Below are 217454 nucleotides of genomic sequence, written 5' to 3' on the forward strand. Positions count from 1 at the left end.
GCTACCGTTATATTTTAATTAATCCTATTTAATAAGTTACCTTAAAACTTTAAGTAGTAATAACTTTTAAGATGTTTACTTTAAGCGGAAAGACTATTAACCCTAGAGAGATAATAAAGTACCTTTATAATAAGATTATTAAGCTTAAAAAGCAGAATTAATAGCTTTTTAACTAATAAAATAATCTTTATAAAAAACTTAAGGTATAAGAAGAGAAACTTATAGTAGTTTAAAATCTTACACTTGTATTCTTTATTAATAATAATAATATATTAAAATTCCCTAAGCCTAAATTATACGATAATTATAAGGGTAATATAAGAAACTTTCTTATATAAGCCTAAGCTTATCTACGAGTTGACGAAAAAATCTATACGATACTTAAGTTATAGATTTTTTATATTAGTAACCTCTTAACTAGAAAAGCAATGGAATAGTAGGAGTTAACCCTTCGCGTATATCTTAAACATAGCGTTAAAGCTAAAGTGGAAGTTATTTATATCTTCTTTAATTATAAAACCTTTAAAAAACGACTTCTTATTATATTTAAAAACCTTAATAAGTATAAAGAAGCTATATAATAGCTTACTTAACTTAAGTAAACCGGATTTATAGCTTATTACGCTAGGGAGTTTAAACGTATTATAATAAAACTTAACTGGAATATTAAACCTAAAATAAAAGTCTTTTATTAAGAACTTAAAGAAGAAGTAAAGGATAATATTTATTAAGAAGATTATTCTAAGTTATTTAATAACTTTATTAAAATGGTTATTAAGGCAAATAACCGTTTATATAAGTAATATTACGAAAAAAGTTATAGGAAATTCAGATTATATACTAGGTTTAATAAACCTAATAATAATAAGCTACGCTAAACATTAATAGTATACGGGTACCACGCTAAACCTATAGAACTTAACGCTATAAATAAGGAAAGGGGGAAGACTTATTATAATTATAGTAAGACTAGACACTTTATAATTAAATATAAAGCTTTAAAGAAGCTATAAAAGCTAATTTCTAAAGGTAAGAAGCTTTATACCGTAAATTAAGAAGACTTACCCACGCGAAATCTTAGTATAATAAGTAATAAAGGAAACCTTACGTTAGTAAATAATATTAGTTTAAATAAAGATTAGAAATTCGGAACTTAACTAATACTTGATGACTTTTAGGAATACTAGACACTCTTACTAAAAAGTAAACCTTTACTAGAACGGATCTAAGAAGAAGAGAATTATTTAATTAAGAAAGATGAACTTAAAATCAAATATAAACTTCTTAATTAAACCTTTTATTATAATAATAATTACTATACGTATTTTAATAGTAAGTAAGGTAGCGGATAGTTTCTATGAGAATAAAAGAGAAGGAGAATAACTCTTATAATACAACTAAAATTATAATAAACTAATTTAAAGATATTAAACGGGAAGTTATACTATATTAAGGATAACGCATATACTACCTAAGCTATAACCTTATAATGTAAGGAGAAAGGGAATTATGTAACTATAAGTAACTCGCTTAGCTTAAGTTTAATTAATATAAATAGTAAATTAAGCGATTATTAAGGAAGCTTTAATAATACGTTAAAGAATAATCGCTGATAATAGCGCCTAGAATAACGCGCTAAAGAATGATATAAGGATAGGATTAATAAATTAGGAAACGATAGCTATTATTATAATTAAGACCGATTCCTTAATAAAGATCTAATAGGTCTTTATATACTATAAATATTAGCAGTATAATACACCTTATAATTAATATAACTATAATAGGACGAAAGATTTAGGTAATAATTAATAGCGGAGTATAAGGAAATTTTATCTCGTTAAATCTTATTAATAGATTATAATTACCTTAAACACCTAAAGATAAGCTCTACTAACTCATAACTATAAAAGGAACTGCGGTAAAGTATAGCTAAGAAGTAGTTAATATAAAAGTAGCGTAACTTCTTGTTAATATATAAGGCACGAAATACTAGGTTACATTAAATATTATAATGATTTTAAAACATAATATTATATTAGGGATACCCTAGTTATAAGCGAGTAATCCACGAGTTAATTAAAGAACCGGCTAACTTTAATAGGATTTACTAGGATATAATTATAAAGCTAAGAGCGGCCTATAAAGGGCACCTTATTTGGACTATAATAGGCCTCTAGAAATATATGTGATTATTAAAGAGCTAAAAGCTAAGATAACGGAGATTCTTAAGGAATACTTAAAGTATAGTAAGCTATTTAACGAAGAGCTAAAAATAAAACTACTAGAGTATTCACGCTAGGATCATGAGATTAAACTCTAGCTTAATATTAAACTAACGTTTAATAAAATTTATCCTTAAAACCCTAAGCAAGATAAAGCACTTAAGGAGTATCTAAAGGACATGCTATAAAAGGGATATATAAGACTATTAGAGTCCCTAATAGAATACCTAATCCTATAGGTATTAAAGAAGAACGGGAAACTATAATTATACATTAATTACTAACACTTAAATAAGATTATAATTAAGAATTAATACCCGTTACCGCTTATAACGGAAATTAGAGATAAAGTTAGAAAAGCTAAATAGTTTACCACACTTAACTTAAAAGGAGCCTATAACCTTATATAAATAAAAGAAGGCTACGAGTAAATAATAGTATTCTGAACTAGTAGAGGATACTACGAATATTTAGTAATGCCTTTTAGGCTTACTAACGCACTAGTAACCTTTTAAAGAATAATTGATATAATCTTACGGAAATAACTAAGAGTGTTTATGGTTATATACCTTAATAATATTCTTATTTACTTAAATACCCTTAAGGAATATAAACGACATGTATATAAGGTACTATAAACTCTATAGAATAATAAACTCTTAGTTAAAGCCTTAAAATACTAGTTCTACTAGAACACTATGCACTTTTTAGGGTATGTGCTTACACACAAAGAAATATAAATAAGCCTAAATAAGATTAAAACTATTAAGGAATAGCTTATACTAAGGAATTTAAAAGAAGTTAAAGAATTTATAATATTCGTAAACTTTTACCGTAAGTTCTTAAGCGAATATAAAGATATTTTATGACCTCTTATAAACCTAATAAAGAAAGAAGTTAGCTTTTAATAGAATAAACTAAAAGCTATGGTATTCTAGAAGATAAAAGATTTAATTACGTTAAAACCTATATTAAAAGCACTTAATTAAGATAAATCTTATAAGCTTAAAACGGACGCCTTAAACTTTACATTAGGCAGATAGCTTAAATAATAAGATAATTAAGGAAGATTATACCTAGTTACATTCTTCTTAAAGAAACTCCACGAACCTAAACTTAATTATAGGATCTATAATAAAGAACTTATAGCTATTATTAAGTGCTTTAAAGAATAAAGACACTATCTTATAGAAGTAAAGCATTAAATTAAGGTTTATACTAACTACAAGAATCTCATATTATTCTTAATTATAAAGGATTTAAATAAACGATAGATTAGATAATATAAAACCCTTATAAATTATAACTTTAAAATTATATACTATAAAGGATTTAAAAACGGAAGAGTAAACGCGCTTAGTTAAAGAGAGAACTTAAAATTAAATAAGCAAGTAAGTAATATACCCTTACTACGCGCTATTAAGAATAGGAACCTTATGCTAGGCACCTAAGAAATTAATATAACCTAGTAAGTTAAGCTAGATAAAATATAGATATAATGAATCGTATTATACATTAAGAATAATAGCTACTTAAATAATTAGAAAATGAAAACGCATTTATTTAAGGAAGGTAAGACCTTCTTATATAATAAACGGTAGTATATTTCTAGTACACTTTAAGAATAGCTTATTAAGGAAATACATGAGCACCTATTACACGAATATTAGGGTATAAGGAAAACGATTAGTAGGCTAAGAAGATCGTATAACTTCCTAGAAAGTAAAAAAATAGTATAAGAAGTTATTAAGAAATACGACACGTGTAATAAAGTAAAATTAACGCGACACGCATTATACAGAGAATTACAATTAATATCACCACTATAACGGTGGCTTAGGTTCTAAGGCACAGTAGGTTTATTTCTTAGAAAGTAAGTCAGGTTAAATGCTATAGAGTAGCTTTTAAGCAGTATTATAATAAGGCCATTAAGAGTATAACTCTTAATAGTAAGACTATTACTTAGATTAATTAATAGAGATCTAGACTATTTAACTATAGGAATACCTCCTCCTTAAGTACCCGTCTATTTCTCTATTATAGTCCTAGATTAATTAGCTTAACTATTAATCCTTTTAACTCCTTAGTCAACTAGCTTAACCTTTAATCCTGTTAAGTCTTATCCTAGATCGTTAACTTAACACTTTAAGTCTTCGATCGCCTTTTAGGTCACGTAGCTAGTCACGTGCCCCTACCTTCTTCTCGTGCTTACGGGTTATGCCTATCCTAGCCAGTGCGGTCCCGTCCCGTCTCTCGTATAGTATTATTCGTAATATTATACCCCTCCTCTATTAGTCTTATCCTTAAGGCTATTAAAACAGGCCGGCTGAGGGCTTAGGTAATTTTTCCCTCCTTTATTATCAGGTGCTATTATACCTGCTGATCGTGTCGTTAAGTAAAGGTTAAGGACGCGTTCTTAGAAGTCCAAGTAGTATAAGGCTTTATTATATTTAATTCTTTCTAACCCCAAGACTATAGAGAAGGCTCCTTGTTCCTACTATAAGGAAAAGGGTATTGCCTCTTATTAATTGTCTTCTTTTAATTTCTCCTATTACGCTTAGTGCGTAATGGATCACAAGTCCTATTACGACGTGTAAGGTATCTCGCTAGCCCAGCTTCGTTAAATAGCCGATTATTATATGCGTTTTAAAAGGGAGCTTAAGTCTGCTAAAGAAGAGCGTCGTTTAATAGACGTAAAGATAAAGCGTTTACGAAAATAAAAGAGATTATAGTTCAAGAAAATGATACGTGCGGTTACGCGTGGTATTAATAACGTTAAAGAGTTAAAGCGTGTAAAACGTAAAGAAGCGGAATAGCTTTAAAAGACTACGAGGGTCCTTCCTACTCCTTTCAAGGATCTAGATCTTGCTTTGGTTCGTTCCTTAAATACCAAGTTTAATATTAAGTCATTAGGCGGTGCTTAGGAGATTAATTGGGATACGTTTCTTAGAAATAAAACTATTTAAGTAACGTTAAGTAATTCGTGAGATTTTTGGCTGGTTCCTAGGTGTTTTTAGAGTTTAAATATCCCTTTTATTTAATGAGATAATAGCGATTCTTAATATTCCCTCATGCTTTAAGTATCCGTTTAACTTTATATTTGTTAGTGTCTTCCGTTATAATGTTCGTAGTAATTATAGATTCATCTAGTGCTTTCTCTAGTAGTAATATATGAAATATAGGATGGATTCTCATTCCATTTAGTAATGATAGTTTATAGTTAGTATTTGAGATTTTTCGTTTAATAAGAAATAGTTTAATCTTCTTTTAGTTAAGTTTATCGCTAAGTCACTTAGTTTTAATGTTTTTACGAATGAGGTATACTTTATATCCCTCCTCTAGGATTAACGCTAGTAATCTCTTTCTGTTCGCGTAGTGTTTTATTTAGTTCTATAAAAATATTTATTCCTATTACAAGTGTTTTTGTATTTCTATTATAATTGCTATATGCATTATAGCTGCTAGCGCGTTTACATTCTATGTCGTATATGTTTCAATAATAGGGTTAAATCCGTAATTTGCTCTAAATAGTGACATCTTTATATTATTAATCTTAGAGCTATTGTAAGCCTATTATGCTAGTAGTAGCCATTCTACCCAATTATTCTATTAGTAGTTAATATAGTTTCGCAGATATTATTCGAGTATTTAGTTTAAGATTTCTGTTTATCCATTTAATTATAGGTGGAATGCCGTTAATAAGCTTTATTTAATCTTTATAGTTTCTATGAGGTATTTCTAAAAGTTTAAGGTGAATAATTTATCGCGATCTAATATAAGCTTTATTAGTAATCCATATTATATAATAACTATTTTAAAGAATATATACGTTAAGTCCTTAGTGTTACTTAATTCCTTATATGAAATGTAGTAGGCGTATTTTGTGAGTTTATCCATAATAACTAGGATGCTATCGTAAGCTACTCCTATTATAGGTTCTTTTAACTTTGGTAGTTTAACGATAAAGTCTATTATAATAGTTTACTATGCTCTTTTAGGTGGTAATATTGGTTATAATTCTCCGTATAGTGCGTGTCGCGCTGATTTTGCTTTATTACACGTGTCGTATTTCTTAATAACTTCTTATACTATTTTTCTGCTTTCTAGGAAGTTATATAATCTTCTTAGCCTACTAATCGTTTTCCCTATACTCTAATATCCGTGTAATAGGTGCTCGTATATTTCCTTAATAAGCTGTTCTTAAAGTGTACTAGGAATATACTACTATTTATTATATAAGAAGGTCTTACCTTCCTTAAATAAATGCGTTTTCGTTTTTTAATTATTTAGGTAACTATTATTCTTAATGCATAATATGATCTATTATATTTATGTTTTATTTAGCTTAACTTACCAGGTTATATTAATTTCTTAGGTGCCTAGTATAAGGTTCTTATCCTTAATAGCGCGTAATAAGAGTGTATTACTCACTTACTTATTTGATTTTAAGTCCTTTCTTCGGCTAAGCGCGTTTGCTCTTCCGTTTTTAAATCCTTTATAGTATATAATTTTAAAGTTATAATCCGTAAGGGTTTTATACCATTTAATTTATCGTTTATTTAGATCCTTTATAGTTAAGAACGATGTGAGATTCTTATAGTTAATATAAACCTTAATTTAGTGCTTTACTCTTATAAGATAGTGTCTCTATTCTTTAAAGCACTTAATAATAGCTATAAGTTCTTTATTATAGATCCTATAATTGAGTTTAGGTTTATGGAGTTTCTTTAAGAAGAATATAACTAGGTGTAATCTTTCTTAATTATCTCGTTATTTAAGCTGTTCGCCTAGTGTAAAGTTTAAGGCGTTTATTTTAAGCTTATAAGGTTTATCCTAATTAAGTGCTTTTAATATAGGTTTTAACGTAATTAAATCTTTTATCTTTTCAAATGCTGTGGCTTCTAGTTCGTTCTATTAAAAGCTAACTTCTTTCTTTATTAGGTTTATAAGAGGTTATAAAATGTCTTTATATTCGCTTAAGAACTTATAGTAAAAGTTTATAAATACTATAAATCCTTTAACTTCTTTTAAATTTCTTAGTGTAAGCTATTCCTTAAATGTTTTAATCTTATTTAAGCTTATTCGTATTTCTTTATATATAAGCACGTACCCTAGAAAGTGTATAATATTCTAGTGGAACTAGTATTTTAAGGCTTTAACTAAGAGTTTATTATTCTATAGAGTTTATAGTACCTTATATACATGTTATTTATGTTCCTTAAGGGTATTTAAGTAAATGAGAATATTATTAAGGTATATAACTATAAATACTCCTAGTTGTTTTCGTAAGATTATATTAATTATTCTTTAAAAGGTTACTAGTGCGTTAATAAGCTTAAAAGGTATTACTAGATATTTATAGTGTTCTTTGCTGGTTTAAAATGCTATTATTTACTCGTAGCCTTCTTTTATTCGTATAAGGTTATAGGCTCCTTTTAAGTTAAGTGTAATAAACTATTTAGCTTTTTTAACTTTATCTTTAATTTCTATTATAAGTAATAATAGGTATTAATTCTTAATTATAATCTTATTTAAGTGTTAGTAATTAATATATAATTATAGTTTCCCGTTCTTTTTTAGTACTTATAGGATTAGGTATTCTACTAGGGACTTTAATAGTCTTATATATCCCTTTTATAACATGTCCTTTAAATACTCCTTAAGCGCCTTATCTTACTTAAAATTCTAAGAATAAATTTTATTAAACGTTAGTTTAATACTAGGCTAGAGTTTAATCTTATAGTCTTAGCGTAAATGCTTTAGTAGTTCTATTTTTAGCTCTCTATTAAATAGCTTACTATACTTTAAGTATTCCTTAAGAATCTCCGTTATCTTAGCTTTTAGCTCTTTGGTAATTACATATATTTCTAGAGGCCTATTATAGTCTAAATAAGGTGCCCTTTATAGGCTGCTCTTAGCTTTATAATTATATTCTAGTAAATCCCATTAAAGTTAGCTGGTTCTCTAATTAACTCGTGGATTACTCGCTTATAATTAAGGTATCCCTAATATAACATCGTGTTTTAAGATTACTATAATATTTAATATAACCTAGTGTTTCGTGCCTTATATATTAATAAGAAGTTACGCTACTTTCATGTTAATTACTTCTTAGCTATACTTTATTATAGTTCCTTCTATAATTGTAAGTTAGTATGGCTTATCTTTAGGTATTTAAGGTAATTATAATCTATTAACGAGATTTAGCGAGATAAAATTTTCTTATACTCCGCTATTAATTATTGCCTGGATCTTTTATCTTATTATAGTTATATTAATTATAAGGTATGCTATACTACTAATGTTTATAGTATATAAAGACCTGTTAGATCTTCGTTAAGGAATCGGTTTTAATTACAATAACGGCTATCGTTTTTTAATTTATTAATTCTATTCTTATATCGTTCTTTAGCGCGTTATTTTAGGCGCTATTATTAGTAATTATCCTTTAACGCATTATTAGAGCTTCCTTAGTAATTGCTTAATTTACTATTTGTGTTAATTAAACTTAGGCTAAGCGAGTTACTCATAGTTATATAATTCCCTTTCTCCTTATATTATAGGGTTATAGCTTAGGTAGTGTATACGTTATTCTTAGCATAATATAACTTCCCGTTTAATATCTTTAAATTGGTTTATTATAATTTCAGTTGTATTATAAGGGTTATTCTCCTTCCCTTTTATTCTCGTGGAAACTATCTACTATCTTACTTACTACTAAGGTGCGTGTAGTAATTATTATTATAATAGAAGGTCTAATTAAGGAGTTTATATTCGATTTTAGGTTTATTTTTCTTAGTTAAATAATTCTTTTCTTCTTAAATTCGTTCTAGTAAAGGTTCACTTTTTAGTGAGGGTGTTTAATGTTCCTAAAAGTTATTAAGTACTAGTTAGGTTTTAAATTCCTAATCTTTATTTAAACTAATATTATTTACTAACGTAGGGTTTTCTTTATTGCTTATTATACTAAGATTTCGCGTGGGTAAGTCTTCTTAATTTACGGTATAAAGCTTCTTGCCTTTAAAAATTAGCTTTTATAGCTTCTTTAAGGCTTTACATTTATTCGTAAAGTGTTTAGTCTTACTATAATTATAATAAGTCTTCCCCCTTTCCTTATTTATAGCGTTAAGTTTTATAGGTCTAGCGTAATACCCATATACTATTAATATTCAGCGTGGCTTACTATTATTAGGTTTATTAAACCTAGTATATAATCCGAATTTCCTATGACTTTTTTTATAATATTGCTCGTATAAACGGTTATTTGCCTTAATAACTATTTTAACGAAGTCGTTAAATAACTTAGGACGATCTTCTTAATAAATGTTATCCTTTACTTCTTCTTTAAGTCCTTAATAAAAGACTTCTATTTTAGGTTTAGTATTCTAGTTAAGTTTTATTACGATGCGTTTAAACTCCCTAGCGTAATAAGCTATAAATCTAGTCTACTTAAGTTAAGTAAGCTATTATATAGCTTCTTTATGCTTATTAGGGTTTTTAAATGTAATGAGAAGTTATTCTTTAAAGGTTTTATAATTAAAGAAGATATAAATAACTTTTACTCTAGCTTTAGCGCCGTGTTTAAGATATGTGTAAAGGGTTAGCTTCCACTATTCTATTGCTTTTTTAGTTAAGAGGTTACTAATATAAAGAATCTATAACTTAAGTGTTATATAGATTTTTTTATTAACTTATAGGTAAGTTTAAGCTTATATAAGAAAGTTCCTTATATTACCCTTATAATTATCGTATAATTTAGGCTTAAGGAATTTTAATATATTATTATTATTAATAGAGAATATAAGTATAAGATTTTAAACTACTATAAGTTCCTCTTCTCATACCTTAAGTTTTTTATAGAGATTATTTTATTAGTTAAGAAGCTATTAATTCTGCTTCTTAAGCTTAGTAATTTTATTATAAAGGTACTTTATTATCTCCTTAAGGTTAATGGTCTTTCCGCTTAAAGTAAATATCTTAAAAGTTATTACTACTTAAAGTTTTAAGGTAACTTATTAAATAAGATTAATTAAAACGTAATAGTAGCTTAGGTTTTAAGGTATAATAGGTTTATTTCTTAGAAAGTAAGTTAAGTTAAATGCTATAAAGTAGCTTTTAAGTAGTATTATAATAAGGCTATTAAGAGTATAACTCTTAATAGTAAGACTATTACTTAAATTAATTAATAGAGATTTAAACTATTTAACTATAAGAATACCTCCTCCTTAAGTACCCGTTTATTTCTCTATTATAGTCTTAGATTAATTAGCTTAACTATTAATCCTTTTAACTCCTTAATTAATTGGCTTAACCTTTAATTCTATTAAGTCTCGTTTTAGATCGCTAACTTAACACTTTAAGTCTTTGATCGCCTTTTGGGTCACGTGGCTGGTCACGTGCCCCTGCCTTCTTCTCGTGCCTACGGGTCGTGCCTGTCCTAGCCGGTGCGGTCCCGTCCCGTCTCTCGTGTAGTGTCGTTCGTAACAGGTTTCTTTTCTTTACTTAATACTTAATTATAAAGTTAAAAGGGGTTAAGTATAAATACTATTAGAATTATCTCTTATTTAATTACTTATTACTTATAAACGTTTATAGGTTATAGTAGTTTATTAAGACCTTAACTAGCTTTATCGTATTATTTATATAATATTATTAATATTTAAATACGTTTTTAATTACTAGTATCTTTTAATTAAGCGTACTATAATAGGTCTTTATATCTTATAATTTTCGCGATTAAAAGGTAATAGAGTATTATTTTCTATTATTCTTAAATTATAATAGAATTACTATAATTATAAAGATTAATATATTCGTTTTAATTTAAGTTTACTAATTAAAATTAAAATATTATAATAATAAAGCTTTTATAAAAGCGTTGTTTAAAGCGTAAAACGCCTTTATTTTCTCTTAATTAAGTTTTATACTTCTTAGTTTTCGCTTATTTTTACTTTCTTTTAATAAAGCTATTAATAGGGCTATTATATAAGAGTAAGCTTTAATAAAGCGTTAATAAAAGTTATAAAACCCTAAAAATACTTATATATTATAATAGCTTTTAGGTTTTAACTAAGATATAATAGTTTTAATTTAAGTAAAATCTATAAAGATCTCTTTTATTAATAAGATAAACCTTAGAAATTTCACTTAAGATTAAAAGAATTTATACTTAAATAATTTAACGTATAACCTTACATTTCTTATTCGTTTTAATACTTATATTAGGTGTTTCTTATTCTTCTTTTTTATCTTAAAGAATACTAAAATATTATTAAGATATATAATATAAATAATATTATTTAAGCCTTATAGCGCTTAATTTATATAACTTTAAAATATAATAAGTATATTAGTTAACTTAAAAGGTATTATTAAGTATTTAAAATACTTATATTATATTTAAAAAGCGGTTTTTTATTTATTCTCTTTCTTAATTTTAATTTAATAATAAGCTTTCTTAATATTTAATTTTAAGAATACCTTAGCTTCTTATATTTAATCTAATATTTTAGTAATTAAAAGAAGTAAATATTAGTTTTTAATATTAACTTTATTTAATTCTTAATAGTTTACGTAAAGATAAAGTATTCTATTCTTTTTTAATATAAATAAGATTAATACTCTTATTAGACTTTTAAAGTATTAAATTTAACTTACCTTTAGGTTTTTATTTAAATAATCTTATAATATTACTAGCTTCTTTAATAAGAGTAAGTATATAAGTTTATATAAAGGTAATTCTTCTTTTATTAGGTTAATTATATAATTAATTAAGCGGTATAATAGTAATTCTCTTACCTTCTTATCTTTAAAAACGTTAGTATATTCTTATAATATTAATAGTAAAGGTATTACTTTTAAAAAGGGTTTAGTTTTATTTTCCTTATAATAGTATTATCTCTTTTACTTTAAATATAATAAAGATATATACGTGATTTTACGCTTTTCTTTTAAACTTATATATTAAAATTACCTTATATTTACTCTTCTTTATATTATACTATTATTATTATAACCTTATATTTATAGTAATATTCTTATTCTTAAAAGCTAGTATTTTAAGTAAAAGAAGATTCTTACTTATATTTAATATTATATAATAGATTTAAGTAAACTCTCTTTATTTCTCTTATAAATTTATAAGAGCTAAGAGTATCTCTTATACTTTTAGCTTTTATAGGTAAATATTACTAGATACTTTAAAGCTTAATAGAATTTTATTTAAGCGATATAATTTTACACGTTATATTAAAGTAATATTAATTAAGTTTACTTTAGCCTTAGTATTTAAGGTTACTTTAATAAGTATTAATTTTTATTCTTAAATTATAGCTTATATTATAAGGCTAGCTTTTACTTAAATATAATCTTTATTAATTATAAATTGAATATTATTTATAATTAATTCTCTTTTTTTATAGTATTCTTTTTATTTTCCCTTTTCTTATCTTAAGTTTTCACGTTATTAATCTTTTCTCTTTTAAGGTATTTATTTTAAAGATATTTATTATTATTATACTTCTAGTAAGTAAAATTCTTTTTCTCTTTATTATTAGCCTTTTTATTATCTTTATTTTAAAATAAGTTTTAATATAAGAAACGCTTTTAATTAAGTTTTAAGAACTTTTTTTAGTTACTTTCTCTCTTAAAAGAAGAGTTTTTAGGGTTTCTTTAAGGTATTTTAAAAAGCCTTTTATTTAGGTTCTTATTTTAAAGCTACTTATTATTTTATTTACCTTTTATATTATTTTAAAAATAAGTAATAAGAGTTATAATTTTCTTTTAAGTTTTTAATATACTTAACGTATATATTTTAATATAATTTTAAAGGTAAAGGTAAAGTTTTATAAAGAAGTTAAGTACTTATTATACCTTTAAGATATAAGAGAAGTACTTTTTTAATAAATTTAAGTATACGTAAAAGTCTTAAGAAGATTAATTTTCCCTTTAACGTATACCTTTTAACTATTATATTATAATTATATTTTAATTAATAGAATCTTAAATAAGATTTAAGGTTTATACTTTAAATTTTTTTTAATTAATATTTACATTTAAATTACACGCTTTTACTTTCTTAATATATTAATTCTATTAAAAATAACATTTATTTTTTATTTATATAATTATATATAAGATTTAAAAGTAATTCTTCTTAAATTTTCTTAAAGTACTCTTAAAAGTATATTAAAGATTATTTAATTAATTATCTCTTTTTCTTTAATTTATATTAAGAGATAACTTAAAGAGGTTTTTAATTTAAATCTTTAAACCTTAATCTTCTTTTAAGAAAAAAAAGTCTTATTATTTTAAGAACCTTCTCTTATTATTTAAAGATAAGTTTTAAAGTAACTCTTACTCTTAAGCTTTAAGTTTTTAAATTCGCTTAAGTTTACGTAAGTACTTCTTTAATTATACCTCTTATATAATTATAATAAAGTACTTAATAAGAGTTAAAAGAGTAAATAATTTACGTGTAAAAGATATAATAAGTATCTCTTCTTTTAATATATTATTATATAACGTATAGCTTTATTCTTAAGTTCTTATTATCTTTTTAAAGGTAATTATATAAAGAAGTTTTAAGAATTATTAAGGTAAACCTAAAATATAAGATAATTAAGTAAGAAATTAAGAAAGAACTTTATTCTTAAATTTTTTAATAATATAAGATTAAAACTTATTTAAATTATTTAATATTTAAATTAATTCTTTTATACTTATTTATTAAGAGTTTTAGCTTTAATTTATACCTACTTCTTACGTAATAATACTTATAAAATTTAAACTAAAATTAATAGGAATTTATACCCTATTTTAGAATATAAGCGAACCTAATTTAGTCCCCCTTTACAGGTAACTCCCTATGCGTAGTACCCGATTCGGTCCCTCTTTACAGGTAACTCCGTGTGCGCGTTACACTAGGTGAGCTCACGCCTTAGTAAAATATAGTAAAATATAGTAAAATATAGTAAAATATAGTAAAATATAGTAAAATATAGTAAAATATAGTAAAATATAGTAAAATATAGTAAAATATAGTAAAATATAGTAAAATATAGTAAAATATAGTAAAATATAGTAAAATATAGTAAAATATAGTAAAATATAGTAAAATATAGTAAAATATAGTAAAATATAGTAAAATATAGTAAAATATAGTAAAATATAGTAAAATATAGTAAAATATAGTAAAATATAGTAAAATATAGGAAAATATAGGAAAATATAGTAAAATATATTTTTTGGCATTTACGATCAATAATTCATGGAGCAGAAGCTCCCATAGCGACATCTCCCCATCGACAAATTCCGGCATCATAGCAAGAATGCTGCGCGAGGGGGCCCTGGCGGCCATGTCTTGACCCGTACAAGCGGAACCCCATACGCCTTCCAAGTGCCGAAGACGAGCAAAACAGCCGCCCACCTGTCACCGGACACCATCAAGCAAGCTGACGGCTTGTGCAATATCGAGCTTTCCTCCTGGGACAGTGGCTGCACACGATTGGGACCAGAAATAACTCTGCCCAGCAACTTTATCCCAACATCGAGATTGCCTACAGCACCAGGCCGAACAATCCTTGCCCATGGCCCCAGATTTTGCCCGGATGGTCGCCTGTCTGCTTCCCAGACCAACGCGCCAAGGTCTTGGTCCCAAGCATCTTCGTCAAAGCCGAGTTCGGTCTTCAGAATTGCAACCACGGGGATCGCCGGGGAATCGTTCTGCAGGAGGTCCTATCGCGAGCCATCTTGTCGTGTTCAAATCATGGACGACACTGCTGCAGGGCTCTCCCACGCCGCGCTTCCGGACCTCTTCTTTTGCCAAGACGAAGCATCCCCGCTGGTGCCCAGATGGAGATATCTCAGAGGGCCATTGTGGGTGTGCAAATCCAAGTGCTTGTCTGCTTCTCCAATCCCGTCCTCACGTTTTCGAGAGAAACCCTCGGGTCCTTCCCCAGGCACGCCCACCGGCCACTCCTGTGAAATATGCCCTCCAACATGGGCTCCTGGCCAAGCTTCCAGGAAGGCCATGCCGCATCTTCTGTACTCCTTTCATTCCAAAAAGCCATCTATAAGACGGGGGTCGGAGCCCTACTTGGCCAAGGGGACGCAAAAACGTCCCATTTCGTCTTCCTCCTCCCCGTACAGTTACCGTCCGCCACGTTGAGCCCACCCAAGCCAGTTTGTGTTGCCTGCTGCTTGGAAAACGACTGGACTCACAGCACGCGCCATTATGCCCACTGGTGATAGTCTGGCCGAGCCAGTGGTGGGAGCCCAGCTTCGCGCCGAAGCCACGGATGAGAAGCGGGCGTCTCTCCAGGCCGTCCGGAAGCACGACGCTGCTGTCCAGAGTGGCCACGTCGCCCCGGGCGATACACGGCAAGTTGATGAGACGTCCGTCCTGCCGACGACCGAGGAACTGGCCCTTCTGCGCCGTGTACCCAATCATGTTCCACTGAAGCTCTTTACGATTGCCTTTATTGAGCTTTGTGAGCGCTTCTCGTACTATGGATCCACGGTCGTGTGTAAGTAGTCACATCACGGGGGGAAACCCGTTCTATGCCGCCATTTGATTTCCCAGAAACAAAATACTAAGAGATCGCCGTGACCAAAAGTCACCAACTTCATCCAGCAACCTCTTCCCCCCGGCTCGACGACGGGCGCCGACCCAACCCAACCCGGCGCCCTGGGGATGGGCCAGCGCGCCTCGACAGGCATCACCATCTTCAACCAGTTCTGGCAATACTTCATGCCTCTGTTCGGCGCGTGGGTGGCCGACGCCAAATGGGGGCGGTACAAGACCATCAGCGCGGCCCTGGGAGTCAACCTCTTCGGCCACGTCATCCTCATTCTGTCGGCGATCCCGCCCATCATCGTCCGCCGGGGCGCCTCGCTGGGCTGCCTGGTCGCGGCCATCATCATCAACGGCTTCGGCACGGGCGGCTTCAAGCCCAACATCAGCTGCCTGATCGTGGAGCAGCTGGGCGAGCAGCGCATGTTTGTGCGGACCCTCGAGAGCGGCGAGCGTGTCATTGTCGACCCGGCCGTCACCACGGAGCGCATCTACAACTGGTTCTACTTCTTCATCAACGTCGGCGCGCTGGTCGGGCAGCTGACCATGGTGTACGCCGAGACGCACGTGGGCTTCTACCTCTCATACACGCTGCCGACCATCATGCTCGGTTTCTGCCCGCTCGTCATGTGGTGGGGGCGCCGGCGCTATCTCCGTCGCGAGCCTGCCGGGTCGGTGCTCGTCCCGGCCCTGCGGACGTTCATGCTCGCCCAGCGCGGCCGCTGGTCCGCCAACCCGTTCCGGACGCATCGCAACCTCCACGACGGCACGTTCTGGGACTCCGTCAAGCCCTCGCGCTTCTCGCCCGGCACCCGCCCGGCCTGGATGACCTTTGACGACGCCTGGGTCGACGAGCTGCGACGCGGTTTCGCCGCCTGCGCCGTCTTCTGCTGGTATCCCATCTTCTGGCTGTGCTACAACCAAAGCAAGTCCCTCGTCATCCTCCCCTGGACCCCTCCCCCCTTCTTCTCCCCACTAACCACGCACAGTCAACAACAACCTCATCTCGCAGGCGGCCGTCCTCCAGCGCAACGGCATCCCCAATGACGTGCTCTCCAACCTCAACCCCTTTGCGCTCCTCATCTTCATCCCCCTCAACGATTTCCTCATCTACCCGGCCCTGCGCAAGGCCGGCATCCGTTTCACCCCCATCCGCAAAATCACCGCCGGCTTCTTCGTCGGCTGCGCAGCCATGGTTTGGGCCGCCGTCGTCCAGCACTACATCTACCAGGCGTCCGTGTGCGGCAGCTACGCGTCCGGCACCACCCTCAACGCCGCCGGCGAGACGGTCAAGTGCCCCGCCGTCGAGATCAGCGTCTGGGCCCAGGCGGGCTCCTACGTACTCATCGCCCTCGCCGAGGTCTTTGCCTCCATCACCTCCCTCGAGTACGCCTACTCCAAGGCCCCCAAGAACATGCGCTCCATGGTCCAGGCCGTAGCCCTGTTCATGACCTCGTTTGCCGCCGCCATCGGCCAGGCCTTTGTCGGCCTCGCATCTGATCCGCTGCTCGTCTGGAACTACGCTGTTGTGGCCATCCTGGCCTTTGTCGCCGGCACTTGTTTCTATATCCAGTTTCGCAACTTGGATATCCACGAGGACGAGCTGAATGAGTTACCCGAGGGGCAGGTGGGTAAGGTTGATGCCGAGGCTCCTTTTGCGTTTAAGGATGAGAAGAGTTAGTCTTTGTCTGAATGGAGAGGTGTCGTGTAGATAGTCTGCTGAGCTAGCATAAGTGTTGTCGTCGTCGGAAGTTTGACAAACGTATTTTGTTGGCTACAGACACGTTTGTGGGCAGACTCGACTACTATTGCGGATGCTACTCCGTACGGAGTACTCCGTGCTAAACTCGTTCTCGCGCCACCAATAAGCATCCGGCAAACCTGAATGATTCCAAGTATTGCAACATCGCAATGCGGCCAGTAGAAGCACTTGCAGGTCCAGTCACGTCAGTCATAAACTGCCTAGTACAATGTTTATTCCTCAGATATGCAACATGCGCCAAAGCTAGTATAGCACGACGCCCAACATACACCATGCTCGATACTCCAGTCCAATAAATCCCAGCAAATCCTCGGTACGTAGATCCCATGTCTGCGGTGACCAGTGCCTCATTTTTTTTCTTCTTCAATCCTGGATGAAGATGGCGCTCTTTTGTAATCGTCTGCCTCCCCATGGCTTCATTTCGAGGTATCCTGCACTTTTTTGTCCTACGCTGAGAAATGTCCATATCACCGTTTTGACCTTCAAAATCAATAACCCCCAACGCCCAGAAAGCCTCGTAGATTATGTGTCATGAAAAATAGGGGGGCGTGTCGTAACATGCGGAAACATGTGGCTGACTTCGAATCTGCACTCGATCCACTACATGTGTTGTTCTTTTGTGAAAACATAGCGGTTGACGCTATGCCAGCCATTGTTCTTCGTCTCGCTTCAAGCCCCGCATAACGAGTCCTTCGTCTTCGTCTGAATCGTCATCCTCATTCTCGTCGTGAAGCTTCAACTGTTCCACAGATGTTGTTGTGGCATTGAGTTTATCGTCGGCGGCAGATGTCTGTTCGACTTCGTCCTCGTCCAGCATCCATGTAAGTCCGTTGGCCTCCTCCTCAAGAGGAAACATTTCTCGGGCATATTCCTCCAGGCCCCGGGGACCTTCCCAGAGCTCAAGGGCTTCCGTAGGGCAGCTCACCTCGAGCTTCATGTCCCCAAAGTAAGGTGGCTGTCTTTTGGGGTCCGTCTCGCTAAGCTTGAAAAGCTTCGCAAGTGCCTCCAGTTGCTCTCGGTAGCCAGTGGGAATTTGAACCTTGACCTCAATGGGGCCACGGACGTAGTGTACGGGACGGCCAACACCTCTTGCAAACAGCCTGCAGGCTTCTTTGGGCGACAGATATTCGTAAGCGAGAGCAATCCGCTCACCCTTCCATTTCGAGACGCCGTCTTTGAATAACTGTACAATTGCGGGCCCAACGTCGTGTTCCGCGTCCAGCCAAGGAAGCTTGGCATCCTCGTTGAATGGTGCTTGCCATACGAAAGACCCATCTTCTTGTAGCTCCATGCAAAATAATGGGTATGGCAACGACGTGAAGTTGTTGTTATAGATGCCCGTGTAAACAAAGGTCGCAGGGAGGTCGAGCTTTCGAACATACTCTTCCACTTCGTGTTTCGCTGCCCAAAGTGGTAAAGAAGGCCAGTCCTTGTTGTAGGCCTTGTGATCAGGCATCGACGAATAGATGTAGTGTTGGACCCCCGCCTTCTTGGCGGCATCAGCTAGAGCCATGCCAATCTGAACTTCATCGCCGTAAAATGTAGTGTTTATGAAGGCCAGCTGTGCGCCACGGAACAGATTTGAGATCAGGTCATGGTTGACGCCGACACCGGCAATCGGACCATTTTGCGTAACGTCTTTGTTTTCCTTTGTAGGATTGTGCCTGGTATACAGCTCACCCACAAATACTGTTACGTTTGGGTTAGTCGAGACCTCGGTGGCAACAACACCTTCAAGATTTCTCAATTGTGCTCGAACGCGATATCCGACGGCTGTGGCGACACGAATCAGGGACGCAGCCTGGCGCCCGCTTGCGTTGGTAATAGCGATGGTCTTGTCCGGAGTTGACATGTGTCGCTTGGGTGGGCGGAAAGTCAGAGAGTTGTTTCTAGAGTTGGCCAGCGGGGACGACTCTGAGTAGGACGATCGCGAGTGCTTGTGTTGTTTGCGGTAGTTGTTACTCTGGTCGTTGCCAATATGAATCGGGATGCTGGCTGCCATAGGGCCGGTAATTTGGGCTGGCATGGTTCAATCCCTGTCGCTCTCGACGTGCTGACTAGGGTGGAAAAGCGCAACGGACGATGGTGACAAGGGGATACGCGCAAGGCAAAAGGCCTCCTTTCCGTGCAGCATACAACAGGCGAGGCCACCGTGGTTTCGCACACGACGGCCCGCCTGGGGGAGCAGATAGATGTCCTGGAGACTTGGGCGGGATTCGCAGGGACTTCAAAAGGCAGAAGGCCCCGGGCGAGGTTGGTGTTGTGGATGGTGAGGACTGAAAGTCTGTACGTAAAATACAAGTGCTCTGTGGGCCGACGATGGTGCGAGGACAGGAAATGCTGGCCAATGCAGGCGACTCACGACGGGCGCACAACAGGCTATGTCTGAGCGGGGTGGTCAATTATTGGTAACAAAATTTGGAACTGGAGAAAGATCGTGAGGTCAGCTGGATGGTGTGCGGTTCGCTGAGGGTTTGGCGGAGAAGTTCCTCGAGGCGGTTCTGGCGAGCAAAAGGCTAGAGTCGGAGTAGGCTGTTGGACGGTCTCTGAGACAGGCAAGGGGAAGGGTCTCGCAGTACCAGTATTGTGGTATGGTTGTATGGATGCGTCGCGCGCAACGCTTTTTGACGTGGTTTGGTTCGTGGTTGGGTTGATCGAGGTGGGCACTTTTGGCCGAGAGTGATGGGGAATGGAGGGGCACAGCACGCAGCCGCGCAGGACCGGAGTGTCGCCACTGCCTGTCAGCAGCCGTGGACGCGCTGTAAGAAGGCGGGCGAGGATGCGCTGAAGCACGAACGGATGCGGATGCGGCCTCGCAACTTGGGCAAAGAGGTGCCGACGGTCTGTTTGACGATGCTCGCACCGGAGGTTGACAATTCTGAGCCAGCCTCCCTCTTATCGACGCAAAAGATCAATAGGAGCTCAGACGACGAGATCGGATGGTGGGGTTCCGGGCAGGCGCAGGCGCGGCGGAAGTCGGCTAGCAGGAGCAACCCAATTGATAAGAGCTCAAGTGCTGCTTCCCAAACGACAACTGGAATGCCAAGGCCGTGTCTCAAATATCGATGCCGTTCGTAGCATACAGGACGGTACAAGAAGAAGGGAGGAAGCCGAGCAAGAGCAAGAGCACGAGACTTGACCAGAGGGCGCCTCGATGCAGGTGTGTTATGGTATATGTTCGATTGGCAACAATAATCCGGGGCCGAGGGCGGAGGGCGGAGGCCACGGGAGACGTGAAGGAACACACAATGGCAAGGAAGAACTGGGAAGACCTGGATGGATCTGCTCCTGCCTCCACAGGTTTGGGACAAGGACCTGCACCGACGTGGCACCTGCCCTGAGACGCAACAGTCGATCTCTCTGCCTGCGGATGGCTGCGCATGCGGTCTGGTGCGGTGCGCTTGATCCTCGATTCATCGATTCCCGATACTTGAGCAGGCCGAAATTCATCTCCTGGCTAGCGAGACCACCATCAACCAGACCGGAAAGGAACCACGCAGGTACTCTGACCGCTGTGGCCGCAAAGCGCAGTGGACCTCGTAGCGCCAGGGTACTCCATGTTTGCTTTATCAAACCTGCGTCGCAAAAACGGCACCAGTCATTCATCGGCACACGCCTGCCCACTAAGAGATAACAGTCCACAGGCTTATCAGTGACAGGTAAACGGGCGACGGGGGCATGGAGAAGTTACGGGATGGCTGAAAAGTCTGATGGTGGGTGGATGCGCCGGGTTTGATGGACGTCGGCTTCAATGTTCCATGGATGCCCGCCACAGACCTTCAACACATTGGCAGCAACGCGTCCCGACTTGCCCGCCCCTACATCCAGTAGGCAGACAGACACTGAGCACTAACTACCAATTCAGGAGAATACCAGCAGGTCATGCGCCCAGCTGCTTATCCTCTCATCTTATGCAGTCTAGATGTCCGGATTCTGCCGACACTAGCATTGCGTCGTCAAAAAATAAGCAGACCTCACATCATCAAAAACCCTGAAGAAGAATCGTGGCCCTTGGTCAAATGACCCTGGGGCCCGACTAACCTAAAGAACCTAGAATAATCAGTTATTATAGTGGGACACAAACATCAAACAGGCTTCCGGGCCTCGCCCGAGCGGGTAGTTCAGAATAAGATGAACAGGTCGCCGCAGCTTTCACAAAATTCGGCCTTGTTACGATTCGTTGGCCCTTCAGCCCTTGCTCCTCCTCTACAATATAGATTCTGGGGCTGGCCAATCGCACTACATGTGGTTCTAATGGTCAACGACCTTCGCCCGTCGCATGCCATGAAAAGTCATGACGATTATGCAATGGCTATGCTGGATTGCATGATGCCCATTTCCAGAGCAGTTCCGCTAGCAAACCCTTAAATCTGGAAAACGTTGGCATGAACCCAGACAATTGAAATGACCAGTTACTGTCGGAAATGAGTCACTGCTAGAGGGAACCCGACCTTTGGTTTTTGAAGCGTCACAACGTCCTGAAGACGCAGCACCCCGCGGCTAACCATGGTATCGTCATTGCGACGGGCAATTGCCATCGTCAGAGCCCGCATGCCGCCTTCTCCTCTTGTTGCGGACAGTCTTCATCCACTGGCTCCAGGCACTGCAAAGTGAGCTCATCAGACACTTATGCTTGTTTTAGTCTCAAGATGCGGGGAGTCTGGGAAAAGTCGGGCTTGCACACCAGGCAGATTGGATGGGAATTGTCATTGAACGAAAACCTCACTTCCAGCTCATGGACTTTGTAGTATGGCCATTTGCCAGGCTTCGCCCGCAATGCACTCTGGTCCAATCTTAGGCTTGGCAAACACATAACATGGTTGTCGGGGCCAATAGCTTCCAGGCCAATTACTTGTTTTGCTGGCATCATGTCACTGTCTCCCGCAACGTTAATAAGACAAGCTATGTGGGTGCTGCATTAGAATTAGGTAAAGTTTTCTGCCCTCTCTCCAGTTAAAATTTTTTGTGTTGAATCAGTTTCTCATACCGTTTACAAAAAGGCTGCCTCAGAACGGGGCAAGCGTGCCCGCTCCAACACCCCACGACAACCCGACTCGTGGGCATCACATGGTCACAAGACTGGCTGGGTGGCTCGATCAGTGTCCATTGTCCACGCTTCCTTCGTGGCTAGTCGAGGGCGGTGGACATGGTAGTGGCCCGCAGCTCTAGGTCAAGATGTCAAGGTGGGAAATTCACCACCACTGAGAACACCACGGGTTATATTTGCTGTATCCTTACGCGCTACGGACTAGACAAGCAACGGCTTCAGGAGTTGAGCAAAAAACAAGTGGGGTTCTGGTTTGTGTTTTCCTATTTCACCAGACTATTCCTCAGTCCCGCAATGCTAACTAGCATCTATGATTGCAAAGCAACGCTCCAGCCTGGACATGGATCTCCAATTCACCTCCACCAAGTACCTAGGCACAAATAACTAAATGACCCCGGCTTTATGCGCCCGATTTCGATTCCAGGCCATGCCCCATCAGACACACCGACATATCTCCTGAGGACGACGCCGCGTGGAAGAGGTCTACCCGCGGGCAGTTTAGTGATGTCAGAGATTGATTGAGCGGTCTGGGCGCAAAAGACTGTCTCTGGGCATGGATATCACAAACAAGCAGGAAAAGGGCTTTCTGAGCTGCATGAGTTTAACACATGGGAGGCTGGCCAGAAATAGTTACCCCAGGTTTCTGTATTTGGAGTTGAGTGAGACATGCCAGCAACCAACCTCGGCCCTGGTCAAGCACCTAAACACGGGACATAAAATTGCCTCTTGATTCACCGCCGCAAAAGCAATATTGTGCGACATGAGACGGTGCCAGAATTTTGGCGGGTATGCTGACGTTCTGGTGGGAGGAGATTTCCCGTGAAAACCACAACATGCAGCTCTTTGTCGCATGCAGGAGAATAGTACTACTACAAGGGGAGCTTGCATCGCCTGGTTACCACCAATTTTAGATATGCGGGGAATGCAGACAGCCAAGCAGACTGCCTAGCTGCCTTTGTGGTGTGCTACATATCTCAGCTTGTTACAGCACGGACGAAGACGTGTACTACGACACCGGCGAGGTCGACAGTCGTGTGCATAAGTATTCCGATCTTTGTCGCCGAGAAACAATGTGTTAGCCCTTGAGAATAAATCTAGTCCCAGCCTTCCGGGTTCTTTTCCCGGTCCAAGCCATGGCAAATTGTAGGATGCTGCTTATCTCTGGCCAGTCACAAATCACGCTTTTGAATCACGTTATTGACCAGTGGGTTTAAGCAGCACGGTCTAGCAAGTAGTGGACGTACCGGTCCGAGGCAGCTCGAGCATCGGCAATTAGAAAAGCATCTTTTTTTTTTCTTCCTTTTCTCTGCGGCCGCCGGGCGCTTTTGCTCCCCCCAACAAGCTTTGTCTGTTGGCCAATAATTGTGTTTGCGGGCCGATCTCGGGGTGTGTTGGTTAGATTTAAGGCGAACGCAGCCACATGAGCTAGGCAAGCTCATACAGCAAATGACCAAATATTTGCGATACATAACATCGCAGATCAGAATTTCGAGCACATGTCATATCACAATTGAAGAGTGGTATATACGGAGCATGGACGGGCCAAGTATTACGCCAAGGTGGCCGCTGATGCTATCGCGTTCGCAACCCAGCACTGTTATCTAGATGGGAAGTCTCCGTGTGCTTCCCCAGATGGCAAGCCCCATACCCCAGGATCTAGCATGTCCAGTCCATCCAGGGGCAGTTTCTCGACCCATGACGCTCCAGACCCGGAATTAGTGCCGGCGGTATGGCTGTGTGCCAGGGAGACGTCAAGAAAACGCTGGTAGCCAATGTTAGCCCGCTGTTCTGGCCTGGTATTATCTCTTTCTTTGTGGCACAGCGGACAGCTTTTTCTAAAAGATGCGGATTCGGGGACAGCTTACCCAGTCCATATTGTCCGCTGGCTCCATCCACGACGGATCAAAGCCTAGGTTACTCCCAAGAATGGTCTCCGACGTGCTGGGCAGGGGAAAGTCCATTGCTGGAGTAACATTGGTCGTTGGCTGAGCCATAGAGAATGGCGTTAGCCCCGAAGATGAGTTCGCTCCTGTTATCAAAAAAAGTGTCAGCACGCCGTCCGTTATTTCTTCTCCGGGCCGTGGCAAATGCATAGAAAGGCGCCTTCAATCCAGATACTTGAGAGTAAATCCGACTCACCAATACAAGTACTCTTCTCCGCTAAAGATGACCACCCAACCGACCCCGAGGACGGGTATTCCGAGCCTCGTGTTGGTATCGTCACTTCCTTGTCCACCGCATCCCCCAGTTTACTCAACATGGCGGCCAGCGTGTCCGACGTCTTCCTCAACTCAGCCACGTTATCGGATACCTCTGTCCAAATCATAAAGGACCGCTTCAACATGCCTTTGAGTTCCTCCTTGCCAGGCTTCTTGCCATCAAAGTCGAACCCTTCTCCATCGGGATAACTCTCATTCTTGATCAGCAGATACACAATCATGGCCGCGAGCAAGTAGTCGTGTACAGCCAGGGACGACAGGAACCACGACGTGGAGCTGAGCACGTTGCCCGGCTTCGAGTGCCTCCATATAAGATACTGATTTTCGAGCAGCGACAACGCCGCGTCGATGCCCTGCTGGCGAGAATAGTTGTGGTCTTTGTCAGGAACGGGTTCGGCGAGATACCGTCTGTGTAGGACGCAGCGGCACTTGTTGTAGAGCGCGGCCAGGCCAAAGCGCTGGATCAAAAGGACGGGTGCGTCGCCCACGCACTCGTCTAGGGGGCGGACGCGCATGAAGCCCGGCAGAGCGCCCCATGTGTCCTGCAGAGCGGCGTCGAGCCGCAGCACGTCGGTGTATTCGGGGGGTGAGAGCGAGTGCGCCTGGCGGGCGATTTGACCAAAGACTCTGAGGATTTTGGTCTTGTTGATGGGGTACGTCATGTGCGTGTGGTCGGTGGCCGGTCTCGCCGGGGGTAAGGATGTGGAATCTTGGTCAAAGTCTTCGTCTTGGAGGTTGGACGGGGTGCGCGTGTCTGCCTCGATGCCCTGCAGCATGCTCGGCAGGCCCATGTGGAAGGAGACGATGAGCTCGATCTGCACCGCCATGTTCCATATCCGCCGCCGCATCTCGCCTTCGTAGGGGGATATGTTTGCCAGCTTGGAAGGGTCGCGGTGGAGGCCCATCTTGAGCAGGAGCCGGATGCACACGCCCGAGAGGACGTAGCAGCTCATCTGGGCGGCGCGGCTGAACATGAAGTGGGATTCGACGTAGAGCAGGAACGCGGGCAGCGTCGTGGACGTGGGCTGCGTGTATTTGCCCCAGATGAGGGCCCAGCCGGCGCAGGAGCGGTAGTGCTTGATGCGGTCCAAGACGGGGACGGGCGAGTCGGCTGAGAGTTCGTGGGGGGCGGCGAAGTTGTCGAAGAAGATGCCCAGCGCGAGCATCATGAACAGCTGGGCGAGCCAGTGGAGGCTTACGTCGTTGGAGTCTTGCCAGAACCGGGCGTACTGGGGGGGGATGTTAGTGTGAGATGTCACGAGTTGAGATGAGACGTTGCCAGATGGCGGTTATGAGAAGGGAGGGTGTGTTAGTTTTACCATTCTTGTAAATGTAGGTCGGTGAATAATATCTGCTCCTGCGTGAGAACGTGTCCATGGGGTTTGGGGCACGGGTTGGCTCACGTTGAGAAGGACTCATGGATGAAAAGTATCTCTTAATCAACCGATCTGCAACATGCCTCTCTGGCAGCTGTGCAATGAGTTCGTCCCTGTTGCTCGGCGGAACTGTCGGGCACAACAGCATTTCAGGCGCATCAAGATCATCCGTCGACAGGACCCCTTCCTCGTGGGCCCTTGTATCATCAAAATACATTTTCAAGTCCTCAATCTACAGATCCCCCATTAGCATCTCGTTCATGTACCGCGGCACAAGCCCCGTGTATTTATAACTTACATCCTCGAGCATGGCCATGCAGTGCGTGGCCCCAACGTAGGTCGTCCCATGCTCCCCGTTGACAACGTGGCCCTCCAACGAGGGCACGGCACTCCCCTCGTTGCTTCTCCCCGGCGGCTTCGCATCTCCTTCGTTCCCCATCATCTCCCGCACCAGGCTCTCGAGGCGCTTGAGGCGCGATGCCATGTTCTTGGCCGGGGGCTTCTTCTTGACGGGCCTGGGGGCGTAGACGCACTGGTCCATGCGGCCCTTCTTCTCGCACTGCGAGCATGGCTGCTGGCGGTCACATTTGAGCTTGGAGTTGCGGCAGGGTGCGCAGGAGAAGAGGATCCGCGTGCGCTTCTGGGCTTGTCTGTCGCCGGGTGAGGGCTCGCTGGGGCTGGAGTCTTGGAACATGAGGCTGCTGTCTCATGCGCGGTGTGTAAAGGGGAAATACAGTCTATTGCAGGATCTATTTGCCCACCGAGAAGTATACTTTGATATACTAGTATAGAGCGCAACAGCCAGGTACCTGACTGGTCAAACGCTTTTTGCCTCCCGCTGTAGTATTCAGCCGAGAGTCGTGGGTGTCGAGATGTACGGCGAAGTGAGAATGAGGTGTGACGCAGCGTTGCTGCAAAGCCGTGGTGTCTGCTATGGTTGTTACCGTTTCGGCAATTCAGTCCACATGCATCGATCGGGTTTAACAGCTAAACTCCAGCCTAACGCTGTACCCTCCCAACTCGCCGTGGCGAAAAAAAAGAACGTGGCACGCAGAGCACCGCCAGAAACTCCAAAAGACGCCTGTGGTCATCGTGAAATTGTCATTATGCTACAGAAAAGAAACAAAAAATTACTCAGGCGCCCCCGGCAGCCTCTCAACCACATACTTGCCCCTCGCGACGCTCATCAACGGCACCCCGGGAATTCGACGGATGCGCCGTTTCAAAAGCTTATCGTTCGTGCCCACGATGTATATCCTATCCTTGGTCACCCTGTCCACAAGACAGTCGTCCGCGTACGTGCCCTTGTGGTCGCACTCCAGTCGCTGCCACCGCTCGTCCCTCGCAACCCGCAGCGCCAGCCGGTACTTTGGGCCCAGCTTCTCCAACTCCGCCATGACACACGACGTTATGATGGGGTTGCACTTGGCGTACAGGCAGTCCATCATGGACTCTAATAACGACAGCTTTCGCTGCACCGTGTGGCTGAGGAAGTTGGTGTCGACGAGGACGTTGTAGGGCGGCACGAGCGCCGTGTTGTGTTGGAAGAACATGTTGCTGGGCATCTGGGGTGCTTCTCGGATCAATTCGCCATTGATCGTCTTCTTCTCTTTGGCTTTGGCGTCTTCGTCTTTTTTCTGGTTCGTTTTGAGGCGCGCGTCGCGCAGGCCTATTACTCGCTTGACCTGGACATTTTGCCAAACGTTAGCAGACTCGGTTTTGTATTGGGGGTCTGGTTATCGATAAGGACCGACTTGGCCGAATTTTCTGGTTTTCTTCGCGACACCCATGGTGGCGGTTGGGAGATGCGCTCTTCTCGTCCTTCTGCGTATCCTCCTGTGTTTCTGGCGTGTTGGGTCCACAATGCAGGTCTTTGCGACGAGTTGCGCTGTCTGGTTCGCCTTTTTCTTTTCGTTGCTGTAGGGCAGAATATGATCTGCTGAGAAAAAGTTGGTTTGGCTGTTTACCGCCTCAGTCCAAAGGCGGTGGAGCAGGCAGAGCCACGCACGGACCACTTGCGCCTCATCAAGCCCCACGAGCCAGAAGCTCGATACACCACCAAAAACGCGTCTTCCAGGTCGCGTAAATTGATTCCATCGTTCACATCCACCATCGCCGTCACCATGCCCGCCGCCAAAACCGAGGAAAGGGGCGAATCTTCGACCGCTGCGTCAAAGGCAGCCTTGGCCTCATCTTCGAATGCGTCTCCAAATTACGAATTGCCATGGTACTCTTGTCCTCCCTCCCCCCTCGAAACTTGACGCCGCTAACATTGCTGTTCGAAGGGTGGAAAAGTACCGTCCCGTCTTCCTGGACGATGTGGTGGGCAACACGGAGACGATTGAGCGGCTGAAAATCATAGCTAGGGAGGGAAACATGCCCCATGTCATTATTTCAGGAATGCCGGGCATTGGAAAGACGACAAGCGTGCTGTGCCTGGCTAGACAGCTACTGGGAGAGTCATATAGAGAAGCTGTTCTGGAGCTGAATGCAAGTGACGAGAGAGGTATGTGGACAAATATCTGAGAGAAAGAGAGAGGGAGGGAGGGAGGGAGGGAGAGAGAGAGAAATTCTCAATGCTCACCACTGTGTCAAGGTATCGACGTCGTACGCAATCGAATCAAGGGCTTTGCTCAAAAGAAGGTCACATTACCCCCCGGCAGACATAAGCTCGTCATTCTCGATGAAGCAGACAGCATGACATCGGGCGCGCAGCAAGCTCTTCGCCGAACCATGGAGATCTACTCCAACACGACCCGATTCGCCTTTGCATGCAACCAGTCCAACAAGATTATTGAGCCGCTGCAGTCGCGATGCGCCATCCTCCGATACGCAAAGCTGTCCGACGCCCAGGTTGTCAAGAGATTACTGCAAATCATTGAAGCCGAAAAGGTCGAATACAGCGACGACGGCCTTGCTGCTCTCGTTTTCAGCGCAGAGGGGGATATGCGACAGGCCATCAACAATTTGCAATCAACCTTTGCTGGTTTCGGCTTCGTCTCTGGAGACAATGTGTTCAAGGTCGTCGACTCGCCTCATCCCATCAAAGTACAGGCTATGCTGAAGGCGTGCTACGAGGGTAACGTAGATTCTGCGCTGGATACTTTGAGGGAGCTGTGGGATCTGGGATACTCCAGTCACGACATCATCAGCACCATGTTCAAGGTGACCAAGACTATTCCAACGCTAAGCGAGCATTCAAAGCTGGAGTTTATCAAGGAGATTGGCTTCACCCACATGAAAATTCTGGAAGGCGTCCAAACGTTGCTGCAGCTAAGCGGCTGCGTTGCACGGCTGTCCAAGATTAATATGGATCCAAAGAAGTTTCAAGTGGCTGCAAAATAAACGAGTGAATTTTTGGAGGGTGCATGAGTAGGCGTTGGAGTTGGTTCGGTTTCTGTTCGTTGAGGTACATGACGGGTAGCCTCGAAAAATGTGTGTTCGATAGGGAATTTGGCCAAGATGCCTCTCTATGACATTTGCTATATGATGAAATAAAGTACAATGTAACATGCTGCGGCATCATGTTTACGTGGTGAATCCATATCCAAAATGCAGGTCATTTCTCGCCCTCACTCTTTCCAAATTCCTCCTCGTACCGCTCCCACTTGGCCTTTTCCCTCATCCATCTTCTTTGCATGCGCATCTGGTATTCGTACTGTCTTAGGCGCCAATCGGCTTCAATCATGCCCCCTAGTACCATGCCCGACATTTGGAGGTACCTGCAGGGCTAGTGTGAGTTCTGAACCAAAGGGTCACGATGGGTAGGTGTCTATGCGCTGCGCTCACACTTTGAACTGGACCGTTGTTCCGCGGTAAATAGGCGACCATACGTAGCCAATGGCCCCAAGAACAGCTGCTCCTGCTCCCCATTTCGCTGCGCCTATGAGAGCGCCTTTCCCCGCCTCCCATGCGGCGTCGTTGGCTTCTTCTGTTTTCAATGGATCGTGGGTTTTCATGGTTGTGGTTGAGAGTCAACCCACGTCAGCGGCTCGGGCTCGATTGCAGCTGGTGATTTGCTCCTCCAGACTAGGACGCAAAACACGCAACGAAATATTACAATCAAAGTATTTTACATTGGCCAACGAAGAAAAATCCTATGGTGTTTTTTCAATCAAAGAGCAATTGTGGGGTGAGTACGGATGGATGAGCTCATTCGGAAACGACGGCTGAGCTCTGTCGGCCAGCCTAGGGTAGGAGTTTTATCGATATGGAGTTGATGACTGCGGTGGTCAGTGATCGTGTGCTCAAGCTCAAACCTGGTGCCTTGCGGGCCGGGCTGAGGCCAAGGTCCCCACCACGCCCCGCTAGATGCACCAAAACACCGCCTACTGGCATAGTGGAGGCTGCCGGACTCCATCCGCCCGCCGAATATCTTTGCAAGCTGGCAACAAATCTCGTCTTCTGTGTCCCGTCTTTCTACCATCTTCTGGAAGATGAGACAAGATACCACGTAATGACCACGCTGGTGCTTGCTGCCTAGCCCCCTTTGCATGAATTGTTCATCTGCTCCAAAGCTTGTTTTGGTTTTGCTGCTGCGTTTCTTGCATCTGTGATTTTCTTGTCTTGCTACACCTTCTGCGACGGCAGCGCATACTGCTACCTGGCTTGCCATTGCTGATAACACACTCTGCCTACCATGGATATTGCGCTGGAGAATTACTGGCGGCTACCGCCAATGTCCAGGTAAGGACCAAAACTACCCGAACGCCAAAAAATGCCTTGATCTTGCTGACGTGGCCGCGCCGCAGAAATATTGCAACATGTGCATTCGTCATGTCTCTCGGCATCGTGCTGGGCATACTACCGTCCAAGTACTTCATTTACCATCCGTTCTTCATACTTAGATTCCCGCCCCAGATATGGCGTTTTGCGACGTCTTTTTTGATCACGGGCTCAGGCTTAGGCCTTCTCTTTGATACCTATTTCTTGTATTCGTACCTCAGCCAAATGGAGGTTGGCAATCCTCGGTTCCCACGAAAGGAAGACCTGATTTGGTACCTTGTATTCGTGTGTGGGACGATTTTGGTAAGCTCTCATGCCCAAGTTCTGCCACTTGATTTCCGCCCTTGGTGCACCTGTTTTGAAGCGTCGGGCTTGCAAAAGCAAAACACCTCATATATCTGCCCGGATAGTGTCATGCCTCTACTACTATCACGGTTCCTGGAAATGAGGAAGAGTACCCCTGCTCTTCGGTTCAGTCCATTATTCGCAATCCGGTCTGTTCTGCGGTGTAGGCATGGTGGGATGTCTTATGGATGGCTCGTGTGATTCCCCAATTCACTCGGGTGGTTTTTATTGGCTCCCTACATTTTACTACCTTGTCCCATAGTTTTTTTTTTCCACCTTGATCTGTTTTTGTTTTTCGTACCTGTCGTAGAAGAGAAAGAATTGAAGCTGACTCCCAGCTTCAGGTAGCAAATCACTTTGTCGGCTTCGGGTTCATGATGTTCCTGCCGGCTCTTATTCTAGCGCTGAGCTATACTGTGACGCAGGACCAGCGCGGAGCCAAGGTCAGCTACATGTTTGTTACCATGCCCGCCCAGATGATGCCGTATGCCATGCTTGCCATCAACCTCCTGTTTCCTGGCGGCGTTCAAAACATGATACTCCAATTTCATGGCCTGTTTGCTGGTCATTTCTTTGACTTTCTGTCGAGGACGTGGCCGCAATACGGCGGTGGGAGAAACCTCATTCCCACACCTGCCATCCTGTCCAGGATTGTCCAGGCGACCGAGTCGTTATTTCAAAGGGGCGTTGGGGGTCCTGCCCGACCTGCTGGCAGGACTCTTGGCGGAGGCACTGGCGCCAATACTTCAAGTGGACCGTTGCCGGACGCTTGGCGAACACGAGGTCCGGGGCAGCGACTGGGGTAGACGGTGGTAGTAGTGTAATAGGTTTAAGTAATGTACGAAGAGAATCAAATTGATTCATGATATGAAATAATTGCTATATTGTCCCGGGGTTATATCACCACAACTCCAAGTCCCTACCCAAGACGAATTAAATGATTGTGAGGAAGCATGTCCCAAAAAAAAACCTTGAACACCAGGATAAACGGAATAATCTTTCAGAAAACCACCAAGTATGCATCTCTACGCAAAAAGCGGCGCAATGTCTCCCGCTGCGCTGAGAATATAATAGCACGCCATTGCTACGACTACTGACGCTGTTCAGTAGCCGTACAGGGTGCTTTTCCCGCTTCTCAAAGGAACTTCAATGTAGCCATCCTTCCTGGCAATATTGACCAACGGTGGCGGCACTCGATCTCTCGCCATGCCCATCGGTCCAGCCATGGGTATATCGTGAAACCTGGGGTCGTGCGTCATTAACGGCGGCGAGATATGCATCTCCCGCGCATCCCTGGACCCCCTTCCGCCGATAAATATCTTGGGTATTCGAAGCTTGGGCATGTACGGCAGATAAGGGGTAGAAACGGCTGAAGTTCTCCTGTTTTGCGGCTCTGGGGCGTAGCTGGTGGGGTGGAGGGATTTTCGAGCGGCCAGCCTGGCGGAATCTTCGGCGGCGTTTAGATAGGCCTGGACGGCAAACGAGTCTGGTGTGTTTGAGCGGCGGTGGGTGTGGGTTTCCGGCGGCGGCGAGGGTGTTCGCGCGGGAGTGACATGGCCGAAGGAGCGGGGCCGGCACACACTGCCCGCGGCCGGAGTGTCGTCCTGGTTGTGGATGGTAGGGCTGGACGAGACGTGGCTTTGCGGTGCCGGGTTGACTTGCTTGTTTTGCCTTGCGGCGGCGGCGGCTAGCTCTGCCTCGACACGGTCGTAGTATTCGCCGCAGGAGTTGGGCTGTACCGGGTGCGCCTTTTCGCTGAAGGCGTTGCCGGTGTAGTAGCGGCGGTAGGCCTGCGACATGGGCTGTTCTGGGTATGCGGCTGGCGGCTGGAAGTTGGAGTAGTAGCAGGACTGTTCCCATTCGTTCCAGGAGCGTTCGCGGCGGAAGTGGACTACGAGGAGGGCGGTGGCCAAGAGGAATATGAGGAACACGCCTATGGCGATGCCGGCGATGGCGCTGGGCGAGAGGCTGCCGCTGGACTGGTTCCCTTGGTCGTTGGGAGAGGGGTCCGTCGTGTTGATGGGGGAGGTGGTGAAGACGCTTCCGCTGAGAGAGAGGAGCGCGCCGTCTTCTGGAGCTTGTCTGCAACCGGCCTCAAGCGCAGCCAGGACTGTATGGGGGGGTTAGTTCTTAATATTGATGAGGGGAAATGGGCTTGATGGAAAGTTTTCTCGTCTTACAGTTGGAGAAATAGGCTTCCCCCTCGGTTGCTTGGAGACAACTTATACATGGCGAGAGGTTCGGCCCTATGAATGCGCCGTTGTTGGCCGTGCAGTAATCCCAGGTGGTGTTTGGGTTTGCGTTGAAACCTGGCTCTATCAACGGCTCCTTCATGGCCTGGCAGGCCTTGTCTATATTGCATTGAGCTGCCACGGTACCGTTATTCACGGCCTTGGGCGCGGCGTACATGCATGTGGTGAGGGTATATCGTAGATTATCTGCCACTTGTCTGTCAGTCTTTGACGATATAATCCCGGTGCAGGGGGTCCCAGGGTCTTGAGCCGTACATATGTACCATTTCAGGTCTGACTCGGTCTTGTCAACCTTCTTGCTGTGTTGTAAGCAGTCCAAGCACTTCCTGAACTTGATGCCGGTATCGGTGGTCGAGTAGTCCAGGTCTTTGCAGCTGATGTCGTCCACCGTCGTTGTCGAGTCCGAGGCACTGAACTCATTTCCACCAGGCGAGTCGAGGCATTCTACTGCGCATCGTGACCCCGGGGTGACTTCCAGGGCGGTGGTGAGGCGGGCTATGGCTAGGAGGGAAAAGGTGACGGCTGGAAGCTGCATGGTGTTGCGGCGTACAGGCCCCGGGAAGGGCGAGACGGGAGGAGTGCTTGATGGATGACTGGGTAAACTGATGCTCGTTACATGGCCTGAGGGTTGTCGGTTGCACACAAGAGGGGCAGGAAAGCCCTCAGACGGTATATAAGTTTGCGAGAAGCAAGATGCGGCGCCCGGGAAGGACTCGGGAGGATCGAAATCTCGAGCCAAGATGCAAGCTAGCTAGCCGAACAGGCCCAAGCGCAGAATATTATATGAAAAGCACCTTCGGCCCTGTGTAACTGTGACTCAGTCTTTGGGGGCGGTGGGGAGCAGAGACGGGCGAAAAGCATTCAATTGCGCATGGTTGATGGTGCATTGGGGGTGGTGGCTTGCTGCTTCTGCCGGGGGCAAGAGAGCAGCTCGTATGTCAAGAAAGTCTGCACATCTTCTGTTGGACGTTCCAGACGTGCCTTGCCATGTCCGAGCCGTGCGCGGGTGCTGTACTACCACGTTTGGGCCGTTTGGGCCAGTCGAGGCAGGCGGAAGAATGTCGTTGAGAACCAACAGCATTTTGACTGTTGGTGACATGGCAGTATGGTTGCATGAGTTGCATTTGCGGTGGTTGAAATGTCAAGTACCCAAGAGGTGCGGGAGGACGAGCAGCCAGTAAGATTGCGCTAAACGGGCCGCTAGACGCCTCCGCAACCCAAACCCCTGCGGGCCGATCCAATCATGGCGCTGATAAGTGATTGACCAGCCGTCTTCCCGACTTGCTTGCTCGTCTGCGAGGTGGTGGTGGGGGAGGCGGGAGCATTTGTTTGAGACGGCGTGCGCGGTGAGAGGGTGGGTTTAGTCTTGGTGGACTGCATGTGTGAGTGACCGTTGACCCTTTGCTCCTTGTCCGTGACAAGCGAGCCGTGTGGTTTTGCTTCAAGCATTGATATGATACTCGGTACGAAAACTTCTACGGCGTCTACTGTCACCATCTTGCGGCCCCGCTGTGCGATTACTCCGTAGTTCGCAAACAGATGCGAGCTCCCATGTTCTACGGAGGACGAGCCGGGTGGACATGCACACACAATAACCTGCTCTATCCCTCTCTTGACCCCTGGCATAACAGCACAAGCCAAAACGCTCACCCTGCTTCTCTATGGGGTCTGGTTGATACATTTCTCACTCCAGGAGCGGAACCCGATCTTTCGAAAAGTCAAGATGCGGGGATGTAGCAATCTCGGGATGGCGCCGAGGGGCTTGCCAATCGTCACGTCCGATCCCATCCCCGGCGGCGCTACCGATGTGGCATCGACGATAACCGCCAACGCGGTTATTCAAATAGTTACTATGGATCCATTTCTAGTTCTTCTTTGTTGCATACCTTGAGTCATGTCCGGGGTGCTTGGCCCACCACGCCGCGTATGACCCCGGGGGGTGACCGGGTAGGAACACGGAAGATGCTCTCACAGAGGGCTTTGTCCATTTCAATCTCGGCGTGAGACGGCTAGGCGGGGGATTTTGGTAATTCGTACGGAATACTCCGTAAGCTAGGATGATGGACTGCAGTTGTCACTACCAGATCCTTGCTGGCTGAGACATGGGTTTCGAGCAGGAGAGACATGTGCAGTCACTTGACCGAGTTTACGGAGAACAAGCCCTTGTACTTCTACTTTATAGACCGTGGTCTGTGGACGAACAACAAACGAACCAGAACGGTGGCACTCGGGAGCAGAAATTCTGTGGCTGGGTTCCTGCTCTAATCATGCAGAAAGCCTTTTCTTGTGATTGACAAACACTGCACGGCTTGTACGGGTGCTTCCAGGGAGACTGTACCTCGCATCGGTTAGGGAATGAGTTGAGACTAACTGCGATGCCATTGTGCCATGATTGAGTTTGCTCGTGTGACTGGAAGCAGTTTCAAGTTTGCACGTTGAAAGAGTCTAGATATTTGGACTGCCTCAAAGCTGAGATTATAAGAAGTTACCAGACGAATATCTTTCTACGTAAAACTGAGTTCGTCCGTCCTCAAAACTCTCTGACGATGACGACGCTCAGTATCAAGTACACTTCGCTGTTGTGTATCTGGGCTGCCGCGCAAAGTATTTACGCTGCATCCGGCGAAACACACGACAGGTGTGGCAATGACAAGGCTCTCTACGAAGCTCCAAGCTGGGCATTGACAAATGTCACCAGACGCAAGTTCAGCAGACAATATTTTTTTTTCCACCTCCTCCTCCGTAGCCTCCTGTCGGTTCATCTCTAACTGTCCGGCCACCATTAGGTATCCCGAACGAGAGGGAAATCTGGATGAGATTCGACATCAGCAGCCCCAACCTCGACCCTATGTACTGCTACATGCTGGTTCACGTCAACGAGAAGGCGAGACATGCTTCCTTCTCCGACCAGAGGTGTGTTGGCAGCAACTTCACCGTGTCCTGGGGTTACACGAAGGATGACGACGCAGGCATCATGACCATCGTGAAGTAAGCCACCACAGATCACCCACAGGGACGCAGAAGCACATGGATCACATACTGACCCGTTGGCAACAAATCACCTAGCCCCGGAAGGACCCGTCGGTGCTGGTTCGGATGGCGAGGAGTCAATGCAAAGGAGCACCTCGAAGACGTGGGCCCAAACAACACCGCGGAGATGCCGCCGATGTGAAATTCTGCACCGGGATGGATATGCCGTTGGTTGTCTGGAGCGTCTCGGTCGAGTCTCTGCATTTTTCTTGCCTGGCCTGCCGCGGGCCGGAGTATTCTCGACGCAATCCCGAGATTTCTGGGGTTGGACGAGGCGCAATATTTTGCGATTGGTTTTATTGTATTTCGGTTATACGGCATGAGGGGAAAAATATTGGACTATGCCGTGTGCGACATCATGGTCATGATGGGCTTGAAGTTGTCGCGACGTCTCACAGCTCCCCGAGTAAAATAGCCGCGAGATAGACTAGGAATGGCCATGCCAATGATGCACGGCAGCTAGAGGTAAGAGGCGGTTCCCTTTCTATGATTCTAGTTGGCGTGTATCCGGAAGACTCTAGGCTCATGGCCTGCCAATGAACATGATTGTGCGTGACATGAGGGTTTCTTGTAGAACAGGAGGAAAACAAGTCTACTGGTCGGAGTATTGTGTGTCGACGCAGTCACGGCATATTGGACAAGTTGGACAGCAATTTACCGCCAGTCCGTGTGTGAACACAACAGCCTGAGTAACTCATTTCTTGGAGGACAATAAAAACCAAGGCATTGTGTATTACCAGAGTTGGCGGGAAATCACATCCCAGGCAATTTTGGGCATCAAAGCGCTTGTTGCGAATGCGCACAATCAAGGGGTCTTTGGTGTAGATATCAGCCCATGTTGGCCGCACGGCAGACATTGAACGCTTTCCCGCGCAGAATCCGTAGCACGGAGCACGACATTCAGATATTCCATGGCCAGACAGGCAAAAAGCCAAGCCACCATGGCCCGAGGCACCCTGCTTGAACTTTGAGACTTTGGCGCTTAATCCAGAATCATCATTGGCTGGCGTCGCGGCGAAGGACGCCTGGTGGCGAATCATGGCACAGTTCACAATCTGGGGTCGCACGCCGCGAGGGGCAAGCCCAGCCATTCGTCCTACGAGGCTACGACCAACTCCATCACGCGTGACGGCATCGTGCCACCTACGTTTTGGTCCAGCAAGTCTGTTTAGCAGCAAGCTCGGGCTGCCCAATCAATCGAGCAACCCCATGACCTGCCTGCCCTGCTCCCTGGAGCTATGGTGCCCCAGTCACTTGGGCAGTTTCGGGGGGCCGACTGGAATGATGAAATTTGGGTAGGAACCGACCGGTTGTGTTACCACACCTCGACGCACAAACCACCATTATATCCTCCCGTTGGTCCAGCATTCCGCTTTTGGTGATTGTTTTTTTTTCGGTGTTGGTTGCGCTTGAATTTTCTTTTTCGGGCGTCCTATTTGGTCGCTGAGCTCCGTTCAGGTCCGCCGATACGGCTGGCGATCGAGGCCGAGGTGGGAGTAGCAGATGCGCAGTGCGAAAGCCACATTGGCCTGCGCTGTCGACGGGCCAAGATGAGGATCGCATGTCTTCAGTTTGCGCCGCAGGTTGGAGATGTGGACAATAATCTCAACCGGGCGGATGCGATTTTGAGTCGCGTAGATCCCGAGGCTCTTGACCTGCTGGTTTTGCCGGAGCTGGCTTTTTCTGGTACGTCGTGCGCGGGGACTCCATGATGCACGGGCTTGGGCTCTGCATCTGGTTGGATCCAGCTTGGCCGCTGATTGAGAGACAAGAGGACCAAAGGGGCAAAACATTGTCAAGTTTTCTAACTCCAGTGTAGGATACAACTTCAAGTCTTTGGGCGACATATCGCAGTTCCTCGAACCATCAGTTGCTGGTATCAGCTCCTTGTGGACCCGAACTACCGCCTTGAAATACGACTGTACCGTCATAACTGGCTATCCCGAAAAGGTCGACCCGACTTTCAAGTGGCCGACAAACCCGGAATATTACAATGCAGCCATTATCGTCAACGGCGAGGGAGAGACGGTAGCCAACTACCGAAAGACTCACCTGTACTACACGGACGAAACATGGGCCCTGGAAGGGCCTGCCGGATTCTTTGGCGAGAGACTGGATGGCCTGGGACGCACTGCTATCGGAATTTGCATGGACCTCAAGTACGTCAGTTCGCGGCAAGGTTGAGATTGTTGCCAAACTTCAGACTCGCATGTTCTAATTTGTATCGCAGCCCGTACAAATTCGAGGCACCGTGGGATAAGTTCGAGTTTGCCCAGCATGTTTTAGATTGCGGAGCTCGTCTGGTTGTGATATCCATGGCTTGGATCACCAATGATGATCCCCGTCAGTTTAGTCGTATGCCTCAGGAACCAGACATGAACACTCTGCTCTATTGGGTTTCCCGCCTTGAACCAATAATAAGAGCAGAGTCCACCGAGGAAGTCATAGTAGTGTTTGCAAATCGTACTGGAATGGAGGGGGAAGTCACGTATGCTGGCACCAGTGCTGTCATCGGCATTAAATCCGGCGAAGTTCGAGTATACGGAATACTCGGCCGCGGGGACAAAGAGCTGCTCGTTGTCGATACTGATGCAGCTCCATATGCCAAACTAGTATATCGGCCTGGGGAGGACAACCCTGAAGGCGACGCTGGGGAGCCAGAGGAAAACGATCACCGAAAGGATTACGAGAACCATCGTTCCCAGCATCCCCAAGGCGGAAGAGAGTCTGAAGATCCGTCCTCGAGCGGCCATCAGGGGTCCCAGGGCGAATCCGACGCCGCCCAAGGGAAGAACCCGTCTGCCAAGTACAGCAGAAACACTTTGTTCAATCAACCTCGCTCAGATCCGTCCATGAGACATGGCCTAGAGAGTTCGGATACGCATACACTAACAGCTCCGAGTCCAACCCCTCATTCGGTCCGGCCTAGGCTCGCGGTTTCAACAAATCACCCCAACAGCCAGAAATACCTGAATGGACCTTCCCCTGCATCATATTCGGCAAAAGTCAGCTGTGGGCCTTTCCAAATTCTGGGGGGAGAGGTCAGTTTCCATGGGTCAAACATCAATGCCGAACTATCTCCTTGGGCGGCGTCTGAGTCTCGATTCTCCGAGTCGCCTTTCGATTCGTCCCGACTTTGCTGGGCATCTACACCATTTTCCCCAGCTGAAGTGCCTGACTCAAGATGGACATCTCCAGATGAGGCGGATGATCTTATCTTCCCGGAAAGTTCGTTACTCGCGAACCAGGAAAATCGCTATAGTATCAGGTCTGATGTTTCTGTGTGGAATAACCAGCCTGGGCGTCCACCGAGCATCGCTAACCACATGATCAACCGGTCCACACCACCTCACGAGACATCGCTTGGCCGAATTCGTTACGATGCCCCTGAACGAACATCGCCCATGAATGACCTCACTGATGCCTCGAGACAAGAGTCTCGTCCAATTCACCCTTACTCCGTAGGGTCTCGCCACAGAAATCGATCTCGTGGTCACGAGAGATCAAGGTCAGACGTCGCAGGCGAGAACGAACTTGGAGTTGTCTGCCAAAGACTGGAAGACATGGCCACGTTCGCCGACGTATCTCAGCAACAACACTTCTCCTTCAACGGCAATCGAGACCGTTCAAACTCTACCTCTGGACATCAAGTCTCGAGAAGTCGGAGCAAGGGCCGGAGTAGGAGACCGATGCCAATGCTACAAGACCATGGCTATGACAGCAGCCAAATGACTGCTTCGATACCGATAGCTCTTAGCCCGCATCCCGCCAATTCTGCGGATTCGAGAGACTCGAGTAACACGAGCAGACAGCGGCGGCCCAATCCCGTGCTTCAAGATCCGCCAATTCTTCGCCCCGTTTCAAGCGGTCGTATCAGACAAAGGAGTAGCTCCAAAGGGAGAATCGGTGACCGGCCTCCGTCTAAAAGCGCCTTCATGCAGCGCGAAATAAGGTCAAACACGCCCGCCAAACTTGTCGACAGAGGAACAAGCCGTGGTCGTCGGCGCGAGGATAGACCCGCCACGGATCAGAAAGCCGCTACGCCTGGAAGCCGCGAACGGCGGAACGGCGCAAATAACAGCCGAGGCCGCCACCCCGAGCCCGTAGACCTATCTCAGTTCACACTTATCGAAGAGTACACCGCGCCCAATTGTCCCGTTCACGGCTCCCGATCCCGCTCTAGAACCGGGCAACAGAAGCACCAACCTGGGAACAATAGGCCAGCAACTACCACTCCAGCGCGCCCTCCTGCCCAGCCAGAGAGAGTAGGAAGGCGATCGACGCAAAATACACCACGACCGGCGAGCGGGAAAGACGCACCGGAGGTTGCCACGCGGCCGCCCAAGCCTCAGGTGTCGCCGAAGCTGGACGCGAAGAGTCCCAAAACGTCAAAGACGTCGACTCCTGCAGCTACCAGGTCAAAGCTTCGCAATACTGGCCACAAGTCATCTGATATAGTCAAGACGGTGGTTCCCGAACCACTTAACCTTAAAGCGCCACAGGGCCCAAAGACACCCAAGGCCATGGTTCTTGTCAGTGACGGCAAGATAGACCCACTAGAGCTCATGGCATCGTTGAGATGTGTGGAACGGTCGCTTGCAAAGTCCATAAATCGGCCGCGCAGCGCAATATGGTAGTGAGTACAAGGACATTTGTACTATGGATGAGATATAAGGGAGTGTTGGGGTTTGCATTGTCGTCTTTGTTGGTTGGGTGGCTTGCGTGTTTATATTTTGTGGAAATCTGGCAGCATTTACATGTTATGCGTTTCGGGGCGTGAAGAAACGGCCGTGATGAGTTTGCAGAATCTGAGATTTGAAGGCTGTTTTGGGGACAGTGAGCGATGCGCGACTTGTGGTGTTGACTGGTGATGCTACGGCAGAAGCGGTTCTTGGTACCGTAATTTTACTACAATTTTGACTATTTTTTACTCTGTAATAGAAGAATTGCCATGCGGTTTTGTCGCCGAGGAATTCAGTAAGAATTAACCTAATCCATAGGGCATAAATGATTCGTACGCTACGCAGAAGAGAAGGCTAATGTGCACGTCAGCTCAAGGATGACATGGGACCCACTCGGGACCGGCCCGTAAAGCCATCGGATTAGTAAATGGTTCGGGACGTACGGGGTACTCGCTGGATAATTCGGCACGAAATGAGGCCAAGTCACGTCAAAAGGTCTTTGAATCCTACAAGCACCCAAGTTCAGAAAGGCCTATGATGGGGACGGGCCGGTATCAAGATGCATAGCGTTCCTGGGGGAATGGGGTCGAGTCTGGTTTGGACTGCTCTCAACCTCTCATCACAAAGCGACATGGCGGTGGGATTGGCTGCGAATTGACGAATCATGTGTCATGTGTGGAGGTCGGACAAGGGTGCTGCAGGACCATATGAGACTGAGGATCATGATTGGACCCCGAAGCGCCGGCCTTGAGTCTGCCGTAGGTGGATCCCTTCCGGATGTGACAGGCCCGCACCCTGCAGGCAGAGAGAGGGCTGGGGAGGAGTCGCGGACTGCATGGCGGTCCGGGTGGACATCATTCTCACCATTTGGAGCACAAAGTCGATACTTGTTGACCTGCAGCTTGACCTAGACTTATGCTGTGCGCCCGTTGCTGTGTGCCGTGTGCCGTGCGAGCTTGGGGGGAGTGTGCTCATGCCGCCCCCCAAAGGTCGTTGTCACACGCATCGGACGCGCGCAATGCGACTACGTCTCTTGTCCTGTGCCGTGGCAAGATTTGGAACCAACAGGCTGATGGTCGGACAAGCTTGGGGGATATATCAACGTCGCCGGATGACCTGAATTCTCGTTTCGAAACGGAAGGGTGAAGACGAAGAGAAGAAGAAGAAGAAGAAGAAGAAGACTCTCTTTTGTTTAATGTGAGGGCACTACAAGCTGTCAAGGGGCTTGCCTGCAGACACCCACCGCCATTCTTGGATCTCCTTGGCGCTTAGTCGCTCCGCAAGGGAACGCACGAAGCCTACGAAATCCACAACGGCCGTATCCGTGCCAGCAATATCATGCTACGACCTCCCCCGTTGCCAGTCCTCCTAGCCGCCTTGCTGCCAGCGGCGCAGTCAATTCTCGTGCCCTCTGGTTCGCCATGCGCTGCCAACTGTGGTAATATCCTGGACAAGACGGCTCCAGAGGAACTAGTTTGCAGCCAGGGCAGCTTTTCGTCCGATCCCACGGGGCAGCAGTTCGCTGCATGTGTCGATTGCGAGAGATCCAGCACCTACCACAGTGGGAACGACAGCGACATCCAGTCTATGCTTTGTAGGTGCCGTGCCTCTTTGGACCAGCCGACGAGTCTGCTGACAGGCGAAATGTCAAGATAATGTCCGCTATGCGTTGTCGTATTGCGTCTGGGGCGATGCGCCGGCAAAGAACCCCAAGGTTACCAACACGCCTTGTATTACTACGTGAGTTTTTTTTTTTTTTTTTTGCTCTTCTCCTGAGGCTCTGGTCAACTCCAAGACTAACATTCGAGCAGCAAGGCATGCGGGCCGTTCAAGAATGCGGTGCAGTTCAAAAATTTGTCTTCGACCTACGACGCGTACCAGTATTGTGATCTCTGGCCGACAGATGATGCTCCAGACTTCCAGGGCTGCACTGATTGCCTGCAGGCTGAAGGCAGGCAGTACATGGCCAACTGTGAGCGTTCTTCTCGTACTGACTCATCCCGTCCAACCTGCTGACTATTCTCTTCATGCAGTTGTCATTGCCCTCCAGGCTGGCTGCGAGCAGAAGCCGCCGGCGGGCCTTTACATTGGGCTCGACGGCGAGCTCTTTTCCACCACGGCTGTGCAAATCTCAACGCCGAGTCCCACGGCAACCGTCAATCCGGCTTGGTTTGACCACGGTCCCCTGAACCTTGGTGCCAAGGTTGGCATTGCCGTTGGCGCGCTTGTAGCACTCCTCATTGTTGTCGGATGCTTCATCATCTGGAATGGGAAGCGCCGCAGAAGGGCATATCTGCGAGATCGGGATACCAAGATTGCCCAAGGGGACTGGCCATCGCCTACCCACCAGCAAGAGATGGGCCAGGCTCCTGCATCGCAGTCGTTTCGCGGCTACGACGACACCCCCGTCAGCCAACGCCCTCTCCGGGGCCATGGATGGGATGACACTCCCGTGAGCCGGCAGGGCTCTCGGGGCTGGGATGATTCCCCCGTGAATGCAAGCGGCGAGAAGCCGTTTCCCAGATACTTTTCGCCTTATTCCAGCCAGTACAATAGCCCGGTCAGTGCGCGTGATGGGCAGGCCATGCCATGGCCGCAAGGAGCATTGCCCCCGAATCAGCATGCCGGCCTTGCGGCTGGTACCGAGGGCTCCGGCGAGCCCCGGAGCGCAGTTTCAGACGACAAGGGCAAGGCGAGAGTGGAAGCCTATGAGATGCGCCTGGTAGATACCAGCGAGAGCAGCAGCTCAAGAAGCCACCCGCCCGGAGAAAGGAGCGAGGCGCCTGTGTTGAACCACCCGGGTTGTGGGAGGGACGGGAATGTGCCCTGACCTCAGCTCGCGCTGACTGGCCACGATGACAGACGTGGACACTGGAAATGTCGTTCAGAGGGTCATTTGAGGGTGACAAATTGCGCCAAGTGGTGGGCATTGGGACATTGGGCTATTATTTTTGCATGGTGTTAGGTGTTGGAAGAGTTCAGCTTCTCCTTACTCTGTATATGTTTCTGGAAGGGTAGGACAATAATCAGCCACATATTGTGATTGCGTAGGCAGCGAGATATAACATTGAAATTTCATGATATGAAAGTCGCGACAAAACGTTTCTTGCCTGCGCCTGGCGGGAGTTGATGAATGTGGCTAGTGTTGTGGCTTGCACAAGCCCCAGCCCCAAAAGCGACTAGCTTGTTCTTTCAGCCACACGTCAGCAAGGCTCAACGTCCCCACAAGCAAAAGGGAAAAGAGAAAAAAAAAATTGGAAGCTTTTCAAACCGCCACTGGCACTCGGTGCAAAACATCACCACGAACCTGCAAGCACGCCCTCGTCGAGCCACCCCCATACGAGTGTGCATTATACGCCGGCTGCAGGACCCCGGTTACATTATCAGTTAAAATGACGAAGGAAGTTGTCAAAAGCCAAAAGGTGGTGGAGGAGCACACCATCAAGCCCCAGGCCGTGACACCTGCCGTGGACACGAGCTCGTGGCCTTTGCTCCTCAAGAACTACGACAAGCGTGAGTGCCAACGCGTCCTGGGAAATGGTCAATTGGTTTCTTGCTCTGGGTGGAATCAATTGAGCATGTGAGAGATGGACAGATTGACTGACATCGTGTGCCTGCAGTGCTTGTCCGAACCGGCCACTTCACACCGATCCCCAATGGCTGCTCTCCGTTGAAGCGAGACATCAAGTCTTATGTCAGCTCTGGTGTCATTAATCTCGACAAGCCTTCCAACCCTTCCAGTCACGAAGCTGTCTCTTGGGTCAAGCGTATTCTTCGGTTCGTGGGCCCTTTTTTTTTAAAAAAAAAAATTCGAAAATGTTGAAATGGCGGAAGGCATTCTCGCTAACTGATGCAATAGCGTTGAAAAGACTGGCCACAGCGGTACCCTCGACCCCAAGGTCACTGGCTGCTTGATTGTCTGCATTGACCGCGCTACTCGGCTGGTCAAGTCCCAGCAGGGTGCCGGAAAGGAATACGTCTGCGTCATTCGCCTCCACGACAAGCTGCCTGGCGGTCAGGCCCAGCTCGCCCGCGCTCTCGAAACCCTCACCGGTGCTTTGTTCCAGCGTCCTCCCCTGATCTCTGCTGTCAAGCGTCAGCTCCGTGTCCGAACCATTTACGAGAGCAAGCTTATCGAGTTTGACAATGACCGCCACCTGGGTGTCTTCTGGGTCAGCTGCGAGGCCGGTACTTATATTCGAACTCTTTGCGTGCACCTCGGTTTGCTTCTCGGCGTTGGCGCGCACATGCAGGAGCTGCGCCGTGTTCGCAGCGGTGCGATGGATGAGAACAAGCACCTGGTTACTCTTCATGACGTGCTAGATGCCCAGTGGACCATGGACAACACTCGTGACGAATCCTACCTGCGCCGGGTCATCGCTCCTCTTGAGACCCTCTTGACTGGCTACAAGCGACTTGTTGTCAAGGACAGTGCTGTCAATGCTGTGTGCTACGGTGCTAAGCTCATGCTTCCCGGTCTCCTGAGATATGGTATGTAACTTTTACGTATGCAATGGTTCAGAACAACGGGCTAATCCATGGGTACAGAGTCCGGTATTGAGCACCATGAAGAGGTTGTCCTCATGACCACCAAGGGCGAGGCTATTGCGATTGGTATTGCTCAAATGTCTACTGTTGAGATGTCTACCTGCGACCACGGTGTGGTTGCCAAGGTCAAGCGTTGCATCATGGAGCGCGACTTGTACCCTCGACGCTGGGGTCTCGGCCCTGTCGCCCAGGAGAAGAAGAAGCTCAAGGCTGATGGAAAGCTGGACAAGTTTGGCCGTCCCAACGACAGCACGCCTGCCAAGTGGACCTCGGAGTACAAGGACTACAGCGCGGCTGATGCTTCCACTGCTGCTGCTGCTGCCGCCGCCGCCGCCGCTCCGCCGCCTACGCCTGTGAAGAGGGTCGAGGAGACCAAGATGGAGATTTCTACGCCTGCTGCCGACGACGGCGAGAAGAAGAAGCGAAAGAAGCACGAGGGCGAGACCCCTGACGAGAAGGCGGAGCGAAAGCGAAGAAAGGCTGAGAAGAAGGCGGCCAAGGCTGCCAAGAAGGCGGCGAAGGGAGAGGCCGGATCGGACGATGACAGCGACTAAGTGGCACCCCGGCAGTTTGGACTGTCGGTGAGGCCAGGGGAAAGGGAGTTTTGTTCTTTGTTACTTTTGTTGATATGTGGACGGTCTCGCTGTACCATATTCTTGTGACGTTAGGCACACGGCGTTTGGCATAAAATGTCTTGGGAGGCGTAGCTGAGAAACTCAATACGACTACGTAAATTAACCGCCAGTGTATATCGATTGTGACGCCGTATCTTTCTCGGGATATGTACACCGAGGGACGTGTACAGCATATCGAGACGGGCTCCCCGCTTCATTTAGGAACTATTGCCAAGCGAATGTCGTGCACCGGCCGTGTTTCTAATTCACGCCTGATCATGTCCCCCAAGCAAAGTGTGATGTTCGGAAACGGCGCCCGGATTGGCGACCACTCGGCCGCATGGCGCGTTTCTCGGAGGTTTTTCTTTCTTCTCATTCCTCCTGGCAAGGCGAAAAAATCCGAATGCGACGTCACATTTTTTTTAAGCGCCCGGCTGGGACGCACAGCACGCGCCCCCTGGCATCCTGCGCCTCTGATTCGGCGACGCAACAAAGGGCTGCTTTTCTCGCCATTTCTCGCCCGTCCCCCCCAAACAGTATTGGTGATTGGGGGTGATGAGTGCCGTCGTGCCCTCTGCGTGTGATGGCCCTGCGTGCGGGGGGCTGGCGTGCGACGCTGCGTTGTGACGGGGTAGATATTGCATGCGTGCTGCTGTGTGTGCAACCTGTTGGTATCTGCATCTTCTCCCGTCCGAGGCCCTCTGTTGTCGTACAGACGTGTATGAAGCGTCGAGCGAGAGAGGAGGCTGGTTGGCGATCTCCCGTCTGGAAAACTTGATGAGCACTCCCGGATTCCCGCGGTCAAAGAACAAAGAGCGTCCGGCCGGGTGGGCGAAATATCCCGTCTTGACCGCTGCTTAACCACCACCCAAGAAAGAAAACATCATGGCCTCGAGAACGCGCCTCATCCTCCTCGTCCTCCGGCTCGCGGCGCCCGTCGCGGCCCTCCAGGTGACGCCCAATTCGCCGTGTTCGCCGGCGTGCATCGACGCGGCCGGGCTGGACGCCTCGGACCCCGACTCGTCCAGCACGCGCGCGGGGGACATTGTCTGCGCCGACGGGCAGTTCGACGGCGATGCCACGGGGCGCAGGTTGAAGGACTGCCTGGGGTGCTTGCAGGGCAGCACCTACACGCAGGGCAGCGAGGGCGACCAGGCCTGGTTTCTATGTACGCCTCTTGGACTTGACCGTTTGTAAAGTCCCGCCGTGCGCTGATGTGCTAAAAGAAAACACTAGATAATCTCCGGTACGCCGTCGACTACTGCGTCTTGGGGTACCCCAATGCCACGGGGACGCCGAGCCCCTGCGCGACGCCCGAGTCGTGCGGCGCGCTGGCCGACGCCCTGAAGCGCGACATGACGAGGCCGGGTGCCGTGCCGGCCTTTGGATACTGCGACGTGGATGCCGGCGCCGCGGCGGGCATGTACTTTGAGAGCTGCCGGCAGTGCGTGCGAGCAGACGGGCAGCACGCCTACCTGTCAAACTGTAAAGAAGCCCGTTTCTCCACAAGAGAGAGAAGAGATGCTAACCCGGCCAGTCCTGGTCGCCCTCGAAGCAGCCTGTCTCCAGCGGCCGCCGGCGTCGCTGCTCGTGGGCGTCAACGACACCGTCTTCACGCGGCACGCCGTCGCCGTGGCGCAGCCCCCGCCGCCGGGCCCCAGCGCCGCGCTGTCGACCCCGGCCGTCGTGGGCGTCGCCGTCGCGGGCGTCGTCGCGCTCTCGCTGCTCTCCGGCTGCGCCTACATGCAGCTGCGCAAGCGGCAGGACAGGCGCAGCCGGGCGCGGCGCACGCTCTCGTTCCGCTGCCGGACGGCGGCGGGCCCCGCGGCGGCGTACCAGGACGACGACTACGACGACGAGCGCTTCTTCGAGAAGAGGCCCGGCTCGCGGGACGCGTCGGCCGTGAGCATGAGCCCCGTCGCGCGGTCCGCGCCGTGCGCGTGGCCGGCCGTCGGCCCCCTCAACATCGCCACCGCCGTGCCGCCCCCGGAGCCGGCGTACGCGAGCCCCCTCACCGCCGGCGGCTCGTCGCCCGACGACGCCACGCCGCGGTCCAGCGCGCCGCTGCTCGGCCCCGGAAAGGCGTTTTCGCCGCCATCCTTTGCCGGCCACTTCCAGAGTAATAGCGAGAGGAACGCGGCGAGGAGGCCGCCCGGCTCCCCTGTGCACGTTACCAAGATTCAGACCACTTTTGACCCGCCGCCGACGAGGTAGCAAGTTGAAGGTGTGCTTGAATTCATGTATTTTTCTTTCTAGCAAAGAGTAATTTCCCCACTGAGGTAATTAGACAACACCCAGCGGCAACGGCTGTCGCCTTGTTTCCATGTCACGTCAGTCACCAATATAAAAACCAATGTAAAGCCAAAGCCGCCACGCCGTGACGTAAACAAACTTCATTATCATCGTGGTTCTGCCCCCCTCCGGACCGTGGAACTAGTACTACAATCATTCATGCCCGCTTATACAAAAGAACAAAGACAAATGACGACATGTAAATGGCCCCAAATCAAAAGAACATGGGTTGACACACCTCCCGGGTGACAATGGGGGCAAGAAGTCATCCAACTCTATGGGTATCTGACCTTGACGGCCAACAGAAAATATAGACAGGTAACGTGTCATTGATGCCCGGGTGAAAAAAAAAAAAAAGAAAGAAACGTGATATTGAATTTTTCCCATTTTCCGTGTTTTGCTCCCCATGGAGATAATTTGAAACAAATGATCCTCCTCCCAACGCCAAATTAGATGCTGTCGTCGAACCAAGACTCGGCGCGCGATTCACTCCGTAGACGCTCGTTCTGAGACCTGAACCATTCCCGTCCTTGTTCCAATTCTTGCCGTATTGCCTTGAGTTCGCTTGTGAGCTTCTCCGCCTCGCTCATGATTCGCTTATGCTTGCTACGCGCTGTGACGTCCTCCTTCTCGGCCACACTCACGTCCTCCTCAGATGACCTCTTTCTCTTATTCGTTGCTGATCCGTCATCCATGTTGTCAAGTCGGGACATTTCAAGATTTTGCGCACCCCCGCTCACAGAAGCCCGTCGATCCGAATTGTCTCTGATAGTCGATCCGAATGCCAGGCTGGAGTAGTGGCCAGGCCGTTCCATCATGTCGTGCGCCATGGACTCGGGCACGGCAGTGCCATCAGGCAGCTGCACAATGCCCATAGCTTTGAGCCTCCACCGAGCCGACGCGTTGCTTGTCGACCTAGAACGATCGGGGGCCTCACTCTCCCTGGAGGATATGGAGGGCAGAGAGCGGCGGAACCGACCGGGTTTGGCCAGGTAGAGGTCGCGCAATGCCTTGGTCTTTCCGCCTAGCTTCCTGCTCGAGTTGGGCGATGATTCTCGCGATTGGCAACTCGTAGACACAGAGTTCGTCCTAGACCTAAACTCTTTCCTCACAATCGAGTCGACGGCGTCATGCTCATTGCCCATGCCGGATAATACCCCGCTGGAGAGAAGCGCCTCGCGAGCTTTCCGTCTGCTCACGTCCTTTTGCTTCAACATGTCCATGAATTCTTCGGCATGATTGACTTTGGCAAGTTCCGCTCGTTGCTTGGCAGCTTTCTTGGACGCCTCTTTCCGAGCCCATCTCTCAGCAGCATGTTGCGACGCGTAGAACGCTCGAAGTTGGTCTCGACCACTTCGCCTAAGAGCACTCAGACGCTTCTCTCTCGCATTATGCCTCCAGCGGTAAAAGTATTTGAGAGAAAGATTATATGTCCGGAATTGCCCAACTTCCTTGTTTATGGCTTCCTCCTCTTCCCTTCTTCGGTTTTCTTCCAATTCCTGTTGGAATTTATCAAATGTCTCTCTAGCAAATTTATCAACCATGTACACTTGAAATTGATCGAGTAAGCCATTGTCGCCCATAACAAACCACCTTGTAAAGTCGCCAAGCAGGTCTCGGGGTTTCTCAGCAGGTTTGGGTGGCGTAGCCACAGCTGGAGCTCTCGACTCCGCACTGCTCGGAAAAGGTACGGGTTTCTCGCCAGGTTCTCCGGATGGGGACGGCACATGAAGCACGCCACTGGGTACGGTTGGGCCGGACGCGCTTGACGATGATTTCGAGGCAGGAAAAGGAGGCTTGTCAGCTGTCAGAGTCGAAATTGCCGGCGACAAAGCTCCGCCAAGGCCAGTCGTTGACGATGTTTGCGACCCCGGAGTGTTGGGTTGTTTCGCGGTATCTGGAGTGCCATCTGAAGCCTTGGTAACGGCATTGCCCGAACCCTGGTTCTCAAAAGACAGACTGGATTGGAAGCCGCCAACCCCAAAAGTGGCTGGCTTTGCTTGTGATGAAGCTGAGGAATCGAAATTTTGTTTGACACCGTCTGGCGTACTAGGCAATGCTTTGGGCTGTGGGAGCGGAGGAGGCGGCATAGAGGACACTGGTGTCGGCTTGGTAGCATCTTGTATTGGTTTCGGCACATCCAGCAGCCCAGAAGAGAAAGGATTGACGCCTTGAGTGCCGGCACTACTGTTTGACAAAAGCGGGTTTGGTGCCGTGGATGGGAAACTTGGTTTGCTTCCTACTATTGCAGGCTTATCAATGGCTGGTGATGCTGGTGCGAATGGGTTCGTAGTAGCACCATTTCCAAACACGGGTTGGGCTTTATCCCCATCGCCATTGGTCTTTGATGCAAACAGTGCAGGTGTTGACCCGCTGGTTGCAAAGGGATTGGATTGGGTACCAGCTCGAGGCGTCGACACCGGAGCAAAGGGATTTTTGGTAGTATTAGACTGCGAATTATCAAAAGCGCCAAACGGGGTCGAGGCTGACAATTTTCTGTTAGTAATGTACTTTTAGGCGTGCAACTTCTCCGTGGTGAATGAAAAATCAGACCTTGTTGAGCATTGGGAGTCGCCCCAATCCGTCCAAATGGCGAGGCTGTGGATGTAGCTGCAGGTGCAACACCCGTTGTGAGCCCGAACCCGCCAATATTTGGTTTCGCTTGTGACTGGGGTTCGTCGTCCTGTACAAAAAGACTACCCTCAGTCCCCAGCCCATTGAATTTGACTGCAGCATTGGGATCTTCAAAAACAGTGCGATGTATCACTTCAGGAAGTGGTACTGGGCCTCGTTTTCGTTCCACCAACGCCTGCGAAAACTGATGCTGCAACCGGCGGTGAGGAAGCGGCTGTTTGCTGTCGAGAATCAAAATCTTCCGTTCAATGTCAAACGGCCTGTCGGGATCTTGAACGAATTCCAAGTTATGGAGTTCGGCAAAGTCGATAGCCTGCTCCACGGTGTCGAATTGCAGAAACTTGTTAAGTGCTGCTGCCGTTACATCCTTAGCCGAGTCCTTTGGTCTCGCAAGTGCGCGCTTGATGGTTTGCAATATTGATCTTCGGAGCTGAGGAAAGTGGCATTCCGCAAAGCATGCCATGGTATACGAGACCTTTGGATCTCGAACAATCCGGAAATATGCTTGTGAGGCTGCCGAGGCGGCTAGTGAAGGTCCATCTTTTAGCGGTCCATGGAAATCGTGCGTATCTTGGAGTGCTTCGACCAATGAGACTGCGGTTCTGACCTCGTCTGAGTCGCGCCAAAGAGCTGACTTCCACTGTCGTTGGAGGGTTTCTAGGATGCTCGGGTCGCGCGCGTGGAAAACCAGATAGTATGCTCGAAATTCTGGTTCGTTCTCGCATTCAATCCCTTGTTCGTTGCAGTCATCGTAAACGTCTCTAAGTGATAAGAGGGCTTTGCCAAGCTGCTCCAGCTCTTGTTGTTGGACGAAATCCTCGGGTGCCTTGCCTGCCTGTGATAGTAAATGCAAGGATGTGACATGAAATCTTGAAATATTCTCCAACACGTATACCTGGGTTTTTATCTCCTCAGGCGTAAGCGACGAGAAAAACGAAAAATCCCGGCGAATGGCGCGCGTGCGATCCCAGAGAAAGCCGTGCACTGCTGCTAAGTTTTCATCATTCCGCAGCAGCTCGTCTAGAAGATAATCCAAAGTCCGGCGCAGGGCCGGAACAGAGCGGACGTCCATGGGAAGGGGAGCTTCTTGACCAGCGGCTGACCGAGCCAGCTTCTTCACCATTTTGGTCGTGTCGGCATATGAAGTCCGGGGATCCTTCTCTGGTTGGACCACGTCCAGCTCTGTAATCCTCGTAATCTTCTCGAACTCTGGACACATATCTTCGCAGATACCCTTGAATTCGATGGCATCGCTCAGCGCTTTTCGTTTCTCGGGGTCATCGATCAACCCGGCCTTGGTCAGAGACGCTCTGACCCTTTTGCGATACGTTTCATACTGCTCGCGGAATTTCGCCATTGCTTGTTTATTTTTCGGATTTCCTGGCTGCGACGGCCAAGAAGGTGGGCCAATGCCATCTTTGCATAGCCGGTCATAGACCTTCCGGGCCAGAGCATCTGTCGAGTTGTACGGAATGACGGGAACAGGTTCATCGCTCATTTCGTCAGATAAAGCGCTCGAAGGCGACGTGGCTCGCGAGTCTTGGCCATCTGGCTGTGGTGGCTGAAGTAATCCATTCTGATTTTCTGCTTTATGTTGGCGGGATCTGCCTTTGCCTTTGGGCTTTTTCCCGCCGGTATCAAATGGACTGCGTCTGGCTTGTTGCTTAGCACCGCCATCACTCAGGTTGCTGTCAGTCGTTTGAAACGGATTAGGTCTCGCTCTGCGCTCGTCTTTCGTTGAGCCGGCTGCAACATCGGTGCTGAATGGATTCTTCCCGCCCGTGTTCGGGGTTGGGGCGAAAGGGTTGACCACTGGCGCCGAACTACGCGTCCCTTGGGCGAGAGACGAAAACATTTGGTTCGACGATGCAACGAACGTCGCATGCACCTATGGTGTCGGCTTGCACATCGAGGGAGACTCTCGGGCGCCCGGACGCGGATGTTGAAGGCAGTTCGGGCGCGCAGGCAGATGTTTAGTCTTGATGTCGCGGAGAAGCTATTCAGAGGCTCCAGGTTGATCTTCGAAGAACCCACCACAGCTTGACTCACGTGACACTATGTGCTGTTAACTGGAGGTTCGCAGCAAGCTGCGTTGAGTACGCTAGGGGTCAGAAGGTACGGGGCTGAAATTTAAATCTTTAGCTTTTGATAAAGCTATAACTTCGCCACTAATTTATTATGTTTTATGCTAAGTGCATTGAGAAAACAGCCAGTAATAAAATTCCAAATTTCTATTTAATTGAGAGGGTTAGGTTTTTAGAGCCAGAGGCTGTACTGGGTCAAGGCCTAGTAATGCATCCTGATTCAGATCCAGCAACTTGCCCTTCACGGCCAGATCTCCCTGTTTATTCTTATCTATTTTCTTCATTATATTAGCACCGCACTCGTCTAAACCACTCGACGTCGTAGACGCGGACGTCTTTCGTCAATAAGCCGGTCCGTCGGGCCCTGGTTAAAGTGCTCGCGGGTAAGGGTGCGCTTCCTGCGCTGCCTGCTCTTCTTGACGCTGACATCTAGTCGACCTTACAAAACTCACCAAAGCTCGCTGTGCTGCCGTACCCGCTCGTCTCCTCGACCTTCTCGTCAGAGTCGCCTCATGATGAAGCCTAATGATAGGAATCTAGAAGATTTGAAACATCCCTCAAAGATTGAAAGGTAAGACTAATTCTCTAGATGTGACATTTTCTACCCCAAGTTCTGGCTTTAATTTCGACTAGTGGAAGGTATCCATGACATAGTCCATACCTGCAGCGTATCATTGATACTCTAGAATTAGTACTGATATGCAAGCTTGAGGACCTTAGCCCCTTCATGGCCATTGTGCAAGCACCTCGACCGGCAGGTACCCGCCTGCGGTTGTGCCGCTGGCAGGTTGGGGCCGTGAGTCGCTCCTCCCCGATTGGGGCAGGTGTGGCTGTGATGGCTAGTTTCTGGGGTGGCAGCCTCACAAAGAAGAACTTGGACCTCTAATCAATCCTTTTGCTACGAACCGCTGTCATTGCTGCCTGTATACATGTGCGGGCGGACATGGGAGCAGGCGAGCACACCATCGTCTGCCCATCGGGCAGCCTTGGGCCTTCTGCGGCCGTCTCCATCTCCCACAGGATATAGCGTCCGTCTCTCACATCCATCCTTCAAGTATTCACGCAATAGGATTTCTGGTCAACGTTCTAATCCTCGTCGTTGAACGACAAAATCATCAAAGACAAGATGAAGCTCAAGTTCCCTTTCCAAGAGTAGCCAACATGCCAAACAGGGCCAATAAGAGGCACCCCATCTTGATGGACATGACAGTAACCGAGGCGTTTTTGGCAGCTTGTCTGGCATGGCACCCAGCACGGAAGCCGCAAGTGTCTCTCGGGCCAAAGTCGAGTTAAAGTCGACGACGTTGGCCTCCTGCTCGGATGACATGACGGTCCGCATCTGGGACGCCCAGGCAGGGAGGGCACAGCATACTCTCTGCGGCCGGTATCCTGCCTGGCCTTCTCTCGCACTGGTCTTGTGGCATCGGGAGGGCCGACTCAACCCCGAGGCCCTGGGATGCCATAACCGGGCGCCCCGACGGAATCCTCTCTGGCCATTCAGGGCACGTGAATGCCGTCAGCTTCACGCCGGATGGCAAAAAGCTCGTGGTGGCCTCTGTTCGAAGCTTGTATGTCTGGGATCTCAGTGCGGATAAACCTGAGCTTCTGAAGTTCAAAGCACACGTAAACTATATTAGGAACGTTGTGTTCTCGCCTGGCGGGACATTCTTAGTGTCGGGCGGAGATGACAAAAATTTGGAATGGGTACACTTGCGCGCTCCTCCAAACCCTCGAAGGCCACGAGGAGGCCATCCGTTGCGTTGCCTTCTTCCCTATAGGCCATCGCATCGCCTCTGGCTCAAGCGACAAAACTATCCGAGTTTGGGATGCCAAAACAGGCGATGAGATTCGAAAGCTATCATGGTCCGGCGACTATGTTTTATCTCTTGCGTTCTCGCACGATGGTTCTCGACTGGCAACAGCCAGTAGCAGTTGCATCATTGTCGTATGGGATTACAAGAAGGGGGAGGTCACCCAGAAGCTTCGTGGGCACACGGATTGCGTAATATTGGTCGCTTTCTCGCCACGGGGTCCGTATTTGGCTTCGTGCTCCCAGGGTTCCACGATCCAGCTCTGGTACGACGAGCTCGGGGAACGGACAAGCGTCGACGAAGCAGAGAAAGCCGCAGACAGTTTCCCACCCCATGCCCACCGCATCTGTGCACTAACTGTCTTCCTCGACGGCCGCTTCGTGGCGTCTGCCATGACGGACGGCACTATCCACCTTTGGGACGGCGAGACAGGCAAGCGACTGCGCAGGGCCGAGCGCATGGGACACCACGACAGGGTGAACTCGATCGGCTTCTCGCACGATGGACAGGGAAAATAGCGTCTGTTTCCGACGATGCAGCCGTCCGGGTCTATCACGTAGCTAGTGGGAAGTTATGGCGCTCGTTTTCCGGCCACGAGGCCGGGGTTCGGTGTGCACTGTTCAAGCCAGACGGGCAATTCATAGCATCAGCGTCAGACGACTCCACTGTCCGCGTCTGAGACTTGTAAAGCAGAGAGGGCGACCTCCCGGAGATCCTGCGAAATCACAAAGGCTACGCCCGGGCCGTCGCTTTCTCCTCCGATGGGCGGTACCTCGCCTCCTGCGGAGACACGGTGCAGGTCTGGGAGCGCGAGTCGGGCTCCTCAACATGGAAAGAAGAGATTAAAATGGACTCAAACCCCGCTTGCTTTGGTGCCGTCCTCTTTCACCCAGACTCGAGGCAGGATTCTCTTGTCAGACGAATATGGGGGCCGCTATGGGGTGCGGATATCGGATGTGCAGACGGGGAAGTTCGAGGGACCACCAATGAAGACCGCGAAGCCGTGCTTGCAGACACTGTGGTTCGATGGCATGTCCACCGACTACGTGATGAACGTGTACGGCGCTCTGCCTCTCATATGCAGCCCGGGGGCCTCTCCTTCAGGTCACCCACCTGTCGAGCCCGAAACACGGCAGCCACGGTCATTGGCACCACCGCGACATCCGTACGGCACCAGCTACAGCGACGATGACAAGAGCTGGTATATTATATGGAAGAACAAGAAATTTATCTTCATCCCAGCCTAGTACGCACCCGTCTGCTCACATGTGGAGAGACATAGGGTTGTGTTGGGGTGCGCTTCAGGCCATACGCTACTCTTTAAGTCCTCGACGGATGATGACGCCTCATGGAGGCGGGTCTAGACGTTGACCTCAAATGCAATGTGGAATTTGGATCTAGCCCGACGGAGGATAAGGCCGGTGTCTTAGCTGAGTATATTTGGATTCCGCAGATATGCGCTATTTGCTGCAGGCTCTGAATTCACTGATGGATTCTGGTCGATCCACCATCTATGCCTAGCAGTTCAAGAAGAGGTTCCTCACTTGAGGAATCCGCAGTCCTGTAGATGTCCTCCAGGCCGCGGCATGTCTTTCACCTGGCTAGTGCTAGGTCCGATGCCAACGCGAGCCCTTGCCGTAGGTGTAATTGTGTAAGCAAAGCTGCCCTGCCAGAAACCGTCTGCCGCGGGCTACTGCTTGCGGCGCTGCTTGACAATGTTATTGTGAGAATAAATGTGTGAGGCTAGCTAGAAGATTAAGCTGCTGGAAGGTGCCTACAACCCCTGGCTTGTAATTGTAGCGGCGAGGCAGCTTGGCTACTCTATTTCTGGAGCGTGCTCTCGATATCAAAACACAAGTCCCAGAAAAAGTCGTCCCCTGACAGCCTTGTTCTCACAGGGTCCCGTGTCCTCGTCAGATGGACACTACGTGTGGACTCGATACTATCTAGGTCGATCTCACATTCCGCTGCCATGCCAAAGGATGGAGCATCTCAGACATTAACCTTGTCATTATCTGCGCCGACTTCCATGTAGGCAGCCCTGGTGCATACCCGCCCATGCCTCCTTCATAAATTGCGTGTACCCTAAGGTATTCCATAATATAGGCCGTCAGAAACACATCAGATCTCAACTGTATCTATCCCACATCAGTACCGTACCGTCAGCTCAGTCACTTCCACAAATACTACTCCTTCTTTCCTACCAAGCCTAACCGCCATGGAGACTGTCCAGTAGCGACAATAGCGTCATCCTCGTTCCTTGGCTTCCACGCTAGGAGCCTCACGGCCTTCTCATTTTTCGCTTCGTTCCACCACTCTGACAGCAGACAACGAAGAGTAGCCTAGATTTCCTGAACCTCGGTTGCGGTCCCTTACACACCTAATTACGTGAAAGGCTGAGCCGCTGTTTGTCCAATATAGGGGTGCCGTACAATTGTCTGTCTGAAGTTTCAGAGGACAAGGAGACAGCGAGTTGGAGCACCTGACCATGTGACTGGACTTCGGCAACTTGGACAAAATGATGAAATCCAACTTACACATTAGAATGGCCCACAAGCTCTAGAATAGCCCGTGACAGTCTGCTTCGGAATCCCGAATCTTGCGCGCCATATTTCGGGTTCCGTGATGAAACTGAGCGTGTAAACCTTAATAGTAAGTAGAGTTATTATACCTGACTTGGTTTGTAGATCTCATTCGGAGTTTGTATAATTTATGACGGATGACGGATGAGGTATCACCTTATATTTAAGATTTAAAGGATCCCCCAACGCCGAAATTCAATCAGGGATACCTAATATCGAACATGCCTCAATTTCGGTGACACTGAACCTGGAGCTTTGGTGCCAGATAGTCCGTCATTTTGTCTAATCAGATGAATTTCGCTCAAGTTACTGTAGGGCAATTCAGTTACGCAAGCTCAAGGGTTAGCTCGCGCTTGCGTTTCTTGTCGCTTTCATAGGTTCAGATAGACAATTCAAAAGCACCTACTTGAACAAAATCCCGGCTAATCTGTTTTTTACCGCGCAGCCAAATTGAACTTCTTTGTACACAACAGTAGAGTATGTAGTAATAAGGCCAAGAGTGTAGGGTTATATTAAGCTATTTTAGATAAAAAAGCCACCTGTTAGAGTAAAGAAGACCCTGGTGTCAACAAAGTACTAACCTATGGGTAGGCTAAGCGGACTGGAGGGAGCCAACATTGAAGCCTTACTAGTTCTGTAATTTATGTCTGCCGGGGGACGCCTGCGGCCAGCTGAGGCCTGCGACAGGCTTTTGATGTTAACATTGTATGTCTGGTGCGCATTTCTGTTGGAAATACAACAGCGATTTACACAGCGGAAAAGGCGGTTATTGGGGAGGCTTTTGGAGGCCTCAATTGAACGAATTTGATGATATTGACGATAGATGAAGATCTCTGCTAAATACAGTGAAAACCCTGAAAGTTGAACCCCGGTGCCCTTTTATACTTGACTCGGTTGGAGCACCTGAAGTCCCCTGCCGTGACCCTCAATCCGAGCTCTACTGTGAGTCTCTGAATATCACCTCTTTGACCCAAAAATTTCACGGCGCTCACGATACTCCACGTGATTAGCATAAGCCACTTTTTTTAGTAACCAGTTCCTACGGAGAAAAGAGTATTTCATTTTTAACTGCCTAGTAATGAGATACCTTGGGCCGGCCTCATAGCTCATCAAATTAAAGCGGCAAGGCGGGAAGCTTCAGCCAGCTCCGGTTACTTGCCAACGCGACGTTTTCACTCTACGTCGGCCACCAATTGAATCCGCTTTGCCTACTCCGTACATACTAACTAACTACTAGGTAGTTACCTACGGTACCAGAGAGAGCTGTGAAGCTGCTAAATTCTCGTCACGTGATCGAGCTCAACATCACCAACCACCTCTTTTTTAGCCTTTGCATCATCAAAGTGGGTGGAGTCCAGGCACAAGGCTCACGGAAGATAAAAGTGAGCCGACTAAACTATTTTCATCACACTTAACTGGTCGGTAGTCCCGTTTGCTGTGAGTGCGCTACGTATGGATATGTGACTAATTTCCCGAAAGGCCAACAGCTCGCAGCTGAAGAGGGATCACACAGGATGACCAGCATACCCCGGCCAGAGCCAAATGCTGGGCCAGCTGCTGACAAGCCAAGATGGCTGGAGAAAAGCAAAATGTAAAATCTTAGGTTCGATTCTCGACAACGCTATTGGTATTCTGGCCATTTAGCCCAGTCACAGCTTCATGCCGGATCCAGACAGAGCCTTTACGAGGCGAGTCTCTGCGCTATTCCCGAGTAAAGGCGAGCCAAGAGCAATTTATCGGCAGAATCGGCAACAAAAAACGTGGTGGATGGGTTCCAAGCTGCTCCCAGGCAGGCCGCAATCAGATTACCTCTTATGATCCTTGCGTCACCATCTTATCAGATCCTCTTTTGACGCCAGTGCCTCGACGGGCCAATCGCATGACCATGACGGGCCGACTAACGACTCACTAACTGCTGTGGAGATGGAAAGAATTTCTCTGCAGTCTTCCGGGATGAGGTTACATGCGTGGTGGGTTGGCAGCAGGGCCTCTACGAGTATTTACTCGCCCCGGGCCCTCGCAATCGCGCCGTTCTGGGCGAGGCAGAGAGGAAGCAAAGCTGTGTGCGTCTGCGAGACAAGTTTCTGCTGCCAATATGCATACTACCAAGAACGCTGATCCCCGGACGCCCGGCCAGGCAGGCTTGTTTTCATCGGTAGACGCTGCTGAGGACAAGTCGAAGCCCGGCCACGACCAGGAGGCCTTCGCCAGCGATTCCGACAATGCCAGCCTCGAGGAGAAGAACGAAAGGGAAATCCAACAGCATCCTCAGGAGGTCACGGCCAGCGCCGAGCTTGGTGTCCAAAAGGCCGAGGCCGCTGCCCTCGTCTGGACCAAGAAGACGGTCTACTGCACCTATGCGTGGTAAGCAGCCCTTTCGTCCGTGACGTCGTCAAGCTTCACAGACTCACGCGGTGCTTTGTGCGCAGGATCTGGCTTTGCTTCTTCATGCTGGCCTTCCAGCAAGCCATTCTCTTCAACGTCACTGCCACTGCGTATGCCGACTTCGCGTCGGCGCCGGCCATCGCCACGGCCTCTATACTCTCCAACATTATCGGTGGAGTCTTGAAGCTGCCCATCGCCAAGACGCTCAATATCTGGGGGCGTGCCGAGGGCTACCTTGTCTTTTTCGGCGTCTATCTGCTTGGCATCATCATCTTGGCATCCAGCGGTGGGCCCGACAGTTACGCCGCCGGCTATGTCTTCTACTGGATTGGCTACGATGCCATCTACCTCATCTTGGACATTTTCGTCGCCGACACGTCAGGCTTGCAGAATCGCGCCTTTGCGTTTTCCTTTGTGTCGACGCCCTTCATCTGCACCGCCTTCACGGGGCCGTTGGCCGCCCAGGCTTTTCTGAGGAACAGCACCTGGCGCTGGGCCATTGGGTGCTTCGCCATTATCCAGCCCTTCGTCTTTGTTCCCCTGGCCGTCGTCTTCAAGTTCTACCAGAAGAAGGCTGAGCGCCTGGGCATCTACAAGCACCAGCCGAGCGGCCGAACCGTGATGCAGTCCGTCATCCACTATGTCCGCGAATTCGATGTCGTCGGCGCCGTGATTCTCATGGCTGCCTTTGTTCTCTTCCTGCTCCCGTTCAGCCTGGTCAGCTACAACCGCGCCACGTACGACAGTGCCACCTTCATCGCCATGGTCACCATCGGAATCCTGCTTTTCCCCGTCTTTGCCGCTTGGGAGAAGTGGTTTGCCCACACGCACTTTATCCGGTGGGAGCTGTTCAAGCAGAGGACCGTCCTGGGCGCCTGTTGCATGTCGGCCCTCTCCTACTTCAGCTTCTACTCGTGGGACCTCAACTTTTACAGCTTCGTCCTCGTCGTGTACAACCTCAGCTACAGCGACACCGGCTACATGACGCAGATCTACAATGTCGGCTCCTGCTTCTGGGGCGTCGTCTTTGGTCTGTGGGTCAAGTACACCAAGCACTTCAAGTGGACTGTCCTCTGCTTCGGCCTGCCGCTCATGATTCTCGGCGCCGGTCTGATGATTCATTTCCGCGGACAGGACGCCGACATTGGCTACATCATCATGTGCCAGATCTTCATCGCGTTTGGCGGCGGCACCATTGTCATTGGCAACAGCATGGCTGTCATGGCCGCCAGCGACCGTGACGGTGTCCCCATGATGCTGGCCGTTCTCAATCTGTTCGCCAGCATTGGTGGTGCCATTGGCGACGCCGTCTCTGTTGCCATTTACTCGAGCACCTTCCCGGAGGCCCTTCGCTCCAGGCTGCCCCAAGACATGGCCGACCAGGTGGAAAAAATCTACCTCGGCGGCTATCTCACCCAGGTCACGTACCCCGTGGGCTCGCCCACCCGCGACGCCATCAACTACGCCTGGGGGCAAAGCCAGAGGTACGGCTCCATTTCTGCCACCGCCATTCTTGCCCTGGGCATTCCCGCTATTGCTATTTGGAAGAACTACCGGGTGGATAAGAAGCAGAATAAGGGTACTGTTATCTAAGCAGGCCGTGCGTCGCGTATTTTCGCTGGGACGTGCTTCAATATTTGGGACTTGAGGACTGCATGAGTAGGCAGCGCGGTTACCCCGACGCAATTGGGTCAAAGCAGAAGAATGTAGAGAGTTTGAGAAAGACTTGTAGAAACGCCAGAAAATTCACAATAAAGCCCGCCAAATGCACCACAACCAAGTCTTGTAAACAGCCAGCAATACACTCCAGGCCTAAATAAAGCCACTAATTCGTCAGATCTGCAGGCCATTTCTCCTTCTGATTAGCTCTTTGTCGGGTTTCCTCCCCCAGTTATAGGCTTCTTAGCGCTAATGGCAACATACCTCCAGTACTTTTGCGCATAGTATCCACGCGCACCAATTGCGTTGACAAATTACTTTTCAAGATGAAGGAAGACGATGATGTAGTATGGAATAGCTGCCAAAATCCAAAACAGGCGCAGCATTGGACGGACGTTTTCGGAGTAGCCATGCTCTTGGACGTCAATAAAGCCAGCTTCTTCAAGTAGCTGCTTATAGTAGCCACGCTAGGCGCGCTGCCACGTAGGCATGGCACCATACTCACTAACCTCCCTCATGAGCTTGGCCAGCGTCTTCCCAATGGCTTCGTCGGACTCATAGTCGTGGTCGTATTCGTGCATGGCGACGTGGCCCCCCAGTCGGAGGATGCGGTAGAAGCCCTTTAGAACCTCTAGTGGATCTGTCGCATGGACAAGAGTTTCCATCGTGTAGACTCCGTCATAACTCCCCGACTGTAATGTTTCTAGGTGATGGTAGTCCATCTTCTTGACTGATATGAGAGAACCAAGATCGCCGGATCGAGCAACGTTACGCTTCGCTTTGGCAAGGTGGTGATCCATTACGTCGATAGCAGTCACACGCAGGCCGTGACTTGCCATGTAGAGAGCAACATGTCCGACTCCGCAGCCGGCATCCAAGACTTGTGAGCCCAGCGGAAATACCCGGTACGTGTCCTTCTCCCAGTATCCAAAGTGGCGGGTGTTGCCTAGGAGAAGCCGATAGCCGATTCGTGACTCGAAGACTTGTAAAGGCTCTGAAGGGCGGGATTGTCATTTATCACTGGTTTTGAGTCGACTGCTGGTGTCTTTGAGGCTATGTTGGAAAGATAAAGATGCAGACCTTAAAACGTAGACGCTGGAAAGGGCAAAACGTGGCCGTGAGCGGTGGTTTACCTTGGCTAGGAAGCTTGATAATGATAGACGACGAGGAGAAGAGGTATGAAATGGGACTTGAACAAGGTAGACGAGCATGACAGCAGACTCTGGGGTTTTGAATGGCGGCATTACGGTAGTACAGATGGTGGGTGCCCGGACCGTATTCTGAACGTTGCAGGCAGTTCTGAACAAAACAGGCACGGTTCGACACACCTGATGGGTCTGGTTCTACCGCTGAAAGCATGTCGTGTCCCGGAACAGGCTGGTAGGCGTGGAATCTACCGCAGCACGTGAAATTGGGCGGCAAGGGGTGGCCGAGCTGGCCGCGGTTACAGTGACTGAGGTTAGAAACAGCAATTGTTTAATCCCTAGTAAAATCTCATCAAGTCATTATCCACTTGCCCAACTCTCGCCGTCTATCTTCCCACATTTCGACCGCGAATGCGAGGCGGACCCAACTCCCTCCGTATCTCTTCCAGCTGTTCCAAGCCAGTCTGTGCCTTGGACTTTTTAGACGTTCTCTTCCCGGGTTTCGTGTAACTCCCGAGGAAGTCGTCCAGAATTCCGTCAAAGTCTCTTCTCGTGGGTCCGACAACGCTAGATGTTGACGCGTGGGAAATAGAAGCCATGTCGTCCTCTGGGTCTTCCAGATACGACTCCTCAATCTTGTCGAATCTGGCGTCCAGAAGAGACATTTGTTCTGTGCGCACAAGCGATGACGATGTCATGGAGTAGTTGGACGCGTCGGTCAAAGCACCCTTTCTCTTCTTCTTTCGACCGCCGTTTGTGGTGGTGGTCCAAGTGGACTGGAGTTCGGAGTGGGACGGCGCAACGCGAGGCTTGCCAGACTTTTGTTCCTTTTTGAATTGCTTGAAGTCCTCCATCCAGTCTTGTGAAGGCCCAACCTCGGGGTGCTCTGGCACTGCAACGAGCTCCGGTACTTCTTCCTTGTACTCCTTTGTGGGCTTGGCGGTATCATCCGACTCCCAGCCATCCGCGTCCTCGTCGAAAAAGTCGGCCCCATCAAATTCATCGTCGTTGATCTCCTGTCCGTCTTTTGTGAGGTTTTTGAAAATCTCGTCGTCCTCGTCGTCTACATAAGCCTCGTCATCCAATGCCTCGAGAACCTCCCTTAATCTAGGGTCCATGTCCGGCTGAAATCCGCGAATCGAATCGGGGACGTCTTGTTGGGCCTGGTAGGTAACCCTGGTGAGATTCTTTGAGGGCAGCATTTCATCGTCAAGTAAATCGCCCGATTTTTGCTCCAGATCCATTTTCTTCAGCGCATCTTCTAACGATTCCTTTTGTTTCCCCTTACTCTTGGTGTTCGCCTCGATGAACACGACTTCCCCACTGGACGCCGAGTTGAGATCGCGCAAATGCTGCATATAATCATATTCGGTATCGTCGAAGTAGACTCCGTGGCTAGCAGCCTCGCCTTCGTTGGCTCGAATTGCGGCTGCATCAGAGCCGAATTCTGACGCCAGTTCGTCGAGATGTTTAACTTTTGAGGAACCAGGCTTTGGCTGGGTCGGGTTCAACACCATGGCCGGGGCCTGCTCGTCGTGGATGAGAGGGTCATTTTGCGGTCGATGGACCAGCGTGAAATGCTGGGCCGTCTTCTTGTCACTACATTCGCGGTTAGCAAGTTAAAATCGTTACTAGAATGCCACTGTAGTGTAACGGAGTTCAACGTACATCCACTTTCCTCGAGGCATTTTAGCGATGTGCTATCTTTTTCGCGACGGGATCAAACTCTGATGGCCATACAGGTGGTGGAATGGGGTTCCATAGATTTTGGGTGCCGCAGTCACAAAAACTTGGACTGTTGTTTTGTACCGTGTGCGATCCGATAACACTGTATGTGAGTCAAATTTTCGCGCACAGCTGCACAGTGCTAGGTTGAATGCCGACCCTATCGCGGAAAATTTGCCCCTCCATTCGTGACGCATTAATCAGCCCGCATTGCGGGCAGTGCAGAAAGAAAGTCTGACACCCAAAGTTAATCTGCATCCTTCACACCGAGTATCTTTGGTGAGCCGATCCTTCCCCTCAAGTTTGGCTTGTTTCTCAAGCGGGAAGACGATACCGTCAGAATAAACACATCGTCTCTTGAGTCTACCTTGGCAGAGCCGCCACCGTCAACATGGTTCTGGCAAAATCCAAGAAGAGCGTGGGGCTTGGCAATGCCTTGATGAATGATCGCTTCGGCAAAGGCAAGGGAGGCGACAGAAAGAAGCAGTCTGCTATCACCAGAACCAATCACGCCACCGGTGAACAGTATCTTGTTAATGAGAAGCAAGATGCCTCCTGGGTCAAGATGCGCTCCGTCACGGAGCAGGGCGCTCTGGATGAATTTCTGGCAACGGCGGAACTGGCGGGAACTGATTTTACTGCCGAGAAGATGAACAATGTCAAAATCATTCATACCGACCAGAAGAACCCTTATCTTCTCTCTGCTAATGAAGAGCGCACTGTACTCGGCAAACACAAGATGCACAGGGGTCGTCTGACCGTCCCCAGAAGACCACACTGGGATTCCACCACCACACCCCAGGAGCTGGATGCCAGAGAAAGAGAGGCCTTTTTAAATTGGAGGAGGGGGCTTGCAGAGCTGGAAGAGAACAACGACTTGCTCATGACACCCTTTGAGCGAAATTTGGAAGTCTGGCGCCAGTTATGGCGAGTTATTGAGCGATCCGACCTCATCGTGCAGATTGTGGATGCTAGAAATCCGTTGCTCTTCCGCTCTGAAGACCTCGACATCTATGTCAAGGATGTTGATCCGAAGAAGGAGAATCTGCTCTTAATCAACAAGGCAGATATGATGACTCTGGCTCAAAGAAGAGCGTGGGCCAAACACCTGAAGAAAGCCGGCATCGCCTACAAATTCTTTTCAGCGCAGATGGCGAAGGAACTGAATGAAGCAAGGGACGAAGATAGTGGATCTGAGGACGAGGTGGAAAAGCCATCCTCCCGCAGTGCCGGTAAACAGCCAGCGACAGGCGAGGACTTGTCGGAAGAGGAAAGCGAGGATGATGGCGGTGCTCCAACTGCAGTTGACGAAGATGAGGACACCCAGATTCTTACTGTTGAAGAGTTGGAGGACATATTCCTTCAACATTCTCCCAAAGATGCAGGTGGGTTGCCAAGTACTCCATGGCTATCGAAGAAACGAACTAATCATCACTAGCATCGGATCACAAATTACAAGTAGGATTGGTTGGATACCCCAACGTCGGAAAATCATCCACCATCAACGCTTTAATAGGCGCCAAGAAGGTTTCAGTCTCATCAACACCTGGAAAGACCAAGCATTTCCAGACGATCCACTTGAGCGAGAATGTCATTCTCTGCGATTGCCCCGGTCTCGTGTTCCCCAATTTTGCCTTTACCAAAGCTGATCTTGTCTGCAATGGTGTGTTGCCCATCGACCAAATGAGAGAGTACACCGGCCCCGTGGGGTTGGTCACTCAGCGAATCCCACAGAGATTCCTGGAAGCGATCTACGGCATTCAGATCAAGACGCGCCCCATCGAGGAGGGCGGCAGTGGTATCCCGACTGCAGAAGAACTGCTGCGCGCGTATGCAAGGGCCAGAGGCTTCCAAACTCAAGGCCTAGGTCAGCCCGACGAGGCTAGAGCATCGCGCTACATCCTGAAGGACTACGTCAACGGCAAGCTGCTCTTTGTGCACCCACCGCCTGGAATCGAGGACGCCAAGGCCTTCAACCGAGAGCTGTACAGCGAATTCAACCTCCCTGAGAAGCGACGGGCGGCGCTCGCTGCTGCGACCGAGGCCATGTCGCTGAAAGACGACGACAGCGTCACAGTTGATTCTGACATGATATCCATCCCCGCCGGCCCAAAGACGGAGAAGCTTGACGCGCGCTTCTTCGGCCCCGACAGGTCCCAAGGACACATCACCATGCCTTTCAACCACAAATATACCGAGCAGGGCCAGGCTTCTGGCAGAATGCTTACTGGAAGAAAGGCCCGAACCGTCGTCGCGTTGGAGAACGGGATAGACCCAAAGGACGTGCAACTATTGAACAGCAAGAAGCACTTCAAGGGCGGAGCAAAGAATGGCAAAAGCAAGAAGCACAGATACATGAACACGGATGACTAAATAGCACTATGGTATTTAAATTAAGCAAAAATATTAACAAGAAAAAAAGCAAGGGTATTGTGGCTGCCCAATCGGCCTTTTCAACTCCGACGCTATGCAAATGATTTTTTCCTCAGCAAACATGGATCCATTTTATGTATTCCTAGCCCCGTCGTATTTCGCGCACCAATCCCCCATTACATCGTCCTTACACCAACGCAACTGATGACAAGGCCAAGTCCTTCTTACGCTCGTCTTCATCCGTCCTTTTTTTCCGCCGAATGGCAAAGGTGGCACTCCGCGAGAAGAACAGCGGCGGCACGGAATGTGTATGCGTCAGGAGCAGCACCACCAACCAGACGAGACAAATCGTCGGCAGCAGCCACGGACTAAAGAGGTATTCCTCCAACGTAAAGTCGTCGACCCGGACGGAGGTAACAAGTGCCAGGCCAACCGCCAGCAGAAAATAGACGGTGGCCCGCACGACGGGCCATGGTTTCCAGGGTGTGAGCCGCGAAACAATGGTGAGAAGAGTCATGAAGGCGAGACACGTCCCGGACGCAACGTACCCGTAGGTGAACTAGTCGTCGTCAGCATGATGCGAAGATGACGGGCAAAAACCCGGCCGCACTTACCACGAGCTCAAACCTGTCCCAGGTGTCTTGGTTTATCGTCGTCTCAAAGCCGCCTCCCAGCGTGTCAATAGTGACGTCGTCCTTGCCCTGGTCGATAAACTCCTGGGTGAGATCGACGTCAAAGGTGGCAAAGAGGCTGTTCTGCATGGTTATGGAGAGGGTTAAAAAGACGTCGGTCACGAAGTCGGTCGTGTTCTCGGGGGGCAGGTCGGCCTCGGCTTGGGTGGCGGAGAACTTGGCCAGCTGGGGCCAGAAGTCGTCCGGGATGGCGGTGATGTTTCGGATGGCGGTTTCGATGGTTTCGATGAGCGTCTGCCACTTGGGGTTGTAATCGGCGAAGAACTTGGTGACCTCGGCCGAGATGTTGGCGTGGACGTCGGCGCTGGTGGCGCGGGAGACGGCGTCCATGTCGGCGGTGATCCAGTTGGAGCTGAGGTGGTTGAGGACGTCGACAATCTTGGACCACAGGACGAACTGGGTGAAGCCCTGCATGAAGAGGACCATGGCGAGGTGGAAGGGGAAGTGGAGGACGGCCCAGGTTTGCTGCCGCCAGCCGGGGAGGTGCTGCGACTTCATCCAGTCAAAGTAGACGAGGAAGACGAAGTAGGTTGTCGAGGCGCCGGCGGTGACGATGCCGATGATGAGGGGGTCTGGATTTGCTGTCAGGATCTTGACAAGAGCTCGCGAGGGGCAAGGGGGAGAAGACATACTCCACGCCTCGGGCGACTTGACTATCGTCACGACCTTTTCGGCCAGCACTACAATGCCGTCGCCGAGAATGATGATGGTCAGGAGACTCAAGCGGCCCATGAGATGGGTCTTGGTGAAGCTTAGGACGTCGTGGTACAGCCCGAGACCAAGGGAGAAGAGGGCCTCGGCAGCGCTGACAATGTACCACGCGATGAAGGCGTGGCTGTGGTGGTATTGGAGGTGGAACGAGATGCCGAGATAGATTAGGGCCGCGAGGGAGTGGACGGCTATCTGGGCGCAGAATGCCGGCCGGACTTTTTTGAACTTGCGGACGTGCCATAATATGCTGCTATATTCTGCTACCAGGCAGAGGCGGGAGATCATTAATATGAGGGCTGTGCGAAGATGCATTAGTCTCTTCTTCTCCCTTTCTTTGACGAGGGGAGGAAAGGGGCAGACGAGAAAGCATACACGTGGCTTGCAAAGTGCTCTCGTGGTTCTTTTCCTCGGGTCTAAAATTAGGAGCGACGACTGCGAAACCGACCATGACGCCGAGATGGATGGCCCGTGCTACTCGTTCTATGAGCGAGTTAGTGTATGCGTTCTGCCTGCCTTGAAAGAAGACACAGGTGGTTGGCCCGGGTAGCGTACCAAAGATGCTGTCTGTCACAAACCGAACATCGTAAAGCGCCACCGCGAGCCAAGTAAACCACAGCACCCTATCAAACAGTCAGCAAAGAAAAAAATGGCTCAGACGGATCATCAAGTTTGTTGTTGGCGGGAGAACAAACGTGAAGTAGCCAATGTAGCCGGCGATTCTACTACTGCTCGTGACAGACTGATTCTTGGAAAAGACGGTGAAGCTCGCAGCAAAGAAGAGGTCGAAGAAGATCTCGAGCATGTTCGCTTGCTCATGCTATATTCGTCAACTAGGTTAGCATATTTCTTTTCTTTTCTCTTCTTTTTTATGCCCCCGTGACGCTCCGGGGCCAAAATGCCCCCAAACGTGAGAAAGACGTCGGATACGAACCCTTTGAAACTCTGGAGCATCGTCTCTGTACCGGTCACCGAAGGCGCTCAAGTTTGGCTCGTCGGGGAATTTGTCGTTGCTCATGACCAGCGGGCTCTTGATGAGCTTGAGCTTCTGCTGGGGAGCGGCGGCGTAGTGGCCGTGCGTGGCAGCCATTTGCGAGATGGCCCCCAGGAAGCTCAGCATGGTGGCTATAGGTTCAATATTTCCATGGAGATTCTTGACTCCAAGTCTGCAGGTTCGAGGCTTTCTTTTTTCGTAGAAGCGTCAAGGGGCGCCGATGGCCGTCCTGCATTATTCAACCGGCCGGTAGTTGAAAGGCCTCCGTTGACTAGGCCAGACGCTAGACGGTAGGGCTGATGGGGTAATGGCGTGTCTTTGACCCATTTCATCTTCAGGGATGCCGTCGTATCAGGGGGGATGAAGTTTATAATCTTGGACCGGTCCGTCAATTTAATGGGTATGAACCCACATGCCGCCAGGGTGGTGCAACGGCGACGATGTAGCGACGGAGCAGTAACAGGGACTGTCTACGGGTCACGAGGTAACAGGGACTGTCTACGGGTCACGAGGGCTTGAAGCAATGCAATGGCTGCAGACATCTGGAGTCTTTGTCAAAAACGCCCAGTTGTAGGACCGGTTTCGAGGGGATTTCTGGGAACCTCGACTTGCTACATTCATCATCAGCCGCCACACACCGGTTCCCGCCATTGGTAAGGACAGACGAACCGTGATTATCAGATGTGCATACAGCAGTTGTTTCAAAAAGCTTGCCATGACTAGTTCAGCCTCAAAACTTTGCTCGACGGCTACACCTTTCTCCACCCAGCAGGGGATCGGCAGTCGGTCGTCTCGCAAGCGACCTCGTTCGGTCTCATTCCTCGTTCTTCATCAACGGCCGTTCCGCCAATGAGACTCTGTCCCAGAGGTCGGGGACTCCTGGACTGGGTGCCTGTTTGTTGGAACTTGGAAGGGATAAAGTCAAGGTCGTCAGATAGATTAAATCGTCAGCCCAACAGCCCGAAACCCACCTTACCCACCATCGAAAAAAAAATTACATAAATAGCAAAATCTATGGACAGGGATATTACGCGGCAGCAAAAATGCCTTTTTTTTTCGCAAGTCCTCTTGATTGCATCTCCCCGGTTTTCGTCGTCTGTATCGTCTTCATAACGGCCATAACGCCACGCCATTCCTGAAAAATGGTTGCAGACGATAACTAGTCACAACTTCAACTCTGCTCTGTGGCGTCCAGGAAGGAAATGCCTCTTGATTATGCAACACGTTGAATGTGGTCACGTGGTGAAGGCCGTGCCTCGCTGATTGTCCGTCGATGGGTTATTTTCCGGCTTCGCAATCTTTTCCTAGCACGCTACGACAGCGCCTGACATCTGGTGTGCCCGTAGACTTGAGGATGATTGCAGATGGCACGCCCAAGCAGACGTTGATGGCCGTTTCGGACACCATGTTAGCCTCCGCATCCTCCGATCCGGGCCTACCCTGTTCGCACGCATGGGCTGACGATCGCCCAGCAGACGCTGCTATTCACGGCCCTGAATCCGAGATGGAGATTCTCATTTACTATAACGGGAATTCTATTAGCATACGTAAACGATAATGACGGTTTAGCCATCTTCTCCTTTCTCGAAAACCCGCATTGTCACCTTCTCTAATAGCCCGCCTTTAGCTGTTTGTGTGTCGGGAGGAATATAGATGTTTTCCTATTTTCTTTGGCTCCGCCTGCGTGTTTATATCCTACCACTACCAGTTAGCGGCGTGATTACTCGCATTTTATTATCATGTGCTACCTTTTCAGTGTTGAGAAGCCCCCTATTTAATAAGACCAGACTAGAACACTATCAACATGTTCGCGTGGTAGCTTTCCATTCATAGCGTCAAGGCAAAATAAATTCCATATATTTCATTCTCACTCATCCAATTTTCGCTCTGCGTAACTTGAACCGAACCCCGGCAACTCGGCGTCTCCGTTTAGTCCCAGTTATTAAACCAATCACGACTATAAACCAGCCACGTCGGGACCACTCTACTATTCGTGAATAGTATCCATAACAGATTGCCGGAAATGCCGTGTTGCGTTGCGGCGTTGCGGCGTTGCGGATTCCTTGGAAGAGCAACCCAAAGGTTAGTATTAACGAGCTTGCTCCGTTACTGGCAAGGAGAGAGACTACCATCTGTTCACACCAACATTCCCAAGATGACGGAGGCCGTTTGGTCCGACAATAACAGGTTCTTGCACGAAATCCTGAAAGGACAGACCAGAATTTTGCGTAAAAAAATACACAATTGCTCAAAAGCCAAATAAAATAAAATACTAAAATAATATAGTGGTTGTGTTCATTGCTTGCCCCACGCACTCAGATTTCGGATGATTGTACCCCTTGCAGTCAACAGCTCTGACGTGCCACGGGGTATCATAGTATTCTACAATAGGGCTGTAGAATTAGTACACATAACCACAGGCACAGAGGTTGGACTTTGGAAAAGATTTAATTTAGTTGTCTTAAGACTAAAAGAGTGTCACAATTGAGCAGCCATGGATAGAGTCGAATAGTGGCATTAGTCCTTGATTGAAGCTCTCTATCGAGGGAATTGAGGCCTCTTTTGTTGTTGACGATGACCTCGAACGGCCTGCATCTTCAGCGCCTCGAAGCTCCGTCGAAGCAGCCTAGCAGCTAGCGATTCGGATACAGCGTTTTCCGTTGACAGAGAGACCAAGTAGACTTGGCTGGCTTTGTTCAGGATGCCGTAATTTCGAACTCGGCTACTTCGCCTAGAGGCGTGCCATCCCAGTACGGGCCTTGCTGGTAAAAGTTGACTTGAACATTGTATCTTCCGGGCAGCAGCTTCTCTTTTTGAGCAACCGTGAATGACATGCGGCTGGTCTTTTCTGAATAAAACGTCCAAACACGCGGCTTGGGATGGACTCTTTTCAAAGTGACTCTGACTGTCACATCGGCAGGATATAGTTCTTTCTCGTAATACCAAGCCGATCCCCACAAGTACTGCGACTTTTCTCGAAACACGGTCAATTTAAACACGTCGGTTTGGGTCGGGAGGCAAAATCGAACTTTGGACCATGTCCACTGGTCTTGACCGTACCATTCATGCCAGTGGCTACAGTCATAAGTCGCTGGGTTCTTGGTGTCTGGGTCTTTTGCCGAGACCAAGCGATCAAACGCCTTGATCTCAACCGGGGAAGACTGTGCGGTCTAGGTATTTCGCGTGAGCGCTAATTATAAATTAGAGCGCAGAATTCACTTACCAGGTATGGCTTCCATTTTTTGTAATATTCGTTGGATAGCGCGAAAAGTGCTTGAACCGTTTCTAAAGCATTATCTGGATTTCTAGCAGTCTCGCGAATCTGGCATCTTGTATCAGTAGACTAATTTAGACGTTGGTGAACTGGAGACATACCCAGTTCTTTTGGGCATTGATTAATCGAGTCTCGTGCAGCTGGATCTCACGGTCCTCTTCTTGACTCAAAGCTTCTCCTATAGTAAAAAGTTGAGTATTTCAATAGCGCAAATGCAAGTGATGGGTATCTTACGCATCTGTAGAGTTTTTCGCAATTCCGTATGCTTAACCATCTCCCCCAGGAGCTGGTAAGCTACAGCGCCCGCAGTAGTATAGTGCACTATCGATTGGTTCTGGGGGAAGTTTCCAATATTCGTATACGTATCAAGAAGAGTCTGGTAGCTGTAATCCTGGTCACAAGCCATTTCGAGAAACGTGTCTGCCCATGATTTGGCGGATGCAAATATTTGCTGAGCCGAGTTTTGCTCGTCGGAAGGCTCCGACCGGCCTTGTAATTGTCGACCAATATCGCCTTGGTAAAAGATCTTGACCTTTACTTGTGCTTGCTTGCTTAGTTTTTCCATGTTTTTTGCAACCTCGGTACTGAGTTGACCTGAAACCCCCCAGAAACCCAATGAGGCCTCAGCACTTAAAAAAAAAAACAAGTTAGTCCTTCCTAATTGTAGCCTTTGCACTCTCAAGACTTACGTGGCTTTGATATCTTCCTTGTCAGATGCTTCGTCAAATGTAAGCATTATTCGAGCCATTAATTTACCGCCCATCTCAAAGCCTAGCATGGTGTTAGCTTTACACTTGTATGTATGTGAAATAACTTGCCTCGAATCCACCGGTTTCCAAAGAGTGTGGGAAATGGCCTTTCAATTGCCTCATAAAGTTGAGTGTTGAATGTAAATTTTTCGTGGGGAACTCGACGCTGTTTGTTGATGCTTATCGACGCGATAAAGGTCAAGGAATTAGAAGAGAATGCCGACTCATCAAGATAACTGCCTGATATAGAGGCTTCTTGACCATAACCTGAAATACTCGTGGCCGCATTTACGCCAAGAGCCTTCAAGTAAGAGGTGTAATCCGATACAAACTCAATATGTGAGTGAACCTCGGCTTGGCATCCTTTTACACTCATTTTTTTGTCGGAAATCATGTTAGTAGCCCCGTTTCTTTTTTCCTTGTCAGATGACGCTTTGTTGGCCTCGTCAATAATTCTTGCAAGCTCTTCTGGCGAAGTTGGCGTAAAATATCCGTCCAGATCCACGCCAGGCATAACTGGACCTGGTTCTGTGAAATTAAACCTGCCAGTTGAGTTCTTGTTGCCGGGTCTTTCGGATCGGTTGTTGATGGAGTTTGCGGCCGCGTCCTTTTCGGATGTGGTCATGACGGCGTCGTGAATCAGACCTCGACCAAGAAAGGTATTATACCTACTGAAGTTAGCACGTTTAGGCCTGAATTTCACGGTTACCATACCCTTGTCCCATGGTCAATTCATCCTGATACGGCACCTTGAGTGCCAGCGACGGCCTGGCGTAAAAGGCTAGGCAGAGAGCCTTTCCAATAAAAGGATAGGCTTTCATTGTGATAATCGATGACACTGGCAAGATTTGCAAACATATACTAGTCAAGGTTCAATAACTGACATGAATAGCCTGGGCTGTTGGCCGTAAAGAGAGGGCTTTTTAAAGCTGGAGCCGTTTGAAATTCTTGAGACGCTTGTCTCCAAGAAGACTTATATATACGACGGCACAAGGGCACGAGCAAGGTCAAGTGCGGCTTAAATCAGACTATTATTTACAAGGACAATAAGTCTGGTGAGTTGGTATGGGTGGTAGACAAGACCTACGCCCCTTGCCGTGATGCTCAAGGCGCCTGATGTCTCCCCGCACCAGACGTGCTCGGCGACTTTCACCCTGTCATTATGCGGTACATTATTGACATTACTCCCTATCGTTGTATGTATACGGAGTACATGTACATTCCCGGACACGAGCTATTTGCCTTCAGTTGTCATCTTGGCGCCTTCAAGCCGAGTCAGAATGCCAGCCGGGACCTACCCGCAAGCCAGATCCTTTGAGCTCGTGAGCTCCTGAAGCTCCCCTCTTCTTGGGTGGTCTTCTCCGTGCCACGGTCCAGTTTATTTGGAATCACAGTCCAGCCCCCGCATTTTTAGCTATAAGCGAGCGACCTGACAAGAAAGTTTACGAGAGCTATGCACAGGGATTCTTATATTAATATTAGTCCTTTTTAATTCTAGTAGTGCGAACTATTCACTGCCCACTTTATGTCGCACCACGGACTCGGTAAAAAACCTCCGATTCCAAAATACAGTGGGGCGTGGACTGGTGCCACGTGCCACACCCCCGCCCGAGGCTCTTTCTGGTTCCATCTAATTTTAATCTTTTTCGACAAGCCAGACTGCTTAAACATGCACCCAGTGTGGCTAACAGACAGACCGTCCGAGAGTGGTCTGCCGCAGTCCGACAGGTCGGAGCAGGCCGTCGACCTGAAGTGGGCTGCCGCCTTGTTCCAGCATCGCCATTGGTCCGCCTCAGTTCAAGTAACTACAAGGGGCATGTCTTCTTCACGAGGCATTGTTACAAGGGCCTGAAAATATTGATTTGTTCATGTCTCCTTTGTACGCCCGCAGCGGCATTTCCATCAAGCAACTCGTCGTCGCCGTGGCGCGAGGGATTTACTTAAAAAAAAAGGAATTATTATCGAGCCCCCTATGCACCATATACGCCCTGTTCTACAGGCTTCCCCGGGTTCATTGTGACTTGCTTTCCGTGGTCGTCGGCGCATCAGGCCAAAATAGTCGCGACTACGTCGTTGATTGACTGCGTCTGGCAAGCTATTGCTACATTTCCGGTTAAACACTATGAGACTTGCTCAATTACCCAAATGAATCCATGTGAGTGGGGAATCGAGAAGGGAAAAACGTTGACTCTATTTAGAGAATAGGACAAAGCAGATGACGAGATAGAAACTCACACTTATGCGAACTGATTGTGTTGCTGCGCCAAAGGGGGACGACCTTTGTTGGACCAATATTTATTGTGCCTTCCATGTCGGTATAATAGGAGTATTCAGCGCCTCTCTTTAGTCATGCCGGGGGCCCGACGAACCTCGGAATAGCATGTCTGCGCCGTGTTCCGCCACGGTAGGTAGGTCCAACATGTCCATCGGCCCTTCACGACATGGAATCTATAGCTTGGCGACTGCCTGCTGAGCTGAGCCCAAGCTCCTTTCATGGCTCGCAGGGAAGAACTGCGCCTACTGTATTCGTGCCATGACATTCCTCCACATCTATCTGTCCTGCTTCACATTACAATTTATAAAGCTCGACAAGATGAACTAATGTCAAAGGCCATGGAAAGAGCCAAGATGTCAACTGGTGTACACTTATAGGCCGGATAGCGGGGATATTTGGCCATAAGCCGCTATTGCTGCATCATTTTGCTTCATGGTTTAGCAGTGCACCCGATAGCCACTCTGACGCTAAAGGACTAGTTGACCGAGTATAAAATATGGGACGGTTCTCCTTGAAGGCACGACTTGTTTGTTCTACGCTATTACATCTTTCTCGTCATCCGTCTAGTGACTAGTTATAAGTCTCTGAGTCTTCATAAACCTGCACTTCTATTCTCTTCTCCTTTTATGAAACAACTTGGAAAAGCCAGCGGACCATTCCCTAAAAGGGTTCGCATCTCTAGTATTGCGCTTGTAGTCTGTACGTCCATGGTCTTGTCTCCGTCTCTTATTAGTTTTCGTGTGCGATCTCCAAAGGCACTCGCGACGCTGCATGACCAGACTTGGATCCTACTGCCAACACGAAAACCATCTTATTAGTTGCTACCTCTGCTATTGCGGTGCCTGCCGAGCCCGGGTTCTGGCCTAGAAATCAGGACGGACAAGACAGACACGTCGAGTCCGAGATTGGGGGAGGGCCCGCAGTCATTACGCGTCAAGATCCTTCTCCTGAAGAACCTTTGTCCAGAGATGTAAAGCTTGCTAACTAGGAACTAGCCAAGTCGTTTCGAAAGCTTTTGGGGTACCAGAGAACCCTGACCAGCGATATCCAAGAGCGCAAGTTACAGCCCAAGACGGGTGTAGCTTTCTTCTGGAGAAGTCAAGATTGCCAATGAAAGTCTACTCAAGTAGACGCTACAATTCGCGCAGGAGTTGGTGGACATGGCTCAACCGCTGGCCGAAGGCGAAGGCGGACCCGTGCCCGGAGCTGAGTAAAAGAGCAAGCGCCCTACTTCTAGCCGGGCCAAGTTCGCAATCAATAGGAGACGGAGATGGCTGATGGAACGATTATGTGTGCTCGCTGGACTCTTTTCTCTCTTTATATATCAGATAGCTGAGGCGGTCGAGTGCTTATATTTGGTTGAAGTCGCCGTTCGACACGGGGGCCACGGAGAAACCTTACTTTATCTGGAATACAAGCACCAAGTTCTGTTGATTGATTCATGCACCTGGTAGAGTACCAAGCAGGGCACTTCTCGTGAAGAAGTATCAAAGGACGACAACCGGCGGCCCACGAAGCGCTCACTATGCACAGCCACGCCTTCAAGTCTCAGTAGCCTGCGCACATATAGAAAACCTCGATTATTGCTTGTCATCCTCACCACAGCCGGTGTACTAACTGGCGATGAGTCCCGTCAGTGCTCAGTGTCAGATGGCGTGTGACGAGGGCTGAGATAGCAGGGCTTGGAATAGCAACTCGATCCAATAATAACCGTCTTTGATATCAAGGGTCCTTTATTCTTCCCAAGGCCCTCGGGGACGAAGAGGTCTTATTCATACAAGGCCGCCTAACGCTTCTAGGTCTTTGAGCCTTTGTGCAACCTATTATTAACATCGGGCCCGTGTGACGAGACGGCCGTATCAGTTGGCAACCACGGAGGAATTATAACGCACCTTTACGTCGAGTATCGCTCCAAGTCTAACCGCTGCATTACTATGCCTAATATGGCCTCGTATTAATATTGAATGTAGAATCTGTCAAGATTTCTTGATTTCCATTATATGCCCTCTGCATCTCGAGACGGATACTGTCACTTTGCTGTTTGATGAGGTTTGGAATAAAGAGTGCAACGACTTTGGCCGTGCCAAGAGAAGCCCAGATGCTATTGGCCTACATTGGCTTCAGCCGTCGGAACCAGAAGATTCCACAGACACCACTAGGAAACCTGCCGGGGAGAGGTTTTACTGCAGCAATATGAGCCTTGACGATTTTTGAATGATGGTTTGACAGACACTGTGTCCATGAACTCGGTACGGATGCCCTTTTTTGTTTTGTACGTAGACCAAATCTGATACTAGAAAAAAAAAGATTACATTAAAAGTACAAGCTTGGCCGAAAATGGACCCCACTATGATCATTTTCTAGCCAATCCTGCCGACAAGTAGACTGTATGTACTTCAATGTTCACATTTACTAATCTTCAACACTCTTCTCCTTAATCACTTCCCCATTCCAAGGGTAACAGCAGTATAAAGACGCACAAGCACTTTAATAAATCAAAACCCGTTATGGGGACGTGTCCATTGATCTTGACCTAGGCGTCTTTTCTTCCTAGGTAATGGATCGACCCATCACATGAGAATTTGGCCAGGTCACCCGTCTGGAAGCATCGGGAGAAATCTCCATTACGTGAAGTGCAGAATGAGGGAGCCGGGACGAACATATTGGCAGTCTCTCCGCTGTCATCAAGGTAGCAACGAGCCAAAGACGGACCCTGGAGTACAGCTCATCCACGCTGCCAATCGCCACAATCTTTGTGTGGTCGTTCTGGTCTACAATCCATGCATGGCCGCAGGTGACTCGGCCCAGCCTGGGAATCGGGTCGCGTGGATTGATGTGAGTCGTGCCGACCGCGAAGACAGAAGACTCGCATGGACCATACATGTTGCCCAGCTGCTTCACCCTCGGGTTCCAATACTCCACTGCTTCTGTCGTAATTGATTCTCCAGCCAGAATGAGAGTCTCATGGCTAGGAGCGGGAGACATGGAAACCAGAGTCGATGCGACGGTAGTGGTCAGGCATGCCCAGTTGACTTTCATGTGCTCCATGGCGGCCCCAAGATTATTCATTCGTTCCACGTCGGTAGGGACACGGACACAACCACCTGTCGAGAGAGTCATGAAGATATCATGTATACAAACATCAAAGACAAAAGCGGGAAAGTGCAAAGTCCTAGGCTTGCCAGTCATGCCCAGAAACTTTGTGTGTTGCTCAATGATAGTGCAAAGGGCTTTGCGAGAAAGAACTACGCACTTTGGCACACCAGTCTTCCAGACGTAAACATGACAACAGCGACACCGCCTGGCCGAGTGTTCGATTCTAGATTCCTGATTCGAGTAGCTGGAAGACTGCTCACAAATTCTAGGTCGATTGTCAACACTTCAGCTAGCCCGACCTTGACATGTCCTGCAGTACTTGGGAAGTCAAGACAAGGCGCGCTCCCGCGGCTTCGACGATGTTGTTGATTCGACATGTTGGGTGAGAAGGATCGAGCGGCACAAACGCACCACCTGCTTTCAAGATGCCTAGCATGCATATAACGGCCAAGGGGCTTTCTTTCAGGCAGAACCGAACACGATCTTGCAGTCTGACTCCGCGAGACTAGAGGTAGACGGCCAGCTGCGTGGAAGGATTGTCAAGTCGTTGATAAGTGAAGACGTTATTGGACGTGACAATAGCATCTTTAAAGTGTATTCTCCCTGGCCTGTCGAATGGAATTATCATGCACTAAACTTTGAACCGCTTGAACTTCTTGACCGTTCCATGATTCGATTGTTGCAGTATCCCGGGGACTGCACCTTGAAAGGTTAGAGAACTTTGCACGGTGAGACAGTAAGATTAGACATAATGGTTGTAAATGTGGCTGCCATGCCGCTGGCTGCATCTTCATGAATCTCGTTGGTTCAATATGCAATATCGGCCGTGATCCTATAAGGTTGTACATGGTAACGTTGACAGTACAAGCTTACTCTGTAGGGTCGTGCGTTGTATCGGACCGAGTCCTCGGTTCGGTAGAATCGACGCGAGCTGCCATGAACGCTGTTATTTGTAAACGCAGGGTCGTAGATGAAGCTATAGTCCGTCTTGTTTTGGTCGTTGAGATACCCGTTCTCAAGGAGCGGTCCTTCGACGCAAGCTTCACCAACACAGCCAGTAGGTACCAAGGAGTTGACATCTTCTGGTTGAGTCACCCAATTTCACTGGCGATAGGGCGCCCAATGTCACTAGCATAATCGTGCGTTCGAATATGGCCTTTCCAAGAACAGTAGATTGTAGCCTCGGCAGGACCATAACGGATATTCAGATTCACTTTGTCCGCCCATTTTTGAATATAACTACTGCTTGCTACTTCGCCAGTGAGAACAATACTTTTCACGGTTGGAACATCGAAAAAATCGACAAGGCTTGCAACTGTCGACGTCAAGGCCATCCAGTTAACCTTCGTGCGTTGGATCGCCCCTGAAATATCGTTCATCCGTTCTTCCTCAGTGGGGATACAGATGCACCCGCCACGCGTCAGGGTAGTCCAGTGGTCTTGGATACTGATGTCAAAATTGTAAGAGGAGAATTGTACAACTCGCAAACTTCGACCCAACTGCAAGCTTCGACCCAACTGCAAGCTTCGCCGTGGGCAGTCGAGGATGTGCTGACGTTGCGATGCGTCAACATCACTCCTTTCGGCCGTCCTGTCGACCCCTAAGTGAAGACGACGAAAGCAGTATTGTGAGGTCTGACGGAATGGCAAAGTACCCCCTCAGCTGTACCAATGCCCTCAAGAACACCATCGTCTACAACAAGCACTCGAGCCCAGTCTTGGAAAAGCGGCGCAGTAGTCGGTGACGCAATGACAAAACTAGCACCGACATCTTGCAGCATGTCACGCTTGCGAGCATTTGGATGAGCTGCTCCCGCCTTCAGGACGGCTGCCTGAGAAATCACCATTCACGCCGACTTTTTTCGAATCTCAAGGGGACCAAAGACTCTGGGCCGATCCCGAATTCGTCGATCAAATACTGGGCCAGTTTTTGGGCAGCAGTATTGAGCTCACGGTAAGTATATGATCTTTGGGCTGCGAAAATACTGGGCTGTCGGGAATTCCTCGCACTTGTCTCTCAAAGCTGGCATGTATGCAAGTTTCATTAGCTGTCAGTTGAGAAGAGTTCCATTCGAGGATTTGCTGCTCATGTGTATCGGGAATGGTCTTGAGGTGGCCGATAGCCTTGTTAGGTGAGCTGGTGATACCACGCAGGAGTTGGACAAATGTAGAGCCAACGAACGAGGCTTGATTCGTAGAAATTTTGTCGGTCCAATAATTCAGGGTGACGTGGATATCATTGTCGGAGACTTCAACGCCCAGACAAACATCGTATTCAGTGGGATCGCTTCCTCCTATGACCTCGATGGCCAGGCTGTTCTTGCTCCCATCATGGCTGCTTTGCTTGCGTTGTATTGAGACAATAGTGTTGAATAAAGGACTTTCCTGCAATTTGTCATGAACAACAGTTGCATTTCGGCCAACGACACATTCTGATGGGACAGAGACGCTATGAAACTTCTCCGCAATGCACCAAGTGCATCAAGAACGTTGACTTCTGGGCCAACGTTAAGTCGTAAAGGTAACGTATTGATCAAAGGACCAGCCATGTCTGCGATACCCTCTCCTGATGCATCTCGGTCATATGTCAGGTAGCCGTAGCACACATCATCACTGCTGGTATAAGTGCGAAGCACCAGAGTCCATGATAATTGAAGAATGTTGGCGATGGTGATGCATTTACTTCAGCATAACCTTTTGATTTCCGTCATATCAATTTGACACTCAATTGCTTAGCATTCAAGAGGCCTGAACGCGTTCCGAAGCCCCGGGAACGACAATGAATACGGGCTGGCGTCTTCAAGGTAGTCATGCCAGAAGGCCAGAGCTACCTCCCGGTCGCTCGACTGCAAGAACCCAATGTAGCTGCTGAAATAGGGTCCTTCAATTGACAGGTTGCTGTCATATGCTGTGGCAAGGTCCTTGAGAAGGATTGCTGTAGATGCTCCATCAGTAAATACATGGCTCATCTCCAATTCAATGACCACATTTCCCTCGTCAGATTGACGAATTCGAAGATGATGAGGTAGTGAAGCTCTATTGGCAATGGCACTCGAAGCTCTTTGGCTCAAAAATAGGGCATTATTCTCATCGCAGCCGAGGACTTTGATTGTTGGTACCGGGTTGCGCAGAACAATCTGGTAGAACACAGAGCCAATTGCTGGATCGTGTAGCAACACGGTTCGCGCTCACCGGGCCGTTATTCTGGCTAGACAATTTGCAGATGAGATGGAACTTGTAAAAGTCCGCAGACTTCTCTTGACTGAGCAGCATACCTTCCTGAATGGGACTACATGGGTAAATGTCCTCGACATCGGACAGGATGGTGTTGAACAGAGCGTCGCCAGAGATGCCAAGAGCATGGTGTATGTCGGCCAAAGAAATAAACTGATGCTCCATGTTGTCAAGAAAATCGGACTGACACTTTGCTAATACATCTGAAGTTGATTGTTCTCTGGTTAGATTGAGGTGGCAGATCATCATATTGATCGTTGGGCCGACGATGCTTTCAATGCCCTTTATTGGAGCTTCTCGACCTGCGGACAGGTACCCGAAGCAGACCTTATCCAAGCCGGTAAACTTTTGCAGCACTAAAAGCCCAGGATGTCTGCAGAAGGGAAAAGAGGGTCAAGTTGTGTTTGCGACAGAACGCATGAACTTCGTTAGCGGGTATCCCTAGGCAGACTGAGGCGTTATGCTGACCGACAATGTCTTCAGTCTTACGGTCGGTCAACGCAGGGGAAAATGTTCGCTCTGTGTCTTCCAGATATGTCTCCCAGTGTTGTATCATCTTTGTGAGTTTAACATATTCGGGGTATTATGGGCTAGTGCCCAACTGTGAGCCATGCGAGCTATGATTGTAGAAGAAAAGCAAATCTTTCATGAACGGCTCGATGCTGAGCCCATTGGCAGTCTTGTGGGCCATGTTAAACCGGAAGAACACTCTGCCCTGGTCGGTCGTGCATAGAGTGAGGCAGTGTGGAGGACGGTTTTCAGCAAACTCAGCCCTTTCAATAGCCTCCAAACATGAAACAGCTTCGTCGCAATTGGCACAATGAGTGGCAGACGTCATGGCTTGTGTTTCACGAAATGTAACTTGTTGATACTTGCCGTCAATAGTGCTCATATCTAGAAAATGGTTCGAAAAATTGAATGGCGTTGCACAACTTGATCCCAAGCAGACAACAACTTTTCCGGCTGGACTTGTTGCAGGGCTGCGGTGACCTCAGCTTCAATAATGGAATAGAATGTATACGATCCACTTCTCTCTTGTTGGGAAAGGAGCATTCCATGCTGAGCGGGTGGCACGGGATAGACCTCACCAACATTGGGTTCTTGAATACTTTTCAGGCGGAGGGCTGATTGAACATGCTTAACGTGCTTCCGATCTAAACTAGTAAAAGGAATGTCGACCATGGTAACTTGAGGTTTCTGGATAGCGAGCGCCGAAGTCATGTCCTGCAAGAGATTCTGGCATGTAGATATCCAAGCTCTAATCTGGTCCTGATGTTGCACGTTCTTGTTGTAAAGAAAATGAAATGTTACTGCCTCGGGCTGAGACGATACTAGGACGTCAAAAAGAGCAGTTGGAACCAAATCTGACGAATGATTCAATGACTCAGTAGCGAGATCCGAGGGACCGAGCCTCTGTAGTGCCGCATGGCCCGCTTGATCTTGATGCTGCCTGCCAAGATAGTTGAAGAGAATTTTCGGTTGTCTGAGTGTTTTAAATTCCTTTTCGCCTTTTTTATTGAGGCACTGGGAGCAGAAAAAAGGCCGGCCGGCCTGAGGTGTAATCTCTTGACGTCCTTTGTTCTCACAATGGCATCAAAAATACTGCAAGTCGCACCAACATGAATTGGGGCCATCGTGGTAAACCAACCCACAGTACTCGTCAGGTCAGTAGTGCCTGTATCCCAGGTTTCCCTGCCGTGGCTTTCATAGAATATTGACGCCGGTAAGCGGCCAGTAAAGGTCTGAGAGAATGCGTGGCTGACGGCAGCCGTTCATAAGCTCCACCGGATCGGTGTGAAAACATGTATTGGAAGGCCCATGCAGGGCCAGGGAAGTCTGCTTGTCAAGCGTGAATCATGCAGAGACGACGTCTTTGATCAAATTTCCTGCTGGTCTCATTCCCCATAGTCTGGAGGTGGAACTTCTTGTACCAAGACACATGCTGCATCATGCTTACCAACGCTCTGTTCTTCCTGCATCCTGGCCCAAAACTGGAAAGATACTGGGCTGCCTGGGAGCCGATGACCAGTTAAGATGTCCTCAAGATTTCGAGTGATAATATTCCATGATATAATGTCTATAATGAGATGTGAGGTAGCCATGAAAATAAGTTCTTGATCTTGTTTGATAACATGAACAGAAAACAGCGGCCCCTTCGTGATGTCGAACTTGACGGTCGCGGCAAGATCACTAATTAGGACGCTTGTTTCATTGTTTGAGTGTGTTTCCTGTATGGAAAACCAATATGAACCAGCTATATCGGATGTGATTTTTTGATTCCACCTCCCGGTGACATTGTTCATAGTGAACCGAGCCCTCAACATCGAGTGGCGCTCGACGATTGTGTGCAGAGCACTGCGAATATGCTCATCGGCTCTAGGCTTGCTGATTCGAACCAAGCAGCTTTGATTATTCCTTGATTTACCGGAACGATTCAAGGCAAAGTAGGAATGCTGGATAGGTGTCAAGTTGAACTCCATGTCCAAGATCTCTTCAGCAGCATTCGCAGCGTGGGTCAGTGGTCGCATTTGAGGCAAGCTCTACCACATTGTGACAACGAAGAACGTCCTGAACTGTGACCTAATGCCTATGCGGCGGCACTGCGACACTACTTGCATGGCGGTCAATGAGTCTCCGCCAAGACTGATGAAGAATCGCGACGCGCCAACGCGAGGATTTCCAAGAACGTGCTCCCAAATTTCCATCAGCGAATTTTCCAAGTCTGTTGACGGCTTATTACCAGACACCTGATCCTCGTCAATCTTGTCTGTCAGAGCTTCTTCGTTTTTAACTTTCATGCAGTCCATTTTACCAGACGTATTCAAAGGTACGCGATGAACTACCAGCCAGACACTTGGTATCATATACGATGGAAGTTGGTTTTCGAGTGTGTCTTTGATTTTTTGCAGCTCTGTGTTGAGCTGCTTTCGCAAGTTTGGGTCTATAACCCTAATTGTCGAGCACGCCGTCGTTGGAGGATGCAATGTTCGAAGGGACAGGACTGTAACAAGCTTTCCGCTAAGCACCCTAGTGTCACGCATGTAAGCTAGAGCATGTCGAACCGAGGGATCGTTCCATAGGTTGAACTAATCTCGCCTAGTTCAATGCGGTTACCGCGGATCTTGACTTGGACATCTTTTCTGCGAACAAAACTGACGGACCCGTCGTAGTTGTATCGTCTCAAGTCGCCGCTGAGATACGTTCTGCGGCCAGACTGTCCGCTGCCCTTCAAAAAGGCAGGATCCTCAATAGAAGAGGCCGCGGTATGCTCGGGCTCGTGAAGGTAGTGCCTGGCAAGAAGCGGTCCTTTGATGAGATTTCGCTGACGGCTCCAACTGGAACCAGCATATTATGACCGTTGGGGTTAACAAGCCACATGAATGCACCAACTTGGTGACCAAAGTTGGCAGGGTTCGCGATGTTAGTAACACTAACATTACAAGATATGGTTATGCAGCACTCTGCAGGTCTGTAAATCAGAGATAGACACGTATGGTCCGCAAAAGTTTCGACGGTCTCCTTGCGAACTCCCTCATCACCAAGAGCAATGAAGCTCATGTCAACAACATCCTCTAGAGTAAGCATACTAGCAACAGTAGGAGTGAGGCAGGCCCAATTAGCTCGGTACTTCTTCAAAGCACCTGTCAAGTAATTCATTTTCTCCGATTTCGAAGGGACATAAACCGTACCGCCTCTCATGAGAGTTGTAAATAAATCTTCAATGCTAACATCAAACATGTAAGCAGCAAACTGAATGACTCGTGAGTTCTTCCCAACCATTATCGCGTTACCGTGCGTCTTTACGCTGGAAGCGACGGCATCGTGCTCTAAAACAATGCCGATAGGTTTTCCCGTTGAGCCCGAAGTGAACACAACGAACGCAGCGTTATGAGGCTGCACCGGAGACGTTCTTAACACAATGGACTCGTCGAACTGGGCAGTCTTTAAGTCCTCCAATGTTCCATGGCCCACCACGATGACTCTTTGGGCAACATCTGCGAACTGGTCGGCGTATGTGGCCGATGCCAGTATGTTATGAGCGTTGACATTCTTAGCAATTTCGACCAGCTGGCTATGAGGGTGCGAAGGATCCAGAGCAACACAGACACCGCCTGCCTTGATGATGACAAGCATAGTCACCACGTGCCGGCCAGATTTCTCAAAACAAAGGGAACAAAGACTTCGGGCTCAACACCGTTTTTGGTGTAGCTCAAGAGCCAAAAGATCTGACAACTCAATCAACTGCGCATAGGTCAAGTCCGGGTCCCATGAGCAGACTGCGGGATGGTTGGGTGCTCTCGAACCACGTCCTCGACAATATCATGTACACATCGATGTACCTTGGGTGAAGGGATAGAGTTCCACCTGCTTATCTGCCGAAGACTGGAAGGACCTGCAGGGCGAATGTCGGAGACAAGGATGTCAGGGTTGGCCACGATATCAACAAAGAGAGACTTCACCGAGTCTGCCATGAAACCAGCGACCTGATCAAGTATTGCCGTGTTGAGATAGTTGACTGCAAAGCCTAAAGATTCTGGTCCAACTTCTCAGTGAACAAACGTACTCCGTGGGGTCGTAGAAGTAGACTCTTTCTTTTCGAATGTTGCCGGATAAGTCGCCAGACAGAGCTGCTCTGGTCAGCGGCATGGAAGTGTTGAACAGGCTGGAGCCAGAAAGTGGTCAATCATGCTGAACTTGATCAGAGGCACGTGTTGATGAGAAAGAGCATCAGTGTAATCCTGCAAGGCATCTCTCAACAGATCTCGGATAGACTTTTGGCGGCTCAAGAAAATCCGAGTCACTAAAGTGTTTATCAGCGGTCCGCAAATCCCATGGGGGTCTGTGCCCATTTCAATATCCCGACCCGAGGTTAGACTTCCGAAGTAAACTTCATCCGTTCCAATATATTGGCCTACAACGAGACCCATGCGACTTGGAACAAGCCGGACAGACTAGTCTCATTTTTAAAGGAAAGCTGTTCAGATTCAGAGACACTTCCGCTCATGTCAACGACGATGGTTCGATTCTCCTCTTGGTCTTGTGGCGCGACTTGCATGATGGGAAACTGGCAGGGTATGGCATCCTTGAGGTAGCCTTTCCAGAAGGACATGGCCTCTCACGTATCCAATTGTTGCAAGAGGGCAATGTAGTCGCTGTACTTTCCGGGTCCTTCTGGAACCTGCTCTCCATTGTGGATGCTCAAGAGTTCGCTCATGATCATAGAGTAAAAGTGGGTGGTTAACTACAACACCGATGTACAACTCTTCCCCGACCTCCTGCAGGCCAATGGCATGGGGTGAGGTCAAAGAGTTGAATCTGTGGCTATGCCATGAACGTAATTGATCAACCGGCTCTTCATTACTTGGTGGCAAGATTTCAACACTGGTGTCCAGTGCTTGAGTACCACTTGATCGTAAAGATGGTCTCCGTTGCTTTCAACAAACAAAGTGCGCAGCATAGGATGACGGCGTATGACTTGCGAGTATGCATCAGCAAGCCGAGATGTAGCCCATTTTCTTCCGCTTGCTAGAGACAATTTTGTGATCGTGCTAGATATGTACTGCTCTGGGGCCTTTTGCTGGCTCACAAGAATTCCCTCCTGCGCAGGCGTGGCAGGGTGAATTTCTTCGATTTTTCTAAGGTCGATGCCGGCTCTTGCAAGATGGCTAGTTGTCTTGTCCAAATGAGCTTGTTCTAGATTTGCCAACGGAACGTCCGCGACGGTCCAGAAGGCAGAATTTTGAGGAATGGCATCGATCAACTTGGTAAGATTTCTGATGATTTGACATGGAAAAGAAGCAATTTTTTCAGCAAACTTCATCTTGCTGTTTTAGCTCACATGGATCTTGAGTTCTCCGCCCTGTAGTAGGGCATTGATGTCCACAAGGGCTGGTCGAGGCAGTGAAAAATCATAGTTGGCAGTGACACCCTCTTACAGAATCGGAATGAAGATGGACTCGGCGTAATCGAATTGGTCGTTCCGACCAAAGAAGTTGTACAGAATCTCTATTCCGTACGATTTCGGAGTATTACCACGATGTTCATGGAGATGGCGATGATTAAACTCGTTGGCACCTGCCAGAGTCTGGAGCTTCCTTGAAATCCAGGCGAGCTTTAGAGCGTCCAGAGGATCGGTGTCCTTTGAAATGGCCGCAGACAGAGGAGCCATAGTCGTGAACCAGCCTACAGTTCGGGAGATATCGATACTACTGTCCCAAACATCACGGCCATGTTGTTCACTGAAAATCGAGGGCGGTGGGCGGTCAGGAAATTCTTGGACAAAAGACGAGTAATAGAAGCAAGGAGCATATCGGCAATCTCACAATTGAGCGTAGCGGAAGCCAGGCTGAGCAAGTCGGGTGTGACGTTTTGAGGGAGTGCTGTGATGACTTCTTCCATGTCTGCGAAGAGATTGTCTTCTTTTTTCATTCCCCAATAGTCAAGGTCAACCCTGTGACCCGGGATTCCGGTCATGCCCTCTCCCCGAATGTGCCGTTCCTGCAAACGGGTCCAAGCTGAGAAGGGGGTAGAGGCCGGTTGCAGGGTGCGACCGAGTAGCAACTCTTGCAGGTCATTTATAATGATTCGCCAACTATACAAGTCAATCGCAAGATGCTGACAGATCATTGACAAGAATTTGCCCCCAGGCGTGGAGATAGAAGTAACAATGAAGAGAGGCCCTGACGTGATGTCAGTATCCTTGTGTCGAACAGTTGCAATGTCACAAACAGATTCAAATGAGCCAGCTGAGACCGTCCTGAAGTCAAGACAGTTCTTAGTAGATGACGAAGCAAACTTAAACCACTCATCCTGGTGTCGAATAAACCTAGAGCGCAGCTTTCCATGTTCTTTCACAATGTCGCGGAGCGCATGCTCAATGTTAGCATCACTGAATTCCCTGGTCAATTTGAGTAAATAGCTCTGGTTAACATGATTCGCGCCGCTTGGAATCGACTCGAAGTGCATTTTTGGAATTGGATGAAAGTTGAATTGCTTGTCGACGATCTCTTCACACTGTTCGACTTGTGAAGTCTTTGTTGTCTGAACCATCTTACTAGCCAGTGCTAGAAGGGAGGAAGTTTGAAGAACATCGCATACCATCAGCCTATATCCTTTCAATGCACAGCGGGCAGTCAACTGCATTGCAGATATTGAATCGCCTCCGGACGCAATGAATGAGCTTTTGAAGTTGACCATGCTCGCAGATTTGTTCAAGATCTCCGCAACTGTCTGCAGCAGGACCTCCTCCTGATTGTTCGAAGGCCGCCAAAATGATTCCTCGACTCCAATGATTTCCGAATATTTGCTGGGATCCATCGTCTCCAGCCACTCTCTCAGGTGCTCCAATACGACCCAGTCAGTCGGCGCCATGTATAGCGCAAATACACGACTCGCCGCCGCACTGAGATGATCAATCATATCTTCTGCGTCTTTTCTCTGGGTTACGTTTATGATCTTGACGTTCAGGGATTCTTGAGGTTCCGCTGACCAGCCAGACCACGGCCACAAGCCGATGCTGAAACGGGCCAATTTTTGGCAAAAAATACAGCGGCTGTGGAGGCAAGCGCTATGATCTATCTCCATCTCACTCAGCTCAACCCGCTGGCCTCAAAGCTTTACTTGCGTATCTTGCGGCCAATGAATGACACAGTTCCATCCGAGTTGAGGCGAACAAGATCACCATTTTTGTAGAATCGGGCATTTTTTCTATTGCCCATTCCGGGTCAGTGACAAATGCGAGCTGCGTAGCCTCAGCGTTGTTTAAGTAACCCCTGGAAAGAATTGGTCCGGTAACCGAAGTTCGCCAACGCCCTCAATGGGCATAAGTTTGTGATGATTTGCTGCTTCAACAACGTACGTGGAGCATCCCATAGCTCGGCCGATGTTTGTGTGATCTAGACTTTGGCCACCGACCTCATATCGACTTGTCCAGATTGTGCACTCAGTAGGATAACGGCGGATATGGCTTGTATACATGTCGAAAATGGCCTTGGCCTGGTTCTGCGTCATTTTGCCATCCAAGAAGGTCAGCTCGGTATTCATGCTCTCATCTTCAAGAAGAATCAGAAGGCTGTCGTCGAACTCAGTTGGCTGATAGGCTGTGTTCACGGCCCTGCAGGCTGTTGGCCACCTCCACACGACCGGCTTCTCTGTCAATATTAATGCTGCTCACCAGATGGAGGACCAAAATAGTTCTCATGTCCAGCTGACTGATCTACCCAAATATCACTGGAACCATGAGAGATCACACTGGTCGGAGACGCGACTATCGAAGGCGTCTCGTCGTTGGGCTGGGGGACACGTTAACCTGTTTGGTGCGCCTTACAACGATGTGTTCGGGTGATGCTTCATGGCGGCAGTTCTTGAGAACGTTTGACCTTCCGTGGATCAGAGATCACAACATTCAATCCAACATCTTGTACCCAGCCGCGGGCATGGTCTGTATGGCCATCGAAGCTGCTCGACAAACTGCAGACCCTAGTAAGCCAAAGAAGTGCACCGTGCCCTTGGACACAATATGTAACAGTTCTGACAGATGACAGATGCCGTTGTCGATTTTATTGAGCTAAGAGATGTCCGTCTTGAACGGCCAATGGTGATAACGGACGACGACCAGGGCCTGGAAACAAAATTAGAACTTCTGTGTTCCAAGACCAACAGTCTCGCCCAAGACTGGATGGAATTCAGGATTTCGAGCTCGAGTGATTCCGACGTCTTGGAGCATAATTGCAGCGGGTTTGTGGTAAATTGCTACAAGCCCATCTCTCCAAGTGAGTTCGTTGCCCGCGAGAGGATATATAACATGAAGCGTTTCCAGGAGGAGCTTGAAGTCACGGAAAAGGCGTGCACTAAATTTATTGGGCGCCGAGACTTTTATGCCAGGACGAAAGCGTTTGGCTTGCAGTATGGTCCGGCATTCCAAAACCTTGCAGAAGTCCGCCACGACGAAGTATCCGCCTGTGGCACCGTTGTCATCTACGACACCAAAGCCACAACCCCGTCACAATACGAAGATGCTCATCTGCTGCATCCCTCGACGCTAGGTTGCATGATTCAGTTGACCTTTGAAGCAGTTGGGGGCGCTTCTGGTGAGGACGAGGAGAGCGGCGCCGTCCCCATCTATATACAGAACCTCAAAATTGCCGGCCATGGTGCCAGAGAGCCCGGCCTTGGCCTGCGAGGATATGCAAAAGCGGCCGTGTCTGAGATGACAGAGTACTCTGCCACCGGCTTAAACAAACAGATCCATATTCCCGTCAGCAGTTCCTACCATGTCGCCGTATCCAGAAAGAGTAAGCCACATGCTTCTCTCGCGGATCAAACTCCATTAGTGCTACTTTTACCCGATAGCCCTTCCTTTGAGTGCATGGCGCTTGCCAACGAGCTAACCCAGCAAGTCGAGCGTCAAGGCTTGACTGTCAGCAAACTCCAGCTCGGATCAGGTAATGTAGACAAGGATCCGGCTTCTGTGTCTCGCTCTGGGCATTGGAGTCTCACCTGGAGCTGGAAGAAGGCCCAGCGGACTTTGAATCTTTCAGGAAGCTGCTGTTGAAGAGTCGCCGCTTACTCTGGGTTACAGGCTCGCCGAGTCCTCACTACTAAACTGTACTCGGTATATTCAAAACTGTGAGAGACGAGCATCCAGACCTTGACATTGCCTCCATCACACTATCCTCAGCGTCCCTAAGCTAGGTGGAGTAGAATTCTGGCCTGATTAGTCAAGTTCCTTTCGCGGAAAGCGAGGGCAAAGAATTTGTTGCGAAAGATGGCTTGTGCCAAATTTCACGCTTCACCGCCAATGATGAGCCACATTGCAAGCCAGACAAACAAGAGCAGTACACAGACGATGCGACTCGGGGACATACCGGTCGGTCTGGAGCTGGCAATACGCCAGCCGGGGCTCTCGGAAACAATGTGATTCACAGCAGACGGCAACGCGCGCCGACAGCTTCTGAGCGACGAGGTCGAATTTGAAACACGTTCAGTGGGCGTCAAGTAAGTTGATCAGGACCACCTGGCTCTGTAGTCACCGTCTGTTACTACCATGTTCAATTTCACTGCCAGCTTCCGCGATTCGATGATTCTATTGGGCCAACTGTCGGATCCTGGCCACGGTAGGATCGCCTACCAAGGCTAGATGCTTCAGGGCACCTACGGCATCCGGGCGAGCCACATCTTGAGCAGCCGCGACAGTTCATTCGTGTCCGGGGTGAGGCGCCTGTCAAAGTTGGCAATGCCTTGGGCCATCCGGTCGATTTGTCGAGATGGGCATCAAGGACGTTGATGGCAACTCCAGTCTTGACATGGCTCGTTTCAAAAACAATGCCACATCCGCATTCTTTAACCTCAGCTACATTCATCGGAACCTTGCAGACGAAACGGCCGTCCTGATGCGGGATGTCCACAATCTGCTCTTGCAAAAGGCCATCAAGACCATCCAAACTGTTACCGAGTACCCCCTTCGTAACATACTAAATGCGATGTGCGCCTTGCAGGCCGGGAAGCACCGCGGTAAACTCGTCATTACCGTGGCACCCACAGACACTCTTCCGGTGCATCCATCCATGGCAAGCACTCCGTCTCTGAAATTAAACGCTACATATGTCATTGCGGGCGGTCTAGGTAGCTTAGGCAGAAGTCTTGCATCATACATGGCAGAGTCTGGCGCCAAAAACATCGTCTTCTTGTCTCGGTCCGGTGCCTCTGATCCAAAGGCTGCTACTGTTTAAAAGGAGCTGAGGAAAGGGCACCCGTGCCGTCTTTTATGGCTGCGACATCACGGATGCGACTCAGCTGAAGTCGACTCTAGATGAGTGTACGAGAACGTTGCCTCCAATCGTAGGCTGCGTTCAATCCGCAGTGGTGCTCCGAGATGGGTAAGCTAAAAATTCTCGATTCGTTGAGAAAACCACGGATTCCGTCCATGCTATCCCTGCACGGCAGCATCTTGGAGACCATGTCTCATGACGGGCATGCAGAGTCAGTCAAGCCCAAGGAGCTCGGCTCTTGGAATCTACACGAGATTCTTCCAGAGAAGTTGGACTTCTTCATTCTCCTCGGCTCAATATCTGGCATCACCGGAAACCCTGGCCAAGCAAATTATGCAGCAGGCAACTTCATGGACAGTCTCGCACACCATCGGCGGTCCAAAGGTCTCCCGGCTATCAGCTTGGATTTGGGTCTCGTGCTCGACGTTGGATTCGTAGCCGAGCGCCAGGGAACAAGCAACTTGGAAGTGGGAGTCGGTAGGTCTAGGAGAGATTAAATTCCGATCTCTTATGGGCGCAGCCATGAGCGGGCGTGTCCCTGCACCATCATCCTCAACACCCATCGCCAGTCGGCATTATCCCATTCCAGAGCGGGTCATTACTGGTCTTGCCACCGGCGGTCATGTAGCCGACTGCGCTCTCCAGGAGCCCTTTTACTTCAAGGACCCTCGTTTCACAGACGTCGAGGACGGCAACCTCGCGGTTGAAATTCACAAAGCGATCGGTAATGGAGCGAATCAACATGCGAGCTTGATTACGTAGGTTTGAGTCGCCTCGATGGACGATTCATCAACACTGACCCTGAAGCGATTCCGCTGAAATCAACCCGACGCTGAAGTCTCTGGGTAGCCTGGTCCATTTCCCGTGTTTCTTCCTGTGCCGGATCGGTAAGAACCCGCATGGTACATATTTGGACCGGATATACTTGTAAGTAGAGCAAATTTGAGCAAAGCTTCCGAGTTGTGTCGGCGTAACGAATCGAGAAGGGTGTCAGTCTCGGGTCGTTTGGTGCGCTTGCATTATGCGTGCAAACGGTGAATGGACGTCTGGTGTAGGCAAACGGCGGGGCAGACCTATCTTTATCACATGGCTCACTCTATATGATTGCGTAATTCTCTGGGGCAGTCGTACGGGGAACGAGTTGACATGGTTCGCTTCCAAGGGCGGGCAATCCTTGTCAAGGAATCCTTGACATGGACGAGGAAACAAGCTGCTGGTCGCTTCTAGGAGGCAGAGACTTTCTAATTATGTATCTACATACGTCCCTGTAGAAAAGTTTCCTCGCCCCCATTTACATGATACTTTGATTCATTTCCTCTACTCCATCAGATGCCTGCGATGCACCTGAGCCAAATTGTACAGGCAAGTCTTAACCTAGGAGCAGGAGGCATCGCCGTCTCCGTCCACGTAGAAGCAGACGTTGCCGGTATTTATACACTGCGTCCAGTCAGGTCTCTGACCATTTGAAGACGCAAATTCATAATCAATCTTACTGGGACGACATCAATGCTGCAAGGTTCGTGTAGGCTAATGCCCTCATTATCAACCGGCTCATATTCACACACACCTGGGGCGGGATGGGTATCGTCGAGAATGCACAACTGTAGAGCGCTTAGTGCCACTCACTGCGGTAAAATAGTTCCCTTGTATCACGTTGACAGCTATGGAAGCAGATTGAAGCGTGGAATTGTCCTTTGATACAGCTCTTGTGGCCGGGTTCCAATTATAGCCCTTTTCTAGAAAGCGGTCTAACGAGGCTACATTTGTATGGAAGGTCGGAATAAAGGCTACTTGTTCTAGCTGGAAGAGCCCTGTCTGTATCCGTAGAGAGACCTTTCCGTAGCCTTCGATTTGGAGCTTCGTATCGCCTGCGAAGGCCTCGTCTGGAAGGTCTCTCTACGGATACAGACAGGGCTCTTCCAGCTAGAACATGTAGCCTTTATTCCGACCTTCCATACAAATGTAGCCTCATTGGACCGCTTTCTAGAAAAGGGCTATAATTGTAACCCGGCCACAAGAGCTGTATCAAAGGACAATTCCACGCTTCAATCTGCTTCCATAGCTAGGTTGGTTGAGGCCTTTGACGAAGACCTAGGTTATGTAGCAATTTGATGTGTAAAGATTCCGGGAAGTTGTGGCAAACCCGGGCTCATAACTATCACGTTGACAGCTATGGAAGCAGATTGAAGCGTGGAATTGTCCTTGGGATTGAAGCTATCTAGGTACGGAAAACAGGCCCTTATTTATAGATATTAAGGTCGTCTAGCAGGTCACCTAGAAAGTCATTAATTTGAGGGATTTTACAGTATCCAGCTATTGAAGGTTCGGCTTCAATAGGGTGGTGGCGCGAGCCTTTTTTGGAGGCTTTTTCGTACAATCGGAAGGCAGCTATTTGAGGCTTTCTAGGGCTTTTCGGGGTCCCCAATGAATAGCAGCCTTTTTCCATTGAAAGGGGCCTTTGGCGTTGACACCTTGCCACCTACCCCAGAATGAGTCTCCCGCCGTACAAGACCGGCCGCGGCAAGCTGGGCGAGATGCGCAACTGATACTAGGGCTAGGAGGCTGAAGTGCATTGAGCTTGGGTTTTGAAAGAGACTCTGACAGTATTTTCCTCTATCTAATGCATAGACAAGACGGAGATCAAGCAGCTCTCATGCGGTGCTTTTAGTGCTACCCCTAGACGCTTCCCAACTGAGACGTGAGATATTTCCCCTTGAAGGGTCCGAGAGAAAACAACACTAATACGGTTTTGAACTCTGCCATGTAATACAGTATCACTCCTTGTCTGACATCTTACGTAGGTAGTGGTCGGAGATATTCGACTCGGTGCTATTACTGGCCAGTGATCGAAATGTGCACACCCCAGGTGTAGGCTCCGCTACAAGACATGGGAATAACTACATATGGAATCAGGACTGGAGCATCATGCAACATGTCTTCCAGGTGGGGGGATCACAGAGTTAGCCCCGAAGTGTTATTGACTACTACTCATTGGAGCATGCCAGTATACGTTGCTCTTTCGTGCTGATCGAGGCTGTATAATGCCTTACTGGCTAGCGTTATAGGTTTTATAATACGCTGACTCTTTGTAACAAGCTGACTCTCTGTGATACGCTGACTGCAGATTCCCAAATGCCAAAGTTCCAAAGTTCTGAGCCTCGTCGTACTCTATCCGTGCCGCTCATCCGCGAATGCAGCAACCTTGATAGACATGGCTCACTTGCCATCATGCCCTCAAGCACCATTTGAACACGCCTTCTATTGCTTATACACGTGCGCCTGTCCCCTTGGATCTACCGGCGTTTGTTCACTAATATTTCGGGCAGTCCAAGGAACCTAGTTTGACGCCTTCAGCCTCCTATCTGCTGAAACTCATCACCTACCAGCTTCCGCGCAGTCGAAGATGCAGTCTCCCTTCAGAATCGTGGCTGTTTTCGCACTCTTGGGTCTGGTTGTCTCTTATACCCGCCTTGCGAAACCAGTACGTATCAAACACATCAAATATTTTCTGACAATATTTGCAAGGTCGTAGCACGTAATCTTGGGAACAGGATTGCTTGTCTGCTTTGAAGGAATCCCCATCCTACTACACATTACCTACGCTTCCGTCTTTACCCTTCTAACAGCATCGGGCATTTGTAGAGCGGATCCGGACGGTCTCGTTGGTAATTACTGTTATTGCTCTGACGGGGGTGAGTAATTTTCCAAGTCCCAAATAATACCAGCCCAACTTCAAGCTTGGTGACGCAAGCTCTTTTTCGCCTTCTCCCAACATATGCTGTGCCGACTGGCTAATGATGATAGGATGTTATTTCCCGGGCAAGAACCCCGACGACTGCAGTCCGCCTGGCCCTTCAATTCCATGCCCTTGATAGCTTTGGATCATCCCATTTCCGGGCTTTGGAATTTTGCTGTGCAGATGGACCAGAAGCCAGCCAGGCGCAGGGGGGATAGGGAATTAGTAGCAGGCAGAAAGGCGGTCTAACCTGCCCCTTTCCCTGGAGTACATTGGTTGTAGAGACAAAAAGACAATTTATGGAGTTTCGACGTCCTTGGTTCTCTTGTTTGCAGACGCTGGTGACTCTGGATGCACCGCCGCGACTAGGCAACTTACGGCATTCTTTCCAGCAGGAAGCTATTTTCAATGTTAGTAGTTGACTAACGCGTGTCTCGCTGTTCGCACCGAAAGGCCTGGTGTTCAAGATCCTCTTGGAATCGCAGTTCGCTTGCAATCGTGAGGCTTCCTTCAGTCTATTCATGCTGATCTGCACTAATAAATACAATAAACTCTAGTCCCCTGTCCGACTTCTTTGCCGGATTGTTGAAGAAAAGAAGGGTACCGATCCGCAGTCAAGATACGTTACGTGCACCTGCAGCCAAATATAAAGAGCTTGGGCAATAAGGAAAGCATATTTGGCCGCTTCATGAGACGATGGAAATTGCCATTGTCAAACTTGGTAATAGAAATGGCCAGTCGCAAGCACGGGCTCTCTTCAAGGTTCTTGGGGACGTTCTCAGCCAAGATGGACTATCTTCTTTGCCCCTATTTACTTGGCCAAAGTCGGACTTCGGTCTAGGCTGTGAGAATTGGTCCCAAGTGCGACCCATCATCCCAAGGCCCATAACATAGTTTTGTTCCTCTACAGCATCCTTAGCGATGTACTGAATTATCCACAAGTCAATTAACCTTGCTGCTGTACGGCGTTGGGACATGCTAGGTCGTCGTACCTTTTGCCAACATGTGGCTTTCTGCCCTCTCCATGCCGCCAGTAAGAATCACATTCTGAGCCTGCTCTAGTGCGACGCCCGGAAATGATCAAACTTTTCATCGTGCCAAGCTCTGGCGGAGATGCTACGCCCGCACACGTCACTGTAGACTGTCTCGTCTGCAGGGCGCAGGAAGAAGGCAATCGAGTGACGATGACTTACTTGTCGCCCTCCGTGCGGCAGAACACGGTGCACAGCCGACAGGAGCTTATTAGGGGACAGATAGCGCAGTGAGTCTCCGGCATTGACAATGGCGTGTCCGTGCCGGCTTTGGCACGACATATACACATTTGTTCAGCTGTGGTGAAAGCACCCGCAGCCCTGGCTGACGACATAGGAGAAACGTCCAGATGCCCAGGTCGGTGTGCTTGTTGTGGGTAATGCCCTTGGAAGTTGGCTACCTCTGCGTATGACTGGCGTGGATATCGGAACATGGACATGGTGTTTGTATTGGGCTTCGTCTTATCATGGGCTGCAAGCAACGTGTTCTTACGAGCCGGAAAATGCATTGCCTCGGCTAGGCGCTCGAGAATCGTCATGGTAAGCCCATGAGCAGCCCCCATGAAATTCTGAAGTAGCTATACGGGTCCGGGTTGTTTGGCTCCAGAATGATAAGTTACCAAACACTTTGTTGAAGACCAAAGCGGCTGATCGAGTTAGTTATTGATGCGCCGAATAATAGGTGAACGTGGCCGTCCCAGCCGTACTATATTCTCCGCACATTTGAACATTTTGCGCCAGGCTATTACACTTTTGACTGCCCAGCTTGTGCCATTCCATTGTTTGCAATACGCAGACTACTCCAGCGCTTAGGGAGTAATGTATGCACGGAGGATCCGGGTGTGGGCGAACCCATGTCAAGTTCTTGCGCTTTCTCCAGGCAGGTCTGGCCTGAAATGGATGGTTTCCTCATAATCAATGCTGGCCGTAATACCGACGTACACTCTTGGTCGAGCTTGATGGGTATTGCCTCCATTTGGATTATGTCTGGCAGGCGCGAGCAGCAAACCATCTTGTGAACCCTAACTTTGCAGCTCCATTTTAACGTAGGGTAAGTGTTTGTGAGTGTGCTGACATAAGTCTGGCGGGGGCTCTCTTCTCACGGGTCGTGAATACTGGGCTGGAGTACACACACGCTCCTTCACCGATGCGTTGGACGGGTTCGGTGTTGGAACTGTGCCGCATGTACGCGCGTGCTTCTGCCGTCTTATCGAAAAACTACCCGTCAGCGACTAAGTGGACGAGCCACTTAATTCTTGCAGGTTTTTTTTTCCCCTACGGTCTCCTTCCGCTGCCCGACAAGCGCTGCATCCTCTTTGCCCAAGCAAGGCCAAGGTGGGGAGCATACTCCCGTCGCGTGGTTGTCGCAGCAACGACGGCGACTGATACATGGGCACCCGGGTGCCCAAATAGACTAGCGCACCCAGGTGCCCAAATTATGTCAGCACTCCTCTAGCGCTGGCGACTGATACATGGGCACCCGGGTGCCCAAATAGACTAGCGCACCCAGGTGCCCAAATTATGTCAGCACTCCTCTAGCGCTGGGACAGACCCGCAAGACCCGGCTGGAAGATCATTTCAACTAGTTACTCTCTCCAGTTTAATCTACAACTTGACAACAATGCAATCCTCCGTCGCGCTATTCGCTGAGTGCAAAGCTTGTTGCTCATTACTGTCTACCTCTATTCTCTTCCATATTTCTTTCATTCCTCTTCTCTTGTTAGCCAAAGGATGATCACCCATCTCCCGAGCGACCTGGGCTTCAATCCGCTCATCTTCCTGGTTGCTCCAGTCTAGATACGCCATCATTTCCTCTTTCGTCCATTCTCTGGACCCTGTCGCAGTGACGCGATGCTTCGACATTTGTTTGTAGTCCAAGCACCACTCGTAACTCCGCTTGTCGTATCTTTGTGGGAGCCCCATCGCTTTGCGATATTGCTGGTTGGTCTTGATGCTGCCAGCAGGTTGCGCAGCGTACCACGCATTTCTAGCAGCTACATATCTCTCATAAATGGCACCCGGGGAATCGTACCGCGGCTCTTCCAAGGTGACACCAGACAAAGACTGGACTTGCTCAACCGTTGGCCCTTCAACGGTCAACATTGGCGGACTGCCGGGCGCGTTGTTTGATGTGGCAAGCGACCCCAAGTCAGTCGACGTATTAAATCTCATGAGAGGAGATGAACGGATGGGTGGCATGCGTGCTGCAAAGGAAGAGGGTTGATCAATCTCTGCCAAGGCATCCGCCACTGCATTTGAACATTGCGACTGCTGGGTCGTTGGCACGATTTCCGGGGGGGCCTTAGAGACACCCGCAGGAGCCATTTCCGCCGTGGCACCTGAAAATGTGACTGAACTTCGAGCTTCCGGCAGAGGTACTACCGGCGACCCCTTGAACTTCAGCGGACAGGACCTCGAGGTCATAATGTGGCCTACCACGTGGCATGCGCTGCAAGTGGGAGCCTTTCTGTTACCCTGGATTCTCTCGAAACCGGATGGTTCGCGTCTTGTGCTCGTTAAGGGTTGAGTCCTATTTAGTTGGTTTGCAGCCCGGCGAGGTTCCAGAACAGGTTTTGGCAGTGCCACCCCTCGCTTTAAGTGCCAATGTGGGTGAAAATGCTCTAACAGAAGACCCTGAGCTTCTTCTTCCAGCTTCTCGAGGGTGTGGGAGCACGGCAACCCATGTGACGAAGTGAAAGTCTGACTACATAGAATCTGACGTGGCTCTTGTAGACATAACTGCCGTTGCCCCTGGACTTTGCGCAAAGCATCATGCGAAACCCTACCTCGTACTGCTTCGAACATGAGCCCGGATACATCTAGAGGTGTGCGTAACTGTTGCGAAGCTCGAATATGTTTAAGTTCCTTGAGTTGGTTTGCGATGGCATGCTTCATGGCTTGCCAAACGTCGAAAAGGTCCAAATTCGATTTCTTAATGTGTGCTTTCATCAGTGAATGGATACCCTCGGCCCTGGGAACGTTCCATTAGCGTCTTGTCAATTGCATATAGTACAAGCCACCTGCCTCGAGGTGGCCACATTGCCGAAATGCAAGTGCATATCCACCCATGCTTTAATGATCATCTCTTTGTACGGCTCGAGCCAATACATCTTGATATACCCTACACACTCTGGATATTTTTCGCCATACTTCAGTTCAAACTTGGCCAGGCGCTCGTCAAATATCTTTTCACTTGGTGAAGCAACAATCGAGTGCCAGGAGGTGTAGAATTCTTCCCATGTGTCATTTTCTGCCCGCTCTGAGGTTTCGTTTTCTTTCTGCACAAAAAAGGGCCGGCAGCGCTGGAGGACCGCTTTGTTGACATGCCAGAGGCAGAGGAGCGCTTTGGTCGTTGGAAACCAATGTGCAGCAGCGTTCATTGCAGCTAGGCATCGATCAGTCAAGACAACTGACGGAAGTTCACGCTGGTAAAGTGACCTGAGATGTTGTAACGCCCAAGAGTAATCCTCTTCCGATTCACCGGATAGAAATGCAAATGCGATACAGAACGACCGCTGGCTAGAATCTACTCCGACCATGTCGAGTAGCGGCATACCGTGTTTATTCGTCTTGTAGGTACAATCCAGCAATAATACGTCCGGGTTGCATTGTAAATACGCCACAGAGTCAGGATGGGCAAAGAAGATAGCCGTCAGTCGATTGTCTACATCCAAGCGGACGCGACACCAAAAGCCCTCGTTATCTAATTGGTCGACTAGGGCTTGAATGCTGCTCTGGCCTTCGCGAAGATCTTTCCTGGTTGCCGCAATCCGGTTGTATATATCCCGCTGAGTTGCAAGTGTTTCTGAGTGGTTATGGAGGTAGGTCCTTATTTCTCGAGGGGCAGTTCCAGACTTCACGAGTTTGGAGACGATCGCCGCATCTTTTCCCACAAGCTTGCGGTGGGCAGGGTGTGCAGAAGGATCATCGCTGGGCGCGTGATTATGTTTAGCACATTCGATGTCTGGTCGATGGCTCAAGACCCATGTACTACCATCTAGCGATTGCTTGGCTAGAACTGAAAACTTGCAGCCAGTTCTTCGGCTCGAAGTGCGTCGCACTCGATCAGTAGAAGGGCTTGGAGGAGGTTTATTCCTATCACAAGCGAATATTACTCTGACTCTGCCATTTGGTGTCTTGAGGGATTTCCCTGTTGTAAATGCGTACCCTCGAGGTTTCGCCCAAGAATTGATAGCATCAAGTAAGGACTCGCGTGATTCATATGTGCCTTCGGGTGGAAGAACGTCGTCAGGGAATGCTGCCTGATCCATGTTTCATCAATCTGATTGGCGCTGCAATGTGCAGTGGCTGCAGGAACATGCTGGGGCACAGGTTCTGTCCCAGCGCTAGAGGAGTGCTGACATAATTTGGGCACCTGGGTGCGCTAGTCTATTTGGGCACCCGGGTGCCCATGTATCAGTCGCCAGCAACGACCCCCGCCGATATCAGCGTGGGTTAACAGGCGGACAACACTGGTATAATCTTCATCAATCTCAATGGCCAACTACATCTTATTCAATCAACAATGCACTGCAGACCCGAAATCGTCGCAGCCTGGTCCGTAGAGGTGCCTGCATCTGGATGGCTGAGTGATCCGTTCACTGGGACGTCTCATTCGAACCACCAGCTGTCTCCTGCCCTATCTACCGCTAGTCGCATCGAAGACGACATTTTTGTCGATCCTGATGAGGAGACGGTTTCGACTTCATCTGCAACGTCTTCAAGACGCTCGAAAAGCCCTGTTAAACGAGTGATAGACCTGGAAAGCCTTGGAGTACGCTTTCGCAGTCTGTCGAAGGCGGAGGCGCTAGGGCCAGAAGGGCAAACATTGTTCTATGATTTGAGTGACCTTGCTTCTGGGCTTGGAACAATCCCAAAATCGCTGTGGGATGACAGTCCCGAATTTCGAAATGAGTTGGGACGGAAACCGCACGAGTCTTATTTTACATATGCAGGCGATATATGCCAAGACTTTGCTACCATCCAAGGCATTGTTGAGCATTCTATACGGTGCAATGACGAGCTTGAGCCTGAAGGTGAATGGAATAATGCAGTTCACGGCAAGCTTCTGGCACATGTGTTCGACAAGAAGCATGGAGCGGTGGGGTTCCGATCCACGTAAGGACCCCCTGATTGTTACTATTCAACTTCTAACCATTTCGACAGAATCTCGGATAGGATCGACTCCCAGTGGCTTCCAAAGCACCCATCTGGCCTAAGGAGCTCTCGAATGTTCGATTTTTGCTGCTATGTGCGGGGTGATGATGCCACCCAAGTCAGGCTCGCGGACACCCGTCGTCTTTGGGATCCATCTGTCAATTCTTTCAACCGGCCAGGTCTAAACGGGAAGATTGCTCCCTTTTTAATTGAAACTAAAACTATCAGTCGCACCGAAGCAGAAGCTAGAGACCAATTGGGTACTTGCATTTTGGCCCAAATCGAACGACTTAAATCAATGGCCAAAAATTCACCAACGGCGCAGGCAGTGCTCAAACAAATGATTTTCCCGCTTTCTTATGTCAATGGCGCTCGCTGGACGCTCATGTTTGCGCGTATCGACAGCGCCGACTATTCGAAAATAGTAGGATCTGCCGGCCCATTCAAGTGTCTACCTGAACTAACGATGTGGCCAGATCATTCATGTGACCGCGCTACAAAGTGACACGTCAAACGTCGCCATGGCATGCCGTACGATATCTATGCTGAGAAGACTTGAAGTCTTTCTATCTTCGACATTTTGTGGTTGGTGGAACGAATTTCTTGACAACTTAGCTTAGCCACTCGGAGACGATCCTCTACAGCCACATCATCTGGAGCCGGGGTCTTAATAAGGGCCTAGAAGGATAACCTGATAAAGCAATTTCTACATTGAGATGATTGAACTATTTAACTCATTTAAATGAATTAAATAAGAGAAAGTGCAACCGAGTCAAAATACAACTACGTCGGTTTCAACATGCTGCTGATGACGCAGATGAATCCCATGAACTATTTGAGCATGGGTCAGCAAGTGCTGCTTATGTTCGAGTGGTAATATTGCTTAGATGGCTGCGACGGAAGTGCTTACTTAGGCCCCCCGGAGTATAGAACTGATGTACGAGGCCCTCCACAGCCACGTCATCAGGAGCCATTCATGATGCTTTTAGCCAAGCGCGGAGCAACGAGTCCGACCAAACCTCCTTTGAAGTACCCTCTGATGGATGGAAGCGCATGCAACTACATGTCGCTCCCCATGTTGCGATTCAGCACGCTCTACCAGAGAAGCGTCCAACGCAAATCAACGAAGGCGAAGCCCACGACCAAGTTCAGTCATGGACGACACAATAGGCTCCACAGTCGAGACCTGGACAGATCAACTTGCTTTTTTCACCCCACGATAAGATGGCGTGGACGAAGTCATTTTTAAATTAACAGCGATATTAAATGCGGTTCACGTAGGGAAGAGCATTACTCAAACTACGATTAGGAGCTTAAATTAGCGCAGGAATCCGGAGATAATCGCTAGAAGTCAGATGCCGCCATAGGAGTACGAGGTATGGATGACTTTTAATAACGAGCTCTAGCGCCTGCCAGGGATTAACTGGGACTATAACTAGTTACCTTTGTATAAGTCTTTAAAGTCTCTTAAAATCGCACGTTAACGTGTGAAAGCATTAAACCAACTTTATAAGACTAATTAAGCTTATAAAGGATATGTAATATAAATTACATAGAATAAAATTAAGTTCTTACCTCTAATTAAAGCCACCGCTGAAGTAATAGGCTCCAAAAGAAATCAGGCGGGAGGTGGAGAGTGACACGCGGCTTGGCTTATAGAGCTATAATTAATCAATTAAATTCTCTTTATATTTGGGCAAATATACCGGGGAAGCGAATCTAAACAGGTTTAATTAAAATGTGCCAAGACTTAACAAGTGCTAGGTAACTACAGAGATATTACAAGCATGAAGACTGGGGAAGTCAAGTCAGGGTCGGTCCCGGTTCCAGAAGAAGGAATACATGAAAGCACGAAGGGGGAGTGCGACGTCAGCTATCAAGATCAGGTCGCTCAATCATTCACTATACGGTGATTCAGTCTCCTTGAACCGTTTTTGATCATCCTAGTCTCTTAATATTTCAAAGCTATCTATGCTATGGCGGTCAGAAAGCCGCCCATTCAGCTCCTCTTCGGCAGACGCTGTTGCGTCTGAATCATCGCCATCGTCGCGGAAGGCAAGGGGATCTATATTGTGACATTAATATCCTATTTGCTGGTGGAGGTAGAGTCAAGGTGGATGTGTTTTAGTTTTTCCTGACTCAACACTTTGTCGCGCTCCGAGCCGTGTCAGGTCACTGGTACAAGCTTCTAGGATAGCAAGCTTCTCTATGCACTTGCTCCTTCACCTTGCGCCGCGAACGTATCAACTTCATCATCTGTGAGCTCAAACATGGATATTTCCGAATTGGAATGAGCAGTCGGTTTGCTGACCAGGCAGTGCTCAACCGCGAGGGGTACGACATCGTCCACGGAGTTCTTGAGAGCAACCTGAACATCATTGATAATGCGACCCTTGCGAGCAAAGGAGAGCAATTTTCACACAGGCCCATGCTTGTGACAATGCGGGAACTCTTCAAAGATGGATTGACCTCGTAGTATGCCTGCATGCAGTCCAGGACTAACTCACTTGCATAATGTTGCACGTTACTCTCCTTCTGTTTCCTGATGGCGTTGAAGAGTTGAAGAGAGTCAATGGTGTAACCTCGTCCATCATCATACGAGCGACTCGCCTGGGCCGTGAAGACGCTATGTAGGTTCCGCTCACGCCTGTCTGCTTGTGACTTCTGCCACGGTATCCGTTAGGTAGTGATTGTATGTAAAAGGATGGCCTTTAAAGTGAGGTGCGAGTAGCTCATGGATCTTGGAACAGAGGCTACTCAGTCAGTATCTAGGCTTGTTCCCGCTTTGAAGCCAATCACCACTGTAGCGTCATCTAGTTCGGTGATTGAGCTGCAAACGGTCTATTTGGTTCACACATCCATGTGGAAATCGGGTCCCTGTCCCCAGCTGTGGTCGACAAGCTTTATGAAACAATAGATGACATTACTTAGAGGTCTGCTCACCTTGCGACTGTGCAATCTACATCTCGATGCTCTAGCACGTCCAACAATCAGTCAAGTCATCATGGTGCAAGAATTTTATCCGTTTTCCGCGGATGCTGTGCGCCACCACCTCGAGGCTTTGGCCAAAAACACAAAGTGTATGCAAGAGCTAACGCTGGCCTTCACTCAACTGTTCGACTCCAAATCCAACACTCCCAACCCTATTGTGTCGCCAACGATGTCGAAACCGATGAGGTGGTTCTTCAGAAGTTGGGAGGACGTCTCACGTGCAAAGCTCAATGGCGTGGGTGATATCGTGTCCGGAGATCCGGACTGGAACCCAGGACCCGGAACAGACAATATTGCCTTGCACTATGCAGAGTTCCACTCGGATGAGTTCAACCAAAAAGACACGGCGAGACACGGCAATCATTTCTGCAACAGATGGTGTTATCCGGGCCTTGAAAAGAGCTTACGCTACATGGAAATATAAGAATGTCGCCGCCCGAGACGCGAAGAAGATATACATCGCGGCTATACACAATTAGGCCGCTGGTTGAACTTGGTTTGTCAACGCCAAAGGCCCCTTTCAATGGAAAAAGGCTGCTATTCATCGGGGACCCCGAAGCCCTAGAAAGCCTCAAATAGCTGCCTTTTAATTGTACGAAAAAGCCTCCAAAAAAAGGCTCGCGCTACCACCCTATTAAAGCTAAACCTTTAATAGCTAAATACCGTAAAATCCCTTAAATTAATAACTTTTTAGGTGACCTGCTAGACGACCTTAATATCTATAAATAGGGCCTGTTTTCCATACCTAGATAGCTTTAATCCCAAGGACAATTCCACGCTTCAATCTGCTTCCATAGCTGTCAACGTGATATGGTTCCATGATTCCCAGACAGAGAGAACACTGCCAAGCGGCCATCAGTAGGGGAGAGCCGGGGAGAATGCCTGCCTCGGAAACCAAGATCCCCAGGCGTCCGTCTCATCTGCAAGTTAGTGATGGCATGGCAATGTGACTATTAGATCCCTCTGAGTGCGGTGAGGTGCAGGTAAAGTCTTCTACGGGGACAATATCCAATGGGGATTAAAAAATAAGCAAGTACATGCCTGCTCATTTATTTTTTATTATAATAAGAGTACTATTAATAGTACTTGGTACATTGATTAGCAGCATACTCCGTATTTGGCTAAGATACAGGTAGAATTACTCAACAAGGGTGTTCTGGGCAGATACAAAAGCTGCACCTTACCGCACTCAAAGGGATACAGTATTCAGTCGGCCGATGCTTCTGTAAGCCGGCTGGGGTACTGTCTCTGTGTCTGGCGATCCTATCTCGGCAAGTTTGATGATTCTCTACATCAGGTGTGACAAGGGCTTGGAGCGGAATGACTCTATTCAATAATAATCCTGTAGGGTGCCAAAGGTCCTTGGTTTCTAAAGGAAAGTAAGGGACGAGAGACCATACATGAAAAGAACAGCTGTGCCTAAGGCTCCCAGCGGGTCATGCGTGCAGTCTGTGTAAGCTCTGGGTCCTGTATCGGCGATGCCCCTTTGTTGGGCGGTGAGGATGTCGAGCTTTGACCGTGTAACATCAGGCCATGAGTATATAGCTGTCATTTACAGCCGCTCTAATTGCGAAGCAATCAGATTCCCTTATACTCAGGTCCGGGACAAGAAGGCATTCAAGTCATTTTGCGTACCAGTAAGGGCAAGAGTACTACTTGATCAACGATAACAAAGCGGAAAATGTGACAAGGGCAGGATAACTGGGTTTGGAATATAAGATATTCATAATCTTTAATAATCAACTTGGGGTAGTAAAGGTCCTTATTTTTCTAAAAGGTCTTGAGGGAACAGAGGCCTCTATATACAAGAAATCGGTGTGTGCTAGAGGTCTGAGGCAGCTCTTGCTTATGGTTCGACCACGGGCTTCGTGATACTTTCTTTGTTCTTCTTAGCCGTTGTTGGCCCGACGCCTTTGATGTGGCTTAACCGTGTGACAGAAAATTACGACAGAGAGCACGATCAAATTGCCAAGCGTGGCTCAGTCCACGAAAGATGCAGCAATTGACACCCTCTATTTTGTGGTCGAACCTTGGATGTAGGAAACAAGTCACTTGTTTCAGCGTGAATCGAGATATGGTCCTAACTACTGGTCGCGCCACCACTCCAGCTGTCGCACATATAGAACCGGAGGTGATCAATCTAAAGCTTGTTCCTTCTGTATGCCGGTCCTAGGAGCAGTGTGCAAATTGGTCCAAACACAGATGTCATGGAGGCAGTTGTCCAGGTTGGTTTTGCCCGTTGTCCGCTCGGCTCTGTCGCTTCCACTAGACGGCTGCTGCGACGCCGCTAGTCAGCTGACTTGGCATTCTGGACATTATCTGGTCTGGTTTGCTACAGTGATAGGTATCTGCCCGATGTCTAAGTAGTCATGTCCTCATAACCAACCAACTCGCTATAGCACACCTCCTCCCGCCCTCTCCAAAAACTTGACTCACGAAAGATGTGGAATCGGTCCTCATGCTTTGTGGTTAAAACTGACATGTATTACTAGATAAAGTACAGCTAGCGGCGACATGTCTAGAGGTCTCGCACTCGGCCGATACTAACACTTGTCGTCTGCCACGGTATCCGTGTTCTTGGAGCAACCCCCCTGGATACGAGTGGTGCCAGTAGGGCAGACACAATCTCCATCCAACACAGTACCTCCATTGCAGCTCACCTCAGGCCGGGGAGGCAACAGCTCGCCGGCTGGAGGTAGAGGCCCAGTCGGGATGTCACCAGGGAGAATCGTCGTGGTGGGCGTCTCATCGTCTGAGCAAGTGTCGGGCTCTTGGGCGTTCCCATTCTCTTTTCTAACCGGCCTGCAGACTCCCACGCCTTCGACGAGACCCATGCCTTTGCCACAGGCGGCAAGGTCTTCCTTCTCGGCCTCGAGGGGTGCGGGTGCCGCTACAGCGAGTGCGGCCAAAGAGGCAAGGAGAAGAATGTGCTGCTTCATTGTTTGGTAGCTGAAAAGGAAATCCTAGTGATGAATGAATGTGAGGGTTGAGGACTGGGGTTGACGGCAGAGGTAAGCGGCGGCGGCACATCATTTTGTAGTCGGCGACGGCAACCCGACACTGCCAAGCAAATGTCACGATTCATGGCAAGGCGCAACAGCCTCACGTCCCGTTTCAGCAGCCACTGAATGACTCTGTATATGAAAGATTGAAGTGGCGCCGGGCGGTTTCAGGACCTGTCGTTGTCATGCCCCCATTTTTAAGCTTACATGTAGAGTCTGGTTGTAATGCCGAGTCATCTGGTTGACTCGGGGGAATGGTCTCAACTCATCGCGATATAAAATCGGGCAAAGGAGATCAATGCACGGACCTGATGCTGAAACCATGGCGAACCCACTGCGAGCTGAATACACGGTATTTTCGACGAGAGAGAAACTATGTGTAAAATGGGCACTCTAAGCCGCGTGCTAGGTAGGAGGTTTAGAGCTGCACGAGAACATAGTCACTTACACCAACCTAAGTAGTCACCCTGCTATCAACACCCAGTCCGACAGGAATATATTGCATGCTGTGAGTCCTGCTGGATGCAAGCATCGAGGCGCTTCTGACCAAATGATCAAAAGCGACCTTTATCCATCTCCGTCCTGAGGCTAGTCATGCGCTTCCCTCTGCAATTCATGCATGGCCATTTATCGGCAGAATATATGTTCAGCGAGTAAGTGGACCAGCTACTTTATATGAAACTCGTACATCAATTCGCCCATTTGGCATGATGCAACACTGAGACTGCCTCCACGCATCTCGACCAGCATCAAGGTCTTCTCGCTCGTCCTGTGCTTTGATGCATCGCATAAAATGCCGCATTGGGATTTCCTCTGAGTCAAACCGGCTTGGCTTACGTCGAGTCTGGCCCCTTTAAGAATGATGAGTGATGGACTCTTGCACTATCGGGGAAAAACAAACTTGGTGCGTTGTTCTGAAATCAGCACGCATTCCGGATGTTGCCTGGAAATCATAAAGGCGGCCACAAATCCAGCTAGTTCGAGCCGATTTAGATTCGAGTTTCCGGTTTCCCTACTGACCCGGATCGGACTTTCCATTTGGATTAGTGTGATTGTTTCCAAGACAATCTGGAACTAGACACCAAGGTCTTTATTGATGAACGAGGTGTAGTTGTCAGATCCTAGTATATACCGGGAGATGAGGCTAATGGCAGCAGCAATGGCCCGCATTGAACAGTAGATTAGTCCTTGATGGAAGCTCTCTGTCTAGGTGATTGAAGCCTTTTTCCACAGTTGATTGAAAACTCAAATCACCCTTGTCCGTAGCCCTTTAATATCTGTTGGAACTGCCAGTGTGTCGGGGCTGCGGTCACTTCCCGAGCGTCTATTCCGTTGAGAGTAGGTGAGGTGACACGATTCATTCTGTGGTTTCTCCATCCTGTCATCAAAAGCTTGCCAAGACTCAATGTAAAGGTGTCTCAATATATACAAGACGCTTGCTTCACTTGAGTCAAAGCTACCACGTCCGGTCTATATCCGCCGTCCACTATCGGATATCCAGGGCCTGTTTCTGCCTGGACGTGACCCCAGGCGCCACGAGTTGCTGTGACAAGGGCAGGATAACGGGGCTTGGGACAATGGGTTCAATTCAATCTTTAATAAGCGACTTCGAGGAGGTCCTGGTTTTTCAAGAGGCTCTGAAGGACCAGAGGTTCCTATAGAAGTCGGTGTGTGCTCGAGGCCTGAGGCAGCCCTCGCTTGTAGCCCGGCCTCAGGGCTTTGCGATACCTTCTTTATTGTTGTGTGAGCGTTGACGGCCAACGCCTTTGTTGTGGCCTCAACCTTGTGACAGCTATCCTCTGCCAGCTCAGCCCATCCACGGAGCGTCCGAATACGCTGAACACAAATTCGTCAATCAAGTACTACATCAGCTCTAGTGCTCAATAGATTTCCGGTCTGAGCAACCGGTTCGTCGTCGGACTTGGAAGGAGGGCAGTCAGACTCGGTGGCGCGATTTGCCGCTGTGAGGATGGACCTGCGCGTTTTCTCGAGGCAGAAGACAACCCCGTCCGAACGGGTTGACTTATTCCGCGTCTTGTAGGCGTCCAGTTTTCGTTTTTCCTTTTTGTGGCTTCTATCCCCTAGTCAGCATGTCCAAGCGTGGCGTTCAAGGAAGGCACCGTCTTCTTACTCCCCAAAGGGACTTTATTCATGATTTAGCTTCCCTTTCATCCACAAACCTTCAACGGTATCCTTATCCGAGGAGATCAGAGTGGCAGAGAGAGGGGTTAGCTTGGCAATAACCTGTTTTACATAGGCGAGAAGCAGACTCATGCGGAAATGTCAGCCAACTATTTGCGTTTACTAAATTATCTTAAAAAAGAAAACCACTATAGTATATGAAATCCTAGCACACCTTTTACTACACTCTAACTATTACACAGTTGCACGAGGGCTAGATCATGAGACCTGGGGTATGAGGCTCTCATCGGCTTCTTGTATAAATCAGTTATATAGGCCTTGAGAAAAACTAAGGACCTTTCGTACTGGAAGACTGTGAAGAGATGAGTTGACTTATTACTCCAGGCCCTCACTGAACCATTGGCACACCAACCGTCTATTCACCGAACAACATTCATTATACCATGTGCACAACCCCAAGGCTGCAACATAGTGCCCATCAATACGACGTAGATACGAGTCCTTTCGACATTCCTATGCAGATGAATCGCCCGAATCGCTGTCTCTCCTGCCCTTCTCATCGAAATTCTTATTCGACTTGCGCTTGCCGATACAAGCGCCTACAATCCATGAAGCACACGCAGCTGTCGCGGCAATTATGGCGCCGACCACGCCCCAGAGGACGCGGGAGTTGCCCCGTCCAGCAGAGCTATTATTCTCGACTTTAAAGACGGTCTTTACGGCGGCGTGGTCCGATGGCCATTCGTTGTAGTAGTGGTCTGGCTGTGCTGTGGGCTGGCCAACCACAACAGCTTCCGACGAACGAGTCTTGAGGCCCTTGTGATAGATGAAGTCGATGCGATCTTTGGGTTCGACCCGCCCTTCGTTGTCCAGGTAAATGGGCGACCAAGTGATGCCAGGTTTAGTCAAGGGGTCACTGTGGACTTCTCGGAAGGAATCAATCAGGCCTGCATCAACGGGATGCTTCGAGGTGGGCCAGGGGAAATATCCCTGTCCACAGTGAAGCTTCTTGGTTGCATTCGTCCAGTCAAGGTGTGAGGGCGCGTTGAAGTCACCGGTGAAGATAACAGGGGTTTTGCTGGATTGTGAGAGATGGTCCTGCATGTGCTTCATGATATTAATGATCTGAGGCGTACGACGAGACTTGATCTCGTTCTTATGAACCTCCTCCGGGGACAGGTGGTCGAAGCAAAAGTCGTACGGACCATATGGCGTGTAGCCCAAATGACAATTCCAAAAGTTGATTTCCTGGCCCCTGTCCAAGGCTATGCGCACCGCGCCACATCTCTCGACAGGAGCATACTGTTCGACCATGGGGTATCGAGAAATGATACCGACGTCATCTCCCTGCCAATAGTCCCAGCCCAGGGCTTTTGCGAGCCGAATCGCATGTCCTCCGGTGCTCTCCTGGAGCCCAACAATGTCTGCTCTGGCGTTTGTGATGAAGCGAACTTGCTTGGCATGGTAGTCCTTCACGGGTGTACCTCCGAACCACAGGTTGAACGACAGGATGGTGAGTTCCTTAACCAAAGGCTCCCCTTGTGCGACGACCGGAATTGTAACTGTGATTTCAGCAGTAGATCCATCTGACCCCAAAGCCGCGACGACGAATTTGGTCGTCGTGTTTCCAGATGTCTTGGGTGGTGTACCACTGATAATTCCGTCGCTAGATATGTTGACCCAGCCATGTGTGCTTGAATCCGTAGCGTTATACTTGCCCTGGGCGAACTTGCTGTCTGGATCGCGCGGATTCTCCAGCATGCCGCTGAGGTTAGCCGTGAAAGGCTCACCCACCCGAGCATTGTGTGTAGTTAGTCGGTCAACGATAAAGGCTAACGGACCCTTTCCGGGTTTGACGATGTCAATGGGGCTTGCAAGCCACTTGTATCCGCCTTTAGCAAGGAAGAAGGCTCGATATCCCAGACCCGGCTGCAAAGCAGAGGCATCGACCTTGACAGTCCCATTCTCATCAGGGGCATAAGCCCAAGTCAAGGAACCGCTGATGAACTTTTGCGACTCTGGGCCACCGCCAAAGGAGTTGTAAATTCCAATCCAGTTCTGGGGATCTGGATGCGGAGTCGAATAGTTAAAGGTAAGAAGAGGGTCACCGTCACGAACTGAGATGGAGCCCCAGGGATTCGCGACCTTGAATACCACAGGCTTGGCCAGCCATTTGTAACCCTCATTGGCAAGAAAGTAGGCCTTGTACTGGCCTGGAGGGAGATTGGCAGTTGATAGCTGCACCGTTCCCTTTTCACCCGGAGCATATTCCCACGATAGAGAGTCTTCTGTGTAGGTCTCGTTGTCAGGACCAGTACTGCCAGAAGGGTAAATGCCGATCCAGTTTTTTTCATTGGCAAATTTGGTGGCATAGCTGAACGACTGAGTAAAGGCAATGTGAGTGGGATCCAGGTCAAGTGAGCCAGATGTATCCCGCTTGGGCTGGGACACCTCGTGAAGACCAGTCTTCTCGTTCATGCTGGCAGCTTTTCCGGCAATGTCCGTTACGCTGATGATGGAAGCAGCGTCCTCGTCAAAGACGACGCCTCGAGCAAGTGATCTCCGGTCGTCCGGTACCAGAGCCACTGCTAGACTGACGATAGCTGCTTGTATGAGCAATTGAAACCTCATGGTGGACAGATGAAACAACAAAGGATGGAAAGCAAGAGCTAAAGCGGTCTCAGAGACATACCAAAAGAGAGTTATAAGTAAAGAGAAGAACGGGAGACTTCTCTTCCACAAATACCACAAGCTCAAGTTCCTACGAGTGCGTCATGTCAGATGATGTATACTCAACTGTCGCGGGGTTTTTCTGGTCAGCCATGTTCCATGTCTTGGCCATGTGGTGCGTTCTTCCTTGTTTCTTCGCCTTCTCTTACAATCCCCGTCTTGCTACTGTTTTGGGACTATCAGCTCAATATCACTCACAGTCTCAATGGGTCCTTTACTGCTTGGAGGGCATTCAGAGCGCAGAACGTGCAGTGCAGTAGCGGCAATGGACGAGCCTTTTGGATAAGAGATACGAGAGCTCGGAGTCCCGGTCGGGGTTGCGTGGCTGCTGAGGGCTCTCTGAACGCTTCCAACGAGGCAGCCAGTGATGGTTTTTGGCGTCTGGGTTCGTCTGAAGAAGATGATGAGCAAAGCGCAAGACACCAACAGCGGCTGGTGAGGAATAGGTCCCGAAATAACCGTTGACAGGAAGACGGCAGGCAGGGCGGAGATTGGATGGGGGGATTTTGCGGGGGGGCAGGAGGGGAAGCAAAGCTAATTGGGAGAGACATGGAGGGAAGGGAAGGGGCTACCACCAGTTGACAGCACTAGCCATTTGCGTCACTGGACTCGGCACTACAATTCGCGCTCAGGAAGGAGCGCTCCTTGGGCTCTCAAACATCAATTTTCACTTGGTGAGAGATCATGATAGTCAAGTTGCACATGCGCATTCACCAGCTCCTCAGACACCTCTCACATCGCATGGGCTTGGATCCGGCGATGCGAGGCGTTGGACTCGAGTTCTCGGATCCACATGACCACAGCCTCGACGCCAAGGCGCGTACGTACATTGGCCATTGTAACCCATCGCTGGCTACGCTGCGAAAGTCATGGATCGGAGTCTGCTTCGCCCCAATGGCGGCAACGGTACGTGGAAACAACGCATTCTTTTTGTTAAATCCGATGACAAAGAGAGCATCACATGCACGCGGTAGGGCACATTGACGGGACGGGACACAAAAAAACACCTGATGCTCATCGTCTATTATATGCTCAATGGCACATTCCTCTATATCCCCATCATATGCCGTTTATGCCATCACCATGTCTTCAACGAATGTAACCCAACTCCGTCTATCACACAGTTCGAAACAATATATTTCCAATCTAAACCAACAACAAAGAGAGAAAAAACAGTCATGCAGCCAGCAACAACAACTATGCTCAGTAGTTGAAAATCATGAGGCTGGGATTCAACACCAGCGGCACCAACGCATGGAACCCCAGGTTGATAGCGAGCGGCACGATCACGGAAAAGTCGGTAATCGCCCAGTCCGGTGGCGCAAACGCTCCCAGGTACACCATGGCGCCCACGAGCAGCACGATAATCAAGTACATGTACTTGAAGGTCCTGAAGATGCGCGGCATCTCCTGGAAGAAGTTGCTGTCCTCCTTCTCCTTGGACGTGGCACCCCACTGCATGTCGACGTGGAACAGGTGCGCGAGGATGGCGTTGGAAATATGGAACGAGATGCCGCCAAAGAAGACGGTCATCATGGGCATCCACTTGAAGTTCTCGACGAGCGCCTCGAGCAGTGCCTTCTCGCCCGTGCGGTAGCGCACGATGGCCAGGGCAATAGGGCCCGACGCGTTGAAGACGACGATGAGGGAGAGCAGAACGTTCCATGACGTGAGGTAGCTCGAGGCCAGGTCGTCGCGGAACCAGCCGACGAGGAAGTAGTTGAGCGTGGTGAGGAACATGGCCGACCCCAGCGCGTAGTACGAGCACATGTATGCCAGGATGGAGATTTTGGACGACACCATGATGTTGGACCTGATGTAGGTGTAGAAGAGCGGCGTGAAGGGGCCCTTGTAGATTCAGCGGTGGACGGGGTGGAATATCATCTCGTTGACGCCGTACGCGTACTTTTGCCAGCGGGCGATCTCATCATAGATGGTCAGCGACACGCCTTCTTTGAATTCGTTGTCGTGGTAATCAGCCACGCGGATGATGTTGCCCTTCATCTGGAGGCGCAGCGCAATGTCAAAGTCTTCCGATACGTGGCTCTCGGACCAGTACGGGATGTAGCCCTCTTCTTCAGGCACGCCGACTTCTTGAACAGCTGAAGAGGGCCGTCAGCACGATCCCATCACATGTGTTGGGGACTTCTTCTCACCTTGCCACCGGAGAAAGGCATTGTGGCCGACAAAGGGGGCTACCTCGCCGGATCCAATCGAGAACCGGATGGAAGAGTATATTAGGTTGGTAAAGTAGGTGATGCCATTCTCGAAGTAATCATGCGTAACCTGCATGACGCCAGTGGAATGTTGCACAATAGCCGCCTCGGGGGAGAGGAACATCTCAGCGGCACCATACAAAAGACAGTCCTCGGGCTATTCAACGTCAGAGAAAACGGTTCATCGCGTCATGGGGGAAAAGGAAAGAAGGAAAGAAAACGGCAACCCACCACTCGTGTGTCCGAGTCTACAATGAGAATCAGCTCTCCGACGCGAATATCACCGTCCGCCCAAGCCAGCGGGTTCTCTTCCAGGACTCGCGCCAAGGCACTCTGATACATCTCTTCCTCCTCCGCATCCGTAATGAGATCCGTCTCCTTGTTGGCCAACCTAGCATCGGCAAGTTCTTGCATGTATGCCTCGACCTTTTGCGAGACATTAAGCGCAAAGTTCATATTGGACGCCTTTTTGAACTTGCCCTTTCGCACAAAGCCCTCGTCCCCATTATGCCTAGGACGAGCAACCCAGCCGATCCTATTGTCTGTGTAAAAGTCCTTACGGCGCCGAATCTCGTCATCCGTCAACCCGGCCCGCAGACCGTCGTCGTTGATGAAGATGTTGGCCGACCCCCCGTGCGACTCGTAATACGACATGGCCGCCTGCAGACTGCGCACGGTCGGAATAATGACCGAGTCCATGCCCTCCTTGTATACTGGCATCTGGATAGTGACCTTGGGTGGGAGAAAGCCGTCGGCGTAGGCCCGTCTCAGGCACGGCTTGTGTGCAGAAAAGTGGCGCGAGTTGGTGTTGACGCCTCCAATGGGCCCAATCATCTGGAAGATGTTGGTGAAGATGACTTGGAAGAAGAACAAGGAGACGCACATGAGCAGGGGGACGGGGAAAATAAGCGCCATCTTGATCCAGTCGTTGGCGAGGATACACTCTGTCACCAGCTTCCCGACGTATACACCGCACAGGAGGCACAGGGACAGACACATGGCGCAGCCGATGAAGACGGCCGATGCGCGGGCGACTGGCCTCGCGACAGACTCCGGCCGCTCCATGGAGGCATTCTTCTCCGAGACATCCTCGCTGCTGCTCAACTGCGTCAGGAGACCCGGCGTGGTGATGCCAGCCGCCGGGGTTGCCGTTCCAATCGGGCTGGACATACCAGAGTCGTACAAGGTTGACGGAGCGCGGCTCGGCATATGTAAGATGTTAAGGGGCAGCCTCCCTTCTCCCCAAACCTGCGAACAACGGTTAGCCCTTTTTCATGTCATGTTTTCTTCTTTTGCAGCGGCTTGACAATATTTCGTACCCAGGCGAGCAGCTTTTCTTCTATGTGGGTGGCTTGAGGAACGATGTTGACAAGATCATCGTGCCAGACGAGAATCAGGCGCTCTTGTCTAAAGACAGAGGCGTACTGGAACTTCTTCACCGTCGCAGGCTGTGCAAGGGCCAATGAGTCGAGAACTTGAATCTGAGACCCGTCCTTGAACTTCAAATCGGTCTGCCCCGGCATCAACGAGGCGAGAATGCCCTGCAACATCTGCGGGCGCATGGTAATGGCCACATTGAGATTCAGCCGGATGACCGCACCAAGAAGAATGGGGTTCAGTCTTTGCGACGCAGTGATGTAGTTGCCGCGAGATCTTCGCAAGAGCACGCCAGAGCAGTCTTCCTGAGACCTGACGGACTCGGGTGGGATCCAGCCACTGGCTACTGCTCTATTATGCAGGTACGTCACCATCTGTCAGAATGTCAGAGGGTTTATTCTCTTTCGTCAAAGTAAATTTTTTCCCCTTACTGTTCTGAAACGAAAGTCATCGTGGTAGTTGGCGTTGTAAGGGGAGTCTTGCCCAGATCTCTGCGGCGAAGAGTCAATCGAGCTCGCAGAGATTGTACAAAACGAACGGTTTCGCGGCATTGATAGGTCGATACCATGAACCGATATACTTGGAGATGCGTCCATTTTGTCTGATGAACTTTTTTTTGTCAGCAATCAGTGAGGGTGAGAAGCTAAGACACGGCAAAATGGCAGAAACTAGTGCGAGACTCTAGACTCCAGTCTGCTTCGGGAACGCCTCTCTCTAGGAGATTCCCGGAATATATTTTGGGAAGTTTCAATCCGAATCCGTATTAACACGCATTGCCAGGGGGCAATTTTTGGACTTCGACGCTTCAGTATGGTTCTGGATGCGTATCTGGCTACAGATGTGTCCGTCTTCAGCGTCCATCAGCCGGCATTAACACAATAAATAAGCAGAGAAAGCCGCTGAGGTTTCCACGAAACAAAACATAAGTATGAGTCCACCTCTTATCAAGAGAAAAAAAAATCATTTAAAAAGACTGAACTGACAGCATCTTGTCGCAATATCACGTTGCTGACCTATGCCGACTGGTCAGGCTGCGGGCATCCCAACTTGGAAACATCACGACCAGCTTCATCTGGGAAGTGGACACCCTCCACGAGCCCCAGCGCCACCATGCACTGTGCCTTGATGGACCAGGAACAGACGTGGTCTCGACAAGTCACCTCTGGCCGAACCAAATATGCACCCGCGGCTTCTTGGCTCGGCGGCGTGGTCGATTCAGCAGCGGTCCACCATGACCAAGTCCCTGGATAGCCTCTGCAACAGATGTGTGAACCAACGAAACCGCCAGACACCTGGATAACACATGCCGGGATGTCACGCCCGATAAACCACAGCTATGGTGCTCTTTTTGCGCAATCTTGGCGGGATGCGGGCAGATGTTGGTACCCTGGCGTGGGCATTTCCAACAACCGTCGCCCGCCCCCAAGCCGAGTCAATCAATATCTGCGACTCAGCCCTTCGCACAAAGTCCCTGGCAAAACGGTCGCGGCTGACTAGCGACTGCAATACAATCCCGTGCCCTCGACCGTTTCTCACCGGCGGTCAAATCTCCCCTCCGTCGGCTCATCAAAAAAGAAAGCTCTCCAGCTCTCGACGCCGCGGTCTAGGCCATCGACCGTTTGTTGTTTGGCAAAGCTCTCGGCCGCCGCTCAACTGCGAGCTCAACCCGGCTGACAACACGTCGGAGCTGTTCCCCCAAAAGGCGACTCTGCCCGCAAGGATACCATCTGATAATTTTCGGCTACCACAAAAGTGGAAAAGATGATGGATTTGTTGGCTGCCGCTGAGGGCGGGGGGACGCAACGTATCGAGGTTACATCTCCAACGACAATGTTTACCATCCAAACCCAACCCCCCGAAGCTCGTTCCCGTGGACTTTGCTTTTCAATGCATACCCTTCAGCTAGTTGCCTCGACCCAGAATTTCTCCCTCTCCTTGCAGACTTGCTCAGTGCGCACCGCTGGATGCTGCCCACGATGGGAGGGGGCGCAATTCACCACGGCAGTCAACCCAGCGGCTCGGCTTTTCAAGGCGGGCTTAAGGTTCGGGCGCATATCGACCCGCAGTTTAGACCAAGATGGCTTTTGGGGATGAAACTGAACACTAATTCATTTTTTTTTTAATCTGGGACCAACACCGAGCACTTCTGATCTACACGCGTGTCGGGTGTTCCGTGTCAATGATAAGAGATGACGACCTTTACAACCGGAGCTTCCTCCGCTTTTGGTGCAATGACATTGCGTTCAGAGATGTAGGCAGCCAGCAGAGAATCTAGATGGACATATCTATGACCAATTGGCGCTGCACGAAGGCCTAGGACACCTCTACGGTCCAAAGAGCCACGCAAAAAGTAATGCACGCTGCTGGAAATCGGTATGTCCTCTGTTATCGAGCATTATTCGCTATCTGACAGACTGACTGCAGCTGGTTTTTGTATCGCCAGGCTCATGGTTACTCAGCTCCGTCCAAGACATCTTACGTGCATTTCAGCCTTCAGAGCTTGTCTTGGCTTCAGGCGATGGCTCCTATGTTCTCCCATATATTTCATTTAAATGGTCAGAAAGCCTCTTTGCAATCACCCATATGTCTCCCATGCTAGTAACCGCGAGCCAGTGTAAGTCTATAGAGACTGGACGGTTCAAACTTCCAAGACGAGGTACTCAGATCGAATCGATATGACATATTACGCCATCTCTTCCATCCTGTAAATTGTTACCCAAAGCTAGTCTACGGTCCATGCGCCTCCAGACCGGGGGGGCGCCACGATACGCAGGCCAGTACCAGAAATATCGGCATCGCCACCCCTGCCCAACTGCCAGGGCCGACAGTATTCGGAAGGTGTATGTCGTGGCCTATCAGCCTGGTAGCATTCGGCCCAAGGTTTTGCAAAAATCTCCCATACAACTATCTGTACCGGACAATACAGCACGCCGCATGGGAAACCTGCTTGAGCCGTCATCTAGAGTAGCATCATCAATGTCATAACACTACAACAAAGTGGGTTTGAGAAAGGATGACGTCGGCATGTCCGTCTAAACGAAACCGCTCATGAAGCCCGAAAATCTGGCATTCCAAACAGTCACGGAGGGCGATTGTTCTGTCCCTCCATCTTTCAAAGCCAGGGCTTCCTCGCATGGATCGCAGGTGATAACGCCCTTCTGCCGCTCACCCACTGCATACAGATAACAGCGTGCGGGCTCCTAAGAATAGACCAACCGGGTCGTATCTCTACAGGTTGCTGGTTGCCTTTCTCGACCACGGTTGGAATAGATGCCTGGTCATCCTCCGAGGAACACTGCATGCGCATAGTCGGCATGGTCAGCCCAACGCTGCGCTCGCTGCATACGCGAACCTGCAGGCTGCCATCTCGCGCTGCCCGCCGCAGACAGCCTTCCCGTTTGTAAGGTCTCACGGAGAGGATCCGTCTTCACAGCACCATGCTCAGAAATTGCCCCTCGACTCATCACCACATGGCACGTTGAAATTGGGTGGATCGCGCGGCCGGCCCACCCCAAATTTCTTCGCGGATAATCAAAATACCAGCGTTCTTGCGCCAGATGCGTACGCTCGTCGTTCAAGTAAACTTGCTGCGGATGACGCCACTCCTGCTTTCTATCGATCCGAGCAGGGGACTCGGTGCCAATGGGAGAGCCGAGTGCAGCCAACGCTCGGCAGGGGCTTGGCCAGAAAACTACATAGGTATGTAGTTGCATGAGAAAGCGCTGCTCCTCATCCCATGTCCTGCTGTGCGACGCCGGCAATAGACTTTTTGTCAAGTATTGTCAAAATGGGCAGTTGGGAGTTGCCATGGCGGCCTTTGCTTTTTTTCTTCTCTTGGCCCAGCTTGATATTGCTCTCCCTGGTCCTGATGGTACAGTCAGAACCTCTCATCTAATACCTGCCCTCATCGTCGGTGAAACTCTTCTTGCAGCCGAGAGGTACATATTGTCTTGGAGCTGTTAGGCTCTACCGCACTTCTCGCCAGCAGGCCTTGCATCACTGGATATCGAGCATCGTCAAGATGAGCAACGTGGACAACATGTCTGAAACGCAAGCAGACGAGCGCCCGTCCTCGGCACACCACAGGCCGGTCAAGGTTGTCAGCAGTGGTGACTTGGCAGCAACCTCATCGGCACTCGACGTCCCAGCCAGTCCATCCTCCGCGATTCCCCGCGACTTCTCGTCGCTGGACATTGCGTCCAGGCGAAGATTCAAGAGCTACCGTCTGCACGGCGAGTTCGAGAAGCCATGGCTCGCAGATCCGGCCATGAACAAGACAAAATGGAACAACTGGATCGTGAGGGGCTTCATCCTCCTCGGCCTCGTCCTCGCCGGCGTAGCGTGCGTCTTCCTAGTCTGGCCATACAAGGACGGGCCTGTAAGTGATTCACCCTCTGTCCATCTCACGAAAGCACTCAGTAACAAAAGCATTCCCAGTACTGCCTCGTCTACGAAGACCACTTCACCTCCTTCAACAAGGACATCTGGTCGCACGAGGTGCAGCTCGACGGCTTCGGCACAGGCAGCTTCGACTGGACCACCACCGACGCAAAGAACTCGTACGTCGACGCCGAAGGCCTGCACATTGTTCCCACCCTCACCAACGAGTCCACGCCCATCACCAACAACGACCTCTTCGCCAACTACACCCTGGACCTGACCAAGGACGGCAGCTGCACCAGCACCACCAATACCTCCTGCATCACCACCTCGGACCCCAAGAAGGGCGCCATGATCCCCCCGATCCGCTCTGCCCGCCTCTCAACAAAGGGCAAGAAGAGCATCCGGTACGGCAGAGTAGAAGTCGTCGCCAAACTCCCCAAGGGCGACTGGATCTGGCCCGCCATCTGTAAAGAAAAATCACCCCCCCTTTACCCCCCTTCACCCCCAAAAAAGCCTTCCCATCTAACAAGCCTCCAAGGGATGATGCCCGAAGCCTCCACCTACGGCGAATGGCCTCGCAGCGGCGAGATCGACATCATGGAATCAAGAGGCAACTCGCGCGCCTACACCGAAGGCGGCCGCAACTACTACTACGGCACCCTCCACTGGGGTAAGCACCATTCTCACCACTCTTCAAAACAAAATCCCACAAGCTAAAATCCATCCAACAAGGTCCCACGGCCGAAAAGGACAGCTACTGGCGCACCACCAACGCAAAGATGCTCCGCCGCGGCGACTTCTCGCGCGGCTTCCACACGTTCGGCGTCCAGTGGACCCCCAACTACATCTACTTCTACATCGACAGCCGCGCACACCAAATCATGTTCATGGGCTTCGACCGCGCCCGCCCGCTCTACGACCTCGGCCGCTTCGCCAGCATGGCCGAGAACCAGACACTGCTGGCGAACCCGTGGGCCATGTCCAACTCCACCACGGGCAACGCCCCCTTCGACCAGAGCTTCTATTTGATTCTCAGCGTGGCTGTCGGCTCCAAGAACGGCTGGTTCCTGTATGTCCTCCCCCTCCCCGTCTCCAAGCTTGAGTCCCCATGTAACTTATTCGTTATTTTTTTTTTTTTTTTTGTAAGGGACCACGTTGGCGATAAGCCCTGGATCGACGGTGCCAAAAACGCCCAGTGGACCTTTTGGGATGCTGCTGCCAAGTGGCTGCCGACCTGGGGCGAGGGCGCCGACCGCGGCATGACGGTCAAGTCCGTCAAGATGTGGCAGGCTGGGCAGTGTGGCTCGTCGAGCGAGCTTTAGGAACGGACATGGAACGAGGCCGCTATAATCATGTGCGAGGTCAATGTATTCGTTGTCAGGGGTTGATAGGACCCTTGTATTCTCTGAAAAATAGCATTTGGGCATTCTTGTTCGATGGGTCCGAACACAATTTAGGTCACGTTATGAGAGACCGAAATATATTACAGACCGAAGGCAATCATCATTTAGTCTCGCCACGTGGCCTTGAGCGCGTAGTAATCATGGACAAGGCAACACACATCTGAAAGCTTGGCAAAACAACAAACACAGATTCAAAGCACAATGACGGAAAAAAACTCCTTGCTGCCGCCCCCCGCCTGTATATCTATAATGTGTACCCGAATAGAGCAAAACTGCGGCCGCCATGGCGACCATTTGGTCTGGCATAAATGCGGCCTTCGTCAAAGTAACCCTCCATAGTCCAATAACAATATTCTTAATGTTTCCAATACAAGTAGGGGTATAATCGTCTCATGCCTTCTTCACCTCTTCCCCTGCGCGCCGTTCTCAGCTGCCTTGCGAAACAACCTCTTCGTGCCACCAACTCGACCCAAGTCACCAAATCTATTCCTCTCATCTGGTGGGGGAATCCTCCTCTCACCACTAACTTGACGAACCTTCTCCTTGACACTCTCTACCCAAGCTTTGTTCTCTTCACTCATTTCAACCTTCTTGCCTGTTGGCCCGGCAAGACCAAGAAATGAGCTATCATCTTCAAACCAGCTGAGACGAGACCCGGGTCTGGAGCGAGTTGATTCTTCTGACGACGGCGTATCAGCGGTCGGGGTGGCTATGGCGGGTGTCTTGGGTCGCAATCTCGGCAGCTCGCTGTTAGCGGCACCAATGCTTCTCCTCGTTTTGCGAATATTGAGCGGTGTAACGGGGGAATGCTCAGATGAAACCGCAGCAGCCGAAGCTGGGCGGTTTGGTGGGCTCGATCCCGCCCCCATCGCAGATGGTGTAGAGCCGCGCGGGACGTCTTGAACTTCGATCCTGGCAGCCTTTTCTTTTCCGGCCGAGCGACGCCCATGGTGACTCGCGTACTCCTTCAAGTACTCACTCAAGTCGGCCCACCCGCCGCCAACTCGAACCATGACACGTTCACCATGCTCGCCAACACATCGGATGAAGAGCTTGATGGGTGGTTCGCCGGTCGATCGGGATAGATGATAGACCTTTATCTCCTGTTGGCCCCGGGTAGGACGCGGTCGTGTACTTCTTGCCGGCGACAGGGTGAAAGAGGGCGTCGCAGTGCGAGACGACAGGCCTGATGTGCTCCTTTTGAACATCTCCTTGGATGATTTCTTCTTAATCCGAGGTAACTGTAAGTCCGGGGGATTCAGGTTGACGGCAGGCGTCTCGGCTGACAACTTGATCTTAGCTGGTATTGACTCAATAATATCGCTGATCTGTTGACGCAGCTGCTTGTCCCCAGTGCTGTCTCGTCGATACGTAGGCCCTGCTAGTTCAGATACTGACATAGAGTCATCGAAATCATAGACAAATGAGCCTTCGACAAGCGTCTTGTCAAACATAGAGCTGTCATTTTCGGGAACTGACGTAATGACAGGGCTGTCAAGTAGACCATTTGGAGGCGAAGAGTCCCTCGTGTCGTCCAAAGGAAGTGGTGGCGAACTGGGAGGGCTGTCATCAACAAATTGGGCCTCGCGGATCCGGTCCCGAGGCACTGGGGGAGAAGCCGATACTTCAGGCAAATCACTGGTCAGATCAAACCGGCTTGTGTCTCCATCTCCATGTATCAGAAAGCTTTCGGGGGAGCTGCTATGATGTGTGGTACTTTTGCGAAGCCGAGGTAGATCCGCTTCATCTCCTCCTTCCTCTTCTTCGTCCACCGGCGACATGGACCTGGTAATGCCTGACATATCGTGCTCTGTTGGCGAGTCATTGTCACCAACAAATATTAATTGGTTGGCCTGAGCGGAAGATTCTAGCGCAAGTTCGGAATCAAAGGATCCTTCGTCAGATGGAGTTCTCGGGCCGTTATCTTCAATGGACTGTGGTTCTCTTGCATCACGGCTAGATAGACCATCACTGGCCGATATCTGGGGTACATTATCATCCTTGACACCTGATGAAACAGGGATGGCGGATGTACTACCAGGCTTCGGAGAAACCGTTAACATGATGGCGATCCCAGAGTCATCTGTGGGCAGATCGCTAGGCCCAGATGATGTGCCGTCGATGATATCCCTAGGAGCTTGTGCTGAAGGTGACTTGGAAGATTTTTGCCCCTTTGCCGACCTGGACCACTCTGTTTCGCGGATCTTTCTCTCGCAGGCAGCCACCCACTCGCTGTAGCTGCGCTCAACGGCTTCCATACGATCCAGCCAGCTGTCCGGAATTGTGTCGTCCATTCCCTCCAAATTATCAAGCATGTAGTCCAATGCTCTGCCAGGAGTTGCGACCTTCTTAATAAGAACTTTGTTCATAACCTCAAAGTCACTACGATTCAGTGTCGGTTTCCGGACAACAGCCCCTCTGCCATCAACCTGAATTGACCTTCTAAGTGGCTTGGAAATAGCAGTCCAGCCAGCCTGGACTCCAGCCTCGGCGTCCTCAAGCGCGTAAAGCAAGGACGGAACACGTTGCAGAACAGCTAGACGGCTGCTCCATATTCGCAGCAGTTGGTTGAGTCTGGAGATGTTTGGTAGTGTCTGGACGACAATTGTCGTGACAACTGCGGAGAGATCCTCCATCTTAGTATAAGCAGAGGTACGAGGCATTTCCTTGCTTGATATTGACAGCGGTGTATTCGGTCCCGAAAGGGGCAGGATGTGGTTCGTCAGGACTTGGCTCTTGATCTCTTCCAGTGCCAAGCCATTCATATCTCGATGTATTTCTTCAATTCTCCGCTCGTACAGAGCCACCTCTTGAGCGGGTAGGCTGCCAGTATACTCGCTTCCAACAATCTTTGGCACGTTGGCTTGTAATGACAGTCTTGGCAGTGTGTTATTGGGAGTCACAAACCCAGCAGAGGCGCTCTCGAGAGGCCACTCCCAGCTGGAAAGCTCGTCAATCCACTCCCATATTCTTTGTGAAGCGACCGCTGCTCGCATAGCAAAGTCTCGCTCGGCAGCAGACGCGCCATCTAGGCAGCCTCGCAGGGCCCCGTTGCCTGAAGTTAGGGCCTCGACGGCTGTGGTTGGGCTCAAATGGGGGAAGATGTCATCTCCCGTGCGAGGTCGGGCGGGCGACTGCGGAACGAGGGAGAGCCTCTTAGGCTTCAGGAGGAACGGCGGGTCGGTCATTGTGTCTTGTCGAGGATGTCGTCGATGGCAGCGATGGTTCTATGATTTTTACAAATCAGCACCGACGCAATGGCAGCATGGTCAGTTCATGACCCTGGAAAGATGAGAATGTTGATGCGAATTGAAGTATCGATGCACATAGTCGAGTGCTCTTTGAAGACGGCCAAGGCAAAATTGATAGTACACAGCCAGGTGGTATGAAAAAGGTGGTGCGTCTGCCTGGGCGTGTTCTCGTTCAGCTTGCAGGAAACAAGTAGGCGGAGCACAGAAGAGAATGTGAGACACGCTTCCGTACAATGCTCCAGCGCAAAGCATACAAGACAAAAAAGGGCAACGCAGAAGAGAAATGCCAGTCGAACGCCGACAGGTGGCGGCCACCTGCTTAGCCCCGAAGGTTGACGGGAGGGTAAGAAGGGAAGCAGGTCGTCAAGTAAACCTGGGCCGGGAACTTGACAGCCGCCGGGAGGCGCGTGCGTGCAGGACGATCGGGCCGCTGCGCTGCCAGGCCCAAAGTCTTTTGTTGTCGTCTGACGATTCAGCTATAAGGGTAGCTTTGGGCTTCGGATGAGGCGGCGCCAAGCTTACGAGGCCGGAGGCAAATGGCCAGACGCGTCTGGTGGGGGATGGATGGATAATGATTGGGTGGTGCCTTGGATTCGCTCGTCGACTTGCTCCTTCGGTCCAGTTCTGGTTGGAGGAGATGGGACGAAGAAGGTGGACAAGTAGGCTAAACTGGTAGAAAAGAGACGGATTAGGAAAACGAACAACAGCAGCCAAGGGAGAGTGAAAAAAGAGGGTGTGGGTGGCGTGCTACTAAGGAACGGATTAGATTAGCAAGTGAGTGATTGTGAATGCGGACAAACTGCCGCTGAGTCGAAGTCGAGAAATCGAAGCATAAGTCGAAAAGGAGAAGCAAAGGAACGTTGAGCGAATGTGGGTTGTTAACGACGAAAGGAAGGAGCGAAGGGTTAAGAATGTTAGGAGACGAGAGAGACGAGAAGACAAGAAGGAAAGAGGCCAGTTGACGGAAATGAAAATTGACGCCTGCATCCGCGCTTTCCTCCGTAGATTGCACTCGAGCCATACGCACCGGTCAGCAAGCCCTCCGGTTCGATTATGAAGCCTCAGTCCTTCAATCCATTTTCCCTCATCCGCCCGCAACCACACGCTTCAATGCAAGTGATTCGACGCTATCGACGGAAATACAGAGGGTCCTGGGTCCCAGATCCTCCTGCTGTCCGACCAACCGTCCAAGAGCTACCTAGCGTCGTCGTTTTTTTTTATTGTGCTGCCTACTTGATGTCTTCAATCTGGAGTAACTTGGCTCAGGGGTTCAACACGCCATCTCGGCTATCAGGGGTTCGCAGGCGGGTCGCGGAGACGCACACGCACAATTGGGGTGAGTTTGGCAGGCAAAATAATTCCATGCATGGAAGATTGACGTGCAGGATGCAGGGGGAAAAAAAAAACAAGAAAGACGTTTGGCAAATTAATACGGAGTAGTGACGAGATTGGAGCGTCGCTGCCGTTTTCAAACTCCTCCAGCCTCTAGAATTCTTGCGGCCCCCCCTTTTGTTTTACGCCACACATCCAAGAAGCACATCGTGGAATCGTCTTGAGACACAAGTTAGTTACAACACATCTGTCGTGGGCCGCATTTTAAAGTACGTACTCCGTAGGGGCCCCGCCTTTGCCGCATTCCTGTGAGCCCTAACGCTGGTACGACACGGATGATGCTCTACGCAACGGTGTTGATGGGCATTAGCCTGCATAAACCCGGAGAGATGCTCAAACACGGTGGAGCAGATTGTCACAAGGAGCCTTGATGCAATGAAGTGGAAGCCGGTCTTGGAAACCTGGCCAACTCAACCACGCTCGGGACACAATAACGAAGCTTTGGACACATGCCGCACCATGTGATTACAGAGATATTAAATGACTGCTAACTAATTAATGATCAGTCGACTTGTGGCAGAACGAGAATGAGCCATTACAAGTACCAACTGAGTCCTGCTGCAACAGACGGGTAATGGACGTGGCACTCTGAGGTTCACAATGTGCACTCGAATGTTCCAAACACTAACATCAGTAGGTTAGACACGGTATCACCAAAAAAGAGCACACCGAGTACTTAGCAACCAGCACCACTCATCCTCGAAGGCTCCAGAGAGGTATCTCTCTCCACAAGACCCTGGACCCCCCGGCAGAACCCTGTAATCGAATTATTGATACTCCTTTTTTGGTACTCCGTAAGATTAAAGCGATAATAAAAGTACCGATTAGTCGAGACTGCTTATTGGCCCTAATACTCGCAAGACACATCGTTGGAGCCTTCGCTGCCTCTAGGGTATACGTTGGTACAAAAGGCCTGCAACATATTTGCGATACCTACCTCTAGGTACCTACCTAGGTAGGTACCCAGGCATGTACAGGGTATTTGGCGTACAATTTACAAGATCAACAACATCAGATACCCCCGCACTATCCCAACCATGCGAAGTCCCGAACCTGAACAATACGGAGTACACGCCTGCCTTTTGAATCACAAAAGGCACACCCACAACACAACTCTCCTACACCTCAAGAGTTCGTCCAAACCCAAGTTAGCAATCTCCTCCTTGAATACTCCGCACACAAGCACCAGCCTTCTGGCCCAACAAGCAAGTCTCACTCTCCCTTTTCAGACAGCCCAAGGAGCCATCTTTGCTCCCATCAGCACGTCATATTAAATCCCATCTTAAGAGTCCACCTCCCTTGTATATACGTTCATCATGCTGCCCTGTACGGTTGAGCAGACCGGCTTGTCATCAGACTCATTAACTCCAGACCGTGGCAAATGATGGAGCTACACAACGTCACGGGCAGACACAAGACGGAGTGATTGCATCAAGAGTCATTTCTCATTCCCTTTGACCGATAGTACACTTGGCGCCGTGAATGCATCCTATATGACCAAAGCAAAACGAACCGTCCCAAAAAAATAAGAAGAAAGAAGAAAGAAAAAAAAAATTACATAACACTAGCCTCTAGCTGCACAGCCTCGACGCCCATGTTCGTGTCCCCTTCGTTATCCAACGCCGTTAGATCCAGCGTCTCCTCCATCAACTTTGCCGTGCTGGCATTGTCAAACAGCCCGACGGCCAAGTCGTCCGCCCCAATAGGGTTGGGGTTGGGATTGGGATTGGGATTGGAGCCGACGTCGGGAAACTGCAGCCACTGGTCGACGTCAAAGTCGGTGCCGGCGACGGCGTTCCAGTCAAACTCGTCGTGGCCCTGCATGAAGTCGAGGTCCATTGTGTCGAGGTCGACGAGCTGCGCTTCCGACTGGCCGCTCGCGCTGGGCGTGAGCTGCGCCGAGTCAAAGTCCGTCTGGGGCGGGGAGTTGGCCGAGAGCTCGAGGGCGGCGGCGTTGACGGTGGCCGGGGGCGGCATGGGCATGGTCCTGAGGGGCTTGGGCCTCTCGGTAAAGAGGGACTCCGAGGCCGTCATGTACGGCAGGTTGTCCGGGGGTGGCGTGGTCTGGGCGCCGAACCCGGCGGGCAGATCCGTCTTCATGGCCGAGAGGGCCTGGTGGCCGGCGTTGGCGTTGATGTCGATGGCGGCCTTGCGGAGGGCGGCGTCGAGGAAGCCCGTTGCGTAGTCGGCGGCCGCGTAAATCTCGCGCAGCTTCTCCATGACGCGCATGCACTGGCGGAAGCCCCGGGTGGCGCGGTCCCGGGCCTGCGGGGAGGGCGACTTCATCTCGAGGAGGTGGATGATCATGGCGGGGAGGATGACGGTGACGCCCGTCGTGGGGAGGAACTTCTCCAGCCGGAGGTACTGCAGCTCGGCGGCCATGCGGGTGATTTGGGCGGCGGCGTCGCGGACGCGCAGGCGGGACATTTCCTGGACCTGGCGAGACGTGGTGGGCGCCTGGGTGGGCGACGAGGGCAGGAACTGGGGGCGGTGGAGGGCCGAGACGGTGGTGTGGTAGACCATGTGCAGGAGGGTTCGCTGGATGGCAACGGTCGACCTGCCGTCCTTGACGTCGAGGGGGTTCAGGGGCCGGTACTGGCAGACATCCGGGAGCGAGGCGGCCCAGGCGCTGAGTTCGAGGTCGACGGTGTTGACGCCGTCCACGTTGTCCATCTGTTTGTTGGGGAACAGCATCATGGTGCTGTTTGTCGTGTTCTCGGGCTTGACCTTGTCACGGATGAGCACCGAGTACTGCGTCTTGAGCATGTGGCTGATGCAGAGACACAGCTTCGCCTTGGAGATGCACATGGCGGCCAGCTGGCGCTGCATGGCCACGTCTCGCATGAGGGTGCATTCGGGGGGCACGACGCTGACGCCCTCGGCGAGGGGCCGCATGTCGAAATCGCTCTCCACGAGCATGGGGACGTCAAAGTCCTCGTCCTTGATGCGGGTCGGGCGGCGCATGCCGAGGGCAATGAGGCGATCTCGCATGAAGCACGACCACCATATGCGTTTCCAGAGGCGCTGCTTGGACGTGGACATGGACGTTGACCCGGGGTTGCGGTGCAGGCCGATGGTGTGGGCGAGGGAAATGGCAACGCCCATCCAGTGCCAGGTGTCCTTTTGGTCGTCGGGGGTCTCGTACCAGTATGTCATTTGCATCAGGGACTGGACGAGCACGAGGCGGTCTTGTTCATAGTCAAAGTCGTAGAGGAGCTAGCACAATGTCGGTCAGCACATGCGATACTCGTCGTGTCACGAATCTGTTGTTCAAGGGAGGAAAATTCACAGAAGAAAAGAAAAAAAGAAAGAGAGAGAGACAACATACCCTTGTCTTTTGGAAAAACGCCTTTCTAGCAGCCTTTCTTGACGAAAAGCCCGCCTCCCTCAAATGCTTCATGTCGACAAAGGCCGTCGCCGAAAACATGATGCTCTGGTAGAGCAGCAAGCTCGTCTGGCCGTTGACGCCATCCCTGCGATCGACAATGCTCAAGAAGTGGTGCAAGTCGATGAGCGGCATGTACGGATAGACGTACTCAATGTAGCTCTGCAGCAGCGCGTTCTGCAGCGAAACGTTGGGCAGCGTCAAGGCGCCCTTGAGCGCGAGATACTGCACATCCTCGGGGGCGATCTTTGCAGGCAGCGGCCTCACAAACGCGGGAAGCTGGGATCCGGCATCGGGGAGTTCGAGCGAGTTTAGGAACTGCGCCGTGCGGCCGTTTCCATAGGACGAAGTCTAGAACCCCTTTGTTAGTAACGGCGTGGGCGGGGGGTGTTGGAACAGCAAAAAGAATGCCGTACCTGGCTGACGATGCTGTCATGGCGATATCCGGATCGTTGATCTGTCAAGTCGGCACGGTTAGCTTACCGGGTCATTGATGGCTTGGCTGAATGCGTCTACAAGGGGTCAAGTGGTCAAGTGTTTGGTAGTCACAACTCCACAAGCGCCTTGTCCTTCTCATGTGTGCCCCCGCCGCCTTTGGCAACGCCACGAGCAGATCCAAAATAAGATTTTGCACAAGCCAATTCACATGTGAAAACAGCCGTCGTCAAGCAGGAACTCGTGGTGATGATCATGTGGGGCAGAGAGGCACGAGGGTCAAGTTTGGGGAATGTGGGGCCATTGAACTTGGAGAGAGCCCTCTGAATGCGGAGTGTCGGCGCCGGAAGAGCGCATCCGCCGCGGCGTCATACCAATGGGTCCATGTTTTTGTGAAAACGACGAGGGCCCATCGGGAGGCGAGGTGAGTGGAGGTGAGGGAGGCCAGCCCACACCGAACGGGTGGTCAAGGGCTGAAAAGGGGAGCTCTGCCCGTGGGGCCATTCCCAAAAAAAAAAAAAAAGGAGAAGTTTTTGCGTCAAAAAACTTACAGAGCATATGCGGCACGTGGCCGTCACTGTTCTTGGGCAACAAGGGCGTCGCTCCGTCGGGACTGTTTGACGAAAAGGCGGACACGCTGCCGGTTCGGTGCATGTGCGAAACGTCAGGGTTGCTCATGGACAGCGGCGGCGTGGCCAGGGACGTTGAGCCGGCGGCGGCGGTGGTGGCAGTGGTGGCACGGAGCTGTGCCTCGGCTGAGCCTGGGCCCCCGGCGCTGGGGGTGACGAGATTCTTTCTGATAAAAAGACGCGGTGTCAGCTTGAAAGATGGACATTTCGGAAGGAATTCAGCTCTGACGCTGGAGCGCAGCAGACGGCGGACCAGAAGGCCACCAACTGCCTCGCAGTATGGCACGGAAGCAGCCCAGATAGTCAATGGCAAAAGCGGATGAGGCGGGGACGTGGCCATATTTGCAAGAAAAATAAAGCAGGCAGCACGGGTGAACGGGGCATTTCCGGGGGCGCCGGGAGCGGGCAATCGGATCAAATTCAAGCGGGGGCTCCAATTCCACTTACTTTCGCCGACGGCTCTCCTGCACGATGCACTGAGAAGAGGTTAGCTTGTCAAGCGCCCAAAAATAAGCATCAAGAATAAAAACAAGGTAAACGGCAACAAAAGGCAAAAAAAAAAATATGCAGCCGTCCAAAAAGAAAGAGTTGAGAGCTCACCTCGACGTTATCCCAGCGGCAATTGCCACAGGGTGCTCCCTCAACCACGTCGCAGCGCACCTTTCGCGCGCGACACGACACGCAAGCCCGGGCGGCTCTGCGCTTGGTGACTTTCTGAGGGCCGTTGGACTCGTCGCCCCCCGCGGCTCTCTTCTTGCTGTTGGTCTTGTCGCCCGAGTCTGATTGTGACGAGGCCGGCGAGGCGCCATTTATTGATTCCGATGCCATTGTGTAGTTTTCTTTTTGGGTCTCCCACGTCCTCCTGTCGATGGGTGTTCTAGAAAAAAAAAATATACGGCAAATTTGTCGGCCGTGCTGATTGAATAAATATGAGGCTTGAGAGAAAAAACGTATTCCACTTCCAGTCAAGGATGTATGTCGTTGGAATGTAAATTGCCCGTGACGCAGGTCAGATGCTGAATGTGTCTTTCAATTGGCGCTATTCTTCTGCTCCAGGGATGCTGATCGCCGTAGCTTCTCATTGAGTCTCGAAACGGATTTTTCTCTTCTTCCTTCTTTCTAAGATAAAGAAGTTGCGGGATAGTTGCTGACGCAATGGACGATTTTCCGTAGCCGCTGCCCAATTTCCGCTCGGTGCTAGAACGGTTGCTAGTGAAAAGTGTAAACTGGTGCGCAGTCTCCGTATAAACGGCCTCGAGTCGACAAGCTACACACACAAAAATCCCAAGAGCGGAGGCGGTCCAAAGGATGAAGGATGATGCCGAAGCAGAGCAGAAGAGAAGAGGAGGAAAAAAAAAGGACGAAGCTCTCCTTTCTGACAAGGTCGGGTAAATAAATCCGGGGGTGGGTTTCGTGACTCCGGGGGGCGTGGAAAGCTATTATATCTGACGAATTCACTCACGGCCATGGTAGCTGGTTCTTGACGTGGGATTGCGCCTCGCCTCCAGTACCGGAGGCCCGCACCGCACGCCTTGACGAGGCCCCGTCCGACCTTTGGGCTGCGAGGCCGGAGTGGATGTGGCGTCGTGCACTCGAGGTCATGTTGAATATGGGGGATGTGTGGGGATCCGCCATGGAATGGCACGCTGCGTGACATTGCGCCCTTCACCTTGATCGGTATTGGCTGCCCTTTTTTTCTTACCTTGGCCTGTGCCTGGGCAACTTGTGGTGCCCGAGGGCTCCGTACTCTTTTGCGCTGCCAAAGGCCTGCCGATGGATGACGGGACGACTCGGCTCGACTCGAACTCGTCTGCGTCCTGTCTGGAGAGTGGGCGTCATTGCTGCCCTCTCTCTCCCTCTCCTCTGGCTCTCGCCCGCAAAATGCTGCACTTGATTGACAGCGTGCTAGCACTGCTGATGAAAACTAGCGGCTACCGTCATCATCACGGGCTGCTCCACCAGACGAGGCCCTCCAGCATCCGGTGGAAGTGGCGCTTTCACGTTCCGTCCAAGAGCGTGGATCACCGGTTCTCCTCACGGTGAGCTGCAGTCAAGGGGCGCAAGGTTTCCGCGTCCAGTCTTCACCGTGGCCATGGCATTACGGAGCAGGACCCTCCCCAACGCCGTCCGTGGACCACGATGGCTTCTTGCCGCGTCCTGTGCTCGTCAACCTACCGAGCGTGCCCCCCCGCAGCCAACGCAGCCCAACTCCCGCGACCAGTTTCCAACGAAACGCTAGCCTAAGCGCATGGTGTGAAATCCTCCAGTCGCGGTTGGACCAGTCGCTTGGTTGCAGATCCACGTCCGGAACTTGCCTTGAACTCTGTTGGCCCCTCGTACCCCATGTTTTATCCCTTTCAAGGGGCCTGTCGCAACTCCAGCACGGAGTCACTGACGTGTTCCTTTTTTGTATTAAAAAAATAAAAATAGTAAAAAATAACCAAGTATCTTGGATGACCCGCGCAAGGAGCGCTTGCTTTGCAGCCGCCCCCGTCGCTGTAGATCCAACCGCGGCCGTGCTACAATTTCTCACGCCCGCAATGTGCCAAAAAGGCGAAGCTGCAGGCCGTTTTTTCCCCAACACGCACCCCTGCCGTGGTCCGTCTGTCACGGGAGACGGCAGACTTTTGCGCCTGGTCTTTTGGTTCTTCTTCCAGATGTCAACAGGGCGTGGCAAGCGGCAGGGGTCAACTGGTGCGCGTACATGCATCAAGTAGTAGTTATTGTCTGGCACTATTGGTGGACCAATCTGCGGCCTGCACACGAAAGATGGTGAAATCTAACGTATTCCAAACAAAAACCTTGCTCGAGACGTCTGCACATCTGTCATTGAACCAAGTCTTCTTAAAAAGCCTGGCGAGGGCAGCGCCACACTGTGGTTCTTTAGCTGTTCGAACATTGAGGCCTTGTGCGGACCACATTAGTGGGGTCGCGGGCCAATCGGATAAGGTTGGATAAATAGTCCCTCACGCTCCTATAAATCTACAAGCTATGCCAAGTTGCCTCCATGTACTATATAAGTCTAGTCTGTACACATTACTACTACTAGTACCAGCCTCTGTTTTATCCGCGAGACCAATCACGCACCGCCAGACGTTGTATTGCTCAACGTGTGGGGCAGCGGCTCACCCACAGCATGAAGGCTTCCAACAGCTAAAGAGATTAGTAGTTCAATGGTTTGCTTCAAATGCTTCGCCCAGAACACGTCAACTGGAACTGCATCTGGGGTACGGAGTACGGGGTAGGGGAAGGGGTTGACGCGTCGTCGCCTTGGCCTTGCCCATGGCCCTTACACTACAACAACCCAAGATGAATCAAGAAAGCTGCATGTGTCATGACTCCGGTTCTTGTCACTTGGAGTCGACTTCACTCGCCGGCGAAGATGTCACCGGGGGTTGCCTGTTTGCTTGTATTCATGTGCGCGCCAGTTGCAGCACCAGAACAATGGCGAATGTCGCCCATTTGATATCATGTCTCAGCTCAGCCTCAACATCAATAACATCACCACCTCGACCGACAACCCCAGCTCCCGATCTGATGGTCAGCATCCCGCCCCGCGGGGAAAAAGTCAAACCTCACCTCAGCCCATCACTTCCATGCACACACCCGGAGCCCCGGGACGTGCCACCCTCAGAAATCGTCCAGAAATTGACGTGCTCCTGCACCCAAAGGGCCGTGAATGACACCCTTTGGCATCGTAAATCTCCACTCACCCGGTGACGTGTAGCAGCCGGCCTCTGCGGCAGCACACCACAAGTGCAAAACGCCCAGCGAGTCTACATGGGCAGCCGATTCACACGCAACCGTCTTCGGCAAACTTTTCGGGCCAGTGGAGCAGCCATCTCATTTTATTTCCAGGTGGTGAGCTGAAAGCAACCTGTGGCTTGCCCCCGTGAGCAGCACCCTTCTCACCCTTTTTGTTTCTCTCTTTAAAGCAGCCTGTCCCGTATTTGCAGATCGCATGTCATGGCAGCGTCTGCAGGGCTTTCTTCCCCCTCTTCCATTCCGGCCACCCCGGCCTTTCGTCATGCCGTTTTCAATCGAGCGGATCCGGGCCGGTGATCCTGCTGACTAAATTGCCATTCCGTTGACCTTGTTGCAACCGCTGTTTCTACACGAATGCAGCGTCTGTAAGGCGCAGTGAAGCAAAACTCCACAAGCCAGGAGTATTTGTCACCGCAAAAGTGGCGTGCGTCGAGGACGGGGGAGGCGGGGCATCTTTGATATTTACGAAAGAAAAAAAGAGAGGTCCATGGTCCACGGACTTGGGCCTTGTAATCCGCGGGCCCTGGGGAGCATCGCACTGCCGCCAGATGGCGTGGCCGATTGTCCCGTCGTCCTGGGCTTTGACCCTCCGGTTTGCGGTGTGCGTGTGTGTCCATAGATCTTCATCATCGCCGGCCATTTAGGTTCCGCTCAGACAGCTCTCCACCCCGGATCCGGTCAATCCCAAGCAATATACATACTCGCGCAGTTGACGTGGTGCAGACAATGGGACCAGCTCAGCTCCCATCACGATTCGAGAGCCCAGGCTCTGACCAGTCGTTGAATTTGTCAGCTAGAGTGTTCAGAAGCACATGAATGCCATGAATCGTGAAAGCAAAACACGTATCGTGCATATCAAACAGCAAAATCCAAAAAAAAAAAAAAGCACCACGTCTAGAAGCTCAAGCAAAAACCAACCAATAAACGAACGTCTTGAAAATATAACACATCCCTTTTCCCCATGCCCTCTCCGGACTTTTCCCCAGACCCCGTGCTGCCCGTCCCCAGACGCCTCCTTGCCAAACCTCCAGGGTAATCTACCGCTTGGCCCGCCTCGGTCCCCGACATAAACCCCTCGGCCTTCCGACCCTCCGAGGGGGATAGCGGCCCGCCGAGGCTACCTCCGAGCCCCAAACGTTGTATGATATTCCCTTTTTGTTCCCTGCCACCAAGACTCCCCTATCCCATCCATCACATTTCCTTCCCTCTCGCCGCCTAGGAACAAGACGTGTTCCAAACGAGACGGGCGTGACGATCCACCCTGCAACTGTTCGTCTTTGAGCCGGCACCCGCTGTGGTCAAACAAAGCCCCGGATATGCGGCGCGCAAAGGCTTGGGAAGAAACACCGCGGCAGGAGAAATGTTTCCGTATCCCACACTCTTCCCCGGCCCTCACCATGGATTCTGGGGGACCTGAAGTATGGAGGAGCGGAGCCGTCCCGGTTGACCGACGAGATCGCTCGCCTCCCCGCATCCGTCTGGGCCACTGGGTGACGGAGCATCCACACTGGACTTCTTCACCCAGATCGGCCAGTTACCGGCAACGGATTACAAACTTTGTCACCACTTGTGGTAACTGTGCCTGACCCTTTGCCAAAAATCCAAGTGTGGGGTACCCTGATACTACTCTTCTACGGGAACGTCGACACGACACCAACTTGAAAACGCACAGTGGCATATGCAACATGTTCTCGACAGTTGATTCAATTATCTCGCCGCCTCAAGGGTAGGCACACGCTAATGGAAGACTATGGCTAACGAATGTCTAGTATGTGCAAGCATGGAAACATACATTCAGGTATATATATACATATATATCGCTGAGTGGTAGTCGCCCAGTTGTCTTCGCTCAGGCTGGTTTCTCAAAGACAAACAAAACAGGAAAAAACAAACGCCACCTTGGAGACTCATATCCATTATTGAAAACCTGTTCCCCGGCTCTGGAACTCGTTGACCGAGCTCTCCGCCCTCCCCCCTTACATTGCCAGACTCATATTATCGACATGTCATTGCTCTCATCACGACTTCCATATTTTACCTTCTCTCGCGCCCCTCCCTTCTCTCTCACAGGCGACCTCGAGCTTCAGTGAAGCAGGAAGGGTTGTAGATGCGCTGCTTGATGTACGCAGTCAAGGCAACATCACCCCACTCCTCCCACTCATGCCAGTAGGCTTCGGGGAGTTCTGAAACACCGTCTCGTCGCGCAGCCTTCATGACCTCACGGGCAACAATGACGCTGGCCTCGCGAACCCGCTCAATCCTGGGATATATCAAGCCCTTGTGGATTTCCTCAGAGTTCAGTGAGCCGGCCAGGGCCTCAGCCGACGTGTACACCATGTTGTCCGTGACGCGTGAGGCCTTGGCAAGGATGGTACCGAGACCCAGTCCAGGGAAGATATAGACATTGTTGCCCTGGTTGGGGTGGTATGTCACTTCCCCAATTTCACCACCAACCTTGACGGTGATTGACTGGAATGGGGATCCAGAGGCGAAAATGACCGAGCCATCGGTCCATTGTACGGCTTGCTCAAACGTGCATTCTGCCTTTGTTAGGGGATTACTCAGGGGGAATAGGATAGGACGTCGGCCAAGGCCACCGGCATCAACCGAAGCCTTCAAGGCTCGGACCACGGACTCGGTGAAAATGCCAAACGTAGCAGCGAGACCAATCAAGGCACTGGGCTTGACATATTCAATCACCTCTTCCAGAGTACGGAATTGGTGGCCATTGTTGTCAGTGCGAGCAAAGTATTTCTTATGCTCTGCTAGTTTATCACCTCGGTCCTTGGTGACTAGGCCCTTGGTGTCAACAAGGAAGAACTTGTCGCGGGCTTCGGCCTCTGAGAATCCTCTACGAGTGTAGTACTCAACAAGCTGCTTGGCAACACCCACGCCAGCAGAGCCAGCGCCCATGAAGACTAGACGCTGCTCCTCAATGGGGACGCCAGACAAGTTGCAAGCACCGATGTATCTACTGATGTGTCAGTCTATGTGCTTCCGGGAGCTGTGAGGAAAGATACAATGTTCAAGTGAACGTACCCGCCGAGAACCACGGCACCGGTACCCTGGATATCGTCATTGAAAGCTCGGTGTGTGTTTCTGTAACGATCCAGGTAGTTGAATGCCTTTTCACTCTCAAAGTCTTCAAACTGGACTACCATGTTGGGGTACACTTCCTTCACAGCTTCCATGAACTCATCCATGAATTGCTGCTGGACCTCTAAGGAGGGGCGATTCTGTCTAAGACCCAGGTACATGGGGTCCTTCAAGTTGGCCTCGTTGTTGGTACCACAGTCCAAGACAATGGGCAAAGTCTTGGCAGGGTGAATGCCTGCGGCAGCAGTGTACAAGGCTAGTTTGCCAATCTGTTGGGAGTTTTGGTCAGTATGCTCGGGCGGGCCATGATGTAGGTCTAAAATGCTGTTCTGTTTCTGCTTACCGAAATACCCACACCATTCATACCCAGGTCTCCAAGGCCCAAGATACGAGACCCATCAGTGACGACGCAAATTTCGGGATCAGCGCAGGGCCAATTCCTAAGCATGGTTCGAATAGATTTGCGCTGCTTGATTGAAATATACAGGGCCTCGGGGCGAGTGTAGATGCTGGAATACTGCAGGCAGACGTCGCCTATGGTAGGTGTGTAGACCAAGGGCATGAGTTCGCGGATATTGTCCATCAAAAGGCGGTAGAACAAGTCAATGTTCTGGTCCTTCAGGTTTGAAAGGTACAGATACTTGTCGATGCCGGTCTGGCGAGTCTGGATCATCTTCATCGCTCTGGCGCACTGAGTCTGCAGGGACTCCATGGCATGCGGCAAGAGACCGGTGAGGTTCTTGCTAGCACGCTCCTCAGGGGTAAATGAGAGACCTGCAAGACGAATGGGCGGGCACTGTTAGTATGATGACATTCGAGGAATTGCCCACCGACTACTTCACGATGCGAAGAGCGACCATCCGAATGCGCGCATATATTGAACAAAAGCAAGTATCTACTGGATTCACCGCCCGGGCTAGGATCGGTGATGGAGAACGCGAGAGATACAACATACCCTTATTCCAGAGAGGCTCACGGATGATTTGATATCCGGCAGCCTGCGACTTGGCCAAGTACTCCGTGTTCCGTTCTTGCTGGACTTCGCCATAGGTGTCCTTGGCATAGCCACGGTGCTGGTCAAGAGCTGCCATCTTCATTGCTTCTTCGATAGCAGAGACGTCGACACTTGACATGGGATTGAAGAGAGCGAGTCTGCGGCCGGAAATTGACATTCGCTTATTAGATACAGATGTACGAGAAGAGCGGCCAGAGCCAATGGACGATGAGGGTGAGGAGGAACGAGGCGTAGAGACGTCTGAGCTTTCAGAGCCTTGAGGCGACGGCATTGGCATTGCTGTCAGAGGAGGAGAAGAAATCGCAGATGTGGGAGAGGGTGCTGAGGAAGCAGGAGACAATGATGCAGCAGCGGGAGCTGATGAAGAAAAATATACGGAAGAAGCAGGGCAACGCTGGCGGAGGGCGGCGGAAGCAGCTGAGAATCTTGCCGTCAAAATGGATGGGTCTTGCACACCTGCAGCAGCGAGGGATGGGAGATTTAATAAAAGCCTGGGGGATGACGGTCCGCCACGGAGAGGAGGCCAAGGGGACGCGACCAAGGTCGAGAGACGGTGCCGATGCATGTGAGGCAACTAGGGGAAGATGGAGATGGCTAGGAGTGACAAGGGCAGAAGAATTGCAAGTGCAAACTGGGAGGGACGGGAACGGGATCGACCGGGGCTTGTCGGAGGACTAGACTGACAAGTATGAGTGCGCCTAGGGGCTGGGTTTCAAGACTCGAAAGAGAGGCTCGAAAATCCAAACCAAAGACGCTTGACAGAGGCAAAAGTAAAAAAGGGTCTCGAGGATGCGTTTTGCGGATGGGTGGACTCGAGGTGGAATGGAACCCACGAAACTCTCGGGTGAGAAGTACCAGGTACTTTATGCTTTGTACCTTGGAGCTTCGGGCTTGTTGACCAAGTGGTGCGTTGCCGGTGTGGAGACGGCCAACAAAGTGAGATGTCAGCGGGCAGAACGAAGAAATGGCGGGAGGCAGGGAGGCGAGGAATAACAGGTATTGAAATAGGTAAAAATAAAAATGGAATGAGCCCAGATTAGCGTTAATGCCGCGGCATCAACATCTGGTGATGGTGGAGGCAGAGATGCAAATAAATGATTGAGCCACGGAGGGCGGCGGCGTGTTGCGCCGGAGAACGACGGACCACGACGACGGGGAAGGGTGGTGAATGGGAATGGATAACTGATGAGTGAGAGTTGGGGGTTCCAGATAATTTAAGCGCGCCCAAGAAGCCACAGGAATAACAGCCCGAGTTGTCAAGACGGCCAGCAGGACGCTCGCCCTCACGTAGAAGCAGCCGGAGGTGCAATCGGAGCAGCTTGACAGACTGCTCGGCCGGCCTGAGAATCCGAGGTCTAATGATGATTAGTCGCTAGGTTTCCGAGGTCGTTGGCTCCTTGCAAGCGGTTTCTCCCTAGTGGCGGCGCGCAAGGGCAAAAAGAACCCCACGAAAAGCATAAATCGAAAGTATGCTGCTCTGTTTGTGCTGCGTTCTGAGTCTCTTGAAAAACACTTCTCCTGCCAGCTGCTTCTTTGCATGTACGGAGAATAGTATTGGAAATAGTCAAGAGTGAGGTTTGGCAATGGCCCCAAAGGACAACCAGACGGCGCCACGTCGGCGCGAATCTGAATCCCAATTTTCTTTAGTCGAATTAATCGATATGATACCGTCAAATTGCCCCAACGCAGGGCACGACGGAATTAATTTGGGCCGCACGCCTGGCAAAGGAAGGCCACGGCTCCAATTGATGTTCATGGATGGGTGACTGACTGGAGCTAGGCTTGGTGCCGTTGTCGCTGCCAGCAGAAATTGTTGGGGCCCTATCACGACGACTTTGGCCATTTGTAACTGCTTTGTGTCTTTTGCCTCGGATATAAGCTACGAATGACAACAGAAGTACTCTGGACAAGACAAATGCCCTGTTGCTATTACTCCTCCATGTGTGGCCTGACCCGAGTTGACTGCAAGCCAGCTCGAAACAAGCCTGGGCGCGGACTGTAGTCAGGTTGATGATGATTTGCTCGACTTGACCGTCTGTCCATTGGAAGAATGGCAGGCTGATCGGGGGCCGTTGCCGGAGGATGGCACCCCGGTGAGATGAAAGTCGACTTGCCCACTACCGTGTACTTCGGGTCCTTGCGTCGTTCTGCCTCGCCGGAATCGCGATGGCTCACTGCCCCTGGCAATGGCCGCTACTGCACCTTGACCTGGGGTGCTGCTCCCGCCCGTCCCCACTGAGAATCGTCCCTGCAAGTTGGAACCTGCAGTCATTCAAGCTGCAGTTTGGTTCGCTGTTTGCCGAGTCTCTCGCGTGGCCCGCCCTGTCATACGGACAGCGCCCAGACAAGAGCTGGACAACTGTTTCCGCTTGTTTGCATGGCTCTCCAGGATTTGTCGTCGCGTGATGCCTCGCCATGTCCGTTGACGTCTGCTCCGCCGGCGCTGAGCTGTTCCAAACGTGTTGGTTCAACAACAGTGACTGTGCTGTCCCTCGTTGCTGCTTGGTAGCATCTCTCCTGGTTGGATTTCAGCATGATGCTTCCACTAGCTTTAGGTCTCGACTCACGGCAAGGCTTGCAGCGACAGCCCTCGCAGATGCCAGGCTCCACCGCCGAAGCCTCCCCCAGACCGACCTTCCACTGGTGAGGAGGTCCTGAGCGTGCAATGTGGGAGAAACTGTTTTCTCAAGCTCATACGAGTAATTGGGCTGTGCAAACGTGGTGAGCAGGTCCTCCACAGCAAGTGGAGCAACGAGGCAGGAGCGTTCAGGCAACTTCATGCCATCTTTAAATGAGACTGGGGGTTAATACGGAGGAGTATGTGTATGTATTTTAATGCTTGAACATATTGTGCAGAGAAGGAAGCTGCGGCCTGTGCTCCTGCCCTACACAATCCATTGTACTTGTTGTACATGTACATGTTCCGTGTACTCTGTGCTCGTATGTTGGGGCGGAGGCGCGCGCAATAATATCCAAACATTTGCATGCAGCCACCTTGGGCCGTTCGGAGCTCATCCCATCATTTCCATGCTCGTGTCCTTGTCCATGCTCTTTTTGCTGATTGCTGATGGAACCCAAGCTGGAATTGTATTCTTTTTACGGAGTAGTGGGCTGTTTCTTGGTCCGTACAAACGCCACATCATGTCTCATTGCTTGCGTACGAGAGTGACCAGAAGGAAATGCACATCACGCTCGAGGTGAGACTCGATGCCGGGCAGTTGTTGACTCACAAACCAACCATCGCCGCCACTTCTAGTAAACACCCGGAAACAGGTATCTGATGTATGGGCGCTCGACTAAAGTGTGCCAATTACGTCGAGATTCTGTGCATAGTGCTGGCCACATCACTTTCAACCTAAAAGCCCAAAATCCACGACACTTTGGCTCAACTCCAACGTCACGAAATCTCCAAAATGGGACCACTGTCATGCTCGAAGCTCCACTGCAAATCCAAGACATTACCGGGTGCCACAGCCAAGACATGCCAACCTGGGTGGCGCGCTCTTGGTGCCAACTGTTGGATTGGACAGTCTCACTGTCGCGTGGGGTTCCATTTACAAACTCTTGGATATCCGTTGGACAAAAACCGTTATTCTATCTGTGCTCGTGGCCTAAATGACTTCTGCGCAAATGGCTTCGGTTTCAACCATGTACTGCGCCCGGAGCTGATCAAGCTTCCTTGAAGTTTACTCCGTACCATGCTGTGGAGTCTCCTAACGATTCGCTGCCCAGCTTCCGATTTCCCCCGATGACTTGACAAGGGTCTCTGTGTCACCGACGCCATCGACCAAGTACCCAAGTACAGGTCTCTCTGTGTCTCTGTCCGTGTTGCAGGTTTTGTCGCAGTGTGCCGGCCTCCGAGATATGTCTCGCTCTCCTTTCGTCCTTACGGATTTGAGCCTGGCAAATTGGCACTGTAGCATTGTCTCTGATGTGTTTGATTGATGGTTGAGTTTGGGGCGGCGAAGTGCATAAATGTGAAATCGTCTGAAGCATCATGGCTTGCCATGGCCCGCATTAGTCATCGATAGTTCTTCGGACCGTGTCAAGAAAGGTGTTGGCAAACCCCAGGGCCATCTTGCCCGATGTCGTCGATACGTTTCAACCGCGTCTCATCCCAATTCTACAGGCAAAACACGATATACCGTACCATAACATCGCAGGACAGCATCGTGGTCATCACCAGAGTTTCAGTACAACAACACTACATGGTTCCCTTGGCGCCCCATCCTCGTAGGTTCGCTTTGATGGTCACAATCCTTGGTTTCGAGCGGAGAATCTAGCAGCGGGCGGGAGAACTTGTTGCGCCTTAAAAACCGAAGCCCAGCCTTCGAAGAAGAACGTTGACTTACCACAACCACCGTTTCTGAATGAAGATGGCTTTCTTTTGCTGGCATGGATGTTGGAAGCTCGGCACTCGCAACAACGTGGGCTGTCGGCTGAGGACCGGTCCAATTACAGTTACACCGAATGACATTTTGGGACATACTACTCCCTAGGCAGTCTTTTCACATGCTTGTCCCACCTATGACATTGTTCACCGTTTAAGATGCACGCCAACGACCTTGGTCTGCCCACATGCATCCAATGGCTGGCATCCGGCAAGTTACAGTCCGTCTTCTTCGAACTTTAGAGTAGAGGATAACCGAGTCTAGCACCGAACCGGCTTCCACTGCGCCATGTGATTGTCGTTCGACATTGGCAAGACGCTGATCCCTTTGTTGAGAATGGGCAGATTGATTGTCACTCTCCAAGTCTCTGAAAAGAGCGTGCGGGACGATCCTGATTGCACGTGTTTGACTAGCCGACCGAATTTGTCTCCGTGTTGAGGAGGCGTTCGTTCCGCTCTTCTATGGCAGCTGTTGAGACTACTGTCCCACAGCAGAAGGCGATCTCGCAACACCACAAAAGCACTATTTGCGTCGAGAGCTGCTTTGCGTACAGACAGAAGCCCGCGGCTTTGTATTACAATGACTGGTGTGTCTCTGGGTCTATCGACCAAATCGCAAGGTCTTGTCATGGCCATCCATCAAACATTACAAGAATGCCGCCGCCACCACCGTCGCTGGCAATCCTGCTAGGAAGACTTCATTGCTATTGCTATGACACGAAGCTTCCCAGGTAGTAGCTGTGCCAACACCTGTTATCGTGCCTGTTGAAGAGATGGCCGTAGTAGTTGTTGAAGTGGGTGCTGTCGTACAATATCTATCCAGTCCACATGTCTCCGTTGACTTGCAACATTCTTCATCACAACAACTCCCACTACCAGGGCAGGCCCCAGCCAAGCACCAAGCCTCTGAATCTGGGTTGCAGGGTCCTCCTTGATTTTGCACAGCATTTCCCGCCTTTCGAATTAGACCAGGCATTATCATCATCCGTGCCCCAAATCTCTTTGCCCCATCTCCTTTAGCTTGATGTGGTTGGAAGCATTGTAGTCCTTTCGATACAAGGCTGGTCGATTCACGTCAACCAGGTCAATTGCTGAGAGCTATCATTTATTCCTTGATCTTGGCGGCTCGACACCGGCTGTCGGGAGTAAGAACCAGCAGCAGAAATGCTCGTGTTGCATTATAAAGGAGCCTAACCGAGGAATCAATAATGGAGCTGTGAGGTGACAATATACACTCCAGGGAACAGCAATTGCATGTTCAGATCGAAGCCATGAATATCCTTTACGGGGACACTCGCCGCAACAAATTCCATATGACAATTTTCTCTCTATAAATGCCTCGGCTTTCAAGGCCATCGCTTCGTCTAATAAAACGACCTTGATCCTGTTCACCACGGCTGATGGGAACGCCCAAGACGTATAATAGACAGGCGTAATGTCTAGCCCAACCCCCAAAGCCCTCCACCTCTCGGCATCATCGGTAACAAAAACGGCGACCATCTTTTACGGAGTCCCTGAGCAGTCTATTCCATTCATCACAGTGAAACGGCAACTAACCTCGGCCCCACACAAGTCCATCAGCTGGGCATTTCCGACATGTCCCTATGTGCCTCTGTCAGGATCTAGTTCTACGTTTGTAAAATTGCCTGCGGCTGACAGCGCATCGGTTCTATCGCACTTGGCTGTGAGCCCGGCGGGATAGACGAGAGGCGAATTAAGGCTGTTTTTGGTTCAAAGCCCCTCTCTCGTAGGTACAGCTTGACTTTGACTTTTGCGCCATCTCGACCCCCTGGATCCATGTGTGGAATACTCCGATTCGCAACATCCCTGAGGACATGAGATTGCTTACTCCGTACAAAGAGCTAGCTAGCCAGAGAAATGTGAAAATAGTGGATGAGGCCAAGATGCCAGGTTGCCTTGTGACGACACGTGACGTTGGGCGCAGCATGATTACTCTCCGTAAGCAAGCTTGCCTTCCTTTAATCTGCTAAGCAAATAGCAACTGTTATTTTCACAGCGGCAACATGATCTGGGACGTTCAGCCATGAGCACAACACCAGATCGCCCCGACGCAACCAAGACGGGGAATCGCGACGCCAGAGCAGTTGCGCCGGGTAATAGCGGCACTCCTCAGCATTTCATCAAGGTTCCAAACGTCGTCACTTCTCCTCCGCACATCGGAGGGCAATGGGGCAAGCTTGAGCGGCTAGCCGCGAGACGAAGTGATGTCGGAAACGGTCCCCCCGCATTCTCCAACCTCCAAAGTGGTGCCTTTCTACACGTGTGGGTGACTCACGGCCCGCTCGCATCTCGAACTACTGGATCTAGGTCCCGCGCGGGCAATGTAGCAGGTACTTACTTGAGTGGTCACGGCCCAATGTACCTCCTCTTGTGAAGAAGCATGTGAGATGAGCAACAGCATGTGTTACTCTTGTCCATTGTTATTCGTGGCGGCATGACTGTTGCAGTGCATTGTTTGCCCCGTATATCCACCCCCCTACATGAATCAACTATATAGACCAGACAATGAAATGACTGTCTTTCATTATTACACGTAGCAAGATCCAGTCTGCTGTATGCACGAGTGACCAATATTATCCGTCAAGGCATCATCTTCTTGAATTGCAGATTCCGTATGTGCGGGCTTCACATGCCAACAGCGTCCTCTCTCCATTAAGCCGAATCATAACTTCGTAAAACATTTGACCAGACACTCGTTTCCTCCGGCACAGGGATACTATTCATCGGATTAACCCACCACCTTTTGCGTAGCCTTATCAATCTTGCCTCTGGCCGCCTGGTCCAGCACTCCCCACCACTTCCTCAGCCCGCCCGCATACTCAACCTCCTCATCGGCAACTTCCACTGGCGGTCCCTTAATCTGAGGGAGCATCTCATCGTCACCCATCTCAAACACGGCCCACGCGGAGGCATCACAGACCCTGACCCCAAAACCACGACCCTTTATGGACACCACCGTGACACGACGTAGCAATACGACATCCCCCTTGTGAACGACAGGCAGGGAGGCTTGGTGCGGACGGAAAATGTGCGCTACACTGACGCCAGACGGCGCAGAAGACGGGTCGGTAAGTGTCAGTTCGAGCATGTAGTCCCTCGGACCGTGCTTAGGACGGTGCGGCTGCGGAGGCGTGGATGTGGCCACGGCGAGGACGTCGACTATCTTATTGAGGGATGTGCGGAGGGAGCGAAGGGGGACGTGGTCGGGAAGCTTTGTGCGCAGGTCCTTCTGCAGTTGGCGCTTCAGGGCCGAGAGGGACTCGTCATCAACGAAGGAGCCCGATATGGAGGGGGATACGAGCACTTGGTCGTCACGATGGGTGGTTTGAGTTTCGGGCGTGGCGGCGCGCCTAGATGTTCTGATTCCTATAGGGGAGGAAGGTTCTTCAGAGTGCCCCGTCATGCTGCGTGTCACCCGGACTGTTGGACCGGGTGTTTCGTCTCTTTTGGATGGCTCCGCCGACGATTTGGCGAGGAGGATGCTTGGATCCGGATGCTCGGGCTTGGTGCTCCGAATGATGCGCAGCATGCGTGGCGAACTTGGTTCCTTGCCGGGCTCTGGCTCCGGCTCGACTTCATCTGAGCGGGTTTGGCTGCTGGCTTGAGCTAAGAGCACACTTGGATCCTTAGGTGCTGAACTTGTAGAATCAGCAGACAGGGTCTTTTGGTGAGACCGGTGGCGGCTACGCAGTGACGCGACTGTGATCAGGACGTCGGATTCCTCTGGTTCTGCTAGCTCAGGTGCTTCAGTTGCCGCTTCCGCGCCGGTCTTGACGTGTGCTGTAGAACCTTTGTAGGTGGGGGATTGATACTCCCAGTATTCCTTCATGATTTGGTCCTCGGCGGCAGCGGAATCGTTGTAATCTTCTTCCCCTTCTTTTTCTTGAGCAGGTAAGGGTTCCGTAGTCTTCTCCAAAACCTGTGTTTCCGTAGGTGTAGAAAGTTGAACATTCTTTGCGGCTTCGGTTTCGTCTGTTAGTTGTTCAGGTTCCTGTTCGACAGCTGGCTCACCTAGCTTAGCAGCTGGTCCCTGAATATCTTCAGCTGGCAAGGGCTCCATCGTCTTAACATCGGCTCCGTCAGTGGAGGACTCATGGGCTACCGTTTGCTCCTCAGAGACGTCCGCCTCATGGGGTATGTTTCCAGCATCTTCAACAGGTGAGGTTCTGGTGGCGTGCTCCTCATGCCGCGCTATCTCTCGGGTATCATCCTTTGTGGTTTGCTGAGCCACAATACCGGACATTTCAGTCTCTTCAACGGCATTCTGATTGGATGGCTCCGAGGCCACCTCGTCAACGTCCATCTCATCATGTGCTTCCTGCTTCTCTGTAACGCCCACCACCTCAGCATCTTGAGATGCCGTGCTTGGTTGAATCGCCTCACTTTCGGTGACTTCATCTGCTATAGGCTCAGATTCTTCACCCTCCTCCTCAACCTCGTTGTCATCAGGATGTCTCGCAGTCGTAGGCTCCTTGATAACCTGTTCAATTTCTTCCTCTTCATATGGTGATGTGTGGTCCTCACGCTGGTCCTGTTCTCCTCGTATTATGTGTTGGGGCTCTTCATTCGGGAGTTCATCATCTCTTTCCTCATCTTCCGAATCGGATATCAGGTCAATACAAACCGGCTCTCTTGGGTTATTAGGAGTTGATAGCTCGTCAATTGCATCCTCTTCGTAATCTTCCTCGTCGTATTCTTCGTCTACCTCTTCGTCTTCGTCGTATTCGTTCTCTTCATCCATGCCTTCCTCATCATAGAATTGCTCTTCTTCCTCTTCCACATCTGCTAATTCCTCATTCTCTGATCCAGCAAATTCGTCCTGTTCCCTCTCTGGAAAGCCTCTATGCTGCGTTATCCGCGCGTATTTTGCTTCCTCATCCTCCTCGTCCTCGCTAGTATCGCCATCTTCTTCCGAATCTATGGCCTGCTCCTCGACATCGCTGCCCGGGGCATCTGAGCCTTCTTCTGATACAGATTCATCATCATCGTCCCGGGTGTGTGCGTAGATTCCGTAAGTCGTAGTCTTCACCCTTCATGTCACCTCCATCATCTTCAGAATCGGATTGTTCTTGTCCTAGGGTTGAAGCTTGTCCTACTATTGGGGAGGCTTCCTGATCTTGAGGTGCTTCGTCATCTTCTGCGGGTGTTTGTGATGTACGAAAACCAGTGCCACGACTGGCCTCAACCTCTGGTGGAGGAGAACCATCTATTATTACTGCAGCTTGTGGACCTTGACGCTCGCTTGGGACTGGTGGATATGGAGACACAACTTCGGAATGCCAAGTCGGACTCTGCCGTTGAGAAACATGTTGGTATCCGTGGTTTGTTGAATGGACATCATGTTCTTGAAAATGCAAGTTTTGGTCATGGCGCATCATAGGCTCGGCATAAACTTGGTCCGCTGTGGCAAAGTCAGGGTAGCTAGGTGCAACGGTGGTCTCGAGAAGGCGCTCATGACTTCCTATCAGCTCTGGCGGTGCTGACACGGTCCCGAAGGCACTTGGCACCATTTCTGCATGAGTCGTCGACAGTCCAAGGCCGAAATTGTGATCGTGTTGACTAGTAGCGACATGAGAGCCGAGGGGTTCCGTCGCAACATCAGACACTTCATCATGCAGTTGCGAGCGACTGAATAAGTTTCTTGATGGAGTATGCAGACTTGGACCCCTTTCAGCAAATAACCCCGCTGTTGGTGATGCCGTCAACTCTAGCTCAGGAAAATGCGCTTCAGCCGAAACCTGAACGTGTATTGAAGAACTGAAGTCATATTCTTGAGTTTGGCACCCTTCATCAACCATTGCAGACCGCTGCGATGTCGGGATAATTTGGCTAGAATCCGCGGTCGCGCGTATCTCTTCTGTCGATCCGTTTTCCAGACTTTCCGGTTCTGATAATTCTTTTGTTTCGGGACTCGGCGATCGACTGCTATACCTCCAGACAGCATTGCCCATACTGAAACGGGACTTTCGTCTGCTCTTTTTATTCTTTTCCTTATCCTCTCCGAATAGGTCTAATTCGCCTTCGAATAAAGATCCGTAGGAAACTCTGGCTCGTTTTAGGAATGCTGGCGATGCATACTCTTCTGGTTCAAAGGTTTCGGAGGCAAGCCGTTTCAATAGGACGGTTGAGTGAGATGATTGTGCGACAGGAGTTGAAATCTCCTCGTGGTCTTCCACACCGACAGACCCCGGTGGCGGAGTCATACGCGGATCCGGACGAGGCTCCAAGACACCATCGACAAGGTCTTCTGAGGCATTGACATCAATGACCTCTGGACCTGCTGATTCGACTCTTCGAATAGAAAGCAATAGGCGACTGGTGAAGTTCAGTTGCCATTCGAGCGTTCCGGCTGGCAAACCGGTCTTCGCATCGTTATTGGTCCATTGAGCACCATTTAAGCTTATTCGAAGTTGGTCTCCACCGCCAATATTCGCATCTGCAAAAGCTTGGCCAGAAGCACCGCGCAGCTCGACTCGAATTTGTCCACGGTCACGGCGTATCAGGATATCATGCTCGGCGAGGATGAATGCGATCGATTTTGTCACGGTACTGTATGGCCAAGTAATGGTAACAACTCCGTCGACAACGCGGGACTTTGCATCGGCGATTTCAGGATTTAATTGAGCTATTGGTGTAGCCAGGGATTCTCGAAGAGCGTCCAACGGCGCTCGATCTGCCATGTCGAAGGTCAGAATCTGAGGCACCTACGACAGTCATGTGAGTGTTAACAGCATGCAAAACGAGTTGAAGAGCTAATCGCCCGGGTCAACAACTGCATCGTTTGGGCTGTGTGATGCAAATGAAGGGGAGCGGGAGTCGTTGTCGCGTGGATGTGATTAGTGATGTTTTGCGGACTTGGAGCTCCAGTTCGGAGCTTGAATGGCTGCTGAGAAGCTTGTGAGAACAAAATGAATCTTCAAAGGGCAGGCGGTGAACAGAGGGTCCAGACATTCAAGCCATGGGCACTGGGGGCATAAGCCAATTGGCCGTCAACTGTCAGCAGCTGATTGGCAACTGGCAAACTAGCAGTCTGAGCCTGGGTGGGCTTAGGCGATGGGGCGATGGACTAATAGCAAGAGCGGAGCACGCCTTTCGAACAATCCACAAGCAGTCGGCATTTAACGTTACGTCGGCGCCGTTATCCAATGGCGGCATGACAACACTCATCTACTCAGTGCGACTTGAAGAGTCACACCAGTCCTCAGCCGATGGTTTTGGCATAGACACTCCCCTTCTTCTTCTTTCCACCGGTTGTTGTTCCTTGAGCTCTCATCAGCACCACTCCCCGCTCCCACATCTCGACACAATGGGCTCGATATACCCGAGCACATTCAATGTCAAGCGCATTGCCGTCATCGGCGCTGGTCCATGTGGACTGGCCGCTGCAAAATACCTCCGAGCTCAAGGTACATATGACCGAATAGTAGTCTTTGAGCAACAGGCAGAGGTCGGTGGTGTCTGGAACTACGACACCGTTGTACCAGCTCCGAATCCTATTCCCCAGACAAGTCCATTTTACCCTCCAGATGAACCAGCCCGTGTGCCGCATGAGAAGTTCCCGATATTTCCATCGCCTATGTACAGCAAGCTGCATGCCAATATCCCCAAATCTCTCATGATGTTCTCGGATTTGGAGTTTCCGCAAGAGTCTTGGATATATCCCAGCCGGCACGATATACAGCATTACCTGGTGAAATACGCTCAGGATGTGCGGGACTTGATCAAGTTTTGCTTTCAGGTGAAACGCGTCCTTTTGCAGCCTGAGAATGGCCGAGATAAATGGCAGGTGACGGCTCAGTCGACCGTCGATGGGCAAGTTTTTGAAGACGTCTTTGACGCTGTCGTCGTGGCCAATGGACACTACTCTACTCCCTTCGTCCCGGATATCAAAAATATAAGGGACTTCCATCGGACGCATCCCTCAATCATCATTCACTCCAAGAACTATCATTCTATGGATACATTTAGAGATAAAAAGACAGTCATTGTTGGTAACGGGCCGTCGGGATTAGACATTGCCTACCAAATCAACAGCGTGTCCAAGGGACAAACCATTCTGTCAGTTAGACACGAGACACGGCCGGAATTTCTGCAGCACACTGGCTGTCGGGAGATTGGCGAGGATCGAAGAGTTTCTGGTTGACGAGAAGGGCGTGAGACTCAAAGACGGGCGCGTGGAGACGGATATTGACGCCATCATCTTCTGCACCGGATTCCGATATAGTCTCCCGTTCCTCAACAACCTTGAAAAGGATCTCATCACGAATGGATCATGCATACATGGCTTATACAAGCACATGTTCTACATCCAACATCCTACCCTTGTTTTTTCCGCGCTGAATATGCGCATCGTCCCATTTCCGATCTCGGAAGCCCAGGCAGCGGTATTTTCAGCCATATGGTCCAACCACCTGCAGCTGCCGCCCAAGCCCGAAATGCTGAGGTGGAACAAAGAGGCAGAGGAGGCTGGCGACAAGCTGCATATCATGCCCAATGGCCAAGATGGCGTCTACTTGAACGAGCTGCATGACTACGCTATGACTGCCTCAAAATTGGGCAAGGAGCCGCCACGGTGGGGGCGTAAGCAATTTTGGATTCGAAATATTTTCTTAGAAGCAAAGAGGGCATTCGAGGACCAAGGCTGCAAGGCCACGACCTTGGAAGAGCTGGGGTTCAAATTCACCCCAGAGAGGGATGAGGCGAGTGCCAAGCCATGAGGGATGAAGACGACATAATTAGAAGCGTAATCACCCGCAGCATCAGCGGTTGGCGCCTTTTTCCTCTGTTACAGGCCTGGGCGCAGGTGGCCATATCCATGTCATACGGAGTGAGATGCAAGATGTGTTGGCTTGGCCGACACAGTTTGCTTTCTGTCCAACCAAAGTAATCGCTAGACAAGACCGGCATCAGCAATTCTCGTGGCTGTGGCTGGTCAGTTTCACCCCGTGCGTTGATCCCGTCAGCCAACGCAACCAACAAGCCAATGAGCAATGCATTAGGCATCCAAAGGGCGATCATGTTGATTGTACCAGGGAGTATAACCCGTTGATTTTTAAAAACCTGAAAAGTCGTCACTCGTCAAACATCACTTGGTCCAACCATTTGTCAAGTTTCTACGCACTCTACACAGCGGTTTTCGCCAGATTCATCCTACTCAATGGAGTCACCAACCACATCTCAGCCACAGGTCTCAGGGATCACAGACTTGGAAAGAAAGTTGATATGGTGGCTCTGCTTTACTCTTCGACTATTCCTCCAGATGGTAATTCGAAACGCACTTATTCCAAGACGATGGCTAGGAACCGGCATGCTTCCCAACTTGGTCTATTCGTCAATCGCCACATGGCCAGTGGTCTATCTGCAGGAAGTCCTATCCGGCGAGCCAGCCCTCAAGCCGCCGAAAAGCCTTATATTATATGCCCTGCCTCCCGTTCTTATTGTCGCCGCGTTTGGAGACTGCGAAGAGGATGCATGTTGGCCGGGCTATCTGGGGGCACCGAACGGGTATTGATCCCGTTGGCATGCAGGTCTATTATGCCGTTCCAGACAGCATTCGGAACGTAGCTGAGCCGTCAATCCGCGGGGTTCTCAGATTGGCCTTCCAGGCCGCATTTGTTGAGGCATGGAAGAGGGGTTTGCCAACCGATGGAGACGATAGAACCTGAGCTTGGGATTTTGCACTAGTATTAGAATTCTTTTCTTTGCGAATTAGAAGGTCCTTTGAAAGCCGTTGACTTCGCCAGCACGCTCAGTCATCTAGAGTTGCTTATTTACATGTGTGCGAGTACCTCGGGGCCTCGAAGCAGGATGCATGATGTTGGCAACGCGAGTCCGGATCCACCTCGTACGCCACCAAACACTCTCGATAGTCGCTCAATAGAACAATAGCAACAATCAGACACAATCATTTCATGGCATTGAATTCCTTGCTTGATCGCCCCTATTTCTCGGATCCACTAACGCACCTTCGCCTTATCGTGTTCCATTGAGTAAAACGAACCCCACGCACTCTTGAATTGGCTACACAGACGTCATCTATATTCGATAAGGGTCTCTCTAGATGCTTCAAATTACACAAGCTATGACCTTGTGCTTCTGCTGCACTGCAGGGATTCTTGAGGCCAAGCTCAGGCTAATAACGCCAAGTCGCATTCATTGTTCTCGGCAACGTTGGACGCAGCAGGCACGGTGCTCGTCCATGTCCGGACCCAATGTCCCGTGCTATAACAAATCGCCGGATTCACACCTCCTATTCAAGCGTAGTAGAACAAGACCAGTTTCTCTACACACGTTGTCTAATGGTGCACAGTATGGCAAAGCGCGCTGTTGGACAACCACCGAATAATTCTACCGCATCACTCGTCGGTTCCTCCGCTCATGGCAGGCATCATAACCACGCCTGCATAGATAGCCTGTACTCCGTACAGCTTATATGATACGACGTGAGGCATTCTTCTCGTTATTTTGTTGCGTCTTGCATGCGCCCGCAATGTTAAGCTTGGCTTGACGAATATTCACCCGTCGGTTAGGCAAAACTCCATTCTCTGGAGATATTGATATCAGTTTATACGCCAAAATATGAAAATATAAACTCCACTATATCTGTTTGTTTTTGAGATCCGTCGACGGCAGCTCCGCTACTGGATATGAGCCACCACTCTGAGGCGAGTTTCCTTCCATTCCATGATTCTACACTTCTCTTTAAAAGAAAATTGGAGGAACTCGGCGGGACAGTTGTGGCAGCTTCCAAAACTATCAACCAAGGTCTTCATGCCAACGAGCACGCTACAATTCGTCCCGAACCCGGCGCTCTTCTCTTGCGATGCCCTCGGCACAGACGGCGACTGCCCACGCTGATATCTTACACAGCACCGCCCAACGGAGAAGATGTTACCGCCAGTATACTTTCGGCACGAGTCCAATCATTCCCCCACTGGTTACCGGCACAGCGCGGCAGATGAAGAGGCCGTATGTCCCTTTGCCCGTGGTATACATCCCGCCTTTCACTATAAGAATGGTGGTTCCCCTCTTAGCTTCCACTGATGTTTCCCCAGGCAATTGAGCTACCCATTGGCTTCTGGCACCTGGGTAGAAATCCCATAGCGTCTAGGGTAGGTTTGCCAAGAGTGCGCTCAGAGCTTTCCGCAGAACCCAGCTGAAGTGTCAGATCCCAGTTTCTACGAATATTCGCATCGCTAGGGGGGGCGAGCGCAACAGATAGCTTCTCGAACTGGCACATCAGACTGGGCTACATTGTGACTAATCTGCGTTACATGTGTCCTTCAAGCTCCCATCTCCTTTTGGCAAGCCCCGAGTTTGAGCTCCCTCATCGCAGACGGACCAATACTTGAGACTCGGACTTTCCCAGGAGCCCGTATCTGGTAGTTGGCACCGGGTGTGTATTTGGAGCTGCAAGGATTATGGGTAAGAACGGCATGGGGCGTGTGTGAGATTTTGTTTTGCTACGGATACTGAAGAGGAATAAGGAGTGTGCGAAATATGTTTCTCGTGACCATGGCCAACTTTTACGTGCTTAGGAACGCGGCTGGTGTTTAGGGCCTGGCGGGGCGACAAGGTCGGCATTGACGATGATGTGCCAGGGAATGAGGGCATCTATATAATCAGGGATGTCGTCAGGGATGCTGCGACGGTCGTGGAGGTCCAAGCCGAAGATGTAGGCTTGAAACGTTTTGTTGAAGATTACACCTCATCACAGCAACAATCGTGGCGTGTACAAACTTTACCTGCTGCGTGGGCATGCATCACTCAACTTCGGACACGGACGGATAATGCAACAGGTGTCTTTTATGACTAGATATCAACAGCCCAATGGCAAGCAAGCCACCCGTGATTTACTCAAAGACATTCACTTCATTGGCAAGAAGGCATATAAAGTCAATCATCTCATTTCATTCAAGAGCTGACGTTCCGGAAGCCATTACGCCTCGACATAAATACCAAAAGCCATGTAAAAAGACCACCCCCAATTTCATTCTCCCGCCCCTGCTGTCCCGCTGCACACCCAGTTAGGACAGCCCTGCTTCTTTTTTCTTTCACCCCGCCACTCAGAAGGAGCCAGTTACTGCTTCTTCTGAGACTCCTTTGCAAACACGGAGGCGTAGGGGTTCAGACGCAGCATAACCTGCTTGTTGCGCAGAGGGTTCTTCTTCTGCACGGCGGAGCGGCGGGTGACGGCCTCGCCCTTGGGAGCGTTGAGGGAGCTCTGGATTTCAGAAGAGTTGATGAGACGGGTGAGGTCGGCCTGGGAGACGACGTTGGAGGGCAGGAAGAAGTCGCGCTTGTGGGCCGAGGCCTCGGTGGTGGAGCCGTAGATGTCGTCGAGGGCCTTGAAGGCGGACGAGGTCCAGACGATGAAGCGGCCCAGGTGGCCGCCGGGGGCGAGCTGGAGGAGGTTGAGGGCCGAGACGGGCGAGGTCTCGACGCCGGGGATGTTGCGGAAGGCCTTGACGAGCTCCTTGCCGTCCACCTCGGGGTTGTAGACGACGAGGGGTCCGCGGCGCTGGCGGTGGCGGCGGCCGCGAAGCTTGCCCTTGCCGGCGCGCAGCTTCTTGGAGTTCTTGGCCTTTTCAACGTCGGGGCCGGCGCCGACGGCCTTGAGGAGGGCCAGGGCCGAGGCGGTGCGGGAGACGGCCGCGGCGTCGAAGAGGGCGCTGTCAACGACGAGGGGCACCTCGGCGACAGTCATGATTTCGTGGCCACGGGCCATCAGGAGAGGGGCGGCGGCGGAGGCGGCCAGGGCGGAGCAGGTAGCGTAGCGCCTGGGAAGGAGGGTGGTTTTGTTAGTTTGCGAAGAAAAATACAATGACTGCGTGTGCAGAGGGAGAACAACGTACTTCTGGCCCTGGTTGATCTTGACATGCCACTTGCGCCAGATCTTGGTAGGGGCAAACATGCGGCCGGATCGGCACATGTTACCAAAGGCAGCCTGACCGGCACGGTGAGTACCACCACCAGAGACACGGGGGATACGAGCAACAGCACGTCCTATGGCAAGTTAGTAATCCTCATTTCCGCCCAAAGTAAAAGACAAATTCGAGAAAACAAATGCTCAAACGGGGTGGCCTCAATCCCATCTGTTCGTTTCAGACCAGCTCAGAAACCAGAAAAGAATTATTCTGTCTCTTCTGAGTAGAAGGCCATCCACTTACAGACAGGAAAAATGCCGCCCATGCTGCAATTTCAAAGGTTTCCACAAGGCACGTACCAGTTCCCCAGGACTCGGCAGAAGTCTGGTGACCAGCCTTCTCGCTCACAGCATACGGCTGGCGCTTGTTTTTGGCCATGCCGGTGTGAACTCGCTGCACGATATCCGGTCGGATAGGGCTGGTGAAGACGGCAGGGACGGGATGGGTGGCTCCCGTGGGAGCACCATCTTTGCCGATGATAGAGACGGTAGGTCGCGAAGCCATTGTGACGGTTTGGGGGGACTTGGACCTGTGAATAGTAAAACAGAGTTAGAACACCAAATATCGGCTTATGGTCGCAGTCGGGAAGACAAATCTTACCTTGGTCGTCGGGCGGCGTGAAATTTGATGGATGGAGGAGGGTGCACTTCGAGCGGGCTCACGATAAATTTCACCAGAGCGAATTTTTTGCCCTAGCTAAAATTTGGTGGGCGGGCCCTAAAAATCAAGGTACGTATCTTAAGCGAGGAACGAACTGTTGCTTCTCATTGGCCACATATCCCCCATTCCCCAATCACACCCAGTACATTAAATACAGTGAATTATCCTTGGGACACTGTACAATTCCTACAGTTCTCCTTCCCTCACTCACTCAACCCACTTCAGTATAGTTACATGTCCATGTCTAGGAATCACATCAATTCACACTGAGGGCAGGTGTAAATTAATTCATGGGTCAAAAGGCTCGTATATCTCAAAAACTAGCTGTCATTATTATGCCATCATATCGTCGTAATATCGTAATGTATGCTATATCGTCATCAAGTTCATCAGATGATTCGCACATATGTAAACCCAACGACGTGCTCCCTGTTCTCCTGCTACTCCCATCGCTTCCATTCCTCAACAAGCTTCTCCACTTGTTCTTCCTTCCACGAAGCCTTCACATTAGCTCGGTCCAGTTTAACCAACCTCTCGTAAATATCCTTCTCTATGCGTCGTCTTTGAACCACCTTTTCCTGCAAGTAATTGGGATCATTCCTGCGGCAAGATCGTCTAAAAATGTCCCTCATTCGAGTCGAGTAAAGTTGGCATGTAGCCGAAGGCAATCTTTGCGCCTTCATATAAAAGTTTCGTGCAACGACGTTTCCGTCTCCCAGTTTCGGTTGCACGACGTCATGGAAGCAATTGCTGCACACGGTAAACTGGGGCAGAAACTGCATGGTATGCCAATATCCATCTATCACTGGACTGTCCTCACGGCACTTGGAACCCACAGTCAAGCACCATAGATCTCGCGCCAAATCATCCACATTCGGTAGCTGTTTGGCCTCGAGGGCCTTGTCAGATGTGGTTTCCAAGACATCAAAAAACAAAACAAATTGTTTCCGTTCCGGCGTAAAGTGCAGAGAGCATACATCTTGCTTCGGTCTTGCGTCAATTGGTACAAAGACGCCAGTGAGATTTGGCAGTAACAACTCAACTGATCGCGCACATTGATAACAGACAGAGAAGTCAGTAACTGGTTGTCGTGTATGAGGATCCTTGACAGTGAGCCAAGTCCGAGTTGCTTTTTTGGTACCAGGGCATGGCTCTCGGTTGGGAGCGGAATTAATGGTAGCAAGCTGCTGTAATAGCCGCATATCAGGAATACCGTCCTTCACAGTCAACAACCACGCTATTCTATACCAAGGTGAGACCCCAAAATCGCACGCAATTGGTTCATCAGATGGTCGAAGTATTGGCTTGAAAAATGTTCGATATTCTGTTGTAGAAAACACCGAGTCGTAGCATGTAGGGCATATGTTGAAATTGGTATGGGGAAGGGTGAGCCAATCTACCATGCCTACAACAGGTTTCTGGCGTGGGCATTCGGGCAGGCTATCGCTTGTGTCGTTCCCGTGGCTTTCGGAATACCGTCTGTAGGCGCCGACTGGTTTTTCAGCTTTAATTGCCTCCCTGTTAGGATTAAAAATGGGCGGTTGCCAGGTCAGCGGCGTTGCTGCGGCCGTTGACGGCGTTGTTGGAGTATCGTAATTCGAGTCAAAGGAGCGTCCTGGGGTAGTTGTTGCAACCGTTGACGGTGGCTCCGGCATGGACACAGACCCCATGTCATCGAACTTTGGGTGTCTTGCGTCCAAGTTACCGTCTTGTATGCCGAGGCCCACATCAGGTGGAAGATCGTCCTCGGGATATGGGAGTTGAAAGTTAGAGGCTCTCGGTGTGTCGGTGGTGGTCCGAGGCGTCATTATGATTGGTTCTCTTGACGCATTTTTTGAGGCATCATCCATCATATGCACACCTGCGGCAGTGGCTGCGGTCGCGGCCTGAGCCATGGGCGGAATAGTAGGTGTTCGAGAGGAAGACCGCACATGTACGGGACCATCATCCTTCCGATCCTGGTGGAGCAGTGGCATTTCCTCTTGCACTACCACTGGTTTCGATGACAAATAGCCGGAGCTGCGAGGACTTCGAGAATATTCATCCCCAGAACGACTCGGTTCTCTAGAGGAACGAGGAGAAAGCTTGCGGCCGGGGTTGTCCGAGCATCCATAGGAGGAAGCATCTCGTCTGTCACTTCTGGAGTACGAATACTCGTCACGGTACCGGGGGTCAACATCATTCGTCATTCTCTTCCTCGACCGGCTGCTCAGATCCGTATTGGATCGGCTTGCGGATGATGATGATGCACGATCCTTGCCATAGTAATCGCGGTCTGAACCGCGGCTTGTCTCAAACTTGTGACTCGAACTGGATGGTGACCGTTCATGGTACCCCCCGGAGGATTGACTCATGCCATGATACCTCTTCTCGCGTCCTTTGGTTCCACTTTGAATGACATCTGGAGATAGTAAGTAATCGCCGTAGGGACGAGACTGGCGAGGATCGAAGTAATCTGGTTTATGGCCGGTAGCCGCTGATCGGGTTCGATGATATTCGGGTCTGTGGCGGCCATCCAGTGCGGTATCAATAGCCGGCAGGTCTTGCTGGCTTTTCCGACGGTTTGGCCCATACCGTGATTTGCTGGCAGCATCTTTTTGTTTGCCGTAGTTGTCTTCTAGTCTTGGAGATCGCTGAGAGGACGTGCGTTCTCCTAGATCCTGTGTCTCCTCCCGGTTTTCCTTCTTGGGCCTGTCATTTGCAGAGGGGTTTGGCCTCTTTAAAGATTCCGGAACGACTACGAAACGTCTCTCGGGGTTGTGCTCATGAACATCCTCCAATACATACTTCTGGTCAACTTGGCCTCTACACTGTGGCTCCTCCTCAGCAACCACAGACGCTGCAGGCGAGCCATACTCCCTGGCAAGAGACTCGGTCTCGTCTTCAACGGTAGGCGGCGGCGTACGCCATCTTTTCGGCTCCGGCGCAGGTGCAAGGTATACAGTTCTAGGGACTTGACCGTGTACAGGCACTGGTGGAGGGAAGGTTTCTGGGGGAGCATAACGCGAGGGCCCGGGGGATCGAGAGGAGTTTTCCGGGCTATATTGATCAGTTAGCACGTAAGCCGTATGAAACACATGACTGCACCATGAGGAGGGTTGCACTGACGGGCCAGTGCTGCGAGTTCTGGCCGTGGTAAAGTAGCCCGTCTCGAGCATGTTTTGGATATTGAGCGAGTCTCCCATGCTGAATTTCTACTCACGGGTTCCACCAGGCATTGCAGCTGTCTTTAAGTCAATATTCAAGGACAATGGTCCAGTGTAGCTAGTTCTCTGCCGACGGGGAGCAATGCCTGCAGTCTTGTCGCCAAACGCGGTTGGAGAGCCGAAGACGCGACCAATGGACGAACTTGGAGGTTGACCAGTGACGAACCAGCGACCGAGCAGTGAGTGACGGTGAAGGAGGCTGCACCGCTTGACCAGTAGGGAAGGCAGCAATGGGCGGACGAGCGACCAGTAGATGGAAGGAGCGAGTGAAGAAATGCAAAATGGGGCAAGGAACTCGGACGAAGACAGGAGCCAGCGGTGAATACAACAAAGAAGTTGGTCTACTGAGGTCGTCGCGGGAGTACCAAATGGGAAGCAGAACTGATTTATGACTGGCGAGACTGGCTCAGGGTTGGGGAAGAGGTCCCAGACCACCACACTGCAACCCCATGTACGGAGGAGCAGCGATGACATAGTTGGTGGAGCGGGCGTGGAGGGGCTGGACAAAGAAGATTCCAAGGCGGACCATTTGAAGCACTCGCAGCGCCCGCAGCGCCCGGGACCATCTGGGGGCGCACAACATTTGAACAGGCCACTCGCTGCAGACCAGCACTCGACACACGAGCGTTCGGGACACTGAATACGATACGGAGCCGACGGGGTCAAGCGTTGAAGTCTGTATCCCTTTGAGTGTGCGCAGGTGCCATTTTGGTAACGACCAAGGATGTTAACCAATTAAAGACATGAGATTAAAAGATACTTAAGTCACCTAAGAATATATATGGTAAATAAAGTGCCTTATATACTAGAAGTTACAAGCATATAAGTGGTTACCCTATTATGAACGATGTACTTAGCAAGTACTAGAGAAAAGTGGAGTATATACATAACAGGCACCTGCGCACACTCAAAGGGATGTATTACCCAGTGCTCCGAGCAACAGCCTGCGCCTGGTCCGTGGCGCACCAGACTCCGATGTTGAACGCAAGCACCAGTGTGACCCCTCAGCGGGCGGCCCGCCCACTGTCCCACTTAAACCTCTGGGCTGCCTTACCCCTTGCCCTGGTTGTCGCTGACACGCCCAAACATCCCAGTCAACGCCACATCTCACTACCCTAGAGACGGGACCGAATTCTCACCAACAAATGCGTTTTACGCTGCGCTGACCGGTGGAGGCTGTAGTTAATTCATGTCACAAGCAGGGTGGCTATAAACCTAGATTTGTTCAGCAACAGTTGACGCTCAATTGCTTCCAGGAGAGTACATGGCTCAAGGGAAAAGTGGCTGCGTTCACCCGCCAAGTTCACAAAATACCCTCAGTTCATACTCCAGCTTCATCTGCATGACAAAAACCGGTGTTCCTGCGAGCAAAGTCAGCCTCCGTAAACCGACTACGATTCCACACTGATCAACATAAAAATCTTGGCCAAGATGAACTGCGCCCAGAAAACAAGCAGCCGAGATGCGCGCGCGCCTCGCACCACCCCTCATCTTATGCAAAGGCCATGAATTCATTGTACAGACTTGATAATATTACACGTGGATAACCCTCTATTCGCCCGGACGCCAAGCCTTCCCTCCCCCCTCTCAATCCTCCAGGAACTCTTGAATATCAGCATCCTCGTCCAGCGCAGCTCTTCGCCTCTCGTCCTCCTCCAACAGCTCCCTCAGCATCTTTCGTTGCCGCACGCGCGCCTTCTGACCCCAATCTGAGCTGGTACCATCGCCCCCGGCATTGTCGTCATCTGCGTACAGCTTCTCTTTTATGCCACGGTATTCGTTGGGCGTGAGTTCCGGGAGAGGCAGCTTGTCGTCCTCGCCACGAGCTTTTCTGTCATCCCTCTCCATCTTCTCTACTGCGCCCTTGGTGACGGCCTTGAGGAAGTATGGCCGGAGGAGCATGTATCCGCCTGCAACGACGATGATGCGGATCCAAGACTGCAAGGTCATTCTGTTGAGGCCTTCTGAGATGTTGCTGGTGGCATTCTGCCCGTACTCGGAGAGACGCGCAATGATCTGGCCGAGGAGGTTCAGCGCCGGCGGCTGCTCGGCATCAACAGGCCTTTCTTGTTGATCCATGATGGCGTTGCGCCTGAAATGATCTGATGAAGAGGGTTGACGCCTCCAAATGGGAATATGATGGCTGAGTTTGCCGCGAGGTGAGCTGTTCGCTGCGCCAAGAGTAGCGGTGCAGCTTGGGATGGCCTGTGACTGGAGGTGAGATGTAGTCGACAGAAAATTGTTTGTGGCAGGTGGATCCTTCAATGTTGGTAACTTCCAAGGTAGTCAAGGACAATGGACAATGGATATGCTCGGATGATGCAAAGTTTGGCCCGGCTTAAACACTATGAGAAAGGGAAAAGGACGGAAATTAAGCATGGAAACATGAGGCTTGCGATATTTTCTTGCCAACGGGATTTTTTTTTCCTCGTAGAGACTTTCTTGTCCGGAGTGTCCAGGTCTTGCTAGTGCAGCAAGCCTATTGGTGGCTTCCTCCGATGATGCCGGTGGGGCACCACACATGGGCGGCCGTGTTCCCGGCCGATTGAGCACAGAGACATCAGCCTCCCCGGGGGGCAGCTGGAAGGCAGCCTCGATGTGGTAATCAACTCTCAAACCTGAAGGAGTTCGGTAGCGCGACGCGGCTTTGTCTTCTTGTACGTAAATGGCCCGAAGCTCAACGTCTCAAGCTTGAATTTCCATCAGCAATGCACCTTTATACCCCAGAGGGATATTGTTCCCTCAATCAATGCCTGCCAACGGTGTCGCACTGGGAATTTGAGAACATGCCGGGAATTATGCTGCTCCGTACAAACTCATTGTCCCAACGCTTAAAAGAAAGCCTCTGTTGCTCGTCTGAGCCAGCGCAATGCGACGGTATTAAGGACTAGACTCTTCCTTTTTTTCCTTCCGTTCCCACAGGTGGGGGTTTTCGACCTTGTACTAAGCGCCTGTGACTCAACGGCGAAGGTTTAGCGGCGGAGGTGACCATGTTGCGGAAGGACCTTGATTTCCCAACGAACCAGAATCTCAATGCACAGAATGGACCCCCACACAGCCGTACCTTGTTTTTATAACTAATATATGTAGCTACTATTAGTTACACCTGCCTTGCTGAACCATTGAGCCGAGGTGCTACACCCACTAACATTTTGTCCAGGACCTCCATTACAACCTGGGTATGCTAGCCGCCGGCCGGCAAAAGTTTCCGCGGCTCAACGCTTGGTTAAAAGTCGTTACCGCTCCCCTCTCCGCTCTTTCGGGCGAAAACCGGCTTCCTCCCCGTCTTTTCTTTCCCGTTGGCACCATAACGGACATCAGGGAGTAGGTCGTCTTGGAACAAGATGGCTGAAAAGTTCGAAAAGACTCTGGATGGTTCAGATTCCGGTCTAGACGCCCTTGCGCCGACGCCAAGTCGCTGTACGCAAAAACTGGCTGAGTCAGATGCGGCCATGGTACAAGGTGAATGGATTGCTGAAACAGGTGCACAGGTCTCGCGTCAAGTCTCTCGTCAAGCCTCTCGTCGTGATGTTGAGACCGCGAACCAAGAGCTCAGCGATTCGACCGACGATGACGATGACTTTCCCGATGGCGGCCTAGAGGCTTGGCTGGTGGTGCTAGGCGCCTGGTGCGTTTCGTTTTGCAGCTATGGTTGGATCAACAGTGAGTGACACTATACCCTTGGATGCTTTGCCATGTTCTAAATGATATGATTCCAAAAACTGCAAGCTGCAGATTGCTAACTCCCCTTCTTAGGTGTTGGTACCTTCCAAGAGTATTACCAAACTGGACCTCTCAAGGAGTATACTGCAAGTCAAATTGCTTGGATCCCGTCCATGCAAATCTTTCTCATGTCGTTCTTGTCGCCATTCACAGGAAGAATCTTTGACAACTATGGTCCACGATCCTTGCTTCTCGTTGGATCTTTTTTGCACGTCTTCGGTCTTATGATGGCGTCGCTATCGTCCAAATACTATCAGTTCATGCTTTCCCAGGGACTCTGCAGCGCCATTGGTGTTTCTGCCAGCTTCTTGGCCGCCATTGGCTCCGTAAGCGGCTGGTTTAAGAAGCGACGTGGCACAGCGTTTGGAATATTCGCCACCGGGTCCAGTCTTGGAGGTGTCGTGTTCCCAATAATGCTCAGTAACCTCATCAAGACTGTTGGATATGGGTGGGCCATGCGTAGTGCTGCCTTTATCATCTTGGCTCTTCTCATTGTGGCCAACTTAACTATCAAGGCTCGACACGTGAATGGCCGCCAGGCGCTTTCGAAAGAACTTCTGGCACGGCCATTTCATGAAAAAACCTTTTTGCTGTTGCTTATTGGTCTTTCCTTGGTCCCGTTTGGTCTGTATACACCAATCAACTTTATCCCTACTGTAGCCAAAGCGGAAGGAATGCGAGATTCCCTCGCTCAAAACCTGATTGCGTTTTACAACGCTGCAAGGTGAGTTTGTGATACAATCACCTACATCTACCAGAGACTCTGATTTGTTTCTAACTTGGTTGACTAGTTTGATTGGCCGTGCGGGCTCAGGTCTCCTTGCAGATAGATTTGGACTCTTCAACGTCTTCTCGCTAGCCTGCTATGGCGCCGGAATCTTCATAATAGTTTTGTGGATCCCGGGTGGAGGAAATGACGCCGCAACGGTTGCCTTCTCTCTGTTGTTTGGCCTCTTCTCTGGCGCCTATATTGCGCTGTTGGGGGCCTTGGTGGCAAGAATTTCGCCGATTGAAGAAGTTGGTTATCGGAACGGCATTGGCCAATTATTTGGCGCTGTTGGTGGCTTGGTCACAGCTCCAATTGCCGGTGCCATTCTTCAGGGCCCTGGCGGCGAGATTGGGTTGAAAGCGTTTGCTGGTGCGTTTATGATTGTTGGAACAACTGGCATTGTTGCAGCACGAATATCTCAAACGGGTTTCAAACTGTGGGTTAGATTTTGAATGATGAAGAGTATTCATCCATCTACTGCTTGGTGGCTACAGATCAAGGTTAGCCGGCGAGCATGGCGCGACAAACAAGCATCTGGAATTTAGAATAATAACAAGCGAAAGATCATGTATCGATATTGGAAGGCGGCGGAAGCTGAGAACTTTACGAGGCCTTCTTGATGGATAGAATAGAAATGTGATCAGAACTTCTACAGTAGATTTGTTATAGGCACGAGTGTCATCAAGCCGTGTCTCAAAGTGATTTGAAATCGGACGACTGAGAGTAATGCTCCTCCAGAAAACAGGACCCTCACGTGACGCGATGGCTGCCATGCGCAGCGGCAGGCACGACTGGCCCCTGTCGCCGGCCTTTCCAAGCTCAAGTCCATTGGAGCTCACAAAAATTTCGAAGCGGGTCTCCATAAAGATCCAGTACAATTGTACCCTCCAGCATAATCACCTCCTTTTGCACCAATCCTCCGTTCATTCTCTTATTCAATCGGCGTATTCTGGTTTCAATTATCGGTTTATTTCACAATGTCTGTCGCTTTTAGATCTGTTGCGCCGTTCCTGCGGACTGCGCGGCACGGCTTGCGTAGTGGCCGTGTTAACCCCCTTCAGACGGCCATCAAGCCCCAAACCGCCTCGGGCATTCTTAACATCTACCGATCATACGCCGTTTTTGAGCGAAGCAAGCCCCATGTCAACATTGGTATGCCTGTGAGATGTTCTCTTGGAAATGAGCCGAGTCTAATGTTGATTCACAGGCACCATTGGTCACGTCGATCACGGCAAGGTAAGAGGAGAACGTTCCAGTCATGCGAAATATTGCACAACTAACCAACGGCTATTTTAGACCACCCTTTCTGCTGCCATCACCAAGCGACAGGCCGAGAAGGGCCTTGCCAACTTTCTCGAGTATGGTGCCATTGACAAGGCTCCTGAGGAGCGCAAGCGTGGTATTACCATTTCGACGGCGCACATCGAGTACGCTACCGAGAAACGTCACTATTCCCACGTCGACTGCCCTGGCCACGCCGATTATATCAAGAACATGATTACTGGCGCTGCCAACATGGATGGCGCTATTATCGTTGTCGCCGCCTCTGACGGACAGATGCCCCAGACTCGTGAACACTTGCTCCTTGCCCGACAGGTTGGCGTCCAGAAGATTGTCGTCTTCGTCAACAAGGTCGATACCATTGATGACCCCGAGATGTTGGAACTTGTCGAGATGGAAATGCGTGAGCTTCTCAGCACTTACGGCTTCGAGGGTGATGAGACCCCTGTCATCATGGGCTCTGCTCTTTGCGCTTTGAACAATCAGAAACCTGAGATTGGCAACAACAAGATTGACGAGCTCATGGCCGCTGTTGACGAGTGGATCCCTACCCCTGAGCGTAGCCTGGACAAGCCTTTCCTCATGTCCGTCGAGGATGTCTTCTCTATTTCTGGCCGTGGTACTGTTGTCTCTGGACGTGTTGAGCGTGGTGTCCTGAAGCGTGATGAGGAAATCGAGCTCGTCGGCAAGGGCAAGGAGATCATCAAGACCAAGGTTACAGATATTGAAACATTCAAGAAGTCTTGCGACCAGTCGCAAGCTGGTGACAACTCTGGTCTCCTCATCCGTGGTGTCCGCCGCGAGGATGTCCGTCGCGGTATGGTTGTCTGCAAGCCTGGCACGGTCAAGTCTCACACTCAGTTCCTCGCCTCTCTCTATGTTCTTACCAAGGAAGAGGGTGGCCGCCACACTGGTTTCCACGAGCACTACCGTCCCCAGCTCTACCTCCGAACATCTGACGAGTCTGTCGACCTGACTTTCCCTGAAGGAACGGAAGATGCTCAGGGCAAGATGGTCATGCCAGGTGACAACGTCGAGATGGTTGTGACACTGACCAACCCCAATGCCATCGAGGTTGGTCAGCGATTCAACATTCGTGAGGGCGGTAAGACTGTTGCTACTGGTCTGTGTACCCGTATCATGAAGTAAAAGCAGCAGCATCATCATCTCAGACTAGGGGAAGCGACGGAGAGAAAAAAGGAATATTACAAGCGAACGTGGATTTTATTGACATGAGAATTAAAGGGAGGAGGTGCCGTGGGAAATTTCAAAAGCGATACGGTAGGAGGTCGAGTTGACTGTAAGATGTACGAATTCTCATGTTTCTGAGCGAAAAGAGCTCTTTGTATATTCCCAGGATGGCCCTGGAGATCTCTCCACTCTGCTTCTTCCCATTGTCTTGATACGTGTACTTTAGACAGGCATATAGGGCGGGTTCAGTAACACAATAAATTCAACAACAGCGCACGATATTTGTTACATAAGTGTGCTGTGTTGGAATTCATGATGACGTGAACTGGGAATCATCATATGAAGCGGGTGAATTGTTTTGAGTCAGGGCGGATGCAGTAGCTTAGGTTAGCCTAAGTCAAAGCCCTTCAATCTCTAGTGCAGACTGGATATTCTGACAGACTGCAGTTCATAACGTGTTTTTTTACAAACGGGTGGCAGTCATAAGTGTTCTGCCCTGCCCCAGGAAATGTGCCACAAGCGCGTCGTAAACTTCGTCTTATCTTCACGTGATTGCATACCCCAACCTTGCCGCGAGGCAGGGGAGCTTGCGTGGAGAAGGAGGTGCTTAAACATGGGTTTCAGCGCCGCAAGGGAAGCTCATTGCAAGCTGGCCATCTCGACACAATTTCGTTTCTAAGCAACAACAACTGTCAGCCATTAAACCACGCAAACCTTTGTTCCATCACTTATTGCTGTAAAGTAGAACTATTCGATTCTTCATCGTCCAAAATTCGCTCCAAAAGCTAATTTTTTATTCTTACAATCATAGATTAAGAGTCGCCCAACATGGTCCTCATCAAGAGCTTCGTGCTCGCCGCCGCGGCTGCCGTTGCGACCGCCAGATCCGCCGTCATGGACCTTACTCCCTCAAACTTCGACAAGGTCGTCCTTGAATCGGGCAAGCCTACACTTGTTGAATTCTTTGCCCCCTGGTGCGGCCACTGCAAAAACCTGGCTCCCGTGTACGAAGAGCTCGCTCTCGCCTTTGAACACGCCAAGGACAAGGTACAGATTGCCAAGGTCGATGCCGATGCCGAGCGGGGCTTGGGCAAGCGTTTTGGAATCCAGGGATTCCCTACGCTCAAGTACTTTGACGGAAAGTCAGAGAAGCCCGAGGAGTACAAGTCTGGTCGAGACCTAGAGAGTCTGACCCAGTTCCTGACGGAGAAGGCTGGAGTCAAGGCTAAGAAGAAGCTGGAGATGCCTAGCGAGGTTGTGATGCTTACTGATAAGAGCTTTGCGGAGACCATTGGAAGTGAGAAGAATGTGCTGGTTGCGTTTACTGCTCCTTGGTGCGGACGTAAGTGATTGTCTCTGCATGCATATTGTGATCGGATGATGCGGCTCAATGCTAACAGTATGTGCTTAGACTGCAAGAACTTGGCACCTACGTGGGAGAGCCTTGCTGCCGATTTTGTCAATGAAGCCAATGTCGTCATTGCCAAGGTTGACGCCGAAGCTCCCAACAGCAAGGCCGTGGCCACCAAACAGGGTGTCTCCTCTTACCCAACCATCAAGTGGTTCCCTGCTGGAAGCGAGGAGGGCGAGAGCTACGATGGTGCTCGCTCTGAGGACGACTTCATCAAGTTCATTAACAAGAAGGCTGGAACTCACCGCGTTGTCGGTGGGGGTCTTGACCGTGTTGCTGGAACCATTGCCGCCCTTGACGCGCTGGTCGCCAAGTTCACCGGCGGCGCCAAGCTGGAGGATATTGTCGGCGAGGTTAAGAGTGCCGTGGAGAAGTTCAACGACGATGCCAAGTATGCCTACGCCAAGTACTACGTCCGTGTCTTTGACAAGCTGAGCAAGAGCGACAATTATGTCTCCAAGGAGCTCTCTAGACTCGAGGGCATCTTGGAGAAGGGTGGCCTGGCCCCGTCTAAGCGTGATGAGATTCAGAGCAAGACCAATGTTCTACGCCGCTTCGCCGAGAAGGCCGCCGACAAGGCTGAGGAGCTCAAGGATGAGCTGTAAATGATGGATATACCGACTGGACCATGAATTGTGGCCAAATAGAGGACATGTTGGGAGCATAGGCTCGAGGACATTTTACGTCATATGTGCAACGAAAGTAAAGTAGTACACGCCAGCAGACTTGACTGGTACATAGAGATGGAATAGTCAAAAGGTTATCGTACAAAGTTAAAAAAAAAAAAAAAAAAAAAAAAAAAAAAAAAGGACTTGGAAATTGTACAATGTTATTCATCAGCCTTGCATAAAGTAGACACTCAAGACTTTGTCGAAGCCCGAGCTCTCATTTGCCTTGGTCTCTAGCAGCGCCGCCTCTAAATTATCTAATCTGCGCGACATTTCGTCCACTATCAATTTTCACCGCCAATGTCTCAAATCAGCAACTGCTCTTGTCTTGCGGGGATTTTCGGGTCGGGAAAAAAAGGTGATTGTGTGTAGGGAGTACAAAAGGGAGGTTTGGTGTGAGACTCACTTTTGGCAAATATCTCGGACGACACGCTAGCGAATTTGTTGGACAGCGTGTTCAACAACTCCTCTACGGCGGCTGAGACATCGGCGTTGGAGTTATCTGGCGACTGGTCGAGATTTGTCAGAGCCAGGAAAGGGGAGATTTTGGAAGTGACTGAAGGGGAGGGCGGGTATTGTTTGGGAGGGATGAGAGGGATGAGGGGGAGCAGGGCGCCGCGTACGGAGGCTTTGTCGACGCTGGATCCGGGGTCTGCTGAGGACATGGCGGGGGTTGGTGATTATGGTAAAGGCGACCTCGTGTGCGTCATTGAGCGTTTGAAGACGGGCGGTAGACAACGTCTGGAGAGCCGTTGATGGTGGTTGAGCGAGCGTGTATGCAGATGTCTAGTGGTGGAGCTACTCGTTAGGCTCGTGGTGGGCTCAAAGTGGTTTGGCGGACGCGACCAGTCAATTCATCCATCCATCGGCACCCCGTACAACTCCCGTACAGTTATGGAAAGAACGGAGTCCATGTCTCTTTCCACATACGAGCGCACGAGTGTATGCGTGCCCAAGTGCATTCTGGGCCACTTCTGTCACGGACAATCACCGAACGCGAGAGCTTCCACTTCACGCATTGTTGGGCACTTGAATCATCCACCGCCGACGTTGGTTGTCGGCTGTTCCTTTCACCAGTTGACGGTGTCCGCATGCTACGGCACTTGCCGACTTGAGTAAGCGATAACGTCCCTGGACCAGGAGGCTTGAGCACCAACACATCTCGTAAACTTTAACCGGTCCGGCCTGTTGCACATCTTCTACCCTTTCAGTCTTTAAACGTTTCAGTTTTTCCTCATCCACTCTTGAATCCGCCATTGCAGAACCGCAATCCTGCTTGTAGTGCCTCCCGCCGCGCAGTATATCATGGTGGCGACGTAGCACACGACCCTTCTTCCCGCGCTGCGTCCGAGACCACATCGGCCACCAACATGCCTACTCCAGCGCAGAGCCCAGCAGGTGCCGTCCTCTTCATCCTCTTTCTCGTGTGGATGCTATTCCCAGAAGGCGACTACCGAAACCAATCTCTTGCCCTGTCCGACTTGGCTGTTGATCGACTCGCGCGGTACCGAGATGCCCTCAACGTGCTTAACACGACAAGGTGGGGGGACTTTGCGCCCCAGAACAAGACCACCGACGATGGATATGTCGTCGAAGCAAAGCATTTGAACCTTACGGGCTTCAGGGAAACAGACGGGTTCGCATGGGACGATTTAGAAACATTCAGACAAAAGGGTCTAAAGCTGAGCCGACATGCTGTCCCGCCCATTGACGGCCATCAGCTTTGGGATGTGGCGCAGGGAGAGGCAATGTGGACAAATGCCTCGGGAACTGTTCATGGGGACTGGGTTCGCAAGCCGGGCTCTGTTTTCCGCGGCTTCGACAGCTACAACTTGTCCAGGACCGTGCCCGACGTCGAATGGATGGCGCACAAGGTCGAGTGGGCGCGGAACGTGACGGGCAATGCAGGCAGGATAATGCTGCGTCTGAGTGGGAATAAGACGCTCACTCATTACGAGCAGTTGTCCATGGACATGGCGCCGTTGTCAGGAGGCATCATCCGCAGCTTGAGAGGCACAGCTACCATCGAGGATACCATTGGCTCGGGCTTGAACTGGGAGATGAAGCTCTGGGGCGTCCATTGGCCGCGGCAGGGCGTCATCCTCATGACAACGACGAGCGAGAAGTTCGAAGGCATCTTCGCTCTGCCGCACTTGTCGCCTGGTCCGGATTTCTTCCAGTCGAGCCAGATGTTGCTGAACCAGACGCTGGCGCGCGTCATCCGCCGCAAAGAGAAGCACGTCTACGTCGATCAACGGATGCCGTGGAACTCGGACATTGAAAACCCCATGTACACGGCTTATCCCTCACCGCACTGCGAATACATCATGTACGCCCAGATCCATCCGCCCATCCCTCCCAAACCGACCGAAGGCCAAGACGCGGTTCCAGGAGCCGTGGAAGACACCATCAACGCCATAGAGTCGGAGCTCCAGTATCCCGTCGGCGCACCCATCCCACGGATACCCAAGCTAAAAATGTCCGCCGTCATATACTCGCCGGACTGTTCGTTCTTTCTCGAGACCAAAGGACCGCCGGATTACCCTCCCAGCGAAGCCGATCATCTCGTCGGCATGAAGAAGGAAGTGCAGACGCATCTAATCAAGACATGGCTGTTGCTCTACGCATTGGTCGTGTTCGGCCAGGTTCGCCTCCTCCGAGACCAAATGAAGGAGTCCTTCACGCCATCCACCATGGGCAGAATTAGCTTCGGCACCATCAGCGCCATGTTGATTGTCGACGGAATGACCTTCACCGCCGCAGCAACATGGGTGTCCTCTGCAGCGGCCACCTTCTTGCCCACGCTGGCACTAATGTTTGCCTCGTTCCTGAGCATGACCATTGGAGGCAGTTTCCTGGCAAAGATATACGAGGTTCAACTCCCCGAGAGCAGAGGCCGTCGCGACCAGTCCCCCTCGTCCACCACAACCGCACAAGACAGTTCCGCCAACTCCATCGCCGCAACTCCCACACCAGGTCTACTCCCGGGACCAGTGACGGCCTCTCACCGCGTCGAAACACCCATCATCATCCCGTCGGACCAAGATATATCCGCTGAAATTGCCTCGGCCGCCTCTGCCATTCCGACTACCAACCGCAGCAGCCCTTCCACCCCGGAAACACCAACCTTCCAAGCCATCATCGGCAGATTCATCTTGTTCTCTCTCTGCATCTCCTTCCTCGCCATCTCCTCGTCAACGTGGTACCCCCGCCCGCGGTCCGTATTCCTCAATACCTGCGCATTCATCTACCTGTCCATGTGGACGCCCCAAATCTACCGCAACACTCTGCGCAACTGCCGCCGCGCGCTCTCATGGCCCTTTGTCCTCGGCCAGTCTGTCCTGCGTCTCCTCCCCATTGCCTACTTCTGGGTCAAGGAAGACAATTTTCTCTACGCAAGCACCGATTTACCCGCATTTGTGTTCCTCGCGGGCTGGGTCTGGATCCAAGTCGTCGTCCTGGCCGCGCAGCAAATCGTCGGTCCTCGATTCGGCGTGCCTTTGTCCTGGACCCCCGACGCGTGGGACTACCACCCGGTTCTGCGAGAGGACAATCTCGAGGGAGGCGGCCTGCCCATTGGCCTGGTTGTCCCCGAGGAACGAAACAGCCTGGATAGGGCCCTGGCAGGGGCTGAAAAGACGGGCGTCAGGCATATAGATTGTGCCATCTGCAGAGAGGTGCTCGAGGTGCCTGTCGTCAAAGCCGGCGAGGAGGAGTCCAGCGTGTCGGGCGTCTTCGCGCGGAGAATGTACATGGTGACTCCGTGCAGACACATCTTTCATACGGCGTGTTTGGAGAGCTGGCTGCGGTTTAGGCTGCAATGTCCCATTTGCAGGGACGAGTTGCCGCCCATTTAATGCGTTTTTTTATCCTTGGTGCTGGGGCTACTTGTGTCATGGGGTTTGCTGGAAATTCTTGGGACAGCTCTGATATTACGGAAAATACTGATTCTTGTTTTACTAATTACGGATAAGTTTGAACCCAGTGCACAAAAATGTGAAGATACTGGAGCTGCTGGTGGTATATAACCATCAAATTTGAATCTTAACACTGCGACTGGGTCGGAGCACCGTCTACTCAAGTACAGTGCCAGTAGAAAAAGGTCTACTTGACTTTTCAAGAAAAGAACCACCTGTTAAAGCCCTGGGATATCTTGAATTCTCAACGTACACTTTGCCATCCAAACAACGCCTCGAATCCTAGGCACTATTTCCCCGCCAAAAGCCACCAAACCGAGGTGGAAAGGCTACCACATAATTCTGGTAGTTCGTACCCTGTCGTCATGAGATCCCTCATGCACTGCTCGCGTGCCCACCCTAAGCTCGGCGAATCGAGCTCGAAGATCGAAATCAGCAGACTTCACCATGACTCTCTTTTCTTCTGGAATCGGCTCCGACGGCAGCACGGATTCATCCCATCCCATCGAGAGATCGCCGTAAGACTCTTCAATCTGCATGACCCAACGGCCAATATTAGCTGCCAACTCACTGTCCCACATGCCCTCTCTCCTCGCGCTGCTGCGCAGCAACTGAATAGCTTGGCGTCGAAGCCTGGGTTCGCGGCACTTGGTTGCCACGACAAACAGGGGCGGTACGATGCCGAGATCTGCGGAAAAGCTGGGCTTGATGTGAGGCGTGTTCAGCTTGCCGGCTCTAAGTGCACCTTTGGTGTTTGCGTACTGGCTCTGGTCGTCCTCGGTTTTCACTTTTCCCTCCGCGGCAGCCCTGCACTCTTCTGCGCTGACCACCTCCCAGCCAAGATCGACAACGGCTTTAAAATGCGGCAGAAATGCGTCAAATTTTACTTCCGTATCGCAAAACATCATCAAGAATAGAACATTGCTGTTGATCTGAATCATTTTCAGGGCGGATATCCCCGCCTTCTCAATGAGGCTGACGCGTGGATCAAAGCGAGACTGAAATATGTGCTCGAACGCGACCGCCCAAGAGTCCAGCTCACTCTTCAGGTCTATGCCATACTGCCTCCATGATTCTGGTAGCACGTTGCTCTTGTTGTTTTTGGCGATTTGAAGCCGTTCGATGAATTTGAGCAACCTCTCACACAGCTTATCTGAAGCTAGGCGGGCCTCCAGCAACGACTCGAACCGGGGTGGAACAATCATACTAGGCGGCGATCCGGGTGATCCCATATCTGAGGAGACGGGAGACGACCCCCGGGATTGTTGTTGTGGAGTCAGACGTATGACATAAGGTTGGGGAAAGTGAAATGCCATGTCGTATGATTTGGCTTGTATCGCTAACCGGGTGAAAATATTGAGCAAATCATCTTCGATGTACCCTTCCGGACCGGGTGTATGGTGATTGGGATAAAGGGTTTTGAGTTGTTCGAGAAGGCCAAGGCCTGTCTGAATTTGAACAATGGCCTGCTTGTGGTCCCCGATGAAAGAATCGAAGCATGCTAAAAGAATACTAGCCATGAGTCGGGTTCTAAACGACCGTAAGCTCTGTCCATGGAGAAGCATCATTGAGTTCATTGCATCAGAGTACTGCTTAATGGCAACGTGCCAATGTGACACCAAAGAATCCATATGCATTTTTGTCTTGTCTGGACTGATTGTGTCCAAGTAGAAGGTTTGCTCCAAAGTTTTATACAGAGCCCCGAGAGCAACGACTGAGTGGCGGATGGCCGACTCGGCGTGGCACTCCTGCAGAACTTGCTGAGCCCAGAAATTGGAATTGAAGTATCCCGATAGTTCGGAGGAGGTTTGGACGCGGAAGAGTTCGAAATACAAGCCCTCGACTTGCTGGAACCCCAAGGTATTCGACGGCTGGTACAACGTAGGTGGAGTTGCGGCAGCCAAAAGGGTATGCTGTGTGACGACTGATTGGCGTTTGCGCCGATTGGCCCGGCGCGGCGGTAGGACTGTTGGTTTGACAATGCTGGAAGAGGCAATTCCAGATGCCGCCTGTGACCGAATCGCCAACATGGGTTTCGGTGCAATCCTAATATCGGCAAGTGGCCTAGCACTCCGTGGTGGTGGGGGATAGCCCGTACAGATCTTATTGCTCCTCACGCATTGAGTACAAGCTGGTCGTAGCTCATCGCACTTGATGCGTCTTTGTCTGTAGGCAACAGTTAGCGTGATGAAGCAGGGCTTGTGTGGGGGAGTCTGAGCGACGAGGGTTGTCACTTACTTGCAGTTGGAGCAGCCCGTCTTGACTTTCGGATTACTTCGCCGTCCACGCTTCACAGGCTGGCCATCAGTGCCAATGTGAGCCCCATCCTTGGACGCGGAGCTGCTGGGAGAGACGGCGGAGGAAATGCATGATATAGAAGGTGAATTGGTGGGCGTGAGCTGCAACTCTGGCGAGGACGACATGGTGAGTCAGTGTGTTGTTGGATTGCGTCTCTTGAGGCTCAAGCTCCTGAGCGGCCGAGGTCCTGCTCAACGTCAGGTTGGGGGGAAGCAATGGGAGTTGATAAATGACGTGAAGTATACTGGGGCGGGCCAAGAAAATATATGTGACGATGTACGAGGAGCGGTGCCCATGTACTATACCGTCAGCCACAGAGACCAAGCGGCCGCCTCTCACAACACAAAGAGGCCAGCGTTGAGTATGGCCCCCGGCTTTGGATTAGCAGATCAATCTGCCGACGGCAGGCTGTAGACAGGAAACTGGGACGAAGGCCAATGATGTCGCCAGAGCTAGACCGCAAGAACAGAAGACTTGTTATATCGCGGCAGTGGGAAACGCAAGAGGAATAAGTCCTAGAACAGGGCGAGGCAATGTACCAATGGCGTCAGCACAAGAGAGGAGCAGGCCTCAGCTCGAGCACGGCCTTGTTCGACGACAAGGACGCGGTGGTGTCATGCGCCTGGTAGGGTTATGGCGGAAATAGACAATATCATAGGCCACAGACCCCGAGCGGAAGCTTCAAAAGAAAAACTGGCAAAGAAAAAGAAAAAAAAAAGTTAAAAAATGCCAAAAGCAGGAAGAATCGTCAGCGTTGCAAGAATCTTGGCCTTCTTCGAGTATCTGCGGGGATGGACGTCCAAGCTTGAGAACTGCCGAATTGTACGGAGTACATTTACGTAGGTATGTAGTAGGCCCTGTTAGCTCAAACGACAGCACTCGGCATAGAAGATGCAACAGCGGAATGCTACGGCAGCGGTGGAGTAGCGAGATTGATGGCGAAGACGGCAAAGGTCGACGTGCGTCGGCGGCGTGCATAAGGGGGACTGGGGATTTGAGGATTGGAGATGCGAAGATCCAAATGTCTGCAGACATGGAGTATTTAGTAAAGGAGCAATAATATAGATTGCATGTATGTGCTCGGCACTCCGTCCTGAGCGTAAAAGACCGAAGCCCAGCCCAGCCATGCGCGCCAGAACTGACACTTGGGCCAGGTGGGGCGCTCGAGCCAGTTGGACGAGGAAGGCGCCATTTGAACTGGGGCCCGTTTTAGGCGCTGCAGTCGTCAATGGAGTAGTAGTAGCACTAGCGGCAGGTACGACCACAGACCGGACGATATAAGTCGGGTCTGGCGCAGTAGGAGCCACGGAGCCGAAGAACTTCAGTGCTGCCTATTGAGTGTGCAAGCGCGTGGAAGGAAGGAGCTGGGGAGACTACCAGACTGCCAATTCATCACTCGCTCACTAGACGTCACTCACCAGACGTCTCTCACAATGTTGAAATGTTGGCTGCCTGGCAATCTACTCTGCAATACCAGCGACGTTGCTTTGCTACAGTCAATTTGCGACAGGGTGCTCTGTATTACGGAACAGGACTCTGCATGATGGTGCATCGATGTGCCCTCCACTGCTCCCCCAATGCAAGGTGCACATGTACATACAGGTCAAGTACCAAAAGGTAGCTAGCTCAGGGTTGTAGAGCTTGAATGGCCTGACCCCGCTAGGAGCCAGCACTGGGGAGCTGCGGCTGCGAGGCTGCCCGGCGGGATCCTCGGCACTCACGTCTTCGCTCGCCTATTGTCTGCCACTCAACACCCAACGTCTGGACAACCTGGTCAGCATCACTCTATCCGGCCATCCTGCCAAAGCTGCGAGGGTTTGATCTGCGCCAGTCGAACCAAGATGGTCTTGGCCACACCACAATAACTTTGCAGATAACTCAACCCTGGCCTACTCCATACATGTGAGCAAGGAGATTTCCCCGTCCTGGGTCATCGGATCTTGACGAATACTCGATCACCCTCACGGCATACATTGGGTCATGCTCCCTTTCTACGGAGTGCTCTGTCTATTTCCCTTGTGCGGCTAGACGAGGCCCTTCCCGCCCGGGCCACCGAACAAAACAGACGAGAATGTGACGGAGGGCCGCGCATCACAAAAGTGCACCAATGTTGATGCCTGCGAGTGTCTCAACCAGATGCAGGAGAGAGTATGCATCTTCAGTCATTCGGCTCAGTGCTGAAGCCAGCAAGGCCAAAAACCGACCTGGCAAATGCCGACGAGCCTGCTCAACACTCGTGGTCCCTGATCAGTACTCAACAAGATGATGGAGGGACTAACTGCACAATACGGAGTATTATGTACTCGAGTCAGGTTGTCAGGGCTTGTCCCGATGCAATCGTCCCTGAGACCCGAGCGAAAATGACCCATTTCTGACAGGGGCCTTCAGACAGGGACTGTAAAGTTTGCGTCCCACGCTGCAGGCATATTCCGGACTGTTGGACCCAGTTTGCCAGTTCACCACTCACACACATGGAGAGAAAGAGAGAGAGAAGGAGAGAAGACTAGGATTCCGTTTAGTCGGGAGAGGGGGCCATATGCAGGCACCCAATGCGCCCGAATTACTGGGCCTCGCATATTGCACTCCATCGTACATATCAACTGCAGCCTCATGAGTGGAACAACGCGATGCTGCAGGATGTGTCGAATAGTTGGCCACTACTTCTGTACTTCCGGACATCAAACCGCTTCTCAACCACTGGCTTTGGACTTGAGGTCTCTTGCAGCCATCCTGATCTTCTTTTAGAGCTGGCCCGATTCTCCTTGCGCTGCCAGGACACCTGTATTTCGTGTTGTATCAACTGGACAGTGGAATAGACGTTTCCACTAGCGTACGAAGCATACTTGCTTATGGGAGGCATATGTGCATCGTCTTGCACCAGTCTGGTACGGCTGGTCCCATCAACTGCTCATCGGCCTCGGACCGCTAGACTTTACCCCGAAAGGCCAAGCGGATCGCCAGATACCACTAGTATCATCAAACTACCGTGACCGTCATGCATAAGTGGTTAGATATTAGTACTAACCGAACCATGAATTTGAGGGTCCAGTGGTCGAATAAAGCTCGGGTGGCTCTTCCAGTGAAGCGAAGCTTTGAGGCTTGGCTTGCTTCGCATCGAGAACGACGCCCATGTCGACAAGCCTGACATCGGCGGCCGTAATCGTGCTGTCGCCGATTTTTGTGGAGAGCAGTAGCATCTGGAGCTTGATCGTTATGTCTCCTAGGGTGTCATTCAACGGGACCAACAGCGGATGGTCCAAGAGAGAGCATTTTGAGCGACAAGTTGGACCCATTGGTCGTGCTTGGCGCCACCCATTTACCTTAAAGTTTGCGGTCGGACCTGCAGCTCCTCGGAAGCCCAGGAAGTGAGCTGGGAGAAAAGATGACATACAGAAACCCAGAGGCCCAGTGATGCCGGTGATTAGTGCGCTGTGTGCCCGTATACAATAACTACGATATACAATATTATCCCTTTGACTGCGTTAAGGTGTGTTGGATGTATTAAAGTGGAGTCCTAGCCAGTAAGAAGCCTAAGAATAAAAGGTGCATCTTTTTACTAAGAAATAACAGAGTAATAATAAAAGTCCTAATGATTTCTTAAGTTGCCAAGAGTAACATCACACTTATCGCACTCGCACATAACGCAACGAGGCCTTTTAAGGCTGACCTTATTACCAAAAGGTACGGAGTACTCCGTACAGAGTACCTTTTAGGTGTCGCATAAAAAGTGGGACCGCTACATCCAACGCACCTTAACGCAGTCAAAGGGATAATACAATGCGTTGTATCCGTAGTACGGAGTAGTCACTCCGTGCCCAGCACGCGGGTTGCAAAAAAGGCCGCACACCCCGCACCCACAACCACACACACAGGTGTGCGGCCTTTTTTGCAACCCGCGTGCCCAGGTACACAGCAGCTATGCATCCCATCTCAGATCGGGGTGCAGTATTCTCCGTGAACCACTTGTTGGTTCGTCACCGCCATGTGGCAGATGTTGAACGAAGCACCAATCATGTCCCCTATTCTCCCCTTGTTCTGGAAATGTTCTGACATGTCATCTGCAAGTTGGCGAAGGCTGTTGGCTAAAAAAAAAATAAAAAAGCCAAACCGCGGAGCCAAGTGCCACTACGAATATCAAGGCCTCGAGCCCCACAAGAAAATGTTTCCAATCAATGAGCGCCTTGGTTGCTTCACAACAACCTTGAGCGTTAGCACCTGACGACGTGACGACCTCTGTCCAGCGCAGTGATTCAAGTCGGCGTTTGAAGTGGCACTGAATATCTGCTGCAACAAACACCGCGATACTGATTCCGATCGGCACGATCGCAGCACCGCAGTCATGTCGCAAGAGCGGCCGACGGAGCCGGCTCTGCCGCCCCGAAGTTCCATCATCCACAATATCGCTCTTGCGGGAGCAATCATCACGCCGTTGGCTATGCTCTTACCGCCAAGGAAGATGGACATACGGTTCTTCGTGCTGGCCGGAACGTTTTCCCTGGCCACCAACCAGCTCGCCTACGAATACACCGGCCAGTCAATATACGGACGATTCGGCAACCGGGTCGGCAACGTCTTTGACAATAGCCTGCCCGAGGGCGCGAGGAAAACACAACAGCTCCTGAGAGAGCAGAAAGAGAAGGAAGCCGCAGAGAAACAACGACAACTCCGAGAGAAGAACAAGACTGCTGGCATGGTGAAGGATATCTGGATGGGAGGCGAGTCGGAGGACTGGCAGGAGAAGCGTGCGGAGGAGCATCGGAAGAGCATCGAGGAGGGCAAGGGGCTGAGTGGGATTATCCTGGAACAGATTGCGGATGTATGGAATGGGAACTATGGGAAGAAGACGGCCAAGGGGGAAGAGGATGCCACGGCAAGCAACGAGTCGGAAAAGAAGTGATGGGCGGGTTTTGTGGATGGAAACATGTGAGCCCTCGAGATTGGTGTGTGAATATGGAATATTGGGTATCAGTACGGGGTCGGACGAGGAAGATTGCTGTGCCCTTGTATCATCACCTTGTACATATAGATTGAACTCTAATGAGCCATATGGATAATGGGAGTAACGGGGTTTTGTTCCATGTTTGGGACGAGGGTGGCGAGGGTTCTAGGACGACGACAATGGGACGAAGGCTGAATGGAAAGTTCTAAGATTAGGTGCCGTGCACATATGTGCTTTTTTGGTTTTCCAACTTCTGCTGGCCACCAGGCGCCCGCAGGTTATGGACATAAGATGATATCTCGGGCTGGTGTCCTATCGGGATGATAAACAGCGCATACCCACTGTGAGGATGGTTTCAAGGCTTGGTTGGCTTGGTACTCGGTACAGTGTGGGTGGTATGGACAATGGAATGGTGGAGTGGTTCGGCCTCGGGGGCTTGGACGAAGTGCACAGCCATGAATCCTGTTGTTCCAAAGTTAGTAACACTACGTGGCGTCCACGTTTGCCTTACGAGCTGAAGCTGGCTGAGCTGTTGTGCTGGCTACTTGACGGATGATAGACAAGAGGGGAAATGCCAAGTTTTTTGTAGGCGTGAGTTGCATTTGGGCATGGGCAGATGTGTGAGTACCCAACTACCCAGGTACTGAGGGAGATGGGTTCATCACTTTGGCGCGGACAACTTGAAACGAATGCTAAGTTTGACGCGACGGTGCTTGACGATTAAAGAGGGTCGGTCAATAAAGAAGTTGCTGCTTTTTGGAAACGACTTGATGAGACGAATGGAATACCAGAGGCTGAAAGGGCCTGGTTTTTTTATTCAACGCCACCGTACTCCGTACGGAGTACAATGACGAGATGGAAAGCCTCTTTACAAAGACTGACGGGTCGATCCTTGCCAGCTTCGCGAGAGGAAGGCCGTGTACTCGTTTGATCAGCGAGCAGCTTGGCCCCCTGGTCATGACCAAACACGGGATCTGCGCCAAGTCGGAATGCGAAGATGGGATGCCATGCTGCGCCAGAGGGGAGAGAGAGGCTGTGTGTTTTTGCCTGCTGGCATTTTTCGCCCATTTGCCGACGTCGTTTTTTATCATTCCATGTCGTTGGGTCCAGTTGCCAGCTTTTCTGCTTGGACGACGGCACGGCTTCCGAAGATTTCGAATGGCCGCAGCTAGCAGACCCTGAGACGACGCGCGTGGCCTTGAAGAACCGCCGCAATTTGCCTCGGCGAATCAGACGCGATTTGCAAAGTCTGTTCACGACGCTTGACGCTTCGGCAGCGGCTGGTGCTTTGTTTGGCGTTGCCGTTGCGGAGTGGATCAACCACGGCATTTGTCGAAGACTGAGCTTTATAATACTTGTCGTGAATTTTTTACTTTTTTTTTCTTTCCGCATTGACTAGATTTAATTTGTGTCTGCCCAGTTCAGTTGCTGTTGACTGGTGCTGCGCAACTTGCATCCTTGGGGCGGGCCGCTGGTGACACAAGTGACGTACGCAAGGACGGCGATCGGTCGACTGGTACTCCGTACGAGGCGCAAGTACCTGGCTGCCCAGGTGAGAACCGGGATACTTCAGTACGTACTCCGTACTTGCGCATTCACGTGCACATTACTGAGGCACTCGGTACTCCGTATCTCGTACTCTGTCCGCACATTGTAAGACACAGCCACTCCACATACCTAGGTAAGCAAGCGTCCTCGTCGACTGCGCAACCTTGAGCCCACTCCCAAACGCCGTCTTAAATCAGCGCTTGTTTTCCACCGTCCATCACCATCGCACGTCGACACGTCGTTTTGCATTTGCAACCCCCATCGCTTTCCGCGGCACCGCTCATCGCAACGGTTACTGTTACCGAGGCCCAGGAGCTTCCTATCGTTTTATTCGTTTCATTTTATCACTCGGTCTTGCCTGACCGCTCGTCTCTGAACCACCTCGGCTTGGGCATTCATCATCTTCTGCTGCAGCCGCCGCCCGCTCGATTTTTCCAACTATTCAACTATTCCTAGCATTCTCCGATACGCCATCGACGTCGAATTTCAAGAGTACAGATATAAAAATATAAAGAAACACTTCGGCGTCGCCCAAGATGGCGTCCAACACCTACTACTACGACAACAGCCAGCGGCCGCCCCCGAGCTACCGCTCAACGCCTGACCCCTACGCACAACAGGCACACATGCCCTACCAGAGCGATAATTCTCTCTCTGCAGCCCCGACCCTATACGGTGCTGATGGCAGCAGTAGTAGTCACGTACATGGTCAGCAAACTGGACAGTCTCCGTTTGCGTCTGTTTTTGACGATAATTACGCAGTCGGCAGCACCAGCACTCTTCCACATGGCCATCAAGGCCAGTATCCCGACACGGCCTACTACGGCCCGGCGGCTGCGGCCGTAGGACCTCATGCTCAGGGTGATATCCCATTGCAAGACCGAGCCGGCAAGAATGATGACATGAACGATCATATTTATGATGCGCCAGACGCGGGAATGGCGGGAGAAGGGCGAAAGAGGAGAAAGCACGTCCGTGTTGGCGAATTGGGCATGTTGAGATCGGACAAGAAGAGGATTCCCTGGGTGTGCTATGTTTTTACGGTTGTGCAGGTGGCAGTGTTTATTGGCGAGATCATTAAGAATGGTAAGACGCTGATGCCGGAAGCGTTGACCGCTTCCTTGCCACCTCCCGTGTCTCGCTGACTGAATGCTGGCGTTTTAGGCATGTTGACTGGCTCTCCTATCATGATCAAGCCACAGTTCAACCCCATGATCGGCCCGTCGACCCAAGTCCTCATCAACATGGGCGCACGATACGTCCCCTGCATGCACAACGTCAAGGAAATTCAGGGCTCCAGCATCCCCGTCTTGTTCTTGTGCCCCAACGCAACCCGAAGCGATCAGTTCTGCCCCCTTTCCGAAGTGTGTGGCTTCGGCGGCGTGCCCAACCCGACTTTCAACAATGCCAACCAGAGCCCTCAGCCGAACCAGTGGTTCCGCTTCATTGTGCCCATTTTTCTGCATGCTGGTCTTATCCACATTGGTTTCAACATGCTGCTGCAGATGACGTTGGCCAAGGAGATGGAACAGGCGATTGGGTCGGTGCGATTCTTCCTCGTCTACCTCAGTGCTGGTATATTCGGGTTTGTCATGGGCGGCAACTTTGCCGCGCCCGGCATTGCTTCCACCGGAGCTTCTGGCTCGCTGTTTGGAGTTATTGCTCTGACCCTGCTGGATCTGTTTTATTCTTGGACGGAGCGAAGAAACCCTGTCAAGGATTTGATGTTTATAATTCTAGACATTGTCATTTCCTTTGTGTTGGGACTCTTGCCCGGATTGGATAATTTTTCGCACATTGGCGGGTTCCTGATGGGCCTCGCGCTAGGCGTTTGTCTTTTGCACTCGCCCAACGCGCTCCGCAGAAAGATTGACGGCAGCGATAGCACGTCGTACTCGGCCGTCAACACGAGCGGCGACGACACCGCGCCCGGCTTCCTAAAGAGCCCAATTGGTTTCTTCAAGGGCCGAAAACCCCTGTGGTGGGCTTGGTGGCTTGTCCGGGCGGGCTTCCTCATTGCCGTCATCATTGTGTTTATTGTGTTGCTCAACAACTTTTACAACGGTAGCCATAGCTGTAGTTGGTGCAAGTACCTCAGTTGTCTTGTAAGTTTTTGCACCGTCTTCCCATTCCCAAACGATGTCAGGCTAACTTTTTTTTTTTCTTCCCTTTTTCAGCCCGTTAGCAACTGGTGCGACATTGGAACGATTCAAAAGACAACCGCCTAAGTCAAAGCATCTTCATGTCTGCAACGAACACGGGATATACTTTTCTGCATGTGCCAACCGCCACTTTTTCTGATAGTCTGGTATCTTGTTTGGACAAGGTTAGACTGAGTTTCTTTTCCTCACAGCGACGGCGTTTGAGGTTGTTTTGGTCCGATTGATGAAGGTGCAAGCACTCATGCGAGGGAGGAGAGATTGGTGTAGCATTAGGTTCTGCATATATAATGATATTTTATTAACGACTAAATTTTGACGTGTATTCTAGTGAGATTGACGGGCATGGTATGTCTTGCCGCGTCGTTTGGTTGCGCCCCTAGTAGGTACATGTAGGCCTGGTCCACGCCGACTTGCATCGTGGGCTTGTAGGTTCAGAAGTTCAACTTTTGTCGTCCACCCGTCCTTCAGTCCTGTGAGCCGAGGGCGTCATTTGTCCCGGCATCACGGCCTTGTGGCGAGTTCCGTCTTTTGCATATTCTGCCGTGTCAACGTACGATTCCCCTGTCGACTGCATTCGGCGCATGTTGACATTTAGGCTGGCCATCTCGGGGGCCACGGCTTGGGAATTTGCCGTGCATGATTTGCTGCTGCGGAGCCCTCTTGTCTTGTCTGATGAATCCCGGCTATGAAAACATGGTTTCCAGCGCTGTTCATGTGCTGCCTTGCGGCGCTGTGTATTAGAATGCGATGCGTGTGTAGTGTTCCCGCCCTGTGGTTGCGGGAGGCGAGTTGGTTTGAGGGGTGGTATTCTTTGCTGGCGGGACTCGATTCCCGTGGGCATGTCGGTTGGAGTTTGCGTGCTTTGTCGTTTTTGAGTACCGATTACTTGGGGAATTTATATCGTGAAGGGTATGTTTTGGCTGTGCTCGTAGACTCCTTTGGTTTTTGGGTGGGGGATTCCTGTCGTGGCCTCGGCTTTATATTTATCTTTATGTCGAATTACAAGAAGTGGCTCATGGCAATAACGTACATTGATCCATTCAATGAGTGGCTCGTCTGCCGCACGTCCGCCTTGATGCGAGGTAGTTTTCGCCGGGGTGGTTGGCCAAAAGGCCCTGCGCCCATGAGCACGGCTACGGAGACGGTGCATTCCGTGCGTCAGTCTTTACGAGTGTCGGGGGACGGTTGTTGACGTTGTGGTTGGGTGACGGCTGCGTTTACCAAGTTGCCAGAGGCTGTGCCTGTACTTGGTTTGTATGCTGGACCGCCGGTTACCGGTTGTGAGCGTGTTGGTGGTGCTCATGGGCTTCATTGGCAGGGCACAGGCGTCCCAGGACCGTGTGACGACCGCCTCCCTCGCATCTTCCGGCATCAAGGGCCCTGCTGCAACTGTAGGTTGACGTCGGCGAGCCAACGCAACTACAGTAGGGCCTCTCTGCGGGGGAGGTGATGATGGGAGAGAGAAGGGGGAGGACTCGTGGAGGGCTAATAAGCGCGGACCTTGCCAGTATGTATTATACGGCCATTTTGAGCTTTGGACTGAGTCGCTGGCATAAAATATGTTTTACTTCCACGTAGTCAGTAGCCAGGGCTGTCGCGAGATAGCGTTGGATAACACCAATCTTGCTAGTATCTGATATATCGCGATGTGTTCATGGTGTATTACGTGGTCCATGATGGTTCTCTGGCTTGGGCACTGTGTTGCCTGTTGATGTAGTGCACCATCATTTACATAGGTAAAAAAAAATAATAAATAAAAAAAAAAACCCAAAACTTGATAGAGTGACCGAAAATATTTGGCCTCAACAACGCGTCCTTTGGTATTGTTTGCAAGTTACGAGAACACGAGTTGAGGCCGCCCAAGAGATTTCGTATGCCCATGGGCGGGCCTCTGATGCCATGTGAGCTGGTTCCAGGGTCCGGTAGCTGCGGTGGAAGTCGGGAACTGCTGGTTCATTGATAGACAGTCATCTGCGTTCCTCTCTTGGTACTTGCGTTTGTGGTGTACGGCATCGACGCTTCAAAAGGGCACACGACATGCTTGACGTTTGAAAAGTTGTTTAGGGACTATTCGCTGTTTACGCTGGACATGACGCCGCTTACGTCGATTATTATTGCGCTCCCTACGCTGGCGAGCTCATTTACGCCGTCTGGGAGAATCCAGACATTTCTGAACGTCAAGAGGGGAGAGGACAATAGAGTACCGCAGCGTGAGGGGAGCCTTGGCCAGGTACCGGAGAGCAATGGTAGCATGCCTCGTGTTTCCGAAGATGTCGAGTCCGCAAAGCTGATAGTGGTTCCTCTTGATCCGGAGATTATTGCATCGGTCAACGGTAAGTTGACGTGGACTCGGGATTCAGAACCATGAATCAGCATAATTGCTGGTCCAGTGGCGTTGAACGAATCGTGTTCTCAAGACGTGCGCTCTGGATATAAATGTGCGGGCATGGCCGTCTGGAGAAACTCTGGTCAGAGAACAGAGCAAAGGGAATTCCGTGAGTGGTGGTCAAAAGCACCGTTTGGTAAGGACCCCTTATGAGACATAGTTAATAGTTGGGAAATGTTGACGTTTGCAGGCAACTGCGCGTGCGGCCTACTCGCGTCTGGTCGAGAGCTCGTCCGTCGATGCGGCTACAGGAGACATCGTGTTCCACAACCTCCTTGGGAAAAAAGGACTTCTCCGAAAAAGCAACTTATCTATCGTCGTTTGTTCCCCTGAGAGCAAGCCGCCGACCTTCCAATAAACCTCGGCGTCATGTCTCAACACCCTTCTAATCTTGTAGTCCGCCGTGTTTATGCGCCGACCAGGTCAATATCCTCTCCAAGACCGGCGCCATCAAACAATCCGTAGAAGGAGATTGAAGAGAACTGTATAGTTTTGCGGGCAGCTGTTCGTTGTTATCATCAATAGGTCCGGGGCATATCTTCACGATGCCATGCTTTAGACAACGTCAGAGTGAGAGGGCATCGTAGCTGATGGAAAAGACAAAAGAGCCCCCGTGCCATTTCACAACACCGTCAACAGGTTCAGCCAAGACCTTCTGTTGACTGACATGGAACTTGCAGGAACAGCTCTCGGCGTTGCGGTCGGTATGTGAACAGCCCAATCCCACATATACTCTACCTCACGTGCTCCTTGTCCAAGGCGTATCGCTTGGTGTCGCCGAATTCGTCATGATATCCATATCATCGCTGTACTTGCCGTCATTGTCATTGCATTGACTAGTATATTGTGTGAGCAGATTGGACCAGGGAATATGGGTATCGCGCTGAGCAATATCCTCGCGTTCAGCCGCACACTCAGCACAACCGTTACGTCGCGGGTGATGTTGGAGATTGACTTTATTGCGGATACGAGGCCTGGAGACGAGACTGGCGACGATGGCATTGGCTTGCCTGAGGATTGGCCGTCTAGCGCCGCCATAGAGTCTCAGAGAGTAACTGCTCCATACTTGTAGGTGCCTGTTTGTCTCGGCAGAGGACCGGTATTCACATGTAGGTACACAGACCTTCCAGCCCTGTTCTTCATAGCATCTCGATGAGCGTAGTAGGAATCAGAGAGTCGCCATCTGCGGCCGAACAGGAAGCCAAGTCTTTAGACACACCTCCACCCATCCTCCAGCAAACTCTAACAAAATGGAAGCGGTAAGAGTTCACTTATCCTGTCACTCATCCGGATGATTACCCAGGACAGTGGAACCATCGCCATTGATGGAATCGATACATCTATACTCCCTAAAAAGGCTATACACGCGCGTATTGTGACCCTACCCCAAGAACCATACATTTCGTCGGCACAGTGTGCATCAACGTCGCCCCCGCGGCCACGATAATGGATGCAGAAATTGCCGTGACCCTAGAGATAGTCCAGCTACGGGAAAGGATTGAGTCAAGGGGCGGGTTGGACAACGCCATGCACAGCAAGTTTCTGTCTCAGGAGGAGACGCAGCTTTTTGTGTCTGAGAGGACAATATTGTGACGGGTAAGGATAGTTTTCGAGCAGCGATGGTCGTCTTTGTCTAGTGGGTTTTTTTTAAAGCGACGGACAGCACTGACGTTTTTAGGTCGTTTGGACAATGCAATAAAGGAGATCATATATGATGTTCTGCGGACGTGGTTTGAGGGATGGACGATTATCGTCATGGCGCACAAGTTGCAGTGAGTGCTGGCCTGTATAGGGTAGGCTTGTAGTATGACGAGCCCAAGAGGCTTTTGAAGAGGGACTCGCAGTTTAAGAGGTTGTATGACGGGTCTGTACCGAGGGCGGGGGGTGAGAACAGCAAGGAGAAGCAAGCAGGCTTGACAGAAGGCTTAGGATAGGAGCAGTGGGCGTACGTGGAGGATCCCTCATGTGAGTTGAGGGTACTGTATTTTCTGCATTCTACTCCTTATTAGAACTCCTCCCATCAGGTACCCGGGAATGATTCCCAAAACTAAGAAAAACTCCAGTAATGCAGTCTTGTCTCATAGCATCGAAATGTGAATAACTACCAAGGCAGTCAGCACTTACCACCCAAGCCTCCTACTCATGGCAAGATAGTCAAGCTCAACACCATGCAGCCAGAGGTGCATCGTCATTTCAGCAGTCCGAGTCAGCTCGTCGGCAGATGGGCCTGGGTCGCGAAACATGTTGTTGGCGTCGTCTTCGTAGACTATGCCATGGGTACCATCTTGTCTTTGCTCAGGGAAAAATCTTTGTCTTATGAACCTTCTGATGTCCAGCATAGATAGTGGGCCCTCTGTCGAGGATTCGAAGTCCTCTTCCGTGTCCTGTGGCAGCGGTACTGCCGGGATGTGAATGATGGTGCTAAAGTGGGAATGCTGGCAGAGCGAGAGCAAAGGCGAGAGTATGGTGGCTTCATCGACTAATGTCCAGGATGCTTCAGAGTCATGGTCGACGTAGACTTCCATTGAACGTAGGTGCTGGAGTTTAGCAATTGCTGGCCATATGTTCTTCCATATGGTGGAAGGTAGCTTGTTGTGTAGGCAAGTCGGGAATTCTCGCTGCTTGCATTGCAGCTCAATCATCTTGTAGACTTGCAGCGGAAGGCGGAAGGCGAGACGAAGTCTTCTCACGCCAGTAAATGCGCTTAACAGTATACTGTCGGTAAACAAACATGTTTTGTCGTCGTCTCCTTTCAAAAGCTGGTCAAGGGTAGCGAGTTCGGTGATGTGTAAAACAGACTTTTCAACTATGACGCCTGCAACTTCGCCATATCTGTAAATCGATCAGTGGATGACCAACAGCACGACCGTCCTCTTGCAGCATCATTTACATTCTCTTGCAAGACTGCATCAATGCCCTTGTCGGATCGCGGTCAGTAGCAATATTAATCCGGTCCACGTCCAAACCAAGGGCAACTTCCTCGCATCTCCAATGTGAGGCCCAAGATGAACCCAGTCGACGGGCCCAAACATCACGGGGAGGGTCTCCCGATGACTGGCGGTCGAAGCAGAAGTAGTCGTTGCTGGGCTGCGGAGTTATGCATGTCGAGATGCAAATGCGGTCATTACGAAGGTACACGTGAACACCCTCCTCGACGATGAAAGAATACGTGTGCCGACGTATCTCGACGGGCAAGAGGAAAAGGCTGCTTTGTGTCTGAGGATCCATCTCATTGTTGACAGCTTCCTCAGAGGACATGTCTCGGCGAGACCAGAATCACATTACATGGTGAGGTCAGGCAGCATCGGACGGGGAACACAACATGGTTATACGTTTACGAAGAGGAGCCTCGCACTCACAAGAGTCCGCAGTCTGGGGCGCGTTTTATCGAGCCCGAGTCAATTTATTGGCATGAGAATATGGGGCATCGGGCTGAGCTTGTGACTCGTCGTTGGCCAGGAGCAGCAAATGGGGTTGAAAGCTGATCATGGGCGCGGGCGGCATGAATGCGGACGGAGCTGGCTTTGTGAGTTGAGGAGGCCTGGGAGAGCGACAATTATCGGGAATGAAGAATTCGACAACGCTTCCAAAACTCCGAGGGGACTCCGGCCGACATGATTGGCGCGCACCACGTCCAACGTTGTTGTCTCTTGTCGAGCCTGTGCATCCGTGACATGGGTTCTGAGCAAGGTCTTGGATGCTTGGCCATCCCTTTGGCTGTGCTAAGGTGCAAGTCAGGTATCGGCCCCATTTTTTCTGCGATACCTAACGGGTATCTTTTTAGCGTCAAAAAGGCCCCATACGCTATGTTCGGCTGTAATATGTGCGATGTAGCTCTTTGTAACTCACAGCATTACTAGTACTTCTATCATCATATAATTTCTTAGTGTGGTTAGGTACCTTTTAATAATTGGCTTCTTATTGGCCCATACCCCGGTCCGCTACAAAAGCTGCACCTTCGCACATTCAAAGGGATCCGTGTTGGCTGATAGTGGACAGGTGACAGACGGGGATGAGCAGGAGCTGCCACGGCAGACAGGGAAGGACTTAGGCCATGTGTACGGTACTTGGTGTTGTCTGTCACCTTGACCACGCTAACTCGTACTCGGTACATGGCGGAGCTAGCAGGGAGACAACGGGGCTACTTCCTCCTTGGCGCTTCCCCGACACGGCGGCACATTCACGACGCACCACGTCACGTGCCAATCCATTAAACTCGACGTGGGTCCGTCACGTCACGGTCTCGAGACGCGTTTTCGTCGACAATCAAAATGCACCCATACTACGGATACTTCTCCAGCAATCCAACCGCATGCGACTTTGCCATTGACTGACTGTGCAGTCAGAGAACTTACCAGGGCATTACTCTGAAGGCTCAAGTAATCTGGCTACATCTCATTCACGGCATCCCTTGCATTCATCATGACCTCAGTCCTGCCCCAGAAGCGGGTGCTGGGCGAGGCAGGCACCCGCCAGAACATTCCGCCATCAACGCCAGGCTCAGCCAAGAAGCGTAGGACCGATATCTTTTCGTCATCACCGGCGGCCAGATTCACAGGATCCCAAAGAGATCCCAAAGCAAAGCTTGGGTCGAGTCAGCCAAAAAGTGCCTTTGAGACCGAGGTCTTGGAGAAGCTGAGCCAAGATATCTCAGACCTGAAGCGCAGCAATGCCGAGAAGGACCAGGCATGGGACCGCCCGCCAGTTACTGACTTTGAGCCCCAGCGCGATAGCCTGTGTTTCCAGTCTATTGAAGCCGAAGAAGGAACCTTGCATGGTGGCAAGGCAACTGTCAAGTTATTCGGCGTCTCAGAGGAAGGCTACTCAGTGATGCTGCACGTCACCGACTTTAAGCATTACCTCTATCTCCGTGCTCCGGTTCTATTTCAACCCCACGATGTCGGTAATTACAAGGCTTTCCTCGAGACACAGGTTGCTCAGCATCAGCCCGCTATTCATTCGGTCGCCCTGCTTTTCAGAGAAGACATTTATGGCTTCTGGGGCAACGAGCAGCACGCTTACCTCAAAATTACAGTCACGGACCCCAAATTTATAAATAGAGTGCGCTCTACTATAGAAGGTGGAAATGCGAACTGGAAAGGCATGTGGGGTGTCACAGAGGGCATCAGGACATATGACAATATCCAATATGTCCTTAGATTCATGGTGGACTGCAAGGTGAGATTTGACGCAAATATCGGCAATTTTTACGCACAACTAATCAAGTGCCATTAGGTCCAAGGCATGGCATGGGTCGAAGCGCCAGCAACCAGATACAAGATAGTCCCCGAAAACCTCAGACAATCCAACTGCCAGATCGAAGCCGAAGTCCCATATCTCGACTTGATTGCTCATAAACCTGAAGGCAAATGGGCCAAGATGGCTCCACTTCGTATCTTATCTTTCGACATCGAGTGCGCTGGCAGAAAAGGTATCTTCCCAGAAGCCAATCAAGACCCAGTTATTCAAATCGCCAATGTCGTCACAAAGTACGGAGAGAAAAAGCCATTTATTCGTAATGTCTTTTGCCTGGATACAACAAGCTCTATTGTAGCTACGCATATTCTAGAGTATAAGAAGGAAGACAAGATGTTGAGCGAATGGCAGCAGTTCCTAATCCGAGCCGATCCAGACATTATTATTGGATACAATATTGCCAACTTCGATTTTCCTTACTTATTGGAGAGAGCAAAGCATCTAAAAGTCAGTGGCTTTGAATACTGGTCTCGCCTTCCTAGCGTTCCGTCTAGGGTCAAGGAGACAAATTTCTCGAGTAAGCAAATTGGTAATCGAGACACCAAGGCCACCAACACCAACGGGCGACTGCAGCTCGATCTACTTCAATTGATTCAACGAGATCACCATCTTCGAAGTTATACCCTTAACTCTGTGTGCGCGCATTTTCTGGGCGAACAAAAGGAAGATGTGCACCACACTATGATTACTGAACTTTTCAACGGTACTCCGGAATCAAGACGACGTTTAGCCCTCTACTGTTTAAAGGATGCCTATCTTCCGCAACGATTAATGGACAAGCTTTCATGTCTGGAAAACTATACCGAAATGGCAAGAGTCACGGGTGTACCCTTTAACTTTTTACTGTCCCGCGGCCAACAAATCAAGTTTGTGAGCCAGCTATTCCGCAAGGCTTTAGAACAAAAGCTGGTGATACCCAATATCAGGTCTGATGCTTCGGACGAGCAGTACGAAGGTGCCACCGTTATTGAGCCTGTCCGAGGTTATTACGACGTGCCTATTGCTACCCTGGATTTCGCGTCGCTATACCCAAGTATTATTCAGGCACACAATCTATGTTATACCACACTGGTAAAAGACAAGAAGCTGATTGAAAAATTTGGCTTGGTGAAAGACGAAGATTACATCGTCACACCCAACGGAGACACTTTCGTAACAACCAAACAACGCAAGGGGCTTTTAGCGCAAATTCTTGAAGAACTGTTGACCGCTCGTAAACAGGCCAAGCGCGAGTTGGCCCAGGAAACGGATCCGTTCAAGAAAGCTGTATTAAACGGTCGCCAGCTCGCGTTAAAGATCAGTGCCAACTCCGTCTATGGATTAACAGGCGCTACGACAGGAAAACTTCCCTGCCTTGAGATTGCCAGCAGTACGACTAGTTTCGGCCGACAAATGATTGAAAGGACAAAGGATGAAGTGGAGAAGAAGTATAATATTGCCAACGGATACACACACGACGCTCAAGTCATTTACGGTGACACTGATTCCGTCATGGTCAAGTTTGGCACGAAGGACTTGGCTGAGGCAATGAAGCTAGGCGAGGAAGCGTCGCACTATGTGTCTTCCAAGTTTATTAAACCAATCAAGCTTGAATTCGAGAAAGTGTACTTTCCATACCTGCTGATCAACAAGAAGCGGTACGCTGGACTGTACTGGACGAGGCCAGAGAAGTACGACAAGATGGACACGAAGGGTATCGAGACCGTTCGACGAGACAACTGTCTGTTAGTGCAGACTGTCATCGAAAAGGTCCTCCGAATGATTCTAATTGATCGGGATGTTAGTGGTGCGCAGGAGTTAGTACTTCCTTAGCAAGTATTATTGGAACCAGCTAACAATTCACTAGATATGTCAAAGAAACAATTGCTAACCTATTACAAAACAAAGTGGATATGTCAAAGCTTGTCATCACCAAGGCTCTGACAAAAGACGACTACGCTGCCAAACAAGCACATGTGGAACTAGCTCACCGAATGAAGAAGCGTGATGCTGGTTCGGCTCCTGCTCTTGGAGACCGCGTTGCTTATGTCATGGTTCGTGGAGCTGCTGGTGCCAAGAACTTCGAGAAATCAGAGGATCCCCTATATGTCCTCGAGAACAACGTGCCCATTGATACCAAATACTACCTGGATAACCAGCTAGCTAAACCCTTGGGACGTATATTCGAGCCTATCCTGGGCGAAACCAAGGCGAGGACCCTGCTGACGGGAGATCACACGAGAACAATTTCTGTGGCAGCACCAACGGTGGGTGGGCTGATGAAATTTGCGAAAAAGACACAGACATGCATGGGCTGCAAAAAGCCGCTTACAGGCAAGCACGAGAGCAATGGGGCAGTATGCTCTGATTGCGCGCCCAGGGTGGGTGAACTGTACAAGAGGAGTCTAGACAAGATTTCGGATCTCGAGATTCGATTCGGCCGACTATGGACGCAGTGTCAGCGATGCCAGGGCAGCATGCATTGTGAGGTCATCTGTAGCAGTAAGGATTGTCCAATTTTCTACATGAGAATGAAGGCAAAGAAGGATCTGGAAGATGCAGGCAAGGACCTGTCGCGGTTCGACATGGACCCGGCCGCCATGTGGTGAGAATGTAGGATTTTTTTATTCGGTTGGTTGTAACATTTTGGCGTTGAGGAGTACGGAACATTGCCTGGGATAGGGCATTCGGGATGCCGAAACATGTGTTACATATATTATTAAAGGTTGTGCCGCGTCGGCAAATTGTAGTAGTTTTGTAAGAGACGAGTAAGATCAGATGTGGTCTGCATGATGTGCTGGTGGTGTTGGTGACGCAAGTGCGATCAGGACCTCAGGGTCATTGGCGACAAGCAATCGATCACCCAGCATGGGTATGCCGGGTGCGGCCACGATGGACAATAAATTTATTCAATTTAATCGAGTACAAGCAAGCGATAGCTCATGTCCGGTCTAGGCCGATGTCGCTTGTCTCGGGCATACGAGGCATGGTCCGGTGGACTCGGTGGTTTCAGCCGATGGGTAGGGGGAAGAAGTCGGAAGAAGAAGGGAGTGACGTAGTGGGTTTTTTGGGATGAAGAAAATAACTCGTGAAAGAGGGGCACCGTCAGATTCATGGCACCGGTTTTTTTTTTTCCCTTTTTTTTTGGGTGCGGTCAGGATGATGGGATGGCGTGCCGAGGCCTGGGATTGGGCTTGGCTTGGACCCTGGGTGGGGGCACATTTGGCGACGTGCATGGTCAGATCTGGAGATGAACCACGCAAACAACCAGGCGCACCTCCTAGAGATGCAGGCCTAGGTGCATTGCTGTCAGTATTAAGAGTACGGTGCAGCATTATTGCAATCTGGAACTGCCTCTGGCATGTTGTGTGTTGTCCTGTCAGCGAGTCGAGCTGATGCCATGATCCCATGTCAGAGTGAGAGAGGCCGAGGCCAAGGCCGTTGTCGGCGAAGCTGCCTCAGGAAATAATAATCTCGAGGTGGGGGGGACCGCAGCGACCCAGTCGACACTTCCATCCGGATTTCGCTTCGTCAAGGATGCCTCATGGCGTCTGGAGACAGACCATACCCGACACGACTCTCACTTCGCGCAGCCAGCCAAAGCTGAACGGACACCTTTGCCTTGATAGACTAATCTGTTTGTCGGCCGCGTGCTCATTGGCCACAGCCCAAGCAGCCCAATCTGGAGACGCAATCGAATCTGTCAATAGGAATAAGTAAGGCGACCAATCCGGTGTGCAGCAGAGGCCCAATCAACCAATGCAGGGGCGTGGGGCGCGAAGATAAAGGTCTGCCAGTTTCGATTTCAGATGGCCGTGACTTGTCGGGTGTTTACAATTGGCATTGGCATGAAATGGCGCTGCCAGCTTGACGACTGGACGCGTGGTGGACAGATGGTGAGCTGATGAGATGGTTGCCAGCGGTGGTGTCCGGGTGCGTAACACGGCGCGTTGCGACCACGAATGTCCGGTGAAGGTGAAGTCAACATTTCTCTACATTGTCCATCATGGCGGCTGAATGTCGAGAGTGGCTGCCTGGTCGCTCGGGAACAGGTTCCCTGCATGCGAGATGAAGCCCTTGATCGCCATCGGGGACTGGGCACCAGGCCATTTGGCTTGTGATGATTTGCGCTCCTTTTCTTGGCCACACACACACACATCTCTTACGTCTCGTCTACGAAATATGTAGTATCACCAGGCCTCCCATACCGAGCACCCGAAGCCTATGGACCCATGGAGCTATAGAAATGGGGATAATGGAGACGTCACTGATAAGACGGGCGGAGCCACGCCCGCGGCTATCTATCTATGGAGTCGCGCGCCACCCATGCAGCGAGAAGCTTATTGCTTTCGGGAAACGCCCCGTCCCCCTTCACTGCCAAATTTCATGTCTGTCGCCAGCGTGGCTTTCGGGAGTGGCAAGTTGAAACGAGCGACTTTCGGAGGGCGCTGGGATTGGGCCAAAGGAAAAAAAAAAGGCAACGTCTCATACAGGTTTTGATGGACAAGATGGCTGCTGAAGATGCGCCCACCGTTGTCGGTCACCTGTAAGGATATTCATCCAGGAAAGCTTGGCGGACCCTTGACCATGCCTTGACCATGCGGCCCGATACGCTCAAGACACCAAGGAACACAGAAAAAAAGTGTGTGGCTGTTTGCTCCGATTCACCGAGAAAGAGGGCGGGGGGCAGAAGAAGAAGGAGGAGGGTGTGTAAAGCCATACCAGCGTATTCTTACTCGGAGCTATGAAGGGTCTGGGGTTGGACGTGAACATATAAGGTTCAGCTATGTCCCGTTGGCGGGTTTCATTACTCAACCTTCTTCCCTTTCCCTTTCCTGACCACCTTTGCATCCGTGACCTCGTACCTTGTCCCCGTCTTTATCAACAACTTCTCTTCAATACAACATCCTTTTTGAGAATAAGTAGACACAATGCCCCATCTGAACGGCAACGGCAACGGCACTCAGGCTCCCGCTGCCGCCACGAGCCACTTGCCGTCCGAGCCTGAGTTTGAACAAGCCTATAAAGGTGTTTACTTACCCACTGACTTGATGTGAGATGGCCGAGAACTTGATGGAATCAGTTGCTGACAGTCTGAGTAGAGCTCGCCAGCACCCTCGAGGACAGCACCCTCTTCCGCGAGCACCCCGAGTACCGCACAGCCTTGGCCGTTGCCGCCGTCCCAGAGCGTGTGATTCAGTTCCGTGTTGTGTGGGAGGATGACAATGGCCAGTTGCAGGTGAACCGGGGCTTCAGAGTGCAGTTCAACTCGGCTCTGGGTCCATACAAGGGTGGCTTGCGATTTCACCCTACTGTCAACCTGTCCATGTATGTCAAAGTCCTCGTAGAGCGAGTTTTGGGCGGGCAGACGCTGACCACTGTACAGCCTCAAGTTCCTTGGTTTTGAGCAGATTTTCAAGAATGCCCTCACTGGATGTATGTGACACGGCCGCCAGCTACAAACGCCAAAAATCCGAGCGGGGCTTTGCTAACAGGTTGCGCAGTGAGCATGGGCGGTGGCAAAGGCGGTGCCGACTTCGACCCCAAGGGCAAGTCTGATGGCGAAATCCGTCGCTTCTGCCAGGCCTTCATGCGCGAGCTGTCCAAGCACATTGGCGCGGATACCGACGTGCCCGCCGGTGATATTGGCGTTTCCGGCCGAGAGATTGGCTACATGTACGGCGCGTATCGACAGGCCAGAAACCGCTGGGAGGGTGTGTTGACTGGAAAGGGATTGAGCTGGGGTGGCTCTCTTATCCGACCCGGTAAGTAACTTATCTATTCCTGTCTTGCTGGTTCTCCAATGGTCTGCTAACCGTCTGAACCAGAGGCCACTGGTTACGGTCTCATCTACTATGTGGAACACATGCTCGAGTACGCCGGTCGTGGTACTTTTGCCGGCAAGAAGGTGGCCATCTCTGGCTCCGGCAACGTCGCCCAATACGCCGCTCTCAAGTGCATTGAACTCGGCGCCACTGTCGTCTCGCTCTCCGACTCCAAGGGCTCGCTTGTCGCCACCGCCGACAAGCCCTTCACGGCGGAACACGTTGATCAGATTGCCGGCCTCAAGGTCCAGCGACGCGCTCTGTCCGACTTTGACCACGCCGGCCGATACAAGTACATTGACGGCGCTCGTCCGTGGACGCACGTGGGCGCCGTGGACGTTGCACTGCCCTGCGCGACCCAGAACGAGGTCAGCAAGGACGAGGCCGAGTCTCTCATTGCCAGCGGAGTCGTCGCCGTTGCCGAGGGCTCCAACATGGGCTGCACCCAGGAGGCAATTGACTTGTTTGAGGCTGAGCGACGCAAGAAGGGCGGCGAGGCCATTTGGTATGCGCCCGGCAAGGCTGCCAACTGCGGCGGCGTTGCCGTCTCTGGACTGGAGATGGCCCAGAACTCTCAGGTATGTCGGATTGCTGAAATGCTCTCTCTCGCTCTGGGGGGGAAAAGGGCTAACGTGTTTTTGACAGCGTCTCACCTGGACCGCCAAGGAGGTCGACGACAAGCTCAAGAGCATCATGAAGAACGCCTTCACCAACGGCCTCGAGACGGCAAAGAAGTACGTCGAGGCCAAGGACGGCGAGCTGCCTTCTCTCGTGGCCGGCAGCAACATTGCTGGATTTGTCAAGGTTGCACAGGCTATGCACGACCAGGGTGACTGGTGGGCCTAAGTGTCCGGAGGGACTTTTATGCTGCTTTATCATGACGGTGGCCTTTTTGATGTATTTCGTTCGTGCATGGGGTTGGGATATATGGGGGTTTTCTTCATGGCGTTAGGATACTCTACGATTGTGGCTTGAGATTCCCGACAGTGTTGGATTGTCAGCTGGCTTTTTTGATAGATCTTGGGATAGATTGATATCATGATCATGTACGTTGCTTGTGCCATGTCTCCTCCTCATGTTCGGCCAGTACAAGTGAGCCAGTATGGTGTGAACTTGCCACGAGGGCCAAGTTTGTGTGTGAGAGGCCGCTCTGAGGTTCGACCGCGTTGGGGAAAGCATAGTCTCAGGAGGAAGCCTGTATTGTCTATTGCCCGCCCTGTATATGGCACTGCTGCATAACTAGGAATCTGGCATGAATGCGTTTACCTGAACAGTCTAATCGTGCCCGCCTTCTGCCGCTGAGAGAGCGAGCGGAGCAGTTTCGCTTAGAGTAGGGGAAAGATCCTTTTGTTGTAGAAAGAGCAAGTGTCTAGTAACCAGGTGAATGACGTACCCATATAGCTCTTTCCAACAGCACCGACGTGTTTATCTGAAAAGTTCAATCTCGCCTTCTGCCGCTGAGATAGCGAGCCGGGACTGTTTCGCTTATTCGGGGAGAAGGCGACGGATACTTCTGTTGCAGGAAGAGTAAGTGCCTAGTAACCATGTGAATGACGTATCCATATAGCTCTTTCCAACACCTCTTTTTCAAAGGCCTCATCTACTGCAACTACCATTCAAGATAAGTAGGAAGGTACGCAGAGCTGCTAGTCCTAGTATACAAACCTCTACTCCCCAGACTTCTTCTCAACTTTCTTTTCTTCCTTCATTACCTTTCATCTTCATTTGCCGGCACATTTCGAGAACTTTTGTTGGTCATCCTCATCTCTTGCATCACCTCTCTATGCCACTTCGCCTTACTTCTTTTCTTCATCGCCTTGTGCCTCTTTTCTTCATCGCCTTGTGCCTCTTGCCTTCATCGACTTGTGTCTCTCGTCAGTGTCAACCGCCTGAGCCCTGCCAACCATCATGACCAGTCATTTCTCCGGTGAGGTACCCATCCCTTGTATGTTCTTTTTACCTTGAATGCTCCGATGTCTTGTAGGTAAGCTGCAAGCTGCAACGACGGAATGCCTCAGTTCTTTGATGGGATAACAGCTTGTTATCCTGTTGTGGACTCCTGTGGTCTTGATTCATCATTGGCATTTGTTGCTGGCACTTGCTTCCTTAAAGGTACGTCGGACGTAAGCCTCTTCAACCCACTTCACCTTTGCTAACCGCATAACAATCCTCTCAGGGACCTCGGTCGCCTCAAGTCAACGCCGGTTCGAGTAGAGACAACGCCAAGCATGTCCGACGCACGTTCGTATATATAAAAAGGTGGGTTGGGCAATGAGCAAGATTACGACTTTCTGAGCTGTTTAGAGCAGTGATGAAATAGCACTTGCGAGCCTGACAAAACCCACTCAGCCACGGCTGACTCCCCAAAAAATTATTCTTAGGGAAGGCCTCAGCTCAGCTCCGGTTCGAGTCAAGGTGACGCCAAGCAAATACCACAGGTAAGATACTTGTTCCCGCTGATAACATCATTGGCCTCTTGTAGTAATCAAAGGTAGAAATTCGAGGCCAAAAAAAAAACCGAAAAAAAAAAAAAACCTTCGCACAATCGCGCCACTGATCGATTCGACCTCGAGTTAGCATTGCCGCTCTCAAAGTCCCCTTGGGAAATCCACGGCCTCAGATCAGCTCCGGTTTGAGTCAAGGTGATGCCGAGGAAATACCACAGGCAAGTTTCCTACTCCCGCTGATAGCATCATTGGCCGCTTGTAGTAATCAAAGGTAGAAATTCGAGACACAATCACCTCGTGCCATCGCGTCATTCATCGATTCGACTCGGGCATTGCCATCACGTATACCCCATCAACAAAGCGACCAAACACAAGCCGTCGTCACACTCGGTTAGGTTCTAAGTGTATCTGCTGTCAGTTTGGTTTGGTAAATTGCCTGCTCAAGTCTTTTAACTCACATTGTTTGTGCAGCACCTTTTTTTGCCACATACGACAAACTCATTTCAAAGCAGAAATGGACGGACTTGCGTGGCTGTGGGATGAGCGGATGCTGGAGGGAAGGGGAAAGCAAAATGTCTGGGTTGTCGGGAGGCTACAGAGAGAGGGACGGAGAGAGAGAGAGAGAGCCAAAAGGACACATTCCTATGCTGGGTATCGGGGGGATTCGGTCAAGGGCTGCAATTGCCGGATCACTTTGCTCCATGGCTCATCAGAGGAACTCGATAAGCACCATGAGTCGATTTCATTGTACTATACTTCTTGGTCAGTCAATATGTTCTGCCACAGACTGTAGTGTGGTAAAGCGATGAAGGGATGAAATTTTACGTACCTCGAGAATTACTTGACAAGAAACTGGTTCGGTTAAGGAGTGTCGTATGATGCATATAAGATTTTGATGCCTGCTAAGTATTTTGATGAATTCAAAGTGCTAGCTTTACGGCACGTGGTAAAGCAGGACTGCGCACCTTGGCAGCCTGGAATGAAGCAGGTGGTGGCACCAGCGATGGTTTATATACTCGGGCATTGTAAGATAGAGTTTGGCGCGAATTCTGCAAGGTAAGGCTAACAGATCTAGCAAATCCTACTGCAAAGCTTGGTAGGTCTAGCTATACTAGCGATTTCGAATTGCGTAATGGCGCGTGTTGTTGTAGGGTGTGTAATGTAAGCTAACATTGAGTCAAGTCATTAGTAACCAGGCGGATTTGGAAGTTTGAAGTCCAGATGTCCCCACATGCAGCCGCGCCAGGCTTCACTCTAGCCGGACGCCACATATGACATAGTTCATGACGGCACAGCCACGGCCCACTTACATTCCTAGACGTGTCACGTCCCTGCCAATTTACCGTCTGTCTCTCCTCATCATGCGGCGGCCACACGTATTATGAAGATGTGTGAAGGGAGGTTAAGTGTATTACAACATGCATACGAGCCATGTCGTCTCGGACCGACAGACTGACGTCTTGTTCTCACTCCCACGTCGCTTCCAGCAAGGACAATGCAGGAAACTATCAGCACCATGCATGGGACCATGGACCAGAGTCACCAGACCAACTCAGTTGAGAACAAAAGGGCCAGAAGAAAGTTACGTATGCTTATGAACGTATCTGATCCCTGCCGTCCGACATGGCCTGTATGACGCGGGCCCGATGCTGACTTCGCTTAGCAGGTTCACTTTGCCCATGCAGGCTTGGCCGTTTACGCATGAATCGTCGCAATGCCTCTCTTGTGGCCTTATACGTATGCTGGCATGGGAGCCAGGTTGTGGCAGGCTGTCACTCCGGACAAGCTGTCCAGCTTGACGATTTGGGTTCTTAAAGACAGGCCTGCATCAAAGAAGACTTTTATTTCCAACCTTATTGAGCATGTTGCAGTTTTGGGTACGAATGTTGAATGCTTTTATGCTGCCGTTGGATGGCAAGTTTGGCTACAGAAACGCCGGAACAATACTGCAGTCTGGGCCATTTATGTATGCATGTGACTGTAAGCACTTCTGTCCTTGTTGCTTTCCCACATTCTTAAACCACGCCATGAGCGCTTGGACGCATGCAAACGGGCCAGACTATGAACCTGTCAATAGAGTAAACTCGGGGTGCGGCTGAATGCTACATGAGCTAATTCTTCACAAGGAAGTTCAAAGCCCGACCAAAGCAACTGCCAACGAAATCAACAACCAACTAGAAGCTCGATACGTCTCAAGTCCCGAATCCAAGATTCAATCTAGGGCTCGTTCTACTGTTCCGTCAATCCATAGCGAGCCATTTCGCGACAGAACAGGAGCACCGGCACTCTGAGCGTCGCTCCAGAATCACCGCTCCCCGCCCATGCATCCCTACTGCTTGCCGCTATCTGCAGAAACCCTGTCCCCTACGTGGTGGCATTGCACCTCGTATCGCGGGCCAAGGGCGGAATGCTGCATGGACAGAAGGAAACCAACAGCGCTTCAAGCCGGCCTTGTAGCTTATATATCTTGCCCCCGAGCACGAGGCCGCATCGGATCTTGCCTCTCGAGTACATCATTCCCCAATTGACAAGATGTTGTTTTCCAGTGCTCTGATCGCCGTCGCGGCGGCCGCCGCCTCGCTCGCGTGCGTGCTTCCCCCGGGGGCGCTCCCTAATAATATCGCAGAGGGCTTCGCGATCCAGGTCCAGAATGCGTCCTTCCCCGTGATACACAACCGCTTGTTGAACCAGTGGGCGGCCGGCGGCGGCGACCAGCACCTGTATCTGAGTCCGGCTGGCGCACCCGCCAGCGAACTGACTCTTGTCGATGGCGTCATTACGCAGTTGAGCAATGGCACGACGATTCGGGCCGTCATCAACGGAGAAGTAAGTCTGGATAGACATTCCATGCGAGCAAAAGGCTCGGGGCTAACACCCTGACAGTATACTGCCTTTGACAACACGACCAAGATGTTCATGACGGAGCGCGGAGACCCGCGCGCCGTGTATGATGTCGCGCACGGCTGCGATCCGGACACGGACGCGGTCCAGACGGAGCTGGTGTTCAAAGAACGGGCTGGCGTGCCGGGTGGGCATGTATGCGTGAGGCTTGCGTCCGGGAACAGGTGGGAGTTCCGCTACTCGCCTCCAGGAAATACTGGTACGTCTCGTCTTGTTTGTCGTTCGTTGGGATGCCCGTACTGACTGGTTGACAGCGGTTGACAATGCGGACCGGCTATGCATCAAGGTGACGTTGGCGGTGGTCCGTAGATAAGATCCGGTTGCAGGTCCAATAGTGCTGTGTCAAGGTGTCGGTCGCGTCTATCGCTTTGATTTCTAGCCAGCCGGATGACAAGCTGTTGGTTGCAAAACACAAGGCCCTGTAGCTGATGAATTATCCAAGTATATAGGCCTTTTAAATGAGCCGTTGGTAACTTGTATGTTGCTACGCATGGTATCAGGTTGACAGCTATGGAAGCAGATTAAATAGTGGAATTGTCCTTGATTGAAGCTATTTAGGTACGGAAAACAGGCCCTTATTTATAGATATTAAGGTCGTCTAACAGGTCACCTAAAAAGTTATTAATTTAAGGGGTTTTATAGTATTTAGCTATTAAAGGTCTAGCTTTAATAAGGTGGTAGCGCGAGCCTTCTTTTAAGGCTTTTCGTATAATTAAAAAGCAGTTATTTAAGGCGTTTTAAGGCTTATTAAGGTCCCTAATAAATAGCAATTATTTTCTATTAAAAGAGGCCTTTAATATTAATATACCCCTATAAATTAGGTTAATAGTTAGCTATTAAAGCTATTAATAGCTATTAAAGTAAGCTAAATTAATTAATTTAAGCTCTTTTAATAATACTAATAATATTAATAAGCTTTAATTACTTAATAAAGCGGTTAAATTATTAGCCTATTAAAATCTTTATTAATTTATTAGCTAAATTATTAGCGCTTTAAATGAATTTAATATTAAAGGTCTCTTATTAATAGGCTTATTAAATCTAGTTATTATAAATATTAATATAATAAAGAGTAGTTTTAAGCCTTAAAAGATTATTATTAATAAGCTAAATTATTTATAAATTATTATATTATATTATAGGCTTTAAATAATTTAATTATAGGTTTAGCTATTAAAAAAGCTTAAATATTATAATAGTCTCTTTAATTATATATATAAAAGTTAATAATTTAGCTTTAATAAATAATATTATTATTATATTTTACTTACTAGCCGTTTAATTAATAGGTTTATTAAATAATTAAATTATTAAGTCTTATAATAACTTTTAGGTTTATTAATCGTTTATAAAGGTAATATTAAAAGCTATTTAAAGCTTAAGGTTATTAGAACTTTTATTTAATTTAATTACTAGGTATTATATTAAATATAAGTACTTAATAACTTAATTAGTAATTTATTAGTAGGTTTTTAATAGATTAAAGAGGAATTTAGCTAGCTTAACTATTAGTTTAGCTATATTAGGTCTTTTAATAACTATAATATAATTAATAGAGCTAATTATCTATTAATATTAATAGATTTAATTAATAGTTATAATACTTAAATTAGATTTTAATTAATTTTAGGTATTAAACTTTCTTTAAAGCTATCTCTCTTAGAGATATTAAATTTTATAGTTAATTTTTTAATATAAAAATTCTAATATAGCTAAAGCTTATAAGTAGCTTTATCTTAAAGAACTTAAATACCTAGAAACTATTATAGCTTATTAAGGTTCTTTATATTATAGGTTAATTTAAGCTTTTAAATCATTTAATTAATAGCTTTAAAAGCTACCTATTAATATAAAAAAACGATATTATTAACGTAAAAAAAGACTATTAATATTAGGCTATTAAAGATATAAGAGTCTTTTAAATAAGATGTTAAACCTAGTAGCTTAAAGGTCTTATTAAGGGATTATTACTATAATAAGGCTAACCTTTATAGCTTATATAAGGCTTATAATAGTCTTATTATTTGACCGAGCCTTTTAAAGCCTTTAGGAAATTTAACGTAGACTTCTTTATTAATTAAGCTATTTATAAAGGCGTTTACCGCGTTAAGCTACCTAGCTTTAAGGTTAAATTTAATTATAATAGCTATTAAGGTTTAAAATAACCTTTTAGTTAAGGTTATAGCGTAAATCTCCTTATTATTAGGTGATTAAAGGTTATCTTATACGTATAAATAGGCCTTAAATTTATTAATAAATTTATATTTATTGTATTTATATTTAAATACCTAAGTTAATAGCAGAGCATTAACAAAAAAACTACACTACATGTAGTTTTTTAGTTAGTTTATAGTATAGTATAGTTTTTATAGTTTTAGTGTAGTTTAACTACACTATAACTACATTTATAGTGTAATGTGTAATTATAAAGGGAAATTTTAATTATAAATATAACGTTAATTATAAGACTCAAAAGGTTATAATTAATATCTTTAAATAGAGCTAATTTAGCTCTTTACAATGCACTAGTTTTTATATGTATAGCTTATAAATTAAGTGAGTTATAATAGGTTAAATCTTAGCTAAAAATTAAGATTTACTTTTTTAAAATAAGAGATTTAAAGCTTAATAACTTACTTATTAATAACGCTATAAAGCTAATTTTATAAGATTTAAAATCACGTGATTTTTAGCTTTACTTTAATATATAATATACTTATATAAGCTTTTTTAGTAAAACTTTTTTTTATAATAAAATTTAAAAATAAAAAAGTTAAGTAAGAAATATAAAATCTATAATAATATAAGAAATAATATATATAAAAAGAAAGTATAAAATATTATTTTATATGAAAAATTTTAAGGTATTTAAATATATTATTTATAACTTTAATATATTTCTTATAACTTAAATATTTAATATTTTATACTTAAGTTATAGGGTAATACTATAAATATTATTATTTTATAAGATATTTATATATAAATAATAGAAATTTTTAATTTTATTATATTATATATTTTACTTATAATAATAATATAAAAATAATATTAATTTACTTAATTAATTTACTTAATATAATTCCCTTATAATTCCCTTTTATTTTATTTTTATTAGTTTTTAATCCCTGTTTTTAGCTTATATAAGCTAGCTAATCCCTGCTTATTAATACTAATATTAGTAAGTAAATTTAGCTCTATTTTAGCTTACTAATTATATTAGCTAATAATAGCTTATAAATTAATTAATACTACACATTACACTAATTTTTAAAATGTAATATAGTGTAGTAAAACTACACTACACTACACTACACTAAAATTCACTAAAAACTACAAAACTACACTACTTCTAATACTCTGGTTAATAGTAATAAGTAATATAGCCGTTTTATTTAATTAAGTTAAATAAGTCAAAAGGTCTCTTAATTAATTAGGGTATTATATTTAGCTTAAGTAGCCTTTTTAAATTTAAGCTTATAAGGGTACTTTTATAGCTCTTTTTAATATTAAGGTTTAAGTAATAGGCTTCTTTTATATAGCCTTTTAAGCTATTTAATTAAAAAGCTATTATAAAAGCTATTAAGAGCTTTATTAGAAATTTATTATAACTATTAAGGTCTTTTATCTTAATTAAAAGGCTCTAATAAAGCTAGCGTTAAAAGGTTTTAATAAGAGTTACTTATATTAAATTTAAGGTCTTTAAAAATGTTAAATTTAAATAATTAACTTTCTTTTTAATTAGCTTAAAGGCCTTAAGTGTTAACTTTAATAATAAATTATATCTTATTAGTATTATTATTATTATTAGACTTAATATAGGTTAAAAATTTAAGCTATTATAGCTTCTTTAATTAAATTTAATAAATTTAGCCTTAATAGAAGGTTTTTTTATTAAAGGTTATATCTTTAACTTATTTAACTTTTAATTTTAATAGAATCTATATATAAAAGATATTAGTTAAGTTATATTTAATAAGGTAGCTAATTTTTACGTGAGCTATTATTTTAAGAGCTTATTTTTAAATGCCTTAAAGAGCTTTTTAGGTTATAAAATAGGCCTTATAACTATACGCGATTAAATATATAATATTAAGCTTATTTAAATAACTTATATCGCAATTATTTCATTAAAGCTACTATTAAAGCTATTAAAAGGGCGTCTTTTAGTTCGTGTCTTATTATAGTAATAGATTATAAAGGTAAGTAGTAGCTTTTTATATCTTAAGCTATAATTTAATAGAAAGATTAGCTATTATTATAGGCTTAAGCTAGTAGCTTAGGCCTAGGCCGAACCCGTTACGGAGGCAGCTTAGACCTAACCTAAATAATTTACGGGCTAGATAGGGATATAAAGGGGGGTAAAAAGAGGAAAACCTTTCTTTCTCTTTCTCTTTCTTCTTAAGTTTATTCTTACTTTTTAAAGACGTATACTTATAATAATATAATATAATTAATTTATAATAAAGAATAAACTTTACTATAAATAACCTTAATAAAGTAACATTTAATATAAGATAAAACTTACTTATATCTAGCGCTTTTACGTTAGGTAAAAGCATTTTATTTGACTTTATAGTATTATAAGAGATTATAAATACCTAGGTTAAAAGACTTTATTAACTCTTTAAATAATATTATAACCTATAAAACTAAATAATATAAGCTATACTTATTATAAGAATATCTATTAATAATAATACCTTAATAAAACGAAAATTAATCTTAATAGAAACCCCTTTTAATAGTAATAAGAACGTGTTTAAGGCTTAAAAGAAGCTTATAATATATAAGTTAATTAAAGACGTATAATTTATTAATAGTTCTTATAATTAATAGGTTTTTATTTACTAAAATCTCTTTAATAAAGTTAAGAGTTATATAGCTTTATTTTTTTAAATTAAATAAGGTAAAGAGTTATAACCTATTATAATTCTTAGAATACCTATTATTTATATATTTAAACCCTTATTAGAAGAAAATTACACTTATTAAGCTAAATTAAATATAATAGTATTAAAATAAGTTATTCGTAGACTTTTTTATTTAATTTAAGAATAAGCTTACGCTTATTAAAGAGATATTATAAGCTAGTTTTATAAAGCTTATAAAACTATAATAAGCCTTAAATAAGCGTATATAAGAAGAAATTATAAGTAAGAAAATATTATGCTTTAAGTATAATATAATAATAATTTAGCTTTATAATATAGCTATTAATATTAAGTTCTTATAATTAAAAGAGAAGTTTTAAAATAAGTAAAATAAAGAGATTACCTTTAAAATAAAATAACTAATAAATAAAAACACGCTAATAATAAACGTAATAAAGATAAGGTTTTAGGCTAAACCTAAGAAAAGCGTAGGTTAAGATTATTTTAAGAGTAATTAAAAGAAAAGAGCTTATTAGGTTTTAAAAGAGGTAATTAATTAATAAAAGAAGAAAAGAAAGTGTATTTATTATAAATTAATAGGGTATTATATAATTAAATATACCCTTTTACCCGTATAATAGCTGTAAACGTTTAATATAAGGGGTGTTATAATAGAAGATATAATTAATAGCTTAAATAAGAATAATAAGTAATTAAAAAATAATACGCTCTTATAATAAGTCTCTTAATAAAAGTGCTATAACGTAATAATAATTATAAAATAAGAAGTGTCTTATTTAAGAAATAAGAGTTAAAGAATATTAAGTTAAGAATAAATATATTACCTCTTTTAATTCTTACATTAATTAACTTCTTAAAGTTTATAAACGCTTAAGTAAATATAAGCTATAATTATTACGTAATAATAAGTAAAAAGTTTATATAACGCGTAAGCTTTAAGTAAATTTTATTAAGGTAATAATAATAAATACGTATAATAGTAAAGACTAAGTAACGTAAAGTAATATAATAAGAGTTACACTTTATAATCTTTTACCTAGTATAATTTATAATAAATATAAACAGCTAAAAATCCCTAGTAGTAGTTTACGTAATATTAGGTTTTATTTAAAACGTAATATTAGAGACGCCTTAAATAATACGTTATAATATATACGTGTAATTAACTAAAAGAGAACTTATAATAAGCGCTATAAGTAACCTAATAATTAAGGGATTTAATAATTAAGCGATATAAAATCCTATAATAGTAATATTAAAGTTAATATTTATAAGACTTATTTAATAAGCTTAAAGAAAGAAGAAGAAGTACTACCTTATAGTTATAAGCTTACGTAAGATAATAATAATCTTACATATATAAGAGGCTAAGATAAATTAAAAGTAAGAATAAGCGTTATAACTTCTTAATAAGCTATAGGATTTCTAGGACTTATTTAATTAAGAAAAAGTAAATAAACTTCTCTTATATTAAGAGTAATTAAACTATTATATATAATTAAAGAAGTATTTAAACGAATTTAACTTTAAGTTATTATAAGCGTTATGTAACGGTGGCTTAGGTTCTAAGGCATAATAGGTCTATTTCTTAGGAAGTAAGTTAGGTTAAATGCTACGAAGTAGCTTTTAAGTAGTATTATAATAAGGCTATTAAGAGTATAACTCTTAATAGTAAGACTATTACTTAGATTAATTAATAGAGAACTAAACTATTTAATTATAGGAATACTTTCTCCTTAAGTATTTATTTATCTCTCTATTATAATCCTAGATTAAATAGATTTTATTTAATCCCTCGTGTTAGATTAGGTTAATCCCCTTTAATCTATTAAGTTAAATTAAATTAATCTTATTTAATCCCCTCACGTAACCTGCGATCCCGTTAGCCCTATTCTTATTTATATACTAGCGGCTTATAACGCTAGCTAACTGCTTTAAGTACCCTTAGTTTATAATATAATACTTCTCCCCTATTAGTCTTATTCTTAAGGCTATTTTATTTTATCTAGTAGGTATTCTCTTTCTTTCCCTCTTTTCTCTTTTTTTTTTTTTTTTTTTTTTTTTCTCTTTATTATTCTTTTTATAATATCTTTTAACCGTGTTTTAAAATAGTAATCTCGCCTTAACTAAAAGATTAATTACAAACGTCTTTTTAAGTTTATATTTACCTTTAACTTTATTATATCTTTCTACGATTTATATTAAAAAAACAATTAAGAGTGTATTATCGCTAAAGGGAAAGATAGGTGTAGCGAATATACTTTACGTGGTTATATTAGCTATAATCTAGGCGGAACGTCTTTAAATACTTATAATTATATTCTTTACGAAAAGGATTATCTTAATAGAGAACGTGCTTTAATTAAAAAGAATTTAAAGCGGGTAATAGCTCGTTTATAAAGGATTTATTATTAGAAGAAATTTTTATAATAAAAGGCTATAAAGATAATCGCTTATAGTATAAAGAGTTTAAACGAGTTAAAGGCCTAAAAGTGTCTAAAGTTAAAGTTTAATATACTTAATTAAATACCTAAGTTTCTAGTAAACTTAGGTTTCCTTATTTCTAATAAGTTTTTATTTTCTAGTAGAACTATTTAAGTAATATTAAGTAGTTTATAAGATTCTTAACTAGTTTCTAGGTGTTTTTAGAGTTTAAATATCCCTTTTATTTAACGAGATAATAATAATTCTTTGTATTTTCTTATGCTTTAAGTATTCGTTTAACTTTATATTTATTAGTATTTTCTATTATAATATTTATAGTAATTATAGATTTATTTAATGCTTTCTCTAGTAGTAATATATAAAATATAGAATAGATCCTTATTTTATTTAGTAATAATAGTTTATAGTTAATATTTAAGATTTTTCGTTTAATAAGAAATAGTTTAATTTTCTTTTAGTTAAGTTTATTACTAGGTTGTTTTATTTTAATGTTTTTACGAATAAGATATACTTTATATCCCTTCTTTAGGATTAGCGCTAATAATCTCTTTTTATTCGTGTAATACTTTATTTAGTTCTATAAAAATATCTATTCCTATTATAAGTATTTTTATATTTCTATTATTATTACTATATACGCTATTACTACTAGTATATTTACATTTTATATTATATATGTCTTAATAATAGGGTTAAATCTATAGTTTACCCTAAATAGTAATATCTTTATATTATTAATTTTAGAGCTATTATAGGCCTATTATACTAGTAATAGCTATTCTACCTAATTATTCTATTAGTAGTTAATATAGCTTTATAAATATTATTTAAGTATTTAATTTAAGATTTTTATTTATTTATTTAATTATAGGTGGAATACTATTAATAAGTTTTATTTAATCTTTATAGTTTTTATAAGGTATTTTTAAAAGTTTAAGGTAAATAATTTATTACGATTTAATATAAGCTTTATTAGTAATTTATATTATATAATAATTATTTTAAAGAATATATACGTTAAGTTCTTAATATTACTTAATTTCTTATATAGAATATAATAGGCGTATTTTATAAGTTTATTTATAATAATTAGAATACTATTATAAGCTACTTTTATTATAGGTTCTTTTAACTTTAATAGTTTAAAAAGTTTATTATAATAGTTTATTATACTCTTTTAGGAAGTAATATTAATTATAATTCTTTATATAGTACGTATTGCGCTAATTTTACTTTATTATACGTATTATACTTTTTAATAACTTCTTATATTATTTTTTTACTTTTTAAAAAGTTATATAATCTTTTTAGCCTACTAATCGTTTTTCTTATACCCTAATATTCGTGTAATAGGTACTTATATATTTTCTTAATAAGCTATTCTTAAAGTATACTAGGAATATACTATTATTTATTATATAAAAAGGTTTTACCTTTCTTAAATAAATATATTTTCATTTCTTAATTATTTAAATAACTATTATTATTAATATATAATATAATCTAATATATTTATATTTTATTTAACTTAACTTATTAGGTTATATTAATTTCTTAGGTATTTAATATAAGGTTCTTATTTTTAATAGCACGTAATAAGGGTATATTACTTACTTACTTATTTGATTTTAAGTTCTCTCTTTAATTAAGCGCGTTTACTCTTTTATTTTTAAATTCTTTATAATATATAATCTTAAAGTTATAATTTATAAGGGTTTTATACTATTTAATTTATTATTTATTTAAATTCTTTATAGTTAAAAATAATATAAGATTCTTATAGGTAGTATAAACCTTAATTTAATACTTTACTCTTATAAGATAGTATCTTTATTCTTTAAAGCACTTAATAATAGCTATAAGTTCTTTATTATAAATTCTATAATTAAGTTTAAGTTTATAGAGTTTCTTTAAGAAGAATATAATTAAGTGTAATCTTTCTTAATTATCTTATTATTTAAGCTATTTACCTAATATAAAGTTTAAAGCGTTTATTTTAAACTTATAAGGTTTATTTTAATTAAGTGCTTTTAATATAAGTTTTAATGTAATTAAATCTTTTATCTTTTAGAATACTATAGCTTTTAGTTTATTCTATTAAAAGCTAACTTCTTTTTTTATTAGGTTTATAAGAGATTATAAAATGTCTTTATATTCGCTTAAGAACTTATAATAGAAGTTTATAAATACTATAAATTCTTTAACTTCTTTTAGATTCTTTAATATAAGCTATTTCTTAATAGTTTAATTTTATTTAAGCTTATTTATATTTCTTTATATGTAAGTATATACCCTAGAAAGTGTATAGTATTCTAATAGAACTAATATTTTAAGGCTTTAATTAAGAGTTTATTATCTTATAGAGTTTATAATACCTTATATATATATTATTTATATTTCTTAAGGGTATTTAAGTAAATAAGAATATTATTAAGGTATATAACTATAAATACTCTTAGTTATTTTTATAAGATTATATTAATTATTCTTTAAAAGGTTACTAGTGCGTTAATAAGCCTAAAAGGTATTACTAGATATTTGTAATATTCTCTACTAGTTTAAAATACTATTATTTACTTATAGCCTTCTTTTATTTATATAAGGTTATAAGCTTCTTTTAAGTTAAGTGTAGTAAACTATTTAGCTTTTTTAACTTTATCTTTAATTTTCGTTATAAGTAATAACGGGTATTAATTCTTAATTATAATCTTATTTAAGTGTTAGTAATTAATATATAATTATAGTTTTTTATTCTTCTTTAATACCTATAAAATTAGGTATTTTATTAGAGACTTTAATAATCTTATATATCTCTTTTATAATATATTCTTTAAATACTTCTTAAGTACTTTATTTTACTTAAGGTTTTAAGAATAAATTTTATTAAATATTAATTTAATATTAAGCTAGAGTTTAATCTTATAGTTCTAGTATAAATACTCTAATAGTTCTATTTTTAGCTCTTCGTTAAATAGCTTACTATACTTTAAGTATTTCTTAGGAATCTTTATTATCTTAGCTTTAGGCTCTTTAATAATTATATATATTCTTAAAGGCCTATTATAGTTTAAATAAGGTACCCTTTATAAGCTACTCTTTACTTTATAATTATATTCTAGTAAATCCTATTAAAGTTAGCTAGTTCTTTAATTAACTCGTAGATTACTCGCTTATAATTAGGGTATTTCTAATATAATATCGTGTTTTAAGATTACTATAATATTTAATGTAACTTAGTGTTTTATACCTTATATATTAATTAAAAGCTACGTAACTTTTATATTAATTACTTCTTAATTATACTTTACTATAATTTCTTCTATAATTATAAGTTAATAAGGCTTATCTTTAAGTGTTTAAGGTAATTATAATTTATTAACGAGATTTAGTAAGATAAAATTTCCTTATACTTTATTATTAATTATTACTTAAATCTTTTATTCTATTATAATTATATTAACTATAAGGTATATTATACTATTAATATTTATAGTATATAAAGACCTATTAAATCTCTATTAAGAAATCGGTTTTAATTATAATAATAGTTATCGTTTTTTAATTTATTAATTCTATTCTTATATTATTCTTTAACGCGTTATTCTAGGCGCTATTATTAGCGATTATTCTCTAACGTATTATTAGAGCTTTCTTAGTAATTACTTAATTTACTATTTATATTAATTAAACTTAAGCTAAGTAAGTTACTTATAATTATATAATTCCCTTTCTCCTTATATTATAAGGTTATAGCTTAGGTAATATATATATTATTTTTAGTATAATATAACTTCCCGTTTAATATCTTTAAATTAATTTATTATAATTTTAATTATATTATAAGGGTTATTCTCCTTCCCTTTTATTCTTATAAAAACTATCTATTATTTTACTTATTATTAAGGTGTATATAGTAATTATTATTATAATAAAAGGTTTAATTAAGGAGTTTATATTTAATTTTAGGTTTATCTTTCTTAATTAAATAATTCTCTTCTTCTTAGATTTATTCTAGTAAAGGTTTACTTTTTAGTAAGAGTATTTAGTATTTTTAAAAGTTATTAGGTATTAGTTAAGTTTTAAATTCCTAATCTTTATTTAAATTAATATTATTTATTAACGTAAAGCTTTCTTTATTACTTATTATACTAAGATTTTATGTAAGTAAGTTTTCTTAGTTTATAGTATAAAGCTTTTTACCTTTAAAAATTAGCTTTTATAGCTTCTTTAAGGCTTTACATTTATTTATAAAGTATTTAGTCTTACTATAATTATAATAAGTCTTCTTTCTTTTCTTATTTATAGCGTTAAGTTCTATAAGTTTAGTATAATACTTATATACTATTAATATTTAACGTAGCTTATTATTATTAGATTTATTAAACCTAGTATATAATTTAAATTTCTTATAATCTTTTTCATAATATTACTTATATAAATAGTTATTTACCTTAATAACTATTTTAATAAAGTTATTAAATAACTTAAAATAATTTTCTTAATAAATATTATTCTTTACTTCTTCTTTAAGTTCTTAATAAAAAACTTTTATTTTAGGTTTAGTATTTTAATTAAGCTTTATTATAATACGTTTAAATTTCCTAGTATAATAAGCTATAGATTTAGTTTACTTAAGTTAAGTAAGTTATTATATAGCTTTCTTATACTTATTAGGATTTTTAAATATAATAAGAAGTTATTTCTTAAAGGTTTTATAATTAAAGAAAATATAAATAACTTTTACTTTAGCTTTAACGCTATACTTAAAATATACGCGAAGGGTTAGCTTTTACTATTCTATTACCTTTCTAGTTAAAAGGTTATTAATATAAAGAATCTATAATTTAAGTGTCTTATAAATTTTCTTATTAACTTAAAGGTAAGCTTAGGCTTATATAAGAAAGTTCCTTATATTCCCCTTATAATTATTATATAGTTTTAGTTTAGGAAATTTTAGTATACTATAAGTATTTATAAGGGTTATAAGTATAGTTTTATAAACTATTATAAGTTTCTCTTCTTACTTATCAATCTTTTTGTAAAGGTTATTTTATCGTTTAAGAAGCTATTAATTCTACTTCTTTATTTTAGTAATTTTATTATAAAGGTACTTTATTATCTTCTTAGGGTTAATAGTCTTTTCGCTTAAAGTAAATATCTTAAAAGTTATTACTACTTAAAGTTTTAAGGTAACTTATTAAATAAAATTAATTAAAATATAATAGTAGCTTAAATTCTAAGGTATAATAGGTTTATTTCTTAAAAAGTAAGTTAAGTTAAATACTATAAAGTAGCTTTTAAGTAGTATTATAATAAGGCTATTAAGAGTATAACTCTTAATAGTAAGACTATTACTTAAATTAATTAATAGAGAATTAAACTATTTAACTATAAAAATACTTTCTCCTCAAGTATTTATTTATCTCTCTATTATAGTTTTAGATTAAATAGATTCTATTTAATCCCCCGTGCTAGATTAGGTTAATCCCCTCTAATCTATTAAGTTAAATTAGACTAATTCTATTTGATCCCCTTACGTAACCTGCGATTCTATTAGCCCTATTCTTATTTGTATGCTAGCGGCCTATAACGCCGGCTAACTGCTTTAGGTACCCTTAGTTCGTAACACGTTACTTTATAATATACCACGTAAATACCTATTAAAGATTAAGAAATAGGTTATAAATCTAATAAATAAGGGTTAAATTTACGCGAGTTTCTTATTAATAATAGCTTTAATTTTACTTATAAAAAAGCCTAATAAAAGCTAATAATTTTATGTTAATTATTATACCTTAAATAAGATTATAAAGTAAAACTATTACTTACTTTTATTAATTAAGGAAATATTATAGTCTCTTTTTAAGACTAGGTAATTTATAAAGCTAAATATACGTTTAGTATTTTATAAGCTTTAAGTTACCTTAAAGAAGAAGTATTTAATAGTATTTTAAACTAGGTTTAAGCTATTTAAGTAATTAATATACTCGTTTAAGCTAATAAGCGCTCTTATAATATTTTAATATTATATTAATAATACCTTAAAAAAAATACTAGGGGATTTTATAATAGCTTATTTAAATAATATTTTAATTTACTTAAGTAGCTTATAAAAAGATTATATACGAAAAGTACGTAAGGTATTAATAAAATTTTACGTAATAAGGTTATACTTAAATATTAAGAAATACGCTTT

The 217454-nt window shown here is 48.5% G+C and overlaps 66 protein-coding genes across 77 annotated transcripts; 33 read left to right on the top strand and 33 right to left on the bottom strand.

Moving 5' to 3' along the window:
• Positions 1-15459: 15459 nt before the first annotated feature.
• Positions 15460-17479, top strand: J3458_013264 (uncharacterized protein; the record flags this gene model as incomplete). The annotated part of the gene is made up of 3 exons (XM_066120336.1): positions 15460-15751; positions 15842-16723; positions 16788-17479. 3 exons carry the CDS (start codon positions 15460-15462, stop codon positions 17477-17479), a joined length of 1866 nt encoding a protein of 621 aa, XP_065974623.1.
• A 278-nt stretch (positions 17480-17757) lies between these two features.
• On the bottom strand, positions 17758-20691 carry J3458_013265 (uncharacterized protein). The gene has a single exon (XM_007808898.2). It carries the CDS (start codon positions 19584-19586, stop codon positions 18201-18203), a length of 1386 nt encoding a protein of 461 aa, XP_007807089.2. The 5' UTR covers positions 19587-20691; the 3' UTR covers positions 17758-18200.
• Positions 20692-24204: 3513 nt separating this feature from the next.
• On the bottom strand, positions 24205-26896 carry FCF1_1 (rRNA-processing protein fcf1; the record flags this gene model as incomplete). Its single annotated transcript, XM_066120337.1, has 6 exons — positions 24205-24369; positions 24473-24636; positions 24747-26055; positions 26146-26177; positions 26230-26434; positions 26501-26896. 6 exons carry the CDS (start codon positions 26894-26896, stop codon positions 24205-24207), a joined length of 2271 nt encoding a protein of 756 aa, XP_065974624.1.
• A 436-nt stretch (positions 26897-27332) lies between these two features.
• FCF1_2 (rRNA-processing protein fcf1) lies at positions 27333-27992 on the bottom strand (the record flags this gene model as incomplete). The annotated part of the gene is made up of 2 exons (XM_007808900.1): positions 27333-27887; positions 27957-27992. The coding sequence occupies 2 exons, from the start codon at positions 27990-27992 to the stop codon at positions 27333-27335; spliced, it is 591 nt and encodes a 196-aa protein (XP_007807091.1).
• Positions 27993-28260: 268 nt separating this feature from the next.
• RFC4_1 (replication factor C subunit 4) lies at positions 28261-30387 on the top strand. The gene is made up of 3 exons (XM_007808901.2): positions 28261-28429; positions 28488-28708; positions 28799-30387. The coding sequence occupies exons 1-3, from the start codon at positions 28326-28328 to the stop codon at positions 29545-29547; spliced, it is 1074 nt and encodes a 357-aa protein (XP_007807092.1). The 5' UTR covers positions 28261-28325; the 3' UTR covers positions 29548-30387.
• On the bottom strand, positions 29762-30161 carry J3458_013269 (uncharacterized protein; the record flags this gene model as incomplete). The annotated part of the gene is made up of 2 exons (XM_007808902.1): positions 29762-29924; positions 29992-30161. The coding sequence occupies 2 exons, from the start codon at positions 30159-30161 to the stop codon at positions 29762-29764; spliced, it is 333 nt and encodes a 110-aa protein (XP_007807093.1).
• A 244-nt stretch (positions 30388-30631) lies between the features above and the next one.
• J3458_013270 (uncharacterized protein) lies at positions 30632-32661 on the top strand. Its single transcript, XM_066120338.1, has 3 exons — positions 30632-30888; positions 30954-31230; positions 31617-32661. Exons 1-3 carry the CDS (start codon positions 30842-30844, stop codon positions 32076-32078), a joined length of 786 nt encoding a protein of 261 aa, XP_065974625.1. The 5' UTR covers positions 30632-30841; the 3' UTR covers positions 32079-32661.
• J3458_013271 (uncharacterized protein) lies at positions 31258-34731 on the bottom strand. Its single transcript, XM_066120339.1, has 3 exons — positions 33780-34731; positions 33453-33710; positions 31258-33382 (listed from the first exon to the last, which is right to left on the bottom strand). Exons 1-3 carry the CDS (start codon positions 34057-34059, stop codon positions 32376-32378), a joined length of 1545 nt encoding a protein of 514 aa, XP_065974626.1. The 5' UTR covers positions 34060-34731; the 3' UTR covers positions 31258-32375.
• A 1243-nt stretch (positions 34732-35974) lies between these two features.
• J3458_013272 (uncharacterized protein) lies at positions 35975-37420 on the top strand. The gene is made up of 3 exons (XM_066120340.1): positions 35975-36224; positions 36311-36512; positions 36591-37420. Exons 1-3 carry the CDS (start codon positions 36071-36073, stop codon positions 36694-36696), a joined length of 462 nt encoding a protein of 153 aa, XP_065974627.1. The 5' UTR covers positions 35975-36070; the 3' UTR covers positions 36697-37420.
• Positions 37421-37858: 438 nt separating this feature from the next.
• J3458_013273 (uncharacterized protein) lies at positions 37859-41654 on the top strand. 2 transcript variants are annotated; one of them, XM_007808905.2, is made up of 3 exons: positions 37859-38240; positions 38374-38713; positions 38785-41654. In XM_007808905.2, exons 1-3 carry the CDS (start codon positions 38105-38107, stop codon positions 41189-41191), a joined length of 2883 nt encoding a protein of 960 aa, XP_007807096.2. In that variant the 5' UTR covers positions 37859-38104; the 3' UTR covers positions 41192-41654. The 2 variants fall into 2 exon arrangements, with proteins under 2 accessions (XP_007807096.2, XP_065974628.1); XM_066120341.1 differs by having other exon boundaries at positions 37907-38240; positions 38374-41654.
• A 497-nt stretch (positions 41655-42151) lies between these two features.
• On the top strand, positions 42152-44295 carry J3458_013274 (uncharacterized protein). 2 transcript variants are annotated; one of them, XM_007808906.2, is made up of 4 exons: positions 42152-42830; positions 42889-42976; positions 43048-43208; positions 43270-44295. In XM_007808906.2, the coding sequence occupies exons 1-4, from the start codon at positions 42575-42577 to the stop codon at positions 44064-44066; spliced, it is 1302 nt and encodes a 433-aa protein (XP_007807097.2). In that variant the 5' UTR covers positions 42152-42574; the 3' UTR covers positions 44067-44295. The 2 variants fall into 2 exon arrangements, with proteins under 2 accessions (XP_007807097.2, XP_065974629.1); XM_066120342.1 differs by having other exon boundaries at positions 42152-42976.
• Positions 44296-44516: 221 nt separating this feature from the next.
• CBF5_1 (centromere/microtubule-binding protein cbf5) lies at positions 44517-46546 on the top strand. The gene is made up of 4 exons (XM_007808907.2): positions 44517-44749; positions 44857-45013; positions 45096-45727; positions 45785-46546. The coding sequence occupies exons 1-4, from the start codon at positions 44629-44631 to the stop codon at positions 46336-46338; spliced, it is 1464 nt and encodes a 487-aa protein (XP_007807098.2). The 5' UTR covers positions 44517-44628; the 3' UTR covers positions 46339-46546.
• Positions 46547-47028: 482 nt separating this feature from the next.
• J3458_013276 (uncharacterized protein) lies at positions 47029-48612 on the top strand (the record flags this gene model as incomplete). Its single annotated transcript, XM_066120343.1, has 3 exons — positions 47029-47566; positions 47635-47883; positions 47936-48612. The coding sequence occupies exons 1-3, from the start codon at positions 47284-47286 to the stop codon at positions 48610-48612; spliced, it is 1209 nt and encodes a 402-aa protein (XP_065974630.1). The 5' UTR covers positions 47029-47283.
• On the bottom strand, positions 48403-53294 carry SAC3_1 (actin cytoskeleton and mitosis protein). The gene is made up of 2 exons (XM_066120344.1): positions 51244-53294; positions 48403-51175 (listed from the first exon to the last, which is right to left on the bottom strand). The coding sequence occupies exons 1-2, from the start codon at positions 53177-53179 to the stop codon at positions 49140-49142; spliced, it is 3972 nt and encodes a 1323-aa protein (XP_065974631.1). The 5' UTR covers positions 53180-53294; the 3' UTR covers positions 48403-49139.
• A 1661-nt stretch (positions 53295-54955) lies between these two features.
• Positions 54956-55737, top strand: J3458_013278 (uncharacterized protein; the record flags this gene model as incomplete). Its single annotated transcript, XM_066120345.1, has 1 exon — positions 54956-55737. Exon 1 carries the CDS (start codon positions 55093-55095, stop codon positions 55735-55737), a length of 645 nt encoding a protein of 214 aa, XP_065974632.1. The 5' UTR covers positions 54956-55092.
• Positions 55738-59729: 3992 nt separating this feature from the next.
• Positions 59730-62177, top strand: SIT2_1 (Siderochrome iron transporter 2). Of its 2 annotated transcripts, XM_007808910.2 has the most exons (2): positions 59730-60165; positions 60231-62177. In XM_007808910.2, the coding sequence occupies exons 1-2, from the start codon at positions 59765-59767 to the stop codon at positions 61777-61779; spliced, it is 1950 nt and encodes a 649-aa protein (XP_007807101.2). In that variant the 5' UTR covers positions 59730-59764; the 3' UTR covers positions 61780-62177. The 2 variants fall into 2 exon arrangements, with proteins under 2 accessions (XP_007807101.2, XP_065974633.1); XM_066120346.1 differs by having other exon boundaries at positions 59776-62177.
• A 135-nt stretch (positions 62178-62312) lies between these two features.
• Positions 62313-62645, bottom strand: J3458_013280 (uncharacterized protein; the record flags this gene model as incomplete). Its single annotated transcript, XM_066120347.1, has 1 exon — positions 62313-62645. One exon carries the CDS (start codon positions 62643-62645, stop codon positions 62313-62315), a length of 333 nt encoding a protein of 110 aa, XP_065974634.1.
• A 624-nt stretch (positions 62646-63269) lies between these two features.
• LTV1_1 (Protein ltv1) lies at positions 63270-64726 on the bottom strand. Its single transcript, XM_066120348.1, has 2 exons — positions 64659-64726; positions 63270-64589 (listed from the first exon to the last, which is right to left on the bottom strand). The coding sequence occupies exons 1-2, from the start codon at positions 64676-64678 to the stop codon at positions 63377-63379; spliced, it is 1233 nt and encodes a 410-aa protein (XP_065974635.1). The 5' UTR covers positions 64679-64726; the 3' UTR covers positions 63270-63376.
• A 263-nt stretch (positions 64727-64989) lies between these two features.
• On the top strand, positions 64990-67200 carry J3458_013282 (uncharacterized protein). Its single transcript, XM_007808912.2, has 2 exons — positions 64990-66100; positions 66154-67200. Exons 1-2 carry the CDS (start codon positions 65107-65109, stop codon positions 67086-67088), a joined length of 1929 nt encoding a protein of 642 aa, XP_007807103.2. The 5' UTR covers positions 64990-65106; the 3' UTR covers positions 67089-67200.
• A 75-nt stretch (positions 67201-67275) lies between these two features.
• J3458_013283 (uncharacterized protein) lies at positions 67276-69702 on the bottom strand (the record flags this gene model as incomplete). The annotated part of the gene is made up of 6 exons (XM_066120349.1): positions 69423-69702; positions 69184-69308; positions 69044-69111; positions 68864-68971; positions 67703-68787; positions 67276-67647 (listed from the first exon to the last, which is right to left on the bottom strand). The coding sequence occupies exons 1-6, from the start codon at positions 69606-69608 to the stop codon at positions 67276-67278; spliced, it is 1944 nt and encodes a 647-aa protein (XP_065974636.1). The 5' UTR covers positions 69609-69702.
• Positions 69703-72178: 2476 nt separating this feature from the next.
• Positions 72179-74326, bottom strand: J3458_013284 (uncharacterized protein; the record flags this gene model as incomplete). The annotated part of the gene is made up of 7 exons (XM_007808914.1): positions 72179-72652; positions 72706-72804; positions 72858-72934; positions 72991-73385; positions 73446-73527; positions 73782-74173; positions 74220-74326. The coding sequence occupies 7 exons, from the start codon at positions 74324-74326 to the stop codon at positions 72179-72181; spliced, it is 1626 nt and encodes a 541-aa protein (XP_007807105.1).
• A 5641-nt stretch (positions 74327-79967) lies between these two features.
• Positions 79968-80722, bottom strand: J3458_013285 (uncharacterized protein; the record flags this gene model as incomplete). The annotated part of the gene is made up of 2 exons (XM_066120350.1): positions 79968-80476; positions 80545-80722. The coding sequence occupies 2 exons, from the start codon at positions 80720-80722 to the stop codon at positions 79968-79970; spliced, it is 687 nt and encodes a 228-aa protein (XP_065974637.1).
• An 885-nt stretch (positions 80723-81607) lies between these two features.
• On the bottom strand, positions 81608-82274 carry J3458_013286 (putative secondary metabolism biosynthetic enzyme; the record flags this gene model as incomplete). The annotated part of the gene is made up of 2 exons (XM_066120351.1): positions 81608-82012; positions 82068-82274. 2 exons carry the CDS (start codon positions 82272-82274, stop codon positions 81608-81610), a joined length of 612 nt encoding a protein of 203 aa, XP_065974638.1.
• Positions 82275-83863: 1589 nt separating this feature from the next.
• On the bottom strand, positions 83864-84637 carry J3458_013287 (putative NRPS-like protein biosynthetic cluster; the record flags this gene model as incomplete). The annotated part of the gene is made up of 1 exon (XM_066120352.1): positions 83864-84637. The coding sequence occupies one exon, from the start codon at positions 84635-84637 to the stop codon at positions 84005-84007; it is 633 nt and encodes a 210-aa protein (XP_065974639.1). The 3' UTR covers positions 83864-84004.
• Positions 84638-85155: 518 nt separating this feature from the next.
• Positions 85156-86243, bottom strand: J3458_013288 (putative NRPS-like protein biosynthetic cluster; the record flags this gene model as incomplete). Its single annotated transcript, XM_007808916.2, has 2 exons — positions 85156-85444; positions 85600-86243. The coding sequence occupies 2 exons, from the start codon at positions 86241-86243 to the stop codon at positions 85156-85158; spliced, it is 933 nt and encodes a 310-aa protein (XP_007807107.2).
• A 1168-nt stretch (positions 86244-87411) lies between these two features.
• On the bottom strand, positions 87412-88278 carry J3458_013289 (uncharacterized protein; the record flags this gene model as incomplete). The annotated part of the gene is made up of 2 exons (XM_066120353.1): positions 87412-87883; positions 88046-88278. 2 exons carry the CDS (start codon positions 88276-88278, stop codon positions 87412-87414), a joined length of 705 nt encoding a protein of 234 aa, XP_065974640.1.
• A 14-nt stretch (positions 88279-88292) lies between these two features.
• On the bottom strand, positions 88293-89480 carry J3458_013290 (putative NRPS-like protein biosynthetic cluster; the record flags this gene model as incomplete). The annotated part of the gene is made up of 1 exon (XM_066120354.1): positions 88293-89480. One exon carries the CDS (start codon positions 89478-89480, stop codon positions 88293-88295), a length of 1188 nt encoding a protein of 395 aa, XP_065974641.1.
• Positions 89481-90439: 959 nt separating this feature from the next.
• Positions 90440-91662, top strand: J3458_013291 (putative secondary metabolism biosynthetic enzyme; the record flags this gene model as incomplete). Its single annotated transcript, XM_007816559.2, has 2 exons — positions 90440-90590; positions 90653-91662. 2 exons carry the CDS (start codon positions 90440-90442, stop codon positions 91660-91662), a joined length of 1161 nt encoding a protein of 386 aa, XP_007814750.2.
• A 712-nt stretch (positions 91663-92374) lies between these two features.
• Positions 92375-92839, top strand: J3458_013292 (uncharacterized protein; the record flags this gene model as incomplete). Its single annotated transcript, XM_066120355.1, has 1 exon — positions 92375-92839. One exon carries the CDS (start codon positions 92375-92377, stop codon positions 92837-92839), a length of 465 nt encoding a protein of 154 aa, XP_065974642.1.
• Positions 92840-93033: 194 nt separating this feature from the next.
• On the top strand, positions 93034-93640 carry J3458_013293 (putative secondary metabolism biosynthetic enzyme; the record flags this gene model as incomplete). The annotated part of the gene is made up of 2 exons (XM_066120356.1): positions 93034-93355; positions 93399-93640. 2 exons carry the CDS (start codon positions 93034-93036, stop codon positions 93638-93640), a joined length of 564 nt encoding a protein of 187 aa, XP_065974643.1.
• An 8530-nt stretch (positions 93641-102170) lies between these two features.
• On the top strand, positions 102171-104449 carry J3458_013294 (uncharacterized protein; the record flags this gene model as incomplete). The annotated part of the gene is made up of 3 exons (XM_066120357.1): positions 102171-102763; positions 102812-103226; positions 103279-104449. 3 exons carry the CDS (start codon positions 102171-102173, stop codon positions 103420-103422), a joined length of 1152 nt encoding a protein of 383 aa, XP_065974644.1. The 3' UTR covers positions 103423-104449.
• A 1357-nt stretch (positions 104450-105806) lies between these two features.
• Positions 105807-106217, top strand: J3458_013295 (uncharacterized protein; the record flags this gene model as incomplete). Its single annotated transcript, XM_007816557.1, has 1 exon — positions 105807-106217. One exon carries the CDS (start codon positions 105807-105809, stop codon positions 106215-106217), a length of 411 nt encoding a protein of 136 aa, XP_007814748.1.
• Positions 106218-111080: 4863 nt separating this feature from the next.
• Positions 111081-114093, bottom strand: J3458_013296 (uncharacterized protein). The gene is made up of 3 exons (XM_007816555.2): positions 113866-114093; positions 113630-113698; positions 111081-113540 (listed from the first exon to the last, which is right to left on the bottom strand). The coding sequence occupies exon 3, from the start codon at positions 113413-113415 to the stop codon at positions 111451-111453; it is 1965 nt and encodes a 654-aa protein (XP_007814746.2). The 5' UTR covers positions 113416-113540; positions 113630-113698; positions 113866-114093; the 3' UTR covers positions 111081-111450.
• A 777-nt stretch (positions 114094-114870) lies between these two features.
• J3458_013297 (uncharacterized protein) lies at positions 114871-115470 on the bottom strand (the record flags this gene model as incomplete). Its single annotated transcript, XM_066120358.1, has 1 exon — positions 114871-115470. The coding sequence occupies one exon, from the start codon at positions 115468-115470 to the stop codon at positions 114871-114873; it is 600 nt and encodes a 199-aa protein (XP_065974645.1).
• Positions 115471-115782: 312 nt separating this feature from the next.
• On the bottom strand, positions 115783-117856 carry J3458_013298 (uncharacterized protein; the record flags this gene model as incomplete). The annotated part of the gene is made up of 4 exons (XM_066120359.1): positions 115783-116040; positions 116115-117131; positions 117203-117634; positions 117692-117856. The coding sequence occupies 4 exons, from the start codon at positions 117854-117856 to the stop codon at positions 115783-115785; spliced, it is 1872 nt and encodes a 623-aa protein (XP_065974646.1).
• A 1165-nt stretch (positions 117857-119021) lies between these two features.
• On the top strand, positions 119022-119354 carry J3458_013299 (uncharacterized protein; the record flags this gene model as incomplete). Its single annotated transcript, XM_066120360.1, has 1 exon — positions 119022-119354. One exon carries the CDS (start codon positions 119022-119024, stop codon positions 119352-119354), a length of 333 nt encoding a protein of 110 aa, XP_065974647.1.
• Positions 119355-121281: 1927 nt separating this feature from the next.
• On the top strand, positions 121282-122965 carry J3458_013300 (uncharacterized protein; the record flags this gene model as incomplete). The annotated part of the gene is made up of 5 exons (XM_066120361.1): positions 121282-121638; positions 121698-122109; positions 122182-122313; positions 122376-122712; positions 122791-122965. 5 exons carry the CDS (start codon positions 121282-121284, stop codon positions 122963-122965), a joined length of 1413 nt encoding a protein of 470 aa, XP_065974648.1.
• J3458_013301 (uncharacterized protein) lies at positions 122328-127289 on the bottom strand. Its single transcript, XM_007816552.2, has one exon. The coding sequence runs from the start codon at positions 126232-126234 to the stop codon at positions 123448-123450; it is 2787 nt and encodes a 928-aa protein (XP_007814743.2). The 5' UTR covers positions 126235-127289; the 3' UTR covers positions 122328-123447.
• Positions 127290-128163: 874 nt separating this feature from the next.
• CTF1BETA (Cutinase transcription factor 1 beta) lies at positions 128164-133509 on the bottom strand. 3 transcript variants are annotated; one of them, XM_066120362.1, is made up of 6 exons: positions 132739-133509; positions 132586-132614; positions 132061-132305; positions 131491-131531; positions 131018-131425; positions 128164-130905 (listed from the first exon to the last, which is right to left on the bottom strand). In XM_066120362.1, the coding sequence occupies exons 1-6, from the start codon at positions 132964-132966 to the stop codon at positions 129244-129246; spliced, it is 2613 nt and encodes an 870-aa protein (XP_065974649.1). In that variant the 5' UTR covers positions 132967-133509; the 3' UTR covers positions 128164-129243. The 3 variants fall into 3 exon arrangements, with proteins under 3 accessions (XP_065974649.1, XP_065974650.1, XP_065974651.1); XM_066120363.1 differs by having other exon boundaries at positions 132061-132614; XM_066120364.1 differs by having other exon boundaries at positions 128452-130905; positions 131018-132305.
• Positions 133510-137967: 4458 nt separating this feature from the next.
• J3458_013303 (uncharacterized protein) lies at positions 137968-140291 on the bottom strand (the record flags this gene model as incomplete). The annotated part of the gene is made up of 4 exons (XM_007816550.1): positions 137968-138874; positions 138943-139268; positions 139343-139773; positions 139955-140291. The coding sequence occupies 4 exons, from the start codon at positions 140289-140291 to the stop codon at positions 137968-137970; spliced, it is 2001 nt and encodes a 666-aa protein (XP_007814741.1).
• Positions 140292-142339: 2048 nt separating this feature from the next.
• Positions 142340-142794, bottom strand: J3458_013304 (uncharacterized protein; the record flags this gene model as incomplete). The annotated part of the gene is made up of 2 exons (XM_066120365.1): positions 142340-142531; positions 142582-142794. The coding sequence occupies 2 exons, from the start codon at positions 142792-142794 to the stop codon at positions 142340-142342; spliced, it is 405 nt and encodes a 134-aa protein (XP_065974652.1).
• A 4359-nt stretch (positions 142795-147153) lies between these two features.
• Positions 147154-149166, bottom strand: J3458_013305 (uncharacterized protein; the record flags this gene model as incomplete). The annotated part of the gene is made up of 1 exon (XM_007816548.2): positions 147154-149166. One exon carries the CDS (start codon positions 149164-149166, stop codon positions 147154-147156), a length of 2013 nt encoding a protein of 670 aa, XP_007814739.2.
• Positions 149167-149407: 241 nt separating this feature from the next.
• J3458_013306 (uncharacterized protein) lies at positions 149408-151105 on the bottom strand (the record flags this gene model as incomplete). Its single annotated transcript, XM_066120366.1, has 1 exon — positions 149408-151105. The coding sequence occupies one exon, from the start codon at positions 151103-151105 to the stop codon at positions 149408-149410; it is 1698 nt and encodes a 565-aa protein (XP_065974653.1).
• A 278-nt stretch (positions 151106-151383) lies between these two features.
• FMO1_1 (monooxygenase) lies at positions 151384-152568 on the top strand (the record flags this gene model as incomplete). Its single annotated transcript, XM_066120367.1, has 1 exon — positions 151384-152568. One exon carries the CDS (start codon positions 151384-151386, stop codon positions 152566-152568), a length of 1185 nt encoding a protein of 394 aa, XP_065974654.1.
• A 154-nt stretch (positions 152569-152722) lies between these two features.
• Positions 152723-153142, top strand: FMO1_2 (monooxygenase; the record flags this gene model as incomplete). Its single annotated transcript, XM_007816547.2, has 1 exon — positions 152723-153142. The coding sequence occupies one exon, from the start codon at positions 152723-152725 to the stop codon at positions 153140-153142; it is 420 nt and encodes a 139-aa protein (XP_007814738.2).
• A 440-nt stretch (positions 153143-153582) lies between these two features.
• Positions 153583-153936, top strand: J3458_013309 (uncharacterized protein; the record flags this gene model as incomplete). The annotated part of the gene is made up of 1 exon (XM_066120368.1): positions 153583-153936. The coding sequence occupies one exon, from the start codon at positions 153583-153585 to the stop codon at positions 153934-153936; it is 354 nt and encodes a 117-aa protein (XP_065974655.1).
• Positions 153937-154996: 1060 nt separating this feature from the next.
• Positions 154997-156387, top strand: J3458_013310 (uncharacterized protein). Its single transcript, XM_066120369.1, has 2 exons — positions 154997-155536; positions 155593-156387. The coding sequence occupies exon 1, from the start codon at positions 155072-155074 to the stop codon at positions 155384-155386; it is 315 nt and encodes a 104-aa protein (XP_065974656.1). The 5' UTR covers positions 154997-155071; the 3' UTR covers positions 155387-155536; positions 155593-156387.
• On the bottom strand, positions 156212-158021 carry RPL4B (60S ribosomal protein L4B). Its single transcript, XM_066120370.1, has 4 exons — positions 157952-158021; positions 157651-157880; positions 157280-157430; positions 156212-157204 (listed from the first exon to the last, which is right to left on the bottom strand). The coding sequence occupies exons 2-4, from the start codon at positions 157853-157855 to the stop codon at positions 156505-156507; spliced, it is 1056 nt and encodes a 351-aa protein (XP_065974657.1). The 5' UTR covers positions 157856-157880; positions 157952-158021; the 3' UTR covers positions 156212-156504.
• Positions 158022-158259: 238 nt separating this feature from the next.
• Positions 158260-161617, bottom strand: J3458_013312 (uncharacterized protein). Its single transcript, XM_007816545.2, has 2 exons — positions 161120-161617; positions 158260-161050 (listed from the first exon to the last, which is right to left on the bottom strand). Exons 1-2 carry the CDS (start codon positions 161194-161196, stop codon positions 158452-158454), a joined length of 2676 nt encoding a protein of 891 aa, XP_007814736.1. The 5' UTR covers positions 161197-161617; the 3' UTR covers positions 158260-158451.
• Positions 161618-162312: 695 nt separating this feature from the next.
• Positions 162313-163607, bottom strand: J3458_013313 (uncharacterized protein). The gene is made up of 2 exons (XM_007816544.2): positions 162532-163607; positions 162313-162432 (listed from the first exon to the last, which is right to left on the bottom strand). The coding sequence occupies exon 1, from the start codon at positions 163294-163296 to the stop codon at positions 162805-162807; it is 492 nt and encodes a 163-aa protein (XP_007814735.1). The 5' UTR covers positions 163297-163607; the 3' UTR covers positions 162313-162432; positions 162532-162804.
• A 376-nt stretch (positions 163608-163983) lies between these two features.
• Positions 163984-166424, top strand: J3458_013314 (uncharacterized protein). 3 transcript variants are annotated; one of them, XM_066120372.1, is made up of 4 exons: positions 163984-164637; positions 164709-164880; positions 164974-165664; positions 165732-166424. In XM_066120372.1, exons 3-4 carry the CDS (start codon positions 165054-165056, stop codon positions 166159-166161), a joined length of 1041 nt encoding a protein of 346 aa, XP_065974659.1. In that variant the 5' UTR covers positions 163984-164637; positions 164709-164880; positions 164974-165053; the 3' UTR covers positions 166162-166424. The 3 variants fall into 3 exon arrangements, with proteins under 3 accessions (XP_065974659.1, XP_007814734.2, XP_065974658.1); XM_007816543.2 differs by having other exon boundaries at positions 163984-164880; XM_066120371.1 differs by having other exon boundaries at positions 163984-164880; positions 164974-166424.
• Positions 166425-166571: 147 nt separating this feature from the next.
• Positions 166572-168598, top strand: TUF1 (translation elongation factor Tu). The gene is made up of 3 exons (XM_007816542.2): positions 166572-166861; positions 166917-166945; positions 167006-168598. The coding sequence occupies exons 1-3, from the start codon at positions 166687-166689 to the stop codon at positions 168137-168139; spliced, it is 1338 nt and encodes a 445-aa protein (XP_007814733.1). The 5' UTR covers positions 166572-166686; the 3' UTR covers positions 168140-168598.
• Positions 168599-168761: 163 nt separating this feature from the next.
• Positions 168762-170367, top strand: ERP38 (Protein disulfide-isomerase erp38). Its single transcript, XM_007816541.2, has 3 exons — positions 168762-168922; positions 168993-169523; positions 169593-170367. The coding sequence occupies exons 2-3, from the start codon at positions 169010-169012 to the stop codon at positions 170195-170197; spliced, it is 1119 nt and encodes a 372-aa protein (XP_007814732.1). The 5' UTR covers positions 168762-168922; positions 168993-169009; the 3' UTR covers positions 170198-170367.
• Positions 170368-170400: 33 nt separating this feature from the next.
• Positions 170401-171165, bottom strand: J3458_013317 (uncharacterized protein). The gene is made up of 2 exons (XM_066120373.1): positions 170667-171165; positions 170401-170541 (listed from the first exon to the last, which is right to left on the bottom strand). Exons 1-2 carry the CDS (start codon positions 170923-170925, stop codon positions 170429-170431), a joined length of 372 nt encoding a protein of 123 aa, XP_065974660.1. The 5' UTR covers positions 170926-171165; the 3' UTR covers positions 170401-170428.
• Positions 171166-171218: 53 nt separating this feature from the next.
• Positions 171219-174117, top strand: J3458_013319 (uncharacterized protein; the record flags this gene model as incomplete). The annotated part of the gene is made up of 1 exon (XM_007816539.2): positions 171219-174117. Exon 1 carries the CDS (start codon positions 171631-171633, stop codon positions 174115-174117), a length of 2487 nt encoding a protein of 828 aa, XP_007814730.1. The 5' UTR covers positions 171219-171630.
• On the bottom strand, positions 171272-171619 carry J3458_013318 (uncharacterized protein; the record flags this gene model as incomplete). The annotated part of the gene is made up of 1 exon (XM_066120374.1): positions 171272-171619. One exon carries the CDS (start codon positions 171617-171619, stop codon positions 171272-171274), a length of 348 nt encoding a protein of 115 aa, XP_065974661.1.
• Positions 174118-174506: 389 nt separating the features above from the next.
• On the bottom strand, positions 174507-176600 carry J3458_013320 (uncharacterized protein; the record flags this gene model as incomplete). Its single annotated transcript, XM_007816538.2, has 2 exons — positions 174507-176343; positions 176416-176600. The coding sequence occupies 2 exons, from the start codon at positions 176598-176600 to the stop codon at positions 174507-174509; spliced, it is 2022 nt and encodes a 673-aa protein (XP_007814729.2).
• A 2895-nt stretch (positions 176601-179495) lies between these two features.
• Positions 179496-179864, bottom strand: J3458_013321 (uncharacterized protein; the record flags this gene model as incomplete). The annotated part of the gene is made up of 1 exon (XM_066120375.1): positions 179496-179864. One exon carries the CDS (start codon positions 179862-179864, stop codon positions 179496-179498), a length of 369 nt encoding a protein of 122 aa, XP_065974662.1.
• Positions 179865-180814: 950 nt separating this feature from the next.
• J3458_013322 (uncharacterized protein) lies at positions 180815-181372 on the top strand (the record flags this gene model as incomplete). The annotated part of the gene is made up of 1 exon (XM_007816537.1): positions 180815-181372. The coding sequence occupies one exon, from the start codon at positions 180815-180817 to the stop codon at positions 181370-181372; it is 558 nt and encodes a 185-aa protein (XP_007814728.1).
• Positions 181373-182973: 1601 nt separating this feature from the next.
• Positions 182974-186193, top strand: J3458_013323 (uncharacterized protein). The gene is made up of 2 exons (XM_066120376.1): positions 182974-184048; positions 184127-186193. Exons 1-2 carry the CDS (start codon positions 183499-183501, stop codon positions 185188-185190), a joined length of 1614 nt encoding a protein of 537 aa, XP_065974663.1. The 5' UTR covers positions 182974-183498; the 3' UTR covers positions 185191-186193.
• A 1020-nt stretch (positions 186194-187213) lies between these two features.
• Positions 187214-187663, top strand: J3458_013324 (uncharacterized protein; the record flags this gene model as incomplete). The annotated part of the gene is made up of 2 exons (XM_066120377.1): positions 187214-187457; positions 187515-187663. 2 exons carry the CDS (start codon positions 187214-187216, stop codon positions 187661-187663), a joined length of 393 nt encoding a protein of 130 aa, XP_065974664.1.
• Positions 187664-188381: 718 nt separating this feature from the next.
• On the top strand, positions 188382-188582 carry J3458_013325 (uncharacterized protein; the record flags this gene model as incomplete). The annotated part of the gene is made up of 1 exon (XM_066120378.1): positions 188382-188582. The coding sequence occupies one exon, from the start codon at positions 188382-188384 to the stop codon at positions 188580-188582; it is 201 nt and encodes a 66-aa protein (XP_065974665.1).
• Positions 188583-188798: 216 nt separating this feature from the next.
• Positions 188799-191182, bottom strand: J3458_013326 (uncharacterized protein). 2 transcript variants are annotated; one of them, XM_066120379.1, is made up of 3 exons: positions 190401-191153; positions 189635-190342; positions 188878-189505 (listed from the first exon to the last, which is right to left on the bottom strand). In XM_066120379.1, coding segments are annotated over exons 1-3 (1077 nt in total). In that variant the 5' UTR covers positions 190769-191153; the 3' UTR covers positions 188878-189504. The 2 variants fall into 2 exon arrangements, with proteins under 2 accessions (XP_007814726.1, XP_065974666.1); XM_007816535.2 differs by having other exon boundaries at positions 188799-190342; positions 190401-191182.
• Positions 191183-191777: 595 nt separating this feature from the next.
• Positions 191778-195774, top strand: POL3_1 (DNA-directed DNA polymerase delta). 2 transcript variants are annotated; one of them, XM_007816534.2, is made up of 3 exons: positions 191778-192688; positions 192746-194562; positions 194613-195774. In XM_007816534.2, the coding sequence occupies exons 1-3, from the start codon at positions 191933-191935 to the stop codon at positions 195352-195354; spliced, it is 3315 nt and encodes a 1104-aa protein (XP_007814725.2). In that variant the 5' UTR covers positions 191778-191932; the 3' UTR covers positions 195355-195774. The 2 variants fall into 2 exon arrangements, with proteins under 2 accessions (XP_007814725.2, XP_065974667.1); XM_066120380.1 differs by having other exon boundaries at positions 192746-195774.
• Positions 195775-196592: 818 nt separating this feature from the next.
• GDH3_1 (NADP-dependent glutamate dehydrogenase) lies at positions 196593-199859 on the top strand. Of its 3 annotated transcripts, XM_007816533.2 has the most exons (6): positions 196593-197773; positions 197848-198073; positions 198132-198181; positions 198250-198510; positions 198574-199148; positions 199216-199859. In XM_007816533.2, the coding sequence occupies exons 1-6, from the start codon at positions 197677-197679 to the stop codon at positions 199414-199416; spliced, it is 1410 nt and encodes a 469-aa protein (XP_007814724.1). In that variant the 5' UTR covers positions 196593-197676; the 3' UTR covers positions 199417-199859. The 3 variants fall into 3 exon arrangements, with proteins under 3 accessions (XP_007814724.1, XP_065974669.1, XP_065974668.1); XM_066120382.1 differs by having other exon boundaries at positions 198574-199859; XM_066120381.1 differs by having other exon boundaries at positions 196617-198073.
• A 3690-nt stretch (positions 199860-203549) lies between these two features.
• J3458_013329 (uncharacterized protein) lies at positions 203550-204231 on the top strand (the record flags this gene model as incomplete). Its single annotated transcript, XM_007816532.1, has 3 exons — positions 203550-203843; positions 203901-204117; positions 204173-204231. 3 exons carry the CDS (start codon positions 203550-203552, stop codon positions 204229-204231), a joined length of 570 nt encoding a protein of 189 aa, XP_007814723.1.
• Positions 204232-217454: the final 13223 nt, after the last annotated feature.

The sequence above is a fragment of the Metarhizium acridum genome, assembly GCF_019434415.1.
Source record: "Metarhizium acridum strain ARSEF 324 chromosome Unknown scaffold_276, whole genome shotgun sequence".
Classification (NCBI taxonomy): domain Eukaryota; kingdom Fungi; phylum Ascomycota; class Sordariomycetes; order Hypocreales; family Clavicipitaceae; genus Metarhizium; species Metarhizium acridum.

Coding starts and splice junctions, on each gene's coding strand:
- J3458_013270 (XM_066120338.1), top strand. CDS start 30,842: ATGGATATTGCGCTGGAGAATTACTGGCGGCTACCGCCAATGTCCAG. Junction 30,889..30,953: donor CGGCTACCGCCAATGTCCAG/GTAAGGACCAAA, acceptor GCCGCGCCGCAG/AAATATTGCAACATGTGCAT. Junction 31,231..31,616: donor TCGTGTGTGGGACGATTTTG/GTAAGCTCTCAT, acceptor TCCCAGCTTCAG/GTAGCAAATCACTTTGTCGG.
- J3458_013296 (XM_007816555.2), bottom strand. CDS start 113,415: ATGAACGAGAAGACTGGTCTTCACGAGGTGTCCCAGCCCAAGCGGGAT.
- J3458_013273 (XM_007808905.2), top strand. CDS start 38,105: ATGAGGATCGCATGTCTTCAGTTTGCGCCGCAGGTTGGAGATGTGGAC. Junction 38,241..38,373: donor GCCGGAGCTGGCTTTTTCTG/GTACGTCGTGCG, acceptor ACTCCAGTGTAG/GATACAACTTCAAGTCTTTG. Junction 38,714..38,784: donor GGAATTTGCATGGACCTCAA/GTACGTCAGTTC, acceptor TTTGTATCGCAG/CCCGTACAAATTCGAGGCAC.
- J3458_013274 (XM_007808906.2), top strand. CDS start 42,575: ATGCTACGACCTCCCCCGTTGCCAGTCCTCCTAGCCGCCTTGCTGCCA. Junction 42,831..42,888: donor CGACATCCAGTCTATGCTTT/GTAGGTGCCGTG, acceptor CGAAATGTCAAG/ATAATGTCCGCTATGCGTTG. Junction 43,209..43,269: donor CAGGCAGTACATGGCCAACT/GTGAGCGTTCTT, acceptor CTCTTCATGCAG/TTGTCATTGCCCTCCAGGCT.
- RPL4B (XM_066120370.1), bottom strand. CDS start 157,855: ATGGCTTCGCGACCTACCGTCTCTATCATCGGCAAAGATGGTGCTCCC. Junction 157,431..157,650: donor TGCCGAGTCCTGGGGAACTG/GTACGTGCCTTG, acceptor AACTTGCCATAG/GACGTGCTGTTGCTCGTATC. Junction 157,205..157,279: donor AAGATCAACCAGGGCCAGAA/GTACGTTGTTCT, acceptor CCTCCTTCCCAG/GCGCTACGCTACCTGCTCCG.
- RFC4_1 (XM_007808901.2), top strand. CDS start 28,326: ATGCCCGCCGCCAAAACCGAGGAAAGGGGCGAATCTTCGACCGCTGCG. Junction 28,430..28,487: donor CCAAATTACGAATTGCCATG/GTACTCTTGTCC, acceptor TGCTGTTCGAAG/GGTGGAAAAGTACCGTCCCG. Junction 28,709..28,798: donor GAATGCAAGTGACGAGAGAG/GTATGTGGACAA, acceptor CACTGTGTCAAG/GTATCGACGTCGTACGCAAT.
- J3458_013323 (XM_066120376.1), top strand. CDS start 183,499: ATGGCGTCCAACACCTACTACTACGACAACAGCCAGCGGCCGCCCCCG. Junction 184,049..184,126: donor TGGCGAGATCATTAAGAATG/GTAAGACGCTGA, acceptor CTGGCGTTTTAG/GCATGTTGACTGGCTCTCCT.
- GDH3_1 (XM_066120382.1), top strand. CDS start 197,677: ATGCCCCATCTGAACGGCAACGGCAACGGCACTCAGGCTCCCGCTGCC. Junction 198,182..198,249: donor CAAGAATGCCCTCACTGGAT/GTATGTGACACG, acceptor CAGGTTGCGCAG/TGAGCATGGGCGGTGGCAAA. Junction 198,511..198,573: donor TGGCTCTCTTATCCGACCCG/GTAAGTAACTTA, acceptor CGTCTGAACCAG/AGGCCACTGGTTACGGTCTC.
- J3458_013272 (XM_066120340.1), top strand. CDS start 36,071: ATGACGACGCTCAGTATCAAGTACACTTCGCTGTTGTGTATCTGGGCT. Junction 36,225..36,310: donor ATTGACAAATGTCACCAGAC/GCAAGTTCAGCA, acceptor GGCCACCATTAG/GTATCCCGAACGAGAGGGAA. Junction 36,513..36,590: donor GGCATCATGACCATCGTGAA/GTAAGCCACCAC, acceptor CAAATCACCTAG/CCCCGGAAGGACCCGTCGGT.
- J3458_013312 (XM_007816545.2), bottom strand. CDS start 161,196: ATGGGAGACTCGCTCAATATCCAAAACATGCTCGAGACGGGCTACTTT. Junction 161,051..161,119: donor AGAACTCGCAGCACTGGCCC/GTCAGTGCAACC, acceptor TGATCAATATAG/CCCGGAAAACTCCTCTCGAT.
- ERP38 (XM_007816541.2), top strand. CDS start 169,010: ATGGTCCTCATCAAGAGCTTCGTGCTCGCCGCCGCGGCTGCCGTTGCG. Junction 169,524..169,592: donor TACTGCTCCTTGGTGCGGAC/GTAAGTGATTGT, acceptor GTATGTGCTTAG/ACTGCAAGAACTTGGCACCT.
- SAC3_1 (XM_066120344.1), bottom strand. CDS start 53,179: ATGTTTTCGTCTCTCGCCCAAGGGACGCGTAGTTCGGCGCCAGTGGTC. Junction 51,176..51,243: donor GACTCCCAATGCTCAACAAG/GTCTGATTTTTC, acceptor GAAAATTGTCAG/CCTCGACCCCGTTTGGCGCT.
- J3458_013310 (XM_066120369.1), top strand. CDS start 155,072: ATGAGCCACCACTCTGAGGCGAGTTTCCTTCCATTCCATGATTCTACA.
- LTV1_1 (XM_066120348.1), bottom strand. CDS start 64,678: ATGCCTCGAGGAAAGTGGAT. Junction 64,590..64,658: donor ATGCCTCGAGGAAAGTGGAT/GTACGTTGAACT, acceptor CCGCGAATGTAG/TGACAAGAAGACGGCCCAGC.
- POL3_1 (XM_007816534.2), top strand. CDS start 191,933: ATGACCTCAGTCCTGCCCCAGAAGCGGGTGCTGGGCGAGGCAGGCACC. Junction 192,689..192,745: donor GATTCATGGTGGACTGCAAG/GTGAGATTTGAC, acceptor AAGTGCCATTAG/GTCCAAGGCATGGCATGGGT. Junction 194,563..194,612: donor GATGTTAGTGGTGCGCAGGA/GTTAGTACTTCC, acceptor ACAATTCACTAG/ATATGTCAAAGAAACAATTG.
- J3458_013313 (XM_007816544.2), bottom strand. CDS start 163,296: ATGGATCAACAAGAAAGGCCTGTTGATGCCGAGCAGCCGCCGGCGCTG.
- J3458_013271 (XM_066120339.1), bottom strand. CDS start 34,059: ATGCAGCTTCCAGCCGTCACCTTTTCCCTCCTAGCCATAGCCCGCCTC. Junction 33,711..33,779: donor AGACCTGAAATGGTACATAT/GTACGGCTCAAG, acceptor GACAAGTGGCAG/ATAATCTACGATATACCCTC. Junction 33,383..33,452: donor GGAAGCCTATTTCTCCAACT/GTAAGACGAGAA, acceptor CCCCCCATACAG/TCCTGGCTGCGCTTGAGGCC.
- J3458_013282 (XM_007808912.2), top strand. CDS start 65,107: ATGGTTCTGGCAAAATCCAAGAAGAGCGTGGGGCTTGGCAATGCCTTG. Junction 66,101..66,153: donor ACATTCTCCCAAAGATGCAG/GTGGGTTGCCAA, acceptor AATCATCACTAG/CATCGGATCACAAATTACAA.
- J3458_013265 (XM_007808898.2), bottom strand. CDS start 19,586: ATGCCAGCCCAAATTACCGGCCCTATGGCAGCCAGCATCCCGATTCAT.
- J3458_013301 (XM_007816552.2), bottom strand. CDS start 126,234: ATGACCGACCCGCCGTTCCTCCTGAAGCCTAAGAGGCTCTCCCTCGTT.
- TUF1 (XM_007816542.2), top strand. CDS start 166,687: ATGTCTGTCGCTTTTAGATCTGTTGCGCCGTTCCTGCGGACTGCGCGG. Junction 166,862..166,916: donor CAAGCCCCATGTCAACATTG/GTATGCCTGTGA, acceptor GTTGATTCACAG/GCACCATTGGTCACGTCGAT. Junction 166,946..167,005: donor GTCACGTCGATCACGGCAAG/GTAAGAGGAGAA, acceptor CGGCTATTTTAG/ACCACCCTTTCTGCTGCCAT.
- CBF5_1 (XM_007808907.2), top strand. CDS start 44,629: ATGACGAAGGAAGTTGTCAAAAGCCAAAAGGTGGTGGAGGAGCACACC. Junction 44,750..44,856: donor CCTCAAGAACTACGACAAGC/GTGAGTGCCAAC, acceptor GTGTGCCTGCAG/TGCTTGTCCGAACCGGCCAC. Junction 45,014..45,095: donor TGGGTCAAGCGTATTCTTCG/GTTCGTGGGCCC, acceptor CTGATGCAATAG/CGTTGAAAAGACTGGCCACA.
- J3458_013317 (XM_066120373.1), bottom strand. CDS start 170,925: ATGTCCTCAGCAGACCCCGGATCCAGCGTCGACAAAGCCTCCGTACGC. Junction 170,542..170,666: donor GTCCGAGATATTTGCCAAAA/GTGAGTCTCACA, acceptor GAAAATTGATAG/TGGACGAAATGTCGCGCAGA.
- CTF1BETA (XM_066120363.1), bottom strand. CDS start 132,947: ATGGCGCCTCGCCGGCCTCGTCACAATCAGACTCGGGCGACAAGACCA. Junction 132,615..132,738: donor GCCGCTGGGATAACGTCGAG/GTGAGCTCTCAA, acceptor ACCTCTTCTCAG/TGCATCGTGCAGGAGAGCCG. Junction 131,532..132,060: donor CCACGTGCCGCATATGCTCT/GTAAGTTTTTTG, acceptor CCGACTTGACAG/ATCAACGATCCGGATATCGC.
- J3458_013326 (XM_007816535.2), bottom strand. CDS start 190,768: ATGTCCTCTGAGGAAGCTGTCAACAATGAGATGGATCCTCAGACACAA. Junction 190,343..190,400: donor ATGCAGTCTTGCAAGAGAAT/GTAAATGATGCT, acceptor ATCGATTTACAG/ATATGGCGAAGTTGCAGGCG.
- SIT2_1 (XM_007808910.2), top strand. CDS start 59,765: ATGCGTGGTGGGTTGGCAGCAGGGCCTCTACGAGTATTTACTCGCCCC. Junction 60,166..60,230: donor GTCTACTGCACCTATGCGTG/GTAAGCAGCCCT, acceptor CTTTGTGCGCAG/GATCTGGCTTTGCTTCTTCA.
- J3458_013314 (XM_007816543.2), top strand. CDS start 164,562: ATGGCTGAAAAGTTCGAAAAGACTCTGGATGGTTCAGATTCCGGTCTA. Junction 164,881..164,973: donor CAGCTATGGTTGGATCAACA/GTGAGTGACACT, acceptor TCCCCTTCTTAG/GTGTTGGTACCTTCCAAGAG. Junction 165,665..165,731: donor GCGTTTTACAACGCTGCAAG/GTGAGTTTGTGA, acceptor TTGGTTGACTAG/TTTGATTGGCCGTGCGGGCT.